The sequence below is a fragment of the Larus michahellis genome, chromosome 2 (assembly GCF_964199755.1).
Source record: "Larus michahellis chromosome 2, bLarMic1.1, whole genome shotgun sequence".
Classification (NCBI taxonomy): Eukaryota; Metazoa; Chordata; class Aves; order Charadriiformes; family Laridae; genus Larus; species Larus michahellis.
In genome coordinates this window covers 58564075-58790923 of record NC_133897.1, presented here as the reverse complement: position 1 = coordinate 58790923, position 226849 = coordinate 58564075, and the positions used below count along the sequence as shown (strand labels likewise).

At 44.1% G+C, this 226849-nt stretch overlaps 1 protein-coding gene across 2 annotated transcripts; it reads left to right on the top strand.

The window, feature by feature from the left end:
- Positions 1–21905: 21905 nt before the first annotated feature.
- EGFR (epidermal growth factor receptor) lies at positions 21906–192407 on the top strand. Of its 2 annotated transcripts, none has more exons than XM_074575635.1 (28): positions 21906–22377; positions 140636–140787; positions 142584–142770; positions 143440–143574; positions 145343–145411; positions 148326–148444; positions 149898–150039; positions 150922–151038; positions 151601–151727; positions 151827–151900; positions 153136–153226; positions 153990–154189; positions 155240–155372; positions 156807–156906; positions 158818–158975; positions 164466–164501; positions 166292–166433; positions 168103–168225; positions 169466–169564; positions 174333–174518; positions 177863–178018; positions 178889–178964; positions 180152–180298; positions 182766–182863; positions 183277–183444; positions 183539–183586; positions 183690–183792; positions 184792–192407. In XM_074575635.1, exons 1-28 carry the CDS (start codon positions 22272–22274, stop codon positions 185166–185168), a joined length of 3669 nt encoding a protein of 1222 aa, XP_074431736.1. In that variant the 5' UTR covers positions 21906–22271; the 3' UTR covers positions 185169–192407. The 2 variants fall into 2 exon arrangements, with proteins under 2 accessions (XP_074431736.1, XP_074431735.1); XM_074575634.1 differs by having other exon boundaries at positions 183687–183792.
- Positions 192408–226849: the final 34442 nt, after the last annotated feature.

Sequence of the window (226849 nt, the reverse complement as noted above, 5' to 3'; positions counted from 1 at the left end):
AGGCCGCACTTGCTGATCTAACTTGACTCATTATTTTAGAAAGAAAGAGCAATTCACAGCCAGTTGGATATGAGGAAGTTATGCTCCTTGATGAGTTGTCAAGATTTCTTGTGTGTTTTTTCCTGAGCTTTGGCTGCCTGCAGATGGACTGGCTGTGCTGCTGACTGGCCAGCATGGCCTCTGACTGTGGGTGGAGCAGCTCAATAGCACAAGAGAAAGTACGCCATTGCTTACGGATTAAGGAATTGGAAAAATGGCATTTCAACACACCTGTTTACACACAGGGCCTCTGTAGCCTTGATAATGTTGCCAATGTCCTGGACTGCAGGACAAAGCTGGGTAAAAGGAGTTGAGTATCTTATGAGAGCTCTTGGTAGACCTAAGCTAATAGTAGCCATCAGCAGCTAAAGCAGACAGAGGTCGATGAGCTTTTCTCTCTCCTCCCCCACCACTGAATCCACAACCGCAGCTTGGAATGCGTTGTAATTGTCTGCCATTGTATAGGTAGCAAATTACTGAGCACCTTAAATAAAGAGGAAAGAAAAGGGCAAGTACCATCAGAGGTTGATTTGCAAAGCATGGTGGCCCTTGAGCCTACAGAAGGGCACCACATCTTCATTAATACAGGTTATTTTGGGGCGAGTTGCTCTGCAAGGAATTTTCCTTGAAAATTCAGTGGGCTTTAATGATGTAAAAAAATGGGTTAGGTGTCCCCTGAGCAGTGGTCATGTCTCAAGAGGCGACCTAAACCTTAACCCATATCTAGGTGATACTCGACTCATCTAAGAGCTGTGGAGTTGATGTAGTTTGGTTGCCCATGGTTTTGTCTTGTGGTGGTGTTCTCTGCTGTCTAATTAAATGCAAAGTCCATTTGTTTCCCCAAGACTAGAGAGTTCAGGACATTTGACTGTGCACTCAGCCAGGGCATCCATGCGGTATCCTTCTCACTGGGAGAGTTCATGGGGCTTTTCTCCTCACTATCTGCTTGCCTATTTGCCTAGCTGGAGGAACTTAAAATATCTGAGGCTGCCATGTCTTTGTTAAATTGAACTGGTTGGCCAACAGGATCAGAGTTTACTGGGAGGAGGTGGACTCAAGTTATGCATACACATAAAAATACACAGTATGTGATTACGTTAATCTCATTGCCTTGGGAAACTAAGCTACAAGTAGCATGAGATGTAGTAGGATTGTATGAAAAACGGTATTTTCCTCCAATGGCAAGACAGTCAGTTAAGTTCATTTGGACAACCAGTAGTTCAGTGATATCTGAACATACACATGCATACAGAGAGAGAACATTATCAGCAGGAGAAAAGAAAACCACTTCGAAAATATACACAAGTGACTACCATATTTTTGAAGCATGGGTGTGCTTGTAATGTAATATACACATACAGGTATACTGAGCAGTGGGTATAATTTAAGTTATGTTACTTAAAGCGAGTAGAATCGCTTTTATTCTGTCTGCAGAAATAAAGAACAACATAGTCAAGATTTGTGGTGGAATTACATTTTGAAACCTACCTAGTGGAGTACTGTCCTGGCTGCAGTGGACAGTAGTCCATCAACAGTGATGGACTTTTCTTTCTTTTGAAAGAAAAGGAATCCATTTCAAATGTCCAAAACACAACCGTCTAACCATGGCCAAGACGATTTGTCTTAAGCATCCCCTTAGGGATGATTAGAGGCTATGTTTGGCTCTGGTCCTTGTTCCAGTCCTGGAACAAGCTGCTGTGGCTGCTTCTCCAACCTATACGCTGTCATAGTGGTCACGATGTGGTTACAGAATTTCCCACTGCTCCAGAGCTGTTGTGTGGATGTTAGATTAGGGCAAGATGCTGTTCCCAGTGCTCAAGTTTTGCCTCATGCCAAGGCTATTTTCGGGTGAGTTGCTCCCCAGCCTTCAATAGGCTTTGATGATGTAGCAATTAGGTCAGGTGTCAACTGAAACTGCAATCCTGTCTGGTGTAATTGTAAACTACTGAGGTTAAATTGCAGAAGGCAAGAATCAGGTACTTAAATTCATCTTGACTTGTACAATACTTGGTAGGCATATAATAATTCATAAGAGCAAGGACGGCAGCGTTTAGTTCTGAGTGATATATATGGAGGTATTTCCTGTCTTTTAAGTTTGAGTATTGAAAGCACTAAGTACTTGTGCACAGCTGAGTTCATTGCAGACATTTCTGAAAGCAGCTATGAATATATTTACCTCTTCAAACTTGACTAAATGTCTGGTAAGTGCAAAATATTGTCAAGTCTGTTTTGCATTCTCTCAGTTAATGTTCTGATGTCTGTCTTCAGCTTTATGATACCACAGAGTTGGCAAGGCACAGGCAAAGCATTTTTTTCCCAGCTCCCAACCATATCATAAACTCCACAGGCTTATAAGCAGCATTTATTCTGGTGGCATTCTCTAATGGAGCGAGTAGATAAATGCCTAACAGAAGAGAGAGCTGCATCTCTCAAAGATAAATTTATTACAAATACTAAGTTTTGATATATCGTGCGAGAAAAGTTTTAAAGGCTAACTGGCCACAGATTGCCATTGTTCTTGTATAAAAACTGCTTTGAACTATGCATGGCAATCTGACTCCCTGCTTGGGAGTGCTGGAACTGAGCAATGACCCAGCGATGTTCCTCAGGGAACCTTTCTCGGCATGCCCTGCTCTCAGCCTCCTCTAAATGCAGCCTTCACAGAGAAGCAGTGAAAGGAATGGCACAGGGACAGCTACAACTCATCCTAGTAGTTGTCCTACAACTAAGTTGAACTTTACACAGGAGGTGAAGAAGCCTCTGCGTGGAAGATGACCAGGGGTACCCCCAGGTCCCAGGGGTGAGGGACCACACTCCCTTTCCCTCCTCCCCCTTCTTCCTGTATCTGTACAGATAAATCTGTGTCTGGTATTGCAAGCCACAGACTTTCAAATCAGACAGGCTTCACAGAAGGATGTCAGACAGCAAGATAAAAATCAAATAATTCCCTTATCAGATGAGAGCATCATAAGAATGCCCTCATGGAAGAGTTTCTGGGCCCTGGAGTGCTGAAAAGCTCTGAAAAAGTTCAAGGTTGCAAGGAACATAAGGAAGCATTGAAAGCAATCAGAGTATGTGCAACCAAGCAGGTGATAGTTAGCGGATGCTCTAGAGGTCACAACACCTTAAAGGACACTCGGCATAGCCAACCTGCAAAAGTCTGATTAGGATAATTCTGTTTTCATATGCTACAGACTCAGCAAACAGACCATGTGAAATCAAAATATGATTTGCACCCTCTGAGAGTCACTTATCTCCTTTGAGTTGCAGTTTTGGACTGAACATGGAAGTTTGTACTATTTGAATGAAGTTTTTTGAATACACATACAGCCGGCAGGTGCTTCTGCAGGTTTCAAATCCTGCCATGGAGAAGAATGACTCTCTTGAGTCTTATGGGCTCTGGTTCAGGCCCCAAAATAACTGGGCACTTCATTTGTCTGCTACCCTTTCTCAACCTGGACTTCCAGAAGACGCCACAGTAGGCAACTATCTCTGTCCTCCTGAAGCTGTGCGGTTCAGGGCAAGGCCACCAACACTCAACAGATGTGTCTGCCTCACCACAACCTTTCAGCCAGAAGCCAGCTAAGGACTAAATTTCCTTGATAGGGCAAGCAGGGCTATTGCCGATTCCTGCACAAGAGCCATAAGCATTCCTTATTCCTAATTCATATGGCTTGGCTTCTGGGAAGCAAATTGTTGGTTTGTGCTGGTATGCAATCAACTTTTAATCAAGTGACCAAGGCTGCTTTTTTGTTATTGAAGAACTAAAGCCTGGTGATGAGCTATAACGATTCACTGAGAGCACTTTTCAGGTAAAGGTCTCAAGTAACATCCTTCAAATTCCACAAAACTCTTGTGAGGTAAGAATTAACGACGGGCTTTACGGATGGGTATGTTTTGCTCTGGGAAGGCAAGAGGCCAACTTCGTATAGGCAATTAGGCCTCTAACCCCATGGCACCCATACACTTTGGCAAACGTGGGCCGCGATGTTTTGCCCACGGTGGGAATGTGGGGTGGCTGGTGCTCAGTTGCAGACACGTTTTGCCTGCTAGCCGCCGCCTTTAGCCACTGGGCTCCTCTACCTGGAGTGACCGAGTGCTGTGGTCAAGGTGTACTGCAAGCTACTGCATGTTTTGCCTGAGAGACAGGCTCTGGCTACAAGGAGCCTGGCTTTTGTTTGCTTCCTCCTTCTGATGGCTTTTTCCCGTGTCTCTAGCTGGTACCTAGGAGGTTATAACAACCCAGGCAGTGAACAGAGTAAAACGCAAAACTCCTAATAATAGTCACATTGGACTGAAAACTGATAGCTTTAATCCTTTTTGTGTGTGTTTCCAGCATCTATAACCCCTTATTGCTGAAGTATTAAAATACAGCAGATGTTGGTCAAGTGTTTCTACAGACTTAAAGCCGTGCTTCCATAACTGTCTATTCCTCCTGGAGTGAGAGACTGGGGAACGGTAAAGCTTTCTTGTGTGTGTTTTATAAAGGCAGTAACCCTCGTGCGAGCTGTTTTAAGACTGACCGGAGTTCTCTATTGAGGTGTTTAGCGGGAAAAGGCTCTGTATGCAGAGGGCCTGCCTGCTGCAGACGCCTGTGTCCTCCTGCAGTCATCCCGTCTCTTGGAGTTTGTGGGCTTAGCAATGGACCTGGTGTCATTTGGGAAAGTTTGCTTTGGTTTTGGCAAGCATGTTTGCTAAGTCCATCTCCCTTGACTTCTCGTGAGTTAGTGTGTGGGGGCTGTCTGCTTGCATTCTTTGTACCAAGTTTGCCATCCAATTCCTTCGTATAGTGCCTTAAGCTTAAGTTACCACATTTACGCACGGGAATGTTTAAGGGGAGCTTTTTTTCTTCAGATACAAACACTAATCCATTAATTAAATGCATTTCTAAAAAACCCAGGAAATTATTTTGTATCAAGAAGGTGTAAGGATAAGAACTGTTGGTGAATTTGATCGCTACTTTTTTTTTTTTCTTAAAATCACAGGCAGTTTATACTCCTATGTAGAAAAAGCCAACAATATTTCCAGAGCATGTTTAATATTTCTGAAGCAGGGTTAGTTCTTAGAGGATTCTCCTTTCCTTATCTTTTCCTACGTGCAACGTGATGTGCTCTCTTCAGGCACTGTTCTCGTATGTACAGATTGAGTCATCCATGCAGGGAACAGAAACCACGTTCCCGCGCTGAGTCACGCTGGACAAATACAGAGTGCCAAACGTCAAAAAATGCAGAGGAGCCTTTGTTTCAAAGAATTTTTGGAAATGAAACGTTTCTCAACTATTACAAACATTTGTTGAGAAATTCTGACAAATCTGTAAAATTCATTGCTATGTCGAGTGTAGGAAAAGAACTAGTTCCAAGAACAGATGAACTAATGGAACCTAATTTCCTATAAATTTCTATTTCATTACAGAAATATGTAGAAATCCTGTAAGAGTTAAATCTTTTTAATTATTCTAGTCTTTGGTGTTTGAAGAGGATGAGAACTTCAGTGGAAATCTTTTTTGTTACAGAACACTTCTGTTTCTCTGAGGGCACTTTCTAGTATCCTAACACGACTGTTTCTTCTCAGAACCCAGGTTAAAAGGACCTTTTATTTTTAGTAACTAGCAGTCACCAGACTAGAAGCAGTGCCTGAAGGGTTAGTAGTAGCAGGGAGGGAGGTGCTGCTGGAGGAGAAACCTAGGAAGATCCCATAATGTCTAACGTGTTGAAAGACAAAGCGATAAAGCAAGTCAGACAGTGATGAAGTTATTTGCCTGCATATGAAATAAATTTTAAGTCTCCTATAAGTCTGCTTAGGATTGCATTACCTGATAAAGCAGCAGTTTTATTCAGGGTCAAATGCAACCTGGTAGCTTGCAGGGTAGCTTCCTGTTTGAATGCACACAATGAGAAATTAGACTGATTTGTCTGGTTATGGAATAGCCAAAAGCATGCTGAGGTGCTCAAGTTCGGGCATCGATCATTGTTTGCGTGCTTTTAGTTTTGTTTTTATTTTACAGAACTGCTATAAACATCTTCTGAATGACTTCTGAACTTGAGCCCTGCTTGTGAGGTAGGATAAGGTCCAAAGTTACACGATACTGTTTCTGTTCCTGTGTGACTGAACTCGTATCTGGGAAAAAGTACGGTCCAGGCAGACTAAGGGGAGCAAAGTATCGGAAGCCTCTTCCTTCTGGGATGGAGTAGCATTCGGCTTACGACTCTAACCAGAACGCTGCAGGTGTGGTAATTTGACCAGCGCTGTTCAGTCCGTGCTAACTGGCTTGGCAAGGACGATGTGAAACAACCTGCATGAGATTGGACAGGAACCCTGCGTGGAGTTTGGAGGAAGGGCTCAGTTCATAGAGAGCAGGGGTATCCCTAGAGCTCTTTCTTGTAAAGAAGAACAGTTTAACTTCACAAGTTTATGGGTGACCTAGCAAGCAATAGATGAAACGAGACTCAGCTGTGTACCACACGTGAGCTGCTGTAAGACTTGAAGCTGTGAGGTGTCTGTCAGACGGTGAAGGGGTTATCGCTTGGGTAAAGCTCTCGGCACGGCTAGCTGCAGTGCCATGTACTCTGCGTATGATACGCCAGTGCGATTTGTTTCTGACAAAATAACACCAATAACCTGATATCCTGTGGGAGGACTCTGGAAGTGCGAAAATTATGAAGTGTGGGCCCATCTGGAAGCACTATTTTCAGAGTGCTTCTAAAATTGCACTTAAAAATCGGGGAAATCGATATTCTCCACGACCGGTTTTCCTTTTGTTTCCTTTCTCCTCCCAAGGCTTCTCATTTCTGTGTTTCCAAACGTAGAAATTCAAACTACGTGGAAGAAGTCAGGCCGTGCCGCCGCTGTGGAAAGCGTCGAGCAAGACACGCTTCTGGAACCCGGCCACCAGCCGCGCCGCATTTAGTCTAGCAAGGCTCCTGCTAATTATAAGAAGGGCTTTATAGGAGATGGCAGCTATGATAAATAAGTAAACAAAAATCCCAGCTCTCTAGAAAGTGGGAAATGTTTTCCCTTTTTCTCCGCTGTGTCTATAAGCCCTCCCCCTGTAATGCTAGAGAGGAGCTGGCATCGCCGCACACCCGGCGGCATCCTGGCAGCTGCCGGCTACCCCAAAGGGCTCAGTGTGCCCGGGACCATCCACGCTAGCCAACGTTGTGCAAAAGGGCTCGCTGGCTGCCTGCGCAGACCTGCACAGCTATTCGAGTGTGTGCTCTGCGAATACCGGCAGTACCACCCAGACTTCAGTCATTAGCCTAAGGTCATCCGTACATTTCTGTGCAAGGGAGTGTCTGCATTTTATGTATCACTACGGCTTGTCTGGGTGTGTATATATTTGTTTGTGTGCTTGCCCTGTAATGATCCAACCTATCTTACGTGTATATTTTAAAATATTTTATAAAATGAGGGTAGATACCATTATCTAAAGGAAAGTGAAGCATAGGGTCAGAGGTTATGCCTGTCGCTGAAGGATACAGAGCAGGTCATTGGCAGAGACGTGGCTGGGACACCGAGTTTCTGACACGAAGTCTGCGATCCCCGCTAAGCCACGATGCTTGTTGTGCCTCTTCTGTTTAGGAAGCATTATGAATTGTAGATTGTCTAACATGTATTCACGCTGTTGTGTTCAGAAAGCCCCGCGGCAATGGAGAGGCGAAATTGTATTTCTTTACCTAAGGAACTTTGCCACTACTGCTACTACCGACAACAAGACTTCAGCAACAATTTACATCGGCTAAAGGCTGAACGGCAAATAACAGCAAACAAGAGCATTCACATGCGTCCTTTAGCAAATGTTTGACAGAGTGACCTGCCAAGTCCAGCTGCATTCATTTCCAGTGACCAAAGCAGGTGGTCATGGACCCAATTACAACCTGGAATGCTAAATCAGAGTCCTGCAGACAACCCGATCTGACAATTAGTCCAGCCCTCTGCTTTGCTGCAGGTTTGTTTACAGTAATCACTCTTTCTTGAAAGGTTAGGTTAGTACGGCAGAGCTTACTGAAGAGCAAGTTGTTTGGCAACTTTCAGATTTTGAATTTTTCTTCAGAATAGTTTTTTTCCCCAGAATTTTTCAACAGAACGAAAATATAGAAAGCATCACTTCTGGGAGTGACGTATTTTGTCCATAAGATGCTTTCTTTAGGAGCATCTTAAAGGAAGTCTAGAAATAAAAATTATTCTTAACCAATCAGTTAAAGCGTTTCAACTTCAAAATGCCTGAACAGGCTGGAAAGAATATTTTCTTGGTGGGTTGTTTTGTGTTTGGTTTTTTTTTTTTAACAAAGCACAATTTCTGGAAAAATTGAAACGGCATGCATTGTCATTGTGGCCTGTTCTGCGCTTCTCACAGACAGCTAAAATTTACACGAGAAATGTGCCCACCTCCAAAGCAGACTATAAACTCAGAGAACCAACCAAATAAATCACTTTGCAAGACACAAATACTTTCCTTTGGTCTTTTTTTAGACTGCAAGCCCCTTAGGGCAGGGATAGTCTTTATTTTATATCATCTATCAGGCCAACGCGCTGCTGAAACTTAAGAAGTAATAGTTTCTACCAGACTTGATTCACATCATAAAAATCAGCTTGTGCCCTCTTGTTGACATCTCTGCGTAGGACAGGAACTGAGCAGATATTCAGACTGGATGTTGTTTCATTTCAAGTGGAGTTAGTGAGCTAACATGATGTAGACTGCAGAACTTGCTCACTAAAATAACATTATTTTTTTATTCATTTCTTAACTCTCTTAATTACATTCTCACTGTAGATTATGAACTGCGAGTGATGTATGAAATTAAAACAGTCGAAGAACCTAAGTGTATTTTTGCGGTATATTACATGAGTTAATTTCACCACTTACCTACCTTTGGGCTGTGTAGTCATTGAACACAGTTCTGTTACAGCAAAAATAACTAAGAAAGATGATTTGTTTCCCCGCTTTTTCTTTTTTTTTATGTGAAGAAGGCAGACAAGCTTGAAACAAATTCTATTCTTTCTCCTTCCCTCTTTGCCTCCTTCCCCCCCTCCCCTCCCCAAATCAGGTGCAAACATAATTCATGAGGCTATAATCTGATGGGTTTGATCTCTTCTTTTGTAGCGGTACCAGCAGACAGGTTGGACCACTGCGTATAGCCAACAGCGCAGAGCAAAAAATGTGCTTTCTGTCTTGCTATATGCTCTGCTTTTCTATGGGAAAGAATACGTGGCCAAAAGTCTTCACAGATAAAATTCCTTCGCCTTTCTTTCTCTGTCACGGTAAGTTACTTTGGGGAATCTGCTGCTTGGGATGAAGGAAGGTCGGACAGCGAGTGTTAATGGTCCTGAGTATCCTTGTCTTCTGTAAGACTCTGCTAGGATCTGTGGAAGCCGTATGTGTGCCTATGGAGGCTAGTCTCATCTCTTAGTGCTGTTCAAAACTGCAATGCCTCTGCACGTGGATGGACGTATGGACAGGTTCAATAAGCTCTTAGAGGAGCACATTCCTTAAATAACGTGTCAGCATCTTGTTCCTGCAATTTGTTGGAAAATAAGGTCAAGAGCTTGTCCTGTAGCCGTGTAAATCAACAGGGCTGTGTTAACTTGGGCAAGCTCCTTACAACTTTCCTTATTTTGGTCTTTGTTACGCATTGTTTTCCTAATGTCATGCATACATTGTACGGAGCAGAGATTTACGTATTCAGTATTGCTATGATAGTGCTCTACATTAAAGGCCAGATTCCAAAGCCTTTGCTCAAAGTGAGTAGGTCCCTCCTCCATGAATAATGCCTTGGAGATCAGGGAAGCTCCTAGTGAAATGAAGCGTTACTTAACGTGGGATCAAGCTTTAGAGCCTCTCCCCGTAAGATTAGGGACAAATATTGTCTCTTCCTCTCCTGTACCTCTGGGTCCATCCGATCCCACACATACAGTTCCTGGGTAGGTTTGTGTCATGTGGGAGTGATTTACGCAGCCAGCAGCCAGAAATATGTAGGCGGCAGCCCGGTATCGGAGCCAAATCAGGGGAACTCAACCCAAATTATCGCCCACCTCTAATGAATATATCAGGGATCTGGCAGTCCCTAGCCCCCCGTCACTCCACAAGTATTTTTTGTAGCTGGACAGAGCGTGTGTCCCACTCCATGAGCTCAGAGAGAGAGCAGCTCCTGAGCTGACACCAGGGAAAATCCCTCTCTGCTGTTCAAAACTAGCTCTGGTGGTGGCAGATGAGGGCCGTTCCCTCCCCAGAGGAAGAAAAGCTGTTCTGTGTACACAAACACCCGAAGAGCTGGGGAACAGTGCCTAAGGACTTCCACTTTTGCTTGCCAGTATTAATTCAGTGCAGCAGGAGAGCAGTTGTACTGTGGCAAACAGAAATCAATGCTTCCATGATACCTCTCCTTCCCCATCCCACCTGATCCCAACGGCTGCCGCGGTGTTAGACCTTTCCTGAGAGCGATTGCACTTTTGCCGCCCCGTATTTAAGACCCCTCAATGAACTTCAACTTTTTGATTAATTGCTCGCGTTCACCTGCGGTGATGAGCTCCACAGCAAAGCTGGGCACTGAGGGGGAAAAGTGAAGCTTTGGTAAAATAGTGCTGTTGTCGAGTGTGGGCTGTGGGGCCTGCAGGAGGTGGCCGGTGACCTCTGCTCTTCTTGGGCAAGTGTCGTCAGCACGAGTTTCCCAATGTCCTGGCCCTGTCCCCGACAAAACTTGTGCCTGTAGCAATGCCGTTGCTATTTGGGTGGGAGGTAGGCATCTGTGTTAGACCCAGCTTTGTGAAGACGCTGAAGTGTTTAATTCTTAAACTTAAGGCAAAGATCTGTGCTGTGCTGACTGTGAAGTCTAATCTGCCGGCTTTGAGTAGAGGCATATTGGTGAAACATTGGAAGGGAGCTTGCAGGACTTGTTATACTCGTTCTGTGAATAAGACGAGGCTTTCTATTTCCCAGACTGTCGTTCTGACAAATTTTACAGGCACTGAAGTAAACAAATGCCTTTCCTAGAGAAATGCTGCTATTAAAAATGCTCAGGCTGGCTGGATTATTATTTTTTTTTTTTAATGGAATGAAAGCAAATACATCATTCCATTCTGATTACCAACAGCAGTGAATATTTGTCTGCTTTGGACCTGCCTATAGGCACATAGGCAACCACTATGCAGCAAAAGCCATCCAAGTTCATTGCCCTCTTTCATACTGGGCAAGTAAGCGTAAGTGGGCTCTACATCATGGGCTAAAAAGAAGGGATGAAGCATCTATACCAGCCGAAACCATGGAATTTGCTGCTCACAGCCTCCGTTCCCCCCCACCCGCCCCGTGCATACAAACAAAGGGCCTCCCCCCAACTTTTACCCTAGTTTTAATCCCTCCTAGAAAATGAAGTGTCAGATGTTCACATTAATGTAGTGGTTAACCAGCCTGTGGTAAGAACTCTTTACTGGACTGGCTTGATTTATACAGCACTCGTCACCACACTGGTAATTAAGAGTGAAGAGAGCAGCAATGCCAATGCTGTATCTCATCGGCTTTGCCATCTTTCTACTGCAGGGATGAAGCTTCGCTTAAGAAGTGAGAGTGCAGCTGTTCCCTCCAACAGCAAACACCCTCTGGGATATACCAAAATGAAATCATGGCGAAAGGTCAAGATTATAAGAATATTTAGCCTTCCTAAAGCCTGCCCTGACTGTCAAGCACCATGTAGTTATTAAGTCGTTATTCTTAAAATTATTTAGCTATTATTGCTACTTGTTATTCCTATTTTACAGAGAAAAGGTTGGGCTCAGACAGAGCTTATGAAGCTCTGGTTCCTACTTCAGCGTCGAATTTTTCACATCATACAGAGACATTTACCTCCTTTGGGAAAGATGTTTTTCCTTTTTGCACCCGGACGCTGCACAAGTCTCCCAGAAAGGGAACAATGAGCTCTCGCTTGTGTTTTTGAGACTTTTTCATTGTAATTCTTATTTTCCCATTGCCATCTTCTCTGTACTCGGGTAAGCCTGGCGATCACATACGGTCAATCTTCTGGTTCTTGAGAAACTGCAAATGAAACGCGACCTCCTTGGTTTCCTTTCCGGAGGGAAGTCCGTGTGAGCCGGCGGCTGACTCTGCAGGGAAGCCCTCTGACTTCTGTGTGGGCTTGTTCAAGTAGGTCTGGCTTCTGTTGCGCTTTATGTTAGCTTCAGGGGTGAGATGCAGAGATAAAAACAAAGGTCAGGAGCCGATCTGTGAATGACAAACATCAGGATCGTGGAGCGCGTATGCCTCTCCCGTTAGCCACAGCAACTTCGGTAACCTTGGACCACACTGATGTTCTGATATAGTCTCTTTAAACTTAAAAAAAAAAAAAAAAAAAGCCTCGAGAGAGCGTTCAGACATACTGCACTGTGCTCCAATTCAAATAAGGTCATGGAGTTGCACTCTCTAAACCTGTCATTATTCCTGAGGCACTAGCAAGGACATCAAGGGCACATTTCAACTGTTTCAAGTCAAGCAATCACAGCTTCTTGCCAGCTCCCGATCTTTTAGCCTGCAAGCAAGATTCGTGCAGTCACTCCATCTATCGGTCCCTGTCCCTGTTCAGTAATTTTAACCAAATTCCGCGGAAGAGCGAGGACCTCACCAGCCTTGTGAAACCTGGCGGTAGGTAGAGACGAGAGGTTGCGGCCTCAGCAGCTATCTGTTCTGTCACCACCATCAGCCCACTCGGCCAATTAGCAGGCGTACATCTCCATACTGGCAGCCTCTAATCCAGCTGGCGTTGGAGGGCACGAGAGGGTGTTGCAGATGACAGGCAACAAAGGGCGAAAGCAAAACCATTTGTAGAAAAGCAGTCTCCAGTAGTTCCTCTGCTGAGCCGCCCGGGCATTTTTTTTCCTTCTGCTGCAACCATACAGAAAAAGGGGAAAACTTTAAACTACTCACCCATTTGCAGGCTTGTCTGCAATTCCCACAAGACCCTCGTCTCAAATGAATGGATTGGGAAAGATGCATAATGAAAAAGCACTCGCTCACCCAAATAAACCAGAAAAGCCAAAGTATCAGTTTGCATGCGCAAGCGCTGGCTGGGTGAGCAAGGGCTAGGCAATGTAGCATGAATACACGAAGAAAGAAGATCATTGAAGTTTAAATTGATAAAGCCTTGAGGAAGCTTGAGTCATTGGTGATAAATTTCTGTCTTCAGAGGAAATTAGTTTTAAAGAAAAAGGAGCTGGTTTAGAATATGTTTAAAGTATCAAATTGCATGTATTTATGCCGAAGTCACTTTCCCACTCCCACAGACTGGGAATAGAAATTGTGGTCCTCTCTTGCCTCTTTGAAAACTGCAGCATCAGTTCTTTTGCAGTCAAATAAGCAGTGAGGTCAGGAAGGAAGCAGGTCTGGAGAAGTTAATGCTCTTGCGCTGCGCTGGGTCTCATTTTTTTAAATTAAGTGGATCTCTAGTTCTGCAGAAGTGGCTGGGAAAGGAAGTAATGCATGAAATCAAATGACGAGGAGCTTGTAGTTTGGGGAGCTGCTTATGAAGATGGGGCGGTGGTGAACGTGAAGTAGCCTACATAATCCGACACACCCCAGAAAAAACAATGGCAGGAGACAGGTCGCTTTATCCTCATATATCCCTGGGGTGTTTTATGGTATGCTTTCTATTATATCGGGATATTGTGTTCTTACCAGCGGTGCAGGATATCACACGCTGGTGGCTGGGGGGTCTGACAGAGGTGGGAGTGTGCACACGGAATTGATTAGAGGTTCACGTCCTCTCGGCGGCAAGTCACGTGAGGATTTTAAGGTCTGAACCTGGGTTTTGGGAAGAGGAAGCTGCGGAGACAGCTATATCTTAATTACCTCTGGAAGGTTTACTCAGATGCTTGGAGAATTGCTCATCTGTCTGAACAGAAAGGGAGTACGGCCATCAAAGCTGCTGGGAGCTCAAGAAGTAAATACCAGGGAGCTGAGATCAAGCACATATCCTGAGGTGTGCTGGGGACCCCTTTATAAATCGGAAGGAAGAAAAAGCTCAGGGCAATCAGGTGACCCCTCTCCACCCCTTTGTGTAGCCATGTTGACAGCACCTAAAATGTCATGTCAGACCTTGATTATCTGGTTTGTGGATTAACTAACTTTCCCTCGATCCGGTAGTGGCACCCGATTCCTGAGGATGTGATGGCCAGCCCTGGCTCCTGGCCTGCCTGCCCGCGGGTGTGTGCCACTGGACGGGCTCTCTGCCGAGCTGCCTGGCCGTTTCCATTACAGATCTTATGTATGTTTTGTATTATCCGTGGTTTTATTTCATCCAGCTTATCTTGCAGTATCACTGGGTAATGGGAAGTGCTTGGCATTCTCATCCCACTGCCATTTTCGTGTTCTCGGTAACCGATGAAAGACTGGGTTTGTTTATGTTCTGGGTTTGGGGTCAGCCCAGTCTGGAAACCTCAAAGACTGAAGCTGGCCTCCAGGTCCCATCTCGCCTTCTAAAGGTTAAAACTTCTGTAGGAACTCAAATATTTTATTGTTGTTTCTTTTTATTCTAGAAAGAGCAGACTGCGGTCAAGGGAATTGGCAAAGAGAAAGGGAAATAAGGAAGAGCGTAAACAAAACCCATTTGTAAAAGCATTTTGGTGTGGATCGGGAACGTGCTTTTGAAGGTGATCCTCTTCATGCCGTGGTCGTGGGGTGTCCAGCCTACGTTTCTTGCAGATGGAGCTTCTTTCAAGTGCTCCAGGGGCACAAGTAGCACAGCCCAGCCGGTAACGGACATTCAGTCCACAGGATCACACAAGAGGCAGTCTGAACTGAAATGCCCAGAAACGCATGCAGTGGGGATGTCAGGGTCTCTGTACTGGCTGGTTTGCTTTACAGATCCAATCCTCCATAGTCACGTTACTTGCCCAAATCTCAGTTTTCAATATGGTACCTTGCTACATTGGCCAAACTGCCCTAAGACCTTCCTCAGGGCACTTACATTGGCTCCTCCTCATTAGAAAATAAACACGCCGCTGCCGGGGAGTCAGACACTGTGTGATCTCTTTGGTCTCCAGAACCTGCTCTTCTGCTCTGTCACATTTGGTGATGGTATCCAGCACGCTGCAGAAAACTTGAGAAGGATTTTGGAAGTTAAAGGTATGATAAAGGGTAAAAGGCAACTGGCTGGCTGGCCGTGTCCTGTGGGATTTGTTTCAGCACAGTTGCAATATCTCTGGAATATAGGTTAGATTAATCATATTGAATTGCCCAGCCTTTGCCACATATGTCTTTATTAGTTAGCTATGCAGGGCTGAATAAGATGCGATGGAATTTTTTTTTAGGCATTATGACTTATTTTGCTTTAAATAAAAACGACCATCTACTCTGCGGTTAAAATGCTTTGGGGACACAACCTCAAAGTACACGACAGAAAAATCTGTCGAGTTTTCACGCGGTAAATGCAAGGTAATGATTTCAATGGCATACGTCTGGAGCCACAGAGGAGCAACAGACAATGAAGTGTCTATAATTATTAGGGTGGTTATTGTCTTAACAGGGCTGGGAGAAAAGAACTGATGATCATCTTTGCTTTTTTTGGCTAGAAAGGAAAATTTGCCTACTGAGATATTCTAGTTATTGAATGTGTGCCTGCTGAGGTGAATAAGAAACAGAACTGCTGACTTCGAAATATTGGGAAATAGGTATGACCATGTCCGGATTGGTCGATTATGCAGGGAGTGTTTCCTGCACATTGTGCTACATCATCTGCGCTATTCATTATACAAACAGTCCCAGGCTAGGCTGGCTAGTGTTCTCCCTAACACGGTTTGAGAGTTAGCAGAGGCCAAGGATTGCTCCCAGTAGGTAATTTGGGTGCAACCACACTGGAAAATGAGTTTAACATTTTGGTGGGCCCAAGCTGCTCTGTAGCAATTCATTTACATGCTGGAGAACGATCCTGAAAATACTGAGTTGACTAGTGTAGTCAGCCTCTGTGTGTCGGTGTTTTAATTTGAGTAACATTTAGGAATTGAGGTAGAAAAGCGAGTTAAGGTAGAGATACCTCCATAATGCAAAACGAGGAGTGGATATAGGGGAAGGCTGACTTCTATATTCGCTAGCCCAAATAACGACTGGTAGCTGCAGTTGTTTAGGAGAATCACAAATCATGGTGTTGCAATCTCTTATCGGTCCTATCTGTGTCCGCTTTGGATGCAAACAGCAGGAGATGGCTGAATCTGAAGAAACCCCCCATTAGCCACACCCTTGATGCAACTCACATTCTTTGTGCGTTGACTCAGGGCTGTCAGTGCTCCTCACTCTCTCTTTGCCATAGATTTTGCAGCACTACCAACACCGAAGGAGACGGTATTTTGAGCAGCCACTCGCTATATTTGCACATGGTATTGAGCTTTGGGTGGGAGCTGGGTAGGGGAAGGTGAAAGGACTTTACAGGGAAGGAAGGGGAAGGGGAAGGGGAAGGGGAAGGGGAAGGGGAAGGGGAAGCACAACGAGCCCCAGCCAACCACCACACTTGAGCTTGGCTTCAGGGCGCTTTTATTCTTCCTAAGGCGAAGTTCAGGCACGGGCTTGTGCCTTGTTCTCCTCCTCTCTTTATCACTGTGGACATACGTGGGCTATGGCAGCCTATGCAGTGGGTCAGGCATTAGGTGAGCAAGGGTATAAACCTCCTTCATTGCTTTTGCGGAACAGACAGTGAGAATAATGCAATTAACTGTGTTAGCGTTCATTATCAGGCACCTACCATTACTCCTCACAAATCTTGAATAACTATACGGCATGATCTGGTGACATTGGCTCTACTTCGACTGACATCCGATTTATTGACAGCATGTTCAAATTGTGTTTGCTGCAGTCATACAGAGACGTATGATTTCTGGTTGAGCGAAAGAGTACATGTAGCACAGTAATATCAGTGTAAATCATCCTACCAAAGTACAGAAATAGGGCAGAATCTTGTTGCTATGTGGGAAGTCACGGCACTGTTTAGTAACAAAGATTTTGGATATAACATACCTCATTCCATCACAGTATCAGTCCTTATGTGCTTACCCATACAAACTGCAAAACTTACTTAGGTAAGAACAGAGCAAGAAATTCCCGTCTTCAGGATTTGTTAAAGTATGTGAGATATCACAGTAGTCCCTACGTGTTGTTACCAACGCCAAAGCAATGGATGCGTTTAAGCAGGAAATGTATTCTACCCTTTGAAATGACCTATTAGATGGCAATGGAGAGGCCCTGTTCCCCAGCAGTTCAGCAGAGATTTTGCAAGAGGGGAAATAATGACTATATGGGAATTAAAACTGCGTACTTTTGTAAATACGGTATAGTTATTCCCATAATACCCTAATAACATTGTTCAGTTTATGTTATGAACTGTAACGCTTATCTGCAATACTGGATTTCCTACAGCCTTTTTTTTGTTTCTTGTAATTATTTTAGATGTTAATCAAAAATGTACAAAGCAATTTATTTTTTTATTTTCTGCTTTATACCAGGCAAAAATTGGGGGTCTTTTCAAAGAGAAGCCTTAATTTGGAGGATAGGTAGCACTTTCTCCTGTGCAATGGGTGTCAATAAGGTCTTTGGGTACTAAAACACACTACAGCCACACAGGTTTTATTTTTATATTGACTTTTTTATTTTTGTATTTACTTTTTTGCTGCCTACTTTCATTAATGAATAAGCTGGTGCTGCTTATCAGAGTTTAAAACTATCAGAGCTCCCTATCAGAGTTTAAAACATTTTAGAAGTCTGTTTCTGAGTTAAGTGAAACTTCCCTGGAACATGCAACATTGAACTTGGTGACTGAGATGACAGATAAAACCTGGACATAAAAAAAATAAAAAAAAAGAAAAGGAAACATGTAGAAACCCTCCTGAGATAACACCATGGTCACGTGTTGGAATACTGACTGTGGAATTTACTATAATTAAGGTTTAATTCCAGCACCCATGTGCGTGTTGGTCTTGTCCTTTCTAAGTGCTTGTTATACAAACAAACAGTGTTAAGAGAAGAGAGAGAGAATCTGAGTGTGTAAAAATACATTTTCATCAGGAACACTCTCTAGAAGCAGCGTGATCCGAGGAGCTCTAAATACAATGTTTAGAACAAACAGCTCTTGAGTGATAACCCTAGCTCTGCCACTAACACTCTGCCCAAGGCAAATTATTTTACATCTATAAAATGGAAATGATAGCTACTAACCTGCTTTACAGGAGATTTGCGAAGATAAATTGGTTAATGTTTGTGCAATGTTTTCAACATGCAAAGTGCCATAAAGCTCCATAAATTATTACCTCAGTCCTGGCTTTAAAACCTCAGCAAGGAGTGATAGAATACAAACTACAACGCAAACGACAACGTCCGTAATCTCAAACACCATGCAAATGAAATCTGAGCAAGCCGGATTGTAAAACCCCGCTAATTCAGCTCTACTTCATTTTTTCTCGTCCAGTAAAAAACCCGCCCTTTAAAATCACCTTTGCAACACGCAGAGGGGAGCTGCGTTACCATCAAGGAAGAGTTGCTGATGGTTTTTTTCGGGAGGGGCAAATGCTGACCCACTTCTCAGTGGATAATGAAAACCAACAAATTTTTTTTTGTCTCATTCAAGGAAAGGACCCGGCAGCAAGGATTTCTTTACTCTTGAAAGGATTTTGAGACTCTATTATGTTTTGGGGGAATGTGGGAGAGATAGGAGAATTAATCCTGCTTCTTCCACTGATAGGGAAATCAGTTATTCATCCTCTTATTAGTTACTTCTCTCCGCGTGCGGCAAAGTAATCGGCTCAGCGGCGCAGGCGAGTGGTGGTGAGCAATTGCAGTTCGGTGCTGCAATCCAGCAGTCTCTTCGTGTGAAGGCTCTACCAGCTTACACGGACCTTACTTACTTCATGGGTCAGCATGTTTACGCTTCATATATAGAAGACAGGAGATAATAGTTGTAGTATAAAGCAAGCGAGTCAAAAGAAAGCTGAAGCAAGTTAAATGTGATATTCTCACGGCGAACTATCAATTTAAAAACCGGTGGTCAAAAGGTTGGCCTTTGTCCCATGCCCTTTGATCCATGCACGCATGCAGCTGGTAATAAAAGTTCTGTAATATGAATATTGCATGCCCTTGGCAAAATTCATGTAGTTACATTAGCTTCAAAGGAGTTATACCAAAGGCAGTGACTGGGTATGCGACCAGCTGTTTGGGGAAAACGTCGTGTTTGAATTCAAACTGTTTCAGAAATTGTTCGGCTGCGTAAAAAAGGTCTGGAAGCCCTCCCTGTGATCACAAGCATCTCAAACCTCAGTCTTAGAGCCTCTTTATGTATCTTGTGACCTTGGCAAGTAGAGTGCAGATGCCATGAAAGTAACACGTTTGTGCTCAAAAAGGTGGGAGGACGGAATTCAGGGCAGCTCGCTGCACAGCCCCTTCAGCGGTACTGCACTGCCAGCAGCAGATGAGAGTCTCCTGTAGTGGGTATCTGTCTGCAGTGTGGGAAAGCAAATTTAAAGGGGACTTTGCCTGCTCTTCCCTTGCCCATCATGCCAGGAATGAAGGAAGGGTTTATTTAGGATCAAATACTTGGGTTTATGTGCATTTACGTAAGGGCAGTACGTGATGGGAGGTGAAGCAAGCATGAAATGTTCCTGCCTCAGTATAGCCGGTAGAATCACAATTGCACGAAAAATTCTGCAAAGCAAGTGTTTGTTCTTTAAGCATGTTAGGACAGGACTTGGACAAGTTTCTCCACTGAGTTCATATGCAGAAAGATGTTTTCTTTTTTTCCCTGTTTAGTTTGTTTTTCAACTGTTGCTTTGAATCCTTTCTTTTTGTGGATTTTAAAAACTCCATTGCCTTCCATAGTGGCAGCTTGATGCTCAACGTGCACCTCTAGGGGCAGATGTTTTTATTTAGTATTTATCTATAGAACTGATTTGAGGTTCATTTCTCGGTTGTCTTGATTGCCCTTCCTTTCTCATAATGCAAGCTGCAATCATTAGTGCGTGCTGAGGATGCTTTGCATATCTCCCCTCCCTGGTTGTTGATCTTTTTTTCCTGGGCCTCTCATTTTTAAAGATCCTCCTATTTGTCTAAATAAATAAAAATGAATCATATACACACAATGGTTATGAAGCTGCGCTGTGCGAGCATCTTTGAAGCAAATTGCATTAATATTGTATTGTAAGCCCAGACTCTGCCCGCAGTTACAGCCACGAAACCAATCATAGGAACAGAGTTCCTTGGGTGTTACTAATGTCTGAGTTTACTTCAAAGTACATCATTCACGTTATTTACAAAATATAATCAAACCAGAATGTCAGCTGCAGCATACAAAAGCTGACTTGTAACCCAATTTATCTTAATAAATGATTACAGGCATGGCGGGATAATACGTGGTTAAAGGCATGTGGTCAGGTTTTGTGCTAGAATAAGGAAATGGGACGGTGGTTTTCTTTGCCTAGTTAGGACGGTAACTAGTTAAACTATCAGAAAAAAAATTGTACAGAGGAAGTTGACTGGTAGGAGAGAAGGAAGGCATCTCTCAGAGGCCATGCATCACAGAGGAAAGTCAAGATACACTCAGTGGCTATTTTGCAATCTATTGTGTTCCAGCACCCTGTGATAGATTTAGGCATTTAGCGCGTAATCTCCCAAACCTCATGTCATTAGGGACTTTGGTTCTGGAGTTCCCAATTAATCATAACAGTTCTAAGGCTTCATATCCTATTGACTGTGTGACCCAACTCTTCACAAGAGCTTTATTACCACCAGCCTTTAACAAGTTTGAATGTTGAATCATGATCTACTCAGAGAGATCCCAGCCCAGACAAGTGACACTTCTACATCCTATTAACATGCTTGAGTGACAAGACGGTGCTTCCTCCCACTTTCCAGAGGAGCAGCCTGTTTAAAAAAAAAAAGGAGATTGTAACCATAAGCGTGTTTTACTGAATACCTTGGTTTTGCCTCTCCGGGGGAAAAGATGTTGGGGGGGAAGGAGCACCACGTACGTACTCTTTCATGTCTGCGGATGTCCCTGGAGCACCTCAGGAACACTTGTATTATTGTGTGTTTATTTAAGCGACTGGCTACGCGGAGCAAGGAGCGCTTTCTCACTGCCGGTGCAGGGGAATAGAAGCGGCATCCGCAGATCCCGACCCCGTTATCCTTGCGCTAAAACACGCATAGAAACCGTGCACTTTTTTTTTCACACGCGCACACACCGATGGCTTTGCAACCATCGGGGATAAAACGACCAGAACGAGAACAGGACACTTCGCAGAGCAGCCAAGCGGGCTCTGCTGATTTGGGGGGAGCGGAGAGGAGGGCCAGAGCTCCCCCCGCCTCCGCCCCGGAGATGAGCCCCTGAGGGAGCGGGTTAGCGGGTTTAGCCTTCGGAGCCGCTTCGCTGCGGCTGCTCCCCGACAAAGCGCCTCAGCCCTTCCTTGCCCGCACTCCCCTCCCTGGGGGGGGGGGGGTTGCGGGGACCCCGGGGGGGTGGGGGGGCAGGACGGGACAGGGTTTCTGCTGCAAGTCCCTCCGGTATCCGCACAGCCGCGGTCCCCTCCCCGGGAGGGGACACCGGTGGGCGGGTGGAGGCTGTGCCGGGGCCGCGCCGCTTTTTTTGCGAGTAGCGGCGCGAATGCACACCCGTGCCTTCGGCAGCTACCGCCGGGGAGCGGAGCATCCACCTCCCCCCGCACCGTCCCGAGCAAGGAGGGGCCGCTAAACTACTCTCTCCCCACCCACCCCTCCTCTCACCCCACATCCCGGGACAGGTGGCGGGTCCGCCCCTTCCCCACCTGGGCGGGGAAGGCGCCGCCGAGTTCCTCCTCCTCCTTGCTCCCGCCCCATCCTCCTCCTCCTCGGCGTCCCCAGAGGGAGCCCCTGCGCTCCGCGGCCGGGCGGAGAGCGCAGCCGGGCGCGCCCCGTCCCGCAGCCGGCTACAGCCGCTCCGCAAGCCCCTGCGCACCCCCCAGCAACAGGAGGAGCAGAGGGAGGAGGAGGAGGAGGAGGAAGGCAGCAGCCCGCCCGCAGCGGAGGTGGGGGGGGCACGCACGTGTGCGCGCAGCCCTCGACGGCCGCCCTCCAAGCATGCTGCGCGGAGCCGCGCAGGGCAGAGCGGCGGCGAGGAGCTGATCCGCGGGAGAGGAAGAGGAGGGAAGGAGAGGAGCGGCTCCGCGGAAACCTCCGTCCCGTCCGACACTCACCAGCACACTTCCCCCCCTCCCCAGCCCTCGGGAGGCAGCGGCGGTCCCGCAGCATGGGCGGCCGCAGCCCCCTCGCCGCCGCCGGGCCCCGCGGGGCCGCTGTCCTGGTGCTGCTGCTGGGGCGCGTCGCCCTCTGCTCCGCCGTGGAGGAAAAGAAAGGTAGGATGGGGATGGGGATGGGGATGGGGGGCGCGGGGAGGAGTGCTCCCCCGGGCGTCCCGCCGCCGTTTTGCCGGCTGCTCCCCCGTGGGAAGCCGGGCTGCGGGCGGCGGCGCGCCGCGGCCTCCCGCGGGGAGCGGCGGAGGGAAAGCCCCAACTACTTCTTTCCTTAAAAAAAAAAAAAAAAAAAAAAAAAAAAAAGAGAGAGGAGAAAGGGGGGAAAAACCCCCAAACCTATAGCAGCGATCACGCAGCTCTGACTTCCTGATTCTAGGCTTATTTTCTTTTGTGGGGGTGGAGGAAATAAAAGGGAATAAGCCTTGGCACATCTCATCGCTCGTGCTTCTCTCCTTTCGTGGGTTTTGGGTTTTTTTTTTTTCATTCTTCCCCCCCTTCCCTTCCCGCGTTGCCTTGTCGGGGCTCAGCCGCTGCCGCTACCCCCTCGGTGGCGGCGGGGAAGAGCCGGGCGACCCCCGGGAGCGAGCGCCGCTCCGGTAACCCCCGCCTGTCGCCTTGACCTGGGCACCTTCGCTTGTCCTGTTCCAAACAAAAATTAAAATAATAAAAAAAAAAATGCACCTGGGAAGGGGGGGGGGCGTGGAAAAAAGAGAAACTTCATGTGGGTTCTGGTTGCCCAGTTATTAAAAAAAAAAAAGGAAAAGGAGCGATTTACCCCCGCCCGACCCAGCGTGCAGAAGCCGCCGCGGCTCCGCCGGCGCTGTCACCCCCGGCAGTGACCGCCCGGCGCGGCGGGTGCGTGGGAACGGCGCGGAGCGGGCGCCGCTGGGGTGGGTTGGTGGGTTTTGGGGGGTTGCTGGTTTAAAGGGTGAGAAAACGTTTCTAGCTGGTCAGATCCGTCGCTTTTTCTTTTTTTTTTTTTTTTTCCTCTCTTTTTTTTTTTTTCTCCTTTCCCCTCTTGCTCTCCGTCTGTGGTGTTCTCTTTTGTGAGTTTGGAGAGCCAGGCCCCGGCTGCTGCTGTTCTAGGCAGAGTGCAGTCCTCTTTATCTTGGAAATCTGCCAGCCAGCAAAAAAATGCGGGTTTGGTTTGTTTTGGGGGTTCTGTTTGTTTTGTTTTGCTTTGTTTTTTTACCCTTTCTTTCTTTTTAAAGAAAAAGCGGGAGACGAGAATTAATAGCTTTTAGAAGGGCTGATGCGTGGCTTAAAGTGACTTAGTCTTTCGTGACTGTGGACAGTAAAACCCTCCTGAAAGGCAGAAACACCTTGTCCAAAAGAACTAGTTGCACAACCTTCAAAAAGTGGAGATTCTCTTGTTCCAGGAATCAAGTTCATACCTGTTGTTGATGTAACATGGGCAGTCTTTCTTTCCCGGTTTTCTTTTCCTTTTTTTTTTTCTTTTTTTTTTTTCCCCCGCTTCCCTCACCCTTTGAAAATGATGAGAAGCAAGGTGACTCCGTGCTTGTGTTTAAAAGTTGTTTGAGATGCACTCTCAGGTGCACATGCCCTGTAGGATATATAGACCGTGAGGGGAAAATACTTTGTTTATAGTGTTTATGTTATTCTCATACACATATGTGTATGTTAGTCTCATACACTTATGAGGGTACCGGTTATTTGAGGATTACTAAATAATCAACAGCTAAGTGATAAACCCATCAGAGATTATTTTCGGTATGTTCTGTTAGCAAGTAACTGTTCCTCTGAGGAGAGCTGGAGGCTCAGTGGCAGAGGTGGAGACAGAAGAATTTTTCCCGGAAGCGTGAATTGATTGATTGGTCCTTATTAGTTTCTCCTCACGCTTGAAGATGAGCATGAAAATAAGTCGGGGTACAAAATAAAGCGGCATTTGAGGATTGTGAGATGCTGGTTTGAAGCCACAGGTCCAACAGGTAATAGAGCATCAGGGTATGTTGGGGATCTGCCTCCTTGGACCCAGCATCAGAATTCAGAGTAATACTTGAAGTAATAAATACGTGCAACGCTCTTGAGTTTTAAGATCAAGTTGTGTGGACTTTAGAAGTTCAAATGGTGTATGAAATTACACCTTTAAAAATTTCAATCTGATTTGCTCTATTACCAAAAAGAGGAGATCTTTAAAAAAAAGAAAAGAAAAACCTGGGAAAATGTTGAAATGTTGGTTTTGTTAGAAGAATGTCAGCATCCACCTGTAAAATCTGATCAACATAATGTTTGACTGGAGATTTAAATACAATTGTGTCTTTTCCCAAAATTGTTGAATGAGTTCTTTGAATATGGATGAGAGAGAACTGGTTTAGTTGTAACGCTGTAGTCATTAAGATGTGCATATTCCAGAACCAAATGGCATTGCTGGAAACTGAAGTACACTCACTGGAATCGATACCTGTCTCTGTCTACCTGCTCTGATGTTGACCCAGATTAACCACAGTGGAACTAATCCGGATTTCCATTAATGTACCCCGGATGGCCTGTTCGGTGATACCTGAGATAAATCCCTGTGACAGCCGGCATGGCACAAACGCAGAATGCACTTGACCCATGTCCAGTTTTGTGTGTCAGTGACAGCGGTACAGTTAAGCAAACTGCTTTTTTGTTGCTATATATTGGTTTTATATCTCTAGTTTTGATCTGTAGCTGCCGCCATTGTGGGATGGGAGCGCCCTGCTCTATATTGGGAGCTGCGTGCGAGCACGCTGGGCAGCTCGGTGTCTGCGGTGGCCTTGCGTACCTGGTGTCTTACACGGCTTTCTGAAAAACAACGGAAAAGGAAGCTCCTTCAGGATGCCGAAGTGTTCATTTTCACGTGAAAGGAAAAAGCTCCATCTAATATCCCATGCAGTGTTTATCTGGGGGCCACTTGTGTGCTGCTGTTATGTATTGCTGCCCTTTACGTTGTTTTATAGGTTCTGCGCTGTATATTATCCCATACCAACTTGCAACGGATGTATACAAGTAGACTAATCTTTGTGGACCGTGTAGGGCTGGATCCGGTTATGCCCAGGCATCCAGTGCCTTTTGAGATGCTCTCCAGTGTAACCCGGCTTCTGCTCCATGGGAGCAGAGATCCCAGTGGAATGGGGCTGCTGTGGGAAGGAGCGTGGCGGGGGGGTCTCCCAGGCGCAGGCGGCTGCCTGCACATCTGCAGCTTGGCAGAGGGGTCGTCGGTGTCCTCTGCCTGCACATCTGCAGCTTGGCAGAGGGGTCGTCGGTGTCCTCTGCCTGCCTAGTGCCAGGCACCGGGTCTCAGGTGAAGGACATCTTCGTGCTCCTGTTGCAGTACCGGCGTTGCTGGTACGCTGGTTTGTCATTCCTGTCTTCGTATCATCACTGATGCAAGTGGAGTTTTCTGCGTGGAGACGTGAGCAAATGTGTGTGGTGCGTGTGCAGGTATTTGTGTATTATCTAAGGTCTTGTCTATATGCACCCATTTATTTATTTATTTTTTTCCTTGGTAAATGACCGAACTTCTTTGGATTCGGTAACTAAAATAAATCTGTGCAGCCTTGGCACTGAATGCAGTTAGTGATGTGGAAACTTACATACTGATACAATCCAGTTTGGTGAAATAATATTATTAAATAAGTAGCCTTTGCTATAGAGTTGCTCTCACTCCAGTGCCTCAAGGTGTGAGTGATTAAGAACAAAACACAAATCCTCCCATCGTTAAGGTCATTTTCTCATAAGCGGAGAAGGGAAAGTAAAGTGCCAGCAGTCACCTCCTTAATTTGGGCAATCTGTGTGACTACGTGCAAAATGCCACAAAAGAGATGGGCCTCTCAGCAAAGTGTGTGTGTGTGTGTGTTTGTGATGAGCAAACTACACGCGGGAGCGATAGTGGTAAATACAAATGTGTTATTTCTTGCATCAAGAGTATATTAAGAGATTTGCAGATGAATCAAGAAATCAAGATCAATGCCCTGGAGACTTTACAATCAGAGTAGTCCGTTGTAATTTATTTGTTAATTTCTAGAGAACGACTTTCAGGGAGTGTCGCACAATGCCATTATGGTCCTCAGGGCTGACTTTTGCATTTGGGTATCCATGTATCGCTGAAATCACTGGGATATGCTAGCTTTAGCAGCAAGATAGCTGACTAGCCAAACCAGTTCCTTCAGAAGGTGTCCTTATCTTCCTTGAGCACAATCTGCCTTTGCTTAATACCTCTTCGGAAACAAGCCTAGTGAAAGGTTTGCTTCATTTTAGGGAGGATGACAGTACCTCCGTGGAATGGTTTGGCATAGAAACTGTTGATATTGCCACAAACTCCTGGATTAGTCCTAGTTTCGGTAGCATGTGTGCATCAGAGGGTACAGTCACCCCGCGTGTGTGAGTGGAGTATCCCAGAAAGAACTAACGTACGTTCAAAAGTACTTGTCGGCATGTTATGTTATAAGCACTGGTGTTTACAGGTATGACAATTTATGTAAAGTCTCGTGTTACACTCGGATCTGTATGGCAACAGTGCTTGGGTAACGCAAACGTGGTTGTGCTGTCAGAGAAATGCTTTGACTCGGAGAACTTTGACCGGGGGGAGCCAGAATGGGCTGCACCCGCAAAAGCATCCTCTGGCCAGTCTACATTAGGAGCACTTGCTGGACTGACCCGGCTGACGAACCTGTTTAATTTCGACTATTCAAAATAGGGTGAGGTCTTATTCTGTAAAAAGATGACCTGCTAGCTAGAGCAATTGTTATTCTGGAAATACGTGAATTGCATTAGGCAGCTTCTATTTGTGTTCACAATTTCTCAAAACTCCAGCCTGCTTTACTGCTCTCCTTGCGCACCTGCTAGGGAAAAACGCAATTTTGTTGGTCGGGGCTCAGCTGGCGCAGGAATCCCACTCAATCCAGCTAGGATTTTCCTGGTTTTAGCAGAAAGGGGAGGTTATTAGGAAAGGCAGCAGCGCTTTTATTTTGCTCCTCAGTGGAAGGCGCGTTCTTGCTTTTCGTTTCCCGGATTCGCTCTGTAGCCGTTGTAGAAGGTGCGTAGCCTCCGATGAATACTCAAGCAGCAGTTATAGCTGTGATGGGGATGGTCACCTGCCTTACTCTCGCCTCGAGGTTAGCTTGAGCAAACACGTCTTGCCATTAAGTGCAGTTGGCAAAAAAAAAAAAAAAAAAGTTTAGTGCAGAATTTGCCTTTCTGGGTCCTAAGCAGCGCTTCAGCCAGCGCCTGTGCTGGGGACGATGGCTGAGCGGGAGCCGCTGCTTCATGGAGCAGCGGGAGAGCGGGAATAATGAGAAGGGATTAGCAGACGGGCCCTCGCCTCGGGGATGCCCCCTTTGGATGAGGCTGATGCAATGGCAAATGTCCCCGGGTCTGGGTGACAAGGGTGGGATAAAAGCTGTGTTGGATGTGGCTCATCAGAAGCTCTCCATTCCTGAGGACCGCGGCCGTTCGTGCCTGTTGGCTCTGGAGAGCTTGTGAAATGCATGAGGACGTGGGGAGCCAGCACTATGGATTTACCAGCATTGTGTAGGTGGGGGTAGAAAGCGTTCAGGTGTTTTGTGTTTGTTTGGGTTTTTTTCTTTTTTTTTTTTTTTTTTTTTTCCCCAGGAGTTAACAGTACGCAGAAGGGGAATCCACTGCGTGATCTTTTGTGCGGACTCTGATAGTTATTTAGCCTGGTACAATATGTGCTGACCCTGTTACATACCTGTCGATTTGACCTTCTCCTGCGCCCCTTCACTTCCAGGAACGTTGTATTAGTAGGTGCAGCAAAAGATCTAGTAGTATTCCTGCCCATTCTGGTTTTTGACGTGTTACTTCTTGGCTTCCAACTACAGCAAACAGGACTGTAATACTTCTTTTTTTAGGGCTGAATTCTGCTGACCTAACAGTATTGAGTAATAGTGTATTTTTTTTTTTTTTCCTTCAGAAATAGTTACAGAACATTTGGCATGAATATGGGCAGCAGAAGTCATTCCCGAACGAAATGTGGAAGGGGAAAAAAGAAAAAAAAAAAAAAAGAAAAAAGATGTACTCCATGTACAGAGAAGTTGTACCAAAATAAATGTCTATCCCTGCTGAAGCAAGATTTTTTTTTTTTTTAATTTGAGAGCTATAACGTGCCCTCGTAGTTTGTCTCGTAGGGGGAATGTGTAGGTGTGGGTCTCGTGCACTCTGTGCTTTAGTAATGTTACTGAGGGCTGCTCGCAGGGGAGAAGTATGAAAAAAAACCCACTTGTGAGATTGTGTGTTTGAACAGGAGAACTTTCTGATGACCAGAGTGAAAAGACGAGGCCGTGTGGGTTGGCCATTGAGCTAAGAAGTACATTTACTACTTAATTTTTATTAATTTTTTTTTTTTTTTTTAAGAACAGAAGGCAATCTCCCAGCAATCTAGGAGGGAGCAGCACTGGATTTATGTAGCCCGTAAAGGCGTGTGAGCTTTCGTTTTGAAGTTTTAATGCAAAGTGTGTTTTGGCTGTTGACGGATCCATGCAAGGCAGATGCAAGGTTCCTCCTCCTGCCAGCGTGCCTTCTCCTGCCCAGCACATCTGCGTACATGAAAGTAAACATCTACGTGTTCGCATGCATGTCTTGCTATTCGAGTGCATCACATCATGGGTGGGTTTTGTTTGTTTCAGCGGTCGAAGCAAAAAAAAAAAAAAAAAAAAAAAAATTGGAAAAAAAGAATAACTTCTAGTCAAACTGAAACAAATATGTCGGGGTGGTTTTAGTGAAGTGAAGGGGGAGGTGGGGGGGGAACCCAACAACAAAACACCAACCAAAAAAACCTGTTTTAAGATAATCTGGAAGATTAAATTTAACCTGAGACCATTTCTTTTCTTTTTAAGTTGGGTAAGAAGGAAAATGAAATGCCGTTTGAAATGAAAATTTGCAGGTTTATTTTGAAAATACCAGAGCACCACTTAATTTTCTTACGCCTCCCTCCCACTCTTTTTTTTTTTTTTTTTTTTTGACCAAGGCATGTTTGCTGAGTTTGGCTCAAATTAATGAATTTACTTCAATTCCCTCCGTCACTCCTCCCTGAAAAACTTCAGGTTTTGGGGGTGGGACGGGCTGTCATTTAGATACGTGAGAAAAGCAGCGCTGCGAATGTCAAGTCGAGAGAGAAATGCAGTCTGAAATGGTCGTGATGGTGTTTCCATTTTCATCAGAGAATAATAAAAACAATAAAATAATAACGAAAACATCAAAGTGATAATAGACATAATAAAATAACGAGAATTATTATTATTATTAATAATAATAATAATAAATAATAAAAAAGCATGGTATCCATTATCTCCCTGGCCTCCGTATGTTTGGTGCCTTTGTCGTACCTTGCTGACCTCCATCCAGAGGAGGAGGAGCTGGAGATTTGCAGGTCCTCGCTTGAGGCGCAGAAGCAGATGGGCCGGGGCTTTGGGCAGGCGAGGTGAAAGCTGCCGAGCAGTAGCAATGCCCCAAGGGCCGGCAGCGCTGCTGTGTGGGTGAAAAGCCTTCTCCTCCTCACCTCCTTCGAGCGGTTACCGCTCTCTGGTTCCTCTACTTTGCAAAGGCGCCGTGTGAAGGGCGGGCAGACTCCTCAGGGGTACCCTCCAGCTCCTTGGAAAAGCGGTGGATTTGCCAGCGCCCTCCATCCCAAACCAAAAAAAAAAAAAAAAAATTAAAAAAATAATAAATACATGCAGGACCAGCAAAGGTGTTTTTTCCAGAATGGCTCTCTTGGGGTAGACGGCTCCTCGTGGTGCTGGGTGAGTCGGCAGGGACCACGTCAGGCGGGATGTTTTCCGGGGAAGATGTGGAAGGAAGGAGGAGAGGATATAAACCAGCTGTCTTGATGACAGGATAGTAGTATTTTAACTCTGGCTTTTACGAGAAGGAAATTATCAGTTTGTGGGAACGGGGTTTGTGTGCGTTTGGTAATCAAAACGCCGTGCCATAATTCCTGCCTTCCCGTCGCCAGATTCAGCAGTAAATGTGAAGATAACCAGAAGAGCCCTGGAAATCAGCCGCTCTTGGCACTGGGGCACCGCAAGCTTACGCGGCCCTTCTCCTAAGTAGGGAAAAGTATTATTTTTACCTATCAGGAGCTACAGGATCAGAGCCACGGAGGCTTTGAATGGTTGCCTGAGGCAACACAGCTGGCCGCTGGTGAAGCTGCCTGCCAGGATTTTTGGCCTCTTGTCCCATGCCCAAGCCAATGATAAACACTGCCTGGAGTTGAAGGTAACCAACATCCTGCTCAGGGCTTATTTGCCAGCTTTGAAACGACGCCTCACACAGAGCATCGTTTCCCCTCTTTCCTGAAGGCCCTTCTGCCTGTCCTTCCCTGGGGACGTGTCCCTTGACGGAGGTTGGCTGTAGCCTGGGATGAGGTGACCTATGGTGGCGTGCATCTGGCTTGGCTCCTTGGGACCGAAACGTTCTCATTCCTGCCTGGCCCCTTGTTCCACTGCCCCGGGGGAAACCCCAGCACCTCCTGAAATAACAGTGGCGTGAGACAGTAGCTGCAAATCAAGGTTGGGTGTAAGCAGATGTAAAGTCTGAATTGTTTCCTAAATTATGCTTTCTGCATGGCTACGGCACAGTTGTGATGGCAAGCTTCATATTTTCAAGGCCTAACTTAAGAAAACCAAAAAAAACCAAACAAAAAAAGACTGTAGCTGCTTCTGTCTGGGGATATGTATTCACACACACCCCCATTAAGATCTGAGAGACATACATACACATCTGAAAGTTGAATTTGATTCATGTCTGAGGTATTAAGCATTTCTTTTTGAGAGCTGTGTACTTAAATTCTGCAAAGTGCAATAATGGTTCCCTGCACAATTCCCTATTGCTAAGCAATTCTGTCATCTTGGAAATACCATTTTTTCATTGCATGTAATTCAGGGTTGGGTTTGTTGTTTTTTTGTTTTTTTTTTTTAAATTCTTAATTTCAAAATGCTTTTGTAGAACAATCCTGTTTTCTGAAGTTCACTCGGGAGGTAAGACTAAGGAAGGAGGCAGGGTTCAAGGAAGAAGCTTGTTTTAGCAGTTGGGTCAGTTATTTCAACAATGCCTTTAGCAAAGAAGTAAGAGGCTGTTTCCACAAATCAGTAACTAGTTCCCATGATTCAGATTGAATCACGTAGTTCAAGTCATTTGAATAAATAAATGACTTCTAGTAAATGAGACAACCTCTGCAATTAGGATGGCATGCTGAATATTTCATGTTATTTATTATGTGGTTTTCAATAGATATGATTAAGTTGGGTTACACTTGGAATGCTAGGTGGCATTTCAACACAAGCCACTTAACCAAAGCTTACATTAAAATGAGATACACATTTGTTTTGTGCAGGTGGCGTTGTGCTGTATCTTCAAGAGTTATGTTTTCTTACTAATTTTCCACAAGCAGATACTTAACAGGGAAAAGGAGTCACCTCGCCAAGTGCACCTTCGTTTTCTTTAATTGTAGGGGGGGATTCTTAAGCAGGTTCTTCCCAAACATTTGCAATTTGCTGCAGTCTTAGCTTTCCTTCGTGTCTTCCTGGGCCATCAACTCCAACAGATGTGCCATAACCAGAGATTCGGAAAACTCCTTTTCTCAGATGTGCTCATGGATTACGCGCTATCCTCAGTGTTTCCAAGGGGACGTGCTTCATGGTTCACCTCCAACTCCTGCTGGTGAGTTTGGACTTGTGACGAGAGCATCTTAATTCGGCGTAGAGGCGAAGAAAAGGTCTTCTTGGCTTTTGTTTCCTAATGTTGTTATTTTTTAGTTTGTCTTAAATTTAAGTAGCTGTATTATGCAATTGAAAAATCCCGTGTGGTTTTGGCATTGTGAAAGTAGTATTTAAAAGAAAAAAAATGGTCACTTTACTACTCTGTCATAACTGGTTATACCATGTACAAAGTACTGTTGGTTAATTTAAGAAAGTACACCCTGAGCTATCAAAGGCGATGAGCAGCCCTGGCTGATGGTGCGCTTTGGGGATATGGAGAATAGTTAAGTTTTGGGGACCTACTGGCCAGATGATCATCTGTTTTATTCAGGAGAAAATTTTGGTATCGTGTTTCTTTCCAACTTTTTCACTTAATATAACATAAAAGATGTGTGAGACACTAGGGATACCTATTTGATAAAAGAGCCTTTCAAAATAATGAGGATACCAGATCTTCGGTGCCAGATAAAAATACCGTTTTGCATATGCGATCACTGTTTCTGCTGTGAGGGGAAGTTACCGGTTCTCCTACCTGAAGGTGTTGGTGGTGAACTTTGCACAAACTATGACTTTGGAAGCTGAAAATGAAAAAAGTCCTTCTTCATTCCCTTTAATCACTGGGAAGGGAAAGCTGGGCGAAGAGCAGATGAGACTAATGTTTGACAAGCTTGCTCCTCATTTGTTAAATCTGGAGGTACAGAGATCATCTACTGAGCACTTGAAGACAAGGAAACCTTCCCCCACAAAAAAGGGAGGGAGATGTCCTCGAGTCCCTGAGTGAGAGCCTATCACTGTTTGGCACGACATTGTTGGGAACTGCTGAACAGAAAGTGCCTTTAGGCAAAAGCTGTTACATATGTGGAGTGGTTGTTTTTCTCCTCCGTTTTTATTGCAGCCTGTTTCTCATGAATGGAAACTTGACATTCTCACTTGTTGAACAGGGTTCAGTTTGTTTTGCTGCTCTTCAGACTACTTTTGCACCAAGTCTTTTCCTTTTTTATTTTTTTTTTTTTTAAAAAAAAGAAACAGACCAACAACCTGTTAAAAACAAACAGAAAACCCCAAGCGAAAAACCGATGAAACCAGAACAAAACAAACCAATTTTTTGGAAACAGAAGTGTCAGTGGGCAAAATCCTGACTCTGGAAGCTGCTTTCTCAGAGTTAGACCATAATTTAAGGTATTGGATCTCCACATGAACAGGGGTTTTGTACCGCAGAGCAGCGTGTAGGATGTGGGGCCCTTGGTGTTTGCTGAGGGTTGGAAAGTGGTGGCAGTGTGACTTCGTTTTCAGAGGCAGCCTAAAGGAGAGAAGTCACTCCCTGAAAAACGAGCTGTCAGAAAAAGCAGTAACAGCCCCATCTCCCCTCCCTCAGGTACTGATCCATGTCTTTCCCAACGGAGACCTGTGGTAATGTTAACAAAAGAACAGAAGAAGAACAGAAGCGCCGCGCTTTGCTTTTGTTGTTGTGGTTGTAACATCTAGGTAGGTGTCGATGCTGTTATCGCTTCCCCAAAATTAATGGCAGAAGTTCAGTCTTTGCGAGTGGGAGCAGGGACAAGTATTTCACTGCACATCATAGAATCATAGAATTGTTGAGATTGGAAGGGACCTTTAAGATCATCGAGTCCAACCTTTAGCCTACCCTGACAAGAGCCACTTCTAAACCATGTCCCTCAGTGCCCCATCTACCCTTTTTTTAAACACCTCCAGAGATGGTGAATCCACCACCTCCCTGGGCAGCCTATTCCAATGTTTAATAACCCTTTCAGTGAAAAAATGTCTCCTAATATCTAATCTAAACCTCCCCTGACGTAGCTTGAACCCGTTTCCCCTCGTCCTATCACTTGTCACCAGGGAGAAGAGGTCAGCCCCCATCTCTCTACAACCTCCTTTCAGGTAGTTGTAGAGGGTGATAAGGTCTCCCCTCAGCCTCCTCTTCTCCAGGCTAAACAACCCCAGCTCCCTCAGTCGTTCCTCATAAGGTTTGTCCTCCAGGCCCCTCACCAGCTTTGTAGCCCTTCTCTGGACATCCAGAAAGGGAAATGTGCAAGTCACGCTCATGTTGCGTGTTGGCTTCCACACGGTCTGGAAGAAGTAGTTGAGGGAAAGTAGTTGAGTTGCAGCAGTCTTAATTCAGTGGAAAAGGAAAAATGTCATCCCTTCCATTTGTAATTCCTAATTTGACCACTTGCAACGAGGGCGTCTGCAGTAGGAGGTGAAGTCAAAACTTCAACATCTTCAGTTATCTGGTAGGATCTGATCGTTTCCTAACATCTGTGTTAGGACACATGCCCAATTAATGGATTGGTTTGATATTTCTCGTTTCGCATGGGATTTGAAGGGTTTGTCATTGAAACGCTGTCTCATTTCCATCTGGTCTTCAAAAAGTAATTAAGTGTTGAGCAATGGTATTGCCAGTCTGCTTCTACCTAATAAGCTCTGCAAGGTGCTCTCGTTAATGATTTTATTATTTCAGAGCCGCTCTTGTTCTCTCTTTCCCTCCTTAATGAGGCAGATCCCTTAGGCAGCATCACTTTATCACAGTTGTCTATGGTAGATGAACTAATCCAGCACCGTGGAAGTTGGTGTTCACCAGTGTGTAAGACGCTCCCATCAGTATGTGTGGGTAATTCTCCCTGACACTTAAAAGATTTGTCAAGCGCAAAAAAGGAAGAACAGACCCTTTTTCTAAATGAGGGTCGTCTTGATTTGAACAGCAGCGGTCTGGTGTGCATCAATGAGCATGTGGTATTCGGTGAATTAAGAGTAAAAATAGCTAATTAACACTTTCTCGATTTCTTTTTGTGTCTGGTCATTAGTTATTAGGAACCAAACTAATTCCTGATAACATAGGACATGGAAGGTGCCAATGCCAAGCTCAGGTCAAGAACTGAATTCTCTGAGATTCTAGGGAGAAATATTCCCTTTTTTTTTTTTTTTTTTTATATTGTGTTGCCTGTTTCTCAGAGCTGCCTCCGCGTATCATGGAATTTAATGTATGTATGCTTACATGCTCAGCTAACATCTGTATTTTGTATTTCGTCATATGAAGAGAAAATCTGAATTAGTTATGGGCACTTGGAAAGGGCTCGGGCTATGCTCTCCTGGTTTAATATGGTACTGATTGGATCCTGTCTATGAACTAAACTCAAATACTATTTCAAAGACTTGGATCATTTCAGAAATAGCAAGCATATGACTTCTGAGTAAACAGACTAGTTATAACAGACAGGATTAGAAAATGGATTGTTCTGGGCCAACATGGTACTATTGAGAGTGATGATATCGTACTGGTAATCGCACTGTTGGGCTTAATGGCCCATAAACTTTGATAAAAGCTTTTGTGAAATTGTCAGCAATAATTCCCTCCATTGTTAGATTGCCAGTGAACATCTTCAGCCCCTGGAATAAATTGCTACCATCAATTGTGTTTATGTAATTATATAAAATAAGACTTTCGGTCCGATGGTGTAATAACTCAAATTAAAAAAAAAAAAAATAAAAATACTGTCAGCTGAAAATTAATAGGTCAGATCTGCAATTGCTGTGACTGCTGAGAACTCTGTCACCTGGGCTGGGCTGGGGTAGGTTTACACCTGAAGCCGTAGTCCCGTGTGTGGAGCACAGGCGCCTTCTCATTGCCTCTGCCAAGCACTCGCTAGGTCAGCAGAAATGGGAAATGTCCGTGCGGGTTTCGTGTGAAAACTGAAAAACAGTTTACTGTAGTTCTCCTCCATTGTTAGTTCTCTCTGTGGGTATTTTTAGCATGACAGTTATTAGAACGTGAACATTAAAAAGGTGTAATTACTTTCATATCCATTAATATGCAACTCTGAAAAAAATGCAGAAGCACTTAAATTTTGTATGGTCCCTTTCAAATTGTTTTCACAGCTACTTGCTTCCTACCTTTCCTTTTTCCCCCCTTCATCCCTTCCACGTGATTGGTTAAATAACAAATTATCAGCCACAGCGTGATGCGAAATGGGCTATAATCCAAAGTGGGATGAGAAGGAAGTTCTCTCGCAAGAAAATAAATAGCACGGGGTATTTAACAGTGCATTAAACAAGGTAGCTGTTAGACTGCACTCATAACACAGTGACGAGAGCAGGAAAATACTCTGTCATTAGTTTAGTGAAGCGGTGAAATGCTCCGGCTCTGATATTGTTGGTGATATTCAGCATATCTAATGCAGTGGCGTTGATAATGCAAAGCGTAATGAAGAGTGGGACACGGACTTTCCACCTCCGCAGCATGGGATGTGAAGGAGGAGCTGCCTTGCCTGCCTGTAGGTGGAGTTTCATTTTCATACTGTAGGGAGGAGGGGAGCCGAAATGTTCCTGTTGCTAAATAGACACAGGGCCTGTCCTCCTAGACTTACCACTTGCCCATGTTTATGTGCTTAATTTTTTTCAGGGGGTAGCGGTAGAGTCAGGAACCTAACCTGGGAGAAGATATTCTCCAATCGCCACCTATGCAGCTTCAGGAGTACTTTACCGCAGAAAAATAATTCTCAAGCTAATGATATTGACTCTCCCACTAGCTGTGACAGAATTGCTTGCTCCATTTCTGCTTTCCCGACGTATTTGGCAGCGGGTGGTAAAGTGGCATTCAAGGAGGGCCTCGAATTTTGAGTTTGGCTCCCAGCTTGAGAGCGTGCAACTTTGGAGAAAAGCACTGCAGCTACGTGCAGGGGAGTTGATGGAAAAGGTAAAATTACGGAGAGCTGGAGGAGAAAGAAGAAAATCTGGAACTCTTGCTTCTCAATTACAGTAACGTTGCAGCAGGGACACCCATCTTCTATTGAGGCTCGATCCAGCAAACCTTAGGCATAATATTCCTTTGAAGTCTAAGGATATTTTGCCTGCCAGGTTGGCAGGATCAGGTTTTTTATTACTTTATTTGCCTAAGAAAACTCTTCTCATCTAGTTTAAAGGGAAAAACTGATACAGAATACCACACTGTGTTATATGAAGACTATGCCAAAAAGTAATTCTCCTGAAACAGAAGGTATTATAAATTATAATCACATCACAAGGTGTTGTGGTGTCAGTGTAATAACTTGAAAAGAGTCTTTTGACTGTGTGTGCTTAAAAGTAAGTCTAGTAAGTACATATTTGAGTAATTGTCCTTCCACTCTTTTCCTAAAAGATTGTTTCTAGATACATTGTTGGATGGGATTAAGATGGGTGAATCCTCAGGTCATGTAAAGTGGTGTGGCTTCAGCATTGATTTTTGCTAACCAAAGCCATGGTCTGATGGTTTAGCAAAAAGGAGATGTCTCTAAACTTGCTGGAATGAACTTGGTTGAGTTGAGTGGTATTTCATTCACACACTGGATGTGTTTGCCCCAGAACTTTTACACGGGAATTCTTACAAAGAAGCCTGCGTGTATATGCGTATACAACTCATTCCTTCCTCTCTATGAAATCAAATGAATTATTTACTGTAGTCCTGAGATGATATGTTAATATGCGATTCTTAGTTTGTAGAGGCCTCTGGCACTCTTGCTTTATACTTAAGGAAAAAAATGGTGTTACCACAGCAACTGCTATACCACCCGGTACTGAAGCAGCTCCCATCTATGTAGCACTTATAAAAGTACATTAGACAGATTTTTAAAGTGCATGTAACTAAAGTGAGAGTAGGAAGTTAACACTTGCTGAGTGCTGCAGTCAAAGGAGGGCATGAGTTTGTTCAGAAGTTGAGAAGAGTGGTTAATGGAAATAATTAGCAATAGCTCTGATTCTGCAAGCTGCTTTGGCAGATGCGTTATTTGAAGTCTATGTGCGATCTGTTTGAGATCAGGGGAGTTGTGTGCAGGCCTAGAGTTTGCACAGGTTTTACAGGGGACAAAAATGATATTGATTAATTGTCGAGTGATGGTTTTGAGAGGCTCAAGTGACGACAATTTCGTAGGGCGTGACTGGCGAGGGCAGATACTTGGCATTTCTTGACAATGAGCCACTGAGGAAGATTGAAATGGAAGTCATGAGTAACTGGAAGTATCAGAAGTTTTGGTTTATGGGCGTGAATTTTGGACAAGGTTTTGTATTAACGTTTGTGCATCACCTCTATTAGATAGCAAGGAAATGGTGTTGAGGTGTGTACGTATGATGATGTTTTGCTGTCTGTTAAACCTTAGAGTGGTACATTATGAATGTTTCCGTACAATAAAATGTAATTGTTGTAGAGGAGGCAAGAGTCCTAGGAAAGGTTTTAAAGTAGTCTGGACTCAGTAAGACTATACCTTATCATTGAAAACCTAGTAGTCTAACGTCAATATTTGATTTAGGAGTTTTCCTTTTAAGACTGTGGTATAGGAAGACCTTCTATGCTAATGAATTTACTACTTTACTTTGTATTCTTAATCCTCATCAGCTCTTAGAAAGAGCTGAGTATCTGTGTATTAATAAAACTATGCTCTTAGAAAAAGCATACTTGGGATTATGAGGAATTACTTATTGCTCTCAGTAGCACTGTGTTTGCAACATTATTATTGATTGCTGTTCTCTTGTTGACTTTCTCCCCGCAGCTACTGTTTTTATCAGATTGCATAAAACAAAAGCACTAATGCAATTTTCTAATTCTTTAAATAAAACCCAGAAAAATGCTATTCATGTATGCTGGTCCTTTTCCCTCTTGACAGGAATTTCTGGATGGCACCTTTAGTCTTTGAAAGTGTTTTGAAATCACTGTATGGACAAAAATCTGCATAGGCGCTAATCCAAAACTACGTAAAAATGAGTCCTGGGCTTTGCAGCCTGAATTTCCATCTCCTCTACTAATGTTCGCCAGTGAGCTATTGCTAGTTGTGAGGTAAATGACGTGCCAGGCTGGAGGGAGCAGCTCATCTAGTGGTGTGTCTGCTCCTGCAGGGTTCCTGTGCTTTCCCTGGAACCCTCCGGGGCTGGTCCTGATGATCCATCTGAGGACAGGCAGCACTGGGGGTTGCATCCTTTCTGCCCCATGAGGTTACTTAGTTGGATAACTTAGGAGGGAGCACTGCAGAAGTTTGTCTCATCTGCTGTCGCTGGGTGTTCAGAGCTGAACCCGAGCTCCGGTGAAGCCAGGGTGCCGTTAAAATGCCTGTGAAAATTCGGAAGTTTTGCGTGAAAGCCGTGTTGGGTTGGAAGGCAGCCATCCCTTTCCCTTCCTTAGGCTGAGTCAGGTAGGCATGAACGCTTAAAGATGACTTTTGAATGATTTCTAAACCTCTACTTTTTACACCTTCACTGTGGTATAACCTCCAGCACTTGTGCTGATACTCCTCCTCTGTAACCCCATTCTGACCTTCACAGATCCTCCCCCTTGATTTTTATTGTGACTTGTACTTTAGGACGGTGGAGCAGGTTTATACTCGATAACCATCCTACAGCCTCGGTACATGTCGTTTGAACAAATGCCGAAAGCACTTTGAAGGTCACTAAGCTGATGGCAGTGACAGTGGCTGTACCCTGGGACAGGAAACTCTGCATGGGACATCTTTGCGGTGCGACCCAAAGGATACGGAAAGCCGAGCGTGGTGGTCCCCCAGAAGTCTCTTCAGTAACTCAGTTTAGTTCTGGTACTAATATGCCAGGGGGCTCCAGTACATGAAAGGTTTTCCATGCGCATTGCAGTACTGTGTTAAATTAATAGATTTTTAGTGAAGGTGTTCAGACGTGCAACAGGTATGGTAATTTGCCTGAAACGTAACAAAAAAAGTCACTGTAGTCAAAAGTGGAATTTTTAAGAGACCTTTGGTTGTTTGCATTCAATCTTTTAAATGCAGTACAGTGATAATTAGGCAGGCAGAGATTTATCTCAGAAATGTACATATACCTTTAAAAATGCAACCTCTGTCTGCTTGATTTCTAATTAATGACTCACCTCTGATGATAAACTTGGTGTTATGTGCGGAATGCTTTCCAGCACTAGCTGGGTTTTACAAAAGCTGCTTTAGATGTATATTAAAAATGCTTTTGGAGACAGAGAGACAGAAAAGCTTAGAAGTCTGATGACTGTTTATCTGAAAGGAGTTCCCAGTGGCAGAGGAACTGCAGTGTAGTGGTAGTGGTTTAACCAGGCAGGGAATTTATTTGTTCGTCTGCTCACAGAGACATTGAGGGGATGGTCTATTTTAAAATTCAAAATTTAAACCAGTGAGATTATTCCAGCTAGGATTGATATCTGAAGCTAGGATTGATATCTGAAGATGACATTTTCTCCACAACTCGCAACTTCTGCACAGTGAAAGCAAGTGGCTGATGTCAGGGAGGAAGCTTCCCGGGGCTTCATTGCACCAAACTTATTTATAATGTTTGGTGCTGCTTGTTTAAAATGCATGTGTTCCCTTGCTGTGTTTCCTGATTGTGTGTGGTGCAGTATGCTAAGAAGAGAGCGCTTGCTTTAGCTATGGGTAAACACCAGAGGCTTCTGAAAGTCCTGTAAGGAAGTCTTTAGTTGCATGGCGTAGTTTCATTTACAGGCAGGAATAGCAAACATTTACCTGTGCAGCCGGCAGCTGCACGGGCAGCTGTTATCTAAAGCTAACAGTTCCTTTACGTACTGTACACAGGTATGGAAGGGGGAGAGCGTAAGTATCTGCAACATCGTGGTATGAAAACACAAGGTCACATTCTGCCCTTGGGGAAACCTCCGCCGCCCCGCTGAAGTACTGAGGTAGCATACTTAGGACTAAAAGTAGACCTGGGTCTACAGCCAGGAAAGCAGCGTTCAAAAGTAGGGATGCGAGTCTTTCAGGTTTGCTCCCGCTCTGTGCTGCCTGGCACAAAGGGCTTGTGGGGGGGGGGGGGGGGGGGGGGCGGGAAAAAGTTGTTTGTACTTTATGAATCCAAGCCCTTGTAGAGAAGTCCTATGCAGAACTCTTTAAATTACTTTTTGATGTTTAGAACTCTTTAAATTACTTTTTGATGTTTAGGATGTTTATTTCAGGCCACTGTATAACTGCAGTAAAGAATTCTGCATGGAAATCATAATTAATCTGCTTCAGATAAAGCAGGGGATTTTGGTTTAGTTATCTCAGAACAAGTACTTTAAGGAGTATGGCCATGAAAAAAAAATACAGCAAGGAGGAGCTAAAATCACCTGAATTCAAGTATCAAATCTTCAGCAGGCTCTGGATTTTGGGGGAGGGTTGGGGGTTGATTTTTTTGGTTTTGTTTGTGTGGGTTGGACTGACCGCACAGGGATCAGAATAATGGATTTCCCATGAGATAGTCAAAAGAGGATTATAAAATCAGGATCTATGTATTATAACTGTCTGCACTGTTATATAGCTTTGATATGGTCTAAAATCCGCCCCGCCCCCAACCCCAAGTAATTGGACATAATCAAGAAATTACATGCTTCGATACAGGGCACATGGGTTAAAGAAACTGTGTTGTTTTTTCCTCTGGGCATTTACTGAGCTATAAAACAAAGGGTGGCTGAAGCCACGGTAAGATGTAGATGCTGGAGTTTTGAGAAGTGTCTGTGTGTGCTTGTATGGAAATTACCACAAAATCCGATGGTCTGGGGGAATGTGTCCATTGTTCATTGCCTCTGACTTTCCAAGGAGAGCGTAGGCACCAGCCGGGGCCAAGCGCTGTATGGGAGATACTCCCATGGGATGGCATCTCCGGGGATGCCGGGGAGCAAGGGCTCTGGTGGCCCGGCTGCGCGTCGGCTCTTTGGTCCCAGCTTGGTGGCTAGAGTGGTTGGAGTCTCCTTGATAAGCTGGGAGGTTGTGTTTGGGTTAGGCATGATTCACCGTGTCAAAACTTGGCTAGGCGAGGGATTGCTTAAACTCTTCCTTAGGGTCCTCTTCATTTATCCATCGATAGCGTCTTCTTGCAAAGTCTGTCAGGGCTTGTAAGTCATAGAGCAATAGAAAACGAACCGGAAAAAAAGAAAATCTATTAAGCTTTGAACTACGTGCTGTCTACAAACTGCCATTAGCCGTGACTGTGTAGAAGAAAGCTTTTTATTAGTTCACAGCTTTGGGGTATTCTGCTCTCATTAATATTGAGAATTAATCTGTGCTGTGTTTTTCTGCAGCATTAGCAGCAATCCTTCTGTTGAATACAAATGAGATTTTTTGCTGCAGTCCAAATTCAACCATGGGCAAAGGTTTACAGACGATATTTATGGGGCACCTGCATGGAGCAGCAAGTCCTGGTTTGGGTGTTTGGGAGGGTGCTATTTGTTTTCTTTGGCATTAGTGTTTTTTTGTTGGCTTTTTTTTTTTAAGTGACACTACTTTCTGCAGTATGGCAGAGTAACAGGTGGGATATTTACATCTCCTTTCTTGATTTCTCTTTATAAAGCATTTGATCCCATACAGGTTTAGGAGCTCATAGTTCATTTCCATCAAAAGAGAATTTTTTATGCCTTGGCAAAATCGCAGGACAATAGTCGGTTTGCAGATCTTACGTGATTTCTGAAGCCAAAAAGGGCTTTGTAAGCAAAAACTAGCCCTGCAATATCTGGGAAGCCTGCAAAAGGTGCCGAACGACTTCTGCGCCCAACTAAGGTCTTACAAGGATATTTGCAAACTGGCCAGATTGAGCCCTGAAGAAGAGGGGGTGGAAACTTCTCCCTGGCAAAGACACCCAACGCCATTCCTGGGTGTGTTTGTGTTTGCTTTATTTTCTCCCAAGCAGAGATAGGCGTATTGCTTTGCTCAGCCACTTGCCCGTTGCCCTTGCCAGCAGTTTTCGGGTGGCTGAAGGGATTCAGGGCTGAGCTGTGGCTCCTGACCGAAGCTCCATAGGAAGGAAAAGCAACTTATAGCTGGGTGGTTGGGGCTTGCTCTCCCCCAGGCAGCAGCATCGGGTAATTTGCCACCCCCAGGCATTACGGGTACAGGGTATTTGTTACCTGCAGCCTTTTTTTTTTTCTTTTTTTTTTTTTTTTGGGTGAGGAGTGGAGAGGAGCGCCATGTAACAGCTGTCCATCATGTGATTCGATTCAAAAAGACACTCCCCCCACCGCCAACTTTTATTTATCTTTTTATTTATTTATTTTTAAATTACATGCATTGGACAGACAAGACAAAATCCCCTTGATGACAGAGAAAATGTTTGTTCTTTGAGCTTCCTTTTACACCTGTGTCCTGAGCCCTGTTTTATCGGCAATTTCAATCCATTAGAAAGAGAAACAAGTCTCCACAGATCGTGTTATGTACAACAGCTTCCCGTCTCAATTTGAAGTGTAATCATGCACAAACATTGACTTGACCAGTACTGCTAGTGGCGTTCGTGTTAAGTGGATAGTTAAAGGCTTAATGACCCCTTTGAAACCAAGTGCTTGCTTTTTGTCGGGTATTGATGGAACTGTGCAAGGCCAGCAATTAATTTTTTTTTTTTTTTTTTTCTTCTCGGTGATTTTTAGAAAAACCTTTCAACTGCTGGCACAGTTTATCTGCTCCATTTCCTGCGCTGGTTAAGGTCGAGCTGTTTGGACAGGGCGTGTGGCGGTGTGCCATCAAAGCCTAGCCCGTTCATACCTCGGGGTTTCTTCTGAAATTTGATAAGTGCTCGTTAAGTGGCTTTCCCGAGCATCGTGGCGAGAAGTTCCCGGTTGGATGAGACATTTGTGTGATGCAAAGGAAAATCCCTCGGGCCTGGGACCTGCGTAGCATTGAGTGTTTTCTTCGGTGCACCCAGTGAGCAGGAGACCTGCTTGTGGTGAGGTCTGAGAAGTAAAGGCAGGGAGGCCCTGCCACTGAGCGTTGCCCCTTGCCTGTCTCCATAGGGAGCTTTTCGTCATATGGCTTAAGGGTGGAGAGAGCAAAAATGGCTAAGTACCTGCTTTCTGAGTTATGAAAAATGAGTTACGAGAAATGAAAAAGTAATGCACAGAGGTCTAAAAAGCAACTGATTGAAAAAGTAGTTGGTTTGAGGTTTGGTAACGCAACAAATTGCCGGAGGCTTTGGGAGGAAGTATGTATAGGGACGCTCGCTTTTTATGGCACGTAACAGCAGTTTAACACAGGCGAGTACAGCGCAGGCCAGATACTCTGTGCTTTTTTACATGGGATTGGCTCTTTGATGCTTTTAGTGTCCTGCTCCTACCAGACAAACGTCTGCATCACCCACTGGCACCGACTGAGGCCTTGGGCTGTTGGGTGAACATCTCCAGCTGAACACCGAGGAACCTGAACGAAAGCAAGTGAAGCTTTCGCACCTCGTTATTCGTAGGCTCTCCTCCCGTGATGAATTAAATTAATTTAATTAAAAAAAATGCAGCTGGTAAAACCAAGAACATACTGAACTTGGCACCGGTCCTCTTGTGCGAGTCTGGGACTCATAAAAGACTTGGACGAGGACGAAGCACCTTCAGCGAGAGCCCCTGGCCGCTGCCCAGGACAGCTGCAGGGACGCCGCAGCCTCCTCTGCCAAATGAGGGTGTTGCAATAGGCGGCCGCTCCTGAGCGCAGAGGGTCTTTCCCGCTAGCTGCCCTCTTCCATGGAAAACAGTTATTCCCAAAAGCGGAGACCCGTGAGCTGTTCTCCTCCTGGGACCAGCCTGGGTGTGTGTGGGGGGCATGTCAGAGAACATCTTTGGAGGTGCCACCCTGCAGCCAAGGAACTGAATAGGTATTTGAATTGCATCAGTCTTTGGGACTCCTGCAGTTGCAGCATTTGGTGTTCCCCAAAGTTGCGTGCGCGTAACCAAAGGCAAATGGGCGCTTGTGTAAAGAAGCAAACCTCTCCTGCAAAAAAAAAAAAAGAAAGAAAATCTCGCTTTGTTCTAACCTTGCGGCGTTAAAGGAAACTGTGCTCCCAGACCAAGCACGGTGCTGCGCTCTGTGTCTCCGGGAGATCTTTCTGCTGCTCGCCAAAGCGTTTGCATGCCTCTTCTTTTGGAGGAGCATCAGGGCGAGTTGAAGGAATCCTTAGGAAAGGCGGGGAAGGCTATTGGGGTTTTGGCAGGCCTGTAACCAAGGAGTTTTCTGAAATCCCAGTTCTGCTCTTGGAAAGCTTGTTGTCACGTTATGTAGAAGCAGCTCTGCTTACAGAGGAATAACTTGCTGCCCTCGGTTTATGGAAACGTACAGTGGGTCTGTACCTTCAGTGGTTGACTCTAAGACCAGTAGAGCTACGGTTTCTTTAAAGCCCTAAATTAAAGGGAAATTTATTTTTCTTCTTAAGCTCTGCGATTTGGCTGTTTGCAGTATTCCAGAGAGGCAGCGAAATTACCGTCGGCTTTCCCACAACAAATCCTTGACCTTACCCACCATTTAAGCATTAGCAGATTCCCTGCGCTGTATCCGGGGGTGGAGAAGGGAGCTGTGGAGTTACACGCACACACCGACACGCACACACGCGCGCACGTGTTTGTTAGGAGCTTCTAGCAAGCACTTGGCCTGACGTCTCCAGGCAGCATTTGGGGTTTTGTTTCCTCCTCTGCATGATAACTGGATGTAAACCAGTTCTGTTGCAAAACAGTGTTCTACAAATGATGTCAAAACTGTCACTCTGTATAGCTCGCATCACGTTCATCCCCGGGGTTCCCTGGGGGAGGCGTGTAACATTTGTTGGTGCGTGTGTCTCTGCATCCTCCTGTGCCCAGCCCAAAGGGCTCTTGTGGCACTTGGCTTCTTCCTTCAAGCTCTCGGTGTTCACGCACCGATCCGTCATCTGGCGACGGTGGCAGAAGTTGAAACCTCATCTGCACGTGATGCTGATCACCGAGATGCAGCGTGAAAAGGTGTTGTTTTTCCACCCCCTCCCTACGTTTCCATGAGTCTCAGACTTCAGCAGCTTGTGAGCTTTATGTAAGGTGATGGATGCGAAAGGAGCGCTGAGCGCTGTAGGTGTAGGGCAGGGAGAGGGGCAGGGAGGATGGTTTCAGGGCAGCACACATCTGTTACCGTCGTGCCACGCTCACAACAGAGCAGCAGGGGCTTTTTGACACTTTGGATTTTTTTTTTTCCAGTTCAGTTGCTCAATCCCGGCTTTTGTTTTGTACGTGACGGTAGTTTCACTGTAAATTATTCACTCGCCGGTCCAGAAATAGGAAGTTTGGAGAGAATAGCGAGCCAGCCGTAAGCAGGTTAAAGGAAGGATGGGCAAACCCTTGTGTTGGAGGTGATTAGATCTGTGCGTTACGTTCCCGTTCAGAGGGAGCAGATGAGCCTTGCGTGGCACCTTGGCGCCAAGTGTGAAAATAACGGGTGTGAGTCGCATCCGTGGGCAAGATCCCAAGCCGCTACCTTTTGAGAATAAACCCGACAAAACAGCGTCTGTAGGCTTCTAATGGCTGAAAGACCATATAAATTACAGAACACGTTTAAAAGAGAGTAAAAATATACGGTGTATTACAAACCCAGAGAACTATTGCTAGTTACCCGGTTTGCTAGGCTAAGGTTACATCCCGGGATGGAAAATGAGAGGCTCTCCTTAGCCTGCGTGTTCTGCAATAACATTTTATCAGCAGGCAACCTCTCATGAAATACACCCCATCGGCTTCGCTCAAGCTGCCAATTTTTGAGTGGAAACATTGTATTAACTTGGCTGTTCCCTGCAGGATATTACTCTTGGAAAATTATAACAAAGTGAACAATCCCCAAATCAGCATTTTTCATTTATAGCAGGCCATAATTTACAATACAGTATGGATCTATGCCTGCCTGGAGAATTCCCTGTCTGCCATGGCAGGGAACAGCATAAATTTCTGTATTTGCCCAGAGAAAGCATTTGTGCCTGTACTTAAATGTACACGGCAGTTTGGATCCACATGGCCTCTGCGTTTCGCTGTATGTTATGTGTAATGACTCATTATCAACTGTATAATCCCAGATTGCGCGTCCTTTTTGGGACCACAGTTTATCTCCTTCATGCAAATGGCATATGCTTCCGGGTGCCAAAAGTAAAGGCACCTGGTTGTGTCCCTCAACCCATCAGATCCCAGCCTGCGCTAACTCGTTGGAGGTGAAGAATGGGGAAGGGAAAGGAAAAGAAGTCCTTCAAATGCGAAATAAAAATCCAGCACCAAATGTTTTAAGGAGGAGTTTTGGGGCACTTCAACTAAAAAAGCTGCCTCTTTGCATTTTATAAATTTCATACTTGTAGCCTCTGTAGTACTTTCCTTAACTGGATAAAGGCAGCGCTGCGACTTTGTTTAAATTGTGCAAGCTTTAAGTAGGCAATGTCCTGAATGTCTGTGAAAAGAGCAGAAAATTTTGCTATTACAGGAAAGGGAGAAGAAAACTCGCCCCCCCCCCCCCCCCCCCCCCCATTTTCCGTTGTCAAAGTTAAGCAATTTGTCACATGTTCATAGGTACAGGCCTCCGAGTAGTTAGTTGTTCCACAGAGGGAATGCAAATACTAAATTGCAGCGTGCTGGAAAAGGCCTGAGTCCTGGTGGAGGGGGGGAGAACCAACCCCTAGAGTCCACAGAGGCGTGGTTGTTGGGGCATTTCTGTATGTATTTACTTACATGTATCCATGGAAATGTATGTATAGGTATATTCATACTTTCACACTTCTGCTGCGTAGAAATCTTGGTTCTTTAAAAACGTGACCAATGGGTTTGGTTTTTTTCAAGTGGCCTTAGTCTAACTTGATATCAGGGATTTTGTGATTCCAGTGCCAGCCTTAGATACCGTGGATACTGTTGTATGTTAAAAAAATAAATGAAATAAAATTCACTTGGGAAAGTAGAGGTTTTTTTTCCATCCAAACCATATTTTTTTTTTTTCTTCCCTGCTGGAGCATTTTGCAGAGGCTAGACGGGAAAGTACGCTTCCCTTAATAACATTAGAGATGGGGAGAAGGGGGCAGATATGGTCTGCCTTAGCTTTGTTTGTTCCCATCGACTCCGGTATGGCCTCTCCCTTTCATATTCAATTTCATTTGACTTAATATTCCGCTTCAAAAGAGAGCAATTAAACAAAAGGTCTGCGCTTTGTGCCAGCATCTTTGAAGCCAACCATAAGACTCCATTCCCAGAGGATGAAAGATAATTTCCAAGGAGGCCTAAAATTTCTAAAGTAAGTGGATGGTTTTACTAAATGGCTGTATTTATTAATAATAGTATTAACTGCCTGTTATGGGCCTACACCCATTGATTTTTGCATTATTGTTCTGGTAACCAGCTCAGCCTTTTCAACACCAGGGAGGTGTAGTGAGTGACGGCTGGTGCTGTTTCTGCCCGCCTCATGCTACTGCCTGGAGAAGAGGATGGAAGCCAAGATGCCAGATCTCTCTTTTCCCCGTTTTAATTTTTTTTTTTTTTTTTTAAGAAAGAAGGCAGCAGGAATAGTTAGGTCTACCCTGCATCCTGGCAAGTGATGAAATTGTATGGAGTGACCTTTTGGTGGGGACATTGGGAAATCGCATCACTTTCACTACTGTCCTGTGGTTGTGCCATTAGAGTGAAAGGACCTCTTAGGCAGTTGTCTTTTTCTTTTTTTTTTTTTACATTAAAATACATTCACCAAGACTAGATTCTCCTTTCCAAATTTGTTATTAAGAGTCAGCATATTTGATGCCTTTGTGGGTGGGCTCATAAAAACCTGATCTTGCTTCATGTTCTTTGCATAATGAAGAAGAAAAAGTAAAAATACCTCTGGGGGATCGTGATAATTGAAACCTAATTCCCAGGTATTTAAGCATATTAATGTCTTTAAAGACAAGGCCAGAAACTGATGGGAACATCCAAGGACTTCGTACATGTTTGTGGGAGGGGAAAAAAAGTGCATAGCCTTTATGGGTTTTTTTTGTTTCTTTTTGTTTTGTTTTTTTTTTTTAAAATCCAGTCTTCTCCTTGTTTCTTAAAAACACAACGTGAACTGCAGGATTAAATAAGCAGGAGCAGCGTATAAAATATTGATTTTGATTTTCAGCCCAGCCACTCACCGAGGGGAGAGTAGATGCTTCCTGTGAGGTTGCATCTCCATTGACATTCCCTTCCAGCTCCTTGGAGCTGAGGAGAAGAGGTGCCTCTCCGTACCTCACAGGTGGAAGTGCAGTGACCTGAAAGGCCCACGCCGGAGCTCACCACCGGGAGCTCATGGGCTATTCACGATTATGCTCTGCAAAGTTGTTCATGCCTCTTAAAGATATGCGGGATTACTGAGTGAAGATAAGGTTGGTAACCAGTGCTGTGCAACCTGGGAGCCCGATCCGAGCCCGCTGTGCAAAGAGGGAGACTGGGAAGCCGCGGGCAGGAGGCAGCAATGTGACTAAAAGGAAGGTCGATCTTCCCCGCTGCTTTTCAGTTGAAAGGTATCTCTACTTTTCACCTTCCGAAAGAGAAGGTATGTTGTTTTGGTTAGGCACTGGGTTCAAAACCTTAAGCCTTGGCGGTAATGAAATGTTAAAAAAAAAATAAATAAATATCGGGAGCGAGCAATTATTTCCCTCGGGCTAATTTGAGGAGCTTGATTAATCACCTCTCAAAAGTGCAGTGATACAATTCAAAATACCCCACCCCCCAGCAGTTTAATATGAGAAATTATTCTACAGTCAGTAGAATATGTATGCAAAATATAGCAACTCCCATGTAGCACCCATTTTTGAACTTTCTGGGGAACTTTTCTCTGCCAGTAAAAGTGCTTTATAAAATTGATTTATTTCATATACTCCTTTTCCATCCTAATCCTGCATTTGTAACACAAAGCTTTGCACAAAGCACAGTTAGGACCAGCGGTCAAGTTCAGACACATGCTTCTAAGTCAGGCTGGACTGGTGGGAGGACCCCCCCCCTCTTGCCCAACGCTGCTGAGCCCAGCAGAGGGTTTGCAGAGGGAAAAGCTCTGTTTCTGGAGCGTGAATCTAACGCCTTCATTTAAATCGCCAATGAGCGAACTCCAAAGTATGTCCAATTGGCATCAGTATAATAAACGCGAAAGCTCAGAAAGTCTAGGGAGGCATTCAGGTTCTTTAGGATGGAGATGTTCACTCTCAGCACAAACCCTTAAGTTTTATAGTGGGCTGTGTGAGTTAGAAGTGATGGGCAGTGTTGACCTCGGTAGTGTTGACAGTTTCCTCCTGGCGTGGCATTAGGATTAACAGAGCATCAAGGTCTGATTAAGCTGAAATGATCAATCTCAGCACATAGTCTATGAAACCAACAGCCAGAAGGCTGCATGTGCAAGGGCTTTTGTTCTGATCTGGAAGAAATGGCCATGCAGATACGCAGAATTAGATTTTAATTAATGAGAAATCAGGACATGCTGTGTGTCGTGCCACAACTGAAAAGCACAGTCTGACTTTTAGAGCTGAACTGAGATTGAGTGGGTGATGTTGTGGAGAGTCTGCTTTTATATAAATCTCTGGGGAGCACCAGTATGGGGGAACTTCTTGTATTCCATCATCATCTGGCTTGTCTTTGCAGTGGATCTCTATCCTTCGTTTGATAGAGAAGTCGTTTGCTAGGCTCACTGGCCCACAGGACTGTGTCTGCTAGCAGTCTTAAAAGCTAGTGGGTATTCCTGGATCGCATAAGCATAGACAGGATTTAAGGTGCTTCATTTCTTCCAGGAAAGTGGCAGAACATTACAACTGAAGAGCTACTGGACAGTTCCAAATGTGTTTTGTTTTTATGGGTCTTCTGGCCCACCCTTCAAAAAAGAAGATTGTTTTTATCCCCCTGGCTTTGAAGTTATTAATGGTTTCTTGCCATCCTGGTGAGTTCTTGGGATTCTCCTGATCTTCTGTGTGGAAGCTGGATGGATGCTTGCCAGCTGCGCAGGTTGGCGTGAGCCATTCCCACAGGGCTCTTGCTGAAGCATCAGATATATCAAGGCTGTTCTAACCTGTTGCTGGAATGTCTCCAAGTTCTTGTAGATAACGTGGTTGAATTCCATACGTTCGTCTTTGGGGAGAGATTTCTGGGTCCCTTCCCACATTTCAAATTGGCGGTTGCCTGCACACGGTTAAATGCCCACGGCCAACACTGCAGACTGTTGAATCCTTTCTGCATAAGACACACAGAGGTCTAACACTTAGACCTTGGTTAAGGGAGTAAAGCTCTATGTTCTGCTTGTGTTTTCTCATTCCTCAGCATTTGGAAGAGCAAAGGGTTTTGTGGGAGCGGGGGTTGTCTTTTTGGTGTTTGTATTTTTAAAATGCTGTTCCATGGGCAGCTGGTGTGGAATATGGGATCTGTTAAGACATCTCTCCTACTAGCACTGCTTCTCTATCAGGGAGTTATCTTCAGGTTTTTCAAAATATCTGCCCTGGGGTCACAGACTCCCTCTAAGGCTGCTTGTGAAGAAAATTACTGTAACCAGTCTTTTATGAATGGGCGACAATGGAGTCAGGAGAGAGACTTGTAGTCCTCTGGGTTAGTTACTGGCTTTTCCTACCTTTCTCTGGAAAATGAGCGTGTTGTAGAAGAGCCATCTGTTGTCTTGTGCTGAGGCGGTAGATCTGATGAGTAACTTGCTACCTGGCGAGATCGTTAGGTACAATTAGGAGCCATAACACTACTGAGATGAATGCTGATTGTCCTGTTTTGTACATGTAATTGTAACATGTTTTCTATTTCAGCTGATTATTTTTTTTTGAGGTGTATTGTTCCTACATGTCATCCTGTTTCTGTTCCTTTAGTCCCTTCTAGGTGACAGCGTGCTCTGTTTGCATTACCAAGCAAGCATGAACTTTCCGTAGACCAAATCTTTGGCTTAGGCAGGAGGTGCCTGCTTGAATCTGTGGACTTTGTAGTCTGAACTAAGAAGCCAGAAAACAAAAAAGGCTTCAGACGTTGTGGTGGAGGAACGTTTTAGTGGAGGCATTTCAGCCCAGCCACTCATTACTCATCCAAATTCAGTGGTTGCACTTAGTCCATGTGTGAGGGACACTGCAATCCCGTGCTGTAGAGAGGAAGCACAAATAAGGGATATTGCCCCAGAAAGAGATCTACGTTATTTTCACAGTGGAACTCTGTGTGTGTGTGTGTGCCATTTACCCTGCGGCCCTGATACCAGTGGAGGGATGCGACTTTGTCTGTTAACTTCAGCAGAATTTTGGTTAACGTTTCCTGTGCTTAGCTTTAAAATGAAATAATTGATGAAACTGTAAAGAAGTGTTTCTGCAGTGGCTTCACATCCTGAAGTCTCCGCTCTGTTCGCATGCAGAGATCTGAAATCCATTCTGCTTCACCTGCACTTTGCTAAAGCTCTGGGATCTTAAACGCTTCCTGGCTTTGTTTAACATATGTGTTTTCCTGAAGCATTTAAAATAAGATACTGTATTTTCAAGCATCTTAAGAGATGGAAGGAGGAAGGGAAGTTAGAAGTACAAAATGATTAGGACACCGTATGTTTAATGAAAACAGACCCTTTTACATGGAAGCTGTGATGTACCCAGCAAATGGCTACAGGTAGGAATGACAGAGTAATTAAAACTAAAATGGAAAAAGTTAAATATTAAAAAAAAAAAAAAGAGTAAAAGCTATGATGGACATGTAGAGCAGACGCTTCTTTTACTCTTAATGAAGAGCTCAGTCTGATTAATGTAGAAGGCTGGAGTGACTTTTCATCAGAGCTGTACGTGCCAGGCCAAGTCTGAGCAGGAATATTTCTCTCGGTTAATAAACATTTGTTCTTTGCCCGGGGTGCTAAACAACCCTGTTGTTCTATTCTGCCGTGTGGAACACCTCGGTAAGCCTTACAAAGGAGACCAAAAAAAATTCAACTTGGCTGAGCAGAGCTCCTCGTGTTTATATTAAGAGCTGGAACACGCTCCCCCTCCTCTGCCTTGAACTCCTTGGTTTGGTGAAGCTCCTCCCTGCCCTCTCTGAAGAGCTTCAAGTTGAGACAGTTTCTCTGCAGCAGCAGCAGCCCTCGCTGCCAAGGTTTTGGCTCCAGGATCCCCTGCAGGAATGGTGGAGATGGGAGGCAACGTTCCCTTCGGATGGTCTGGTGGCAGAAGGACAAAGTGGCCGGAGTAAAGGGTTAGCACCCACAGCCTCCATGGAGAAGGGTCTCCAGAAGGAGCCCCTGGGCTCTCCAACCCCTGCGTTTACACGACCTGCTGTTGCATCTCACAAGCCAAGCGCAAAGAGCTGTAGTGGTGTAAGCGGAGGGGTGGATGTAAACTGATGTATCACTGTAGCTTCATGTGTGGCCAAATCCACTCCAAAAAGTCAAAGCAGATTAGGAAAGCGGAAAGCTGCCTGTTTAATGGCGAGCAGATACTTCTGAAGAGCACAATATGTGGGTGGTGGTGGAGCAGAAGAGCAGTGTGTGCGTGTGCGCGAAGCTGAGCAAAAATTAACTCTATGGTAAAGCAGCCCTGTTGATTAAAGCCTATATACTCCTTGGTTTATTTCATGGCACTGAGGAAGGGCTGCTTCTTCTAGTATGAACATGGCACTAAGACAGCTGATACCACTTACCGTGTTTGTATCATTTTTTAGCAGCACAATTTTCTTGCAAAATATTTTCTACTGGAAAGAAAAGAGAAGGCAAAATTATGCTGCAAACCCATTACTAATGCATCAACTTTTTTTTTTTTTTTTTCTAATACACTCGTGCCTTGCATGCCTTTTAAATGCGGCATGCAGTTTAACATCTGTTGGGGACTTGTATTTGTTCCTTTTCAGAGAATACATGTTGGTTTGATCCTCGCTTTTAATTCAGGACGAAGGCTTGAAAAATCACTGTTACACAAAACCCAACCAAAATGGTAAAGTTAATGAACTTTATATGTAGCACAGGCGTAAAATGGAGAGCTATCCATGTGCTTCTAAAAACTAGTGAATCATGTCCCCTTTAAGTGAATTGAATTATATCTTGTGCTCTGGCCTCTGAGTGGCGGAGGTTTAGCACTGCTTTGTTGCAGAAATTGATATTCAGAACATCAGATAGCAGCAAATATCGCAAAATAGGTAAAAACAGTTCACTTGAGGGTTCAACTCCAGTAATATATCGTGTCTACTACGACCACCTTAGCTTTGTTAGAATGAATAGCATCCTTTATCTAGGTATTTTTCATGCAAATTATAATAATAATGTATCCTGTGCTGAGAAAGATGGTCTGATTTCAGTTATAATTGTAATATGGCAATTATTCAAGAAAATCTAAGACTGACGTAATACAGCTTGGATTCTCATCAGTCTCCAAAGGCCCAATTCGTTTCCCTGGCGAGGCTCTCAAGCCCCAGATCAGAATTTCGATCAAAACCGTGTCCTCTGCAGGATGTTAAATGGCTGATGGAGCCCTCTGCCTTTTCTTTTGCGGAGTTTTAACGAAGGCGATAAGGCTTTCAGAGGGGGGGGTTGCCCTTCCCCACCTCCTCAGCATCATTTTTTTAGTGGTTCACAGCTTGGAAGAGAATGTCCCCGAGGCTTCCTTCCCAGCAGGGTTTGAGAGCTGCATTCCCCAGCCCGCAGCTATTTCTTGACCCCACTGGGAGACTCAGTCGCACAGGAATTGGGTGGAAGGTTGGGTGGGTTTTTCACTTTGGTTTATTTACGGTGCATCTGGAAGCAGTTGTAATCTAGCAAGGATTTTCCTGGTTGTGCCCCAGGCTTTCTGGAGCAGGGGAGCAGCGTGGCTGCAGAAAGCTGTTTCAGCCATCAGATGTAAAGTAGTTTTGCAGTGGGGGAAGGAATCCTTCTCCCTCCCACCCTCAGCGCTCCCTTAGGAAGTTCTCTTTGGGAATTGTCTCACCGTATTTGGCCAAGAGGACAGTGCTTATTTAAAAAAAAAACAACAAACCCCAAAAACATCCTGAAAACGACCCTTACTGAATTTTTGTTGCTATCTGATACTTCTTTAATTCTTCCCCCCCCCATTTAATCGTCATCGCAGTTTCTTCTGGAACAAGGTTGAGGTTTAAACTTTTGCCTTTGCTCCATCCCCGAGTTAAACATCGCTGAAATCCGTGCCATCGGTTGAATGTTCAGCCATTAAGCAGAACTTAAGCTAATTGCTCTACTGATTAAACAGCCGTTGTCACCACTCCCCCAGGTGAGTTGCCTGGGAGATATTCTTGTCAAGCGATAATAAAACAACCTCGGAGAAAGCGGAGGTAAATTGGTATGCATGGGTATAATTAAATATAGTTATTATGGAATCTGTAACAGGACCACACTTGAATTTGTAATTTTACTAGAGTGTGTTGGTTGTTTTTTTTTTTTTTAGTGGAGGTTTTTCAGTATTTTCCTGAAAACACATGAATTTTATTCCTGCAAATCAGTTTTGCAAATAGCATATTTTCTAGTTTGTTTGTTTATTTAAAAGCAGATGAAATGAAACACGTAGCTGGATGTTCACCCGTGCAAATGTTTGAACTGAACCAGCCCAGAAGGTGTTTGTTTGCAGTTGCAGACATTCCTGAGCTAAAATATCTGGCCTATGGTTCATAAATACCCCTTGGATCTCTCAGGATAAAAGATACTAGGTAAATAGAATTATTTTTATAATTGCTCTGCAGTGTAGCAAAAGTCATTATCTTCTAATCCTAAACAAGGGAATGTACTTGGAAAAGCCCAAACCAATCCTTTTTAAACCTGCTTTCTTCTTTGCTCTGTGTCACTGTGGAGCAGCTCCGTGAGCACTCTGAGAGCTCTTCTCTCTTCTGGGGAGCTTGAACCCCCTCCCCAGCCTGAAGAAGTCGTTATTCAGGATTGAAGGTGGTCATCTTCCTTGTAGTTATGTGCTGGCAGCAGTGCTGGCATAGGCTTTCCTCCTCTGCCACCTTTCCCATCCTGGTGTATCCAAGCTCTCCTCCATCACCACTGTGCTTTGAAAGGAATTGCTGCACTGGCCAACTCAAAAATCCTCCCTTGCCAAGAGAACCGGGCTGGCCCCGTGCTAGTCCCCAGGAGTTGGGTTGGTGTGGCTGGGAGGAGCGGTGCCAGGTGAGGACAGGAGCGAGCAGGCTGGCCGATGTGTGCAACCACTGCTCTGAGCCAGCATTTGCTGCCCGTGCCCCTCTAGTGCAGAACTAGAGCCTCAATAATGTACTATTTTTAAAAAAAGAAAGGCGGGTAAGCTGTTTCCATGGCAAATGGGGAAGTGGGTAAGTGCCATGATGCCCAAAGCCCAGGGAGATGCACCCTTTCTACTTGTGTCCCACTGCTTGGGCCAGGGGTGCTGCACTCAGGCCCCTGGGTTTTTGGGGTGCTGTGCTGGGCTATGCCTTGTCCTTGCTAAACGCCGGACCTGGCTTTGAGCTCCCTCCTGCCCGACGAGCAGCTGGGGAACCGGAGGGCAGTACCAGGGACTTGTTTGTGGTGCTCACAAGGAGGTATTGCTGCAAAGGCGGTGCCAGTCCGAGCTTCAGCCATGGGTCTGAGGGACAAACTCTCATTCAGTAAACCACCTTGAGTGGCAAAGGAGACGTTCTGTACGTGCATAGCGCTTGAGTCAGGGGATAACACTGCATCCGTAATTCGGGACCGATTTGCTGTTCTAGCAGTCTTTGGACGGTGGTTGGTATTATACCATAGTGTGGTGTAGTACCATGTCCAGGGGCAGGAGAGTGAGGTAAAAGCCTGTCTCATGCTTTTACTTTATTTTATTTTATTTTATTTTATTTTATTTTATTTTATTTTATTTTATTTTATTTTATTTTATTTTATTTTATTGACTAGAAGAAGGAAAACTATAGAATACTTTTAAAGACAGTATTTGGAAAATGTAAGCTTTTCCAGTGTACTGAGCTGTGTTTCTGAAACAGGACTGTATTGGTAGTCTTTGGAGGCTAAAAGAGACTCGGGTGACAGGCACTAAACCAGGAGAGGAAAAGATGTGAATTCTTAGCATTTTGTTAACAGGTCTGGTCCCCTGACCTTCCTTTGACACAGTCCACCTTGCTGTGGGATGCAAATTCTGCCGAATACTTCTGTGAGTAGGAATGTAACATCTCTTTGAGAGTCCCCAGGTTGCCCAAGGCACTAACAAATATTTGGTGCTCTTACAGTGTCAAACATTAGCAAAGGGGCTTTCTTCAAACATTTACACCCTTGCTTTGCTATAAGCACGTCAGGAATCCCACTGAAACTGAGCTGTCGTCTAAACGTTTGCAGGACAGGTCCTTTAATCATCCCTCGAGGCATGGCCTTGTGTCACCAATGAGTTTCTTCCTGCAAAAGGGGTCGAGGGACAGGCCTGTGACTTCCCTTTTCAAAGCGTACACCAATGCCTTTAGCTTTCCTATGTTTCCTTTTTCATAAATACCAGTGTATTGCAACAGTAGATTGTAGCCCATGTCATGCATTTGACAGCTGTGTCAAGTTTTATTTAGAGTGTGTTTTTTTTTTTTAAACCCTTGAACTCATTACCACAGTGTTTACATGGGTTCAGAGAGCAAGCAGGGAAAAATTTGTAGCTGAAATATCTCTCAAGTGCCATTAAATACAACTACATCCCCTGGTTGCAGAATTTGTTCAGTAGCAGATTGATGGAAAGACAGAAAATATCATGAGAAAAATCTCTTGTTCTTCACTGTGTTCCTGTCTGCTTTTCTTTGCTGCTGCTATTACTGGAACAGGGAACAAGACGGTGAGGTTTATGGTCCAAAAGGTAAGAAGGTTCTTACGGTCCTGAGATATGTTGAGCTTGATTTATTTTATTCTGCACAAGTTAACGGGGATTTGAACTGTATAGGCTTTGAAGAAGAAAAGAAACAATAGAAGCACCCTTGGAGATAAACCCAGTACTGAATAAAATTGGCCCGGCCTGGTCTTCTCCATGAGTAATTACCAACCCAGTTTTAGCATGGCAGTTCATTCAACATAGGTGGTTTCCTGCTTTAAGTGATATTGTAGACATCAGGCTGGTATATACAGCAGGGTGATTTAACATCAGGAAATGGATGATCAAAGCAAAGATTTTCAGGAGTAGTAAAACTCAGTGATGAATTTCAGAGAAATTCCTTCTACCATCTAGCAGTTTCCAGGAAAAGAGCTCATGTTAGTTGTCCATCTTAGAGATTACCCCACGCAGCAATATTTTAATTTTTAAACATGAATCTGGATTTTTAAAAGGAAACTCAATCCAAACGTGTGAATGCTGTTGTGAAGTTTCCACCACCAGCATGACGTCTATACGGTTTATAGGATTGTGCTTTTCTTATTCTGCTGATCTGTTAAAGCCTTTGAAACTATTAGTCCAGTTTATGATGTTTTATAGTTAACTAGGACATTGCTGAATGGGCTAGAGGCTATTAACCTGCTTCAACTGGTTGAACGCGATTCCTGCTGATTTGCTGGTGCTGGCTAATGAAGCCTCCTGACCTCTAGATGCTTCTCATAGCTGCCATAAATGGTTTTGTAAAGCAGCTCCCTGAAGTTATTGGTATTCCCAGGAACAAGAATTCCTGAACCAGTTTCAGTTTCCCTCTTGGCAGTCATAGTCAGACAGGCAGAAGACCCTGCTGTTGTTTCTGTGCTCTTTGCCTTTTAGCATTCACTCGTTGGAGCTCAAGGAGACCATTTATTTGGAAGAAGATCGTGATGCCTCTTCCAGCTGAAGGCACTTTCTGGATGAAAATCTCCACCTCCCACATACACATAGGAGTTCTTCAGGAGAGCTCTTATGCTGCACGTTGACTTCAAGTGTCTCTGCTGGGTTTTGAATCAGTGTTAATCGCTGAGAGGAGCCAGGCAAATTGCTGCTGTCTGGTTTGCAAAATTCAGCAAACGCCTCAAAGAACCAGCAGTGCTGATTGAGAGAGAATGTCCTGTTTGACATCCAGGAACCTACTCCCAATTGAAAGCAGATCTTGCGTTTTGCCTGTATAGATTTGGCGAACCACAGATTCATTGAGTTAATAGCGATAATAACCAGTGATGCAGATGCTGGGGAAATCCTGTGGATTTCAGGAGCACCAAAGCACCTGTGCTAAAGCTGTATTCAGTGAAAACCAAGCTTTAGTCATAAAATTAACTTCCCTTTCAATAGTATAGAAACGGAGTGTATCATGGAAGTATTATATGTTTATTTACTAACAGTAGCCTGCCTGTAAATGCTTAAAGAACGGTTAACAGAGCAAAACACAGCTGTTTCTTACTGCTTTTCTGGGGAGGCTTTGAATAACCTCAGCTCACACTGATTTGAAGAAAGCCAGTCAATGCATGGGTGTGACTTTTGGGATCAGGCCCAGCGCTTTGTAAATCAGCCATCTCCAGTATATTAATGTGTATTTACTTTAGTGTGAGGAAATAATACAACTGTGGCATACTCTTTATCTCTGTAACAACTTGGTTTTTCACAAAGATGTAACTAATACGGCTCCAGAAGCCTGTGAGAAGCCTGAAGTGAGAAGCTCTGTTACGGTCAGATGAATGTTACACAGATTTTGTATGCCTCTGCTGATGCCTGATACAAAAGCCTGATATTTTTCCCTTTAAACAGTCAAAGTGCACAAACGCTTTGCCGATTCTATAGTGGAGGCATTATATGTAACTGATGAGATGTTTGTTTGTGTGATGAATACAGTAGAAAAATCTGATCTGCTCGACGAGACATAATTGTGGAGTTGTGTGTTTTACCTGTTAACATACGTACTTATGGGCACCCAAAAGCCAGAACAAGGAGCGCTTGAAGCGTTCAGTATGTGTCTCCCGGCGTGGTGCCCCTTGATGAGAGCTAGGAGGCAATCACATTCAGTCATCAACGACAGAAATGGCTATTTTGTATAATGGTAGCAGAAGAATGTTATTGATGACTTGTGCAATCCAAATGTATGACATCAAGGCAGCTGCAGGGCTTTTGTTGTTGTTGTTCTGTGTCCTGATTCCAATCTTGAGTTACCTGCCAGTTACATTTGGTCATGGGAAGTGTTCCTGGACGCACATGATCTCCGTGTGACAAAAATGCCTCCTTTCTCAGAGGTCAGAGAGCATCTCCTCTGCTTCGGCACAGGGGGGCTGCCCGACCTGCCTTCCACTGATCTCCAAAATGGCAAGTGTCAGGTAAACTCCCCTTGGAGAAGGCTTTGCTATTTTTGCCAGTGTTTTGGGGATGCAGTGTTTCTGTGGTTCCCATTGTCTCCCTAGGCTCTTTGGAGATAAGAATTTCTAGAATGCATTCCTAGAAATTGCCAAAAAAGCACAGTGGTCTGTAGTTATTGAGAGCTTTCAGATATTGGTTCATGCTGTGGCTGATCAGTTAATCTCAAGGACGCCGGCTCTTTAACTTGTTCGAGGCATTTCAACGCTCTGATCTTATCTGCTAAATTGATTAAGAACAAAATAAATAGCCTTAAGTGAATAAGGAGCTAATCTATTACTGCGGGAATGCATTTTGAGGCATTGGTACCCTCTAATCTGAAAGCTCTCCCTCCTAATAGACAGACATGAGGTTGGATTTTCTACAGTTGTATCTTCTAAACCAGTAAATCCATTTCATGGATCCACCTCAGAATTTATCAGAATGAGAAAGTTGTTTACCTGAATTGGAAATAATCTCCAGTGTAGATGGCAACGAGTACGAGAGAAAGATGGCATTCACACACAAGTCAGAGGTTTCCAAACCAGAGCGGCAGAGGAATGCAGGTCAAGATCAGGGTGTCATTGTGTTGTGACGTGGCCTTGCTGCATATGGTAGAGCAAACGTAGTTCGACTCTTAACGGTAGGTGCTTGGACGTGCAGCAGTGGTTGGTTGTACAGAAGGATAAGCACCTGCTAGGAACGGAATCAAGTCATCTTAGCCTCTCTGATGCATCAGTGCTCCTGGTGACTTAATGTCATGATGGCATCACTAGCATCCCTGCTTGATTTTGACCTCGTGGTTCAGTCAGTGGCTGGATTAAATGACGTTTGCAGTCATTAGGCATAGTGATTAACATGTTTAACCTTACTCCGAGCAGCAAAAGTGAACCTTTCTCTCAATCTCTCTTTTGTCTGATTACAATGACTAATATTTTTATAACTATTTGACGTTCTGGGAAGCGTGTTTTTGAGAAAGGCTGTTTATAAATAAAGTGAGAAGGTGTGTACCCGAAGTGGTGCCTGGTGAGGGTGGGCAGATTGTGAAACCATTAAGCGTGACTCGATAAGGCATGCAGGTGAGAACCTCTATATATCTTTAATAAACACTGTCCAGCGCAGCATGGTCTGTGAAAGGTTTTCTCACTGAATTAAGCAAAATGCAGTGCTCCCGCATTTTTCTAAAAGTTCCACGAACGGACCTGAATAAAGACGTATAAGAGGAGACCTATAAAGGAAGAGGGCACATTAGTGGAGGGACTTATCCTGAGCCAGAGTGCTGTAAGGAACTGGCCAAGCCGAGCTCTTTTTCTCAGGTCAGTCAAGATATCTCTTCCTTCCTTTCTTGGTCTCTGTAGCTGTCATTCCCTCCAATATGTGCTTTTTCCTCTTTGGGAGCATCAACTAAAGTATCATAGATAAAGATATTTTTGTCTTGATAAAATACACTATTAACTCTCCAGACATTTTGCAGTGAAAGTGTTTTCTATAATTACTTGTCTTGAAGAAGACTCACCGAGGAATGAAGATTATAAGGAACTACTTGGAAATGCAATTGTAGGGCAAAATATTTTTCTTTTGGTAATCTTCATCTTTCAAAGTATCGGCATGTTAGCACATGTGCAGTTCTGTGCGTGGTACAATGGGCAAGCTCTTAGCACTGTTTGAACAAGGTACAAATCTCATCTCTAATGCGCTGATGTGTTTTGTCCTTGCCAACAAGATAAATACAAGCAATTTTTGCTCTAACGCTACTGAGCAAATAGTGCTGTCTAACTGTAAATTGCTTTAAGGGGGAATCAATAAGGTGCATCCACTTTTAATAGCCCATTTGCTGATGTTTTTTAAAATCTATATATAAAGTTTGGGCATGGATGATCATTGTTCATTTTACTTCACGATATTGTGTATAGCTAATGCTACGATTCAAGGGCACGGTGAGAAGGTTATGTGGTTTTAAAAGAAAATGACGACTGAGCATGGCAAAGGAAAGTTTACTGGTTTACAGGGTTTTGTAATTAATCTTAATAGAGATTTTCTCTGTGTGAAATAGCCTTTCTTTTATTGAGTTGTTATGTAGTGGGTTTTGCCTCTCAGGACTCATAGAGCACTTTCTTTCTATCCTTCTTTTATAAAGGAAGTTTAAAGGAAAATGAGTTATTTGAGCATGCTGCTTCCCCCTTGGTAACTGCGTATTTTTCCCACTCCTCCATTTCAGCGTACCACTTTATTACATGCATTTCCATGGCAAATACAATATATGAAAATATTTTTCATACTTGATTTCCTACCTTGCCTTTCTTTTATAACTAGCTGCATCCGACAATTGCTCCCAGAAAGTACCCAGAGAGCGTTGTCATTTCGTCTCCATAAATTTTTGTGGACAGATACAAGTCTCATTGGACCAAACTCCTCCTATTGTGTTTTTTTTGTTTTGTTTTAGTAGAACTCGCCATTGACTTTGATATCCTATTGAAAGCAAGAATTTCTACTTAAAACTCGATTGCCTATATAGCAAAAGGATTTGTTTCTAACTGCAGGGCTGAGAGGGAATGCTCTGGAGGCATTTCTCTGCAGGGTGGACAGTGCTTGGCTGTTCTCAATTTACACATGCTTGAATTTTGTGTTTCCAAAAATATAGTTTCCATCTATACTGACTGAAGTTTTTCTAATATCTTGGGGGGGTTTGGGAATCTAATGAAAAGGCATCTGATTTGTGTGTTTTCTGTTATTTTTTTTTTTTTTTTTTAAAATAAGATCTCTGTTTTCCCAGAAAAAATTTGCAATGGGATTTGTGCCCGTGTCCCACAGCAGATGGATGCAGTTAGATAGAGGAACAGCTTTACCAAGGACCTGGTGCCGAGTTGTTTTGATCACATCCCTCTCTCTCATGCTCAGAAGAGAAGGGTCACTGATCTCTAGGGATATGTGTTGGCACTTCTGCCTCTCAAAAAGTCTGAGGGTACGTGCCACGGTGGCCAGTGCTAAAGGGGTGAAGGCCTCTTAGCTTTCCTCCTTTCTGCTTAATTCTTGCCTTGCCTTGTTTGTGTTTGAGAACTGTACTTCAGAACAGATGTGATAATCTTGACCAATTTCACCAGCGCATTAGAAACAAACAGATTTTTCCTACAACATCTGTGTTGTGCATGTGTTTTCTGTTTTATTCCTCCCTCGTTTTCAAATGTTTTTATTATGAACCGGGTGATGAAAACTTCCTTTTTTAAGCCTGTTTTCAGAGCTGGGTACCTTTCATAGAGTATCCCAGGGCAATAAATCACTTTGTGCTATATGATTGTAACCCCAAGTTTAGAGCATCAGGGTAATGTGGAGAACTTGGATGCCTCAGTCCCAAATTGTGGGGGAGAAGTATAAATGATAACTTTTCTTTTTTTTTTTTCTTTTTTTTGAATAAGAAGAGGCTATTATAAATAAGTTGTAAATAAACAAGACTTGTGTCTAAAGCAAGTTCATAACATCCATAATCCGTATTAGGAGGACTATAACGCAAATAACATGGTGGGACTATTCCGTCCACACAGGTGGTTTCGGTCAACATGCACATAGCTGTTCAGAAGTCATATTCTCAGTCTTTAACCCTGAAAGCTTGTATCCAAAGTTGACTGGTGTAAAAACAGACTCTTAGATGGGTTCCTGTGAAGTGGTGAAGAAATGATTGCCCTTATTTGAATAAGGACTACGGCCACCTCAGCCGGGCAGGAGCTCAGGTAGCTTTGATGGCACTCCTTAAAGGAGACCTGGTAGCATTTGGCCATTTATCGAAATGAAATTAGAACATTATGTCGCAGAGTTGCCAAAAGATGGTTACGGATTTCCTCTTCCATAATGTTTAATTTGAAGAGATTTCAAAAGAATGATCTATAGAGATTTTTTTCTAAAATACGGTATTCTTGGTCTCTGTCTCACAATGTTGCAAGTGCTCCACGGTTACCATCAAAATTCATGGCAGGAGTAGCAGTGGGAAAGTCCCCTTGCTGCTTGTAGCCATGCTGGAACTAGCCTTCACAATGTATGCCCTTTCTTCGTGTTTACAGTTGGATTATATTTGGTTTGTTCTCCGTTCTGCTGTCAGTTCATTCTCATCCTACATGTCTCTGCAAATGGCTATTGCTTGTCATGTGGCACTCTTGCGGTCTTCTGTGCTGTGCCTCCTCCTTCTACTTTTTGGAACAATGCATTGAGATGACGTTGAATTGTCTTGTGGGAACTTTGTTATTAAACTGTGGCCCATATTCTCCCTTCAGGGGTTGAATGAAAAAAACAGATGGGGTTAATTGACACATGAATAAAAAATTAAGAAATAAATGAACAGGAAATAACCACTGTGCTTATATTGCCTTTTGCTCATTTCCGATTCTTTTCCCTTCGCTATTACTCCCCCGTGATGTCAAGTCTGCCTGGAGTTATTTGGGTTTGGGGCTTTTTTTCCCCCCTCCTGCCATGTCCTCTCTGTTAAAGTTGCTGGCTTTTCAGTCACTATAGGTACAGCTACCTATATAGACCATGCCACCTCCCTTTCCACATGGGTAGACGAGGTGTTTTGGACAGTCCTTTTAAGAGATGAGGGAGGTAGTCTGCAGGAGAAGGGAGGACTGTTACACAAAACCTCCTCAGATTCACTTCTGTTCTCAAGCACTTGTTGGTCTGTTCCTACCTGGGTCACTCAGCTGTCACGGCAACATTGCTACCCGTGGGGAGCTGAACCTTGTAACCAGCACTGTCAGCTAGATTGTCAGAAGAGAAATGGGGTGGGGGGGGGAAACAAACAAAAAACTGATACATAAATTATATAAAAGAGCAGGGAGAAATCTTGGAAAACACTTTTTCCTAATTATCATCTTGTTTTTTCTATAACATTCTCTTCTTGTAATGGTTTTAACCTCTGGTCTATAGTTTGCTTCCTGGTAACATCTGCCAGCAGGCTAAAAGCACACCTGTGTTGGAAAACAGGGATAAAACAACTAGTTTAGGATTAACTACATTTTCCTTTTAGCGCTTTCTGCTCAAGGAGAATCTCGTAGTGCCTGAAAATATCTGAAGTTCATGCTATAGCTCAGCTAATGACTTGAAGATTTTACTGCTAAATTTAAGTGGGGCTTAAATATTTTCAGGTAACTTGTGACTTTTAAAGCCCAAAATTCCAAATGGAGAAAGTAATTTTTGTGTTATCTTAAATGTCTTTGCAGTGACGGTTTGCAGGTGAGGAAAGCCACCAGGTTTCTTAAATACAGTGCCACTAAAGGAACTTTGTTTAGTGCTTTAAGGTAAAATGAAGAAACTCTTTAGGCCAGCAGTTCAGAAATACAAGGAGGAAAAAAGGGAAATTAATATCAGGATCGATGTCTCCATTATAGTTTCTTGTAACCGGAGGGATATCTGCTGTAACAACAGAGGATCCTTTCATAAAATACAAGGTATTCCCAAACATTTACAAGTGTTGTGCGTGTAAGTGCATTTTCATTATTCAATAAAGAGATAGACCTGGACAAAAAACTTGGATCAGCCTCTGCAGTTGAGGCTCATCACAAATTCAGATACATAAAATGCTAGTTGTAGGAGGTGAAAAGCTTGGCTCTAGCTCTTGTCCACTTGCTGCGTCAGGCATTCTTCAACAGTGAGGTTGCACTTGCACTTTGAAGACAGTTGGGTTTGGGGGACAGAGGGGCTTCTCCCAGGCTAAGTCCGCAAACTCCTCTCTGTATTTCCGAGTATCTGCAGTAATCTACTTTTTAAAAATATGTACTTTCACTTCCTTGAGTCTAAACATCTTCTTTTAAAGATCCCTCAAAGAAATGACCAAGAATGTTTAAGAAGAGAAAAAATCTAGTTGATGTTTGTGTTGTACCTTAGCTTTGAGACCCAGAAATAGGCAGATTATTAGGTATGGATTTAGTAATTAAACAGAATTTTTTAAGTTAGACTGAAGGGGGAGATGTGAATGACCTTGTTGCACCAGCTGAAATAGGAGGCTCTCGAGTGCCTACAGGAGAGTTTCTCTTCCTTAGCAAGCCATTTTGCATGCTGATTAATTTTTCTAGAGCCCTTTGAACCAGAACCCGCACTGGAATAGCGGAGTCAGAGGTCTGAAAACACTGAGAATGCGTTAGGGACACGGAGCCCTGGCTGGAGCGCCCTGAGTGCCACGCTCCTCTGGCTCGGTGCAGGGGCATGCCATGCCAGTCCCACCCAGCCCCGCGGCAGAGGGTGCATGGCACCCATGAAATGCCCCGTGACCGCTGCACACCCAGCTCAAGAGGTACGGTAGGTGGCATGTCCTGGCATTGACAGGGAGGACTTTTGTCAGGGCATGTTCCTATAGCTGCTCACAAGCCCTCAGCCTCAGGACTAAGGAGAGCCTAAGGCTGAGGCTCTCTTCTCTCCTAGGAGTGCCTCACAGGAGCCTCAAGTTCTTGTTTAAGCCTTTTGGCAGGCTGGAAAAGTCGTGTTTCTTGTGGGAAACTTTTGTGAGGCATAACTGGAAGGGCAGGGGTCAGCTATGTTATTAAATAGTGGCGAAGTCTGATGGGCAGTTCAGTCTACATTGTGTAGACACCCCTCCTAGGCTTACTGTCTTTTGCCGTGGTGGCTTTGTGATGAGGTAAATCCCACTTTATTGCTCCTTGCACATCCAGTCTCAAGATTTCCGTTAAAAAATAAAAAAAATAAGAAAAGAATAGTTGAATTCTGTAATTCAGTACCTGTTGGCTTGGTGCCATATCAGATACTAACTGTTCTACAGCTGACATGAAGGTGGTATAAAAGCACTGAGTCCAAATAAATGTCCTGTCACATGTCCCAGCAGTGTGCCCAGGTGGCCAAGAAAGCCAATGGCATCCTGGCTTGTATTAGAAATAGTGTGACCAGCAGAAGGAGGGAGGTGGTTGTCCCCCTGTACTCAGTGCTGGTGAGGCCACACCTTGAGTATTGTGTCCAGTTCTGGGCACCTCACTACAAGAGAGGTATCGAGGTGCTGGAGCGAGTGCAGAGGAGGGCAACAAAGCTGGTGAAGGGCCTGGAGAATCAATCTTATGAGGAGCGATTGAAGGAGCTGGGACTGTTTAGTTTGAGGAAGAGGAGGCTGAGGGGAGACCTCATCACTCTCTACAACTACTTGAAAGGCCATTGTAGAGAGGTTGGTGCTGGTCTCTTCTCACAGGTAATTAGCGATAGAACAAGAGGGAATGGCTTCAAGCTGCAGCAGGCTGGACATTAGGAAAAAATTCTTCACAGAAAGAGTGGTCAGACACTGGAATAGGCTGCCCAGGGAGGTGGTGGAGTCACTGTCCCTGAATGTGTTTAAGACTCGTTTAGATGTGGTGTTAAGGGATATGGTGTAAGGGAGAACTTTGTAGAGTGGAGTTGATGGTTGGACTGGATGATCCCAAGGGTCTTTTCCAACCTAAATGATTCTATGATTCTAACCCTCCAGAAATGCTGTCCTGTGCCTGTGGCTGACCCAGACCCATTGCCTCCTCCCATGGGATGCTTGCCATAGGTGATCAGGGAGCTGTGGCTTTCCTGTCCTCTTGCTCAAACCAAAGAGAGAGGTGGGAGGGTGTCGGCATGCCCCACCATGGCTCCAGCTGCAATTTCTCAAGGGGAAACCAGTCATTCGATGAGGGGGGAAGGGTCCTGCCCTGCCAGCATTTGGCGCTCACCCTGTGCCTGCTGTGGGATACCACTAGTGGGTAATCCTCAGTGTATCCCAGTATCAACCTCTTTGTATGCAACCAATAATGTATCTTTTCAGCATTACCAACAGCTCATTTTTCCTTGTTGAACGTCTGGCTTTGGCATCTCTTCTTTTTTTTTCATGTATTGAGGGTAGGTATGCTGTGGTTCTGGAAGGAAAAAGAAGCTGTTGAAAGACTCTGCCTGGTTCCTGAGCTACAAGCCAGTGAAATTTTGTGGCAAGCTGGTTCTTGAGTGAAGGCTAATTAGCTAGACCTGGGTGGGGTGCGCCTCTGCCTTCAGAAGTAATGTGAATTTTCTGTGAAGCGCCAAAGCGATTTTTGGTTCTTTGATGAAAGAACCAGCCAGTTCTTTACAGTCGTGACTCTTCCTGTGAAAAATGAATACGGCACTGGCCTTGTTATAAAAAAATAAAATAAAATAAATAAATAACTGGAGTAAGGGTTTGTTTCAGAGGTCATTATGCCCTTTTGTGATGTGAATTATCTGGCTCTGGTAAAATAAACACAACCAGCGCCAACAAGACGGGAAAAAAGCAGCCCTTTTCCTTTCTGCTTGCTGCTGGTGACCTTGCCTCCTGCCCTGATGAGGTTTCTTTCAGCTGTTGTTCCCTGCTGGAAACCGGTCTGCCACACGCTGATGGGTGCTGTGGCTTTCCTCTGGTACTGACGTGTGTGGTCATAAAGCTGTCATCTGAGGCCGGCCCTCTTCATTACTCCTTCCAGTATTTTATCTCCACTAACTTGGATTTCGGAACAAGGATAGAAAGCTGTCTCTGCAATCTGGCTGATGAATATAGCGTTGCTATCCTCACCTGTGAATTGAAGACAAAGAAATCGCAAGGCTTGCCTGAAAAACACTCATAAAAAATGAGTGAAAATAGCAAATTTGGGGGGGAAAAAAATACAGGGGAAAAGCAGAGCTCCTTACGGCCGTGGGATGGCCTGCTTCACCTGCTTGTTCTGTATCATTTTGGCTCTGTAAATAGGAACTCAAGGGGCTGTGAGTTAAAGCCCAGGTGGCTACGTCCCAGTCGTGAAGCTGGTGCTCGGGTGAGGGAGGAAGGAAACACAAACTGAGTCGGGTTTAGGTCCATCAGCCCCTGCTAGTGGAGCCAGGGCCGGGACAAGCCCAGCGGGGAGGTGGGGACATGGTCAGCTTCAGCTGTTTGCTAAATGAGTGCGTGTCTGTGGGTCTCTGCCACAGAGCAATGGAAGTGCGGAACATCTCAGTGAGTTACTGTCCGCTTGAAGATTTTTTTTCTCCTAGTTTTTTGAGAACTGCAAACCAAGAAAGTTAAAACCCATCCATGGGTTTTAACCCTGGCTCTCAGTTGATGACATGTTATCCAGCTGTGGTTCAGCCTAATGGTATGAAAAGCAAAGATATATGAAGAGGAAAATTAAAGCGATGAAGAGACATGCAGTACTCTTTCCCCCCTTCCCCCCTTATTTTTTTCTCCTTTTTTTTCCCCAGCTTGTGAGCTGAGAAGACTGTAGGGGTAGAGGCCGGGTAGATATCCATCTTGCTCCTAGGCGAGAGCCACATCTCCTTTTAAGGACTCTGTTATATGTGAAGTGCTTTAATGAATGGTGGGAGTTTTCTACTGGAAAAGACAAAAAAATAATATTAAGGTCATTCGTACAGTTGAAAAGTAATATATTTTTCTGCTTTACTTAGGGAAAGCTTGTACTGAGCATTCAGTCTTCATTTAACTGATTATTTCCATATGGACTGACTCTTTGTGCTCAGCTAATGTTAGTCCGGCTGAAACCTAAGCAGGTCTTAATTCTCATACTTCCCGCTGCAGAAGAAGCACCTCTCCTTGCATGCACATTAATTGCACGTTAGTGCGGTGTCTGTAGTGTTTTTGTCAGTATTGCTATAACTGTGCTAAAGAGAAAGTTCCTGAAATTGCCCCTGGGCTGTTGCAGTGCAGTGGGGTCAGTACCAAACAGGAGCCTTTCCAGCAGGCCGACAGAATTCTCCGCATCTTGTTGATCGTTTAAAGACACTTCCTTTTTTCAGTGCTTAGGACACTAATGAAATTTAAACTAAACTAGGAAATTAACAGAAATATTTACAGTGCAACTGAAAAAATCTGTGGTGTTAATACAAAAGTAAACATTCCCAAGAAAGGATTGGAAAGCAGGATTATATTTTAAAAAGAAATAGCCAGCAAATTCCTTTCGTCCCATCTCCCAACCTGTCACTTGTGTTTGTCTCTCCCAAATGCCAGGGACCCTTTGCATGTTTATTTAGATTAAATAAAACATACAGCTCTATATCTTTTTCATATTAGGTCAGAGAGCATAACTGGCTCAATCTGTAAAGCATAAATGAAAAATATAAATATTTTAACAAGTGAGCAGCTGCTGCATTTTCACTTCTTACTGCATGTGCTATTCTTGAAGGGAATGAGAAGGGAAACTGGGCTGGGGGGAAGGAGGGAGGAGAGATGGTATGTACAGAGAGACTGAGAAAATGCATTAAAATGACACATCTTGAGAGAATCTGTTTGAACGGTGGAGATTTACAAAGTTTTGTCCTACTCCATGGCAACTTGGGTACACAGATCAAACATGTCATGGGAGTAACGTCGGGCAGGTAAGCCTTGTGCCAAAAAATGAGAGCACGATGTGAGGAGGCGGGTGAAGCTGGGAGACTTGTGCGACCTCTGTTTGCTGAACATCAGCAGCAGGCCTGACGGAGGAGGTAGGAGGATTTGATGCCCATCATGGGCTGCCATTAGCTACAGATCAGGATTTCACTTCACTTTTAGAAGAGCAGATGGTTACTGATTCTTTGGCCTTTTTTGACCAAACCTTTATTACAAGTTACAAGTCTTTATTACCTTTATTACAGCGTTACAAGTCCTGTAACACTGGATTAAGGAAAAGTACATTTTTATTTGTTTTGCTTTAGAGATGGGGTTTGCTCCTTACCTTCCCATGGTCTGCCATGTATGACCAGAATGCATTACTCCATGTTGACTTGCTACTTATTTTCCAACATGTTCTAAGATTTGTCTTTCAATTTTGGGGCTTCTTTTAATTTGTTTTTGCTTATGTATCTTGACTTGTTTATGCTATGATAGTGCTGAACACCCCAACCATTGACGTAGTCTCTGTTATGTCAGAAACTAAAACTGAAGTGTTCACGTAAATTTGGTGCTTTAAGACCTTTTTGAGCAACACCAGAAGTCTTAGATCATTTCTAATACGTCTTGATTGACAGGGCCTCCCTTGAATGGAAATTACAGCGTGAGATCACACTGAGACACCACAGATTTCTCATGGCAGCTTAGCGCATTCTCAGCTCAGCGCAATTCTTGAGCTTGTACCATTCAATAGATGCCATTATCTTAGCTCAGTGGGTCTATCTCAATTGACAGATTAATGACAAATTGTCTGGTTTTGTTCAATTTCATAGTTGAGTTAGGAATTAAAAAAAAAAAAAAAAAGAGATGAGCTGACTTCTTAAAATAGCGTTTATTGAAGCTTAATGTCCCCTACAGCTAGAGAATGTACATGGACTGAAATGGGAAAGCACGCCTCTCCATGACGTTATTTGAGTTAGTGGATTAATGCAGCTGAAACAAGAATTTGATGCATGAAATTATGCCTGTGTAAAATTGGGTCTCTACTGTCTGCAAGTGAGACAGCCGGGAGGCAAGCTCCTGTTATGTTGATTTCTGGGGTGGGTGACCAGCAGTTCCAGGCGTGATCGTGGTCCCCTTAGAAAAGGTACTGTATAGGCAGATAATGAAGTACAGCCCTGGAGATCCTGGTCTAGGTCAACCCGTGGAAGGGCCTGTAAGGAAAGTAGGGATGAGACGTGCTTTATTTCAGCATGGCTCATAGTCGTAGAGCAAGTGAAAGAGCTGCCTTTAGTTTGAGAGCCACCTTCTCAGGGTGAACATTGGAAGCGTATTCCCCTCTCGCATGTTGTTCAGATCGACTTGAAGAGACCCAATAGCTAGGCCTACCCTGTTTTACGTGACAATTTGGTTTCTGATGGGAGATGGCTACCTATGCTATGTCAGAGCTCCAGTGGGCTGGAAATAAAGCAAACCATATACAGGAGCACGGGTTCTCCCATGCCATCCAAGGAGGAGGGGAGAGGGGAACAATATGGGAAAGTTACGGGACAGAAGGAGACGTCCTCCTCCCATTACTTTAACTTCTGATGATACTGCTAAAAAATGGGTGCTTTCAACTATATCCTTCTGCTTATTTTCCTTGCTGCATTTGTGCGCATTTCTATCCTTTACCAAAATATGTTTGAAAACGATAGCTGGTCATGAGCTCCTCTCAAAGCGTTTCATTAGGTGCTGTCAATATCTGACTCTAGCTAAATTCCAAGGGGAAAAAATACCCGAAGCAGTATTACTGCTCTAAAATATTAAGTAATTAATTACTGATAACAACTCACTGTTAGCCCTAACACAAGGCAGAGGGCACCCTGAGGACATCACAGTTATTTTACCAACCTCTCCGGCCCCTTCATCTGGGCAGTGCTGGTGCTATGAGAGGAGAATATTTGTCCACTCAGGGAGGGCCAATCAAGTGGAAATTGTCTTCATTTGTTTGGTTTGTTTTGTGGGTTTCTTTTCTTTCTTCTTGAAAGCATTGGTAATTCAAACAAATGATGAGAAAGAGGAAATCATGGTTCTATCCTTCTCTGAGATAAACTGAGGTTTTTGGTTTGCGAGACGCAACATTCTTGCAACTCCAGAGACTTAGGCAGTTTTTAGGCCTTTTAGTGAGCAGTAAACAGGTGGCTGATGTTAAATAAAGTGAGCAAGGAGAGAGCCTGTGGTTAAAGAAGGATGGGGTGAGGCTGGGATACTTCTGCCAGGTTCTGAAAGTGGACTATCAGTGTTTAGTCTATGCTGTGTCCAAGAGGCTGGGTCTTTCTTCTGTGACAGACCAGCTGCTCAGCTCCTTCCAGTAGCAAAGTTAGCAACACAAATCCAGAATATTAAGGTTTTGTAAGAACAGTGCCTTGTTTATGTAAGTGTTTGTACTCTTTTTTCATACACTTTGAGCAAAGTTCTTTGGGGCAGTGGATCAGCAGGGTGTTTGCTGCTGCTTTCCTAGCAGGCTGATTTCTCATGAATGAGTGGCATCATCTTTTTATAATTACACTGCACTTTTTGAGCAGTTAGTTCTTAGTTGAATGAACCGAAGAGGAGGCAAGGAAGCATCAGGAATTGGTAGAGCTTCCAAAATGAGGCCCTTCCCTTACTACACGGTTCATCGGAAAAACCCCGCCTTTTCTTTCCAACACCTTTTTCAGTAGTTTATCTATCCAAGAAATTAAACTAATCCTTTATTTTTATTTTTATTTTTTTTTTAATCTAAGACAGCATCTTTTGAATTCTCTTTAGCTTTGGTTAGTTTCCCTGCGCTTTATGGTGGCTTGAGTATTATAAATGGTGGGAACTTTTAAAAAGAATGGGTGATTTGATCCCCTCTATTTAATACTTGACCAGGGAGGACACGTTACTGTCCGTGCCACTGTTGACTCCAGCCAGCCGTGTGGACGGGGAACTGTCCAGCATCTCCCCGCAGCTTGGAGAGGTGTCGGGACCAACCCTAGGGATGGGGGCAAAATCAATAGTCCTCTTAATCATGACGGTGAAAATCAATTATTATGTCTGCTTCCTCCTGCTCTTGAGAATGAATGGGTTGGGAGACAGCACACGTGAGCTCATCTCCACAAGAAAACCTTCTAAGCTGGTGCCAGGTGCTGGTTCCACCAGTGCCCGTTGAAATTGCAGCCGGGGCAGGCTCATCCCTGCAAATGAAAACTCAAGGGTGACTCAAGTTTGAGGAGGAAAGTGAGAGGTGTGGAGCTGATTTGACTCAGTGGGATGGCTAGTATCGGTGTAGTGGACAGAGATAGCTATCGACTGCTCCACAGCATGGTATGACTAAGTGGGAACATCGGAGGGTGATGGAGGCAAGTGTGATCCATCATTGCTTGTGTCATTCATAGGAATTTTAGTTGTTGCTGAAAGCAATTCATGGGACTGTGGCTATATAGATTAGCTTTGAATTACTCTCTGTGCTCTGCACGCTATATTGTTGTCCTGCTTTGAAATGTGTTACCGGAGTCCTCTCCTCTTGTGCTTCCTTCAGTGAATGCAGAAAACTGTTAAGCTTTTAATACCAGCACTTGCAACAACAGACAGCACGCAAATAAATCTGCGTGTGTATTTAAGTGTGTTTTCTGGAGCAGGTTTTTTGAGGGTAAACATTGTTTACTAGTTAGAACTGGTCAAAGACAAATTGAAGTTCCTGTATGTACTTGCAAACCCTTATTTTCCATTGTCAGCACTGTCAACTGATGGCACTTGACATTTTCTTTAAAGCCCGGTGTCCTGGAAGCAAGTGATTAAATGACAAAATGAGTTATAAAAAGCCTCACAAACCCAAACAAGCCCACCCAAAATGATGGGTTTAGTCTTCCTGCTTGTAGAGAATGTTTTGAAATAAGACATCAATGCTTCCTAGGGCTTAAACTGTAAATAAATACAGCTATCTCCACATTTATTATCATACATTTATTTTTATAAAACTACTTTCTGTTTACTTTATGATTTCTGAAAAGATCTAGGCGATTGTGATACTCTATTCAAAGACATAGGGGTTTTCTTCCGATTAGGCCTAACTTGTGTTAATAATACATGTATGTATAATTCCCAAATGTCTCTTTATCCATATAACAGATGCAGGTTTCTTCTTAATAGATTTGAAATTTCCCCATTTGAAATTAGGTTTATTTCATTATAGTTGGATTAGGCACAGGAGTGTGTATTGTGGAGCAGCCTTGGAGGCAAGATTTTTGTCATACCTGGTGGTGGTATCTAGCAGGATGGTGAACCAAGCCCAAGCACAATCTCCAGAACTGGTTATTTCAACAGTATAGGGAGTGCAAGCTCCTGTGTAGACTCACTTTTGCGTTGTGTTGCCTGACTCTTGATTTCTCTCAGATTGCTCATGGTTTGATGTTTCTGTCAGCTCTGAATATGAGCTGTGCTTCCCCGTTATGGTCAGAAGAAGGTAAGCACACCGAGACAGAGGTGGCTGGGAAGGGGAATTGTTACTGAGGGAGTCCAGCCTGGTGTTGGACTTTTTTTCCCCCCGCCCCCTCCCCTGTTTTTTGGCCAGCTCCGACACCACATAGATGAGAGCAGAACTTGGCAGCTGTTCAGGGCTAATGTGCCAGACTGTATTTTCCTTTCCCAAATTAAGCATGCTGGTAGCGTGTCTGCAAGAGGTAGTGGCTCCTGGCTCCTAGCTCTTGCTGAGTTTGGAAATCGTTGGAAGCCAGCAGCTATTGCGTGCCAGTCAAAACTGGCCTTTGTACCGCAGCATGCCAGCTTGGTCTAGAGCATCCTGGAAATGATGGAGAGCCCTGTGTGAAGGCTCATTTTTTAAGATGTTTTACCTTGCCTGTGCTCAGACTTTTCCTCCTCCGTTCCCTGTGAACTTTTAAGTAATTCCTGTATTTGCTCACTTCGTGCTAGCCTACTTTTTTCTGTCTGTTTTTTTGCAGACATGATGTTATCTGTCTCTCAACCCACCCAGCTGGCTAGTCAATGAGCGACAGCCACAGCTTCCATTAGGTCTGATAGGAGGCTGGCTTGCTTTCTGCAGGATGCTGAAGAGATGCTTTACTCCCAGCCGTTTCCAAATCCGGGTTCTGTGACTTCCTAATTCGTATGTGCTTATACTTCCCAGCCTTTTTAAAACTTGTGGTCTCCAAAAAAAGCTTTTTGTAGCAGGGGTGCAAGCTTCAGAAGTATTCTCCAGCCTGCTGAGGCTTCATCTAGCTGTCCTTTCCTCCCAGCCCCGTGGAGTGATACTTGCAGGCTGTGATGCAGAAATCCTTGCTGAACCTGGGGCAGCAGCTCCGCAACTGGTGCAGCTGCTCCTGGGATTCCTGAGTGCTTACAGATAAACAGCGGTGCCGGTATCTTAATCCCAGTCATCAGCCCAAACCTTTGATTGCTTTGGCTCTGAGCTATGCCCCTTCACTTCTTCTATTGTGTTAAACCTGTGGCAACTAGAAGCCGCTTGGCGAATGCTAATGCTCTCTTGTTTTAATACGGGGCACATGTTCAGGTTTACGTTGCTGCGTTGCTTGCGGTGTTCAGGCCAGTTGCGAATGCTGTGCCTGGCTGATGAAGCACATTTCAGTCTCTGCTGCCTTGCTGGTTCCATGATGTGGCTAAAAACCTTTTCTGGGTTTTTCTTTGCCTTTTGCTTTCGATTTACTGCCGCTGTGGTATTGGTGTATGTCATTGATCTTGCAGCTGGTTTCCTTTTATTCAAATTAGGTGTATAAATGAAAAGCGGTAGTAAGCGTAATAGATCACGTGAATTCGCCCAGCATGGGAGCTCCCTGAGCGCTTTTCATGTTAACAAAGCAAAGTTGCTAAGTTCGGTTGCTATTTTTGTAAGGATTCGTCCATCCGTTCCCATGTTCTGTCCTCAGCCCTCTGAAGCTTTAGTCCAAGCAGAAGCTACCTCTGATGTTGTGGGTTATCTTTTTCCACGCTGACTTGCTCAGCCTCTTCCGTAGCCATCCACAAATAAACACAGGAATCAAATTCTGCTCAATTTACAAGTCGGTCAACCTCATTGATTTCAATGGGGCTGGGGCAGACATAAGTCAGCGGAATATTTGCTCCGTGTTTTGCTAAGTTGTTGGCAGAGGGCGGATTTGTATAAGCTCACCAGAGCAGAGACTGTCCTTACATGAGAAAAATAACACTTGGTACAATGGTCCCTAATTCGGTTTTCTCAGAAGTGCAGGAATAACAAATACACTAGCCCCGGTTTACCAGCACTTGAAAGGATAACATCATCCCTGTTTCTTCACCCAGATGTAAGGGGGAGATATATTTAGAATAAAGCCATTTCCCCCACTATCACCACATACAAACAAAGCTCTGCAGTTGGAGAAATACTTGAGGCAACATGTGCAACTCATTCCCACTGGGTTTGGTAACTGAGGAGGAGCACGGTGGGAAACAGCTTGGAAGAAAATCTTCAAAGACTACTTAAGGACAGTAGGGCCTTTGCATTGGGAGCTCTACCGCAAACTTTGGCTTTTATAAAGCCGTTCTGCGATCTTGAAGAAAGACACTTGCGATCTGAAGGAGAGGGAATCAGCAGGTAGAAAAAAAAATAATATCAAAGACTTTCCTTACTTTTCATTCCCCTGTGTTGCCCGAGTTTCCATACTATCCTCCTACTAGACTAAGTCACCAAAAAATGAATGGGCTGTGGAAATTTGCGTGGTAAAATTCACAGTACCTTGGTCTTACACCTCTGCGTGGCCCCATGAGAGAGCGTTAGAGATACCCTCTGCAAGCTTCATAGCTGCTGAATATGCTTTGAGAGGCCGTAACAGTGATGTGGGCTCTGAACCAGCCCTTCCTCTTCCCTGAGACATCCTTCCAGGCAAGGGCAGCACAGTTATCTGAGGTGCCAATGGGTGTCCTCTTCTTGCAAACAGCCTGCAGATATTTGCACCGTTGCCTCTTAAAAAAAACTTGGGCAGTACCAAAACTTTGGTACAAGTTCCTGTGGGCGGAGGAGGAACCATCAAGGGCTGCTTGATTTCTTCCCATACGTCTTCCCAAAACAGAAGTTGAAAATAGTCATTGATTATTTTTTTCCCCCCTATTTACACCTGCCCTAGAAGAACTATGCACAGAAGGCATATAGGTGACACCTGCTCTCCAAGTAGCATCCAGGTAGGTCCTTTGTACACCCACCCACCATCATGTTGGCAGCTCTCCATATCCCTCTTTATTCTGCGATTTACTTCAAGGAGAACGGTCACCGGTATTACATGCGGTATCTCTCTGTGCGAGGAGCTGAGTGTGCAAGAGGAGATTAGGTCTTGAGCTTTCAGAAATACCCTCACATGCTTCAGCTCCCCTGCCCCGAAACTGTAAAATATACTTTAGCACTGGAGTCTGCTCCCCCCCAGCTCTGTTCAGCTTCAAGCAATAGCGCTGGGTTAAACTCCGTGCAAACAAACCCACTGTCGAAAGCAGCTTTTGCCAGCCGAAAAGACCATTAAATGAGGTGCTTGGGGCTTTCAAACCCCTATGTTCTCAATACGCTGCTGCGTAGCCTCTCTTCAAAAGGCTGTAAGCGTATTACATGCTAATCCCAATTAAATTCAAAATATCCCTGGGTGTTTACCGCTGTTACCCTCTCTCTTTCATTCTTAATTGCATTGTAGCTGAATAACTCTGTATCCACATTGGATTACTCATGAATAGCATATTGAGTTGTACTCTTTTTCGTTTCGCAACAGGGATCTGCTGTTACAGGATCGGTGTAGTCTGAAACAAGAAACTAACCTATGTGTTTCAAGTCATTAATCTTGTCATGAAGCAAACAATAAGAGTCGTTCTTTTTTTTGTTTTTTGTTTTTTGGTTTTTTTTTTCCATAGGTATGTGGTTTCCCAGTGAGGTGCGCAGCTTGTAGAATAAAAACATGGTAAACAAGATCTGCGGCCGATCAGTATTGATTTTGGAGATTATTTGAACATCTACTTATGTACATTGTAGACTGACGTAGTCTGATGCTTTGGGAGGGAAGCAGTGATACTGTGTAAACAGCACCAAGTTCTTCGGCTGCGATAACACTGATGTACGGTGTGGGGGCAGAATATGGGGGGGTGGGAGGAAACCCACCTGTTTTCGCTCGTTTTGTTAAACCTCTGGACCACAAGTTCACCCCTGTGCCATGTTGCCACTGGCTGGTGGGCCTCTGCAAAACGCAGGGTTGCCGCCCTTGGGATGGTGGTCGGTGCTGCTCGCTACAGCCGTCGCGCGGTGGCAGAGGAGTGGTCCTCGTCGCCACAGGCAGGCCCTGATGGGCTAGCTTCTGCTACATCCTTTCCTTGCAGTTCTTCCGGATATAAGCCGAATTTCAGTTTCTGCAGCTATTGCAATCTGTCAGGTGCTACATAGGGCTCTTTCTTTTTCTTTTTTTTTTAAAAAAAAGCCAGCTTGCTCATCTGTTCTTTTAAGTTTTAAGGAAATATTTTAAACTCTTTTTTTACCCTATGCAATGGGGAGGAGGTGTAAATACCACCAGTATCAAAAATAAACACTGCGGGTATTTTCATCAGGTGGTTCATGTGGACGTGTCTCCCAGAAATTTTAATGAGCGACACATGTTGGACAAGGAGAATAACCGTGTACGCAAGTGGGGAGCAGGCTTTGAGGAATAGAAAGAACTGGTCTTGGGGTTAGTAATATTAAAACTGATCAGCTTTGCTTTTCGTTTATGGGTAAGAATAACCTTTTCTCGTAAACAGGACGGAAATTGAAACTCCAAGAACCTTGCAAGTCACAGTGCATTTTGGGGTTTGACGGGGATTTTAGAGGAGGAGGATGATGGTTTGGTTTACTCTTCTTGACTTTTAAGTCCTCAGAGAGGCTGGGGTCTTGGATGCCGCAAAGTCTGCAGAACGGATCTGTTTTCTGACCTGGGCACCTTCCTCTATACTGTCATGGGATTTACTTGAGCCCATGTGAAGTTGTCGCTGGTGGGTAGTGCTATGGAGAGCCTCTCAAGACAGGTTTTGCCCCTTCTCCCCGTTGGTTTGAGGGGCAGGAGGATGTTCCTCCTGACCTGCTCCAAAGTAAATACCGTACAATTAAAAGGACAAGGCTACATGTGCTGGCTCATGCTGTCGTGTGTAACCACGTACCTGGGATGGGCAAGCTGCTAAGCTGTTAGGGATGTGGGTCACTTGGTGGAGGTTGGGGCTGTGGGAGTCAAAGCTGCTTCATCTGAGACTGAGGACTGGAAGAAAGGTATTGAGCACGAGTTTGCGAGGTTAAGGTACACTGACTGTCTGCATAGACAGAAAATCAAAAGTTCATGTCAGAGGCTGGTCAGTGGCTTATTTGGATTCTATTGACTTTTCTGCTGAATGTTTAGGACTTCATCTAGATTTTTTGCTTTTTTCCTCTCTTCATCATCTCCATTAGCCAAGCCCCTTTCTTAAATGTTTCTTGGTGCTTTCCATTTTAAAAGCACTTCGAATTGAATGGGAGTTGTTTTCTCTTTCCCCTTTTGCCACCCATGGCTATGTTCCCCCTATAACTGACTGGAGGAAACCTTCGCTTCGTACCCAAGCCGACCCTGGGTAACCCTGCTGCAGCTGCTCACGCGAAAAGCCTGGGATTTTCTCAGTGCAAGCTGAAAGGCACATACAGGAAAAGTTTTTTTTTCCTCTTTTTTTTTTTTCTGACTAACAAAAACCCACTGGGGAACTGGAAGTTATCCCATTTGGTTTAATTATGGAGGTCTAATGAATTGCAAAAGTTAAAGAGGAGGAAGAGTTCTTTAAATGAATCTCGACTCTGATTTTTTTTTTTAAATTCAGGGGTTTCTGTAGCCTAAGCTGTCAGGAAGAGAAATGTAGAAAGGCATTATCAGTGTGTATTACTCTATTAAGCTTTAACCAAAATTAATCAAAAGTGCCCAGGGGAGAGTGTTTTATATGGAACAGAGCCTTAGTTAAATAACCTCCAATGCTTTATTTAAAATGTTTGTAAGTGCAGTGTATGAGAAGTTAACATAGACAGTGTAGAAGATACAGACAGTGAACGAAATGCCAATATAATTTATCGTATACGTGTATTTAGGAAACTGCTTCCAAGACCATTTTCCTCATCCACAAAGCTGGCTTAGGGAATACTTGCACTGCCCCCTCATTCATAGCCTTCGACTGTAGTTTCCCATCTCTACCCTGTGCCTGTACAACTTGTTTGTAGGGACGGACTAGAAATCAGGCCTCTGGTCATTTGGTCAGAGTAGTTAATTTATGTTTAAAGTAATAATAACAAGAATAAGAAGGATAAGAATGTTTTTCTGTTGGGAGTTTGGGGAGAGGCTAGAGGATAGCCTAGTGCATTTTTGTTACCCGCTAGAGAAAATTATCGTAGAACTATAACCAAAGTGGGAAATCCTGCCACGTGACACATGGGATGTTAAATCCCATCAGCTGCCCCCAAAATAAGCAAGAACTTCAAGCCTTGGATCCCTCGCAGAATCCAACAATGAGATGGTAGGGTAGGGCTGGCACTAGGGGAAGGTTTGCTGGTGGTAGCCAAGTGTTTTCACTCCCCTGGGAGCTCAGCATGGCTCCTTTCTCCCTGGTTCTTCCTCCCCTACGGTCCTTGTATATACAAACATAGGCATATAACCTGCACTGCCTCTTTCTCTCCACTTGCAAAGAGTACCGAGCTGAGCATACCAACAAACCAAGCACAGCTAGATGAAATATAGATACTTATATTTATTGCATTTTCTTTGGTGTAGCTGCTGCATATACTACTGCTGGACGGAAGGATTTGAATGTCCCAGTATCCTGTGACCTACTTAGAGAATTGGAGTAGCTTAAGGTTGCCTTCATTAGAGAAAGGGATTTTAATATCTAGAAGAACATGGTGACTAATACAATGGAATTTATATAATAGCAGTCGTATATATTTGCAATAAGTCACTCTTGTCTGTACACCGGTGTTTCTGCAAAAGCGTAGTACGTCCTGCTCTCTCAAATTTTGAGCACCCTTCAACAACATGTAATGTCCATCCAGTATCTTCTGCTTTCTGAGGAGATGCAGCTCCATTTATGCATTGATACACCTTTTTAGAAACATGGCCATCAGCCTTTGATGGTAAGTGTATGATGCCTGTGGAGAAAACTCATCTCCAATTGAGTTAGTTTTGTAAAAAGAGCTGCAGTTCAAGTGGCTGCTCTTAAACCGTGCCATTTGCCCTCGATAATTTCATGATTACTGTGGTATCCATAGCAGTTCCTGTAAAGAGCACTGAGTGTAGCTAGACGATATGACAGTAAAATTAATTAAAGGCAAACTGCACAGAGTTTTCCGAAGATCTGACTATGTATATATATATATATCTCTATTGCATTTTTGGCAGAGCTTGACTTGCCGTAAACTCTGTATGTCTGCTTTGCCATGCAGACTGCCAGCTAATGCTTTCTCTTGCTGAGAGCGTGTTAGATGCAAATTTTCTTCTGTTTTTACTTCGCTGCGTTGCTAGCAACAATTTTGGGAGTGTTGAAAGAAGAAAGTGCTTAGAGAGAAGTTTCTCACAACAAAGCCAAGTAATCCCTCTTGGGCTTTGACCATCATGAGTTTAGCCCTTGTGCCACATTGCACCCTCGGTGGGATTGTTCTGATGCAAATGCTGTATTTGTTAAATGTTATTTTTGGCATCTTTGTTGCGTTTTTATTTAAAACAAAAACCCCAAAAGCCTAGGCTCCACACCAGAATAGCCTTCTCTTTGATCTTGGTCATAGTTGAGATGCGCAAGGGGGAAGGAAACAGATATCAATGAGAATGATGCACATCTGCCTTTCGTGTATTATTTGATATTATTCATGTCTCTGGTATGAAGGAATGCTGGTTTAGACTGCAGCAGCTCTCTTTTCCAGGCAGTACCTCATGTATGCCGGCACCTGCTTTTGTTTCAGATGATTTCAGCTTGGCCACTCCCGCTTTCCTTCCCCCTCCTTCGGGAGAGGCAAAGGTCGGATGGAGTCGCCCTGCCCCATCACTCGGATTAAAATCTTGCGGCCTGTTAGTTCACAGGGACTCTTTCCAAATCCTTAAAAGGGTTATTGGCAGAGCCTCAGACGGTGCAAATCAGCGCCGTGCCATTGCCTCTCGGTGGCCCTCTGCCAGGCTGTGCCAGCTGAAGGGCTGGCGCAGGAGCCTGAGTGATTTCTTATACCTCATTTCACCTTACTGTCGGGTCTGGAAAAGGGTTTAATTTGCAACGGTAAACCCTCTTGGAAGAAGAGGGATCCGAAGAACGTGTCTGTTCCATGCTCTGTGTAACTCACAGCCTTTTCTTAACGGGAGCTGGCCCGGAGGGGTTTCTGCAGGGAAAGCTAAAAGTGAGGGGTCAGAAGCAGCAGCTCAGCTTCTGCCTCTTTGGCTGTATGTGTGTGTGTGGGTCAACCGTTTTGCTGCTAACTTGCTCTTGTCCTGTTAGATGCATTAAAAAGCAAATAAAAAAAAAAAAAAGAAAAAGGAAAAAAAAAAATCTTCTTGCCTTGTGTTTAGATACACTGAGGAAACGATTTATACTCTTGTCCAAATTGAGCTGGGGGTTACCCTATGCCTTTGCTGTCCCTGTCTTGGGGGTGTCGGAGGTAGCGGGTGGTGGGTCTCCAGCCCCTGTGGCTGGGCTGGCCTGATCCCCGTTACATGGTAGTCATCAGGCTACAGCCAGCCATCAGCCAGCTCGGCCGGCTCCCCTGCGAGGCAGACTCACAGGGAGGAAGGGCAAAGAGACCGGCGGGGGCTTTAGCATAATAAACCATCCCCAGCGAAGCCTTCCAGAGGATGGTGAGTGAGAGCCCGTCGCTGCTGTCTTTCCCACAGGAAAGGGAAAGGGAGGATAGTAACCACCTTTGAGGAATGTGTTTAACAGATCGCAGGAGCCTGCGCTGCTGACAACGGCAATTGCAGTTCTGGAATCGATACAAACCCAGAAGTTTGGAGTCGCATGACAAATCGCTTGTGAATGCAAATATCTCCTAGATAAAGTGATACATTTTCAAGCGAGCGCTGGGTTTAGGAAGAAAAATAGCAGTGAACAAAATCCCCCTGTGCTGCTTTGATTGCTTCGTCCTGTTTCCAGCAAATTATAACCTGGCTGACATTACGAAAGCATTGAATAGAAGTCCAACTGTTCCTTCCTATCATTTTAACAGAACCAAGGTTTAGGGTTGTTTGGAGCTGAAGGTGAGGTGAGGCCCCACCAATGTCCGGTGCCTGCTACATAGCAGGCAGATGGCGAAAGCAGGTTGGAAGTTCCAGGTTGCTATTAAATTCTACAAAAGTGGACCAAGCACGTAGAAGCGAAAGGTTATTTTAATTACTCCAGCTCCGGTAGTGGGATGAATAGCCCATCTTTCTGGATTTTCTTTTGAATGGGCTCATTTTGCACCACAGAATAATTCTGCTCCCTCAAAGTCTGCTGTTGCTATTTGCATTGATGGTCTTCCTGGCATTATATGCTTCCAGGCTGTTTGGCTCAGTCACCTCCGTGACTGACTCATAGTATTAGGTGTTTTCACTTCAGCCCTACGAGTTGACTGCAAGCAGCACCAGAACAGCTGAAGGAAGAACTCCTAACTGTCTCCTGTGTTTGCAGAGCTCCTTCCTCCCTCTTTGTGTGTATAAAAACTAACAAGGAGGGGCGGGGGGCGGGGGGGGGGGAATCACAGTAATACCAAATAAACTCCTTTAATTGACTCGGAGTTTCCATGCCACTCAACGTAAACACAGTGGAAGCAGAGATTTACTGGCCCTCAGGTTCAACCACGCTGTGTGGTGGGGAAATCCCACAAGGTGCGGGGATTTTTCTTTTGGGGAGTCAGAGTTTACGGAGCTGTGAGTACCTCCTGATGCCACAGGAAGAGCTCCAGACGAAGGAGGCTGAGGAAAATAAAACTCATTGGTCAAGCAGCGTGGCCCCATACAGTCAACGTGATGAAGGTTTTGGAAACCAGTTTTAGTGTTGCGGGCAGTCAGCTTTGCAAAGTCTGGGCTTAAATCTTAGCCTCACCAAAATTTACAGTTAAATGGGACTGGGATGTCATTCCTCGAAGCAAATATCGAAATCTTTAGGCAAAGAATATTTTTAAATGCTTTCATGAAGACCTTCCCAGGAAGACTAAAAGTTGAATGGGGACCCCCTTTTTGTTATTCCAGGTTTTACACTGGCATAAGCTACTCAAAGACTTTATAGTGTCACTGAATATATGGTTGGGGATATATGAATCAAGTATTGCCCATATTTTAAAACAGTAACCTTTAGTCCTGAAGCACAAACCGTGGCTGCATTAGAATTCAGTGTGAAGCGCAAGAGCTTTAAATGGGAAAAATATTTTATTTAAAAATCTAGGCTTCACATGAGGACGGATTTTGACCTTTATACTGAATGGAGGAACTTTTTGTTCTGAGCTCCGTTTCAGGGTTGCTGGCTGATATTCAGGTGGCATCCAGAGCACACACAAGTGACTACTGCCCGTGTGTCTAATAGTGAGAGTATATAGCACCCCACCTGCATCACCAGAAAGCCATCTGTAATAGAGGGGTATTTTAAATATCCATTCTGATCTCCAACAGTAAATGCTTAGCAGCCTGTCTACCTTGATGCGTAGCAAAGACGATAAATTACATTAGCAAAATAACAGTGAGACAATTCAGAATTTTTTCCTTCGTGAATTTTAAAAATCATTTCTCCTTCCCGAAAGCCTCCTAAGCTTCATGTACGAAGGATTTAGATGATAGCTGCTTCATTTCTCCACCTAAAACTGATTCTAGGGATGGGAGTGCCAGGCCACTTGCCTGTGTCTTTGTCTGCCCTCTGCCAAGTGCAATGTCTTTTCGCAGGTACTTCCAGACAAAGTGGTAATGTAAATTATGGCTGTTCTATGCCTGACCAGCATTTGGTGTATTGCCTCGTGGTATAAATCCCAACCAAGTAAGACTTTTTTTAAAAAAAGAAATATTTAAAATCCTGTGTCTGCTTGGCTTCCTTCCAAGAGTTGGTGGATTTGTTTAAATGTTTTTGTGAGTCAAAATGTAGAAGTCTGAAGAAATTAGTAGTTACTTAAAATGTCTGTGCTATCATAAAGGCTAATATGACTCCGAAATCAGGCCATCCTAAAAGACAGGCAAAGCAGCTGGTGTGAACGCTAATGGAGGAGAGAAAGTGAGGCTGTGCATTTCATTTGACAAACCCTTTCCTGATGTTGCCTGCTAAGAGCATCCTCACTCTCCTCCTGCCCTTACCTTGTGCTAATAAGTGCCACCCCCTCAGTCATACCTGCCACGTTGTGTAACATTGGAGAATTTAAAAATAGCCTGGCAATTAAAATAGTTTGGTTGGGTTGGTTTTTTTTGGGTGGTTGTGTTTTGTTTTGTTTTTTTTTTTTTTTTTATGGGGGGAAGCCAGACCTGTTAATCCGGTTCACAGGGCATGGCTCCTCAAACAGTTGTGCTGGTGCAACGGAGGGGGTGGCAGACAGACAGTGCTGTGGGCAGGGACAGGGAAACAGCAGAACAGCAGTAAACCAGGACACGCGGCCGGTGAAGAATTCACCTGGAAAACCACAGCCTTAGTGCATCCTCGTTTTCTGCCTTTGCACCTCGGTGGTCCCCAGTTCTGTATAAAGACCGCCTCACCACCCCTCTGGGGCTATACCTGAGCATAGGATCAAATAAGTACCTTGCAATAAATTATTCCATATTAAGCTAAGATCGAGTGCCAGAAGAGACCTGTGAACTTGTGGTCTCTGTTTTTGCTTGTATAACTCTATGTACAGAATGGCTCTCTTGAAACCAGGTATAAAAGTTTAGACTATGGATTAATTTACTGTGGATTACATAATAGCCTTGATAATCCCCATGTCCGTTTCAGAATAATTACATTTCTGATGTTGTTTTTCATATTTTAATGGATTTTGCATAGATTTGCTCCTAAGTGCTATGGATGAAATGTGAAGAGATCCTGTATTCCTTAAATGCCAAACTTCTGCTCTCTTCAAACTTGATTTCTGCTAAAAATGAAGATATTTCAAATTTACCAGAAGCTGAACCCAGTGTGATAGAACTGGGTTCTTGGGAGGGTGATCTCTTTTCAAATCCTCCCCAGGCCACTTACCTAAGGAGCATCTGAGGAGAGCTATTTACAGGAACCACCATACCCATTTTCATACAAATTAGCCATCAGCCTGGGACTTGCGATGAATCTCAAACAGACTTCTCTTTGTCCCGTTGGATGGGTTTGAAAAGAAAATTTATAGGTTTTTTTGAAGTTAGTGCAGCGAATTAGCAGCCGCCTGTCCAGTGTCTGGTGCATAATGTTGTCATGTTGCAGCAGGTTTGCGCTGGAGCCGAAGCAACCAGGCTTCGGCGATGCACAAATCCTTCCCGGCCACTTGTCCGTCTTGTAAGTGCGTGTATCGCGATGAGTGAAAACCCCCTTTCTCCCCTCCCCTTCCTGACCCCTCCTCCTTTATAGCTCAAATGCCCCCAAAGCATGTTGAATTAGCATTGAATTTCTGGTATGCGAGCAGAAAGTTCTGAGCAAAATACGACCCTGCCGTAGGTAGCCTCTGCTCACTTTGTTGCATGTGTTGACGGAGTGTGGGAAAACAGATGGACCGGGCTTTACCAAATGCAATTTGAAAAGCATGTAAGCATGTAGGAACGAGCAGCATAGGCAGCTATTAATACTTTAAACACTGGAGTTGTAGTTAAATAAGACAATTTTTATATTTTTTTTTTTTAAACAAATGCCAAGTGTTTTTTTTTTTCATGATACCACTAATTGTTAGAACACACTCAAAAGGTGTTTAACTCGCTCCAGCCACTTCATAATGGCATCTTTCCTACTACAAAAACCGGAGGGAATGAGGCAGACGTGCCCACACAAGCTCTTTTTAATTTTCTAGTCTGTAGTTTGTATTTTTGCTTCAAGATCTCATCAGTCTTTCACAGGGCTCGCAGTTTGTGTGCTCTGTTGCAGTCCTGCGCTGCCGCCACCGCCACCGCGCTGACAGGGGTTTGCAGGGCTCTCTAGCAATTTGTTAACTTTGCGTAGCTGAGCCTGTTTAACGAGATGAAATGAGATTTCTGTCCCACAGTTCCCCCCACCCCCAGCATGGCAGCGCCAGAGCAGGTCTCACCGGAGGTTGATGAGGTTTTTAGGTCAGCTGGTTATTTCACAAAGCCTCAGCCGTGGAGGGGAAGAGGTATAGCTCTGCAACGAAGCCCGTCATCTCTGTAATAAAGTATTAATAACGCTTCCCAGCTATGATCAGTGAGCGCTTCGCAAATATTAGCAAATCCAATTTTGATTCGACTCTTCCGTGCCTGGCTCTGCAAAGATGTAGGGAGAGCGATTTACTTAACCAGTGCCACGCAGGAGATGTGTGATGGGGCCCAGGCTGGAGCACAGAGGTAATGTTTCCCCATCCAGATCATTAACTACAGCATTTTAGCTACTTTTCTCCTGAGGTTGCTTAGAAAGAGATGTTTCTTAGCTGTGAGAACAGTGAGAGGTCCCATTGGCAGAGGATGAAAGCAGTGTTTGAGGAGATTAAAGTGTTGGGCATTAAAAAAAAAAAAAAGCCATGCTTTGAGTTGAGCTAGGGATAAGAACAGGCTTGGAGAGAGAAACAGAGAAGACAGGGTCCTTGAAGGGGTGGAGGTAACCATGCTCTGGCAGGCTAAAAATAAATAAATTTTTGCTTCTCACATTGTGCAGCATCGTTCTGTTGCAGAATTGGGAATGCTGGATGGGGCTATGGCCTTCCCATGTTTTAGACTTAGAGTGACTTGTTTAACATTCTGGTTGACACCAAGTGGCTTCAGTGGGAGAGCATTTACAGTGGGGAAAATAAACCCCATAGTCTTAACTCAGTAACACCAGAGTCCTCATGTAGGCTAGTGGTAAGAAAACAGTGGAAGAGCGTAGGAACTGATGTCTGATGGAAGGAGAACAGATCAGGCCTTGAAGACAACAGGCATTCAAAGTACCACGTTGCCACCGTGCAAACAAGCAGTCAGTAGATGTATAGACCATGTCTTTGCCGAAGCCAGCAGTCGTATGCTCTTACAGCTTTCACACCATTACGTTCAACGTGCTTTGTGAAAGGTCTTCTCCTTTGGACACAGCAGCTGAAGAGTTTTGTACCAGGAAAGCCTAGATGGTGGGTGAGCTCCACCCACACTACCCAACACGTCTGGGAGGTGTTAGGAGCCAGCTGTACCCCAGTTGCTGTTCTTCCTGTCCTGGAGGAGAAGAGATTTCCCACACTACTGACAGTGATGGAAACCACAAGGGTTTTTTGACATGGGCAGGCATCAAAAGAGAAGTGGCCTTGCAAATTGGTCCTACATCGTATTTTTGCTGTTTCATCAGGCATCCTTATCGTTTACCCTCAGTAATCTGGAAAATGTATTTTATTCAGCTTTACAAGGTATGAACTGTGTCCCGAGGGATTCTGGGCACTTACATCTCTTATCAAAACTTTCAGATGTAATAGCGTACTTTATTTATCAATAACTGGGTCTGGGGTTTTTTGTTGTTCTGATTTTTTTTTTTGTTTTGTTTTTTTTTTTTAAATGCTGTTTCCTAGAAGTAGATGTGCAAGGCACAATTGTTTAAGCTTTTCTTAGCGACTGTCTCAGTTTGATGCTAAGAAGCAGAAGTGTTTCAGATTTGTGCTCTCAACAATTTTCAGGTATCGCTCTGTGCTCACAGGAAGCCCCAGCACAGCGTGAATAAGAGGACTATGGTGACCTTCTGCGGCCATTCCCCTTGTGATTTCAGATTCAGAAACTTATTTCAGGTTTTACATTTCTGTCCTCTTTCTTCTATTTCTTTTTTCATCCTTCTGGTAATAGTATCACTTGGCAAAAAACTGGGATTGGGATTCAGCTTCATTTGGTAGAATTATCTAGGTAAAGCGACGATGATTCCCGTGAAAGAGGATACCTTGACACTGCTTCAGGGGGCTGAGGGCAGGGAAAGGAAACGTGCTGATCAGATAGCTTGAAACAAGAAACTAGAGTAAAACTTAGGATTTATTTCTTTCATTCAGTCATTTTTGGCCAAGTTCCTTAGTTATACAGACTAATAGGACTCGATGGAGTACATTCTTTCATTTAAATGAGCATAGAGGTAAATGCATTCAACCAGAATAATTTTATTATTATCCAGTTCAAACCTGTTTTCGCACTTTTTTTCCCTTTTAAAGTTACTTAACTTTAACAGTGTGTTGTCAAGAGTGTCTTAGTGCACTTGAAAGAAATTTCACTTGAAGTAATATGGATGCAAAGCTGCTCAAAAAAGCCCCACCTTACTGATGTGCTGCTCCCACAAGCCTGGAGCGAGCGTCCCTTGCTTGGGGAGGTCTAATAAAAATAGAGCATGCAAAGTCTTTGTCTTTTATTTTTCTTGCACTGAAATGCTTGCATCAAGAAGATACGAGACATCTCATTCTGAGGTTGTTTTTTTCCAAATTTGCTTATACCTTCTCTCTGTGGTGACAATCTCAATTCAAAATGCCTAGTGCAGTCATGATGGGAATATTCGTTCCAGGCTTGAATAAACGGGCAGCCATCATCAGGGTAACCCTTTCTGATAATCATTTACCATGTGATAAGACACCAACCCTTGCACTGCACTTGACCATGGGAAATGATTTCATCTTTATGGAGGTTTTCCAACAGGTCCTTCTTCAGAGGAGACAGTCAGATACGACACTTGGTAACAGCACAGGCAAAAGTCAAGGTTAGCACGTAGGCAGATTGGACATTTAATTGCAACTTCTCAGCCAAGACTGTGACAACTGATTTCTAGAGCGTTTACTGGTCTGGACCCATCGTTTCTTGGGCAGTTGCTTTCTCAGAGCAGCTGTGAAGAGCTCTGCGTAGCCCCGAAGGCTTCAATAGCAGCATGGGTCCTTGCTTTTCAATATGCCGCTGGAGCCCGTAGGTGAGGCTTCGCCAGTGTCAGGCGCACACAGGTGTTGGCAGAACAACCTTGTTTCTTAGAAGACTTTACCAGCCAGCTCTTAGTGGGGAAACTCACCGCAGGCCAGAGACCAAAGCCAATGTGCTGTATTGGCTTGGTGCTATTCATCTTCATGGGGATGGGTCTCACCCCCTCCTGGGACCCCATGAATGTGCTTTCAGGGTCTGGTCTTGTCTGTACCACTGAGATATCACAAGAGGAGCTGTTTAACAACTGTTGCAGCAGTTTAACACTGCAATACGTGCTAGCCAAGCGCTAGATACCAGTCCGCATCCTGGAGCTCGCACAAGCGCTTCTGGCTCCTCTATTTTACCCCCACCACATGTTTGCTGCCTATCAGCCAACTGCCTCATCCTTGATACCCTACGAGGTCTTCCAAACCACAGGGTGTGTTGAGGCTTGATTCAAACCTACGGGATGCAGTGACAGGGCTTCTCACCAGCAAGCCCTGGCTTCCTGTCTTTCCTTACCTATTTGCGTGTAACGGCTTTGTTTTCTCTGGGGAGGTTTATTTTCCCTGTTGAGTCCCGGTTGAGGTCAGTCATTAGGGCTTGGAGGAGTGTGTCAGACCTTGAGTCAGACCCGACACCATCCTTGTCTCTTGGTTTGGTTGCTCATTTTAGGAGCTTTTGGACTTGCTTTCTCTTTGTTCAGGCTTAAAAAACGTCTGTCTTTTCGTACGTGAACCCTGTTGTTTATTTAATGACAGCCTTTCTGGGAACAAAAAAATTAAACAGCCACTAACCAGAAAAAAAATTGTTTATGGTCACAAGGGCTCCTGAATTGACTCTTCGGCGTTCCTAGGAGAATGCTGAAACTGGAGGAAACACGCTTTAGACTTTTCTGTAAGTCACTTAAAAGTTAAACTAGCATCACTTTTTCCAGTCCTGCAGAATGACTTTCCTACCTTTTAAGGTTTTGGATGAGCTCACAGCTGGTGAATGTTTTATGTTGGAGACTGACTAAAATGCAAGTGCAAAATTTGCTTGCACTCTGTTTTTTACTTTTTTTCCCCTCCGGGTGTTCATTTTCCCATCCAGGGGCAGGTATTTTAGGAGGAACAAATTGGGGGAATATCAGAAAGGAGTTACGAAAAATTAAATCATGATTATTTGCACCAGAAATCTGCTTAAGCTTTATTTTTATCTTGTCTGCCACAAGCTCAGTTTTACATTCAGAAGCCTGCTCTTTGCATTCTCTCTCTCTCTTACCTTCCCGGTTGCCTTCATGTGTTCTCCTGGGCCTGGAGATACTCTCCCTTCCTCTGTGGTTCTGGTTTTTAAACTTACTCCTTGCTCAAGTGAAGAGCAACATATTAAGGCCACTAGAACAAAACTGGGGCGTTTAAGTGTTTGGTCTTTTCTTTTTGGGTGGGTTTTTTTTTTTTTGGTTTGTAATGTGTGTGTCTGTGATAGCCGCGTATTTTCTGTTTAATTGTGAGCACACAGAGCTAGGAGGTCTCTGTGCACACAGGCTGCCCCCTTAGCTCCAGTTACAGACCAGTACTTGCCAGTTTGACGTTCCTGTTCGGCGGTCAGCGCCAGCCAACCTGATGCTGCTCAAATCCGAGGAGCAGGTGTTAGGGTGTGAGGAGTCCTGCACAGATCCTGCTCACCCTTCCTCCGCCGAAGAGGTGGTTGCTCTCGGTGGGATTTTATATGGAAGGCTGCAAGGAGAAAGGCTTTAAAGTGGATTAGTGGGGAAGGAATTGGAAATGCATGTAAAGAAAGTACGGAGCAGTGGGGAGCTGGGGAAGAACTGATAACTTCTGCTGAAGTGAGTGGTTTGGACAAGAGCATGAATACGGCAAGGAGTGTGGAAATAAGTGGAAAATACAGGCATGGTCTGACTGCAGTAGCAGAGAGCGATGGGTAGAAAGTTCCCATTTAGTACAAAAGCTAGTGAGCAGGTTTGGGGAGGTGAGCAGCACCACCTGAGAGGTGAGGTGGTTTTAGTTGCTGCATTTTGTAGCAACGTTTGTGGAGATGGAGGAAGCTGAGCAGCCAGAGTGGGAGCTCGCAGCAGATGGGGGGCACCTGAGGGACCAGGACGAGGTGGAGAGAAAAGGAGCTGGTAATGGTTTGGGGGGGGAAGGTTGGCTAGGTCTCCGGACCGAAGACACGCAGTCTTCCAAATGTGGTGCTGAGTGTGATGTGCTTCTCACTGTTTTCACCTTAAAAGAGAACAGTGAATATAAACAACACAAGCTAGGGTTTTCGTGACAGTGTGGAGCATCTGGTTTGAGCTTGAGAAATTGTAATTATACATTGCTGGTGTAGATGCTTTCCTAATGAGTCTAACGGCTTTAGCACACCAACAATATCATATATGCAAGCAAAAAGGTTAACAACAGTGAATATCCTTCACTGAGGTGACTTAAGTGAGTGAAAACCTTTTCAAAGTTCTGAAAGATTGAAATGTCTTTGTGCGGAGAGATGATGTGTTGGAGGGAAAAGGAGAGATGTGGGAAGGGGCAGAGATTTTGCGCTTGCCAGTCAGTTGTTTCAGTATAAAATCTGTGGAGGGGGAACTAAGCCTTCATAAAGCGTACGTATTTTTAAATTACCCCCTGTCAAAAATTGTTATATTTCCTCAAAAAAGCCATTTTCTTTCCTCCCATTTTTACCTTTTAGTTCTTTTAATTACTAGGGATGCTCCTATCTTTGCTCTGTTTGCTCTTCTCGCTGTTGCCCAGGTGCAGAGATGCTGCTGGGGAGCTGCAGCTCTTCCCTGCTGGTGATGCTGGGGTGCTGCCGGGATGCTGCCGGCAGCACGGCAGGATGCATCCATTGCCTTGCCTGAGCAGCGGGATGCATCCATTGCCTTGTCCGAGCAGCTGGCAGCCTGTGCCCGGCGCCTGTGCAAAATGTGTGGGTTTCACATCCCGCAATAGAAACTTTAAGGGTTGTTTGGTTGGTTTTTTTTTTTTTTTTGGCACGAAAAGAGGGTCCTCCTGGCTTTGGCTAAGTATACAGCGTGGGTTTTAAGTAGGGGGAAAAAAAAAAAGAACAGATAAAAAAATAATTTAAAAAAAAAAAAAGAGAGAAGGAAGGAAGGAAACAACCAGAGTTTTCAGTCGACCTACTGAGCAGTCATCCTTGGGCTTCCTTTCCTTCAGGCAGGAACAAGAACTGTCTCTGTTTTTTCTAGGCCATTCAGGAAGTCTTACAGAGCAATAATAGCCCTGTTATCTAATGGTCAAAGTTTATTTAGGCTTTCACTGCTTCCCCTGCCCACTCGAGCCCTCCCCCTCACCCCCCCCCCCCCCATGCAGTTTGCTGGGTTGCTTTAGCCTGAGCTCAATTTGACAGCCAAATGGGGGAGGGAGGCTGTTGCCTGCATGTCATTTCCATTACACTCACGCATATTTTCATCTGGAAACTTTTCTTTTTTTTTTTTTTTTCTTTTTTTTTTTTAAAATCCCCTAAAGACAACAATAGCAACAGGAAAAAAAAAAACCCAAAGCAACCAAACTATGGCAATGAAGCATCCCGTTTATCTTCTCAGCAGAGCTTTGGGGACTCGGTCATGTGAGAGACCCCCGAGGCGTTACTGCGTGCTTTCATCCAGCAGCACTGATCATTTCGTACGATGCCGATTGAAGAAACCTTCACCAGTAGGGCTGCCCAGAAGTCACGGATATTAAATGCCTATTTTACTTGGTTATATTTCATGATCAGGAGAATCAGATAAGAGCCCTTCTTCATTAATCATTGCAGAAACCCTTATCTTTTCTTTCCTTTCCTCTACTTTGAAGCATGCTGGCAATATTGTGATAAATTTAGATTAGGCAGCGGATGATAAACCCCAAAGAGTGTTTTGGCAGTTGTATTTGCTAAGAAGTTGTCATTCAAGTGTTTCTGATGCTTGGGAAGTAATAGTACATTGCAAGAAGAGCTGATGTGGATAGTAATACACGCAGCAACACTGCACAGAAGGAAAAGCAAACATTCCATTATTTTGCCAACTTCTCTTCAGACTCCACTTACTGAACTGGCAGGATACATGGATCTGAGACAGCAAAGACCAAGTCAGTAGTAATTTGAAGCTCGTTAGCCCTCAGCCCTTCGCCTTTTCCAAACAACACAGCAGGAAGGTTTGGCTCTGAAGGTCGAGGGGATATTGTAGGCAATAGTGTATGCAATATCATATGCAATATCATATACAATACCGAGAAGGGCCTCTAGGTTTCTTTTTCAGGAGTGGGGCTTAAAATCTGACATCACTAATCAGATTTTGATCATTTCCTCATTATCCATTTGATATCTTCATGCACCGAGAAGGTGGGCCTTGGCTGGTGGATGATGCTCACCTTCCAGTGGGCAGCTCTCAGGCAAGGTTATTCCCTTCCGAAGGGAGGGAATTAATTCCCTCATTTTCAGGCAGCGAGCGGATCAAACGCACGCGTGGCTAGTTGTATCAAATGAAGAAAATTTCGGTGCAGTTTCTAAGTGAATTGCCAGGTCTTTTTAACTTTAAATATAAGATCTGAGGGTGTTATTTTCTTGAAGTAATGCTACATTATAAAGCAAATTATAGTACAGTGGAACACCTATGGGCATGTGACATTTACAGTAAAGTTGAGTAAGTGCCTTATAGTGTGAGCTACCCCTGTGATTACCACATCAATTGGCACTTGAAATTCTTCCCTTATGTGACATATGTGAAAGAAAAGATCCGGTCCATTCCTTTATGCTAAATCAGAGTCTTTACAGAGCTACAATTTCAACTCCTCTTCTGAAATGCTGATGTTTATTGCTGTAATTGGTTTACCCTGGGAAAGGTCCATTTGGCAAGTCAAATATTTAAAGGCTTCTAGTTCTTCCTTCTCTTTCTATAGAGTCAGTGAATTGCTTGGAAGTTTAAATTGTATTTCTGAGCTCTCTTTGAAAGAAAAGAAAGGAAAAGGCATGAGATTAGATTGTAGCATCTGTTTTGCAGTGTTTCTGTTACAAATAGTTATCACTCTGTGGCACGACTCAAGCCAAAGAATTAAATGTATACTAAAAATAAATAGGCACAGGAATTATCCTTTATATGTTTGTTCTTCCTCAGTTTTTTGTTGAAGATGGTTAGGGCTGAGACTATCAACTGCCAAGTTTCACCAAGGTTTTTTTTCTCCCTGGATTTCCATGTCCTGGCACCAAAGTGGGACCCCTGTGTCCAAAAATTCAGGCTGGTGGGGGTCTCAGGGTGGGCACAGGCACGCTCCCAGCAAAGGGAGGTGCTGGTGCAAGGCTGCTGCAGGCTGGCCCATCCTCTGCTATTGATGGCCAGCTGTTCTGCCAGCCGGCAGCCTGCTTGTGCAATTCATTGCACACTCACTGGCTTCCATCGGCGTGTGCTAGGTTTAGCCTCATCCCAGTGATGCTGGCTGGCCTGGGCTGTGAGCGCTGGCAACGTTCAGAGTGGAAAACACCGACGTATGTCCTCCATAAAAGCAAGCGTGTATTTGAACCCGACTGTATTGATCATGTATATTGTGCGCTCCAAGCACACAGCCGCTGAGTTGATCTCAAGGCCCTTTCTGAACTTGCGCATCTGCCCTGGATAGCTGCACGCAGAAATTGCGTTTGCATGTGACTGCCCCACCTGCACTCTGCCCACTTAATCCCTCGCATTCCTGACCGCTGAGCCACCAGCAGCTGCCCTGGGTTGTCGGCCCAGCCTGTCCCCGTGGGGTTTGTGCTGCTCCGCTGGGCTGCGGCCGGGAGCCCCCGGTTCATGCTCTGCTCCAGCAGCAAACTGGGGGCTTGTGGGGGCTATTATAGTTAGTGCAAAGGAAGACTCAAAAGCTCCTCCTCTCCTTAATCTACTATTTATAAGATATCAATGGGACATAAAATGACATTATTATTATTTATAGAAAAACTGCTTCAGAAGTTTGCCAAATTTTCAGCTTTAGTGTGCTTACTCCCACCTGGAGTGCTGCATCCAGCTCTGGACTCCTCAGCACAGGACAGATGTGGACCTGTTGGAGCGGGTCCAGAGGAGGGACACAAAAATTATCAGAGGGCTGGAGCACTTCTCTTGTGAGGACAGGCTGAGAGAGTTGAGGTTGTTCAGCCTGGAGAAGAGAAGGCTCCAAGGAGACCTTATTGCGGTTTTTCAATACCTAAAGAAAGATGGGGACAGGGCCTGTTGTGATAGGACAAGGGGTAACGGTTTTAAACTAAAAGAAGGTAGGTTCAGGCTAGACATCAGGAAGAAATTTTTGGTGATGAGAGTGCTGAAACCCTGGAACAGATTGCCCAGAGAGTTGGTAGATGCCCCATCCCTGGGAACATTCAAGGTCAGGTTGTGCAGGGCTCTGAGCAACTTGATGTAGTTGAAGATGTCCCTGCTCATTGCAGAGGGGTTGGACTAGATGACCTTTACAGGTCCCTTCCAACCCAAACTATTCTGTGATTCCATGAATTATCCCCTTCTGCAAGTGCAGTTGCAGTAGGTCTTTAACATGTGCTAATGGGAGAGTATGAAAGCTATTGCTAATAACATCTCAGGAATCCTGAAGCAGATCTTCTGGAGATTACGAAGCGCAATGACTGGGAGGACTGAGACTTCCTTAGCATCCCTTTGGGATAACCTGTGGCTTTGGTTTTGCCGTTCAAATATAATGTAGGTGATCCAGCCATCCTGTAGGTGAGCCACTGGAAAAATTGTGCACGAGACAAATCACAGGATCTACTTTTTGTCAGGAACTTTGTGCTGCTTATTGTAGAAGAGGAAGGGAAATGCGATAAGTTATCCATGTTAGGGCAAATGGGCAGGAGAAAATAGTTATGTGATCTTTGAACCCCAAATTTACTTTCATGTTGTACAATTGATTTGTGTTCTTCTGCGAGCGGGTTCAGGACGAGCAGTTGGACAGTTTGGCCTGTAAAGCCTTCGCCAGTGCATGAGTGCACACACGCACCAGCTCTTACTGTATGTGCGTGCTCCTGTGCCAGCCATGCAAGCCTGCAAAGCTCGACTGGACAAATGGCATTTATTCTTTGGATTTTCAAGCTAACCCCCCCCCGCCTGCCCCCAAATAAAGCTAATGACTGCTGCTATAGCTCAACGCTAATTCGATCAATGTTTGCTTAAAATGTTTTGAAAGGGCTTTATGGAAGACAGGAAAGCAAGGGGTGAAAAAAGAGCTCTCTCCCCTCCCCAAGTGAGTCTGGAGTATGTTTGTGACCAGGGAGAAGCTTATGCTGGGTCCTTGTGGGGTCTTCTGGGCTGTGGTCCTGAAGCAGAATGGGAGAGGGTCCAGGCAGCACGTCTCCTGAGGTGGCCTGTCCCCCACTTTGTTGCTGTGCCCAAAATGCGAGTGAGTTGCTGGGCTTTTGAGCGTGTGGGAGGAGACAGTCCATCTTAAGGCAGTTTTAATGATCTTAAAAAGATCCGTGGAAGCCATGTGTTAATTAAACTCTTAAGTGTTTTGGAGGCTAGGATGGATGCAGAAGAAGCCTTCCTGGACTTGCAGGATTTGAGAAACAGAGTCCTTGAACCTCTTCTTTCTCCTCTATATCTCCAAAAAACATTGGAAGCACCAGTAATAGGACCACTACAGTCACAACTGCCGGTGTGTTACCTTTAGAGCTGGTCTTGGCTTTTCTTAATTGCATCCAGTTGCCATAGTGAATCCTCCTGTGTTCATAAGTCATGCCTTAGGGCTCTAATAGACGCCCTCTACATGTACCCAAGGAGAATAAGGTGAGAGGCATATTTTAGAAATCAAATGCAAACCCTGACATTTATTAAATATGTTTCTCAAGTTAACGAGAGAACATGCTGTCCACAAGGCTCCCAGAGATGCCGCACACTGAACAACTTTCCACATTGCAAGAGGAAAACATAATTCCTGAGGCCGTGTCCCAGGGGATGATGTCTGGTGATAGCATTTATTCCTTTGGAACTTTTGTTTCTGTGCAGATGGCAGTTGCCATTGATGGAAAAAATATATTGGTACGGTATCAAACTGCACACCCACTTAGGACATAACTCATCCCGTCTATTACACAAGAATACTGTTAAGTTTCAGATGTCTCCTGGAAATGGCAGGCTTTAGACTTCAGGGAAGGTTTGGATTAATTTTGCTGAACCAGATGCAATGATGAAATGATATAAAATTCATGTATTCTTTTCGCTGTGGTCAAGTGATACTAACCACAGCCACCTCCCAAGCATGAATTCTCAGCTCATTGTTTAGAGAACATAATTACATTTTTAAAATGAGTTAAGACTTCTAATTTAAGTAGTGTTGAGCTGCACACACAAAGTTCTAGTCCTGGATAAAAACCCTGGGATCTAACTAGTTTGGTGCTGTATGCTATATTGATCTGCCAAAGAAAGACATCCAGCACAATATTAACAAGGTAGGTTAGATAAAATGTGTTCTTTTAATAGAGTACTTGCCCTGTGCATAGCTGATAAAGTTATAAGAGCATTGAAAAATGTTTACTTTTGTCCATCTGCTCAGAGCATTTTAAAAAAAACCCTAAACCTAAAATTTTCGTGTAAATGCTATGTGGAAATAACTCATCAGATAGAAACTCTAGATTATCTAATGTTTGCTTAATACAAATAAACCCGCTTTATTTACAAGGTGGCTTGGGCGACATTTGCCAGCACAGAACCCCTTCTGATGAAGTGAATGTTATTCCATTTTCCAGACAAGTCTTTTATTTTCATTTCATGGGCATCAGAGTCTCTACTCACAGCAATTGCATCTAAACTGCAGTCCAAGAATCCAAGACTTCTAAAATACGGAGCAGAAAATGGTCCTGTGCTTCAACACACGGATGGGAATTTAATTGTTGACTCTAATCTTGTCCTTGGTTTAAGTCAACAGGAGATAACCCGCAAAGCAAGGGCACAAATGGACACTTTAAAGTTTCTTAGGTGATAAACACTCTCTACTTTCTTTGATTTCAGAGGGAGCTCTGAGGCCAGAGCTTACAAACCTTATCATCTGTACTTCATTTCATTTACTCACTGATGGTCAGAGGACTATTTAAAGCTTCCAAGTCAGGTGAATAAGAGCTTTCACAGCTGAGAAGTAGAACATAAATTGCTAGAATAGTCCCTGAAAATTTGTTCAACAAACTTCCCTTTCCTTTCTGTAACCTGGTTCTCTTTTCTCATCCATCAGCCAATTACAAGTTTTGCCGAATTGTTTGGATGTTGAGGATTTTTCTGCACTTCCTTAAAAAGAGATCAGACTTAAATTTTGAGTTAAAACCTGGGATCAGTTATTCATATTGGTTCTGTGGTCTACTTTGATTGCATATGTAAGCAGCCAGTGTAACACAATTGCAACCCCTATGATGATGCAATTACCTGGACAATCTTATTTTTAGATGTTACAGTGGTGTTCTTTGATTCACTCAGCTGTGAGCAGGATTGTCCTCACTTGCCATAATTGCACTTTCTTTTGTTAGTGTATTTATGATCTATCGCATGCCCGTGTAATGTGCTTTGTCGCGTGCCTTGCAAAAATACTTCTTTTTTAGAAATCCCAATGCACGTGCAACACTGCAAAGACCATCACAAGGATGTTGCATTTTGGATGGTTTTACCGATGTAATGCATAAAGTTACTCATTATTCATATGCATTCTTGCCTTGGCTTTGCTGGTGCTTAGTCCAAAGGTAGAGACAGGGGCGTGATGTTATCCCCTCCCAGAAAATAAACCCCTCACTGACCAAATGTTCCTGAAGAGAAGGATGGACGGACAGACCAGTGAAAAGCACTGCACGTGCCAGTCGTAGGGAAATTCTTCTCAGGTCCGTAGAAAACAAGGCTTTCATCTTATTGGGTTTTCCCCTTCACGGTTAATAATGAGATTAACATTTTTTCTCTTTCTTTAATTAAAATTCCACCTACTTAGATTGGGGGGCCTGGTACTAAAGCGCTACTGAAGTGAATGGATGGGCTCCTGCTGATGTCCACAGGATCTGATGGAGCCCGTCAGCAGAGCCAGCAGTAGGAGAGCGTCTGATGTCGGCCGTGCTTCTCGGCATTTGGGGGACAGCGGTATCTGAGGGAGGGCTCCCACCCAGGCGTCTGGCCTTCCGATGGCTCTTAACTATGTGTCTCCTCTCCTCCCCTTCTGCATATCAAACAGTCAAGGACAACACTGGACTCCTCCAGTCCCTGCAGGAGTGGACGAGGAGTAACGCCTTCTGTCTCCCTCCAGCTGGGCTGTGCAGCTGGAGTGACTTTGAAGCCAGCGTAGTTTCTTTGCTTTTGTTTTAAGTTAGTCTGTTTGGAAGAGGGCTGGAATTTTAGAAAAGTGAAATGCATCTCATTAAGTGTGAGATTAAAACTGTTTTTGAAAACATTAAAAGAGTCTTTTGGTGTCTGATCTTTATTAAAAATGCTTTGTTCAAGCCCATGTTTTATTAAAAAAATTATATGAGTGCGTGCAGTATCTTAGAATTACACGCATACTTTTCATTTGAGGAGTTGTATTCATTTGCCTCCAAAATATGGGTGGATATGTTCATGCAGAAAGAGAAGCATCAAGGAAAGAACACCTTCTTTTCCTAGAGTGCTACCCTCAGCTAAGGCTTACCAGATGCACGTTGTTAGGGCAACTAATAGAGACAGAAAACATTGATCCGACAGCCATCCAAATAGTGTGTTTAAGTTTTCCTTTGAATTAAAATTGAAAGGCTTTTCCTTTTTACTGCCTTTGATGGGTATTTCTGCTGCTACGCTTCTTTGCTTCTTTGCATTGTTTGTGTGGTTTGGATTTTTTACCTGTAAACCAGCAGCAGAACTCGATACATATCTTCACAGATTCTTTTTTTTTTCACGCTAAAAGTAACCCTTAACATCATCCAGAATAACATAGACCATTTAATTGCATCCAGTTACTTCTGAAAGTGTTACGTCTTGGATTTGGTCTTTCTGTTCTCAATGTTACTTTTGAGCACCAAGGAGTCTGTGAGTGGTGGAATTAAAGGAGCTTCTTCTCTGTTGATGTTCCCTGTGTCTCATGCATGTGGTACCTCATCACGGTAACTCCAGTTGACCTCCCTGTTGGGTTCTCGTGACCTCCTTTTCCACCACCGCTGGCCTCCCCTTCCATGGACTGTAGCTTGCAGCTGGGTTGTCTTGTAGGAGACAGTTCATTCCACTTGGCCAGTGATGGAGGAATGGAAAAGGCAACTTTATGCTGCGCCCAGGGAGAGAGAAGTGAAAGTTTTGACCCACAGTGCACCAAAGTCAATGGAATTTTTTGCTGGTTTGGCTTCCCGGAGTCTTTATTCGCTAAATAAGGGGGTGGAGAGGAGAATTGAAAGATGGTTATGTGAAGCTGTGCCTTTTTTTAAGCTCATAAGTTGATATGTTTTGTTATTACAGTAATAGAAGAAGCTATATATGAGGTCACATGTAGTAATGCCTGCACTCGTGTTTCGTCTGTGTGAGAGACTTTGAGTGGAGACTCATTTCTCCATCGTTTTGACTGCTTTTTCGCTTGGTCTGGGCAAGATACAGGCAAGTAAACGTTGTCGAGTATCCCATTGTCGAGTGCTCTGTGGTTTTGAGCACCTTATTGGCTGGGTGCTCGGGGAGCGATGCTGAGGGCTGCTACTTTCAGGTGCTCTTTCGCATCCCTCAGACTCTGTGACTGAAGTCTTTGGAAACAAGCACCTTGGCAAATTGAAATAAAGGTGCCTCAGATAGGGTGCCTAAAAAAGGAAACCTCCTAGATGGTGATTGCAGTTGACAATTTTAGCTGTATCATTTATAAATAGAAGAGACAGAAGAAGGAAACTTACAGGCAAGGATCTAGGAAAGAGCTCCAGACTTAATTATCTCTGGCTTTTCCAAACCCATGCGAATCAGAGAATGTGTGTTTATCCATGTTCCTGGAAAGAAAACTTCGCCAACTGAAGAAGTGGTCTCTTGGTTTTATTTTTCTTCTGGACAATTCCTTTAAAAACAAACAAATAAAAACTTCAGCTACTCAGATTCTTATATTAACATCAGGTGTTCTTTTTTGAAGATTATTCTCTAAATGCCATTATTTGAGGCGCTGGAAATGTGTACCAGCAAGAAAATCCATGGGCAAATAACGAGCTCTTTTTTCTATTTATCTAGAAACTTTGATTTATATTTTTTTTTTTAGCCTTTTGAGCCCTTTGGTGGGTTTGTATTTGTAGAGGACAGTGCAAAGAACAGTCAATATTTATTCTAGTCAACTGATAAATAACTGGGTGATTCAGAGAAACTTAGTCAGAATACCCTTGTCATGGTCATTGCTGACGTCAGACAACGACAAGTTTATTGCTCATTAGGTTTTTGCAGGAGTCTGTAATAAAAACCCTAAACATAGCGAGAGCTCCTAATATAGGGGCTGGGTGTGTAGTACACGCGGAGAGTGTTGCAGAAAAGGAGGGAAGCGATCAGAGGTTCACAATTAAGCTTAACGCCCAGCGCTTCCACTCGCCGGAAAGGATTCGTTGTTTATAAACTCCTCTGCTTTACTAGGACTGGGCACGTAATTAACATCCTAGCTTTTTAATTCTTATCTAAAAGGCTCCCCCTCCCTTTTATATGGGTTATTCTCTATGCAGTCACGCAAGCAGAAAAGGTGGCGTATTTCATATTTTCACTTCGTACACCCTTTGCAAAAGGAAGTTTGGGAAATATTAGCAGAGCTTTTCTTTTTTAACTAGCTGAAGCTCTTCAACCAAGCTTTAGCCGTTCCCTTGCCACCACTACAATCTCTTCCAGCCCTTTCCAGTTATCGCCAACAGCCAGTACAGTACAGTCTGCTAGAGAAGCTGCTGCTATCTGAAAAGTCTCCTGCTCTGAAGCTGCTTTGATATCAACCAGCTGAGCCTTTGTAGGCCAAATGTTAAAAAGCCAAACAGGGCTCTGAAAATGCAGAAAAATTAATTATAGTGGAAGCTTTTCAGCTGTGTCTTGAAACAGTATAGGATAGCGCTAGAAGCTGGAGTGGGCTCATTAGAATAGATCCATGTTTGAAATAAAGCTGCTAACAACTTTGGTGTGTAAGTTAAAGATGTGTGCCAGATGGTGTATGTTTAGTGTTTTTGTTCTCTAATAATATTTATGGTCCATACATTAAAAAAATAAATCTGTGGCTTTTTAGTACAAAGCACTCTGGTTAATATTTCTATTTATTTGTGGTATATTGCTCAGCTTCTAAATAGCTCTGTGTTTGGCAGAGGGAAACATCATCCTATTATTAAAAAGTGGTTCTGGTCCACTCAGATTGATAAGCACCGATTTGTAAAAATCTCACTGAAATGCCCTCGTGATATTATTTGAAAGTTTTTCTGTGTCTGCAGTAGAGAAGAAAATCGTGATACGCAAAATGACATCCCATTGCCTTCATGAGAGCAAACAATTATTCTGGTGGCCACACCTACGCTTTCTCTGTCCTATTTGTTACCTTTGCATGTTCTTGATAAATATAAACCTCAAGATCTGGCATGGGTTGTGAGGGGAGGTGTTTTGTTTTTAATAAAACCCTGCAGGGCTACCAAGTGCTGTTAACAGAGCTCGCATCTCACCTTGCCTCACAGACGAGGGCCGTCCAGATGGCATCCCCACGCTCAGATCCAGTCTACTATCCGTTTCCATCCTGCTTGTGAATGATTTTTAGAGATTTCCATGTGCTCTGAGGCACCGGGGTCTGTCTGCTTCTGTTGGGTTTGAACACGACCATACGAAATGGTGAATGTCCTCAGAGTTGGTGCAGAGGCACGGCTACGTCCTTCCACTGAAATGTTGGAGATCTTAAATCTGTTGGCCATAGCACGCCTCCATTATAAAGTAAATTGAGTTTAAATAAATCAAGAGCGGAGTTTCTTCACCAACAGAGAGAGCAGCGTTCCGATCTGGAGGGGGTTTACAGTCAGAGGAGTAAGTTGTGAAGGCTTTTACCCACATGCAGCGCTCTCAAGGGGAAGCGTTGCTGCGGGGTTAAAAAATCGGCGGCTTCCCAGTGGAGGCCATTAAGGGTTGGCAGGAGGCTGATGCGGAGAGGCTGTCTAGGGAGCTGGGGGCAGTGGTTTTCGAGAGGGAAGCCCATGGTATAGGGAGAAAATCCCCCAGGGAAGGAGAGAAATGGGAATAGTTTTCAGTCTTGGTTTGGTCTCTTTATACTTGAATTGTGAATGAAAACTTAATGATTTAAAAGGTCTGGCCTCAAACTTTTAGGGAATAATAGGCAAGGGCTGTTAGAAAAGCAAAACATGTGTATTTCTTAACGTATGCCAGAGCTTCTCATCTGTGGTCTTTCAGAGGAAACATCACTTTCTGCAGCGGAGGGGGAGGCTGGTGCCGCTTGTTTCCCATTCCTCATCATGCGAGTGTGCTCATTTCTCCTTCCAGCTCTAAGCCTTAGGAGCGGCACTGAAATTTTATCCAAATATATTACTAACGAGTACAGAAACGTTCCTGGAAAAATCACTTGCTGCCTATAAAATGTCACCTGACTTAATTCATATGGTAAGGCATTTTCCTAAAGGTTAATGAATACTCTCGCTCTCAAAGATGGGTTTGGCAGTGGATTCAAAACTCCCGAGAGGTGGCGAGAAGGAAGAGGACTCGACTGGTTCCTGAGAGGTGACAAGAAGGAGGAGGATCCCCAGCTGCCTTTCTCAATGGTCCCTTCAGTGTTCCTATTGCACCAGCTCTCCGATGCGATCACAGGGACCATGGTTGTGAGCTATGGCTAAACCAGGTTACTAGAGCCCAGTTGGGTGCTTTCTCTTTCCAGGTCTTCTTCTGCTTTCACACTGATGCATCGGGCATGCGTGAAGGTTGTTTTTGTGCCAGGGGACAGATTCTTGTTCCCTGCGTAAACTGGGGGAGTTTGTTTTGTGGTTGGACTGATGATTTGCATGAGGATTTGGAGGGGTTGCTCAACTCCGAGCCTGAAACGTAAAGCAAGGAACACAGCAACTTGATGGCCGCTCTGTTTTCTTCAAAGCTAAAATTCACTGTGTAGCTTGCACGAGGCTCCACAGCCCTTAAGTGCCATTGAAACCCTCAGGTTAGGCTTCTAGCAGGCCTTGGACAAGACTGGCTTGTGGCTTATCCTACAAACAGAGCAGGGGGAAGGAGTTCAGTTAGATTTTAGGGTAGGTTGCGTGTGTGTCCTGTCCCTTAAATGCTCCTCTTCCCTCTGGGTGGTGAGGAGAAACTACCCCAGAGTCCTTTTGCCAACCTCTTTACTATTCATTCCCCATCATTACGCGGGAAGCTACAAAGCTTCCATCGTTTTCCTATACAAATATTTGGCTAATTATATTACCTCGATTGTAGTGCTTGAGTCAAATCCTTATGCTGTCCTTTTTCATAGTTGTAGAATAACAGCAAGAAAAAACAATCCCCTTCATCCGGAAGCTGATCAGAGGAGACTGAGCCAGCAGAGGTAAAATAAAAGGATGCGTTCTTTTTGGTTTCCTGGAAATACACGCTTTTTCTCAGCATCCAGCAGTCTTTGTACTCAGTACGTATCATATTTCTAGGCATCTCTGTCTTTCCCTCTTGAGGGAACTGCTCATGATGTTTCTGTTTGCCAGGGGTTGTTTTTTGGGCTTGTGTGACAAGCAAGAAGGAAAAACTGCAATATAAGAGTTTTTGCCGGAGAAAGGCAATAACACACACATCTGGTTTATTATAGTACTGTTTAGAAGGAGGAAATCAGGGGGCGTGGGGTGAGGTTTTGTTTGTGTTGCTTTTTCCTTTGGCTTCTCCTACCACACGCAGGCTCAACGCCTGCCACTTGGATCGACCAGGCACCTTCAGATTGGTCTTACGCTGCTGATGTGGTGGGTGTTCAGCAGCTGCGTTACTAGCTACTGCAACAGGGAAAAGCCCGGAGCCTTTTTTATCTCTGAATTCTTGTGCAGGGAAGTCTGTGAGAGGATGGTCTCCCCATGTTCCAACATGGTACCAAGACGCAAAATTAATGAGGTATTGGGGTATGCCTAATTTCTGCTGGTTGGCAGGAAATACGATGAGACTGGGGCTTCTGGCTGAGGCAGTGTGCGCCCTGTGGAGTTGGTGCCAGCGTCCGTCCTCCATGCTGTACTTGTAAAGCCCAAGGAGCGCTGGGGAGGGAAGAGTGTCAGGGTGTCTGTGAACCAAAGAGACTTCTTCCCTTACCAGCACATCCCTTGCCTGACCTGAGGCAGGTCTTGACCTGACTCTTCAGAGGAAGACCTGTCCCTCCCCAGCTGCTGCAGAGATTTGTAGATGTTTTGGTGGCTCAAAAGGCCACAGAATGTGGTCTGTGGCTTTCCTATTAAAAAGGAAATTTTATAAAACTCTTTGGTCGGTTGGGGCCACGCTGGTGGCCCCCGAGGTACGCTGAGGCAGGTGGCACTGCCTTCCAGTCCTGAAGCCTAACCTTCCCTTAGGAAAACGATTTTCTCCTTTATCCCTCCATAATGCTGACTATTTTGTTGGTGTTTGTTGTCTAATGCTGCTGGCTTGTTTTTAAAGGTCAGGCTTTATGAAAAGCCACTGTACCCGTGTTAGGTTTAATGGCGTGATGTTCAAATAAGGAGGAGCTGGTCCGGAGGCTTTTACAGGGACTTAAACATAGCTATCACTTTTTCCAGTATAGTTTCTGTGTCACTCCACAAGATACTGCTCCTTATACTTAAAGCACTGCAGATGCTTCAGCCCTTTCTTTAAGCAAGAGGCACGTTATCGCTGCTGTTACTGAAACCTAATGAATTAATATAACAATCGCTTCCCCAGATCAATCACGCCTGGTTAAGAACTGTGTGTACTGACCTTCCCCTCTATTTTTTGGGGACCATCAAACCTCACAGCTTATGGTGCTGGTGGTGGCTTGCTTGGAGAGCCCAGTTGTGCCCTACCTGTAGTGCACACAATTAAGCAGAAGTTCTCCCAGGCTGAAGGTCCCAAGCAGCAAAGAAGCCTTCTTGCCTAATAAATCCTGGAGACCAGTCTGGCCAGAAAATTTCTCTTTTATGTCTCCTTTAGTTGTAAATTGAATTTTGATTACTTCAAGAACTTTGTGTAGATGTACATTTGCATTTGTGAGGCATGACATCATGGTCATGAGACTATGCAATCTCAGCTGGGTTTTGCACACAGGGACTGTACTTGGTTGTACAGATGTTTTCAGCAAACAGTTGTATCAGAGATATCTTGTAAGACCATTTGTTGTAATTTGTCTATCTGGGTGTTGGGTGGGGTTCTTTTGCTTCCCAGCCAGATAAAAGAAAAGCTGATTTGATGCATGAAAGGAATGTTGGTCCTAAACCAGTTGTTTATTATTTTCTCCAGGCCAGTATGAGAGAGAAAATGCATTGGGTTAACAGCAGTTGACTGATCTGCAGTCTGCTTTTCTTCAGCATCCTCAGAGTCTCTGAACTTTGATCCAGTTCTTCTAATTGAAAAAAAGGATAACACCTGTCTCATAGAAGTAAGCTTTTTGGCTCTTCTGGTGAAGGGCCAAAGAAGAACAGGACATTTTTATTTATAGTTAACATTTTGCTGCTCTTATGCTTTATCAGTACTACTGAATCAAGTATGAAGTATCTCGAAAGGGTGTAAGGGATTTGCTGCAGCAATACACATTTAAATAGCAAATAGGGGGAAAAATCAGCTGTGTGTGCAGATTTCATGAATGTTCTTTAAAATTACTATTTTAAATTTATTTTCTGTTTGTAGTCTGGTTTTAGGATAACTGCTTTAAGAACAGATGTGTAAGTACATGAGTTTTATGCTAAGCCATTATGAAGAAGGCAACTTAGGAAAACAATTTGAAGCTGAAATTCGCAACAGAGGTACATACTAGATGTACTTCTTACAACCACATACTTTATAAGCAGAGTTATTGAACTCTATGAATGCATTTCTCCAGATTAATAGTATTAGAAGCATGGGAAAGATGCTTAGCTCTTGTATATGGGTGTAACATTGTTGCTCAGCATATGTTAAGTACCTAATTCTGCTCCTCTTGGGATCTCGGCTGTATATAAGATTAAGTGCAGCTCTGAAGCTGTTGTTTGTATATTTAAATACGTGTCTTGATGAGATTCTTGCAAGTTATTTCTACCCTTGTTATTTGGCATGAGAGAACTGGTTGTGCTCAGTATCGTAATTCACGCATCGCAATAAAAGAGTCAAAATGACATGCCACTGTCTGTAGAGCCCTAACCTTCAGGGAGCTCACATTTACTGTTCTCTTCTGCTGGGTGCTAAGTCACGAGAAACTCAAACCAGCATGTAGCATATAATACCAGTTCAGTCTTGCCTGCAAATAACATTAGCAGGGCCGGAAAAGATCGTTTTCTGTGATGGCAGTTTTGGTTGTAGTTCTCAAATGGGCATAGTGGATTTTGTTGCTTGGGAGGCCTTTTTCATGATGACGTCTCTATAGCTCAAACTTTGAGAAAGGAGAGGAAGAACCTTTGAAGATTTATTTTTTTTTTTGTGCATGCAGATTTTCAAAATGTTTTAATATTAAAGCCTTTTCTCCTTCTTTTGCAATTGTGTTGTTTACGAAGCCATAAGGTGAACATAGGTTTTTGGCAAAGAAGTTTTCTAGGGGAAACTGCCTACAATTGAAACATAAGCAGATCTTCAACCCCAAAATTGTCACTAGTGTGTCTGGGATCCAACAGGGGTGCAGATCTCATCCTGGGCAGATTTGCTTCTGAGGATAATTGTGTTGATAACAGCAGTATCATTGATTTGGGATTTTAATAGAACCTTCAAATGTCTTTAACAATCTTTAAGGATAAAAAATATGTAACAGCTGGAAGTGCACCGTAGGTCCTTTTTAACCTACGTGATCCCAAACCACAAAGTGTAGTTGGAGAGCACAAAGAGGCACACTCTGTCCTCGTGCTACAACATCTTATCCTTTCGTTATTCCTATATGCTTTTTCTTGTTTCTTGTCTTTATATTAAATCCATCCAGGTTTAATATAAAGACTATTAACGTAAAGGTCCTATCCAGTCTAGGAAACCAAACATATTAGAAAGCCTGGTATATTCATTATCACTTTCAGTGCCTTCCAAAAAGTTATTTGATAGTGAGTCGGGGCGGGGGGAAACAGAGAACAGATTTTTATCATCCTGTATTTTTCATTAAGTTTAGGCGGAAGAGATTTCAGCTGAATTTCTAATATAGAGGACAGAGGAGAATACTGTGAAGATCCTCTGGGTACTGCAGAGTGAAGTGAAAGGCAGGAGGAGAATGGTAGAGGCAACTTCTGTTTTTCCTTGCAAATGAAAGGTCATGTTTACCAGCTTGGAAATGCTTTAGAAAAGTAAATGATTGCCCGTTCATCAATTCTAGGGCCATTTTGGGAGCTTTTAGTAGGCTATGTAGTCTACTGTCTACAAGCCATTTTTGCATACCAACAGGATGTGAACTTTATTTTCAAATACATATTTTAAACAGTGCCAGAAATGTACTTTTTTGTGTTGTAATATGAGTGATGGGAAAGAGCCTGTGTTTCTGGTTTTGAAGGTAACCATTACAACTCTGCTAGCAATACTGTGTCAGGGAGGACACATTTCAGCAAAGTTGCTCCTCTGCCCAAGCTCTGAAATTTCAAGCACGTTTTCCAGCAAGTTATGGTTTGATCATCTCAGTTGGACACTAGGCGGACGCGGCCATTTTGATGCTGTGCCCCCTTCCAGAAGCAGAGATCTGCCCGAACCCTGGTTCAGGCAGGTCAAACCTGCAGACCCTAGGAGAGGATGCCCACCTGGCCAGTCTGGAAAGGGCTTATCCTCCTGGCCTAGCAGAAACTGAAGCCTTTTGACCTTCAGGCTATGGTTTGAGCCTTTCTAGTAGGAGAGTGGATGCTGTGAAGAGACTTGAGTATCATGATTGGGGAAGGGATTTGAATCATTCAGCTTGTTGCTAATTTTCTAAATGTATGATGCTGTTCTTTAGTAACTGATGATGCACACTAAGCAATGACCATAAACAGATGACAGCAATGTTAGTTTGACAATGTTTGACAGCTTTTCAGGGTTTCTTTTCAGTTGTTCGGGCACTGAAGCCTCATTGGCAGAAGGCAACATGCCATATTTTCTCATGTAATGGTTGCCAGCATATAAAGGCTGTCCAGTAGGTGACCGGTCCCTCAAGACCAGAAGAAATGGATGCATTTGAATTTATCTCCACTTTAGATGAGGTGTCTGCAATGGCTTCTTCCTAGAGTTTGGGGGGGAGGGGGGGAAGGAATGGATCAGAGGAATTGCAGCCATGGCATGAAGAAGTGCAGTGGTCCCAAGGTGTCTCCTCTCAAACCATGTGCAGAAGCGTGTCTCCTTCCAACTGATCTGAGACCTGGAGCATGTCTCTGGCTCTGTAAGTTGAGGACTTGGTAGGTTACTAAAACAGGCCATATCCTTTCTGGTTGAGCAGTTTAACTGAATTAACAATAGCTGTGTGGAGGATGGCTCCAGCAGCTGTACTTTAAAGGCATTTGGGATCCTATAGCCCAAGCTCTTTGATGCAGACCATGTTTGTATTTTTTTGTTTAGATACCTCGTTATAGGGGTTCTGGTTTTTATTTGTGCTATTCTGAGGACACCAGGATGAAAAGCTGGAAGTATAAACACATCTGGGACTGGGATTCCTTGGGGTCCTTGAGTCAACCTGCTGAAAAACAGGAGGAAAAAAATGTCTTGTCTTGACTGATGACTTAGGAGAAGAAAGAAGATTTAGAGCCTGCCGTGTAGTGCTTTTCTGGTACCCAACCATGTTCAATTAATTTCATTGGGATTTTAATTTCTTCAGCAGTAGCAAGTATCCAGCTCTTCATTTTTCTAGGCAGAGAATGAAATCAGATGCTTGACTTCAGTATTGAAGCCCAATTTCTGTATTCACATTCATCATCTGAAAGATAATTTGAGCTTGGCCATGAACATTTTGCATCTACATTGGCTTTTTACAGAGACAGACAACATAATTACCCACAATCAATTTTTCTTATTAAGACAGAGGAGAGGGCGAGTTCATTTCTCACTACTGTAATTCTGAGATGGCTTTTTTTAACAATAAAGGGAGCCATGAGGAAAGCACAGGAATGCTTACCTCAGAAAAGGAACTTTATATCACCTTAGTGGGAAATTGAACTTTGATTCATGAGAGAAAGAGGAAAAAATTAATATAGATGTTTGCTTCTTTGGAAGTCATGCAGGGCTGTGTTGTTTGGTGGTTTTGTTCTGTTGGCAAATTAAATACAATCTTTTAATAACACACTGAACACTGATTTCTTTCTAATGAGGTGAAACACTGTGAGAAGGTCCCTCAGTCATCTCAAAGTCCAGCGTGTCGCCATTGGAAATTATCATTGCAAATACAAAGTAAAGAGCTCCTGTTGGGCTGATCCCCGCTCTGGTAGTCCTTCTGAGCAAGCCACAGCCAAAACCTTGCTCGCTTTAACCCATGCTCAGAGGTGGGATGTGCGCAGGCTTTGTCAGGGACAAAAAGCCGTATCGGGAGGAACAGAAGCATGCTCTGTCTAGCAGTGTCCAAACAGTATTTTATTGTGCCAAATGGACGCTGGCCAGGATTTAGAAAACAGCTAAGAAACTATGATCAGTCATATCCAACACCTTAATATAGCAAGGACAGTTTGTGTAGGAGAGAGGAGACAGGCGCGATGTAGATATAGTCTTGCATTTAAAGCTTTGCTTATTGAGACATGATGGTGAAGAACTGGTTTATACCTCTCTGCCTGAATAGTGCAGATCAGCTGGAAGAAATAAAAAGGTGGAAGGTGGACCTGTTCCACCAGCGATAAAAGTCCATCGGTCAGTTTGGTGGAAGAATCTCTTCTCTGCCGTAACTGTCCTCTGTGTGGGGACGATTGGGGTGGTTTTTTTTTCCTGAAACATCTGGTTCACTCGAGGCAAGGGAAGATCTCATTGTTTACACAGAGCGGTTCATATTGCGAACACAGACACTTTAAAATAGTAGCTCTCTCTTCTGGTATGTTGTTCATGGAAAGGCTTGCTTTCTGGCACGAAATAAAAGGGAAACCTGTGAGAAGCAGCTAATTATTGAAAGAATATTAATAGAGGAATGACAGCTTGGACCTCCCCTGCTAGGCTAGGTTGCTAAACTGAAAAAATGGAGCCGAATGTCTTTATTTGAAGTGTGTTATCATTGCTAGTGAGTCATGAACTCCTATAGAGTTAAAACAGTACAAATCCTGTTATTTCAGGTGGTTGTGTAAACTGCTTAGTTTCTGTGTAATTCTGCCACTCCTGGTAAACACGAGGCAGAGAGGAGAACGGGAATAACCACCCCTTGTACTCAAACCTTCCCTGGTGAAATTCTACTTTTATTTGAGGGGAGCTAGCATGAGTGGTTTTGTTAGAAAAAATGGTACAAAATAAAGGCACCTTTTTTCCCTCCTTATGCCCACCAGACAGATCTGTGAGGCCCTGAAGCAAGTCACCGGCAGGCAGGATGGACTGTTTGGGAGCTAAGAAAAATATTTAAAAGCTGTGTAAATATACAGAGCATCGGTGCATAAACCCCTCCCGGTAACTAGATGCTGACTTTCTGTTCACTCCACAAAAGGCTGAAGATGAGGCATCTGCCTGCAATAGAAAAAGAAGCAGAGGTGGAGACAGCTTGCGATCCCTTTCCCTGCAATACCCTCCCATATGAATTAAAGGGCCCTCACTAGGTCGACTGCCACCAAATTCCCATCCTGGGTCTCTGTGGGCAGCTGCATCGGATTTAAGCTGAAGGGCCGGGATCTGTGAGGGCTGGCAGGGGCAATCCCTGCTTGCAGAGAGCTGCAGGTGCTGCCCGGAGGTGTGCCCTTCACAAATAGTGGGTCATCAATGATCTGCATTTTTAAAGGTATTTGCATTAACATGACACGTGTCATTGCAGACGTATTCATGTGCTGGTGCCAACATTGATAATTCGCTGAAAGGAAAGGAAAAGTTGCTAAAAATCTGTAAATTTTTAAGAGCAGGGTTCCCCCCCCTCCCCCCAGATTCCAAGAACAGCGTTCTCAGGTTTTGGTTTCAATAACTTTTCATCCATAAAATAGCTTTTGAAAGCAGAAAGGATGGGGAAGCAGACAGGCTTATGCCAATGCCGAGAAGGAAAAAAAAAAAAAAAAAAAAAAAAGATTAATCTTGCCACAGCTCATGCAAAGCCTGTTCTGTGTGCAGAGATGGGCTCAGCTGTGTATCTTTGAGGAAAAAGAAGCTGGTGATCTCAGATCACTTTAAAAAGGAAGGTGGGGTAGTATGCACACATTATCTATTGGTTAACAGTTGTTCTCTTCTTTACAAGTAATAAGCTGCAAAGCAAGAAGGGACAGGTATGAGAAAAATAATTGGGAGCTCTTGCCTTTTCCCAGATGAGTCAGTCTTCCTGAGAATATTACCTTTGCCATTTATGTAGATGACCAAGAAAAAGAGCGGAGATTTAAAGAAACCATACTTTGAAACCTGCTTCATATTGCCCTTGCTCGTGTTCCCTAATGCAGTTTTTGCATTGCAAAAAAGCTTAAGTTACCTAAATTTTTAAGGCATTTCTGGAATTGGGCCATAAATACGTGGATCTGAATAAGCACTGCATGCAAGGCAGCGCATGTTTTAGGCTATGGCCAGAGACCCTATTGCCAGGAAAGCCTGAGCATCCGTAGGGAAAACCCCTCCAGTGTTCTTGCCAGCGCTGCAGGCAAGAACACGACGTGAAAGGCTGGGCTGAAGCGCTGGTAGTTTGAACGGGGTAGGTTCCCATGGCAGGCAGTTCAGGGAGATGTGTTTGCTTCTGGGCAGAGGTGACTGCATTTATTGTTCCTGTTACTTACCGTGTGCTGTGGACTGCGTTCTGCCCTGTGTCTTATCTCTGCAGTTCAGAGGATGGCATGAAGTGAGGGCAGAATTTGATTTAATAACCCCAAGCACGTGGCCTGTGGCACTCCCTTCATGCTCTCATTCAGAGGGAGCGTTAAGGAAATTATTCTATACAGAGCATTTTGCAAAGTATTTCTACTTTCGTTGCTGTAGCACTGGAAATTAGAAAGGGAACTGTAGCATACTCCACAGGAAAATTCACATTATACCCAGTGTCATGTCAGCTACGCCCCTTTGATGTACATACATTGGAGCCCCTTTGACAATTAGTGGCCTTGATCAACTATGCAAATCAGCCCCACATGCTATAATTTGCTTGAGGGAGAACAGAGATGGGCGGTGAGCCTGTGCTCTGTAGGATTTCTACGCTCTTATTCTCTTCTTGCCCTGCTTGGTGCATCTGCATCCCGGTTGGTACCGCCCTAGAGAAGAGGGACGTCACGGTGGTGGAGATGGAGGTGGCGGAGGTGTTGGTGTCCCCAGGGGCACCTAAATGCCTCTAGCATGTGTTTCGGAGAGGCCTGAAGAACCAATAACTTGCACTGACTTCAGACTTCCTCAGGCTCTGGCATCAAGTGGACCGAAGTGACCTGTGTTTCTCCATAGTAAAACAATGTGTCACGCCAAATCCTATGAGTAATTCCCATTTGGTCTTGCATCGGCTGCCTGTGGGCTGTACGCGAACGGTACCAGCAGCAATAAAATCTTGGCGAACACCTGACAAACAGCTCCCTTGTCCCTCGCTGGGCGTAATTCTGACTCGTAATGAGATGCAACGTTTTTATTGAGGACAGATTTGGCCCTATCAAATATCGCAGTGCTGCCCTGGGCAGCAGCCGGCAACGGCGGAGCGGGAGTGTACCTGCCGGTGGGAAGGCCAGTGCTGTCCTGTGTCCCAGCTGGTTTTGTTGGCCCTGCTTTCCTCTCATCCCCCAAAACGTAAAAAGCGGGCTTGAGTGGGTGGCAGATCCCAGTGAAAAGTCTGTCCCAGGAGTGGGTGGCTGGACGTTCCTCCTGCGTGTAATGTTTTGATGTTTTGCTGCTTGTGGTGTGGGGTTTTTTTCTGTTTACAGCCCAGAAGCTGACTCAGTGGCCATGCAAAACCGGGCCCGAGTTGGCACGTGCTGGCGAGCAGCTGGTTACACCTACTCCAGTTGGTTGCTGCCCTCTCCCCTTCGCTCTTCCCGAATCCCACATCTGTAACTCAGTCTGTGAATTTAATTTTTTTATATTATTATTATTATTATTTTTGATTTAACGCGTCTGGGAGATGAGCTGTATTGCAGCAGAACGCTGGCTTCTCTGCTCAGCCAGTCCCTGGCTTGGGATGGCAGGGCAATCAGCCCATGGTAACCTTGACTCCAGTCAGCCATCACACTCGGGCACGTTTCATCTTGCTCCGTGATGCTTACCTGGCCTTTCTTCAAGGGGGCTGAGACCCAGCCCGGCCTGTCAGCAGCCTGACTATACAATGAACCGCTGAACGGTGGCTGAGAAAACTCCCCAAGTGGCCTTTTGGGGCTGGAAATGGAAAATCCAGTGGAGCGGAGTGAGCTGGGTTCACTTGGCTTGCTGCGAGCGGGTCTTTAGTGGCCCCAAATCAATGTGAGCCTTTATAAGAAAGCCAGGGCTGTAATAAGGGATAAAACCTGCGCATTTTAGTAACTGGAACAATTCTTTCTTTTTTGTCTCTTTAACAATACCCACTCAGCGTGACCGGTGTGTTTAGAAAACAGTGGTCCCGCTCTGCTCTGGGGAACGCCATTACTGCCCCATGCTCAGCCAGCACCACGAGCGGAGCCGGGGGCACGAGCGGCTCACACCACTTTGCGCGGGAGCTGATGGAGACATCATGGGGCAATTCGGATCCTTTGGGATCCGGCTCCTGGTTGTGCTCCCCGAGCAGAAGTGTTACCTCTGCCCTCTGCGACTCACTTGGTGTCCACGCGTCATGGGGCTGGGGGACTACTTCTCACCTCCTTGCCCTCACAGATGACCCCAGCACCTCATTTTTCTTACAGCTGCCATTCAGAGAACCATCGGCTACTAAATGTAAAACACATCCTAAAATATGTCTGTCTTAATTTTTTGCATATTTCTTCTGTTGTTATTTGTAGTGGGGTTCATTTATTTATTTATTTATTTCTCATTCAACTTGGAGAACTAAATAATCTAGTCTTTTTTTCTTTTTTTTTGGTCTGTTCACGAGGGAGTTTTTACTCGTGACTCCTGGAAATTGGCACTTCACTAATGCCTAGCACTTCGTAATAACAAATATTGGCAGGGATTCACTGTCAGTGGTCACAGAGAAGTTTAAACACCTCCTGAAAGTGGATAAATACATGTAGACATTTTAATGAAGCGATAAGGCACAAGGCCCCACACATTAACAAACAATAACTCCACTGTTAGTTATTAAATTTACTCTGGGTAAATTTACTCTGGGCGTGTCACAGCCCCGGTTTTCAGCTTGCAAATGGCTTTGGATGGCGCAGATAACCACAAGGCAAAAGGATTTTGCTTTTGAGGGTTTCTGGATGGTGATGTCAGGCAGTGGGAAAGAAAACAGTGTCGGCTCTGGGACGGGCACGAGGATGCAGGAGCAATGGCTCCCCACACCATGCCAACCCCCGCCCCGGGCTGCAGCCCAGGGGCACGCTCCTCACCGCACGGTAAGCTCATGTCGCCTTCGCTCCTGGGCTTTGCTTTTCTGAAACGAGGCCTTCCTTCTTTTCGCCTTCTCTTTGCTATATTGAGAGAAGTTGGGGGAGAATGACCTTGTAGGTCGCTGCTCCCTGGCTGCTTGTTTGGAAGGAAGCAGACTGCAGAGGGTGGGCATTTAAAAGAAAAGAAAAGAAAAAGCTGAATCTCAGTGGTAAAATGGCAAGTGAAAAGATGAAATCAAGAAGAGCCCAGGACGAAGAAACATGTAGAGAAAGCCTTGGAGGTGTTAGCGGCAGACCGACGGTGACGGTGACGGCCCTGCTATTGATGACAGGACCATTTGTCTTGGCAGACTTTTTGCTCTTCAATACTGTGTCCTAGTTTAGGTGGTGGCGGGTGCATCTCAAAACAAATGATGAAAACAGATTTGCAAGATTGTCATCTCTCCCTCTTTTAAGATGTTGATGCTCATTTGGCCTTCAGAGCAGCACGAGTCAGAACAGAATTTATCCTTTCTGATGTGCTTGTTTCCCCATATGGGCACAGCGCTGCCCAACTGTGAGTGGTACCCAAGTACATGATAAGCAACATGATAAACTACATGATAGTTTATATAATGGGCAGTTTTATCACTTTTTTGACTCATTGGAGCATCCATTTTAAGGAGGAAAACAAAGATTAGAAAACACTTTCTCATCATGTGGTTCTTTTAAACAGTGCTGGCTGCTGTAAACCCGGGCGTGTATTTTTGGAGCAGGTGGAGAGGTGCACTGGGGCAAGGCACAGATGCTGGGACAGGTAGCTTGCCGCACTCCTCTTCCTCCCCTGTCCCCCCCCAGTTTACCATGGATGTACATTCTGGTAATTGCACGAGCAGCCCTATATGGTATCCCCTCCCTTCCTCCCAGTACTTAAACCGGGGCCCTGAGAGCTCTGCAAAAACAAGAAGGATTTCAATTCTATGGTGAAGACAGATGCTCTCACTTTCATCCAGGAGAGAACATAGTCCCTTCGGTGGGGATAAGAGTGGTCACACAGGCTGCGGAGCGCAGGAAGATATGACTGCCAAAGAAGTTGTTTTGACTGCAGCAGAGAAAATAAAATGTGAAAGCCATTAAGGAAGTATGAGGGGGAATTCAGGGCTGCTGCCCTCTTAAAGAATAACTTCTTACTGGAAGGGCAATTTAATCAAAACTCCAGACCAACCAATTATCTAAGTTAGGAAAGTTATTCTCCTTTCTGCCATAGCTTCAGTCGTACAACGTATGTGGACGTTCATCTTGAATTTAAGGAGATTTTAGAATGCTTCGTGGTGATGAGACTAAGACAAGTTTATCTTCTTGATCGTAACTTTTAAAAGTACGATGCATTTGGATTTAATTAACTGGATTTTCTTTAAACTGTTCTTACTCGGTGCCGTCCATGAGGGAGGTGTAAATCTGGAGTAACTTTGCCCTAGTCAGTGGCATTGCTTCTGTTTTGATGTGGATGTAACTGAGAGGAAAATCTGATTGTCCCTGAGAAAGCCATCATCTACTAGTTTAAAAGTGAAGGCTGGAAGCTCAGTGGGATATGGAGAAAATTATTAATGTAATCTGCCATGCAAATCTCACGCATTTGCTTTATTTAAGAGGTAAGGCAGGGTTAATTCAGTTAACAAAAAGGACTTTTTATTTTGTATTTTTTTTTTCAATTCATTGAACTTGACGTGGATTTTCAGAAAGCACAAAAAGCAAAGCTCTGTTTCTGGCAAGTCCTGTGGTGTGCATGTGGTTCATTTTATACAAGTATATGAGCTTTGCTCTTCCCTCAGGGGAGAGAATGTCTTTAAATGCACATTTTTTCACATTCCCCTTTTAATGCAGCTTGATCCTACAGATAAATCACTACTCACTGTTTATGTTATCACTGTGGAAAAGTTTGTGAAATCACAGATTTGGCAGCACGGTTTCACAAACATCCTCGAAGAGGAGAGCACCGTCTGGGAATAAGTGAAACGTTTTATTACCAGTTGGGCTCGCAGCTTAGATGTCTGCAATATCTGCTGAAACACCTCCACCCCTTGACAAATACGGGACTAAGACCGATCTGCTGGCACTTACGGTATCATCTTAAAGTCTTTTTTACGTTTTTTATTTCAGCTGTAGCCTGGGCTACTTTTGGCACAGTTAGTGTAAAAGTTTACTTCCTTTTATATTTATATAATAGTATAAAGCTTTACCACCGTTTATTTCTGACGATTTTTAGACATGGGGAGATGAGAGTATTAACCGCGCATCAGAGCGATGTCTCCAAGCAATAGGGCTGTGTCACAGGTGTAGCCCTGGAGGTCTGTCCCAGGGACACCAGAAAGGGGACGGGAGCCATCACCCAGTTGTTAGAGCAAGCAGAGGTGCCAGTGAGAGGTTAGTAAAGGATGCAGAAGTTGTTGGTAGGATGCGACATCCATTGCGCTCCAGAAATATTTTGTTGCTTGCTGCTCAGAAGCAGACGGGGGGGGGGGGGGGGGACGGACGACAAACTGCAAAATTGGTCATTAGCATCGCAGTGAATTTTAAAATGTTAACCAGTCTTAAAACCAGCTTTTTTTCTCCTTGAAAAATACATAAGTGGGTTATATACCACGTGCAAATAATACTTTTTAAGAAAGCCAGTAATGAGCAGAAAATGACGGTTCTGATCTTCCACTTATCTCCCTCTAATTTGCAACCAGCAGTAATGAACAGCGTGTGGAAATAGAGACTTATTGCTCCCCCCTGACCTCTCTGGCCTTGCCTGAGACAACATTTGCATTTGGCTTACTGAATAAGTTTTGTTTTTCTGATAAATATTTGGTTTGCTTGGAAAAAAAACCCACACAAAACCATCAGGTTAATTGTGGTTAATAGTTAGCCAAACAGTGACAGGTAAGTAAACAGAGCTTTACAAACAAGGAAGGCCGCACTGAGTATTTTCTGAGGCATTGCAGACAGGTAATTTATCAGGTACAGCTCACAGAACCTCAGTGACACAGATATGACTGTCTGGGTTTTGTTTTTAAAATCATATTTGCCCTTAAAAATTAACTTGGATTTTAAAGACCAACCTTCCTTATTTCTCTGCAAAGGGCGTGAATGCCAGAAAGTCGCATCGGTTAAGAAGGAAGTGAATCAGAGATTAACTCCCAATTGTGTCAGGTTGGATTTTGCCACCACGAAATGTGTTACAGGATACTGGAGACACACAGGATGTACAGTAAAATGTGCATGGCCAGGAGAGTACCCGTAGGAAAGTAATTCTTGATGGAATTTCCCAAGCTTAAATCTTCACTGAGAGAAACGTATCATCTCGGTTTTTCCCATCACTCCCCAGTCACAGCACACCCAGGTCAAGGTCCTATTACGTATAGTTTAGAAGGAGTAATAAATACTTTATTTAAAAAGCAAGCAATTTAATCTCTCATCAGGCGATCATGATTCTACATGCCTATCCAATAAAATGAGGTCCCCATATTTTCGAGGAAGGAGGTGGAACCTTTATTCTGCCTTTGAGACCATGCACAGCTTCAGAAAGTGTTTTGAAGGAGAGGAAAATTAAAGTTAATGAAGTAAATGGAAAATACTCAAAAGCTGTAGTTGCATTAGCAAAGATCGATCCTACCGTATTGTATTTCTTGTTGAGATGGTTGGGTTTTGCTTTTGTTTTATTTTAGGGAGGTAATTATTTACTGGGACTTCAGTAACCCAAGTGAAAAAATGAGACGGTGGAAGTTACTACGTATCTTGAAGGAGATGAAGTTTAGTAGAGGAGTTTAAATTTGGATGAAGAGACGATTAAAGAGGACACAACAGATTGTATCAGAAAAACTCTGGAGACAGGTGTCTACTGGGTATCCTTAAGGATTGTTCTTGGGACATGTATAATTAAAAATTTTCATTAAGGATCTTGGCATAGGGCGTAAGTTTGTCTCAGTGACGTTTCACAGCGGAGAGCTGAGAGATGCTGAGAAGGAAGAGGAAGGTCTGGGTAGCATTTAAGTAGAATTGGAGGATCCTAAGAAGTGGAATAAAAGTTGGATAACGTTGTGCAGAACCCAAAGTACGTACTGACTCTGCTTTAAGCTGGAAGAACAGTGGAGCCCTTGTGTGTACGCAGACAATAAGGATACATTGTGCAGAAGGTCCCAGTAGGGATAAAGCATTAATACCGTTTACAATGCACTGCTAAGTCCTCTCCAGGAATACTGTGTACAGTTCTGGTCCACAGCTTAATGGAAGATGGATATGAAGGGGAAGACATATAATAAAAGGCAAATATGGGGAAATACACTTTTTTATAAGACAGGGCTAAAGAAGTCTGGCTAGCTGAATAAATCAAATTAATCCGGGACTTGGTATATGCGTTGGAAAAGATAATACCAGACTGGGGAACAGGCTGCTTTAAAGTAAAGAACAATGCTGGCGCAATTTATACAAATGGCATGAAAGGTAAAGCCTGAGTTTGGGCTGACCATTTAGAAGCAAATTTCAGAAATGTCAGAGGGATGAAAATCTGGAGCAACCTCCCAAGAGGCACGGAGGGACCCACTGCCTCGCTGGAGCTCCGTGCGTCTCTGGAGGGAGGTGGCACGGCACACCTGAGCGTTACTTGAGGAATCTATAGGAATGTTATATGTCCCTGTAGGTTCCGATGGATAATTAACTTGCTTGTAACTATCGCTGATGTCATTCATTCCTATAAATCTTCTAGTTGTTTATAAATTAATAAATCACAAGCAAGTTAGGTCTGATTATAACCCAGATGTTTGTAGTGAAATATGATTTACGTTTTGTCTCTATTGAAATCTTTAGCTTTCTGCAAAAAAGGGACACGGTATCCTATGCAGAGGGGATGAATAGTTCTCTGGCTTTGCTTATCTCTCCCTGTTGACTGCAAAGGGTCTAGTGACAGCTCGTGTCGATGAGTCCTTTGAAAGCAAGTGTGTCTGCTGTTTCCTTTTTCCTGGCAGCACCCAGCCGGTAGGAGCCGTAAGCTTGGGATGTGACGTGGGTTTTCTGCCCTTGCAGAGGCAGGGATTGAGCCCTGCTGGCAGGGAACCGGTGGGGCTTGTGTGTATTTGCAGTACGGTGGGACTTGATATTTGTTTGTCCTACGACTGGCATGACGATAGGTGATCTCTTCCTCCATCTGCAGCACTTTGCGTATAATATCACTGTTAGAGTCCCTTTGGCCCTTCCAGGAGGGGAAATACCTCATTAGCTGTCCATGACCACTTAGATACACATTCATTAAGGTACTCTGTGCTAATGTAAGGTGGTGAGAGGAAGCGTTGATTTTTTAAATCCCATGTGAGTGAATCACTTTGAGAAATACCTCAGAGTCTTCAGGAATATTTGTAAGATTGCGAAATCAAAACATTTCCTGCAATTAAAAGGCACTTAGAAAGCATATGTTATATGTCAAAGCCATATCGTGATCTTACACTGTAACTTTTGACCTCTTAGCCCTCTTGAGCAAGAGATTCCCAGGCTATTAAATAGTCTTTATTGCACTGTCATATATTTGTAGCATGTGTTCAGTTGTAAATATTTCATCTCATAACAGAACTAAAGAAAATCTGGTGCTTTCCTCAAAAAAAAACCCCAAACAAACAAACTTTTTCTTTTTTCTTAATCAAGACAGGAGCATAACCTTAGAGGAAAAAACACCGACTGAAGAATTCGCGCTTTGCTTTGAGTCATGGTATGGTGCCATAGAGGATAAAGTACATTTTTAAGTCACTGAAAGATATGCCGACTACTTTTATTTAGAAACACACTGTTACATACTAGTGCTAAGAAATAATTATTGCACTTTCTTACTCGGGCGTTCGTCATGGGGGAAAATCATAAAAAAACCCTGTAATTTCCCCCCTCTTTTTCATCCAAGCAATTGTTGAACAAGGAAAGAAGCTTTTCATGTCATAGCAAGGAAATAGTTACAGCATCTGGGTTACGTGATGATAAACTCCTGTGGAAGTCGGGACAGCATGGGTTTTCACTCGCAGCAGTGGTTCTGTTAGTATCACATATAGCCATAAAATATCTTGAGTCCCTGTCCTTCTTTCTGAAGCTGTTCCAGAGCACTTCCTAGCACGCTGTGTCTTCACCATTGGGATTTTCATTATACAATTAGAGGAGTGTTTATGCGTCTGATCTGGAACTTTAATTGCTCTGTATAAATTAAAGTTGATGACATGCATTCGTTGAAAATAAGAGAGGAAGAAGTGACAGCGGCTCCGTGGGGAGGCTCGCGTAAGCGCGTGCACGATGGGGAGTGTTTGCTTGTTAAGGGGTCTGCGCACCGGTGCTCAAGACTTTATGGGAGACCGGAATGCACTGTGCATGCGCGGGAAGAGCTCGGAAATCAGTGTGTGATGCTTATACCACCCGTCTGCCCTGGGGCGGCCCTGAGGAACATCTGCCCAGGCTGCTGGAGCACAGCTTGGGCTGAGCACCCGTCCTGAGAGCTGTGCTACCCGAGCCTGGGCTGGGGTGGGACCCTCCGGAAAAGGGGCTGATAGGTATGACATTTTCCCTCTTCCAGTCATCAGGGATATCCCCCAATATCCAGGACTTTTCAAATTTTATAGATGGTGGCCTCGCAACAACGTTGGTCGCTTCTCTTAGCACCTCGGGGTGGATTCCCTCCGGGCCCATAGATTTATGTGGATTGAGCCCTTGCAAGAAGCTGTAGACCAGCCCTTCCGCCGCTACTGGTGGGTAAACACATGTGGTGGTGTTGCTACTTAATCACACCTTCGGGGTGCGCTGCCTGCCTCCCAAAACCAGGCCGTTGGGTGCTGTGAGTTGTTAGCGCAGGGGGTCAAGTAAGGTTTTGTGCATTCAGAAGGTGTCAGCTTCGTTATGTGGGTCAGGACACGAAGCTTCGTGTTAGGAATGGGAAGCAGGATCAGGATATAGTTACTGCACTATTTCCTTTTTGGCACTGGGTTATTAGAGTGAGACAGAAACGTTTTTCCCCTTTAAGATCTGTGGTCCTTAAGAGGAAAAAAATAAAATAAAATATATATGTATTTCATCTCAACAGGATGTAAATAACCTGTTCACCTGTTGCTGGTTTCCATTGTTGCAAATTTAAGTCTCAGCTTGCCTCTGCAATCTGCTCATGCCTGTGTTTCCGGAACAAGAGGTGTATTAAAGCGGGATAAAGAGCATTCAGTGCTATCTGGCGAAGATAAAGTGCCTAGCAGTGGCGTTTTGACAATAAAGCACGCTTTCTTTGCAGCCAACTGAACTCCATGGGAGTTGAGGTGCCACAGTGGGAGTAGGACTGTCATGGCGCGTCAGTGACAGCACTGCAGCCATGTGCCTTCACGGGGAGTATTGATGGGGTCAGCGAGCAGGGACACCAGGGGCTTGTGATGGTTAAAAGGAGCAGAGCTGAGGTTCTAGCAACTAAGCTGTTTATTCTTCACATCCACTTTGTATTTTTAATCATAATTAGGCGTATGTGTTCTGTTTGTCTATGACATGGGAGTTCATACTCGTCTTCCAAGCCTAAAAATTGCAAGTTTAGTCTCACTTTTAAATACCTCAGGTAGACTTATAGTGGCTTCAAGAGGCCACTTAAAATATTATATGTAATATATATGTGTGTGTGTGTGCGCGTGGGGGGAAAGGCAGTGGAAGGAATTGCTTTGAAGGAGTTCACAGTATGTTTGGAGTGGGATTATGCATACCAGTGGTTTCCAGCCTTGCTCAATATGTAGGTACCTACAGTATTTCTAAGGGAGATGTGGCACAGACCTCTGTCTAGCAAATGTAAGCCTGCTTTTCATTATTTACCTTTCACGGGCGTCAAAACAGTCCAGGGACTCCCAGGGAGACGCAGAGCACAGGTTGAAAATCACTGGCGAGGGAGCACTTTAAATGATGCCTTGGAAAGAATGAGAGAATACGCTTTTGCAGTAATAACCACAGAGACATAATAACATCCCTCTACTAAAATACAGGCAAAAAATAGGTTTCCAGTGCTCTGAGAGATGTGCATATTTATTCACTGCTTTTGAAATCCTGTTACCTTTCCATCAGTTTTTACATAATGATCGTGGTGAAAAGATTTCCAGTTGTGTGGTGTAGGGTGTGATCATTTAGAGCCGGTTTGGGTCTAAAAAAGAGTTTAAAACCAAAAAGAAAGGTGTAAGGCAGAAGTTTCAAAAGCAGCAGTATTGCCATCAAAGCTTCAACTACATTACCTTTACACGGTCACTGATCTAGGCCAACGCAGATTTTCCACCGTATGAGTTTTATATTCTCGAAGCGTAAACCATGTTTTACCTTGCTGATGGAAAGCCAAATTTTGAGATAAAGGCAATTAAATGGAAAAAGAAGAGCAGACAGTGTTGCATGCTTGAAGACACGCGTTACTAGGAGCGGGTATGACTGTGTTTGTGAGCATCCCCACAGTTCTGGGTAGGATTGTTGCCTCCTAAGAACGCCAACTCAACCCTGAATTTTCAGAAAACCAGAATTTTGCTGTGTCCCAATGTCCTGCAGTGTATGATGTGGTGTCCTGCAGTCACATCATGTGAAGTGCGGTTGCAAGAGTTGTGGGACTCCTCTGTGCATCTGTCGGCTCCAACGTGCAGAGAGAAGAGCAACACCCTAAAAAACACATTGGAGTTACTGTTTGACCCACATTTTCTTTTTTGACTTGTGTTAGTAGCACGTTATCTGGAATAGATGCATGCTGACAGATCTTCTTCCCGCGAGGATAAATTGTATTGCCATTTATTGGGAAAGATCAGTAGAGTATAGCAGAAACTTTCCATAGACTGTTTTGAGACATTTAATGGAAACTTATTTTGGCAAAGCTCTGAAAGCACTCAATAATTTTTGTTATGAGATCCGAGAGCTAAAACACAAACCCCTTGTATCAGAGGCTGGCTCATAAAAGCAAACCTGGTGACAGCAGAGACATCCCATAGCTGTATAACATATTCACATCACAAGCTAGATTTTCTCAGGGGTTTTCTCAACTCCTGTACCAGAACCTTTTGGGAGCCTGTAAGCTGAGTGAGGATGTAATGCATCTACCAGCAGCTGGTTTCTGTCTCTTCTAAGCCCCTCTTTCTTTTTTTTTTTTTTTTTTTAAGTTACCGCTCTTTTTTTTAAGGCTGTGTTGCATTCTGCTTCATAATGAGGAGCCTTCTTCAAGGTACTGCAGCCCAGTGCAAGTAAGGGAAGTAATTTTAGAATGAGACAGGCTCGTGAAATACCCTAATGCCGCATTGATATCAACACAGTAATTTGGTGTTTGGAGCAAACTTTGTGCTCTCGTTCCTTCAGAAAGTTCCTTCATGAAGGCATAGTAGGTTTGGAAACTTTACTTTTCAGTCGCAGAACTTCCATCCTTGCTTGAACGGCACTGATCCATCTCAAAGAAGGGATTTCCAAAAGCCGGTTCTGATGGCTACCTCCCACTGCACGCTGTATAATTTGCGTGCCGAACTCCTATTCCTACTATGGAAAACCTCCACTTAAATTTTTATAATGCAGACCTTTATTTCTAGTTTTGGGAAGAGGATTGTATTTTTTCCGAGACTGGCCATACAATCCCATGTCTCGCATTCAGCCCTGCAAAATTTATTTCCTAGCCTATGGAAGAAATAGCTTGATTTGTTCAAGCCGGGTAATTCTTTCCAAGTTTGCTGGGGAGGGGGGGTGTGGGATGTGAAGACGAGGGCAACACAAAGCTGCTAAAACACAAAGCTGCTCTGTTCTCCAGAGCTGGTAGCATTTCATTGCTTGCAGCTAGGTGATTTACTGGGCTCCCAAGAGCTGCTGCAGCTCCTCCGTGAAGCGTTAGATAGTGATGGGAGACTGGCAAATGCATCAAAGGCTGCCAAACAGACCTACGGCTTTAAAAACTTGCTAGGTGTCATTTTTCCCCGATAAGGTGGCTCTGGTTTTAGTAAAGCTTATCAGAAGTTACTTAACACGGGGAGCAGCTTCGCAACAGAGTGGGAGAGTTGGCAGCGTGACGTACGTATTTGCTCAGAAGGCGACTGTTTTGCAATTTTGGAAACTTTCTGGGATGCAAAGGCCAAAGCCAGATCCTTCCGAAGTTAATGTCATGTTGTGGAAAACTAAGTGTGATTTATTTATGTTTTGCAACTGAGGTTCATAAGTGCCTGCCCTGCATCATTATTTTTTTTCTGATATTTTTAGTATTCAGTAAAAGTTTTTGAAAGCTTAAAAGTTCAAGCATGCAAATTCTTGGAGTGGTGGATCTCAAATCTTAACATCACTTGCCTTTAATTTCTTCACAGCGTGCTACTCCACCAAGTCTTTCTTTCTTTGAATTTCCACATAAGGAACGGGCTAGAGAAAAACGTGGCACCTCCGCACAGAGTACCAGAAATATGCCAGGATGTGATTTTAATTCTCCTGCTAAAGAAACTTGTCACAGCAAAAAATCGAAGGCAAGGAGATGCCGGGGACACAAAGTGCGGTGGGTTTCTTAGACCGATGAGGCATCCTAGCAGTGTTTGAGTGATGGGCGTACGCAGTGTATGCACTTGCAGGTGAGCAAGGACCATCCTCCTGCAACACCGCTGAGATGCCCCGCAGCAGTAATTCCGGTGCTGGAGTTTTACGCTGGGATGTTCCCAGCTCTGTTCCTCTCCATTTTCTTCCAGAAAACAACAAAAAAACCCACCCCCTCCTGCATCGTGGAGAATGGGACTAAGAGCCATTGTGCTGCTCCCCGCCACACCGTCGGTGCAGGGAGGGCGAGGATGGGGGTGCAGCAGGGCTTGCACACCCGCTCTCGTCCTCTCCTCGCCCACTGGCAGGCAATGGCTTCGCTGCCCAGGGACCCAAACTTGTGCGCAGCAGCAAGTTTCCAAAATGCTGTAATATAGTAAAAGACAAAAGTTGATTATTTCTAGTCAGAGCAGAAAAAAAAAAAAAGACCCACCAGCCCACCACCCCCGAAGCCCAGCATATTACTAAAAAACCTCCACCCGTCAAAATACTCGAGCACAATCTTTTGCAGAAGAAATATTGCAGGGACGGAGGAGCAGATGGGAGCGGGAGTGAATGAGATCAGTTTTACAGTCAGGCTTTCATGTCTCTACATGAATTCTGCTGCATTAGTAAAAAGTGTCTTTTTTTTCCCCCCCCTCAAGACATCTTTGGCAAAGATAAGCGCAGTCCAACCGTCTGCTACAGATAACATTTTTACGTTCTGTGCTGTAGCTTAGGTTGTAGCTGAGGTACCAGCTTTGTGTATAAAAGGGGATGTTTATTCCCCTCTTCACTGAACTGATGGAGCAGTTTCTTTCTGGCAGCTCTTTCTGCAGGGAGTGGAATGCGTTAAAGCAGGTTTGTGGCATTTATGTAAGGGTGGATTTTTTAAAATCCTTATCAGCATGTCGTCTTCTCAATTTTCGTATTTGCATGTAGGGGGGTTTTGTGTTTGAGAAAGTGGCGTGGCGTTTTGCCTTCCTTGCTGCTTAGAACAGATCCGCGATGAAGACAAAACCAGTACCGTCCCTCAAACTTTGGGCACAAAGGAGTTGTAGAATCAAATGTAGCAGCTGCATTCGTCTTCATAATGATTTTAAACTGCCCAAAACTAAACAGCCACAAATTCTGAGAGTATACAAAATATTAATTTGACCTCAGAAGACTGGTACAGGATGATTTATCAGCTTTTGACAAATCTGTATTTTCATTCTTTTCAGGACAGAAAAGAATTTCATTGACCCATGTGTTTCTTTCAGTAGTGTTTTCAAAGACAAGAGATAAATAAGGGGTCCCCAAAGGGCTGCCACAGTAACAGTTGCTTTACAGGCTTTGGTGCAGCCCGTTGCATGCGTGGGCCTCAAATGCTTTATGCAGAAGCAGAAATGTTTCTTGTAAAGAACCGGAGAAAAGGAAGCAGGAGGAAGTTGAAGAGTTGTTTTGGCGAGGTCAGAGAGACATTAAACCTGTGTGTGGGCCCTATTCTATAACCAATCAAAAGATAAACCCCGTTGTCTCATTTTCTGGGACCTGTGCGAATGGGTGTTATGATGATACAAGACTGGGAGCGTTAGCAGAGGTTTATCCAGTGGAACGTATTTTGGGAGTTCAGATTGCAGAATTCCTGGGCTTGGTACTGAGCGATGGAGCACTTGCTTTGCTGGAGAGGGTGGAAGAGCGTGAGGAAGGCTGCCTGCCTTCCAGCTCAGGTTGCACGGCAGAGGTTAAGCGTGCAAATCAAGAGATGGAGAGGCAGCTTTTACAGAGTTTGAACAGCATGTAACGTACCGTAATCGTGCATTTCAAGTACCTTTTAAAATGTTCAAACTTGTTTACATTTCTTCTCAGAACTAAAGTCTGGCATTACAAGCGGCTGAGGTTCCCTATTGCTAAATAAGACCGACTCTAAGAGCACTCCACTTGCTGTAACATGCAACATTTATAGTACCGACGACTAAATTCAGTGTTTTTTCTTCCCAGACTTTTGAAGATAAATTGGGCTCCATCTTCAAAACCTACCCAGGTGCTGTTAAATCACTTTGTGGCTTTTTAGCTGTGCTTTCAAAATGTAATTGTAGTTCTCCTTCCAGAAAAAAGGGCGGTAGAAAATCTATTTACCTCATTTATTGAATTTCACACAGTTAAATTAAGTGAAATAAGAGCTTGATTCAGATCCCATTGGTTTCAATAGCAGTCTTTCCATTGAGTTTTACTCAAGGCTTAAATAAAGATCAGAAGGTGATCCAGAGCTCATTTACATTTAATATGCTCCTCAGCTATTCCTTTTAAACTTAAATATTATTGGAGGCTTTTCAAGCCCAGCAGCGTGTGTTAACTTGCTCGCTTGTGAACATGTGCAAATATCCAAATTTCTGCTGGAAGCCCTATGGAAGTGTTAACCATAGCATTCATTCCTGTGAAGCTAGAGACAAGCTTTTAAAGCTTTTTATCGGCTTTTACTTGTCCTTTGTAGTTAGTTGACAGGACGTTTGCTACGTTATTACAGATAACAGTACCTTTAGTGTTTGAAGCAGCAAATATTGTTTATCTTAGTCCTGAGTGCATTTTTGTGTCTTGTTTTAGCCTCGCTCGCGAAGACAGTCTCATTCCTAAGGGGCAGGATGTCTCCCGGGGAATTTGGGGGTATAAATCCTTCTTTCTGTAGCTTTCCAACTTGAATCTGTACAAGGCTGGAACTGGCTATAGTTCCTTGCTATGGACCAGCTTCGGAGGAAGCATCATGGGGTGATGCAGCCATACGGGCGCAGAGGCTGGATGCAGCACCCACTGTGGTTGCCGGTAACGCTCGCCGTGACTTCAGTGGGCAGAACCACGCACAGAAGTAGCCGGGGCTGGTTATTGTGGGGGTGGGCACGCGTAGTTCAAGGCAGTGAGCAAAACTTGCATGCTTGCTGTTGTGTTTTCAGCAGTTCTCCAGGTATACTGCAGTCTCTAGAGACGTCAGTCTAGTCACCTGGCAGAGCTACATACATATGTGTACATGTACCTATATATGTGTATGTGTACATATACATATTTATTGGTAAAAAAAATAAGAATGTGTTCCATTTGTAACAGCAAGCTTTTAGTCTTCAGATGTAAGTGGTTTCTCTTGCGCTTTTTGAGTCAGTGTGTGAGTGCTCACACAGAATTTACACCTCAAGGGATTCAGAAGTACGTGTACGAGCACCACGGCTTACTTCAATATGAGACTTGATTTAATATAAATAAAGAAAAACATGTGATTTCTTTTCATTGGAAGGCACAAATGAAAATATGCAATTGCAGTGCCTCAAGAAATCCCATGTGGTAAAATGTTCACAGCATATTTTAATGCTTTTAAATCTCGTTTCTCAAATTAACTCATTTTGAAACAATTTTAAACAATTTAGTGCTGATGTAACTAGAAACTGGTCCCACATTTTCATGGGCACACATCTTCAGTTTCTTTTTATTGTGCTATAAAATCCTGCTGCTCCGTAGATGTTGCCAGAACAAACAACAATGAAGAATGCAATTTTTTTAGATCACAGAGCACAAGCTCACGTATCTGTTGCCATCCACTTGTTTTCCCAAATATCCCGGTGTAAATCTTGAGGTGGCACACCCCTGCCACACATGTCTCCCCAGATTAAAGGCTGGGTGACTCATACCCCTTGTCGGAGGTCTCTCGGCCGCTTGCTGCTGTGCTCTGCACAGGCTTTTTACACCACTTGCAGCAACGCAGGGATACAAAATTCACCATGGATGCCAAGAACGTTTCTCCAAGCCGTTTCCCAGGGCCTGAACCTCGCGTGGATGAGGCTGCGTGACGGCCCTTCTCCTCCTCCAGAGCTCTGCCTGGTGGATGCATACAGCTTTTTTGAGACGGGTGTAGCAGCTGTGCCGGTGCGTGAAGCTGGAGGGCGGGAGGGCTGCAGCCACGGGCTGTTATCCAGAGGCTGTGCCACCTGGTGGGCCCACCCTTGGGGGAGACCATCAGAGGGCATGGAGCCTACTGGGACTGACGCCAGGGGGTCCTTTGTCGCTTGCACGGTCTTGTTTGGGGTTGTCTTCCACGGTACAAGACAAACTTACTTTGGTCAGTATGTGGGTTTCACGCAGCATAAAGACTGCTGTGCTGAAACACAGGCATGGGCAATGCTTCCTCTTGGAGGACCCAGTGTTAAGTGGGATGGCAATACTTCCATCCGGTGTTGCCAGTAGACCACCGACTCTGCCTTTCCCACTGACCTGATTTCCTCCACAGGGGTTTCTGAAGTCTCATTCCTCTCCATAGCACTCGGTGGTGTTGCCCTGTGCTGTACACTGCTTGAATGTCTAAGCTGCAGCAGGTGTTTTGGCTTGAACAGCCACATTTTGCACCTTAAATCATCCTCCTTCAGTCACTCTGCTGTATGTAGGGAACTGCGAGCCTAAAAATAGCAAGCTATGACATGAACTCATCACTTTGCCCATCCTGGTCTTGATAGGTCTGTAGGGCCAAGCTCATTGCCCTGCTTCATCAGGCTCAGATGGAGAAAATTTGAGGGGGGGACCTCAAAGTCAATGTTGACTTCAAATAACATAGTTATGGCCCGGGTTTCTATAAAGATGGTTAAAAAATAGGGGGAGGGTGCCTGTGTGGTTTTCTGTCCAAAATTTATTGTGGTGTGTATAAGATTTAGAAACTGTTATCATTTGTGTATATATGTGTGCATATATTTGCATAGCGGTCGATAGATATGAAGTTATTCTTGGGTTTTCCTCACTAATAAATCATAGGAACAGCTCATTAATTGAGTTCATTGGTGACTGCACTTGCGATAGACCTGTCCATTAACTTTGAGCAACAGCTCAACAGAGAAAGCCCCACGCAAGCTCTTGGTTTCTGTTATAGCAGCCTCCCCAAAGGTTGCCAGTGGGAGGAATAGCCTGGCAGCAGCACCCCGGCTGCTGGTGAGGACATCTTGGGGAGCTTGACTTTCCAGCCATCGCTCTCATTAAATAGCCTGCGAAACTCAAGGCAAAGTTATACTGCAGTAGCCATGGGCCTTGTGGTGGGGATATGGGGCTAAAATGCAGCTTGGAGAAGGGCCGAAGCCTGGGTGGAGCATCCAGGTGCTGTTGGGAGCGGGAGCTGCGCCCCACAGCACCCGCTTTGCCGGGAGAGGGGAGCCCTCTAGTGCAGAGGCCGCCGCTCTCGGGCATGCCGGGGCACCTCCGGCGATTAATGCCAGCTCCTGCCTCCCCTTCCTCGGCATTTCCCTGCTGATGGCACCCAGCAGCTGCCGCTTTCTCTTGCGTCAAGCGAGGAGCTGGTCACCTCTTATGATCCCCGAGTCCTTTTCAGGGCGATTGCATCCCAGCTCCCCATTTTCTGTCTAGTACGTGTTCTGCGGTCTTTGATGTAAGACCTTGCCTTTGGCTATATTTCAAATAAATGTTGTTCAGAGGGCTTATTCTCCTAAATTATGCAAAGCAGTCTGTGCATGTCACCTGTACCTCTTTATAGTTTCAAACCCCGGCAATGTTTGTGTCATCTGCAGGCATCCTCAGCAGTGATTTGATGTCTTCTTACAGACCACTGACAAAGCCATCAGAAAAAAATGGATTTAAACCTGGGTTATTTTTCAGTACCCCACTAGAAACAGCACCTCCAAAGACTGCAATCTATTACTTGCCTTTAGAAATCGACCTTTTTCCCAAACTGTAGAAAATTGCAAGGCGACAATTCCCGTTTCTTTGCAATTCTGCTGGTGTTTAACGGAAAATACCGCTATCCCTCCCACAGTTGCACCCTAAGGCATTTAGAGGGGAAAGCTCAAATTCTGGGGTAGCCCATCATGTCGTTGTAGTTGCTCCAAATTTACACTGGCTTCCACGAGAGAAGAATTTAATCCCCCACCCAGTTCGCATTGAAGCCAGGGGAAAGATTGATTTCAGCACATCCTGGTCTGGCCTTAATCTGGAGGATTAATGAAGATACATGCTGAATTAAATAATGGCATCAGAGAAGAGAAATAGAAATATTTCTAAATGATATTGGGGAGGAAAAAAAACCACCCTAGGGTATTAATAAAGCTTGAATCCCTTGTTGTCAGAAATGCTCTGACTTCGGAGATGTCTTCATTCAGGAGCAAGTTGGTTTGTTTATAATTATTTATTCTTTCAGGTAAAGACACTCACCAGTAATCGGGCCATCCAGCTGTCACACTGCCTCCATCCATTGCAATTCAGGACCTGACTTTTGCCATCGGGGGGCAGGTCTCCACTCCTAAGCAGAGCAAGGGAAACTTTAAAATTAGATTTAGCTGGAAAAGTTGCTTTCATCGAGTAAATAGAAATAAGAAACCATCTGGGAAAGCTTTCCCTTAAGGCATATTCTTTTTCTCCACCGTGGCATTAGTTTTGGGACACTTATGCAATTACAGTTTCCAGCTAAGTATTTTGAAGAGCTCTGGCATTGTTTTTTTCCCAGTATGTCTAAAAGTCAGAATTAATCTCAGTAACTGCATTACTCTAAACTACACTGTTTGCGGAGGGACATAGTACAACCACGCGAGGCTATTTTTCACGATGTTTTAAATAATAGCATTTGAATATGTGCAAAAATTATTATCTTCTGTGGCAGCATTTCCAGTGCTCAAATGTTGCTGTCATTAAGCTGAAACGGGACTTTTTAGGCGTTGTATGCATTTGCAACCACTGTTCTCGAGGGAAAACATCTGCCCGCATCTGAGCACTGTTTGTGCTCCTCACCTGTTTTCTAGCTTTTCCTTTCCCTTTCGTAACTCCCCACAGCACATCACAGCAGATTTGGTTTTCTTTTTGCATCGTGTGGACTTTCCTCCCTCTTGAAATTCTTGCTCAGTATGTAAAGCACACTCAACCCAGTAATACAGAAATTTCTCCATCACATCTCTCTCTAGTGTCGAGGAACCGGTTAATGTATGAAGTGTTTCTATTCAAATGGTTAATCACATGTAACAAAATGTCGCTTTCTTTTTCCCACCTCTGATATTTCATACCCTGTTTTCTTTAGGGAAGGCATTGGGTGGTTCTTTCTCTTTCTATCTGAAATTAGGTTAGTCACGACAACAAATGTCCTGTGTGCTCTAATACTTCCTCGTGAGCTTAAATGCCATTATTTTGATCATTTGACAGTACTAGCTGCACTTTTCTGGTTTCCACAGTAGGTTATGTGGATCTATTCCATAGCTGTAAGGGAATGCTTTGAGGTCGGTGAAAAATAAAACCCGATATACAGGACCTGCCCTTGTGGCTGACGTACAGATTTGTTCTTGAATGACACAAGGATCTTCATCTAATTTCTGTGCCCCCGTTAGGTGGAGGTCAGTGGCAGCACTGGTTGTGGGCAGCGCTGATGGTAGGACACCGAGTGCCACCATCTCCCCTGGCCTTCAGAGGCCGCTTTGTATCTGAACCAAGTGCCTGGGAAGATACCGCTCTTCCATGAAATACCTAAAAAAAAAAATAATCAAAAGTGAAATTACTGCCAGTAAGTGAGGAGAGAGGAATATTTATAAATGTGCTGGCAGATTGAACAAATATCTCTTGTCTGCGCTGTTGTCAATAATGGCTGGAAAACATGCAGAAAAAAGTATATACATGTATTATGCCAGGGCATATAGAGTTATAAGTGATATATGAAGCATGGAAATGGACTTGCGTGTCTCTGAAATTGCCTTTGCGAGTTACTGTTTTGATGTGTCTGTCAGAGCTGCAGGGAGACTAACAGAGGCTAAGCACAGACAGAAACAGCTGATGATTTGGGGATTGGTGATAATTCAGTTTCAAAGCATTCTCCAGGGTTTTTCTCAAGTCTGGGACAAATATGCGTGACAGGATTGGGACTTCAGTAATCAGATTTTCTGGGGAAAAGATGAAAACAGATTTCACTTGTATCAGGGCAATTGCTGCAGGGACCACTTCGTTTAATCTGAGCTTGTATGGATTGGGGAGAATACGGTAGCTTAGCGTTACGGCTGGACGGATGCATTCTGTCTCCCTACCGTCACTCGTCGAAAATGCCATTTAGTCACTCCACTTCTTTGGGCCACACGAGAGAAAAAAAAGCCAAGGAGCAGAGGGTTGCAGAGGGTGAGCCTCTTTGCGTCACCTAGAAATACTTCTTTAAGGCCAAGCTTGAGGCAGAGAAGGGGAGCAAGCATGTCTGGGGGCAGAGAGAGGATTTTAGTACCCAGGGCAGCCAACCTTGCACTTCATAAGCACTAAAATTCAGTGAGTTTGCATCTGTCAGTACAGTGTGTATGCTCAGCAAGTTCGCTGATGATACCAAACTGGGTGGAGTGGCTGACACCCCAGAGGGCCGTGCTGCCATCCAGTGTGACCTGGACAGGCTGGAGAGCTGGGCAGAGAAGAACCTAATGAGGTTCAACAAAAGCAAGTGTAGGGTCCTGCGCCCGGGGAGGAAGAATGTCAGGCACCAGTATAGGTTAGGGGTGGACCTGCTGGAAAGCAGCTCTGAAGAAAAGGATCTGGGGGTCTTGGTAGACAGTAAATTATCCATGAGCCAGCAATGTGCCCTTGTCGCCAAGAAGGACAACGGAATTCTGGGCTGCATGGGGAAGAGTGTGGCCAGCAGGTCAAGGGAGGTCATTCTCCCCCTCTACTCTGCACTGGTGAGGCCACAACTGGAATACTGTGTCCCATTCTGGGATCCCCGGTTCAAGAGAGCCAGGGAACTACTGGAGCGAGTCCAGCGTAGGGCAACAAAGATGATTGAGGGATTGGAGCACTCCCTTATGAGGAAAGGCTGAGAGAGCTGGGACTCTTTAGCCTGGAGAAGAGAAGGCTGAGGGGAGACCTTATTAATGTTTACAAGTATCTAAAGGGTGGGTCTAAGGAGGATGGAGCCAGACTCTTTTCGGTGGTTCCCAGGAATAGGACGAGGGGTAGCGGGCACAAGCTGGAACATAGGAAGTTCCGATGAAATATGAGAAAAAACTTCTTTACAGTGAGGGTGACAGAGCACTGGAACAGGCTGCCCAGGGAGGTTGTGGAGTCCCCTTCTCTGGAGACTTTCAAGACCCGCCTGGATGCAGTCCTGAGTAATGTGCTCTAGGCAATCCTGCTCTAGCAGGGGAGTTGGACTAGATCATCTCTGGAGGTCCCTTCCAACTTCGAAAAATTCCATGTTTCCGTGTGCCTCTTTCTTCAGCTCTTTGATTGCTGCTGTCTTATGCAGACAGCACCTCACATTTTGGCTCATTTCAGCAATATTCTGCCTTTTTTTTTAGGCTGTCTGTTGAGGTAATAGCGTAACCGATTCAAGATCAACATGCCTTTGGCATTTCGGAAGCGCAGCATGTGTGCTAAGAGCAACATCCCGTAGAAATCAGATGCTTTGCAGTGGTATCCCATGCTGTTGCTCTGCAGACGTTTTGGGTCGCCTCTGCGTCTCAGGGGTGATAGCTGGGGCTGTGGGGTTGCCTCCACATTGCAGGGGTGGTGGCTGGGGCCGTGGGGGTCCGGCGGGACACCCCGGGCTGGGGCAGGAGAAGCCCCATGCTCCCAGCAGGCAGCTCCACTCTCGCGCTGTTGCAGGCGGCGGCCTCCTGGGACATCCTCTCTGCGTCAAAACTTTCCAGACTGGCTGGGTTTTTTTGTTATATTAACATCACAGATAAGAGCAAAGCTTTCGTCTTTTTGGGGTCAGCCCGCGCCCTGAAGTTCAGTTCTGTATCTGAGCTTTTCTGCCGGTCAGGGACATTCTCACCCTGATTTTTCATCGGGAAACTTGTTTTTTTTTTTACTCTCCTTTGTAGCTAAAATGTGCTGCATGTGTAAGTGTAAGTGGGACGTGTATTATGTGATGCTTACTACCGTAGCCCCCAACAGTACCACGTAAGGATCCATTCCCACCACTGACTCCTAAACCTGGATAGCGCTGGCTTTGCTACACGTCGAAACAAAAGTATATCAGGAATGTATGTGGCATCAAAATCTGTCCTTTGGAAGGCAAATAGGTCAAGCTCAGTAGAGGTTAAATCATAATATAATCCGTCCACTCAAGCATGCACGTCCCACTTAAAACTCTGTGGAGCGAGGCGAGCACCACATTGCCCGTGCTTTTGCCTCTGGCCAGAATGACATTCACACTGTAGGATTATAGACAGATAATTATAGCATGTATCTTTTCAGAACACTGTTTTCATAAGCAAAGAAATTACAGGAATGGTATTATTCATCAGATGCAAGCAGGCCATTTTCTTTTCTTTCCAAATGTTCTAGTTGGAAAATTATTCAGCACGTTTGCCTGAGTTCAGTGATACTGCTGCAGGGGTTTCACTTGTTTTGCTTGATTTGGGTTTTATTTGCTCAGCATATACTGCGTATGACCCAGGTTCTCATTTGGTAAATACTGCTGTGATGAAGTTCACTTTTTGGATGTACTTAGATCTCTTTGCAGCAAACAGGGATTTGGCCTCATGTCTCTTTGAGCAAACAAAAAATTGTGCATGAAGCATCAGCTTCTATAGGGTGGTCTGACTGATGCTAGCCATATACTGCTGAGATCTTAACAGAAGGAACCCATTTTCTTTTGCTCTCCAGATCTTAACTAACATCTCGTCTACATCTTCTGTTTACTGCCTAGAAGATGTAATGAGCCTGATGGAGGGGGACAAGTGGGTTTGCATGTTTGTGGCTTATCTCTGCCTTTGGTAGAGAGCCATCAAAGTGCTCTCTACACACAGAACAGGGGAAGAAAGTAGGTCCTGGAGGGCCAACCTGAAGCCTCTTCAGAGATTGTTATGTCTGGGTTTCCCTCTGCAGCCTCACAAGCTGGCAAGCTCCTTCTCTTGACTATTTGCCCCTGCCTCCTTGCTGTCCTCAGAGCTATTTCCAATGCAGCAGTTCATGGGGCACCGCTGTGAACCAAATAAATCAGTGAGCTTTCCTGAGCTAAAAATACCCTCTGTCCATTTATTTATTTATTGTTCTGCATTATTTGTAGCTTGGATCAACTCTTTGGCATGGTTCACTGGGTGGCCCCATGGGAGAGGGAGAGGGAGAAGCGCAAGAGTAACCATGCCCTCCATCTGCTGCATCAGCCTTGACCTAGTAAGCAGTGAAAAAGTCTGTGTTTCTCAAGACGGCTGAGCCAAGTGCAGAGCTCCGACGCCTGTCTGATCCCAAGGGAAGCACATTCAAATGTGCAGTTTCTCCTAGGGCTTTGTCCGTGAGCTGGACTGTTTATTGCTCAATCCAACTGGTGCCAAGCTGTGTAGGGTCAATCACGGGCATGGGTAGCCAGGAGGATGCCTCCTTCCACCCTTCCTTTGGCTCAGACGTAGCATAAACACTGCAGCATTTGCATCGGGCCTGTCTTGAGTACCAGGGCAGATGTTTGCTGTTAACACGGGAGATGCAGTGAGAGCATCAGGCCATTTGTGGACCCTGAAGACCATAACAGGCTGACTTGCATGTCTTCATTTCTGTGAGCAGTCTAAACTGCACCTGCCCCTGCATTGTGTTTGAGAGCATTTCAAAATCATGCCTTTTTAGAGATCAGATCCAAGATGCCTAAACTGAGCATCCGAGCTGAGGTTTTGAACCGCCTGAGAATCTTTTATTACTGGGTTTTTCCTCAGTTGGAGGATAACATTTCTTAACATTCAAGATGACCTCTGGGAGGACTCTGACTTTTCAATCAGTTCAAAGTCTCTTCACCCCCATCCCCAACAGCAACCCATTTTACAGGGCAGGCCAGCATATGACAAAATTTCTAACATTCTGCCCTCAAAATGCGACCACTCCACAGAATAAGACTCCTCCTGTGACTCTGGTTGATAATTTGTGGTCCTCATACTTCAGGCTGAAGAAGGCAAATGCCGATTTTAAGCATGAACACATTGGAACGCTTAAGTTTGAAACTGGAACAGAAAATCCTGCTTAGAAATTTCTCATCTGTCCAAAGCAAATGTAAAAAGGGTCATTTTCTACACTTGAGGCTCATGTAGTAACAAGCAACTTAGATGGTGTAATCACAGCCCCTGTTGAACTGTCCCCTTTTACCAGCAGTTGCCACTCCGATCCCAAACACCACAATGTTTATCTAGATGTATAATGAGGAATAACTGAGGAATTCGAGTGAATAGCCTTGCTTTAAACATGAACAAAGAGTATTTAATCTGTTATCACTGTAGCTCCTTGATGGTGATGACTGTACTGAGAAGTAACATATGTTCAGCGAATGGTTTTGACGATTGATGCATGTTTTTATCACTGCTTATTAAGTTATTTTTCCTACTAATAAAACATCAGTTGTCCAGTAAATCTTCAGCAGGTGTTGTCTAGCTCCGAAACTTATTTCCAGCTTTGTCAAGAGTCTTTGTTACTTGCTTTATAGCACCCCACACAATGGTGTTCCAGTTTGTGACTGGGCCTTCTAGGAATTATGGGTCTACAAAAGTATCATTCAACTTACTATTTTCTGCAAGTTAAAAGAATGCAATTCTTTCAGCGTGTTATGGGAAGCCATGAGGTCAGGCTGGGGTTGCATTATAGCGACGATGAGGTAACGGCCACCTTTTGCTCCCACTGAAGAGCAAAGTTGGGCTGACACTTTCCACCTGGAAGGTGTTGAGAAGTTTCTTGCCACGTTGCCTTCTGTATCGTTCTCCTTTCCTCTGTATTAGCATAACTCAGAGGTGTTTCAATGTTAGCTATGCAAGGATAGCTCAGGGAGTGACTGGATGAGTACAGAGTTTCTGGGGCTTGTGCGTGGTGTTTTTTTCTTTAGAGCAATTTGCGTTTTGCTCTTTCGCTGCAGTCGAATATAGTGGTGATAACGTCTGTCATTTCCTCTAGGTTTGGTAAAGCAGAGTAATAGAACTTCAGGTGGGGGCTAATTTTTCCATCATGCCGTCATAAATGTTTGTATTCTCAGTGGTGCTCTGTGTGGCATCGCTTCCTTCCCCACCAGCAAAGCAGGCTTAGGTGGATTTGTGTGCCAAAGCTGAATATGCCGGGACATTTCATGAATCTATCATACTCCCAAATATGTCAGAGTGGCAAGAGATGTGTGATCCCTGGAGGTTCAGTTTGCTCTTAAAACCTTGACTTTTAGCTTGAGGGGTCCTGAAGAAAACTCCCTGCTCCCTCCCCCTGAGCTTACAAGGAGACCCACCACCCCCTCAGGGAAATCGCCTTTGGTGATACCTGGTACAACTCTGTGCCTGGGAAACATCACATGTTCCCTACAGTATTGCCATTAAGGTCATGCAAGATAACGGTCTTGTTTCTTACGAATTTGTGCTGACGCTTCACTTATTGTGGTGCTTATAGGTGGGCAACAATTACTTGCTCTTGCTTTCGTTCATGGAGCTTTCTTCTTTCCTCCACAGTTTGTCAAGGGACAAATAACAAGCTGACCCAGCTGGGACATGTGGAAGACCATTTCACCAGCCTGCAGAGGATGTACAACAACTGCGAGGTGGTACTCAGCAACCTAGAGATTACATACGTGGAGCACAATCGTGACCTTTCTTTCCTGAAGGTTAGTGTTCTTGGCCAATGTGGCCTTCCCTGCTAGAGGAATCTTACTGTATTTTTTTAAGTGCAAAGGATCGGCTACCTATAAAACTCTGCAGTGATCCAAAACCATAGCTAGCTAGTGTCAGAGAAATTGCAGATCACAGCCTCAGCGTACCTGTAGGCTGCAGGATGCGCTCAACCCTACTGTACTAAATCAGGTACTTTGAGAAATAGCTTTTCAAGCATCTGCCAACCTGTGCTGGCTGCCCTGCAGATGGGTTTCTTCTTATTTATATGTATTATTACATCCTTAACCGTTGCCTCGCTCCTCGGAGGGCAACAGGCTTTGTGGTGCTGTTGGGCAAAGCAAAGTGCCAAGTGAGTGGCGACTCACTGATGGCAGATTCCAAAGTGCGGAGGCCCTTACCCTGCCCTCCAAGCTGTGACCCCTTCCCCTGCCGTGGTGGTGAGTGCCTCTCCAGCTTGCGGCACCCGCACCCTGAGCAAGGCAGGCAGGTCCTGTGCGATAACTTCCCACGTGGACCCTTCAAGCGATCTTCAAGATAATCCTCTGCAGTTGACACCCGGGCAACTCCCATCTCAACGTTTGTTTTGTGCACAAACGCATGAGCAACCATGGCAAGCAGAGAGGGGAACGGATAGGGGACAGATGTTAAAACGCAGCCACGGCATGAGGAGGAACGCTGTCTGCCACAGGGACCTCCAGGTTCTCCAGCAGCAGAGGCTGGGCAAGGGGTGCAGCTCTGCTCCCCCGCTGCCGGGCTGCCACCAGTGGCAATAGCGTTGCACCTTAGGTTATATTTATTTTTTTAAAGAAGGTGTTTTAAATGCATTGCTTTTCACATACCTAAACCTCAGATTAGGAGGTTTTTAAAGAAAGAGGCAGGAGAGGAAGAAGTTTTTATAACATAAGTGTATGTCTGGTATCAAGAGCTCTTGTGCGGTAGCTTTGAATAAACAGGTCAGTCCTCTGGGTTGAGAGGAGTAATCTCTTTGTGGGACCTTTTCTTTTCAGGGAACAAAGAAAGATAAACCCCATTTCATCATAGTAACAAGCAAGAACATCAGAAAAGAGATGGTTCAGACATATGGGTTACAAATATGATGGTACCGCCATTTTTCTTTCCCAAGCACAACTTGACCGTGGAGCTTAGTGTTCCCAGGAACATAACAGGTCTCTTGAAAACTCACTGGTAGTCTTCATGGAATAGGAAAATAACCTAAGTGTCAGCCTGAGGTTTTTCGTTTATGGTGATTTTTGTAGGAGATAGAAATGCACACATTTCACAGTACAAGGCAGGAATTAATCTACATCCAGGGACAGTGCCTCGCTTGCCTTTTTGTCCTGTAACTATTTATTACCTAAGAGGGAGAAGGTTACCCGATCTTCCTCTCTGCTGAGCATTGGAAGGATCCTCAAGGGAAGGTGCACAGAAGAGAGAGTGTAAAAGCCTCAGTCAGATGGCGTCTCTGCTGCCAATGGTTGGAGGCTCGGAAAATATTCAAGAGAAGCATCACACTTGGTTGCCATATCATACATGCTTGCCCTGTTCCCCTGCAAGTAGTACCCCCTGGTAGCTGCTCTAAGGGCCAATTTATACCTGCTTAGACGGCAAATTTTTACATATAGTCCCTTCTGGTTCTCGGATGTATTTATGTTTTAATGAGATTAAGTGGTTTATTGTTCCTTAAAATTGAAAGATGGCAGATTGGAGGGGTGGGAGGAGGAAAGCGACTCTGTCAAGAGCAGAAGAATGCTATGGATTAAGCACCTTGTTTTTTCTGTTGTTCTCTCAGACGATACAGGAGGTTGCAGGCTACGTGCTCATCGCGCTCAACATGGTGGATGTCATTCCCCTAGAAAACCTCCAGATCATCCGAGGCAATGTGTTGTATGACAACTCTTATGCCCTGGCAGTTTTATCCAATTACCACATGAATAAAACCCAGGGACTCCAGCAGCTGCCAATGAAACGGCTATCAGGTGAGACGCAGGCAAGAGGTGGAGGCACCTGTAAAGCAAACTTCAACTCGTAGGTTATGGGTATCGAGATCCGATTGAAGATCTCCTCTCAAAGTCACATGCTATCAAATCCTGCTTTAAAAACAAGTAGTTTCCCTAGCTTTCCTGCTAGCCAGCCTTCTTCAAAAGATGAGGAAAGTTCGTTTCCCATTGCAGAAACATCCAGAAAATCCAATGCATCAACAGCGTGGTGGGATTTATTTGTGTCCCCCAAAATGGCAAAGAAGTATCCACTCATTATTTTGCATTATTTGATTCCGGCGCATTCCGTATGTCAGTGTTTTCTGCTAAATTCCAGTGGGAGCTGCTGATATGTGAGTTAAGGCCTTACACAGTCTCTGGCTGACAGTCTCTGGCTGTGCACACCAGCAGTGCCATCTCTGCTGTGTGCAGTGGCCTCTGGAGGTGGCACCAGGTAGAAAGCCACATGTAGTGGCGTCTTAGTGGCATCCAACAGCAGCCAACCCTCCAGAACCAGAGCCGGGTGTTAGTTGCACCATCAGGAGCCTTTTCTGTCAGCATAGTGTGACTGAGGTGAAGAAATACGTGTTTTATTTCCCTTTCTTTAGATCAGAGACAGAAGACTTGGGCAGCTTGCTTCACTTACCAATTTTTTTCCTTCCATCACAGAAATTCTTAATGGAGGTGTTAAAATCAGCAACAACCCCAAACTGTGCAACATGGACACTGTTCTCTGGAATGACATCATTGACACGAGCAAGCAGCCTCTCAAGGTGCTTGAATTTGCAAGCAACCTGTCTTCTTGTGAGTATTAACTTACCCAAAATGCTATGTGCTCCCCCATTTCAGAGAGAAGAGCAAACATCCTGTCTTTCATGCGGTGGGTTTCAGGTCCACCAATTCCTGCACGCGGGGCCACCGAGCCCTGTTCCAAGGGAATTCCTTTCATTTCTTCACCGCTGGCCTAAGATGGAATTTTTCATGGTGGTTAGGTCCTTAACTCATAGCTCAGTGAAGTTTTTGGGAAAGCCGCTCTTGGTTTCAGACGGTATGTGTTCTTCAAAGGCAGCTCAGAGTAACACGCACGCATTTGCTTTCCAGCAATCTTCTGTTTACAATATAAGGCTCTGGTCTAGAAAACGCATGTGGGTACCTTCTTGGAGTTACTGTGGGACTTGAAGCCTTTTTAGCTCAAAGGCCCAAGTTGAATGCTGTCAAACTCTGGTGTTTGGGGCTGCGTGGATTACCGCTGCAAAATTAATGATAAACAGCCAGATAAATGTGATGCTTTAGATCAGCAGGGAGATGAGCACATATTCAAAAGTTTGTGTAGGATATGCATAGAGTGAGCTCAAGCTAATCCTTCAGCCTTATGAGTCCCTTGTAAAATCCCCAGTCATTTCACGCAAAAGAGAGTTTATTTTCATTTCTGAGCATTTCATTTCTGGCACTATAATTTGGCAGAAAAACATATTTTCTTCATCTTCTTCCAGTTGCGTAATTGCTTGAGAGCTAATAGCCAACTTCTGTGTTGACATATTTTTCTGCAGAGCCCTAGCGTAATCAAGGAGTTGCAAACCATACAAGTCAGCACAGGATTTTGGCTCTAAACACCACAGAAATGTTAACCTTTAACTTTTCAACTTAAAAAAAAAAAAGAAGTTCTTTGGTCCCACACCAAATCAATCAACTCTTGGACAAGTATTGGCATTTGTTCAGCTATTTGATGGGCAGTGGGGAGGAGGGAGAATCATGTGTTGTTAGCGGGAAGAATCACTCTAGTAGGAAATGCCTCTTAAATGTAGTGAATTCCAGATTAATCAGCTTAGACAGCCATTTATGGTTTTAATAACGATCCCATAATCTAAAATAAGTTGTTTCTCTGGGGCTTTGCTTGTCATTAAGAGAAAGAAAAAGTAAGAGAAGAGTAAGGAGGGAGGGATGGGAAAGAACCCAGCACTGAACCTTCAAGGTCAGGCAAGTTATCCATCTATCCTGCTGCCTCTCCGTCGACTGTCCATCTGCTGCGTAGTCCTACGCCGAGGAGTATTTTTGGCAGAGGGTGTGAGGAGGGTGCGAAGCAGACAAGTCGAATTACTTTGTGGTTGGAGTAGCTGGCAGTTGCCTGCGAATCCAGTTGGGTTTGTTTTCTTTTTAGAACCGCGTTGTTCAGAAACATTGATTTACATGTGGCCTGTAGCGAGCAGCTGGCACATGCCCGGCCGCAAGCCGGCGGTGACTTGCCGTTGCATGCAAACTCCAGCAGAAGGGCCAGCCGGGCAGTAGCTGAGATTCCTGTTCCTGGGAAAAATCTACCTCTTTCGTAAGCCAGACCGGCTGAGTGTTGCACTTGCTTGCTCAGAGGTGTGGAGGACTGCACGTAGGAAATCAGAGATGAAGAAAGGAGAGAGATTTAAGGTCCAGCTCTCAAAATTTTTGAGCACTGGTATATAGGTGCTTCCTCCCCTGATTTATTGAGAAGGAAAGCTCTCAAGTCTTCGTTTTCTGTGACTCACGTAATGTTGTCGTTGTCCATGTTTATAGAATATAATAGCCTGCTCTCGTGTTTTAGGTCCCAAATGCCATCCGAACTGCACAGAAGACCACTGCTGGGGCCCTGGTGAACAGAACTGCCAGACATGTAAGCCTGCAGATTAATTAAGAAATACCTGGTGTGCGCTGACATACTGAATTTCTATCTAACCAAAAACTAACCTGTCAAGTGCGAATCAGTGACACGTGTTTCACACTTGTCCTTCTCTGCATCCTACTACACCGGGTCTCCTGGAAGCCCACCACGGAGGGATGTGGCCTGCTTCCCGCTCTGCAGACGCGCAGTGACGGGGAGGACGGCTGTGCCCGCTCCCCCCGAGTAGCTCCATCTCTGGAGGGGAAACCTGGAGGGAATTTGACCTGGGTCTGGATTTCCCTGCAGATGTGCTGTTCCTCCAGAGGCAAAAGTCTGCAGCTGCCTCCCGCACTGAAAGCATTTGTCTGTCACCCACAACTTTCTCCCATCTGCCCTTGAGAACATTTGTTCTTTAAGTTATTTTACCATATAAGAGAGAACGCAGTAGCTGGGTGGTGAGTTGTTTGCCTTCCTGCTATTTCCCGCAGAGCCATTCTGCAGCCCAGTTAACGACACTTTGGATTAATTTCTACTATTAGAAGCAACAACATAGCCTGATTTTCAGTGGCTTTAATTCCTCTTTTTGGAATCCCCATAGGTTTCTTTTGTAGGCACAAAAGATGTCACCTTCATGTGGGTAATCACACTAGATACAGTACTCGGAGGACCTTTGGAAGGCTCTTTTGATTTGTAAATGGAGATATTTGGCATCGTGAGGTTTTTCAGTTTGGTTACCTGTGCTTTACTGTAAAATTTTGCAAGTAGGGTGCTTGCCTGATATTAATAGAGTGACAGAAACGTCCATTTAGAAGTGCTTGGGTTTTTGCAAGGCTTTATTTTTCCTACAGTAAAGGTAGAGGAGGAAGACCGTCTCAATTTGTTTCGCTACTTCATTATTTCCTTTTTCTGTAATAAGTGGGGAAATGCACTGTTTCTGATTCTTTGTTTTGTGTAAAGTTCAGTGGAAAGACTAACGATCTAGACATAACGCAAATGAAAGCAACATCCTATCTTTGATCTTCCATTGCAAATAATCACCTAAACCTCAGTTTCTTGCTCGCAAGCACCAGGTCAAATCTGTACCTTATCTAGAGCTTAAGGAAAAAGGAACGTATGGCTTTTCTCTCTTTATTTAGTATAAGCCTTAGATTTTTTCAGTCAGCTCTGCAGTTTGGCTCTGGAGGTGGACAGTGGCTGTGCACACAAGGCCCTTCCCAGGTCGGTCCCCGCAGTTGATGCCGCGCAGCTGTCCCAGGGGCTTGCGAAACCTCGGGTCTCAGCCCTGCAAGCTTCCAGCATTTACAAACTCGTGCTGCCTTCGGGAGGGACAACTAGGAGTGCATAAACCGAAACCGTTTGCAGGCTCTGGCTCTCCTCTCCAGGCATTTTGAGAATCTGGCCAACTGAAAATGTATCCCACATTTCCATATGTGGGAAAGTTTGGGGTGATGCGTATCTTTCTCCTTCAATGAACGTGGGATATTCTGTAAGAAATATAAACCTTTGCCACGAAATATGTTTCCAGCAGGAAGCTCTAGTCAATAGCTATCAAAGTGACGAGCTGTTTTACTCCCCTGCTGATGCTTATGAAAAAAATGGTATCAAAATGCTGTTCATGTAGAACAATGTGCCTTTTATTCCCCTGTTCCTAGTTAAACGGAGGAGTTGCTATCAGAGAAGCTAATATATATTGTGGAAATAATCTGTTTCCTTGAAAATATACTGTCTAGCTTACAGGCCTACAAGAAAAATGAAATAATACAGTTTGGATACAAAAGTGTGTAACAGAAAAAGATAGGAAATATGATTTTTTTTTAAAAAAAATCTCTGTTATATACCCTGTAGAGGGCTACATTTCCCAATAATTTTCTGTTAATTAACAACCATCTGTTTTGGACTTACAGGAATTCCTGATGATATTGTAATTCATTTGTACCAACTGCAAAGTTGATAACAGTTACTGTAGTGGGCAGCCCAAATGCTCAGGGTGCTGTAATGCAGCGGATTAGCCATCGGGTTTCTCTGATGTCTAATGCCAGGGTCTGGGGATCAGTAATTTTTTTTGTAGAGAACAAACAATCCCATTTTGGGTTTCTGATACAAACACTTGCTAGCCATTCATTTCTGGGTTTTTTTTTTTTTTAATTGTACTGATTATCTTTTTCTCTCCTTTGATATTCAAATGGAGACGATTTCCTGATTCTCAACAAAATGTTGCAGGCCGTTTTTGCTTCCCTGCAAAAAGCTGAATCAGGGCCAGTTCTTCCTCCGGGTTGCTGCACTAGTGCAAACCCTGTGGGAATTGAGTAATGAAGATAAAATTTGGCCACAGGATTGAAGCCTAAAGAAAAATAATACAATATGTGTATGGAATCAGTTTGCTGAGTGGGTCTCCCCTCTCTGCAAATTTCAGAAATATTTTTAGTGCATTGGAGGGATCCTAACACCACACCAACAATGAACGGTTTCCCGTTATAGTAGAGAGTCCTGGCAGTTCTCCTGTCGTGTTGTTTTTCCCAAAGCTAGCACCAAAAATAACAGATTTTCTCAACAAAATGAAGCCAGATCCTGCTCTGTTGCCCAGCTGTAAGATGCAATGACTCCACAGAGTTTTTCTTCGTTTAGGCGTTGATGCCACAGGGACCTGGATGCTCTTTCTAAGCAGGACATGGCTTTCTGGCTAGGACCAGAGTGCTTAGCACCTCTCCAAAGCCAAGATAATTACTGCTGAACACAACCCCATCTTGCCACCACCCACAGCAGCTCTCACTGCTCCCGAGCTTAGACCTTATGTGAGGACAGCATACGCATCCCGTGGGGAAAATCTAGCACAGATCCTGCACCGGACCTTTTCTCCATATTGATCTCGTTGCAGCTTGAACGTGCTTCATTCCTGACGTTTTTCCTTTTTTCTTGTGTCTTCCAGTAACGAAAGTCATCTGTGCCCAGCAGTGCTCTGGCCGGTGCCGGGGAAAGGTGCCCAGCGACTGCTGCCACAACCAGTGTGCTGCGGGGTGCACAGGGCCTCGGGAGAGCGACTGCCTGGTAACGATGTTACACCACCACCATAATTGCTTAAATCCCTGGCATGGCGGGGCAGGCTTTCAGCTGCATGTCCTCTGGCCTTCTTGCATCCGAGAAGGGTTCTGAGAGATGCTGACCTAGAGGGTCCTCCGGGGCTTCCCTGCCCAGGTGGTCGGTGAGAGGAAAGAGGACGTGATCTTTATGGCACCCATAGCTGGTCTTTACTGTCTCTGCAGGTGGACCTTCCTAGCGCATGCCAAACCAGCAGTAGTGCCTTTGAGAGCCCAGTGAGCTCAAAGTCGTTGCAGAGCTGCTACGTGTTTGCGGTAGGGTGACTTCCCTACGTAAGCAGGTCTGCAGATCCTCAGCTGCCACCACAGTGCAGTGGTTTCCCGTGCCAGCACAGCTTTACCATGTGCTCTCAGCACTAGTCAGTAATAATCTCAGTTTACCAAAGCAAGAACTTGTAAGGGGAATCAAATATGATGCATCTTCACATTTTTTTGGTGTTTCATTGTAATCCAAACATGAAATCAAAGTTTCCCTTTCTGGTTTTCACTTGCCACAAAAACACCGTGTTTGGGGGACCCTGGGGCAGTGGAGGGAGAAGGAACAAATGGAGGGGTTTTTTAGGGAAAAAAAAAACCCCATTGCTTTTCTGCAAGAGTTTCAGGGGGTTAGTGTATGCTGTGTTTTTAACTCTTCCCCATATTTGCACTATATTTCATTCGGAATTACGTGGCACTTGAGTAACTGCCACAGAAACCATCCAGTCTGGGTTTTGTTCTTGTTACCTGTATTCCTGGTCCCCTTATAAATTGCATGGCTATGATGCCCTTACTGGCTCACAGAGAAGACAGTTGCTCTCTCTCACCTGGGAAGAAAAGAGGGAAAAAGAGAAGTACGGAAGAAAAGGGGGGAAAAGAAAGTGATTATTAATTTAATGCAGAATTAGGTTGGAAGAACCAACTTGTCCTTCATAAATGCCTGCTAACTTGTTCATCACCTGCAGCCAAATATAATGGCTTCAGTTTAATATTTAGCCAAAAAAGTCAGTAATCAGCAGGAAAGGACTTGATTTGATTTAAGTTATTAAAAAGCGGCCAAGAAAAGTACCGTTTGTCTTGATTTGGTTACTGCTTGTAGGGAAAATTCTTCTAAGGCATGCAGATTTCCTCCTGTTCCCACGTGAATCCCAGCAGCTCTCCACCAGAGTGCCAAAGTTTCTTGTTGAGAAAAAGAAAACCTCATGTTCTCTCTTTTTTTTTTTCAAATATTAAACTCGATTGCCCAACCTGAAGCAACCTTTCAGCTTCAAAACACGAGGGACTGTCCCTGTAGGTTCTTGGGGTTTCCATTAGAACTAAACAGGGAACAGATGGGCCCATCAGAGTGTTATTAAAGAGCTAATGTGAAAACCATTGTCTCTTTTTAAGGAGAAGGTAGTTTAATGGGTGCTGTTCTTCAATAACAGGCATGCCGCAAGTTTCGGGATGATGCTACGTGCAAGGATACGTGTCCCCCGTTGGTCCTCTATAACCCCACCACTTATCAGATGGATGTCAACCCTGATGGAAAATACAGCTTTGGAGCCACTTGTGTGAGGGAATGTCCACGTAAGTTCATTTCAGGTTGCAGCCACAGAGGAGACGGTGGTTGGAGGGAGGTGGAAAGGGACCTATGTCACCCTTCTGCATTATGGCCAAGTGCAAGGGCACTTTCTTGTTCTCCTCAGCTTCTGTGGAAACTGGGAACGGGTGAAAAAAAAGAGAGAATATCTGGTAAAGAAGACAGCCTCTTCAAACTGACTGCATCCATCACCTTCCCTGAAATTTAACCATTAAATTTTGACTTCTGAAGACTTTTCTCTTGGTAGGAAAATAAAAACATCTTACGAGAATCATCAAAACAACAGCCAAACGAGTCATATGGGATCAATCCTGTGGATTACCAAAGCGTTATGAACTCTTAACTGGTTCTTAATTAGGACTGATAGAAAGTAATTGGTTCAGACACTTCCCCTCAAGGCCTGTGATCCTTGCTTCCTCTACAGATGCTTGCTTTTTCTTTCATGCTATTCCATGTCCATGTTTTTGTAAACCATCGAGACTTACGTGTAAGAGAGGGTTTAGCTTGCAGAACTGATATCCCTTTCTGAGGTTGACCATTGCCCTGCCTGGTCCTTAGCCTGGAAGAGTGAGTCAAGGTGAGGGATCAGAGGTTCCGTGTATTGATCCCAGTGATGGCACTGCTGCACAGCCTGACCTTGGCAACGTTGTTTTATCCTTCTGTGACCATTCCCCTCTCTGTAAAACGGTGATAGCATTGTATGTCTGTCTACCTTCAAAGGATGTTGTGAGCATTAATAATTAAAGCCTGTAGTTTGCTAAGTATGGTGAAAGTTCAAACCCTCTTTTTCTTCCTAGTGCTGAAGTGCCTGTGCAGCCTCCAACGCACCCCTCCTATTTCAATGACCTTTGTATCCTTGTTTTTTCCAGACAACTACGTGGTGACAGACCACGGCTCCTGTGTTCGCTCTTGCAATACCGATACTTACGAAGTGGAAGAAAATGGTGTTCGGAAGTGTAAAAAGTGTGATGGGCTATGCAGCAAAGGTATAAAAAGCATGGAATAACCCAGTAAGGCTTTGAGATGATAGGTAACTTATTAGAAAAAGTACATGGAGTTCTGAGCTTAATTAAGTAGAAATTTGATATAAATATCCAGTGATAGTTTGGAGATCTGACAAGTGGTGTGATCAGGAAACATGGCTGTGCAACATGCTCTCCAACTGGGATACACCACAAGTACAGTAGATAAACTGTGCATCATGTGCATGTGTATCTTGCACATCAGCCTTCTCCTTGGTTTGTCCTTCCCTGTATCTCATCAAGGGGAATAAAATGAAAATGGGACAAAGAGAGAAGGGCATGTGCCAGAGCCTGTATGCAGAGAAGCTCGGACCAGAGCTGCACAGCTGGGCAAGCAGGCAGCATTTGTCCTGTGGTGCTTTCTGAAAAGCAAAAGTAGGCAAAAGATCTATGAAACTCATCTTACAGTGGTAGGTTTGACCACATGGAATTGCTTTCTGGACAAATGGCGTCTCCATATTTATTCCCTTCCATGTGATTGGGGTTCACTCTTCTCCCTCCTGACTCTTGTATTTCTTTTTGACAGTGTGCAATGGCATTGGAATAGGTGAACTTAAAGGGATCCTCTCCATCAATGCCACCAACATCGACTCCTTCAAAAACTGTACCAAGATCAATGGAGACGTCAGCATTCTCCCAGTAGCGTTTCTAGGGTGAGTTGCCCATTGGTCATTTAGCACTGGAGGAAAAGGGCTAAGGAGAAATTCAGGCTCAGCCATTCTTTTCCCAATTCCTCATTCTGTGTATTTCAGCGATGCCTTCACGAAGACCCTGCCCTTGGACCCCAAGAAGTTGGATGTCTTCAAAACAGTCAAAGAAATATCAGGTCAGGAATGGGTTTTAAGCTGAGATGTTCTCTGATTGGTATCAACAAAAAAAGCCAAGGGAGAGGAGTGAATTTTTTTAAGCACATGAAGAGAAATGCAAGCGAATGGTTTCTGTCTCTGAGCTACCAGGGGTCACTCTTCACAAAGGTGGTCAGCAGGGCTTCGCCACCGTTACGCCCACATAACCCATACTGCTCTCCCATCCAAGGTGTGTGGTTTGGCCAGACCATCCCTTCTGCTGAACTGTCAGCCCTAGCGAAGAATAAAAGCAGAGGAGATCCTCAGCCACCCAAGAAGTATGTGGTGATGCAGAGGCGTGCCACTTCGGCTAAAAAAAGCCAAGTGTGTTTCTATTTGTGGAAAACCTTTCAGCAGCTCCTTAGGGAAGCGTGCTCACTGGCTTGCGTCATCCTCGCGGAGACACGCTCTCCAGCCTGAAGAGCTCTTCCTTGGGGTGAATGTGTCTCCACGAGCACAAAGCGGACAGCGGAACGCTCAGCCACCATCTTGCGCCAAGTATCAATTAAAAGTAATTTTGTTCAGCCCATTAGAAAATGAGCGTAACACCAGAGCTGGGTCTGCAGGCATGACTCCAGTTCCCCTTTTCTTTCTCTCCCTTTTACCTGTCTGGTTCCCTTCAAGGTAGCAATGACTAACCCCAGAGCTTCATACAGCAGCCTGCAATTTCCCAAATTCTCCCATTCCTCCCAGGCGCCTCGGCTGAGCGAGGAAACCTGCTTGCCTTAGCAAATGCACTCCGAGCAGCTATCTATTGTACTCCATTTCTTCTTTCTCTTCAGCTTTCCCGTTCCTTGAGGGCAGCTCACGAATGGGAGGGAGCTATGCCTTTCTCCCATAGCACCGGAGCCCGCAGCCTCTCAGCCAGGGTATCTGCTGGCAAGAGCCATCATCACTGGTGCCTCGGTGTAGCAGGATGCGCAGCTCACCAACACGCTCTTGCACTCCTAAGCCCTCATGGTGGGCTAAGAAGTAAACTGTTTATAAAACAGGGTTTAAAAATATCTCCCTGCTCCCTAAAATGTCATGCTTCTCTTTGAGATTCTTAGATAAGCATAGGGAAAGCACAAGTACCTTCTCCCAGCACAGGAGGAGTTCAAGGAGGAGGTTCTGCTGCCAATGCTGGCTGCGGTTTTATTATTATTATTATTATTATTATTATTATTATTATTATTATTATTATTATTATTTTTTAATCTTCTTTTCTTCATTTCAGGATTTTTGTTGATTCAGGCCTGGCCCGATAATGCTACTGATCTCTATGCCTTCGAAAATCTGGAGATTATACGAGGCAGAACCAAGCAACAGTAAGTAAATCATGTGCCAGAGCAATTGTAAAAGAAAGTCTGTTTGGAGCTGTGTTTGCCTGAGCGCACCAAGGTACCACGCGGTGAGACGCAGGTGTCCCCAAACTGATGCAAAATGGGGAAAAGCCTGTGTGGAACCAAGCACCATCCTTGGAGCAGTAGATAATGTAGCCCTGGGAGGATCAAACCTGCAGCTCTGTGCTGCGTGTAGAGGGCTGTGCTGAGCCTGCTCGAGGACTGGGCTCTCCCCCCACAGCCTGGAAGAGCAAGCAGGACGGAGAGCTCTCTTCGCAGGCCACAGGGCAAGTCACGATGTGATCAGAAGCACTCTGGGATTTGAGGTAGCTGGGCAGTCGGGGATGGAGACCATGGCCGCCAGGCAGTGCGGACACTGGCAGTGTGTCCAGCGCCTGCCTGGGCTTAACCCCAAGAGGAAGGATGGCTTGGTGGACCAGTGCGAAATAACAGCTACTCTTCCTACAACAATTGTTGGGTATCATTTACTTGACAGAGCGCACGTGTCCTGCCAGTTTTAGCTTAAAATGCCCATGCAAACCCAGATATGAGTATTGCAGTTGTTTTATGATAGGTATGTCATGTACCAGGCGTTAAGCTTAGAGTGCGGACCAATGTCTTGCTTGAACAAAATTGAGTTCGCAGCAACGCAAGTATGAAAACCAAAAGAAAAACGTGATGAGTTAAACCCTGCGTACTAATTCTCTTTCTTCTGTGTTTTTTTTCTCTTTATCCGTGTCCATTTTAGTGGCCAGTATTCCCTTGCTGTTGTTAACTTGAAAATACAGTCCTTGGGGCTGCGTTCCCTCAAGGAAATAAGTGACGGAGATGTTGCCATTATGAAGAACAAGAACCTCTGCTATGCTGACACCATGGACTGGCGCAGCCTGTTTGCAACTCAGGGCCAGAAAACAAAGATTATACAGAACAGAAATAAAAATGAATGTGGTAAGTCAACGCTGCCTTCCCACCCGCTGTGGAAGCTTGTGCTAAAATGCAAGAGTAATTCAGACAAAGCTTTTTTCTCTCTGTTCCCCTGGCTGCAAAATTCATCAATGATAGTGCTTTAATGAAGGTGGTGCGGGAAAAGTGGGATTTTTTTCCCACCAAGGATCTGGACTTCATGGTGTCCCACAGATGGGAAGGAGCTGCTTTACCACTATGGGCATAGTGAAGCCACTTAGGTTGAAGGACACAGAAGCTGACTCCAAACATTGGACTTTTTTGATAAGGTGGAAGCTGTTGTTCAACCATGCTGCTGTTGACTGCAGTGGTCACTTGGCCAAAATCTAACTATATCTCTGCAGAATGTGAATTTGTTGTATTTTGGAAATTGATCATAGAATCACAGAATGGTTTGGGTTGGAAGGGGCCTTCAAAGATGATCTAATCCAACCCCCCTGCCATGAGCAGGGACGTTTTTCATTAGACCAGGTTTCTCAAAGCTCCATCCAACCCGACCTTGAACACATCCAGGGGCGGCGCATCCACAACTTCTCTGGGCAACCTGTTCCAGTGTCTCACCACCCTCAGAGAATTTCTTCCTTATGTCCAATCTAAACTGTTTCAGTTTAAAACCATTGCCCCTTGTCCTGACACTGCAGTCATTAGTAAAAGTCTCTCTTCATCTTTCTTGTGTGCCACCTTTATATATTGAAAATGCCCCAATAAGCTCTCCCTGGAGCCATCTCTTCTCCAGGCTGAACAACCCCAACTCTCTCAGCCTGGTACTGGTTTAACTTTGTTATATGACTGTTAAGCTGTCCCAGAGGAGCTTGTTCTTACTTTGAAAGACCAGAAGTCACTCTTAATTTTGGGCTTCGGCAATTAAGAAAAGTGTGCATATTCCTCTTCCACATTTCCAGGACCATTCACGTCTGCTTTGGACCAGGTTGGAGAAACTGGCTGGTCAGGATGGAGTCACTTGCAGTGCTGTGTTTGCCCTCTCTCCTGCCTTGAAGTTTATGGCTTTTTTTCTTGTCTCTCTTTGTTTCCCAGCTGCCGCCAGGCATGTTTGTGACCCCCTGTGCTCGGACGTGGGCTGCTGGGGCCCTGGACCCTTCCACTGCTTCTCCTGCAGGTTTTTCGATCGCCAGAAGGAGTGTGTGAAACAGTGCAATATCCTGCAAGGGTAAGGTGTCTGGGGGGCTGCTTGAGGTTTTGGCAATGATTTGGGGGTTTAGAACATGTTATAGCTAGGAAGAAAGGATTTCACCAGCTTTGCAGAGATGTTGTGTGAGCACAGTACCTAAAAAGAGGGAAAAGCCGGGAGCTGAGGTTCCCTGTTCAGCATTGCTTAGGAGTTTGCTCCTGTCATGGTGACTGCCATGAGAACATCACCTCAAGCCTGTGAGGAGACTGTCTGGAGGCCCAAGGAGGCTAAGCCTTACGCTTCCTTCCCCTAAGAAATAAAGGAGCTTAAAGCATGGGTGAAAACCCCAGCTATGCCTGTCACGTCAAGCACATCGGATGAGAGGCAGAGCCAGTTGCAGTCACCAGGATCGCAGTCGGCCCCAAAGCCAGGGTTTTGCTGTTCAGTAGGCTTCCTTACTGCAAAGGGACACCTATATTTGCTCAAACGACCGGCTCACCCTTGCAATTTGCAAAGTTGCAGTCACGAGAGAATGAGTTTTAATCCGAAAAGCACTGGGAGCAGCAATTTCAGGCAAAATTATTGCCTTCGGCTTCACTCAGGCCAAGGAAAATGTGTCGCTGCCTGTGTGTCAGGACCGCGGCTGGGTTTTTCAGTCAGTTCAGCAGGTGAAGTAGGGGGCAAGGGCACGGCGAGCACCGAAAATTACAGGGATTTTTTAATAAATCTTTCAAAGTTTGACTGTTAAAAATCATGAGTATTAAGCAAATACTTGACAGGGTGCTGATGCCCCTTGGTGTTTGTATTTCTCTAGTAACTTGCAGTTCAGCAGCTGTCTTTTATGTAAGTGAATTCCCTCCAGCAGCTCTTATGACCTGAAGGGCAGATCTGGGCATTTTTTATGTCAAATGATGGGTAGATTTAGTTTAATTAATAACACCATTACTTGTAGTGGAACAGCTTTATTGCTATTGAAACCATCTGTTCCCAACTTTCATATTTTAATGATTCATTGTGTGTTGTGGGGAGGGCATGAATTTAATTATCAGTGCATTGCCGTTTAACTTTCCTAATTATTATTTGGAGCCTTGGAATTGCTTTAGCTGGTTTTGCTGATCTCTTTGCATCACTACCATTTAAAAGCCTTTGGAAATCGTTGCGAATATTCTGTGTGGTTAGCTTAAAAGGGAAAGTAAACTAATTTGTAGTATGCAATCTGGAGTGCCATGTGTTTCACCGTCAACCAAATTTCCCTTGCTCTTACCTCCCCCTGGTTGCGCTGAGCAAGTGCTACTGGTGTAGCCAGGAGGGTCCCCCTGTACCTCCTCCTGTCTCAGTACCATCATCCCAATCTAAACTGGAAAAGACACAAAAGGAGAGATGACCATAATTTATCGGTCGCTAATTGCCCTGGGTTTTAATTATTTCTCTTTTGGTTTTGTTTTTTTTGTTGTTGTTGTTTTTGTTTTGCAGGGAGCCGAGAGAGTTTGAAAGGGACTCCAAGTGCCTGCCCTGCCACCCCGAGTGCCTGGTGCAGAACTCCACCATGTACAACGCAACCTGCACTGGACCTGTAAGAGCAGATTCCGCTTAGCAAACCTGCACCTCCAGCCGTGTATTAATACGTATTTCCCGTGTTGAGATAATCCAGAGGTTTCATTTACCCTTCTCCGGGATCAGGCGGAGATGGGTGGATTAGAGGGCAAGATCTGGGGGCAGGGGAACAGAAACAGGAGACGGATCCTCAGGGTATTATTTCTTTTCCGTGTCACCCGTCATACATGTAATCCACAGCCACAGACGTTGTGGGGCCTTTCTTTTTTTGTCTTTTTGCAGAAGAAAAAATGTAAGGTTTGCTTACGTATGTGATGCTACGGTAATTTGGTGAACATTTCAGGAACATGTGGTTACTGAATGGCCAAGTTGGCATGAACAAATTACATTTCCTTATTCAGAGGGAAAGAACTGTTAAAAACAGTGGATTAAAACAGTAACCTTTTGCCTTTTTGAAAAGCCATGATAAAATTGTGATCAAAACCAGATTATTTACTGGAAAATATTCAGGAAGCAATTTTTACTTAAAACCATGTTCCCTCCTCTTACTAGGGTACGGTAAATACCTGTGTTAAAGTAATTGCAGGTGTAAATTATGTTCAAAGAAAGGTGATCAAAACAAAACAACTGGATTTTCAAACTTGTTTAAGTATTCCGAACTCATACAAAAGTTCCTTCTACAAAAGTCAGTACAGTGTACTCTGGCTAGTCATCCAGAGTATTCCTCAATTTTGTTCTCCTTTAATTTTGAGAACGCTTGAATGTGTTACAAAACATCCAGTTTGGCAAAGATGCAAAACAATTTCCTTTTAGTCAGATCAAACTTGTATCTTAATTGTAGAACTCTTAATTCTCATTTGTTTTTGGTAATTGCCATCAAATCTGCTTCCGTCACAGATCCTCTTCTGTGCTACTTAACCCAGCTCTTTACGCACCTCTTGCCACCCCCTGCACCCACTGGCTGCAGCGTTCGACCCTTGCCCATCATCATTCTGCAGAGTCACTGCTCAGTAACGTGAAGCATTTCCATCCTCCCTTCTAGCTTAGACCACCATGGCCTAAGGGATGTCATTAACACTATAAGCTCCTCCAGGCGGTGACCACCCGCGTGTTCCGTATTTGCCCAGCGTCTAGTGACCAGTCTCTTACAGTAGCCCTTAGACATTACAGTAATTATAATAATCTTCCCATAGCATGTCTTACTATAGTCCCACTGAAACCGGCACTGTGGATCCGGTCTGGTTTTTCTTCACTGTAGAATTGGACGCAGAACTGCTGGCTTCCCTGCTTTAAAATATTTAGGGCATCCCTGGTGCTGTTATAAATAAATATAAATAATAATGAATAAAACCAGTTCTGCCAGAAAAGGCCAAAGGCAATGCCTTTAAACACAAACTAAGCGCTCTTCAATGTGAAAAACTCTTGGACTCCTTGGGCTGCCTCCGTTACCCCCTGCTTCTTGGAAGCAGAGGAAAGAACCTGTGCTGAGAAATGGGAAAATAATGATCTGAAGCCAGTTCTTCAGGGAGGTGTCCTCAGGTCCACCTCCATCGTTTTAAGTTGTGTGATGGTAGATTGCACCAAGCAGCAGCCCGGCCCTCTGTTTTTGAGCGTACCTCTTATCAAGGTGTCATTAAATTATTCCCTATTTTAAATGTAAAATGCAAACTTTCCAACCAGGCAGAAGGCAGGGAAAAAAAAGCAGCAATGTTGAAACTCAAGGAAAATACTAACTTTAAACATCAGGTACTGCCTTTTGTACAGTCTATCCTACAAGAGCAAATACTTGCAAGAATATCAGGTAACAAGGTAATAAAAGCAGATGATGCTGAAAACTTCTAGCAGTTGAAGGCATTTAGATTTGTTCTCTGAATTTCCTCTTGAATGGGCTGATGTAAGGGCATTATAAACAAGCTGTTTCTCTTCGCAGGGCCCTGACAATTGCATGAAGTGTGCCCATTTTATAGACGGCCCCCACTGCGTGAAATCCTGCCCGGCGGGCGTTCTGGGCGAGAACGACACCCTTGTCTGGAAATACGCCGACGCGAATGCCGTTTGCCAGCTCTGCCATCCAAACTGCACCCGGGGGTAAGTAATACCTCAGGCTGAATGGAAGCAGGGTGGGGGAAAAATAGGCGAACAGCTCGTCCCGAACTCTTTCCCTTCCTAGTGGTCCCATTTCAAACCACCGAGAAGAAGAAATAGCAGGGAGCGAGAGAGGTCAGGAGTATGGAGGTAATGTAAGCAGAGCACAACGGACTTTGTAAATAAGAAAAGTTCAGTGGCACGCCATCTTTACACAGAAGGCAAAAAAAGGCAAAAAAGCTTTAGGGGGATTGAAACAGGTTTGTTTGTTGATTTAAATAGGAAAGTTCTTGGAATTTTACAGAACTCATTCACCAGTGATGTGCTTTCTGGTTTTTACCACCTGGTTTAGTGCTGGGTCCTCTGGTTTTGGGAGGAACATCAGTGACATCTGGTGGATGCCAGGCTCCCGGGCCCCATTTTTATTCTGCACCTTTGATTTTTTAGCAGGGAAACCCCAGTGGGGTACCACAGTGATTATTTTTTTTTTCTTCTTTGCATATGCTAGCGCTTGGTCTGAGTTTAAAGCCTTGTTTGCTTCTTGCATGTGGCTTTATTAATGGGTATCACAGTAAACCCAATCTGTATGGACCATTTTTGTCCTTATTGGGTGGCACGCTTAAACTACCACCTGTAACAAGCTGTGAATTGATCTGTATTTAACCTACATGACAATAAGTAACAACTCTCCTGGTTTCTGACCTGTAAAGGATGCGCAGTAAAGGTTTTAGGGTTTGAGTTGTGGTTGTTGGACTGTGATGCTTTCAGAGCAAGAAAACAGCCCATGTTTGGTGTCTTTGGCCCCTGCCCTGTACCCTGAAGGTTCTTCTGATCCAAAATCCTTCTGTAATATACCCGTAATAAATGTTGCAAGAGAGAAGTCATAACATATTCAGACCAACCATCATCCCATTGTATATTAGCAAATTCAACTGCCAGGTTATTCAAGAGCAGAGTGCCCAGGCCTCCACTTTCATGGAGAAAAGGAGATGAAGGGTCAAACCAGTAAGTAACGGCCCTTCCTAGTGCTTGTAGGGAATTCAGTGCTCTGGTTTTCAGATGGTAGCTGTAACAGCCATATGGGTTTGCCCTGAATTACAGCAATGCCCCATGTTTCATTACAGTCGCAGGCGAGCCTTATAAGGGCTTCCCATCACACGCCTGAGAACAAATGAGCTCAGTTGAGGAGGGATATTAATAACTTTGCTCTTCATTAATGAACCTCAGTAGTCCCTACTGATAAAAACTGGACACGGTGATCCAATATCCCTCTTCTAACTGGCCACGTGGAAATGTGGCTGATTTGTGGAGCAGCGTAATGGGTGACCACATCTGAACAAGGCTTTCCACTGTGTGAGATCAAACACGAGACTCAAATGAATGCAAACTTGGAGAACATAATCTGCCAGACGTGGATGTAACGACAAGCCATGTGGTGGCTCTTTGTGCACAAGCAAGTCCCCAGAGCAGACTTCATCAGAAAAGTCAGTTCCTGCCTGGCTTTAGCAGTGGATGGGTGTACCACAGGAGTCTGGCAGGTGATGGGGGTAGAGTAAGGAGATGTTTTTTAAAATTAAGGATACCCAACATATGTCTCAGTGTATTTGGCCCTGTGTTATTAAGACAGAACATAAAAACTAGTATCAATTTCATCTCTTACGTGAAAGAACTGGGCTCACTTTGCCACAGTTATATTGTGGAGATGCTCAATGGCCCTGTTCGAGTTGCTGCCCAAATGTGGCAGAAGAAATAGGCTGTATCCCTCAAGAGCTCAAGAGAGCTAGAAGAAGGTAGCGTTACTATTTTTGCTTTACAGATGGGACATCTGAGGCCAATGGCATTGATGGGTAGGGAGCCAGTGTGAGAGGCATAATCTGGGAATGTGCAGTCTGGCACAGCGTTGTCCCCATGAAGGCAATCAATCAGTAATGCCACTTACTTCTCTTCACGCCTTTCCCTCGTTGTGCTGCGGGAAAGGGATCTGTTCAGCAGTGGGTGGAAAACATCTGTCTCGCAAAGTTTTTGCATCCTTAGAAACCACAGTCTCAGCGATTTCTGCATGACAAGAAACAACAACTTTATTTCTGTCCCTGTCCAATTTCACGGCTAGAGACCACAAAAATCTTATCAGCATGATTAAGTGCGATGACTTCAGGAGTCATGCAAGAAAGGGTTTCCAGGATTTGGTTCTATTTTCCTTATTTGAAGAAGCTGCAAGTTAAGAGGACTTCACTTTCCAAATGAGCTTTGTCATGAATTTGGGATTTTCCTTTAGGTGTGCTTACTGGTAGTGCATTGCTTCCTTTGTACCGCTGTGAAGAGTCTTGGCTAGTCTCATTTTCTATGCCGAGTCATTTGTTCAGTCTTCATTAGAAAACAGAAGGGAGGTAGCTTTCTCCTGCTTAGCCCAAAAGACCCGTTGTCTCCCATTTCCCCTGTAACCTCTCGGGGATTTTGTACCCCACCTTCCTTTTGCTCTGCCTCCAGTACAGCTGCGAAAATACACTCCAACAAAGACATCCCAAAAGTCCTGGATTACCCCATTCATACCTCCAGCAAACTCATGATACACACCAGCTTAATTAATCTGCTCAACATTGAAGGATTTGGTTTTCTCTAGCCACTCTCCCAGAGTACAGGAATTAAATTCAGCCACAGGCCCTGGGGTGGGAGAGCAAGGAGGAGAGAAGCCACCACTGTAATTAATAGCTCTGGCTGACACGTCCTGCCTCCGCAGTGGCTACCAACACCACGTGTCTCGCCAGTATTCCTGTTAAATGCCAGGGAATGTTGGGGGTGGGGGTGGTCAGAAAGCACCAAGGGGGTCCAAGAAGGAACAGCACAGCACAAATGCGATGCCTTTGTCACACTCTGAAGGTTAATGAGAAAGAAAGGGCAGAGGAAAGTTCTTGTAAGGCATTAAAAAGCCCAATGGTTTTCCATTTCTTCTATGGCTGTGAAGTAACTTAAGGTATTATAGTGTGAGTTCTCTCTGAAAGGCCATAAATCATAGCAACCTGGCTGTATTATATCAAATTAAGAACTATGGGTGGAGGAGAAAGTTGTTAAAATCTTGATGGATTTGGGAAATAAATAGCTGTGTCTGCACCGGGACAAGTAATATTTACTTAGACAGATGAAATACTGAGTTCAGGATGCAGTAGTTTTCAGGGACTGCACTAATTTTCCAATAACTAGAGAAGTAGTTCAGAGACTACAACTGCTGCTAAATTCTACCTGATATATCCATAAGATCTTGAGGCAGTTCATAACACAAGGTCACGTTTCTCAGTTTCTGTAAGCAGAAGAAAAACGATTCAGGAATGGAAAAAGCGATTGTTTAGATTCCATAAAACCTGGGTTACTTATGTTGGGTGTCATCATAAAATTCCACATTAAGAAATATGTTTATATTTAGTCCTGGGTGGATATTTGTCATAGGCTTTGTTTCTCCTTTGACTTGTGAAATGAATCAGAAAATCATGTGGGATTTGAAAAGCACAAGCTGATCCGTCATTTTCTTCCCAAACACCTTTTTACTATATCCCACTAGACTTGATATTGATGGATTTGTGTGGGAAATAATGTTAAAAAAGGGGACAGATGAAAATCTGCACTTCTCCTGCTACTTCTGTACTTTCCCTAAACCAGAAAGCTCCTTCTCAGGCTTTCTGGTGTAGGGAAAATAACTGATCAGTCATTCCTCAGGCTGTAGATACTGTCCCCTCAGCCAATTTTCTTTGCTGGTAGGAACCACATGGAGGATTGCCATCATAAAACAGCATGGCAAGCCAGAATTTTTAGGAAGAGATAACTTGAGGGACCACAGTCACGTTCTGAAATAAAGTGAGGTCTTTTAATTTCACATCCTTAGCGGGGGAAGCTGCACGTGCTTTGTTGCATTAGCACGTAGAAATTCATATCCAAGTGGTAGAGCGTGGTAGAATGACGTCTTGGGTCCCAGATCCCTTTTCTGTTGAGCACTGGAAGAGAGAAGCCCAGTGCAAAGCGTGGTACATCTGTGAGCGTAAGCAAGCTGGTGGTTCTGCTCTGCACGTGCGGCCTCTCTCTGCTTAGTTACACAACTGAGCAAACAAACCGAGCCGTAGGCAGACAGGGAACACTAACTAATAAAGCTGGGCGCCTGGGATCCGGGAACCGGTATGCACAGCACTTCCAGCGTGTCCAGGACACCAGGATGCACATTCTTGCATGGGAGCCCAGTGAACTTACAAGACCTTCCACATGCTGGGTCTTGGAGCACTGTGTTGGCCCAGAGACAAGTGAAATACACGAGGGAAGATCAGAGTAATGAAAACAAACAAACAAACAAAAACCCAATAAAATGAGTAGTTGCTTCACCTCTTCCTCCCCCAGACCTAGATGAAGTTATGAGATAAGACCTGCAACTCCACCTGCCATTTTGAGTTTTTTCTGGTTCCTCCTCTTGGCAAGCGGGAATTCAGAGCAGTTTTCCTGACACAGGCTCACTCCTTACCCCCTACTTGACCTCCTCTGGAGTTGTTTTGGGATGATGCATTTTCTTTAAGTCAGCGCAGGGAGCGGATACCACAAACTGGACTTTTCTCCTTGCTGTGCTCTTTTTTTCAGAGGTGATGTAACCCTCTCTGTAATGCTCTCCTTCCTCGGCAGACACCACAAAGACCACAATTCCCATGAAGAGCATACATCTTGTAGCCCAGCAGCACTTAGGGAATGCACTGTGCCTCTCACACCCGTTAGACCAAGTGAATGTAGTCGCTGTGTTTTCATCCGTGGGTTTTTTTTTGCATCAGGCTGCCAAAATGAATTTCAGGCATTTTAAACTCAAATGGAGGGTGAATGACTTGCTAGTAGAGTTTCTGGCTCTCTGAATAACTGTCATACCTGTTTACATTACCAGTGACTTAAGATCTTAGATTCTGAAAGAAAAATGTCATGGACACACACTAACAGACTACAGCCAAAGGGAGCACTGTCAAATCCTGTTTTCTGGTGGGAGTGTGTATCTGCTACCCAAGTTTTCCAATGCAATAGAAAGTCTGGAAATTGGAATCTTTTACTTACTGGGAAACAAGGATTATGGAGGAGGCTCTGCAGCAACATGTTTCCATGTGGCTTTCTGCCCTTGAGCAGGGGAGAAACTACTTCTGTCCTCCTCCACTGTCAGCTAACACAGATGTCCACAGAGAGCCAGAGAATCCACGTCCATTTGAACTTTGCGTACCTGTGTCCCTCCCATTCTACCACACGACAGAAAGTAATTTTAAAATATTCTTTATACTGAGCATAACTGTGCCTCTAGATAAAAGATTTTGGAACGAGGCCATTGAGTGATATTTAATAGAGTGTTTAACTATTATAAATTCCTATGTTAATACTTGGACTGCTCTGAAACACAAACTTTTCAATCAGTAGCACTCCTCTTAGTTGGAATTATAGGAGTGTGTATGCCAGAGCTAATATGTTTGTAACGTTCATTTGTTTTTACAGGTGCAAAGGGCCAGGTCTTGAAGGCTGTCCAAATGGGTGAGTATTTCATTTGCTACAATTAACGACAGAGCTGAAAAGAATGCATGCGTGTTTACATTTCCATGCTGGACACTGCAAGGCTGGGACTAAAGTCTTCAGCTCTGTACAGGGAAGTGGCAGATTAGAGCAGGCTCTGGCCTATAAAAATGATTTAAAGAACTGAGAAATATTCCTTCCGGCACAAGACTCCAAAACCTTGTTCTGCTTAGTTTATTTGTCAAGGTGAGACCTGGGATCTGTTACTTGAGAACAAAAGGAGGATCTGGAAAAAGAAAGGATTAAGGGCTAGTAGCAGAGAGAGATATGCTTAGGGTTGATACAGGTACCTGAAATTACAGGGCATTCATCCCGAGGAGGTCTTTTCCAGCCCTGTGATCTGTACATCTCCAGTTGCTCTGTGCACAGATGGACGTTCATTCTTCACACTAGATCTTACGTTGCACAGTTTGACCTCCTGACTTCCTCAAGGTCACACAACAAGCAAACAGGCTCGCCTGACGAAGAGAGAGGGATTTAGTTTCTGGCCACAAAGTCATGCTATGGCAAGACAAATTCAGCCTAGAAGTACTGTTAAAAAGTGACTGTGTTTAATAGTAATCCCTGGGGCAACTTAGAAAGAGCTGTGATGGATCTCTAAGTACAGACTGAAAAACAGCCTTGGAAAACAGGTTTTTCTTCTCAACTTAAATTTGAAATGACCCAGGCTCTAAGAAACAGACAGAAATCTGTATGTACAACATGGATGGTTCACACATTACCTGGACTCAGACATTTTGTACTTGGGGAGGAGGGCTAATGACTTGAAGTACACCACGACCTTTAGAGCATGGCCCCCCACATAATGCTGAGACATCAGCTTCATTGCTGGTATCACAACTGCATATGCCTTTTTGGTATCACCTTCTTTCCATGTGCTTTGTGTGTCTGATCACATTCATGCTACCCATGGCTGATATACAGAGGCATCACAGATTTGATGCTGATGTGCTCCGTGGGTTTGTCAGAGGGAGGAAAAATACCCTTGCTTAAGCCACGAGGGTCAGGTGCAGTTGGGAGTTTGAGAGAAAAATGAAGACTTTGAGCAGGTAACACCCCAATCATCACTGAGCACTGGAAGAGAAAAACTCAAATGAGGAATGGGATATAGGAGAGCGTTTTCAACATCCTCTCCACCTGCCTCCCTGGACGGATTATCAACATACCTTCCACTGTATACATACAAAGTTGTCAGTACCTCTTCTGTGTGGAGAGCCTTTTCTTTTCCCTCCTGCTTTAAAATAACCATTGTATACAAGCGAGCCCATCCCTGCAAGGCTCAGTTCCTGCCACACACCACAGGAGCAGTTTTAAAGGAGTGCTTTGATTTATTAAAGGGGGCTTTGCAAATATGGGACAAAAGCAGAAACCCAGCAAAGCAAATGGCACAAAAATGGTAGGTGCAGAAGGCTGTGCAGAAACAATCAGCTGAAGAAGGAAGAGATGGCTGAACAGTGGAGCACAAACTTTCACTGCCAAGCATAGTAAAAGTCAGAGTGGTCTCCTATCAACTCAGTTCTTTTGATCCTTCACTTTTTCTTAAAGAATGAAACCAATAAATACAACCACTGGATGAAGAACTTAAAAATGCATATGCCCAAGATACCTGAAATGTCAAATAGGCTTAAGTGGATGTTCAGAGAATGTGTTTGATCAAAACATAAGGCTTTGTGCAGTCTCTGTAGGGTTTGTTTTTTAAATCTTACATTTAGGCATTTTTTTCTCTTAATGTATCCCCTCCTGTCTTGCAGCTCCAAAATCCCGTCTATCGCGGCTGGCGTCGTCGGAGGTCTCCTGTGCCTGGTGGTGGTCGGCTTGGGCATCGGCCTTTACTTGCGGAGGCGCCACATCGTCAGAAAGCGGACCCTGCGCCGGCTGCTGCAGGAAAGAGAGGTGAGCACTGACACCACGGCTACAACACCAACTGCTTTATTTGGGGCAATGGGTGCCAGCTTCCTCCTACCAAAGAATTAAAGCACCGTACATCTGCCTTCTAACTCAACAAGCCTTTGGGTTGGCCAACACGGCATCTGCCACACTAGTCGGAAAAGAGGCAGCGTGCACCTAACACCTTCTCACTTAATCTCAAGTCTTATCCCTCTGGATGTAATTTTCAAAAAGCTTTCAAAAGCTTTAGGGGATTTAGAAGTCTAAATCCCAATGAAAATCATTGAGATTGTCTACCCAGAAAAAAACTATGCCTTCGGGGTGAGGTGCGATGTGTTTGGTGATCCATACCACCTTGCCATGTAGACCCTCAGCCTTGAATCATTTGTCCCTCCAGACAAGCCTTGAGTCTGCTCTGACAAGTTGGATGTTTTTGAAAATTTCACCCACTTGACCAGGCGTATGTCTGATCCTGAGGAAGAAAACTAAAGAGAGAAAGGAGAGGGAGGGAAAGGAATTGAGGAAGTGTTTGCCTCTTGTCTTTAGTTTGTTTTTAGCACAAAAAACCCACAAAGCCATCAAAGTGAATGGTTCACCTCCTCGGGCGTGAACAAGGTTTCTAGCTTGCTTTTTATTTTCTGCGTGGTTTTGTGTGTGTTACGGCATCACCCTCTGGGTACCTCACACATAAAATAGCAAAATTCATTATCCTGGATTAAAGCTCCTCTTTTATGATTAGCCCCCTTCTCTTTCTAGTCCAGTCTTAGTAAATAATTAGAAAATTGTATTTAGCATTTTAGCATTCTGCTAAAAGCCCAGTTGCAGCTTTCTTCTGTGCTCGCTGGCTTTACACGCTCAGTTGCTAAAATCCTTAAAAAAAAGCTGTCCTGCTTTTTAATGCGCTACCTAACAGTATTTTACATACCACTGCATTCTACACTTGTGATAGTAGGGTTCAGTTTGTGCTCAGCTCATACTGTACCCCCTGGATTCTTCAAAATGAGGATATTTCATGACAACAGAAAGGTTGCTGGCCCGCTGAAATCAAATTGTATCTAGCTAAATAGGGTTTTATTCAAAGGAAGGGAAAAAGAAAAATCACTAAGGGAAAAAGCTCACTTATGCATCAAAAAAGCATTAAGCATCTCTGTTTGGAGGGTATTACTGCCGTTTGCAATAAAGCTTAGATCAGTTTTTGAAAACATCAATAGTCAGTTCAACATCACCTTTTGTACCACGGGAATTCCATCCAGTTAAACATGAGCAGACTCGAAAGGTTGCAGGTGATTCTTGCCCAGTATTTAAAATATTTTTATAATTCATTCACAAGTTCAAAAAAAAAAAATAATCTTCTTTAGGATCTGTAGTAATTGCACTGTTCTTCGTGCCATGTGTTTTAAGGCTTTGAAGTCAAAGCCTCCGTTTGAACGGTAGTATTCCTTCATTCTCCTTCAAAATGGCAGCCGTCAGCCTGTGATTGATTTTACCTCTGAAATTTGGAGCGACTCTAGGTATTTATTACTGCAGGTCAAAGTGGGCCTGTCCTCCTGTAAACATCACGTGGAATAAAATGTTCATTATTTTAAAGAAAGGATTTATTTGCTTCCCCAAAGCGTGCTGCTTGCTGGCCTCCTAGACTGTATATCCTTCTAACATCTTCTTCTCTCTGCACCAGCTTGTTGAACCACTGACACCCAGCGGGGAGGCACCGAACCAGGCTCATCTGAGAATTTTAAAGGAAACAGAATTTAAAAAGGTCAAAGTTTTAGGCTCTGGCGCTTTTGGCACAGTTTATAAGGTAAGATCACCGTGCTTCTCTTCCCCTTTTCATCTTGCTGCCTCATGCAGAAGCCACCCAAACAAAGCATATACTGGGAGCTGCGATCATTGTGTAGATTCTTTTTTTAACTAGATTCTATAGCGTGTATATATTGAATGGTAGAGAGATGACTCAATCGTCATTAGTTGAGTTATGAATCAGGTAACATGGGAAGTTTTATATAAGATGATGCCAATGCCATACTGCTGAACCTGGGGGACAAAGATCTCTACTTAAAAACTGCCACAGCCAAATACACCCTGTTGTGAATACTAGGAAAAAAAGAAATGCACTTTGGTCAGCTTGGTGCTAAGGCATTTTTCTCTGTGGTCTGAGGTCTTGTTTTTGTAATTGTCAATCAGTCTTTCATTAGAACCAACTCAGATGTGTGGAAGGGTCTGCACACCTTCAGCTGTGTACTTTTTCTCTTGGTATTGTTTATTCTCTGCACTTCTGCTTTACCAGGTTCCACCTTTCTGTGCTCCTCCTTCTTTTCAGAATACGTGTTTCAGGCTTTGCCAGTAGCACTGAAATATAAACTGTAGATTCATGTATTTCTTTATAAAACTCTATATTCTTAAGCAGGCTGCCAGCTCTGGCTAGGAACTGTAGGGGACACAAACCCCATTGTCCTCTGAAAATGTGCACCTGCATTGCTGGTACTTCAGCAGAGCGTCCTTGTAGCACCACGCCATTCACCTGCTGCCTAAATGCCCTCGTGACACTGTAGGTGACTGCACTGAACCAGTCAGACACAAACCTACGTGCCACTGCATGCGTTTAGGACCGGGTTATTTTACAGGATAGATCCCATCCCATTTTCATGAGAAAATCCCAGTTCTTTTCATCCCATGATTTATAAATCAGAATTGGCAAGGTTTTGCACATGCAGTTGCCGTGATGCACTAATTAGTTAGATTTCCATCCACACAAGTTGCTCTTTATGCATCTCTTGGGCTATTTATACAGGGGCGGTGATGAACATGCCTTTTCAAAAAAGTACGGTAGAGGTGACTGAAAGAGAAGTACCGCTCACTGCATTAACAGGATTTTGTCAACACCCGCAAGACACGTTTTTTGCAAATTTTTGTTGTCTGCCACGTCTTCCCATTGCTCAGAATATTTAAGTCTACTCAGAAGATGTAAGACGCATATGTAATGATGAGAATTAACCTGTTAGATAAGAGACTGAGTAACTATTTGTACTTCTTTTTGGTAGGGACTTTGGATCCCAGAAGGGGAGAAGGTTAAAATTCCGGTTGCTATTAAAGAATTGAGAGAGGCTACATCGCCAAAAGCCAACAAGGAAATACTTGATGTAAGTTTTCGTCTTTGTTTTGCCAGGTTGTCTGTGGTCTGCGGATTTTCTTCTGTAACAACCGAAGAGATTTTAGGATTTTGGGTGGGAAGAAATATTTTGCACTCCAAATTGCTTTCTCCATATGGAAGTACTGGCCTTTGCATCCCAGCCTGTGAAGCGCTCGTGTCTCCTATGAACCCCGTGCTCACAGTCCAAATACTGGTGTTATACTTGGCGGGTAGCACCTAAGGAGAGATTACAACCATACATTTACAGCTAATTCTGTTTTCTTTATTCTGGTGTTTCAGGCCTTAGCCTGTGGCATTCATTGCCATTATGGCCGTACGACTGAACTCAATAACAACGTATCTAATGATTTTTGAATCCTGATATTGCAGATTGTCATAAGCTAGTTGCTCGGTTACATGGGATTAAATTAACTATAAATCCAAAAGAAAAAAAAATCCCAGCTGTCTGGGTTCTCTGCCATGAACAGCAAGAAATTATCTTGCTTCCCAGAAGAGGCATGGGAATTTTATTCTCTTGCTTGGATATAGCTCATTACTTCAGAAAACAGGGAAAAGGGCTATGGGACACGGTTTCAGGAGTTTATAGATGTGTGAGTTGACAATGGGTGAGACGGAGCCTGAAGTAGAAATTTCCCTGAACTTGGAATAGCTAAAAATCTGAACTCTGTCACTAGATCCGAAGCCACGTAACATATAGCACCGAGAATATATATCTATATGCAAGGAAAGGAAAATGCTGAGCGCGGAGACAAGCACTCAGATGTTCAGTATACATTCAGTTCAGCTTTCGCGTGCTGTGGTTCAGTCCTCAGCAACAAGAAACGAGTGGGGGCTGGCCATGTCCTGTTCTGCTCTTTGAGCGCTGAGTTGGAGCCTGCCGGGTCGCTCTGGAGGACTGGTCAGTCCGGGGGCGTTCCAAGCCACACAGTGAGTTTGGTACAGATGAAGTCTTTAAGCTTCTCCTTCCTATACCCGCATAAGCGTGCCTCTAGAAAGCGTAGGTTGGAAGCTTGGATTTGGCAGGGGCTCATCTATCGAGTGCTTGTTTGCAGGGACGAGGTGCATGTCCCTGGTACGTCCCAAATGGACCTGTGAAGTGCAGGTCCGCAGCTTGGGACAGCCTGTTTGCGTGGAAGTGATGGTGGTGTTAATCGACCGCACAAATCTTTCAGCCATGGGGAAAACTGTGGAGTTTTTTTAATTTTGGTAGGAACTGAACCATTTTAGCAGCAAATTTATTTTAAAAGAAAAACAAATAAATCCAGCTTCCGCCAGCAAATGACACCTCAGGTCGGAAGGCCATCTCAAATGGTTCAAGCTGGTGAAGATCTTAACAAAAAGCCAAGTGTCATGGTGAGAAGTGTCAGGATGAATGGCTGTGAACAAACCACCGCCTGTGCTACTGATGATAATAAACCACACCGGATTTTTCCAATCACCCTGAATAAACAGTGTTATTCGGGTACATTACTCTTCTTCGACAGTGTGCGTGTTATGTACCATATGATTTGATACGGGTATTGCAGCAATGCAAAAGAATGGGTGGTCCATCTCAGAAACCATACCTGAAGCAATATCCATCCTGATTTTCGTTTAGTTAGACTCCAGACCAGTCTCAGCCCCTTCCCCATGCCCCTGACCCGTGTGGCCCCAGTCCCTGCCCCTCGCCTGCCTGCGGGCAGGCTGCGGTCCCTCCCTTCGCTGGCGTTCCCCGCATTGAGGAGCTGGCAGAGATGCTTCTCAACTGCCCCTTGCCCTCTGCCCCTCATTTGCCTCTTCACAGTGATAAGGAGAGTAACACAATCTTCACAAAGGACGCTTTGGACTTAACTGTATTCCTGTATACTGAAGGAAGAGTTAATGATTAAGCCTACAGTACTGCATCCTGCCTTCAGCAGATCAAGATAGTCGCAGGAAGGGGCAGTAGATATAGGGACTGTGCACTCTTCAGTGATATTAAAGTACTTTCTCTTTTCAAAGAAGTTTCTGTAGCTTATCCCCACATTATCTTTTCTTTTCCTTTCAATTAGGAAGCTTAACAAAAAGATCTGGCTTTTTTCAGTCCTGTTCACTTTTTAGATTATTTGGTTGGTGGAATTCATTCTATATTTAAGAAGAAAATACAAAAATACAAAAGCAGTGAAAGAAGTCAGAGGGATAACTCCAAAAGCTCCTCTCAAAACAGATTTTTGCTACACAACCAACTTTTCAAGGTCACTGAAACCTCAGAGATAATAATGTCCAATTAAAGATGATTTATCTTACAGAAACACGTTAGGTATAGAACAAGCACAGCAGCTTTAGCTCATATAATCCAGGCGAGCTCTCCCTGGCTTTATTAGGGTAGGGCTAATTCAGAAGATTGTTGTTGAATACCAAGCATACTTGGAGCAGGTCAGAGCGTACCGCAGAGATTTCCAAGATAAACAGTTGAAACAAAGGCCCACTTTAATGTCTTGGGCTACTTAGAGGGACCCACGACCGCACAATAGCTCCCTTCTGCTCCCTGCCAGGAGATGGTGGCCTATTTTACTTTGCAGTATCCAATGTAACAGGCAGCGTCAATGCCTGGCTGCTCTCCGAAGGCTGTGTGGCCCATACGCCCACCCTGCTCCTTCAGCATCCCAGTTCTCAGCCCCCAGGTCAGCCCCGTGCGGGCTGTGCGGCAGATGGGCAGCGAGAACTGCTCCGACTCTGCAGATTTTTTTTCTCCCCCGGCTGAAATGAATACAATATGTATCTGAATCCCAACAGGAAGCAAGGCAAGGAACAGACGCCCTTCATTGGTACGACAGCTCAGTTTTGGAAGCTTAGGGAGATGAGTGTGTTTTGGTCGCTGTTTACATCTGAGCATCGTGTAACAGGTTTGCAAGCTTCTCTAAAAAAATGGTGCCACAAATATCTATGTAATTGACCAGCAGATTATATCCTTGCTTTATCTTTCCTCGAGCTAGCCCACAGAATCAGTGCTATCCATGACGGAGGGTTGTTTTTCAATGACCTGCTCATATCCTGCATTACGTTGAGGAGCACTTACCCAGTTCTGCTAGAAATCTTCTTTAACCTGGCTGCCTGGAGGCCACTTTCATCCCAGGGGTCCAAAACAAGGATACCAAATGCAGAATTAGCACAGAAGAGGAAGCTGCATTACATCATGTTTTGCTAGGCTGGCACGTCAAACAACAATACCAAGGCCAGAAAGTATTGCTTAAGATTTGGGGTTGCTTATTTCTTTAACGTCATTGCTTTAATAACTTTGTTTAATAATAGTTCTTACCAGCTACACAGCTATGTGACATCTGTGGAAAGCTTGTTAGCTGATGAGTAAAGAGCTATGGTATTTCTTTTCTTAAGCTTTTAGAAAGTGCAGATTTGCCCCTTTCCGTGCCACAAGAGTGTCTTCACTATGATTTTAGGCTTTGGGGGGCTGCTTGCCTAATGCTGAATTGCCAAGGGGTGACGAGTTGGTGTCACTCCAGGTGCTGAGTTAAGATGCTGACCTCAAAGCTCACTGCATGGAAAAATGCCCATTTATTTCCTGTTGTGTTGGTTTTCAATCAAATGGCTTTAAAAATGTCTAAAAATGACATACTGTAAATCAGACACAAAGTTAGTTAAAGAAAGCAAACAACTTCAGCTCTAATTTTTTTCCCCAGTTCGAATCCATTCTTTGAGCTGGCCTTCACTGTGGATGGCAATATAAATACAGATCTCAAATTTCAATCTATAAGTAGTTTTTGCACACAAAACCCATCAAGTCAGGGTTTTTTACCCTGTGGCCGTGTTAAAGGATGTGTTCCGTGTGTTTGGAGTGTACTGCACCAGCCTCTGAAGTTGCCTCTCCATTCCTACAGAAGAGTGAAGGAAGAAGAGGTACCCTGGGCATCTTTGATAGGTACCTAAAGCTACATAGGCTGAGCCCAGGCTTGAAAGAAGAGTTTTTCACGTATTTATGAAACTCAAACCCAAAATTCCAGTTGACCAAAGGGTTTATTATGCTTGGGCTCCCACATTATAAGTACCTTCCTGGTATTATTTACATTGCTGTATGGGTCTAAAAGAGCTTTTCCAGTTGGGGACAATAGTTTCATCAGTGTTGCTTAAAGTAATACATGTATTCAAGCTTCTAAAGAGGTAAACTGATTATTAACCTCTTTGGTTTGACACTGACTGAAGAACAATATGTTTGAGAAGAAGGTGGTCTCTTAAAAGTCAAACTGTCAGTCACATCCTAGGTGACAACTTTTGACTTTCTGGGTTAGTACAAAACTTGTCAGAGGGGCAGAAGTTTCAAAAATACTGTTTTCCAATTAGTTTTGTGAAAAGATCTTTGGAGGAAAAAAAGCCATATGACACATGTTCACAAGATGTGTTGGACTTGCAATTAGGTGCTCAAAATGATGATATCCCATCAGCTTCCAGCTGATGTGCAATTTATTTATTCCTCCTAGGTCTGTAAGTTTTGTCCCCAGGATTTTATGTCCAGTGTTTTCTTGGTGTACCAGTAGTGAAAGACTGACTCTTCTGCAGCATCTCAATGATGCTTCAGTATTTAAAATCTGGACCTTCCAGCAAGTGGAAAATACTTGGTTCACTGAATGGGAAATACAAGTGTTTCGTATGCAGTAGAGGGCACAGAGTTTGCAAATAGTATATTAGCAACCTCTTGAACGACCAACTTATTTTATACTGCCTCCAAACATTTCTGTCATGCCAAAGGGAGCGTTTCACGTTACCTTTTTTTCCTTTCTTCTCAGGAAGCTTACGTGATGGCTAGTGTTGACAATCCTCATGTGTGCCGCTTGTTGGGAATCTGCCTCACTTCTACTGTTCAGCTCATCACACAGCTGATGCCTTACGGCTGCCTCCTTGATTACATCCGAGAGCACAAGGACAACATCGGCTCCCAGTACCTTCTCAACTGGTGTGTGCAGATTGCAAAGGTAAGCAGACTGGCGCGCCTCCAGATCAGCTAAAACTCAGAGATCTGACAGCGCATAATGTATTTATTTACTTACCTGTCTCTGTAAATCTTTCTGTTTCACCACATGGTTCCTAGATACCTTATACGTGACAGTAAGAGGTTACTTTGTCTTAAACAATTTACCATTTTCAAGCTGCTGAGCAGATCTTAACTATTCTTCAAAATGCTCCTAGACACCCTAATATTATCACCGAGACATTTATGTCCAAACCAAGCGCCCGGTAATGAATTGATAATGTGATGCAATGAAGCTGTGGTAGGGAAGGGAGTAAAATTTGGCAATTCCCATACCAAAATGCCGCTTCCATCAGTGGATGTCTTTAGGCTGTGCCATGGGGCAAACAGTGATGTTGTTGAATACACCTTCTCGCGCGCCTCGGAGAATTTCAGGCTGAAATTGCCGAGGCCTGGGGATCGAAACTGCTGATTCATAAGCACCAGGTCAGTTCTAGCACAGGCTGGCTGTGACCGAAAGACATTCAGGCACCCCAGGGCTGTTCTGTGATTTATATACACTGAGTTGGAGCCTGTAATCTAACTGCAGTGGCCGTAGTGCCAAATAAAAGACTCGTCACACTTGGCACTGTTCGCCGATGAGAAGAGAAGCAAAGGTGACTGAAGTACAGCCTCTAGCCCTTAGCAGCAATATGCTGTGTTTGAAAGATGGTTTGCCATTTGCAAGCATGGAAGAATGGAGCAAAACCAGCCAAAAAACCAAAACAAAACAAAAAAAATTACAGATTGTTGGAGATTTGTTGTATGAGATGGCAGCATCCGCAAAGCCCAGCTGCTTTAATGCCGCTTATTTCAGGAATGCCGGTCTGCAAGCTAACCACACACTTAACAGCCTTATCGCTCCCTCGAGACCTTGTATACATCCCAGGCTTGCCCAGCCGTGGTTTGCTTTCAGGAAACATGCTGAGGATCTCAGAAATGTATCCACCAAAAAGTATACAGAGCGCATTTTTCATCTTGGTGTGTGTACTTTTTTACGGCGTGCTTCACAGCAAGTGAATTATAATTTATGCGTCCAGCCGGGATGTGAACTGCCTTTTTTTGACTTTTTTGCTCTCTTGTTTAAAATCAATTACTGCTCTGTCCTGGTTTCAGTCCCTTTGGAGGATGAGCTGGAGGCCACATTTCCCTCCTCCTCCTCGTTAATTTTTAAGGTGGCAAAATCAGTCCCCAAGTTGATCTTTGGGGCTTCGCTTGCCCGAAAGGTTGCCATTCACAATTGTTAGCTTCTGTTTGATTTTTTTCATGTCGGTTCAACGTTCACCCATAGCAACCTCTACCCTCTCCAGTGCTGCCTGACCTTCAGCGTACTCCTTTGTGCTGCTCTGCACTGAAGTTCTCCTCAAAGCGCTTGTAAATCACACGTACGGCTTTTTCCCACCAATGTGTCTGATGTTACTGCTCTGATAAAGTCGTGCCAGATTTTTGGACATTCTCTGACTCTTTAAAAACGTACATTTGGAGGGGGGGTAAAAACTGAAACAAATATATTTATGTCTGGTAACTAACCAGCGGGAGGCAAGTTTCCTGGGAAGCTTATTTTTCTTTTCGTTTTCACAGCTTTGAAATAAGTTTTCTTTGCGTTTTTTACAAACATTATCTTGCACTGAGGTATGGAGTCCTGTCTTTCAGACAAGATGTTATGACAGAGCGTAGACGCTCCATGTGCAGAAACACTGAGAAGTAACTCTTTGAACACATTGGTCTCACACTTAATGATGAAAAATGGCTTAAATCCCAGGCCTGCACACAATTATAGATCTGCTGAACTTTCTAGATGAGCAGTTCAACGTCTTTGGTGTACGGTAATGCACGTGCACAAGTCTTTTAGCTATGAGTATCCTAAATAGCTTAGTGTGAAACTGATATTCTGCCTTTCAGCAGCTTTGTGTCTTAATAAGTCTCTGCAGCAAGACATGTTTAGCAGGAAATTTTTGGTCCTACTGGGGCTAGATTATGTGATTATTATTTTTTTTAGGATAGTCTGTTTTCTGTGGGCAGCTCAAGACTTTTTGTTTCAAGAGCTCTGCTTGCTAACGATCTATTTGTGTAATTAAATGCACACTCGTAGTGGTGTTGTGCCAGCTTGTTTGGGTGGTTTGTTTTGGCAACATCAGCAGCTCATGGGTGAAGTTCTGCTGGGGAACTTGGGTGGAGGATTCGATGGTGGTCCAGGTTAGCAGTGGGCTTAGGAAAGGGGGGTGGAGGCTGGATGGAAGGGAATTATTCCCTCCCGTGCTCTGTCATCACATCAACATGATCACTTTGGCGTTAACTTTGTAGGTTAGAAGTACTTTTTTATTAATTCTCCATAAAAAGCACGTCAGCTGCCGCCAGCAGAAACCTATCAACTGGGAATAATTGTGGTTTTTAGAAAGGATCTTGCAGGAAACTTAGAAATCATGAACTTTTTGATTCCATACACCAAGAGACTGGAGTTGAGGGAAAGGGGAATAATCTCTGTGGGTAGAAATGCAGCTGTTAGATTCATACCTTAAAAGTCAAACCAGCACAATTAGTTGTATTCTTCCGCAAGAGGCAGTTGTACCAAAAAAGCACGTATGCTATGGCAAAGCCAGTCTAATCATGGGAGGCAGCAAAACTGGAAGAACTTGCCTTTTCAAAGAGGACTTGAAAATAGAGGCAACTCTGAGCTCAGCCATAAAATGAATTTTTTTTTGGTTTTAGTTCCTTTTCTTACCTTTGCAGTGGGATGCCTCATTGTTAGCAGGGAACAGGCAGAGTACTCTGTAACGGGAGGCAGAGTCGGCAGCTTTGAACAATTAATTTATTTTTGCTTAGACTCTTCTCCCAGGCCATTAGTGTCTACATACCGTCTGTAGGGTTGGGCTGTGTGTGTATGGAAGGTGATTGATAGTTAAATTCTGCACTGTGCTCCCCTGAAGTCACTGGGGTTACCCAAATGCAGCTGAAAGAAGGGTTTGACACCTTTTTTGGAAGTCCTATTCCAATTTTTTATCTCTTGAACTAAATCCTGAAGGAAACGCATCCCCTGCTATACCATGGCTCCACTGGCACGTGGACACGCAAAAAGGTTCCTGGAGGGTTATAGTTACTTCTCCGTGTAACTGTCTAAGGGCACATCGTCACCCTGCAATGAGCATCACATAAGTAGAAACAGCCAGCCTTTTTCTGAAGAGGGGATAGATTACAACAAGTTTATGGTGGTGTGCATACAGTTACCACAAAGCAGCTGAAGTTTGGTAACTCGTTGGCACGTCCAAGCCCAAAGCGTGTGATGCCTACCCATGGGCTGTTGTATTGCAGGGAATGAACTATTTGGAGGAGCGTCGCCTGGTGCACCGCGACCTTGCTGCCAGGAACGTCCTCGTGAAGACTCCTCAACACGTGAAAATCACGGACTTCGGGCTGGCAAAGCTGCTCGGCGCCGACGAGAAGGAGTATCACGCCGAGGGAGGCAAGGTAAAGCACATCGGCGAATGAACCGCTGCGCGTACGTCGGTGCTTGTGCTCGCGCAGGAGCCTTAAAAACAGGAGAGAAAAAAAAAAAGAGAGTGGGTTTTTCAAAGCGCTCGGCGGCTGTCTCAGCGTGCTGCCTTTGAAGCCTGTGGGAGTCCTCTGAAATCAGCCGAAGCAGCGTCAGGGCAGTGGGACTGCAGTGGGAGCGGAGGTAGCAGAGCGGCGAATGCTTTTGAAATTCCCACCCAGTATGTCTGGGAAAAAGCAAGATTATTAAAAAAACATTAAAAAAACCCACCAAACATGGCTGAATCCATCAGCGCAGCCAACACCAATAACGCTGTGCAGTTTATGAAGAGAAAGGGAATGCTGTATATTTATAGCAGAAGAAAGACCTGTCAGACTTGGTTCAACACGCCTTCGTGTTGTACTACGTGCTGATGGAGGGAGTGTGTCCTGCTGAGAAATTAAAGAGAAGCTGCTTGCAAATATTGCAGAGACCATAAATGGAAACCATATGAGTGCAGATCAGTCTTTGTCGTACAGACTGGGATGGGATTTGTGTCCTGTTATGACAGGAGAAGGTTAAAAACATAGGAATTTGACTGTTAAAAATACTGTAAAACTAATTGTAAGAGATATTTCTAATATGCTTAATATTTCACAAGTTCCCAGGTTCAACATAATAAATGAAAATAATCATAAGGGACTCAAAAGTTGCCCGCTTTGCCACTTAGATAGTTGTTTTGTTTGTTGATTGTTTTTTTTTTTTCCCTTCTGCAACCAAACTATTGGTTTAAACACCACCTGGTGGTAAATACCACTGATAAATTTTGGATGAGCCTCTTACGGCTTTTTTGTGAATTTTCCTAGGTTCCTATTAAGTGGATGGCCTTGGAGTCAATTTTACACCGGATTTACACTCATCAAAGTGATGTCTGGAGTTACGGTGAGTCTAAAACCAGTTATAATTATGGCAAATGGGTTGGAAAATTGCAGGATTCGCTAGTGACTTGACACAGCCCTTTTTTCTCTCTATCTATTATGAGAAGACTGAGAGATTAAACATAAACAATGGGCCCAAACCACCTATTCAACAAAGTAAAATCCCCATGAAATTGCATGCTGGTGAGGTGGAAGATGTTTTGCAGAACATGCTTGCAGGTGACGAGCCCTCCCCTGAGAGGGGCTGCTGGTAGGAGGGTGCTCCATTGGCTGAAGTTCTGCTGACTCTTTTCTTCGCGTGAAATATAACAGTAAAGCCACATAACTAGAGGGAGGACTTGAAACCATCGGCCACACTGTCGGCCAGTGTCAATCGGTGTAACTCTGCTGTGGCCTAAAATGTTTGTGCTGTCCTGCTATTGAGAGGACGGCGCTAAAAGGGAAGCAAAGTGATAACCTCCTTCGAGAATTCATTTTATATTTGGTATAGTTCATAAGCCAGCTTCAAAGAAAGAGGAGCAGAAAGGAAACGTTTCAAAGCAACTTATCCCAAAAATTTCCACTCCATGGGCTCTGATATTCCTGGAAAATATTGAACGCAGATGGTCAGATCCTGTGTCCTTTTAGAAGTAGTACAGCCTCTGGTCCTCTTAATCCATTTACGTATCTTGGCATCCAAAATCTTGTTTTGTATCCTAAGCTACCAGACAATCAAAACAGCTACATCAGAAGAGTACGTGGTATGTCAGCAAGCGACACTGAGGCAGCTGGTTTACACGTCTTTCAAAAACTGCTCTTGCTCGTCTCCAAAGAGATTGTTTTCAAACAAAAAGACAACTTCCATTTTTAAAACCACTTGCTGGGTTGGAGTCAGGAGGGAGGGTAACCTGCATTTCCTTTCTCTGGGGCTGGGAAGTTTGTGGGACGTTCAACACTGAGATGCTAGCTGAGATTTAAAAAAACAAACAAACAAACAAAAAAACCCCCCCATAACAGAAACTTAAAGGAATGCAGGACGATTTCAACCTGTTTCATTAATTTGCTTCTCTTTAAAATCATGGTAGAAAATGCTTTTCCCGTGTGGGGGTCTGGCAATGCAGTGCCTCCAGGATCACCACATCTCCACGCCCAGGCCAAGCACCCCGGCTCCCAGCAAAGCCTCTCTCATGGTCTTCTCTTCCCACCCTGCAGGTGTGACAGTTTGGGAGCTCATGACATTTGGGTCCAAACCGTACGACGGGATCCCCGCCAGTGAAATCTCCTCTGTCTTGGAGAAGGGCGAGCGTTTGCCCCAGCCCCCCATCTGTACCATCGACGTGTACATGATCATGGTCAAATGTGAGTTCATATTTGGGGTTGTGGGTGCTCACCTAAGTCGAATAAGTAGCACGATTATGTCATTATGTCGCATTTGTATATGCTGTGGTTTTGGTGATCGCACAGAAACAGGGTTACTTGAAGAGTGGTGACACCAGAGTGTGTCCCTGCACCTTGAGCTTTAGCTAGGAGCACAGGATATGATTTCATTAGTCACTAATTCAGCCAACTAATGTTTTTTTCACCATCCACACCACTGACTGATATTGTCAATTATTTTAAACTGATACTGTCATGTAGTATAAATAAGCATAACAGCACCCACTTTCCCTGATACTCTGGTTTTGTATGCCTGGAAAATAAAATTAACACTGCCTTCTCCAGGCTCCCCCTTAGTTCAGTAATACGTGTCCCCCTGCAATCACGCACATGGATTATGTGCTCCTTTTGCTAAAGGAGTGCCGGGAGCACAGGCACCACCGTAATGGCAGGTGCACATGAGGATCCGGAGTTCCTATTCCATTTCATCCTCATTTTTGCATGGCTCCTTTTCGGCACACAGCTGTGGCAGTAAAGTATCACAGGAGCTGAGGGTCTCTGAAGCACTTTTTGGCCATTTTTAGGGCACGTCAAAGGGCTTCTGAACCCCCCAAACACCTTTTCCATCTATATCAGCTGCTAAAATGTCAGCTTATTATCTGGCTTTCCATGCATCTCTAGGCCATGACTGCTGCATCCCTGCTCGCTGCTGTGAGGATGCTGATAAGCAGCCCACTAGGTGGCATTTAAGACCTTCTCACTGGAGGAAAATGTACCTGTTCCTGAAATAGGAACCACGCTACCATGAACACCCCGTAGTGCAGCACTTCTGGGGAATCCTGGAGCCCCCACGTGTTGCTTTGTCGGGACAGGCACCACACAGGGTGAGCCCGATCCTGTGCTCAGCAGGGCAAGCAGGAACTGGATCCAGGTGTGTGCATCTAGCCTGGGAGGTGCCCCGACCCAAAAGCAGCGTCCTAGAAATTCATCCTCAGTCATACTGAACCCTACGTGACACCTCAGCCCATTGCTTTTCCTCAGGGCCAGTCCAGATGTGGAAAGGAGGCATTTTTCCAGGTGCCTAATCAGGTACCTGTTGCTTTTAAAACACCACCAGTGGAGTGTCCCCATCCCCTTTCATACCGTTACACTTAATTTAAATGCAAGAGTGTGAGGATCTGGGGTTTGAGCCTTCCTTCTGCCACAGGACTCAGTTGCACATCTTTCACTGCTCTGATCACCCCATGTTTGCAGGCTACAGTGCAGGCCCTGTTAAAGCTGTGCCATTTTGTCTAAAGTAATTCAGGATTCTCAGTCATCTCTTTTATAAGCAGAGTACAAACGGAAATGTTTAAATTTATTGCACAGCAATTTTTTTATTATTATTTTAGAAGCAGCATTTAAACATACGCAACTCAGAGATAAATTCAGAAAGAGTAGATGCTACTTCTGCCACAGCAGCGAACTCCCAAATACTCCACTCTGTCTAAAAACAAGAAGGATTTCTTCTTGTATTAGCGAGGGATCATATTTCTAGCGTGGCAAAAAGTCACTGGCAATGATGAGATTTTGTCTAATGCAGATTTCAGATGGCATATTATCACTTCATTTCTGCATTACTATGGATAGGCTGTTTCTGATGAGTTCCTGCAGACACACTAAGCTTGACCTTTATTATTTTTAATTTTAAACACAAGAGTCTCTACATCAGCTCATCTGTTAGTTGATAACAGAAAGTGTGGGTTTCCTAAGTAATCTCAGATGTTAAACCACCAGTATCTAGATTCGAAATCTCTTCTAGCCTTGATCCACATTAAGCTGTAGGACTTGTTTTTGTTGAAGTCCGTTTACTAATTAAATACAGCTTGGACATAGTTAATCTTTCCAAATGTCCCCAGCGACGATGTTTTGAATTTTAGGAGACATCTGGTACAAAGGCTAGAAAAATAAAAGTTTAGCTTCTGCTTTAGGCTTCCCAGGATTTCACAAAGCAGTGCAGTGAGGACGATCAAATCACCGTACGTCTGCAGGCGCCCCCTGAAGTTAGTTTGAATCCCCATCTTCAAGAGCTTTTTTTTTATTTTATTTTGGACGGATCCAGGCTGGCTCCCGATTTGCTATCCTCGGGACCTTATTATCACTCCAGTGGGAACTGTCTGCCCATGCGGAGACAGGCCAGCAGGAGAGGAGACTGGCTCAGCCGGGAGCTTTTCCAGCCTCAGGGTTTTATTACCCCCTTCATTTTTCTCAAAATTGCCAAAATGTGCACTGTAAATGCTGAAATTCACACCAGTGGCTGGTGAATGAACTTTTTATGGTGGTCCTTTGTGGGTAACTCCTTTCTTTGTTCCACGCATGGCACTTCTCTTCTTCCTGTTACATTTTAAGCTCTGTGTTTGATCACCAAAACAACTTTATTTGTGCATTGCTTTTCCTGTCGTCCCTCCAGGCTGGATGATCGATGCAGACAGCCGTCCCAAGTTTCGCGAACTGATAGCGGAGTTCTCGAAAATGGCCCGCGACCCTCCACGCTATCTCGTTATACAGGTACTAAACCCAACGGTAGGAAGATGTCTGATGGGCATTTAATATGAGGCCCAAAATGATTAGTAATGCATATGAAAACTTATAATATGGATAATTTAAGGCCAGATTTATCATTGCTTTCCAGGTCTTAACACATTCAGCTAGAACCACAAACAGAATTTCAAGACCAGTCACTGTTTTCTTAGTACTGGTCCCAGTCTAGTCCTGAGAGGAGAGCAGAGTTTGATCCTCTTCAAAATGCAGATACTTTGCTGCAGCATAGACAGAGATTGCCCAGGCTGTAGGTAGATTTGGTTAAACACACAGATCAAGCTTTTACATCTCTCTAAATGTACTTTGTCTCTCAGAGAAGGGGATAAGGAGGGCTTGAAGGGAGTTTGTGAGTCCTCTCTCATGCCAACTTTGTCTCACAGGGAGATGACAGGATGCACCTGCCCAGCCCTACGGACTCCAAGTTTTATCGCACCCTGATGGAGGAGGAGGACATGGAAGATATAGTGGACGCGGATGAGTATCTCGTGCCGCACCAGGGCTTTTTCAACAGCCCCTCGACATCCCGCACTCCTCTCTTGAGTTCATTGGTATGAAACTTTTCCTCTGTGCAAACACGACAAGCAATTTTAAGGGTGATCTGCTTCTCATAATGTCTGTATTTTCTTTCTCTCTCTTTTTAAGAGTGCTACTAGCAACAACTCTGCTACAACCTGCATTGACAGGAACGGGGTAAGTGGGATGATCTTTAAAAAAGGAGCAACTTCTCCTATGTGGATCAGCTTCTACAAAACAGTCCCTTTGATACTGATCTTCTCTATTTCCAACCTAGCAGGGGCACCCTGTGAGGGAAGACAGCTTTGTCCAGAGGTACAGCTCAGACCCAACGGGTGCTTTCTTGGAGGACAGCATAGACGACGGCTTCCTGCCGGCCCCAGGTGAGTGCCTCTCCCGTGTTTCCATCCCACAGCCATTCATTCACAAGTCTTTTGGTTGTGAATATAATCATCGTCCTTCCTTTTCTGTAGAAAGGAAGCAATCCAAATGCTTCCTGCCTTTTTTGCTCAGTAAATGGGAGTGGAAGCGTGTGCACGTATCCCTTTACTGGACTTTTTCTGGCTGCTTCTGGCTGCCTCTCATTTGGGTTCCTTCACGCTCATGTTTGCCATGTGTGCCATCTGGCTGGGGAGTTTGCGTGTGTAGTTATGCGTTTAAAGCTTTCTACCACCCTTGCACTTGGGAAAATAGCCTCTAAAAAATGGGTTTCACCCCTTAAACCATTTCAGCAATATAAACAGCTTTCTAGCAGTTTCACTGCTTTCAGATGTTGATACACAGAAGGCAGCTCACGGTTTCACATGGACTTACAGCGTAGGCGCTCAGAGAGAGAGCCAGCAAGCACTGAGGGAGCTGCTGTTGGGTTATGCATTGTGTCCTTAAAAAAACCCAACCAACCCTTCCAAGAACACGCCACAGCTAAAAAGGGTGAAAGACCCTGCAAGGGATGTCACCGAAGTGAAACGTGGAGTCTGTTACTGCCAGTCCTGTATTTTCTGGGCATTTTCCTCAGCTCTAAACATTTTTCTAGGGAAACAGCTTCTGGCAGCTAAGCTCCCAGACTACAGTTTCAGAGCAGTATCTGGGACATAGCCACCCACACGTCACTAAAATCAGCAGTAGCTATCTCGCTGTCTCGTGGTCCAAGCCATCTTTCTGCTGCTTTGCAAACCAAATTCCCGAAGGTGAGCTTCAGGGCACCGCATTTGGTGCCACGGCACGGCAGTCCCTGCCTTTGGCTCTCTTCCGCTCCGGGAAGTTCAGTGAGATGCTGTGCGCAAAGAGCAAGTTGAAACTACACCTCAAGTGATGCAAATGGCTGCACTAGTTATATGTCTTCATTTTCGTTCCTTCTCATTTTTATTTTCTTTTTATTCCAGAGTACGTAAACCAGTTGGTGCCCAAGAAAGCATCTGCCTCAGTGGTCCAGAATCCAATCTACAACAACTTCTCTCTCACAGCAAACTCAAAGGTCCCCACGGACTCCAGCTACCAGAATTCACACAGCACAGCTGTGGACAACCCCGAGTATCTCAACACCAACCAGTCTCCGCTCTCCAAGACAGTCTTCGAGAGCTCTCCTTACTGGATCCAGGCGGGCAACCACCAAATAAATCTGGACAATCCTGACTACCAGCAGGACTTCTTACCGAAGGAAACCAAACCTAACGGTCTCCTGAAAGTTCCCGCGGCAGAGAACCCAGAGTACTTGAGGGTAGCAGCACCAAAAAGTGAATACATTGAAGCCTCAGCATGACCATGGAGAATTTCTTCTTGCAGCGAGGAAAGCCAGACTCGATGAAGCACCTGGCTGCTGCAAGAACGGACTCTTGCTCAGAGCGAACGGCGACTGCAATGCGTCAGTAAGCACACCTTTCCTTTTCAGCACGGCGGCTGAAACTACAAAGCCTATCTGATGGTAGTTTGGGTCTTTTCTCGCCCATTTCCACGTAATAACTGAGGCCCACAGCTTGCACTCGGATGCGTGTTGGGATGGAGCGGGATCTTCCTGGACAGAAGAAATACGGATGCATTCCTTTCATTTTCAAATGGTAGCATGGTAAGAAGCCACTCTGGGATGAACTTGAGAACTGTACACATTGTACAGTCAAATTCCTTTCTACAGTCTGTATTTTTATAAACGTTTCTAGCAGAATTTTTGGATCTTTTACAAGATCAGATGCTTGTACTGCTGGTCTGCTATGCGGTGCTCAGATCACCAGCAGGAAAAGAAAAATAATGTTACTAAGTAGTTCTCCAAAACTCCTGGAACAGAAACAGTTATTCCAAACCACCGGATTTTTACAAATTGGCTCCACACACTGCTTCTTGGCATGAAGAGGAGAAGTGCATCTGGAGGACATATGGGAGACTCTGCCCAGGGTGGTATGGAGTGGATCGCTCTGGGGAAAACTAGCACAAGGGGCAAAATGGCACAACGCATCGCCTACTGACCACTACTGCTAAAAACTGACAGGAGGAACTCACCTCAAAGTCATCTGTACATGGTTATAAAGCGCTCGCTAGTTTGTTTTCTGATGGTCAAACGCAAGACTTTTTTTTTCCTGATCCCTTATGCAGCTGTCAAGTTGTCAAAATGCCTTCCTTCTTCAACAAAACTGTTAAAGATGTTGCTGTAACTGAAAAATGAAGTGTCAAATAATGTTTAACAGACTTTAATTAAATGTCAAGGAAATGCAAATGATGGCAAATTGGAGCTTTCATGAGACAGACTGGAAGAACTATATTAAATTAAACTTGACTAGGGCAAGAAACACAGGTAGCTCTAGCCCAGCGGTTTTATTTCCCTTCTTAAAGGGACTCAGAGCAGAAATTTCCCTCATACATTTGGCAAAGAAAAGGGGTATATCAGTGTTATTCTTTACTCACTTCAAGGCAGAATACTGCCAATTGCTGTGCCATGCTGGGGCAGATCCTGGGGCTTGTTGCCCGTCCCTGTGGGGTTACATGTCTTGGCAATGCAGGAGGGGCAGTGAGAATGAGTTAAGGAAAGGAGGAATAATCTGGAGTGATGGAAAATACTATCTTCCTCTTCTGAAACACAGGGCTGCCTACCGCTTTTTGAAAATGCCCGGCATCTTCTTCTGTTATCAGTGTGCAATGGTCTAGGCAAGGCTGAGACTTTAGCTTCATAGTACAAATCAATCGCAGCAGCAAAAGCAGCTACTCTTCACTGGGGCCCGTGATACAGAACTTCAGATTCTTCCGTCAGTAACATTTCTTATGAATGTAGGAGAAGTAAGATGCTTACAGTAATTGAGATGCATCCCACCAGCAGCTTGGCAGTGATGTTTTAATCAAAACACTAGATCAGAAAGCAAATGCATATTTGGTGATTTTGGTACAAAGGTCCCTAACTAGTTGAATGTTGGGAACTTGCTGGAGGTAGCATAAGCAGCAGAGTTGCAGAGGATATGCTGTCTATATTAAGTATCAAGAAATAGTCAAATTTATGCCACCACTGTGTTTTGAATATGTCAGTATATGTTTCAGTTTAAGTATTACATCTGGAGTCCAGCATCAAGCAGCAAATCCTCAGAACATTGTTTTTACAGATTTATTGAGGAACGGAGGAGAAGAACGGTCATGTGAAATGACCCCTTTTATAAGTAACACGGTGTAAAATGCATTAGCAGCTTGCGTGTGTGCGGTAGCTCATCGGCCACGCTGCAGTCTAGGGTAGAGCAATATATTGGGTCAAAATCCAGAGATTGTCCTGTTTGGTACATCTGTGTCACCATGGCCAAGTCCCAGGCACAGCGGTACGGAGGATGCAGTGTTTGACTTTGATTATTACTGGCTTGTATTTAAAACGCTAACCAAAATTCAGTTCCCACGTCCAATTAGCGGCAGATTTCTCCTTGCATTCCTGAGAGCAGATTTGTTGCGTTGCTCTCACAAGCGTGCACCATGTATGCAGCGTTGCTTCTCTCCACCCACCGCCCCGGGTGGAATGTACATAAAACCAAAAAAAAGATCTTGACAGAAATCACAGTTAATTTTCAATCTGCTAAATCTGTTACGTCTCCAAGCAGAACACTAGAAAAATCACATAGTGCACGTTCTCCTGCTGAATCTTTACGACACTATTGCACAAAAGAATTTATTGCCGTTTTAATGTGTTAGCTAAAACAAGCCACTAAGAAGTAGCAATATGTATCACCAGCATTATGTAGCATAAAAATTATTTAATAGAGGTTAATATGCTTGCTCATAACAATTTTATAGGGATTCAATAGCTAGAAACAGGGAGATTCATCTAAAAATTAAGCAATGTAAGTTTGAAAGAGCATTACTTTTTGAATTTGTTGGTTTTGATGAGGAAAGTAGAAAAGAGGATGTAGGACCACAAAGTCTCTATACGAATGTACGTATTCCATATGGGTGGGATTAGCTATAATATAAAGTAGTTCTGGTAAACAGGCATCCTGTAAGCCGTGATTTGTAAATTGGCAGCTCAAAATAGCCAGCAAAAAATAAAAACCGGGCAGTGCCTGCAGGGGCAGATACAGCGGCAGTGGGAGCGGATGGGACCACGTGGCTATCGCTGGAGGCACGGGTGCTACGTGGGGTGATGCTCGTAGGGTGACAGACGTTAGCAGTGCACCAAATGATTTCCACTGAGATGAAAAAAAAAATAATAAAAAAAATCAATAAGCAGCTGAAACGGTCTGGTTTTCCCACTGCAGCTCTCTGCCCCTGTAACAGCAAGGAGCCCCGTGCAGGTCGTAGGTGCTCATAAAGGCGAACATGGTTAGACAGCATTTCATGCGACCTTGCTGATGCAGCATTGCAAAGGGTTTAGGCTACTGAATGGGACATGAAAGTTGGGGTTTTTTTACAAATATTAGAAAAAATAACTGCGCTGCATCTTGTGAGCTTACATAAATTGGCATGCAAAAATAACTTGAAAGTTCTGCCGTTGTCTCTCAGGAGATGTGAGTAGAAAATGCTGATTTTCAAAACACAACTGCATAGGGAAATGTAGTAGGCCACAGTCACTAAGGCTAACAGAGTCTTACCAATTGAGAAAAGAAAAATTTCCCTTTTTACTATATTTCTCATGAAAGGCAAAACGAAACCACTCATAAGCTAATGCTGAGTGTCTCTTAATCATAAAGCAGCAGTTAATATGGAACTGCTTTTGCAATAATAATTTAAGACTTTTAAGAAGTGCTAAGTAGAAGAAAATATAAGTTAAGTCAAGAGTCTTCATCTTACTTGGATGTTTTCCAGTGATCTGCGTACAGTGTCAGCGCACTTGACTTCATTTGGGCCTTGGGTTGTTTTCTTCTGCTGCAAAGGGAGTTGGCTAGGGAAATTTCCTTCATGTTGCAATTGGTCTTCGTCAGGTAAATTCAGCCAAGAGGTCGGGGGCTTGCTTTCGTTTCCAGCTGGCAGGCAACAGTGCAGTGAGGTTTGGTGGTTTCTGGGAACGCCTCAGGGTGATGCCGTGTCCCACCAGCGTCACCCTGAGATGGCCATGTGAAGCCTCAGCATTAGAAAGTACGGTCCCGTGGTTTAATTGAAAGGAAGGGACATGTGTAGGGAGAGTAATGGCACATGAGACAGCTGCCACATTTGCCCAGGGCCATCACTGAGGCCATTGCGTGTTCTTGCAGGTACAGGTGGGAATGGACACACGGCTCCTGCCCCTGCTATCGGCTTGAAGTGAAGCCCCCCGCAGAGGTTACTTGTTCTAAGACCAATATACTACAGGGCGAATCCCTTCTCTTCCCTGGAAGATGGAGCTAGGGCTACAATAATGTCACAGGACCCCAAACAGTATAAGGTGCATCAGAAGGTCCCTGGTCTGTCTCGGGGTGCTCCAGAGTGCCAAGGAGAAACTTTGCATTTCCAGACAAGCACTCATTTTTCAGATTCAGAGTTCAACATCACCTTTTAGTATGACTGCTGCCTCTCCAAGTAAGCAGTTACGGTACTGTGGCTTTTGTTTCCCCCTGCGTTTCTCTGTGAGAAAACATCTGAATCGGGACAAAGTATGAAAATGTACCCGTGTCCTCCTTCCTGATGGAAACTGTATGTATACTCATGAAACGTCAAACTCTGTGTATAACACTTGGCAAGAATGCTTTGTAATGTTTTATCACCACTGGTTCAAATTTTTATATTGGGGTCCCATTTTCTAGCTTTCTTTCTGTAAGTGTTCTCTCTTTGTTCTGACATACAACTTTTAAGGAGCCTTTTTAAAATAAAAAAAAAAATAATAACAGAAAAAAGTTTATACAAAAGAAAAACACGACACCTTCAAGTAGCTTGTCAAATGGGCTGCATTAGGACCAAAGATGTAATGTCTTGTTTTCTTGCTTTAAAGGAATAGGGTATTGATCACCACTTCCACAGCCTCTTATTACAGGGAAAAGCTACAGACCTGCACCCTTCATTGGGGCTGGGCCAGACCTCCACTGAGCCAAGAAAGCTCGACAGGAGGGTGAGGCCTGGCTGTAGAAAACCAAACCAAACCAAACCAAACCAAATCAGGACCAGGTATCACTTCAGGGCCAGACCTACAACCTTTACTCCATTTTGATTCATTTCCTACTCAACGCAATAGCTAAACAGGGACACAGTCAAGAAAAAAAGAAATAAATACATCATGTTTTGGCTTAGTATCAGGAAAAAATACAATGATGTGAAGATGAGACGTGATGAGATAACTGCTTTTTATGTGAGGAAGTGTGTAGGCAGGCAGTGAGTCTTTAAAACCGATAACATTTTTGGTTATGTATTACTTTAATTATGCGGGGGCATTGAAATCACAGCGCTTCCATGATAGGCTTTACTTTCTGCCACACGTCCTGCCTTTGTTCGACATCGTGTGTTTTGGCAGATCCACCTGTATTGCTGTGGCTGTGTGAGAATTGCGGGTTGGTCAGAGGCAAAGCGTGCAACCCTTCCTTACACATGGGAGGGGAGAGAAGAGTGCGGTGATAGTGGGCCATACCACAGCAGTGAAGCAAACCCTCAGTAGCATCCAAACAAAAGGTTTCTCAAGGAAAAAATTGACAACTGAAGATCTAAATGGCAAAAGACAAGCACTGCTGGAGTCGTCAGGCAAAAAGCCTTCGGCCAAGATTCAGGGCTGGTGCTCCACCAACTTTACAGTTGTCCTCTTACGTGGTGCAGACGGGGCTGTCTGGATGCTCAACAGCACGGGCTTTGTGGTCTCTCTGTACCTCTCTCCTTGAAGTAATGGATTTGTCTGATTAATAAGGTAGAAACCAGAAAGCCGCAGCTAACAACTGGACTGGTTGGAGGTTTTGTTCCTATGTAGCTGATACAGTACACCGTTTCCAGTCACGCTGGAATTTATCCAGACCCTTCTCCTTACCTCTCACAAGTTGGCTGAAGAGTGTGCATTTGCAACTGCCATCAATGTTATCCTCATATTTTATGAAAGGGAGTAAGTGAAGTAGTTGTCTACAATGGTAGGAGGCTTGGCTCACATACCTAGGTTGCTTTTTTAATCCTCCGGTCCTAATATTGTTCCCCTTGAAATCAATGGGATGTTTAACTTGATTACACTGAGAGTATAAAACAAGGCTAATGTTGAGTGATTTTTGAAAATCCCTCGCAATAATCAGAGATCCTATGGATCCATTGCCCGTTTTAGGCTGCTTTGTATTGATGCAATCAACCGAGTATAAGGTATAATGTCTTGGTTTTAATAAACTGTCAAGCAATATATCCATAGATACAGACGGTACCCTCACAGCATTGTAAAGTTACTCAATTATGAAAGCACTATTTGTACAATAAGAAACTGTTGACTTTTATATGGTTTAATGGTTTATACTGTTGATCAAAAATTGTTTGTATATTGAGCGATAAAAATGAGGTGTATATTATTCTTTTTAATTGTTTTTAATTTTTGGAGAACTTTTATTGTAATATACTGTTGTATTTGGGAGGAAGAAAAATCAGTGGCTAGCTTGTATGGTTTGTAGCCAGAGAAGAACTCACATTATGAGTTCTTTATTGATGGACTTAGACTTTTTTTTTTTTTTGTAAAAGTTGTCACCTTGGGGATTTATCCAGAGCTTAGCGAAGCTAATAATGGGACCCGTTCCTCTCTCCAAGACTCTTTGGCTCTCTGCATGCACAGTGCTGGAGTTTCATAATGTGAGCAATAATACAGCTAAGACTTGTGACCACTGGAAGTGCAATATGAAAGCCCAGGTGCTGCTTATCAGGGCGCTAATAAAAGCTGCTCTTTCAAAATGCATGGCAGGTTCTCACTTAACTTTTATGACAAAAGCAGAAGAGCAGTCAAAGCAAACCCTCAAAAGCTCATCCATGTGTCATTTGGCAGATGAAGCCACACTGCTGGCCATTTGCAAATTGCATAGGTATGAGCTGTGCAACAGCAACGCAGGACTCCCTCGAAAGGAAAGGCAAAATAAAGTCTCATCCAGAGTCACAGTGGTGACTTAAATTGTTGTACTGCGCTAGGCAGAAAGAGGAATTCTGTTAGCAAAGCCAGTCAAATGAAGCCCCGGCGTCCTCTTGAGTATTGCTGTTTAGTTATCCAACTGGTGGAACATGTAGCAGACAAAGATTAAAGGAATTACAGGGTCCTCAACATAACAGAGCAAAATACACTGGGTTGACAAGACAGCAAACAGGAGAGGAGCTGGGACTGTCAGTACACATTCAGCCTGGATAAGTCCCCGGTATCATGATTAGTAAATTAAATCATTTTTGTCTTCATAGATAAACTTTATACACAGAAAAAAAAAAAGCCACTACAGCACCTTTCTCATTTTCATCTTTCCATCCAGTCCCTTCCAATACGTAGGCTGCATGTTTTACCAGCTCAACTTATTTTATGCAGAAATGACGTAGTCTTACTCTTCATATTACTGGTTCTCAAAAATGTCTAATGCGTATTAATGCATGATATTTTTATTTTAATAAAAGTAATTAAATAAATCTTTGCTCTTTTGGCACGTGATTTTTTCCCCCCTTTTTGGTGATCAGCTGGCTTGGGAAGATTTTATGTAAGTTAGTGTTAATATTATTAACAATAATAATTAGTATTAATATCGAGTAGGAAACTGAAATATACGTTGTACATCTGTGCACTTCCTCTGTGAAGATCAGAAAACAACTTATAGACTCAAAAGTCTTTATCAGACAGGAACCTGCTGTTCTCCATATTTCACAGGTAGGATAACAGGCAGAGCAATGCCTCAGTACTTACCCCAGAGAGGTAGGGATATTGATGGGGATAAATCCCACTCTCAAAGCACCGCAAGAGAGGAACTTAAAGTGAAGAATGGTGTAGGTATAGAAAAGCGCGGGTATTTGGGAAAGATGAGCATTCAGAAATTCCACTCAGCTCAGAGCTGCCAACTTCAAACAGAGATAAGAAGTGACAAAGGGTGCAAGGGGAGAAGTCAGCCAAAGAAACACAGCTGCAGTTTAACCCCCCTGTTATCTTCCTGCACAGGATATGGCAGGCTAAAATAAAATATAGAAAATTGCTATTTAAAGATAGGAGAGAAATACAAGCCTCTTCCGCATGCTCCGTCACTAGCAGCAGCAGCGGCGCTAAGCGAGCCTCGCCCCACGGCTCTCCTGAGCTCCACCAGGGAAAGCAACAAAGCCAGCCCCTAGGGAACTAATCTGAACCCGTGATAATTACATCAGGTTGCCTAAGAAATTTCCAAGGCTGCCAATAAATGAACCGACACGCTTTGAGAAGGTCCACAGCCGGGGTCAGACCACCTACCACGGCGCCCGGGACAGACCTACATGCCTAGTACAACACTGAAGGTGGAAGGGCTCCTCCACTGCTCTTTGGGGCAGTCACGTTTCAGCAGGAGCTGGTCACAGATGGCCTTGCTCGTACCTCTCCTAAGGCTGCCCGCTGGAGCAACATTTCTGCAGCAGCATTTGGCAAGAAAGAGGGGCCTTGCAATCCTCAAAGGCAAGTGTTGGGAACTACAGAGAAGGTGACTCGGCCTCCTTAAAGTTGCGTTATGTTTGCTGGCAGAGACAGGCTCAGCTCCTAGGTCAGGGCCCACCTGAGTCAGACCCATGGCAGACCCCCAGGAGGGGTGTCACTGACACAGCAGGTGCCAAGGGACACGTCCTGCCCAGGGTGCTCGGTGGGGTGGCTGTTCTTTCTCCTCACACCCCCGCCCACAGGATGAGGTAGCCTGCTCGGAGCCTATCTGTAAGTATGTACGGGGGGAGTAAACCCCCCCAGTCCCACAATGTGGATTATTGTTGCTGTTTTGTTGAGAGAGGAGCTAGAATTAGAGATCAGGTGGTGCTTTAAATTGTTTGTTGGGAATTGAAATCTCTCTAATAAGCACCATCTGTGCGAAGTTCAACACCAGAGCTCTTGTTGCAGAAAGCCTTTTACTTTCAAACCTGTTTCCTTTCTAACAAGAGCAGAAGGAAAGTGATTTAATGCATGTGTTAACTCCAGAGACTGCTGCCTTCAGTGAGTTACAGCCCTGCGAAACTGAGCTAGCTCAGAAATAGTGTGGTAAGCGTTTGTCATCTTTATCCAGTATCGTATGGGCTGGTTTGCACTTTTTTTTCCTTTTGTTTTTTTGGGAAGCACAGACTTATGGGTTGCACTAGGCTTCACTGGACACTGTCACTCTCAGATAGGAGTGAAGATGATACAAGAGGTGGTTATTCTTGTTTCACAGACAGCTTTTATTTGGCAGTATTTGTATTGGCACCCATTTAACAAGCCAAAGTACGGCTAATAAGGGTCACGGCTGGTTGTATAGATTTCCATCGTGCTCTTGGAGCTTGTTAAATCATCAAAACCTGCGTGTGAGTTTAATGCTCATGGATAAGAAATACACCAACGCATGACCTCTACCACTGCCTGTGGAGAGCAAGCCATGCTAGGTCAAACCGAGCTGGGCTAGGCATAAATGTAACCAGGACACAGCTCTGGCACAAGACGATGGTGACGTCCTCCAGGCACAAAGCAGCCCATCTACCGCTCTCCTCCCTGGATGGACCTGCCATAGCGCAACCATAGAAAGCACACTCAGCTATTTGAGATTTCCAAAGGGAAGCCAAGGTCACAAAGTCTGCGTGGCTTCTGGGGCCTGTACCTCTGGCTTGGCGCTCAATGCCCCCCCCCCCCCCCCAACGAGACTACTGCAATTACCCTTGCTTCAGAGAGCAGCAGAAGGAAAGCTAATAGTGCCCTCTCTTGGAAGAGAAAGAAACTCTGTCCACAACATAGGTAGCTTTAAAATAAGTCTCCCAGGAAACAGAGCAGAAAAAATAAGCTTGCGTAGGCAATTTATTTTCCAGTCCGTTTGGAGTACAGGTTCATGGTACATTTAATCCAACCTAAGTACGGGCTGCTGCTGGAAACGGTCACCGCACCGATCCGATGGAAAATTAATCCTTCTCTTTGGCATTTTGGTTTCAGTAGACTTGCAGTGCAATTGCATACACGGTAGAGCTGAAGTCTGACATGGCAACGTGCATCTGAAGGGCATGACTGTACCTCCTGGTGGTAAGTGCACAAGTGACAAGATCGTAATGTGTGTGACACCCTCCCGCCTTCAGGAGCTCTTGTGCATGTTACTGTGAGGCACTCCATTCCCCTAACGCTCAGTTATTGGGTTTCTTCATGTCTTGCAAGAAAAGCAGTATTGTGCAGGTGACGCTGTAAAACGTCCTAAAATAATGCAAACAGGCGGTGTCAGGACAAAGAGATTTAAGTTAATTTTTGGTTTCTGTTCATTAAACTGGTGGTTGGGAGCAGTCTTTGTCCAGCCTTTCTGTTTCATATGAGGAGGCTCCAGCACAGATTTACCCCATTGTAGAAATAAAAGAGGCTATTTTTAGTGAACGGCAGTTTTAGAAAAGTCACGGTCTTGCCTAACGCAAATAATGCCTCCATATACTTTTAAAAATTAGTATATTGGCCCCTGGGACTCGCTAATGCAAAATTATTTCTAGTACTTATTGTATTGGTTCAGAATCCAGTGGAGACCTGCCTAAAAAATCTGACAACTCCTGTATTTTGCTGTGAATAACAATGCTGGAATAGACTTGTAAACAGGTGAGGCTCTGATTTGTTCCTGGGTTTTGGGTGCTAAGCCAACAAACCTAACTTCCATGAGAAATCAGTTGTGTAGGTGGGCAAAAGTAACAAAATGCCTGTGTGCCAAAAACTGAGATCTTTGAGCACATTTAGCTTTCTTTTGTGTTCACAGAAGGCAACAGACAGGCCTCCAAGGTGCTTCACTATAAGTAACATATAACATTTCATGAGCACACGCAGATTCCTTCCTCCCAAAAGTCAAGCTGCTTTCTCCCCAGTGTCCTATCAAAGCAAAACCATGCTGATACCCCTGCCAAGGTCTTGTATACCAACGGGGCATTCCCCCACCATGGGGTAAGCAGCAGCAACAAGGTACACCTTCATAGTTACTTGATGGCCAACGGGCACTTGAAACCAACACAAAAAGGCAGGCAAGCACCAGGCAGTTCCTGGAGAAGCAGTGATCTATACATGATTAAACAAAATGTGATTAGGCACTAGTTATTCAAGGTAGCCCTGATCCCAAATTCATCTTTGTAAGCATCCTTGTCAGAGTGCTAATTGCATTGGCTTTTCTAATGCTTCCCTTCAATAGAAGCTGGTTCAGACCAATAAGTCACTTCTCCCAGGGGGACAACATTCACTGGGAAACTTAAAATCATTATTTAGCCAGAGATGAACCCATTGAAAAGCTGGCAGCTGGCCTGGAGGATTTCCACCAGGCTGGTTTGCAGGGGGAAGCTGGTGGGAGGGGGCAGGAGGGTGGAGGTGGCACATTCAGACCATCCAAAGTAATCCTGGAGAGAATTCCATGGTGGCCCTGGCTGCTTCATAGCATATGATATGAATTTAGCCTCACAAGGAACCTGGGAGGTAGGAAAGCGTGTTACACAGAGGTAGGGAAGCGAGAAAAAGGGGCTGGGGTGGGATGGCCTAAGAGGAGAGAGCAAATAGGTGGTGAGGCTCCACAAGGGCTATCAGGATGGAAGAATAACATCTTTCTAAAGGACAGAAAGAAAACTTGGAAGAGGTATGAGCTAAGGAAAGACGTGTCGGAGGCTTGTTGACTGGTTTGGGAAAACTGGCATTTTCTTTAAAATAAATCTGCATCAAAATTTGGTCACTGGTGCGTGACCAAACACACAGGTGCACACACAGAGCATTTTATTTCCTAAGTTATTCACTGAACTCCTTTATACATGGTGTTATTTTGTTTTGTGACAAAGGCTTGAGCCCTCTGGAGATGTTTTGGACAGGATTAGGTAGATTTGCTCTTTGGATGGTCTTTTGGACTTGTTTTCTTTAGTGGAGGAGGACGTAGCAAGTGGCTTTTTGGGCAGTGCTGCAGGAAAAGAAGTGCCTGGAGGTCCTGCCTGGAAGTGGGGAGAAGAACGGGCTGTAGGAAGAGCCAGTTTGAAGGAAGTACCTATGGAAGTCAAATTTTGAGGCCATGTTTAGAACTTCAGCTCCTTTAACAAAGGGACAGTGCAACTTCACAAGCTTTAGCCGTGTACCTGAGCTACATACAAGTTGCAGATTTTTTTTGTGTGCTGCGTGTTATTAAAAGCAAAGTTTCTTAGGTAGTCAGCTCAGTTAGTTCCCTTTAAAATCTACCTGTGAGATTTTGACCTTTAAGGTCCCTTCCACTCTAACCCATTCTATGATTCTATGATTTTGCATGGAAGAGACCACCCCTGTACCAAGTACGACTTCTACAAAGAGATGCTGGTGTTCTGGTCTGAGAGGTTTGCTCAGCGGGAATAACAGGGCAGAGACATGGATATACGTACTTGGAGGATTCAATTTCCTATTTTGCAAGCCTGTCAGCTGCTTGAGTACAGAAGGTATCACCTCAAAGTGTGCTTAATGGGCTCATAGATGACATTTCACCCCGAATACCGGGTTGCTGAGTATTGAGGTTATCATTCAAAATGATCACTCAGAAAACTTTCTTGTGTGAAAGACTGCTATTCTATTAACATCTATTTCAAACTAATTTAATGTCCACAACTTAAATTTATCCTTTCTCACGCAAAGAAACGCAAAAAAATTACCCAGAGGCTACCAGGAAATGAATAAATAGGTTCATTATAAACTGAATTACCCAAGAGCATGGATGACCTCTTTCTCACACACTTTCCTTGGGCACCTACTTTTAGCCACTGGAAGCAGAAAGGCATTTTGCTACATAGACCTTTGGTCTGATGACACCCAGCCAGAATTTTAATAATACTGATTTAATAAAGGTAAAGGGTAAGCCTGGCTCCAGCCATCCTTGAAACACTTCTGGCTGTTCATTCCCATCCACCAAGCAGAAGAGTTATTCCCTGGTGCTGCGGCTGCTTCAGCTCTTCAGTGAGGATAAAGCAATGGGGTCCGATTGGAGACCCACTGATTTACACCCACTCTGCCAGTGGTGCTTTATTTCAGTTTACGACTTTATGGCTTGTCCCCTATTATGTTGACTATGATTTTTGCCTTGAAACATGGAATAGGGACGCTTTTCATATTGAAAACATAAACATAGAGAGAGCGACTGCTTACCCATAGGTGGCAAGACATTAGTGCTCAATAAACTTGTAATGATAATTTATAATATAATTTCGAGAAAAAGAGGGAGAATTATTTGTGTGGTATAAACGCCTTCCCTCCAACATCATATTACTGTACAATAAATATTTTAATACAGATTGGGCTAAAGAGGCTTCTTGGCTGTGGATTTGCTCTTTGCTGGGGAAATGCATTTTGCTGGGGCTTTGCGTTTTGCAGGGAGCTTGTACCTTTAGAAAATTCTCACACTATGCATTGTTCCCTCTCAGTACAAATGCTCTCAGTAACACTGCTAGTTTGCTCTAATGATGGGTTTCTGTCGTAGTGCTCTGGATGGTCTTTATAGGGAAGGTGCCTTTCACAATATGGAGAAGCAAAGCAGGCAAACGAAGCAACAAGCAAACGAGTAACTAAGATGAAGTCCGATGGTTGCTCTTTGCATCTTGTCAAGGTATCCTCGTGTCTCAGCTATAAACACGTTCAAATGTGTAAAATGCCCCAAAACATATTTGTACCAATATAACCTGTTTCATAAACCTACTTCTATTAGGTATAAAATTAGATATTATTAGGCACTACAGTGGTCTACCTTAATGGAAGCTTAATAAATTAGGCACACCAAGATTGCCGGCAGAATAACACTAGCTAATTTTATTGAATATGAAAATGTACTAACTGCTGTTCATCTTGTTCCACGCTTCGGTTCCTGTGGAAGCGTTTAGTAGCTAAAGAACAACCTAATGAGTCTAATTAAGACAATGGGAAATTTCTTTATTAAAACAGCAGAAAGGTCTGAGAATTAGACTCAGTGCTGCTGAGCTCTTGTGTTTAAATGAATAAGTAGTGCTAGTGCGGATTGTTTAGCACTTGGCTCTTTACTCTATGTAGTGTTCTTTTGTATGGGATTTCATGAAGAAAAGGTTTTGTCAAACTTCCCAGTGGCAAAGCTGCTGTCACGTCTTCAGTCTTGCAAGGGTAGAGTGTATTATGCTTAGCAGAACGTCAGTGTGGGTCGCCTTTGTAGATGAGAAGAGTTAGTCTCACAGATCTTGTTCAATAATTTTCATTTTCTGGGTTGCAAGGTTATCTTTCCGTTGCTCGTTGAAGTCAAGGAGAAACTCTGATGGACTTTCGTGTTACAAACAGGGAGGTTCTTCTATTTGGCCCAAAGTGGTGGTGTGCAACCTGGCACTTGAGCCCAGCCTCCTCCTGCATCAGCCGGCACCCTCAGCAGTGCTGGTCCATGGGAGAGGCAGCAGAATAACAGAAGGCAGCAGCAGATACACTGACAAAGAGGAGCTCGTAAACTCACCACTGAAAACCTGGCAGCAAACTGGATTCATGGCAAACCACTTCAGTGCAGCATGCAAAACAAAGAAGCTGTCAGAAATCCCACCTTCATAATCATCAGTTTGTTTAGCACTTGGAAAAAAAAAAAAAAAAGAAAGCTTTTAATCTTCAAAGTCCTTTACAAACATTCACTAATTTACCTTCCATGTCTCAGTGTTGCAGTTATCGTGGGAAGGGCCTTAGGGGAAACGGTAGTAAAGTTTCTAAATATCCCTTTAAGATGCCGGTTGAAGTACACATTCCTTTTTTTTTTCTTTTTTTGACTCACCACTGAATGCAAAGCACTTCTATAAATACTTCAAATAGCACTTACAGTGCTATTGAAATGTATATCTGCGTATACAACCTATGTAAAAACTTATGCATTATTTATGTCCCTCTTAAGTCTTTAAAACATGACTAATGGCACATCAGCCCTCTCTGCTGGAGTGGATTTTCTCTGGGTGGGTCTACAAAGACTTGCATACATGATTAACTTTGTAAAGTAGTCCCACAGAACAGTGAAGCTGTTCCTGGTGTAATATAAGCAGGCGACATTTGCATGAGCAAAGCCATAATGAGTATAAATCTGCAGTTTGGCCCATTACTCTTGTTGGTGTAGGCAGGCCTTTGCACACAAGCAGATCTCCAGCCCTGCTGCGGTTACTGCTCTCACCTGTGTCTTTTTGCTGGACATCCTTACATTGTGGGGAGGTGACTTTGTGGTTCACTTGGAGACCCAAGCTAGACTGTGCCCCAAGAAGCCTCACCGCAGGCACGGTTTGCTGCCGTGCCACTGATAAGAGCATCAATCATCTGTGCACGTTGTAAAAGCTGAGTTCAACTCACTAGCTGATGATTGTAATCCAAAACGTAAAACTAGTAAAATCTGTATTTTTAAATTATGCAGTTCTGTATATATTTCCTCTCGGATTTATGGACATCAAAAATACGGTATAGCATAATGTCAATCCCTTTATGAAAGCTCAGAGAACTAGAGTGGCTAGGTCTCTTTTACAATGGGATTTGGAATAACCAGATCACTTAGGACCCAATTCTTCAAAGTACATGTACACTTAGACATTTAGACAGTCTCCTAGCAGATGGATTGCCATCTGACTCCCACTGCTTTCAAAATGTGATCCTGATTCATTTACAGAAAGTTTTCCTTACCCCCTCATAAAACTTAAGCTGTTTTCGGAAAGTGGCCATAAAGTTTAATTTCCCATCACTTGCTACAGTAAGGCCTGAGAACCCACCGAAAACCAAATACTGAGTAATGTGTTCATAGGAGGCGTTTCCTCCTGCTCTGAAATGAACTCTAGATGATTTATGACTTTCTCATAGATTTCGTTGTCCGATGCAGTTGTTACTGCTTTAGTGTCGCACAACTTTGCTGAGGACTATATTACTTAGTTCATTTCAAACGCAAATTTTTAAAGGCTCTGCCACGATAGACTCCCTGTATGTCTTCAGTTTTTGGGCTTCTGTGATGACCGCCGTGACAGAGTGACAAAATTATTGTAAGCTGGCATCACTGACAATTAATCAAGAGCAGCAGGATTTGCTATTTACTAGTCCAGTTGCAATTTTTACATCTCAGCAGTTTCAGTCAGTCAAGAGAAACTGTGCAAGCGGAAAACTAGATCCATAAAGTTGTAGGTTAAGTAACTGGAAACATCAGAAACTTTTCTTTGAGCATGGTTTGCTGACAGTGTTGGAAGCAAAGCAGATTTGTCCAAATGGGGAAGGACCTTTTCAGTTTTGTGGTGTGGAAATGGTTGCAAGACACACTAAAATACAAAACGGGCTACTATCAATGGGATTTTTCTTTTTAACTTTCTGATGGGAAGAAGGGTACATCTGTTGATACAGATGAAAGCTTTTATGCAGACCTGCACAGAAGGATCTCAAAGTTCATTATATTCACTTTCTGAAAAGTTTTCACTGAAGCTTTTGTCTCAGCTTCACACAAGGCAACCTTCACATCTTCTACTTCTTTGAGGCAAATAGCTATCGTTTGTTTGAAGCGCACAAAGGGTTTCCTCATCTTTCAGGGAAACTTTCAGCACTAGGAAGTTCAAAGAGAGCTTGAGTTCATGTTATATGGCTGAAGGGCACCTCCTTACCTCTTACAAACCCACACCATCCCTTCCTTCTGCAAAGCTCTGCGGGACTACTGAAGCTCCTGGGCTACCAGCACTTTTTCCTGTGGCAGTTGTTTTCCACAGTAGGACCGTTCCGCCCAGTTTATAGGCTTGGCCTGGAAGTTAGCAGTGCTAATGTATACTGGCTGGGTATCTGGGGATATTTAAGTTAAAATTCCTGTCCCTTATGAACTCTCTTTAAAATCTTCAGGCCTTGAATGAGACCATGTAAATTTTGATCCACTGTTTCAAAATTGCAGAGCTATTGTTTCAAAAGTTTGGTACTGTGCCAAAGATTACTTTGATTTCCCACTGTGCGACAAGGAGCAAAATACAGCAAAGTTCAGAGCCACATCTTCACTCTTTCCTCTAAGCGATCAAGCGTTTTGTTATCAGAAGCGCTGTGCGTTTCCTACTGTCTCATCAGCTTTCAGAATCTCACATTATCTACATCATCATTTGGGGGAATTTTTATTTAAAGCCTTTCCTTCCCTGTTTTGCCTGCTCCTCTTCCAGTCCTTGAAGTGGTAGGTGAACGCTCACTGTCCTCAGAGCTGCTACCCATTTACCAGCAGCACGCACTGTGCACAGCTACACGTCACAAAGACAGCCCACTCAGGAAGCAAACAATTTCAGGAAAAAATCAAATCAGTGCTAATTCTGAAAAAATAAAGGTTAAATAGTAGGAGATGAGGCTAGATAAGCTTCTTAAGAGCTTACTTCTTTAATCTACGGAGGACACTTTATCTGGGTATTTACCAATAGCTAGAAACCACACAGCATTTCCTTTTTATTTTTTTCTAAAGCCTCCATCTGTTTATATTCAAAACCAGAGATGGGAAGAAAGAGAAATATTCATAGAGAGACCTGGAAAACCCACGGAATTGGTAGAGGACTAGGATGGGTTTCTAAATTAGTGGTATATGGCTGCTTTGAATTACGGTTTACTGAAAACTGTCTTCTGATGACTGTTTGATGTATGTGGTAGGTAGAGGGATTAAGTTTAACTGTTGGAATAAAAATGATGGCATCACCAGAATATAACTTTCTGTGAGCATCAAGGTTAATATACAATCAAGAAAATATACCCATTTTGCCCACATCTATGGTGGGAGTGGAGGCATCAATCCACTCTTTCGATTTTCTCATCCTGCAACAGCTTTTGGGTCAGAAATATCTGAAGCGGTGCAAGGAAACATCTCTGGTGAGAGGAGCATACCTCTCCTCCCCATCCCACCTCAGCAGGCATGGGCTGCTAAAGCTGTACCACTCATGCCAGCGACGTGTCTGGTCCTTGTGTTTTACTTGGCACCCCCCCTGCCTCATCGCATCTCAAACAGCTCAGTATAACCCTAAAAACCACCTTCTGCCTCTGTTATTATGTTCCTTGAGCAAGAAGCACCTCTCTGGGAATGTCCCCTAGGCTTTTCATTTTTCTCTGATTCACTCTCACCACTTATTTTTGCTACTTGACCAAAGAACTCCTCCTGGCCAAGCCCAAGGAACTTTTCCTGGACAAAGCTAGGAAAAGGCTGGGGTTTCTTTTCTTTTGTTTTGTTTTTTCATTTCTTTTCTTTTCTTTTTTTTCCTTTTCTTTTTTTTCCTTTTCTTTTTTTTCTTTTCTTTTTTCTTTTCTTTTTTCTTTTCTTTTTTCTTTTCTTTTTTCTTTTCTTTTTTCTTTTCTTTTTTTTCTTTTCTTTTTCTTTTTTCTCCTTCTTTTTTCTCCTTCACATCCTCAATCTACTTCCTGTGTCGCTTACAGTCATCATTCTTCAATTTATGGGATCCTTTATTGTCTTTCCACCTTTCCTTCACCTCTTCAAACTACCTGCCAGCTCTTTGGCTTCACATCCCTTCTCGCTCTCTCACCTCAGTCCTGTGCTCTTTCGCATTAACACGTAGCTCTGACTAGAGCCATATGCTCTTCAGGAGGCCAGATCTGACACAGCTACAAGGAGCATGCACCCTGCTGAGGAGGAAGATCTCATAACCAAAGCCTGTGGCTACCTCCATCCTGTCAGCCACTGAATTCGTTACGCTGATGTTGCCTTCTCCCCTCAGGGCTGCTTTGTTTGAAAAAAAAACTTTATTTTTTTTTTTCCCATGGAAATCTGATAGCTTAACTTACTTAATGAAGCACTCTGCAGCCTGATGACTGTGATTTATTCTGCTTCCCAAGTGGTTTAATTCTACACTGGTTATCCTTGATTTGTCAAAAAGGAACAGTAATTGGAACGGGAGTCACAGCGGCTGCTTTAGATCAAATTATGCAACAATTCCCCACAGTCTTCAGTGGGCCACAGTTTTTTCTCTTTCCTGTCTGTATTTTCTTTTTTCAGTGTCTGCCAAAAATGCTTATTTTTGTTGAAAGGTCCAGAAAAAATAGCTCAGTAGTTTGGAACAGGAATGTTGTATCAGAGGTGAAGGGAAGGATGGAAGGCATCTCGTGAGTGAAAACAATCTCATGCTTTTAACAGCCCTGAAAAACAAAGCAGTTAGACACTGAACTAGGTTTTTCTCTGCAACTGTGCTTTTAGGTATCACAAAAGAAACTGATTTTGAGTTAGCAGATTCATCTCCATGTCAGAAATCATTCACTGCACCAGACCGGACGCAACATTTACTGGGCTGTAAGCTCTGGCCAGATGCTGTCAGGACACGGAGGGCTGTGGGGAAGCCTTCTTCCCTTGCAAGGCCAAGAGATCCTCCCAGCATTTCATGAAGGTATACCGCGATTGAGAGACGGGACGCTGCTTGATGCAAGCAAGATGTCAGTTTATTAGACGCGTCGGAAAGCTTTTATACAGCTACTTAACAGTTACATAAATTACACAAATTCTATCATTTCTAATTGGCTTAGCTCTAAATGTTTTATTACAATAATCCCTCCTACCTGCAGTTTCGCTACATGCTAGAAGCTACAGTTTTGGAATGTGCTAAAAGCTACAGTGACAACTTGTTGCCTACTCCCTACTCCTTCAAGGTTATTTATCTCAGACCTGCAAGGCCAGTTGTTCCCTGGCTCCTCAGATTTATTTGTCTCAGGTCTGCAAGGTCGGCATACCCTCGAATTTCTTGCATACTTGTACTTTTCTGCTAGCTGCCCCCAACATCTCCCCCTTTTTTGTTTCTTTAAAGGCAGAACTGAGGCGCGGGTTTAAAAGTCATCATTCTCAGTGAGCTGGACAGAACTAACACTAGCGTAAATCTTCGGGATATCACCGTTTTGAATAAACCATGTATATCGAACAATTTTAGTCACCATAGACCTAACACAGGAAAGAGCACAGCTTAGAATCAAAAGGCCTACCAATATAATAACTAATATGAGTACAGCAGATTGTACCAGGCTCCTAAGCCAGCCCTTTAGCCCAAACCAATCACCCAAAGTACCCAATCCGAAGAAGTCCGTATCAGATTGCACCTTTTGTGAATGCGCAAGGAGTTGTGTAATTTGCTTATGTATCGAAGAAGAGTGGTCCTCTAAGTCCAGGCAGCACATTCCGTCAAAATCCTCACAGCCATGTCCATGGGCTAGTAGCAAGAAGTCAATAGCGGCTCTGTTTTGCAGGACTGCATGTTGTACTGTAGACAAGTCTTCAGCCATCTCAGATAGTATGCGGCTGGTAGCATTTGCTTGCTTAACAACCCAACAGGCAATTGCATCTAAGTTTCTGTGGGCTCTCGCTGCTGCCACCCCAGGGGTAAATAGCGAGGCGAAAAAAAAACCTCCCAGCGATTCCATAGCTTAACATTATCATCACAGGTATTTTCTAATGCTTGTATTGTGTCACGAGTAAAACATAACCGCTGTTTTGGGCTTGGGTGATAGTGAGGAGTGCCAAGACTAAGCTGTCCAATAGTACACGGGCCTCCTCTAGGGTTAGAAGGGATCCCAGACCAAGCTCTATTTCCGCAAATAAAAAAGAACCCCAAGGGGAGCCGCCTAGGGAGCATGGTACCGGGGGCTGAGTGAGTGGCGTTTCGAGCAATGCTCAAACACCATTGTTGTTGCCAGAGGGTAGCATTACCAATAGGTGAGATGACGGTCGGTGGAGAATCCTTTACTAAGCGCCCCTCTTTTCGGGCCCCTGACCATGACCTAAGGCCAATAAACAAACAATGAGAAGCATTAAGAGAATCTACTAAGTCAATTTCCTGCGGCTCGGGCCCTATTGGTAATTTATCATCCCAATTATCGTATTTTTCAAAAAGGTCCTTAAGATTTTTCCATGAAAAAGGAAGCCTTCCAGAAATATTGTACTGCTTCCGTAAGGTTGTCATAGAGTTATTAAACAGTAAAAAGGTCGAGTTATTCAGTGGTACCCCTACTAAGCAGGTGGTGAAGAGCGAGCTGGGCGTAGCAAGACTGGCACAAAAGCTAGTTGTATTGAGCGACCTGGCCAGAGTAACCCAGACATTTTGACGGGGGTCAAAAAGGTGAGGATGGTACCCTGGCAAAGGATTGGCATGTGTCCAGGCCGCACATATACAAAAAAGTGTTAACAGGATCATAATGTTTGACGGACTCTTCCCCCCACCCCCTTTTTTTTTTTTTTTTTTTTTTTTTTGCAATGCTAAATTCTTACAATGCTAACTTCATATATTAGGCAACTGTCACACCATCTGTTGGCCAATGTTAACCATCGCTACCATCTCTTACCACAGCGATAGCAGTCACATAAAACCTAAGGGTCACAATTACCACAGGTGACGCAATGAATATGTTCTACTGGAGTCTCTGCTCTATTGTCCATAAGAGCACTGCATCAGTCCTCCGAATGTTTTTCGGTATGCTGTTCAGGGGAATGATCTAGCTGTGGATTGGTGTTGTGGCCATCCGATTGTGGTAGGGGTTCACGGAAAGGTCGCACGCTCTTCGCTGGGATCCACCTGGGGCCTCGTTCTGTGGAAACACAAGCATAGCCTCTGCCCCATGTGACAAGGGGGTATGGCCCCAAGACCTTACCTGTCTCAGGGTCGCGGATCAGGACTGGAGCTTTTACGCTGGCTTCGAAAGAAGTGTTTGTGTTAAAGTGGCGAACGATCGGAGGGTTGTTATCTATTAAAGAACAATTTAAAAAGTTAAAAACATACAGGGCTTTCTGTAGACGTTCTTCAGGGGTGGCGGTCCCTATTCCCCCTTTCTGTTGTTGTAACAAGCGCTTTAAAGACTGATGAGAGCGTTCAATCAGGGACTGGCCCCTAGGGGAATGCGGGATCCCAGTGATGTGAGTGATCCCCCAAGAGATAAAAAAGGTTTTAAGTGCAGCCGAGATATAAGCAGGGCCATTGTCTGTTTTGATTTGTGCAGGGATGCCTAAGGTAGCAAAAGCACGCAGCAGATGCCTGCGAACATCTTTCGCCGCCTCCCCCACATGGCAGGAGGCAAATAGAGCGCCTGAAAAGGTGTCAATAGAGGAATGGACGTATTTTAATCTCCCAAATTCTGGATAGTGTGTGACATCCGTCTGCCATAATTGCAGGCTTTGTAAGCCTCTGGGATTAACCCCACCTGGTGCCGTAGGAAAAGAATGTTTTTGACAATCAGGGCAGACAGCGATAATGTTCGCCGCTTGCTGAGAAGTGAGGCCAAACTGACGTTTGAGGCCCCCTGCATTCTGATGGAAAAAGGAATGACTAAGCTTAGCTTGTGCAATACGGTCAGGTAAAACTTGTACCGGCAGAGTGAGCATATCGGCCCGTCGATTGCCTTCTGCAATAAACCCAGGCAAAGAGGTGTGCGATCTAACATGTAAAATAAAATAGGGATGTGTTCGAGAGGTTAAAAGGAAAACAAGTTCCTGCAACAAAGCAAACAAATCAGCATGCGAAGTATGACGCAGCACCGAGGCCTCTGCCCGTTCGACAACGCCTGCAACATAAGCAGAATCAGTAATAAGATTCAGTGGTGTAGACCACTTACGAAAAGCTCGAACAACAACAGCAAGCTCTACGATTTGAGGGGACTCGGAGACTGTCTCAACGTCTGACTGCCATTGTTGAGAGCGGTCATCCCACCAGACAATCACCGACTTGTGTGTTTTTCCAGACCCATCGGTGAACACAGTAAGGCCTTGGAGGGGCTGGTGACATCTCTTTGGTATGGATATTAAGTTAAAATGAGCATGTAGAAGCTTGTGGGACGGAGGATGTGAGGTTAGTTGACCCGTATAATCTGTTAAGGCAAACACGAAAGCATCAGACTGTTGGAATAACCATTGTAGGTACATATTAGTTACAGGTAAACAGATAGAAGCAAAGTCCATCCCTGACAGGGCAAGCAAGCGCTGCCGTGCTTTAATTATCAAGGAAGCAAACATTTCATGTTGTGTCCAAATTGTTTTAGTGGGCTGGTTGGGTAAAAAGACCCACTCAATGATTAATAAGGGATCAGGATTGTTAGGGTCCCATTGAAAAATCAAAGCATATGGCTGACGTGCAGGGTTCAAAATAATTAAATTGAAGGGCAATTCAGGTGCACAGCGGTGTGCTTGCCGTGAGGCAATGGCTTCCGCTACTTTTTGTAATGAGGCAGCGGCTTCAGGACCAAGTCGACGAGGGGAGCGTAAATCGGAATCTCCCTTGAGGAGTTCAAACAAAGGGCTTAAGTCTGAATTGGATATTCCTAGCAAGGGTCGGACCCAAGTAATGGTCCCTAATAATTTTTGAACATCGTGCAAATTTTTAATGTCCGCCTGTATATGCACAGGTTGGGGAACTATCATCTGCGTCCTGATGCGCCAACCCAAGTAGGTCCAAGGGGGCATTTTCTGGACTTTTTCAGGCGCAATACAGAGGCCTGCCGAATTGACAGCGGCCGTGACAAGGGCTACGGCCTGTTCCATGAGCTCAAGGTGAGGCGCAGCCATCAAGATATCATCCATATAATGATATAACAGAACTTGAGGCAACGCAACCCTGACAGGGCTAAGTACCTTAGCGACATACCATTGACAAATTGTCGGGCTATTTTTCATTCCCTGTGGCAGTACAACCCACTGATATCGTTGCACAGGGGCTTGCATATTGACACTTGGGACTGAAAAAGCAAATTTGGCAGCGTCATCAGGGTGTAGTGGAATGTTAAAAAAGCAATCCTTAAGGTCAATAACGGTGAGATGCCAATTGCGGGGGATCATAGTTGGAGAAGGGAGCCCTGGCTGCAGAGCTCCCATATCTACCATAGCATCATTGATTTTTCTAAGATCATGGAGCAGGCGCCACTTGCCAGATTGCTTCTTAATAACAAAGACAGGTGAATTCCAAGGACTAGTAGTAGGTACTATATGTCCTTTTGCTAATTGTTCCGTAACCAGTTCTTGGAGAGCGCGAAGCTTTTCGAGTGGTAGGGGCCATTGATCTACCCAAATGGGCGTCTGAGTTTTCCAAGTCAGTTTCAGGGTGTCGCGCACCTCAATGGCCCCCCCTAAAAATGCGACTGAATGGAAGTTCCCCATTGTGATAGCACATCACGTCCCCATAAGACCATAGGAACAGGCAGCACAAAAGGCTTGACGGAAGCCACTCGTCCTTCTGGGCCTTTGATTTGGATCAATTCCGAGGACTGGTGGCTTCTACCAACTCCTCCGATTCCGGCTAGTGCCTGAGGCACAGCTGCCAAAGGCCATTGTGGAGGCCACTTCGCCTGTGAAATTATGGTAACATCGGCCCCGGTGTCAATAATCCCATTTAGGATTACTTGCTGAGTGCCGTGAATAAGAGTACATTGACAAAGTGGTCGCTTCTGGGAAATGGACTGTACCCAGAGAATCTGTGGATCCCCAGTAGATCCAAAACCTCCTTGTCTTTGCTGCGGAGGTGGGTGAGGCGAAAGAGAGCTTGCGTTCTGCGGGATCAGTAGTAATTGTGCAATGCGGCTTCCTTTGGGTACTGTGCAAGGGGGAAATGGGGTCCAGGCCATGATTTTAATTTCCCCAACGGTATCCGCATCAATTACTCCAGGCAATACAAAAAGTCCAGCTAAGGTAACCGATGATCTCCCTAATAGTAGCCCTTGTGTTTTCGGGGATAAAGGACCTGAAACATCAGTTGCTAATAAATGAACAGAGGAATCAAGTAACGTTACTGCGTGTGAGGTTGCCAGGTCCAATCCGGCGCTACCGGCTGTTGCTGGGCGAAGACTTGTGGCGAGGTCACACCCATCTGCATGGCTCGATCCACCGGCGACGATACTTGTGTCTGTGCGCGTCGCTGCCCCGCGCTCCGCAAGCGGTTTCCCTGTATTGGCTGCCCTTGAAAATTATACTTAGAACGACATTGATTAGCATAATGACGCCCCTTCCTGCATCGGGGACAGATCCCAGGGGCTTGGGCTTTAGCCCCCCCATTAGAAGCGAGACAATTTCGTTTGATATGGCCTGGTTTACCACAACCGTAACAATTTCCTCCCCCAGACATGCCTCTCATAGCTGCGAAAGCAGCTGCCATCGCTTCAAATTTATGGTCCACAGTACCGATACGATTACAAGCCTCTACCATTTCAACCAAAGTCGGAGCTGGGTTAGGGAGAGATTTAAGTAATTTTTTACAGTCGGCGTTAGCATTTTCAACTGCTAATTTTAATAGCAAAATTTCTCGAGCTTCGGTATTATCTATTTGGCGTTCTAAAGCTTGCTTAAGTCTATCAATGAATTGCATGTACGGCTCCCGAGGTTCCTGCGTAATAGAGGTGAATGCCTTTTGAGGTTTACTGGAATTGGGTATTTTAAGTAAGGCCTTTTTTGCTTCTTCACGGATCGCTTCCAGGGCCTCTCGTGGGCAATCTCGAGCCTGTGCCGCTGGATTAGAGTGCTGACCCGTACCCATAAGGTGCTCCATGGTCAGTGTGGCAAGAGCAGCATTATTATGACCCACGTAGCTGGTGAGGAGAGTTTGAAGGCCCCCCCTCCAATGCGACTCCCACAGGGAATACTGGGAAGGGGTTAATAACAATTGCGCTAGCGATTTTAAATCATGGGGAGTCATAACATACGTATCAAAGACAGAAGACAGCAGGCTCGCAAAATATGGGGAAGAGAGCCCATGTTCTGTGACGGTACGGCGCAGCTCTTTAATCACCGGGAAGGACAAAGCCTTCCACTGCACTCCCCGGCCTTGATAAATAACAGGGGCGACTATCGTTCGCGCTATTTCCAAGTCACCTTCTTTTAAAGCTTGACGTCTAATATTCGCCCACGTATCATGAGGGTCAGGGGGGTACAAGTCAGGCTCTTTATCAGGATCAACGGGCCCCGGGTCAAGCGGATCTTCCTCAGGAGGGTAGCCTGCGGCACAGACCTTTAAGGGTCCGGGCGACTTAGCACGTCGCGGAGGTAGCGGAGGGGGAAGCAAAGGCGGAGCTGATGAAGGTTCCCCCTTAGTATCTGGAGAGTCTTTATGGCCCTTTTTCTGTGCCTTAATAGCCTCAAAGATATTTCTCCACCACGGAAGCAAATGCTGAGCCTCGGCATTCCCTGACGTCGCTAAGTCCCACAACTTTACCCCCACATCGTCCCAAAGTTCCCTGGTAAAAATACTGGAGGCTGTAACAGTGGGGATCTTCATTTGTACCCACTTAAGCATAACCTTTAAGTCCTGCCCGGAAATATCTTTTTTATGTTTCCGGAGGAGCGTTTTCATAACTTCATATACGTCTCTCTCTGCGGGGGACATCTGATTCCCCATGTTTCCCACAGCTCACCTCTTAAATCCAGAGGGATTCCTGGCCAGTTCCTGCTTCCTTTCAGCAGCTCATTCAAAGTTCCGTGGGACTCGCAGCAAGCCGCTCAGCTAGGCGGTTCACCACCCCATCACGTCGGGGTCACCAATTTGCCGCGATTGAGAGACGGGACGCTGCTTGATGCAAGCAAGATGTCAGTTTATTAGACGCGTCGGAAAGCTTTTATACAGCTACTTAACAGTTACATAAATTACACAAATTCTATCATTTCTAATTGGCTTAGCTCTAAATGTTTCATTACAATAATCCCTCCTACCTGCGGTTTCGCTACATGCTAGAAGCTACAGTTTTGGAATGTGCTAAAAGCTACAGTGACAACTTGTTGCCTACTCCCTACTCCTTCAAGGTTATTTATCTCAGACCTGCAAGGCCAGTTGTTCCCTGGCTCCTCAGATTTATTTGTCTCAGGTCTGCAAGGTCGGCATACCCTCGAATTTCTTGCATACTTGTACTTTTCTGCTAGCTGCCCCCAACAAAGGTAGCTGCTGATTCAGAGATGGATCCCATGAACATCGCTGTGCAAAACCTAAAATAGGTCTTCCATCGCACATCGCTGCTGATGGGGGCTCTCTGAGCATAGACGTCTCCCTCAGCCCAAATCAAAAGAGACACCACTGCTCAATAGAGCCTTAGGGTGCTTTCTGATGGGCCAACTCCAGTGTTAAGTGAGACGAACGAGACTATCAGAAAACTGGTTTTGTTCAAGTTTGGTTGGTTCACAAAAGTAAAGCCCTAATTCTGTTCATGCTCAAATACTTGAAGATTGAGATGATACAAGTCCAGTATTTCATAGACGTGTAATGTAGGAAGTACCAACATAGGTCAACATGCAATTTCCAACAGCCATTGAATGCTTTCAATCAGGAAAATGCTGTGAGGAATTCAAGGTGACTTATATACTGGATTTCTATATTGCCAGATTGCACTTGGCCTTTGCATGAATGCAAAGAAGGGAAGAAGGATGAAAGGAGAATTTCCTCAGCTTTTCAAACTGCAGCCATAAGCAGCAGCTACACTGGGAGTACCCTCAGAGCTTTGTGATCAAGTTTATCGGTGCTGGCATGAAGTGGTTTTGTTGCAAAGCCATCAACGTCCTTTCTCTTGTAAGCCTCCAAAAAAAACATTTCCTGATGCTCTCCCAATCTGCAGATCTGTAGCTCCCCTAAACCTTGGTTCTTCTATGTGGGAGACTTCCTATCCCAGGATCTCACATCCTCAGCTCTGCCAAGCACCAAAGACAAAATCAATGGCTCTCCTGGTTGTCCTTGGCTCCAGAGACTCCAAACAACTCCCTTATATTCTAGCTCTCCCACAGTAGCCCAATACCAACCTTCACCTTTTTTAAAGGACTTGGTCATATTCATGATAAGGAAATGAACATGGCTGAAAAGCTACAGCAAACAGCAATGTAGGGACATGACCATGTGAAATTAGGAAAATATTTGCACGTACATTTGCACGTTGCAAAGAACAAAGTGTTTGTGTTAAGATGTCTGTCTAGCACATGGTATCTTGATGGTGTAAGATTAACACCGCAAGTTTGAATGGTAGTAATGTCACCAAAAAGGGCATTTTCCTTTCCCGTGTTCCCCGTGAACTTGCATGGCTTCTGACCAATGCTTTTATAGGCTATACCCAAGTGATAAAATTGAGCTTTGGCAAAATTTGCATCCAAAGTCAGATCCTCTCATCTTCAGGTTAGAAAATGCTCAGAAAAAAAAGAACACCGAATTACAAAGTGCTGTGATCAGATACTTTTAATTAGTTTGAACATGACACTGCCATTCAGTGTGGTTATGGCAGAAAACATCAGGCATCAGAAAATATCTGCTTGAATACTGGGTGTGATAAATAAATAAATAAATGAACATGGCAAGCAGAACATATCTGACAATTCTGTTAAAATATAGATCTTAAGTTTTGCTCCACCTGTGCTTAAGTGAACTCCTGACTTGAAGACAGATGCGGTGAATATGTGTATTCCCTAATACCCTATATAACCAGTAAGTCAATTCAGTCTGGGCTTGAACACAAAATCTATCCCCAAATGAGATGCCTGTGATTCTTTTGCATCCTGAGGTGCTTGGCAAGAATCCTGACAAACAAGGTTAAACTCAAAAGAGACTCAAAATACCTGAGGCAGTGGGTTTCTAAGCCTTGATCAACTGGAAAAGAGCGAAGCATCTCTTTTTTCAGGGAGAGAAAAATGAACAAAGAGAGGTCATTTAAGCAATGCAAACTCAACACAGATACCAAGAATAAAAAAACCCAAAACCAACATTGACAAACCAGGAGGCAGGAGGCAGAAAATGTCACATCATTAATGTTGTTAGTAGAACCAAAGCAGCACAGGAATGAATTTCCACTGAACACAATGAAAAATCTGGGGATGGTATAGACTGTAACTAGCTTTAGCAATCAATGAATGAGCTTTGAATAGTCACCACTGATAGCTGTTTGGTATTGTTAAGACATAATGATTCTTCTAAAAGTAATGATGTGATACGTTTGATAGAGGAGGGATTAAAACTAATGTCAGTCTTTTCCACTAGAGGCAAACCTTTTGGAGAATAAATATCCCTTTTCCATATTTTACTCCATGCTGTAATTTCTGGAAGTGTCACGAGCACAACACATCCACAATTTTTTTTTTTGTCAACATGTCTAATGAGAGGCCAGGCCACAGGAGAGCAAGCTGCTTTTCTTGTTAAACCAATGCCCTTCAGATTTGACCTTGGATGAGATGGCAGCATCACAAGAATGTCTGTGTGCCCATTTAGCTCCTTCTTCAGATTGCTACCAGATTGCTACCAGGTGTGGAGTTAATTAATACTGTCAAGATAATCTGTGTAAAATGCACGTCTTAACTATCATAAAGTTAATGTGTCTTTTCTTTAGAAGAGGAGCAATATATAGGCATTTCAAAGAAAGATATTTCTGTTGCTATACCACAGCACTAATAAAAGCATTGAACATAAAATCACCTTGAATAAAATCATTGAACAGACAATTGAACAGAATTTTTAACAGAGACAAAAGCAAGTCAGGATGTCTTTTTAAAATGTGCTATAATTCAAAGTTAAGTTCTCGACTAGCTGCAGAAATTGCTGTGTGCTGCTCTTTGGTTTGCATTACTCAGAAATGCTGATGCACAGAGGTCCCTTTTAGCCATAGAAATCTGAATCTCAGAGATGAATTGATAAAACCTAGAAGCAAAGAAGGAAGTAGTGAAAAAAAGTCTTACTACATCAAAATACATTAAAACTTCTGAGTCTTACCAATTCTTTCTTGCAATACTTTTACTGTCAGTGAAATCAGGAAAGAAGCCATATATGTAAGGTGTTTCTTTATTATCCGGCCGTTCTTACACAGGGGTCTATTCAGAATCTTCTGTGCTGATTTCAAGATTCAAATACTATTGTTTGAGTCTTAGTCGCATGAGCTCCAAAAATGCCATACAGCTAGGAAAGCACAAACCAGGTTCTAACTTGCATTGCCTTCCATTGAGAGAATTGTTTAATTAAATCCCAGCCAAAAAGATTCTACAAGTTATAGGCAAGTTTTAATCACTGGTGATGACAATTAAGCCAGAAAAAAAATAATATCAGCTCTTAAATACCACGTTGAGCTTTTCAGGATTTGCAAATTATCAACGTCTTCTTGTTACAAATCCTTCCTCCTTTCTCTGCAGCACTCCTGTTACAAAAGATGCTCAATTTATTGTTAGATAAATAGAGATGCTTACACTGTTTCAATTTGCATTCTTAGAGTAGACATCTGCTCATTTCAGTAGCTCCTGATATAAGGAAGATAAGCAGATCATGTTCTCCGGACAATGCACTGCTGGATATTGACTAAATGTCCACCCATCTTCAAGAAAACGCGAGCTTAATTAGCTGTAGCACAGGCTGCCTCATCATCTGGAAGTGCAATAATAAGCATCCTGGATACAGAAAACAGAGGTCGCATCATTGCATGTTAACTTTTCTCCATTGAGACGCTTGAAGTTACAGATTAAAAGTCTTTTTCTTAAATTTTAATCTTATTCATTAATGGGGAAGGGCTTTTTTGCAATACGGTAAGAAGAATACCCAAAGTTTAAAGTAAGCATTGTGCATAAATCCTTCCCTTTGCAGGGAAATAATATATCCTATATATGCTAGGCCTTTGCCTATTTTATTGTTGATGGTCAGTGAGATCTTCTGAGGCATCATTAGCAGAAGAGCTAACCAGCTCTGTCTTCTAGCTAATTAAGATGCCACGTCTTCTTTCTTGACAGGAGCAAAGTTTTGCTGTGATTTCCTCTAAGCAAAAAAACTCTGCTGTTTAACTCCTCGTAGGTACAAGATAAACGGTTGCTCTGAATAACACTTTAAAGCCTCAGGCACTACAAGGCAAAGATGCTGACCTTATGGCTGCTTCTGCCTCTTTTGAAAAAAATCAAGTGGACCCATTTAAGAATTACAGGTCACTGTGCCTCAGGGTCCAGCTCTATTTCATCCCCAAGCATATACCGCACGAGATTCTTGAGTTCCTGTAAACTAGAGCAGACATACATCAAATATTTCAGGCGTTCTGCTTGCCTCAGTTAGATGCAGAAAATTCACAATTTTTCTTTTCTTTTCCTTTCTCAGTAACAGCACAAGTCTGGTTAAGAAAAAAGAATTAACAAATCCCATCTGCTAAGGACGGTTACCTCCCTCACCCAACCCTTATTGCCCACTATCTACTGCTGCTCCCCCGAGGTGCAGGTCAATGGATGCGTACACCCATACCTCTGCTCAGACGGGCAGGAAGGGCATTTGCAGTCACTGGTGCTCTGAGGATTATGACTCCAGATTAATAGCCAGGAGATTAATGTGGAATAAAGCTAGAACTCATTCAAATTTAATTCCCTCTGCTTCTGAAGCTTTCTCAGAAAACACACTTTCCTCAGAACAGCTTCTTCCTTCCCTCCTACTCTGTGCCTTTTCTCAACAGCATACCACAGCAGATGCCAGGGTTTCTGCTAAAGAGTGGAGATCTCATTGTAATGAGTCTTTTGCTGTCAGACATCAAGATTTAGGATGCAGTGAGGAAAGGGAAATCTTTTTGTCCCGGGCTATGGGGCAACTCTATTTGCATCCCTGACACACTTCTTGTGTTGGGTGTCTCCACCTGCCTTCCTCACATGAAAGGGGGCTCAGCCCCAGGACTGAGATGCAGAGATCCCAAGGCCCCTGTCCTTGGAGGAGTGCTGCCGCAGAACAGGGGTTCAAACACTTGTGGATGTTGCAATGGGGAACTATGTGGGAGAAGGAAGAGCTGGCACCAAACCATAAGGCTGCTGGTTCCCATGTCCCTAGGCAGGAGAGAAGAGCTCTGCCCTTTTTGCTGCTCCATCAGCTTGTCTCTGGGGATCAGTTTAGACTGGATGAGACTGCAGTGCCTGGGGGAAGAGAAACCAGGAGGGACGTTGTCTTTGCACGGGCACTTGTCCTCTGCACCAGACATCTAAAGCACCCCTAAGTTGGCTGGCAGAAGGCTGAGTTGGTGACACCAGCCAAAGCTTTGCCTCAACAGTGGTAGCAGTCAGTAAAGCCCCCGGCTTCAAGGCTGTCAGCGGCGTTCAGAGCCACTGAATGGTGTATGTGGATCCAGCAGCTAAGTAAGGAGAGCACCACATTTCCTCCTTTGTAGGTAACTCCTGTGTTACATCTCAAATCTGGGGCTCCCCAACTGGCAGATTTTGGGCTTAAGCATATTTCTCAGCTATTGGTTCTGGTTCTTGAGGTCTTCAGGATTCCTACGACCTGTTCTCACCTCTTCTTGCCTTCCAGTTTCCTGTATGCTTGGTCTTTCACATTAAGGTTGTGTTCTGTCTTATCCTCCATTTTCTCTTCCACAATAATCCTAAGAATGGTTTTTCAGGCTATGTGCAATTAGCCTGATTTCTGCCAACCAGGCTACGAGCTTGACCAGCATGCTGAAGTTACTGGGATTTCATTATACACACCAGATGTAATTCTTTACAGGCCTCCCACAGTTCCTTAATTACCTCTTGTTCTCCACGTATCATTATTCCTTAACTGGCCCCAAATTAAAGTCAGTTTAAAAAATATATTTAATCACATTCCTTTCTTACTTGTGGTTGTCTAACATCCATATAAAACAAAAGGAGCCTTATAATAGCCTTGTATATTTGAAGCTTGGAACTGAAAATTATCTGCAAAGATAATAACAGTCAACCCTGCTGTGTTCCTGGTCTTAATTTAATAAAATAATGGCAATGCAAGCCTGGTAAGGACCTCTTGGGATCACACGGTTCTTTCTTCTCTCTGAAGGATAGGGCTATTACCCTAACTTTGTCTAATAATTTGTCTAGCTTGATTTTAAAACCCTTCCATAAACAGTTCTCTTCTGCACAGCATATTTAGGCATTGCACCACAGATACTTCCTGATACCAAACCCTAAAGTATCTCCAATGCCAATTCGTTGAGTTCATGACAGCCTATGGGCAAGGGTCTGTGAGAACAAATTGCCACCTTTCTGTTTAACAGGCCTTGAATACCGGATTATTATTACATCTTATCTCTCATCTTCTCTTTCTTATACTAAACAAAGCCATTTCCTTCAATCTTTTCTCAAAAGTCATGTCTTTGGGACTTGTTTTCTGGCCATGTTTTCTTTACCACTTACCTTTCTGATTTCCCTCTTCTGGACTCCTCCCAGTTTGGCAACACCGCAGACAGTGCGGCGCCCCAAACTCTTCAGTGCCAATGTCGGCATCCCAGGGCCAAGCAGGGAAAGATAATTACCTCGCATATGTTACCAACAACATTTCTGTCAGCACCACCCAGCATGAAATTTGCTTAGTTTTGTAACAGTATCATATTACGATCATTTCATTTGTCATGGCTCCATTAGGTGGCTCCGTTAGAGCAATCACATCTCTTCATTCCCTATTTTATGATTTAGTTTTTAATTTCCCTTTTCCAAGTACAAATGTTCGTATTTAAGTACTGAATTTTCCCTAGTTGGCTTTGGGCCTTTTGTGCTGTTTCTCAATATGGTTCTGAATTTTGATCCTGTATCTCAAAGAGCTTGTAATGTCTCCTAGCCTCGTGCTGTTCAAAAACCTGTGTGTTTCATGTTTTGAGTTGTTAATGAAAATCCTGAGTAGAAATGTGATTTCTGCAGAGCCCTGCTTTTAATGCCTTCCCAGTTTAACACCAAACCACGTGAACGTGTGCTCACCGTATCATGATTCTGCATAGGTACACATTTCTTTTGTTTCCTTAAGAGCATATTAGGCGGGACTATGTCAAAACCCTTAGTAGAGTCAAGACATATCTACTGCTTCTCCTTTATCCATGAGAACAATTATCCTGTCAAAGAAGGAAACAAGGTTAGTTTGACACGATTTATTATTGACAAATCTGCTCCAGCTCTTTTTATTACCTTATTATTCTCTAGGTACTTATACATTGATTCTTTAATAATTTAGTCTTGTGTATCTGTCAGGATAACACAGACAGGCTTGTTATCTCCCTGAACCTTCCTCTTCCTCTTTTGAAGGATGGGTTCTGTGGGTTTCTTCTGGTTCCTAGAGACCCTTCTCCTCTTTTCTTACCAAGGAGTGTTAATGGTTCATATACTGCTTCAGCTTCTCAGATGTCCCAGGGTAAATTCCACCAGGCCAGTCTAACTTTAATATATGTAACACATTAAATATTTTCTAACCTCTTCTTTCCCTACTCAGACTCCTGCATCTGTGCTCTTGTAAACAACGTAAATTCATTAGGCTTTTGCTCACAATTTATATCATGCCTGAAAAAAAAAGATGTCACTGAATATCTTGGCTTTCTTACCATGGTCTATTATTTGCAATCCTCCCCTATTAAGGAATGGGCCTGAATTTTGCTTTGCCTTTTTCTGTTCTTGTAGTGTTCGTACAATCTTTTCACATTAATTTTTTATCACCCTCAATCATAGTAAGTCATTGTGTACTTTATCTTTCTAGGCTCAACCATACACTTTTGGTCTACTTTTTTTCTACTCAGCTTCAGACAGATGTCCTTGTTCCTAATTTGTAAATAAATCCTTTTTTTAATATTCAAGACTTCAAAAAGCTTCTCCTGCAGCTATTCCTTCTTCTTACACTGATTTCTTTCTCCTTCGTAGCACAATAATTTTCTGTTGTGCCTTAAATACTGCTTCTTTCAGTAATTGCTCTCTCTCCTGCAGTTCTTTATCCTTAAATTATCTTCCCAAGATAATATGCTTACAAATTCCCTGAGTTTATCAACGTCCGCTTTATTGAAGCCCATTATCTCTGTTTTGCTTCTGTCACGCTGTCCTTTTCTTAAAATAGTGCACTATGATCAATAGCTTTGCATTTCCTCCGCCTTAGTCCCTGGAATCTATCATTTTTACAGAAGTTGGGCTGGTGTCTTAAGAAACCCCTGTGTCTGAAAGCGGCTGTAATTTCTGGCCAAAAAAACAGATATGAAAAGGCCTGCAAAGCATGTCCCGCCTGACCCTGGATACAACAATACACGTACTACTTGATAATGGTCAACATTACTTCAGAAATGTGCGAAGATGGTCTGCTTAATTCTGATATGGTGTGGCAAACAAGTCGCGACACGCGGAGAAGTAATGCTAATCAATTTTTTACTAAACCAGTCAACGCAGTTACCCCAGAAGAGTTTAGATTTTCTAAGGTGTTAGCAATCACATTCACATTATTCAAGCATACAAACTTCTGTACTGTATGACTTCTTCTGAGCATCTTCATAACTGGAGAGGGATATTCATATTGGTACCCTTCAGCCTTATCGTGAATGGCATCCAGTCCAACAGTGATGGAGGAACTACAAAACAACTAAGCCATTCCCCTATTCTGTGACCCCAAATGCTCTTCAAAGCTAGAATATCCGAGGAAAAAAAGGGGAGCACACCCCACATAAATTCCTTGCCTGTTCAGGTTAGGAAAAATCTCAACATGGCACTATTAGTAGCTTATTTTATGTCAGACTGACAGATTTTAAATGGCTTCCAGGAGGGCACTACTTTCATATTTCAGCTGTCTTCTCATTATTGTTGGACCTGGAAGCTCAGTGCTGGATGGCAGAAATATTTGTACAGTTAAATACCAGGAGAGAGCTACGGAAATAAAAACCCATGTCAGGAAACTGTCTGAATGTGGAATTCACTTCAGACAGAAATCTCCCCTCAAGCCATAAAATGGAAAGCTGCCTAGATCCATCCTTTTCTAACTTTCGCTTATCTGTCAGCCCAGTGATTGGGCTCGTCATTCCCCTGGCAGAATTTTAAGCAGGTTTAGATGCCTTCTCTCCATCCCCACGTAAACACCACATGTGCAGAACTGTTAATGACAATTAGACTTCAAAAGCCTGCTGTAGGAAATCTCACCCGGAAGCTCAGTGAATATTACAAACATCTCACTTGCCAATATACCTCTCTCAGCGGGAACTTTATGACAGGAAAAAAAACCAACAACCCTGTGTTCTCTTAATCACTAGCTACTAGAAGCTGTCAATGAATAAAGAGAAGCTCTTTCACGTCCCCCGAGACCACTACTCCACTTCTCAGAGGCACATAACTACAAGCCTCTTGGTTTACTGTCTCACAACAATCACAGTATAGCCTTTTTTTGCTAAGATGTTTATCAAGCTCTTTCTAAAAAGCCTCACTGAAAGGATGCTTCAAGACCCTCCTCCTCTGATAGTTAAACCTCTTTTTTTTTTTTAGCCTGAATTTCATTATGGGCAATGTATAACCATTTTGCTTCGTTGCGAGCATAGTCCTTAATCATTCTGCCTTCTCCTTAGTATAGATACAGATCTATTTTTGTATCTTTCTGGTACTTATGAACAGCAACTATACACCATTTCAGCCTTCATTCTGCTAAAAAAGACAGAGTAGCCTGGGCTTTCCTCATGAAACAGACTCTCCATTCCCATTCTCTGCCTCTGCTCCAATTTTAATGGATCTTTTTTGAGTATGACTGACCAGCTCTACTGCAGGCAGTTATTATGACCTTGTACTGTGGTCAATACACCCTTATCCCTATGGAAACTTCCAACCTCACATTCATGGCTGCCCATTTCTGTCACTTAGGTCTTCTACCACAACATTCTGTTTGTTCTCTGCAAAATTAACTGGGGCTTTTGTTTTCGTATTTTCTGTACAAACGTTGTTAATACAAATGTCCATTAGGATCAGTCCCAAAACCACTCCTCTATTACCTTGCCATCAACTTTATTACCTTTCCTCTAGCCCCATACGTCCCCTTTGACAATGCATTTTTGCCTTCCCATCTGCTAGATCCTTGCTTACTGTAAAATAATTGTATTCATCTTCTCCTGGGCTACATGGGAAATTACCAATTATGCTACTGCAGCTGTACAAATGAGTGACAGCTACCGGACATCCTTTAGCTACAGACCTGCTTTACTCATCAAAGAACCATAATGAGTTTCTCCAGTGTGAGTGATGTATTACAAACCCATTGTTTGGTTTTTTTTCCATTTATCTCCATCTCCCTTATTAATCCTTTCCTCAACATTTGTTCTAAATCTCTACATCCTACTGAGGTCGTACTAATGGTTTGTAATGGAATGCTTCATTATTTCTCTATTCGTTAAACAGGTCCTATATGTGCCATTCTCAACAACACAATATTGCCTAATTTGATAACTGCACAGATAAACATCACTAAGGGAACTGCTGTTTCATTTGCCAACTTCTATGATCCCAGTTAAACAGGGTATTAAAGAATTTAAGTTTCGTTTCAACCCAAACCCAGAATGTGGTAATTTGTTCTCCTTCACTTGTTCCCATTACCCTGTTTCACCGCTACATTCTGTAACTGCTGTGTTACTGAAATATTAGCCAAAATACTCATTTTGCTTTTCACTAGACGTAGATTACCCTTATCTCCTTAATACTTTCTAACATTCTCCTTACCTTATTTAAAAAACCCACATCTTTTTCTTTGCTCTCTGTTACTTTTATCACTGAAAGGATTTTACCATTGTTACAGCAGGAGTTGACTTCTTTTCAAGATCCTAGTCACCTTAATTTTTGGAACTCTGACTTTTTTCCTCATACTTTCTGACAAAACAGGAGGGTTTTTTTAGAGGTGCAAATCAGAACTTGGAGACCAAGAATAATTTAAAAGATAAGATCATCAAGACACATTTGGCAGACGGGTTTCTGGCTAACAAATGGAAAGTTACTAATGGAAAAAACAGATCTGCTTCTTTTTCTGTCTCTCCCTCTTCCCAACTTCAAGATGCGGAAACTGTGTGAAGAGCGATGCTAATGGTGCAAACTGTACACCCTGCAGGGGCAGATGAAGCCCTGCACTGACTGGGAAGAACTGGAAGGGATGAGCTGCACAGCCTTGTACCTGTGACTCCATCTTACGACACGTGAGCAAAATTGCACCAGGGAATGATAATAAGGGAGCTGTGACTCCCCTGGTCATTGCTGCTCTTCTGTAAAAACACACCAGCTCCCTTGCTGTTCCCCACAAGGTTAAAAGAGGGATCTGATATACCTAAATCAAGAGGCTGGTATCCATATGGAGTCTCTTCCTGTATGAAGGCAGTGCTAGGAATTTTTCCACATGAATGTGGTTCTCCTTTGGCCTTTCATGTAAGAAGGGAAAAATGCTTATCCTTTTGTTGACCCCCTATCTATCTCCTTATGCTGCGATTTCAGTTCAGGCTTGGACCTAAAGCACCAGATGAGACAGTTTCTGTTTCCGTGACTAAGGTCGGGGCATGGACCCCACAGCAAAGGTTGAAAAGAGCACTGCCTGGTGCTCTCAGGCAACACGCAGAATGTTTCCACCACCAGAAGTCCACCTAAAAGTTTTATATTTCTAGTAAAATATGTGAGCAGTATATGTGAAAGGACAGAATCCAGCGGAGTACTGAATGCTCCAATAACATCTTAGTAAATTGGTTTCTGATCCAGGCTTCTGAAAATTACATGCTCATCAGAAAAGTTCGCCACAGCTTGCAGGAACACATCCATAACATACAGCAGAAAATGAGACTTTCTATGCTTCTACAAACACTGCAGTCCCAAGGGCTCTCAGAGCAATTAGTGGTAATCAACTGAGATACACAAGTAGGTTTGGCTCTTCTTTCACCTTAGTTAAATGGTGGTGCTAGTTCTGATTTATTAGCTAGGCTGCAGAGGCCTGAATCACACAGTGTAAACTCTTCTCCACATAGTCTGAAACTGCAGCAAAGGACTTCCAGGTTGGACACAGGGAATAATTTTCTCATGGGAACAACAGCAGAGACGGCTGCCTGTGGAGGCAACTCTTCTTGATGGCGGTTTTTAAAATCTGGTCAGGCAAATGTGTCAGGAACAGCCCTGACCTCTTGCAGCCAGAAGGTGGGTGAGAAGTTTGTTTGTTCTCCCTCTCCGCACCGTGTTGATGATTCTGAAGGCTGGTGACTACCCACAGCGACAGGCGGTGGATGGTACAGCCTGTGTTAGAGTCTTTCTTGCCATTTCACTACTATCATTATCCAGATTGCACTATTTTGAGCAGTACTTTCTGTATTTGTGCTCTCAGCGTCAGGGTAGAGATAAGCTAGCTGCCTCATTTAAACCCAGTGAGATCTTTCCCCATCTCCTTTAGTAGGAGGAACAGCACTTCACTAGTCCTTGATGGTTTTATCTTTGTCTTGGCTTCCTCACATTCCCTTGTTTCTCCTTGACTGTCTTCTCCTATCTTGTACTGTTTTAATTTGTTCTTATCCTGAAAAATTTATAAAGCTACTTTGCTTGAATGTGTTTGCGGTTTGCATGTTTAGTCCCCCAAAAAACCATTATTCCACTCTGTCCTGATGTGGCGAAAACCACTGAAGATAGATAGAACCCAAACCTATGACCTTGCGAGCACATTTTGAGGAACGCAAACCCTAATCAAACCCTGAACATCCAGGACTGAGGTCATTCAGCGCATCGCAGCACCATGCCCATCGCTTCTGGTGAACCCTGGGCCTGGGTCTTTCACCCGTCCTTACCTCAAGGTAGTGACTAGCGCTGCTTTTGCAGCCACACTGACATTGTGTCACTGAAAGGATATCAGAAGAAATAAGAAAACATGATGTAGCAGACTTAAAGTCAAATTTGAACATCCAGCTTGCAACACCTTCCTTAGGCAAAGGGAATCCTCTCCTCCAACACTTGTTCTGTTGCTCCTTTTTATAGATACTGGCCAGCCACAGGTATCCTAAAAGTACACATCTTTCACCTCTGTTCATCCTGCTCCTTGCCTTTGGGACAGTTACATTTGCTTTCTACTAACTGAACTTTTCTTTCTCTGGGCTTACAAACCTTGTCAGGGTTTGAAACAGCTCCTTTGAAAATCCAACACTAGACCAATGATTATTAAGGGTACATTTTAACAATAGAGAGCTGATTCCGTTTTCAGCATAGACAGTAAAGACCTATAAGAACATTTACAGGCATCTTTGCACGACTTGATTATTAGCTGTATTCCTCAGGACGTGCAAATCAAAAACTGCTGGGATTAAGGGGATAAGGAAGGGAAGTGTTTGATTATGACAAAACCCATTCTTTAAAAACAGGCTGAAGTGCAACAACTGCTGCTCAGGCTTATCATTTATTTAGTGTGCACTTAGCAAAACAGAAGTGCAACAGACTCGACAACACTGCTCTTTCTGCTACAACACCAAAGATGAGAACACAAAATAAGAAGAGAACTATATTAGATGGATTTATTATTAAAACATTTTTTGGTGGTTGAGTAGCACAATGTCGTATTAAATTCACAGAAATCTTCGAGATCTTAAATAGCAAGGTTATGCTATAATACAGATCAGTTACAGCAGCAAAATTTGTTGCTACTGAAAAGCAATATTAAAATAACGTATCACACAAACCCATTCATTCTTACATTGGGTTATACTCCACCTGAAGCTGAATTGAAAAGCAGGACTGAATGGGGTCCAGAGCCTGTAAGTCTTCTGCAATTAAAATGCAACACCTAATCCTACAGATTTTATTTCATAATATCTTGCGTATTACAAGAAGCAGTCCCCCTAAGTTTATTAGCCCTGAACACTTTTAAAGAATATAGTTGCAGATTATAATATTAGAGAGTGTTGGAGAGAAAAAGAAACTAGAAAGCACAGTTCAGGGAGGGGATAGTAACAGTGAAGAGGGAATTAAGAAGTCCTTGTAGGCTATTATAGGCCTATGGTAGTACCAGAGGAGAAAAAGCCTTGCTGCAGAGCACAAAGGATGCAGCACAGACAAAGCGCAGCCTGAAGAGGAGAGGACCAGACAGAGAGAAAGCAAAAGTCAGTATGAAAGACTTCATTCATGTTGAACAAATGTATGATCCTTGATTTGCAGCAGGTTTAAACTGCCCCATCTCCACTGACCTGTTGTCCTAATTAATGCCAGCTGAGAAACGGCCATACCTTATTTTTCCACAGCTAAATACTAAAGAAGCAGTGTACAGCCTTGTCCACCATTATGTATCACAATAGCAGGGTCCATTCCTGAAGCTCTCGCTTCTCTCAGTTAATTTCAGCTGAATCTCGTAGATCTATATTTAGAAATAAAATGAGCTTAATGCCAGCTGCTACATTGGTTTCCCAGAATTTACGAGGCACTTTACTATGGGTGCTGAAGTCACGTACTCATCACCCTGTCCCCAGGGAACAAAACATGGATAAGGCTGTTGGTTGCATGTATCTGGAGCCGCTGCGCATGAAAACAGATGGGCGCTATTATACTGTAATAAGAATGAACACAGCTGCTGAAGGAACCATTAAACGTGTCACGGCTCGAGCTTCGGAGATTCCTGACAGTTGCACACACTCGTTCTGCAAGCTGCATCCCATTGCAATATGATGTAGCTCTCGTGGGGTGTAGCGTGAAGGGCAGCGGCATGCCAGCCCTGGGAGAGTTGGCTCTGATGATGCTCTTTCCCTCCTTGTTAGTTAGGATAATTTACTATGCACACTGGGAATCAAACAGCAAAACACATGGGAAAGCACAGCGTCATGAATGGTTTATGCACGGATTCTGATTATTTAGTCCCGGCCCCAAAAGTAACAACACTTTATTTTACTCTTTAAAAAACTGGCACCAGTCCCATCAGGAGCACAATTATCAGACATTGCAGGATGTAAAGAGGACTAGAGGGAAGGAAAGGTGAGAAGTAAAAGAGAGGGGTTTATGAATTCCTCCCGTGTAAAGAATGACTAGCCCAATGATCTGTTAAGCAAAAATGTTCATGATTTACATGAAGAAACTGATACCTAAGTAGGAACTGGGCCTTGGTGAAACATTCCTTGCAATTTCACCTACACCACAGAAAGAAAAAGGACAGCTTCCGGCTAGATCAGCTTGCTGCAGGGCTGCATGTTTGCCAATGCTGCAGAAGGCAGGTTACAGGAGAGCATAGCAGGAGCGGGAAGAAATGACGAGGGCTCACTGCTTTCAGTAGCATTTAGACACATTCTGGATGAAGGTGCTCGTGAAATTGTGATTTCAGTAGGCAAGGCCTCTATTGCTAGAGATG

Coding starts and splice junctions, on each gene's coding strand:
- EGFR (XM_074575634.1), top strand. CDS start 22,272: ATGGGCGGCCGCAGCCCCCTCGCCGCCGCCGGGCCCCGCGGGGCCGCT. Junction 22,378..140,635: donor CGCCGTGGAGGAAAAGAAAG/GTAGGATGGGGA, acceptor TTTCCTCCACAG/TTTGTCAAGGGACAAATAAC. Junction 156,907..158,817: donor ACGCAACCTGCACTGGACCT/GTAAGAGCAGAT, acceptor TTCTCTTCGCAG/GGCCCTGACAATTGCATGAA.